General features: G+C 40.7%; 4 protein-coding genes and 3 long non-coding RNA genes across 9 annotated transcripts in view; 3 read left to right on the forward strand and 4 right to left on the reverse strand.

Moving 5' to 3' along the window:
* Positions 1 to 777: 777 nt before the first annotated feature.
* IMPA2 (inositol monophosphatase 2) lies at positions 778 to 19,062 on the reverse strand. The gene is made up of 8 exons (XM_083622676.1): positions 18,641 to 19,062; positions 16,267 to 16,400; positions 13,693 to 13,797; positions 12,644 to 12,689; positions 10,886 to 10,994; positions 9,489 to 9,597; positions 8,604 to 8,755; positions 778 to 6,958 (listed from the first exon to the last, which is right to left on the reverse strand). The coding sequence occupies exons 1-8, from the start codon at positions 18,746 to 18,748 to the stop codon at positions 6,843 to 6,845; spliced, it is 879 nt and encodes a 292-aa protein (XP_083478802.1). The 5' UTR covers positions 18,749 to 19,062; the 3' UTR covers positions 778 to 6,842.
* Positions 19,063 to 19,148: 86 nt separating this feature from the next.
* LOC310766469 lies at positions 19,149 to 24,415 on the forward strand. The gene is made up of 4 exons (XR_014550177.1): positions 19,149 to 19,708; positions 20,449 to 20,558; positions 21,963 to 22,038; positions 24,353 to 24,415. It is a non-coding gene; the product is annotated as an uncharacterized lncRNA (long non-coding RNA).
* Positions 24,416 to 27,403: 2,988 nt separating this feature from the next.
* On the forward strand, positions 27,404 to 32,920 carry LOC310766443 (uncharacterized protein). Its single transcript, XM_083622677.1, has 7 exons — positions 27,404 to 27,610; positions 28,222 to 28,364; positions 29,635 to 29,721; positions 30,589 to 30,679; positions 31,528 to 31,696; positions 31,943 to 32,040; positions 32,620 to 32,920. The coding sequence occupies exons 1-7, from the start codon at positions 27,533 to 27,535 to the stop codon at positions 32,788 to 32,790; spliced, it is 837 nt and encodes a 278-aa protein (XP_083478803.1). The 5' UTR covers positions 27,404 to 27,532; the 3' UTR covers positions 32,791 to 32,920.
* Positions 32,921 to 34,276: 1,356 nt separating this feature from the next.
* On the forward strand, positions 34,277 to 51,432 carry MPPE1 (metallophosphoesterase 1). Of its 2 annotated transcripts, XM_083622644.1 has the most exons (10): positions 34,277 to 34,481; positions 35,662 to 36,052; positions 39,560 to 39,668; positions 41,668 to 41,771; positions 44,230 to 44,310; positions 45,168 to 45,276; positions 48,259 to 48,330; positions 48,436 to 48,558; positions 49,538 to 49,678; positions 50,966 to 51,432. In XM_083622644.1, exons 2-10 carry the CDS (start codon positions 35,778 to 35,780, stop codon positions 51,146 to 51,148), a joined length of 1,197 nt encoding a protein of 398 aa, XP_083478770.1. In that variant the 5' UTR covers positions 34,277 to 34,481; positions 35,662 to 35,777; the 3' UTR covers positions 51,149 to 51,432. The 2 variants fall into 2 exon arrangements, with proteins under 2 accessions (XP_083478770.1, XP_083478771.1); XM_083622645.1 differs by lacking the exon at positions 34,277 to 34,481 and having other exon boundaries at positions 35,642 to 36,052.
* On the reverse strand, positions 49,680 to 167,710 carry GNAL (G protein subunit alpha L). Its single transcript, XM_083622615.1, has 13 exons — positions 166,802 to 167,710; positions 130,555 to 130,627; positions 129,684 to 129,738; positions 129,410 to 129,529; positions 88,002 to 88,099; positions 61,850 to 61,904; positions 60,643 to 60,716; positions 59,480 to 59,538; positions 59,126 to 59,246; positions 58,634 to 58,764; positions 56,085 to 56,152; positions 52,952 to 55,619; positions 49,680 to 51,880 (listed from the first exon to the last, which is right to left on the reverse strand). Exons 1-12 carry the CDS (start codon positions 167,391 to 167,393, stop codon positions 55,473 to 55,475), a joined length of 1,593 nt encoding a protein of 530 aa, XP_083478741.1. The 5' UTR covers positions 167,394 to 167,710; the 3' UTR covers positions 49,680 to 51,880; positions 52,952 to 55,472.
* Positions 167,711 to 215,678: 47,968 nt separating this feature from the next.
* LOC310766455 lies at positions 215,679 to 228,651 on the reverse strand. 2 transcript variants are annotated; one of them, XR_014550157.1, is made up of 4 exons: positions 228,543 to 228,651; positions 225,778 to 225,976; positions 217,317 to 217,371; positions 215,679 to 216,490 (listed from the first exon to the last, which is right to left on the reverse strand). It is a non-coding gene; the product is annotated as an uncharacterized lncRNA (long non-coding RNA). The 2 variants fall into 2 exon arrangements; XR_014550158.1 differs by lacking the exons at positions 215,679 to 216,490; positions 217,317 to 217,371 and having other exon boundaries at positions 225,059 to 225,976.
* Positions 228,652 to 254,304: 25,653 nt separating this feature from the next.
* LOC310766461 overlaps positions 254,305 to 256,762 on the reverse strand; it is a 6,432-nt gene continuing 3,974 nt past the window's right edge. Inside the window, exon 2 of the long non-coding RNA XR_014550168.1 lies at positions 254,305 to 254,646. This is a non-coding gene — a long non-coding RNA (uncharacterized lncRNA). The remainder of the gene's footprint in view (positions 254,647 to 256,762) is intronic.

Below are 256,762 nucleotides of genomic sequence, written 5' to 3' on the forward strand. Positions count from 1 at the left end.
GTAATTCTGTCACTTTCATTTCATGTAATAAACCAATATTTATTTGTGTGGGAACTTCTTGTGGACATGCGGTTAAGGGTAAACACATTTTCATAACGAACACACGTCATAACTCCAGCAAAAGATCCTAAACCTCTTGATAGTGTGTGTACGAATACATGTAAGTGGTGGACACGCATGTGGGTTCAGACACATACACTGTAACACATCTTTCCTTTCATAAAGTTATAGACGTTAGCAATAACTTATTTTATGAAGACTCCTAACTGGTTAAACCACAGCACAATCCTAACAATGTCTACTCAAAAGTAAGCCCCACAGGATTCAAAGTGGGTTGCTCCCAGGGAAATGGGGTTAGGATTGCCGCCTCAAAAAGGATGAGCAAAGCAGCACCAGATGCACACTATCTTGTTAGTAAGCAGATAGCAACACTAGTGACTATAATGAAATCATTGCTATGAGCATGACCATTTTTAATCACCCTTTCCTGAATGCACCAAAAAGTAATTTTCACTTAAATAAAATGGACACAAGTGCTAAATAAATCATTTAATAAAATGATTATGAGTAGACTCACAAAAACTTTCAGTGGAAACACTAGATATTAATTTAACTATTAACTTTCCCTTTGGCCCAGCAAACTAAATTTTAACTTGACCAGTTATCACAGCTTAAGGAAAGTTAAATTAACTGAATCTTTCATCCTACTCCCAAGTGCTATGTAACATGATGCAAATACATTGGAAAACAGAAGTAATAGACAGTAAAATATCATAATTTCACCTTCAAATGTATTAATCTTTTATTTGTAGAATACATTAACAGAACTCCTAGAGGACTGTTTGCACAAGTTTGCTAGAAAACCTGTCCAAACATACAGAAGTGTGCAATATTACCAACCCGAAATGTATTAAAATTTAATAATAACAATAATGTCAATTTGACTTCATTTTGAAATATTTAAGCAATGACAAGCACCCTTGTATTTATTTGTAATTTGAAAAATCCCTCTTTAAATTTATTGGTGGTAAAAACAAAGTCATGACTTGATGTGACCTTTCGTCTTGCATCTCAAACCCGGCTTTCCCACTATCATCACCACACAAATGCATTTGATAAATATAATGGCCAACAAATTTAATGCCACCTCAGTATTCTTGACGCTCCTTCCATTCTGTTCACTTAAACAAACACACTACGAATATATTGTTTGACTCAATTAAATGTACATTCCTCTTCTTTTTAAAAAGCAGAAATGATTAAAAAACAACAACCCACAAATACTGTTTCAGGGTGAGGATTAGTGATGTGACTAGTTCTAAGCCAATCAATGCTATGTTCTGCTGGCATCTGGTGTAAACACAAACAACTTGTTTTCCCCTTATGACTGAACACTTAAAATATGACAAGTAGACTTCAGTGGCCTCACTGCTTAAACTTATACAAAATCTATGGACACTCTATGGCTGTGATCCACATCTGTATGCATTTCATGGCTGAAGGATTCCTAGCTTTCTTATTTGAGGAAACATTTCAGAAGGGAGCCCCTGCATGTATCTAGGCTATTTATTTCCCTTTTGCAAAGAGAACAAAGGCCCCTGCACATGAAAGGCTTTGGCTTGCATTCTAAGGCTACAATTTTGCACAGTGCTTCACAAATGAAAGTCCTATTAACTATTTGAAAGGGGCTGATCATAAATGAACATGACGTAGACAACAGTTCTACTAAAAGCAAGTAATACTAGCAAATACGACTGGGTTCCGGGTTGTACTCTTAAGCTTTTGGTTATACTTAACACCTGCAAACAAGTTACTCATTTCAGATTTTACATATATTTGAAGAAAAACCGCTAGTAGCTTTCAACAGTTACCCCTCCTGGAATCTGTCCAATGCTCTGTTAGTCCTCTTTAAGCTAACAGATAACACTACATCTTGCAGCAAGGACTTCTATGAGTTCACTGTACATTATATGAATCAGCACTTCCTCGACCAACCAGTTTCATGCAGAATTTAAGTGTTTTGACAACACATTCTTTTAATAATTCTGGATAATATTACTTAATTCAATAGTAGAATTTACAGGATTCTGCTGCAACACGTTAATTATTCCTCATAGCCCCATACAGAGGTAGAAATGTCTGGGTTACCAGATTTTACAGCAGTATTTCACAGATATGAATAGGTTTAATAGCGAACAGTTAATGGTGCACAATTACTGTAAGAATCACACAGTATAGACAGATTCATAATTTTTATGTCTAAACATTGTAAACTAAGCCATTTAAAGCAAATCCATGCGCTCCCAAGTTCTTTATGTTGGAACAACGTCACACACAAAACTCCTCATTGTGCAGCACCTGAAAACAAAATACTTTGTGCTACCCAAAAATAGCAGAGTTGCTATTTTTTAACATTTTGGTTGTCAGGATGGCCAGTTTCCTTCTGTTATTTTTTCAGTTGAAAACAGTAATGTGTATACAAGAAAATAACCAACATAATACCAAGACTTGTTAGACTCAGCTTCAATCACTATTTTTTCAAAGGATGGGATGGGGGAGTTAAATACTGTATATATATTAAAAATGAATGTACCAAGTCCAAATGCCATTGTTCTTTGGTGCTGTTTTTCTCTTGTGCCATGATTCTCATGAACCAACCCTCTCTCCAAGTTGCTATCAAAATCATTCTAGGGAGAAGAGCAATAGACATTCTGAATCATGGGGGGGGGGGGGGAGGCAATTGACAACCCTCCCCCTCAAGTGACATGGCTCCGACTAGCAACTATGCCTGTTATAAAAACGGAAATGAAGGAAATGAAAAAATGCATGAGTAGAACAACCTGTGCTTGTCTAATATGTTTTAATGTATTCAAATAAGATTTAGGTAAGGGTAAAGGGACCCCCGACCGTTAGGTCCAGTCGCTGGACGACTCTGGGGTTGCGGCGGCACTCATACGCCGTTTACCTTTCCGCTGCAGCGGTACCTATTTATCTACTTGCACTTTGACGTGCTTTTCAACTGCTAGGTTGACAGGAGCAGGGACCGAGCAACGGGAGCTCACCCCGTTGGCGGGGATTCAAACCACTGATCTTCTGATCAGCAAGCCCTAGGCTCCGTGGTTTAACCCACAGTGCCACCCACATCCCACAGCGCCACCTGCATCCAAATGGGACTTATTCCCATGTAAATGTGTATAAGACTGCAGCCTTAACACAGCTAAATGACACCAAAATACTGAGCTATAAGTCAGGCAAGTCCTGTTTGAATCTTGACTCATTCAATGAATTAACTTGGTCTTAGGCAGGCTATCTCCACAATCCCCAAAATAAGGATACTACTACTCTTAGAGGACTCTTACAAGGTTTACACATGAGACATGAAAAGTGCTTTGAACATTCTGAAGTACTATATAAATGGTAAGTGCTATTAAGTCAACAGTGCTTTAACTGTACTCTCTCAATTTTAAATATTTGTACAGTCTGACTTGCAATGACAGACACACATCACGGTTTAGGACTGGCACAGCTTCAGTTTGTTCATTTCAGAATTACTGAACAACAGATTGCCAGCTTATTTGTTAATTAAGGTACCTGCATAGTAATGACTGGGGGTGGGGGTAAGGAGATGACTAAGCAGTAATAACATCTTCTAGTCATTGATGGAAAGAGCTATAACTTGCCGATTCCCCCCACCCTGCCATTTAGCTGGTAAAGCCACAGAATATCAGCAAAGGAGTTGGCAGTCCTTTAAGCCATAAAATAAGCTATTAGGACAAGCATTCAAGCACAGCATGAGTTTAGTGTTGGCACTAGTATTGGGTTTACAGTTTGTTTCCCCACTACTTTTGCTTTGCCAAAACACACACAAAAACTATGCTCAAATTAAAAGCTTGAGACAGACACAAAGGTGATCCACAATGTTTCTGCATATTTAGGGCTTTCCTGCATACAAGTTCAATTACGCAAAAACTGTTCATTTATTGTGCACATTCTTCATGTCTTTCTTCAAGTTTTCACTTCTGTTGGAGATACCACAATTTCCAAACACTCAAATCACAATATACCTGGGAAAATGAGACATTTCACACAGATAACACATTCATTGCCATTAATGTTCAGACTGGAACAGAGCAAACAACTCACAGGCACCAGAATATTTTTGCAATGCAATTAACAAGGTGTGACAATGTTTCTATCATATGGCTATACAGTATTTTGGTGAACCAGATGCACCAAATTAAAGGATTATTTCTGTGGCTGCTTTGCTTCTTACACCATACAGTGCTCCAGCAAAGAAGCTCTTAAACATATACAAAAAATGCAACAGAAGCAAGGCTAACATGTAGCAATGTCTTGTGATTTTGCAGACCCTTCCATTCAGAACATTTATAATATTTGCAAGTCACTTTTTCCATTCACAGAGTGGGTTGTGCTCAGAGCAGCATACATCACCATCTTATTAATATTCTTTGGGTCTTTACAATCCTTTTTCTTGCACACACATATAGCTAAATAGAATAGTAAACTCCTCTTAGACAGTAGGATGTCTGTTTATAAAGCCAGGGTTGTATTTCTATGGAACAAAAAGAAAATTCCTAGTCCCAGATTTTCATATTGGGACCAACTGGCTCAGTCTCACAATCCCAGTCCTGAGTATTTGTGCTTAAAAGTATCATTAGTTTTAATGGCAGTTATTTCCAGTGTGTTTAGGTGTAGAGGATGTTAACGCGACACAGACTACTTCAGGGGTAATGTTCTAGTATCTGGGTTTTGGTCATGATGCTGACTTTCAGTAGCTGCAGAAATTACAGCAATTATCCACACAGTTACTGTGGATAACCGTGGATTCACATCATTTCTAAGGTCTAGCTCCCACAAAGGACAGATAAGGAAATAAATATTTTGTGGGCTGTAGTTGAAACAGCATGCATTGATTTATATGACTAAATGCTCTGCCATACAAAAATAAAGAAACAGAACTGCTACATTTAGGGAACTTGTATGGCAGGGAAACGGCTAACTTAGGATCATTCCTCTGATGTACTAAATTTTGGTTGGTTGGTTGGTTGTTTTTTTGTACAGAGAAGCATTCAGTCAGTCATGTGAGCCCACACCTGCAAATGGTAGAGTCCAGGAAGAGGTTTACCACATTATCTGCTATTTGTGAGAACTAAGCCTAAGTCATGACCCTTTCCTGCTCAAGCCCTCAATTCCATGGTTCTCTTAGCAACTGACTAAACACGGCCAAGACAGAAGATTCTGATGCTATTTTCAATAATTGGTTAAAATGCTTTGCTTCAGTCCTTTGAATATATCTCCCTTCAGAGCCCTTTTCAAGTATTAGCACCCAGTGGAAGAGATTTTCTTTGCTAGTGTTCTATAAACTCCACTATCGAAGGCAGCATGCCTCTGAATTCCACTTGATGGGAATCAGAAGAGCACCGTTGAACTCAGGTTCTGCTTATGAGATACACAGAATCACAGTGCTAGAAGGCTTCCCCAAGGGTCATCTAGCTCAACTCCCTGCAATGCAGGAACCACAGCTAAAGAATCCCTGAAAGGTTACCATCCTATGAAGGGTTTTCAAACAAGTCTCTTAAATATTGCAGAGTGCTTGGTGTTCCTTCTCCTTCGCACCTCTCCAGGTTGGGTCCCAGAGAGCTGCCCGCTCAGCTTGCCTGCCTCCCTTCCTGGCATTCTTGCTCACCCCCTGCTCTGGTGGTGGAGAAGCAGGCCCCCTCTGTCCTGGGGGAGCCAAAGGTGGGGTTGCCACTGGGCTCCCCCCTCTCTTAGAGGGGTCCAAACTGTCTTTGAGCCAAGGGAGAGAAGGCTCAAGAGTTCAGGGCTCATGGCATCCTAAGGCTGGAGGGCCCATGGAGCGCAAGGTGAGGCCTGATCTTCCCATATAGACATCTAGCTGGCCACTCTAGGATTCTGGACTATATGGGCCTTTGTAGGACTCTTCTTATGTTCTCACCTGAATAAGATTCCTCATCCCCATAGTAATGACTCAAGTGTAGCAGTGACCAACGTGTGTGTATGGCTGCCAAGCTAGTTCTGTGCTCAGTGCTATTACCTAGGTTAAAACCATCACATCCTTATGTGATGTTGTATTGAATTTTCTAGGTCATGAAACAAAAACACCCTGCTGTCATTTATGTTGTGCTGCTTGATTGAAGCTGAAGATTTTCAAATGTTGGAAAAACAGCTTTTCATCTTCTGATCAGCACCAATATCTACTATTGAAGTTACCCACATAAATATAATACACCGTTCAAGGATATGTGCCATTGCCACTTTTGACTGTGCTACATAAATGAGTGTAGTTGTGTGTTTTTTTAAGTAAATAGAAGTGTAACTATCTAAGGTTTGTTCTATACATGTACTTTTAAGTTTAGAATTCTCAAGCACTGTTGAGTGTGAGTACTTTAGGCACACAATTCGAAACAATTTTCCCTTTGCTGCAGAAAGACTAATTTACCTGAGATCTGCAAAAATAAAGTTTTATTTATATTTGAATGTGGTACAAACCCCGCTTCCCCTCTGCTTCAGCCTAAAAGAGGCAAGAAGCCAACTCAATCTGGGACACCTGTGATTTTTTTTTAAAAAAGCATAGCTGAAATAAATTCTCATTAAAAGGGGGCCAAGAAGCTTACAAAAATTAAAAATTTCCCTTCACCTTCCTATTATGCAAGCAATTTTTTTTCATAATACCTTTGCTATATAGACTGTATTAAGAAACATACAATTAAACCATTTATCCTATAAGCAAGCCATCCTGAAGGAAGCAATGTAGTTCCAAAAGGACAAGTTTCCTTGTTTTCAGGAATATGTAAGTCCAGTCAATTCTCATCATCTCGCCTATAGTGAATTGTCTGAATTTCCTGAGCTATGAATGCAGCCATTTCCTGGGTACCTGCTGCGACCACTCGGCATGACATTAGATCTAGAGGTCCACCTACGAAAGGAGAGGGATTTGATCAGTCAAACAAAGCACTTGAGGTTCAAAAGTAATGCGAGACTCTGTCCCCTCTGTGACTCAAACCACTTCCCATATAGTACAACTCATCAGATGCAAGACCTTCATTTCACAGGAAGACATTAAGGAGCAACGCTTAGCTGGAACACACCCACCTTCCATCTATCATAGGATGGGGCAACCTTTGGGAGATAGGTAAGTTGCCTGTTCTAGATAGGGTTGCACTTCCTCTGAAGGAACATGTGCCCAGCTTGTGGGTACTCCTGGATTCATTTTTGTCACTAGATGCCCAAGCATCCTCTGAGTTTTACTAGCTGTTTGGTCTGGGATAGCCTGACCGCAGAAGTCCATGTGCTGGTAACCTCGAGGCTCTATGTGCTCTATGTGGCACAGCCCTTGGGTCTGCTGTAAATCTCCAGCTGGTGTAGAATGCAGCAGCTACACTGCTGACTGGGACACATGGCTGATAGCATATGTCATCATTGTTAAAACATATGCACTAGCTGCCCATCTGTAACTGAGCCAGGTTCAAGGTCCTTGCATTCATTGTAAATGAACATTGTAGGTCCAGGATGCCTTAAGGAATGCCTAAACTCTTATATTTGAACTTGATCACTGAAAGCATCTGCAATAGCATAGGTGGTTGTCAAGTTGGTGGGATTCATCTGACAACAACAACAAAACTGAGACGTTTTCTGCCCAATACGGGTGGAATGCTCTGCCAATAGGACACTGAGCAGGCACCTTCAGTTTCAGCCTTTTAACACCTCCTGAAAAACTTTTCTATGTCACCAGACTTATGCAGGCAATCTTTCCATATTACCGTATTTTTCCGTGTATAAGACGCCCCCATGTATAAGACGACCCCTATTTTTTGAGCCCAAAATTAAGAAAGAAATATTTTAAACACCAAACCAAACAACTTTGATATTTTATTAAATATTCAAAACACCAGTATATTTAGTACCATATATTGAAACATCAAACAGTGAGGCAAGCTGTGTAATGGCAGCTGCTCCTGTCAGCTCAGTGTAACTCCATTGTAGCTGCGGCTCCAGCTCTCCCGCCTGTGTGCTGCACTTTTGTCTCAGTATTTACAGTATGTACCGTATTTACTCCACAAGTGCCGGCAGATGCAAGGAGCTGCAACTTCCAGAGCTGCCTGAGTGAGTGCGCTTGGGGAATGGGGGGTCTGGGTAGCCAGGGGGCGGCTGAGGGAACCGGGTGGAAAGGACAATGTCCGGAGTGGGAGCTGCTGGGGGAGGAGTACCAGACCAGGGTTTGTCGTGAGACCATTAGTGAGGTGGGGTGGGGGGGGATAATATGGATGGTGGCATGTATTTAATTATATTTTTAATTGCAACATTCCATGTATAAGACAACCCCCAATTTTAAACTTAATTTTTTTGGGAGGAAAATATTGTCTTATACATGGAAAAATACGGTAATTAGTTGATGGTACCTGTATGTAAATGTTATGTTTAGATAGATAGATAGATAGATAGATAGATAGATAGACAGATAGATAGTTGTAAACAGCTTTTTTACGATGTGGTGATATGAATATTTTTATAAATAAATGTGCATTATAAACATGTGTTATAAAAATATTTTTTTTGCTTACCTGAAGTATCCATCACAACCCCACCTGCCTCTCTGATAATAACTGTAGCTGCCGCCAAGTCCCAACAGTGCAAGCCAAACTGGTAATATGCATCTGCAGCACCAGATGCTAGAAGACAGAGCGCCAACGTGGAACTTCCAATGACACGAACCCTACAATAAATCACAGGTGGGAGCAAAAAGACTTTTGAAAAGAACAAAAACCATTGATAAAGCCAACCCATGAGGATGTGCTCATGAGTCATGGTTAGAAAAACAAGTCATCAATTTTAACCAACGATTTGTTGCACAGACAAACTGGCATATTCACAACAAGTTAAAATATTATCTTAAAAAAAGCCAGTCATACATTTCCAGGTGTTTGTCTCAACATCTTCCCCGTTCTTTACAATGTTATCATATCCAGCAAGCAATGTCTGCTTGTCCTATTCACTTGACAATGCAATACAAGGCTGCCCCATCTTCATAACTCCCAAGCAAGAAGAAAGAGGAGGGGGTGCTAACTGACTTCTAACACTGAAAAGCTATCTTGATGGTGCAGTGAACACTGGCGGAGGAAGAGGAGTGGGGGGGGGAGCGCACCGGCAGGGTGCCATCGCGGCTACCCCCCCCCCGCTGGGTGCCCCACCCCCGCAGGCGACGCATACTCCGCCCCCAGGACGCGCACCAGCCTCGACCCCCTGGTGCCGGAGCATGAAGCTCCGCCACTGGCAGTGAATGGGGAAGTTGGTTCAGAGGGAGTTCTGTAAGTGCACCAAAATGCCTGCAAAAGTTTAGGTTCACTAAATTTAAATGGATGGCCTCAGTAACTGAAATGTTAATGAGGGTGCTGGTTCTTTTCTTTACAAAGGTTTGTGATTTATTTACTTTTTAAAGAAGATCTTACCCATGAGCTTGGGCCTTAAGCAATCGCTCCATGTTGCTGAGAAATAGTTTCAAAGTGTCAGGATCTCGTTTTGGGCCAATCTCTGTTAAAATCAAGGCCTTTGAGATATCTGCAAGACAAAAGGTTATTTTGTATTATTGCAACAGCTTTTCAAAGTAGGCACTGTCCAAATTCTACTGTGAAGGATCTTTGGATATTTTATAATAAGATTGCTTCACATGTTCATATATTACTGTTCTTTTTTACGAGTCTTGCTTATTTCCAAAAGCTTTCAACAAAATTCTGTGTCTTGAAATTATGGAAAACAAATCTGCTTATTACTTTTAGTTAAATATGTTTATTTGGAAGCAAAGTCTTACCCTCTTAGAATCACAGCAGATTCTGCAATAATGTTCAGTCAAAATAATTCTACATCCCATCAACTCTAAGCCTATCACAAAGTACATTTTAGATCTTGCAGTAGAATATATCATTCCTATCATATTTTCAAAATTCATACATGCAAAATTCAGAATTAATACTACCACCGTGAACTAACATATTATTTTGAAAAAGCCTCTAAAGTGATTGCATAGCCTCATGCTGCTATTTCAGAGCTGCACACATTAGAAGCCTATCCCAAGTCCTAGTATTCCTGGACCAATTAACTGAAATTTCAAGCTTTTGGACAACTTTTCTTTAGTGTATACATACATACTTCACATCCTATGTTAATTTTTTTAAATTTTCCATTGAGAAGTCTGCTAGTCTTCCTTAATCACAATAAAAAGTCTCTCTACTTCCACTGATAGAAGTCAACATATTTTTCAATAAGAAATAGGTAATAAATAATCTAGAATTCCACCAACTCTGCAGGCTGACAGTGCTAACCCAACCTAAGTAGGCTGTTTCATTATTGCAGCCCCAACATGAAATGGGGTACACTTAAAATACTTTCCCTGAAGTGGCTGTAATGTTTAGAATACATTTTTTCAGGTAGTTTTACATAATTGTACAGAGATTCATGCCAGCACCATTTGTAAGATATGAACTATGTCCACTCAGCTGTCACTGAAGAGCTCCCTAATCATAAGATTAAGCAAGGGTCACCAGTTCTGTTGCAGCCAAATTTACAGTGATTTATAAAAGCCTCTTTTAAGCTATTAAGCTCAATAATTAAAGTATGGTATAGAAAAGAAGGACTACTTAAATAAATGTAAAATATATTCAGTTATGCAGAAGATACATCGAGGGTGCAATCTTATGTGCACTTACCTGGAAGTAAGCTCCACTAAACAGAGTGGATCTTACTTCTGAGTAAATATGCAGAAGATTGCTCTGTAAGTCTACCTACATACGGTAACGACTCTCTAATAATACAATATTCAAAATATTTCTTTTAGAGAGCTTAAACCAACCTGTCACTTTTGATACCTGAAGCCTTTTGTCGTTACAAAATGCCCCTTGACCTCTTCTACCAGTGTATAATCGTTCTTCCGTGCAGTGATAAATTACACCAAATTCAAGCTTTAGCATTTTGGGAAAGGAAAAAGATCGTGAATGCAATTTGTATTATATATATTGCAATATAAACAGATTATCACTATATAAAATGCATATAAATGGCAGTTTATGCTACTGATAATAAAGAAGAAATGGTTTTGAGCATGCCAGACTTTCAACTTCACAAGGTACATAAAATTTCATTAAGTTAATCCATCTCCACAGACATTTTAGGGCTAATTCTTACATGTTCAGAAAGCCCCTGGAAATCTTTTCTGCACAGTGATGACAACAATGAGCAAGAGCTCAACACATCAAACATATCACACAACTGCTTAGTTTTCAAGTTAAGCACCAGTTACTATCCAGATATAGTGCTGGCAGAAAAACTCTTGTTTGCTAAGTCTGTTGAGTGGTGCTGCCTGGAGTAGCAGGACAGAGGCTTCAAGTAACCTACGGTACAAAAATCCATAGATAAAAGGTTCAGTATCCCATCTCTGCTTTACTACTTGACATCACCCCTATACCTTATTTTACAGTTGCTTTGAATAAGTAAGTCTGACACAGGCATGTGAAGTTGTATCCTAAGAGTTACTAATATCTGGTGTTGAATATACAGTACAGGAGTAGTGATAAGAACTAAATGCAAGACTATTATCCCTACCCAACATGTCTTTGCCAAATATTATTCTATGGAACAGCTTTGCCCTTTCCACCTGCCATCTAGCAACAAGGGTGTGTCCCAGCCAACAGACAACATTTGTTGTTTCCCCTACAGCGTAGTCCTTTTCTGTTCTAGTGGGTTCTGCATGAAGAAAGACTGCATTGCATTACCATTGCATCTGTGTAATGCAAAGTCAGCTACTCTGCCCTTGAAGGAATAGTATCAAGGGCAGACTTATAAAGGCTGCCAATACAGGTTTTCTAACAGTCAAGACAAGAATGAAAAATTATGTTGTGGCACAGGTAGGTAGATGGCAATAGGGAAAAAACAACAACTGGTAAGTCTGCCACTTGATTGATGAGCTGGAAGCTGCTTGCGCAGTCACTCAGGAAACGAATAGCATGGCTTGATCTGACCTTTCCCTTAAGTATGACACTCCTAAATGCATTTACTTGGAAAAAAGTCTTGTTGATTTTAATGGACCTTATTTAAGAAAAGAGACATACATACATACATACATACATACATACATACTCCACATTTTTCTCTGACAGGGACTCTAGGTGGCTTACAAATTAAAAATAAGAAAAACATAGAAAAAGCCATCATTAAAAAACAATTAAACATTGATAGAATTAAAACATGCAAGACTACTTATAAAAACAGGTCCCTGAAACTGGGATTAGCTACCTTTACATTCTGCCAGCCATAAAGGCAGGGCGACTTATACATACTCTTTTACCCAAAGAATGCTTCCAGAATCCATTCATTTATGGTAGGTCATAATAAGACTACTCACAACACCGAAGGATTGGTTTCAGGATTATGCAGATTGGTGTATTCAAACCAAGGTTATAACAGATTAACACTTCAAGATAAATACAGTAACCTAAATGGCTTTCTGTGAACTTTGTTATTTGTTATGAAGCTCACAAGATTCTCACTAAGTTTGTTAGATATTAATCTTTCACTTAATCACGATAGCAGCAGATAAGGCTTTATCCTATACCTCTTGATTAACAGCAAATCCAATGCTGACGGCCACAGTTGGAAACCTGTGTAAATAAAACCAGTTGCGTCTGTTAGTACATTCTCGAAACAGTTAATTTCAACAACTTTACCTGTCAGAAATGCAATTGTGTTGGTTCTCAGCTAAGAAATCTGAGTCTTAATTTCTTTGTATCTAAAGGAATTGCACATTTTTACTTTTTACCTTTTAAAAACAAGCCCAATGGTTAAAGAATTAGGGGCATCCTGATCTGGTGGATCAGTTTAGCAGTGACCTTTCCCCTGTAGCTGAAGCAGAAATAGCTGATTTGACTTTGATTCTCAGAAAATCCCTTTCCCTTCTTCAAATCTTAAGATGCTATGCAATTGATCAGAACTTGACGACTGATTCAACTACAACCGTCCCTCCCTCTTTTGAACTCTCCACTGAGTTTCAAAACCAACTTGCCATGCTAATGGCAGGGAGAAGGAAAGTATACTGTTAAAAGCTATTGTCCTTAGGTACATTGTACTAGTCCAATAGTTCTCTGGATTTCAGCCAGAGCCTCTGATGATAAGGGACTTAGAATATAGGTAACCGGTATGCTGAACGAAGGTGCCAACCACTACAGTTGTTGATTGTTTGTGGTACAGCAATGGTAGCTCCAAATTCTTGTGCTACTTAGTAACTACACCCTTTTGGTACTTGTCCCTGCACTTGTGTTTTGGTGCTATTCAGTTCGGTCCACCTGTAATAGACTTCCACAAGGCACTACAAGGGCAAGAACCTATCTTGATAGTAGCCAAACTATGTAACAAAGGAATTGAGTGTGTGCTCTCCCCACACAATAACACTTGGGAAGCCCAAAGTCATAAACTACAATCGAGTTTGTGCATATGCACTCATCAGAGTCTTCCTCCCAAAGCACTGGGGCAGAAGTTGACTCAAGAAAGTAACATTATATGCAAACAAGCCTTACTCAAATAGGTTGGACACAGAAAAATAAAGCACGACAGAGAGCTTGAGAAAAGGCAGACGTAGCTTTTTTGCAGCACTGTTTATGTATTTACCTATGTACAAAATTACAGGTGCCATCAACAGGATCAATAATCCAGGTAGGGCTGTCACAGAGAATGCACTTTGAACCAGCAGCGGTAGCTTCTTCAGCAATAAACCTATAATGGACGAGAAAATTAAAACTGAATTATTACTTATTGGAAGGCACTTAGGCACTGGCATTCCCAAACGTAGCTGTTTTCTGCTACATTTGGCCTTAAACAAGCATCAGATAAAGTACTAAAAGTTATGCTAAGGGGATCTATGTGAGTCTTTGCATATTATCCAAGAGCACATATAGAAGGTGTTCAAGTTACTTTCAGGGCCTCTATGGAGGTTTCAGGGTCTCACACAAAGGGAAACCCATGTATCTTCACTCATGAAAAGCTGTGTGTGAATACAATGTAGCAACAGTTTGTACATCACAACAGGTAAGAGGTGTCATTTTGGATGACAGTCAGAAGCACATATAGAAGATATACAAGTCAATCTGCAATGAGTAGTTTTCTTACTATTGAAATAAAAACTATTGAGTAAGATTCAACCTTTGTCCAATATATGAACCGGGCAGGCACATGAATAGAAAACGCCTGTTCATCACTATCGTGTCTTATTTGGCTTTAAATCGCAGTGTGGGTTCCCTAGTCATGCGATTGCCATATTTGAACATCACACTAAACCATGGTTTAGCATGAAGAGAATGAGCTGCACCAAGCTTTGGCCTCCCTTTCCAGGACACAAGGAGATCAGAAGCCTAAACTGCAATTAACGCTTACTATGATTTGTTTCCAAGAACAGGACCATTTTTACACAGAACACCACATGTATTTTTGAACATGTCTTGTGCTATACATGCACATGCAACCCTTGACCTTTTGCTGCACTTTGTGTACATTGCAGCGATTAGTTTCAGCTTGCGCAAAGGACATCAAGCTTTACAAGATTACCCACAACTGGAAGAGTTACAGTTTTCCCACCATTTCATAGCTATTATTTCCCAATTAAAACTAGATGGCAACTGCCTATTGAAGCTTAGTGCTATACTTGTGAAAACAACCTTCAATTCCAGCCTATATAAAGGGAAGGTTACTGTTTTTGTTGCTGCTGTTGGGCTTTTTTTCATGTGAACAGATGTCCACTAAGATTAGGCTAAAACTACTATATTCATTTCATTACGGGAAATCTAATCTGGATTTGAGAAGACATTGGAGGCAGGAGAATTAAAAAAGAACACACCCTTTTAACATGTTGTGTCCCGTCCATGGCCAACCAGTTATATTCAACAACTCTCACCTGATGTTTAACTGGAGAAGTAGAATGGTTACAGGAAGGTGGTCAACCTTTTGCTCTCCTGAGGACAATCAGTCACCCTTTCTCTGCCAGTCAGCAGAGGAGCAGGGGGCAGGTACCTCTCCATCACAGGACTGTGCTGAGAGGAAAAGCCCTCCCCTCCGATCCCAGCATCGTGATGGTGAAGTAAAGTGTCCCCAGTTCTGTCTTTCCCCACTCATTGCTTTGAGAAAAGGTTCATCTCTCCCCACCCAGATCTCTACTCACTTACTTTCCAAATGCCCCAAGTGCTCCTTCCTGTTTCCTGAGCACTATAACCTCCTAGCTGTGGTGCTGTGCCAGAGGGAAAAGAAGCTCTTGGTTTCTTCTGGGGCTGGTAGATCACTTGACGCATCTCGGTTCAAATCCCCAATTACCACAAAACCCATTGAATGACTATCTCTCAGTCTAACATGTCTCAAAGCACTGGGATGGGCTATACATTTTATTGCATAACTAGGGATCCAGCTAGGTTGAGGGCTGCATGTCAGTGGTAGACAAGGCGAAAACCACACGTCCCCATGCTCATCCATCCCCCTTTCATAAGTTATTTACAAATCTTCCCTTCTCTCCCCTACTGCTAGCAATCTGGCAATTAGGTTTAGAACAAAGGCCCCCATTTGCATTAATGGGATCTGTTAAGCCTAATTGCCATTCTGGCTCCTCACAATCTTTAGAAGAGTAAAAACAAAAACAAAAATTTTCCTTCCAGTAGCACCTTAAAGACCAACTAAGTTAGTTCTTGGTATGAGCTTTCGTGTGCATGCACACTTCTTCAGATACTTCTTCTTTAGAAGAGTAGCAACATATGGGGAAGGTTAACTCACCATGGCTAGCTCTCACCACCACAAAAATCACTCCCATGCAGCAATTAGGGTTAAGAAAAATGGTCCCAGCTAATTGCTTCATGGGGCTGAAACAGATGAGGGGAGGCTGCAGGATGCATGCAAAAGCTCAATGGGCTGCATCTAGCCTACAGGTTGCCAGTTCCCCATCCATTTATGACATCGTCAGACAATTGGTGGCACATTTAAGTTTATCACCAACAGTACGCTTGACAGAACTGTAGCCAATCCCTGTTCTCTTACTAGTGTACCTGAGGTGCATGTTTGTATCATTCAGTCACTGCATTCATACAATGTGTGAAGCAGCTTATTAATATTGCTATTCTCCAAGCTTTCTTATTCACAGAATGACATTTTCAATCCCAGTTCAAAACATACATAACTTGCCTAGGATAATACCATAGCTGGACCTACCTGTGAGAGGGAAATTTTTCTTTCAGAGCAGAAACAATTAAGTTTTCCACAAAGTGATCTGTTTCTGTCACAAGATCTGCTGCAGAAGTTTTGGTAGACACCTGTTTTTCCTCAGTGAGAGCTTTGCTAATAATCTAGAAAAATTAAATCAGAAATTACTTTATCATTTCCCTCCACAGAACTCTCAACTGACTCAAACGACAAGCAATAGACAAAAAAACTTATGCCCATATAGAATTGCTTAAAAACATCAAACGGGTTTTGTAAAATCAAAACCCCCACCATAAAAAAAATCAAACTGGTACTGCTGTGACGTGTCGCCAATATTTCAGAGACACTGGTCTGTGCTGATGTACACAATCAGGATGTAAAAATCCATTTGGTTACATTTTCAACATTTAGAACTTTGCTGCATTGGAAGCCACAGGTTTGTCTCTAAATTATTATAAGCACAAATGTATTTTTACATATTGTTTCACAGTGATTTCCATGGTGAAATTACCCTGAAGAGAGCAGGTAAGATGTTTCATCACTCAGAGGCAGAGGATGGGTGAGAGGGAGGGCTATCTGTATATGGTCTTAAACACACACACTTGTTTCCAGAGAACAATGGACATATCTTCCCCTTGACGACTACCAAAGCATTTGACCAAATTCTGCTTTAGTAGCTTGATAGCCATCCAAATTTTACGAACGAAGGGGAGGCTTCAACAAGATAGTATTTTTACACATTGTTGTTTCAACTGAAATAAAAAGGAATTGCTTTTGGATTAAGTCCCTTTCCTTCAAAATGGTTTCAGAATCCGACCCTATGGTAGCAGGGCATGCTTACCCAATTTACCTATTACTTCTGCTTTAATTTGACAACTCAGAAGAAGCTGTGTTATACTGACACAGGCCATGGGGCCATCTAGCTCAGTAATGTGTATACTGACAGTGGTTGTCCACCATTTTAGACAGGAGTCTCTTTCAGCCCAAGCTGGGGATGTCAGGGACTAAACATGGAATCTTCTGCTCTTCCACAGAGCTATGGCCCTTCCCCATGACTCCTCCTGGTAACTGTTCGGAAACTGCAGCTGGTACAGAATTTAGTGGCCAGATTGCTGACTGAGGCAAGTTGGGTCCTGTCCTTGTGAGAACAGTCCTCACATTTCAGGACTGAACTCTGACATTGAAAAGAAATTACAATCAACCTGGCCTGGAAAGAGAACCTGTTTATTATATATGGGATCATTCTTACCTTCAAATACTGCTCTATTTTGCATATCGATGTACAGTAGTTCTTACTGGGTCATTTTACTAGGATTTCTTATCATGCATAGTTCCCCTTACCTGTATGTCAAAACACCTTTTCAACTACCAGTTAATGGAATGCTATTGGCTAGAAACTGATACAGTATTTCCTTTAACTCATTTTTTTTCAACCTATACATTGCCCTTTAAAAAAGGGGTCACATCTTAACAATGTGGCTCCTTAAATGGTATCTGAAGTTGGCAATGGAAAAGCAAGGCATTCCTAGTGAAATCAGGACTACAGACTCTTACCCAAACTCTGGTTGAATATTAACAAGATACATCCTTGACACTGAACACATTAATACAGATACAACAATGATACAATACAGATTACTCCCATTTAAACCCACTCAACAACCTCAAATTAATGTGTTGGTTTTTTTAAAACCAAGTGTTCCAACAATGTTTTCTTTGATATTTTACCATGGGCTACTTTTAGGCCAGGTAGTTAAGAAGAGCCATTTCTGTAATGTCCAGAAATGCAAGGTAGCTTTCCTTTGCCCTTTTGTTTCACCAGGCCCAGTTGAACCCCATTTACCTCCTAAACTGTTAATCCACAGTTAGCCCACATCTGACTTCATTTCTGGAAAAAGTACTTCTGTCCACCAGTTCTCTCTCTTTCACCAGCATCTTCCCATTCTTTTCTCTACGTGTAATCTTATGCACTTGCTCGGGAGTAAGGAGCTATTAAACTAAATGCACCTCGCGTCCCCGCCAAACATGCACAAACTCGACCAGCCAGCCAGAATTGACAAGTCCTGCGTGCGGTACTCAGAAGCTCTGTCCACAACCAGGAGACCTGGCCCTTCACTGCCCAGCAGGTAACATTGTGTATGTGTGTGTGTGTGTGAGAGAGAGAGAGAGAGAGAGGGAAAGAGAGAGAGAGATGCAGCGATTTCTCAAGTCCCACACGAATCTCAAAAGGAGACAGAAAGGCATGTCAACCCGTGTTTGGAGCTTCTTCTTGCTTACAGACCCCGCAGGGTCGGGGGAGGGGCAGCAGCTGAATGAAACGCCGCCGCCCCGCTCCCCCTTGCAGCCCTGCTTCCCCAGAGCCCCCCACGTGGCGCCTGCTCACCTGTCCGGCCCGGAGCGCCAGCTGCACCGCCACCTCCATGCACTCCTTCCAGGGGTCGCCCGGGCTGGCGGCCGCCTCGCCCCGTTTCTGCTCCCCGCTGGCCTTCATCGCAGCCGCTGCCCCCCTCCCTTCCAGGACGCCTCCGCCTTCTCGGGGCCCAAGTGAGGCGGCCTCCCCTCCTCGGTCCCCAGCGCGCGGGGAGGGCGAGCAGGGGGCTGGGGCGCAGCGCTCGCTCAGGCGTCGCTCGTGCAACTTCCCCGCCGCTTGGCTGGGGCTGCTGCTGCTGCTTCTCCTCCCGCTCGCTGCTGGACTTCTGCTGCCCCGCTGCGTCCCCGCTCCGACTTTCCTCGTCCGTCTGGCTCCCGCGTCCTCTTTCCTCGCTCGGGGAGGCGAGAGAGGCGCTGACGGCAGAGGCGCCGCCTCCTTGGGCGAGAGTGACGGCGCTTTGCACCCATCCAGGAGCAGCAGCCTTCTCGCCACGCAAAGCCCGCTCGCTGGCTGCTAATTTTAGGACGCCGTTCAGACTGCTTGTGGCAGCAGCCGCAAAGGCTGGGCCCTTGAGCAGAGAACGAATCATGGGCTCGGGTGTGTGTGTGTTTTTGTGTGAGAGAAATAGGATGTGGCTCACAGGAAGTTCCTCGCTTCTTTCAGGCAGCCGCCCGCCTCAGTTTAAGATCTGGTCTCATCCTCACCTCTTCCTCTCTGAAGTTGCTTCTGACTGCAGAGCACTTTGTCATTGTTGCTATACAGGGTCGTTCAGCTTGCCAACCCCCGGCGCTGTTTCCCCTCACTTTAACACCGGAGAAATGCCTTTTCCCACCACATGTCATTATGGAGCTTGCCAACCGCATTTCTGCAGAAATATCCATGCCTCCCCTCTCCTGCACACAAACCACCCCCACGGAAAGCTCCTACATCTTCCTCTTCCCACGCATTGCATCTGTTAACATACTTTTCACCTTCCGCGCAGTCAGGGCTGGACACAATTTCGCCGTTCTGAGGTAAACCACAAAATGGTCTCCCTCGTCTCCAGGGAAGGAGGAGTGAGTGAAAACCTAGGAGCAAGCAGTGAGTTAAGATCTACATCCTTGCCTTATGGGTGGACCAGCCCTACACCCAGTTGGGAAGCCACAATTTCCTCCTGTTCTTCAGAACCTTTAATACCTCTGCTTTCATCTCCACCCCCTTCCCATGCCTCCTACTCACTTTCTCAAGGCTGTACATTTTGTAGGTTTAAAACAGATGTACATAAATGCACAAAGGATCAGGTTCTTCATGTGCCTGTTATGGCGCATTTGGCTGCAGAAATTGGATATGTTACATAAATAGATCAGAACCCGAAAATAAGAACCAATGATGTGGTCAGTTCCTAGCCTAACATTACATTTGTTCCTAAATTATGAGAATGTTGCATCGTAACCTGCACCTTATATTTCCAGGCTGTGAAAGTTTTGTGGGAGTTTACAGTTTTAGTATATAAACTTAGAAAATAATACACACATTTATATTTATTGCATCACTATGCAGCTTTAAAAAACTTTTAAGCAATATAATCTCATCTGTGGACAATAAAATACTACACACACATTGCATAATGCTTAAAATATGCTCACAGTTTGACTTCAAAATACCTATTTGTTGCATTTATATATCACCTTTCTGTCAAGTCCCTCCAAGCAGTTTATAATTTTAAAATACTAAAACATATGATATAAAATGTAAAGTTAGCCCTAGATGGGGAGAGGGAAGTCTGACTGGAGAAGGTCTTAGTGTTGTCTTAACTTGCCTTGGGCACTTCCTTCTCACAGGGTAGATTACTGTTGGAGTAACTGGACGTGAGAAGGGCTTCATTTCCTTCAAAAGTGTAAATCACTCCATGGATGAGCTAATCGCATGGCCAGCCAAGCCAGCTGCTATGGTAATGGCCCAGTGCCCCTACTGTAACTGTGATAGATGCATGTCAACTCAGTAGTGTCCATTAATCAATTAGCCAGTCAGTGTTACTTGTCAAGTGTAACATCTTGAATTGCTGAACTTATTTAGAGCAACAGAGATACTTTGTACTTTTATGTACTACAAGCCGTCCGTGTGGTGACGGGTACTGCGAGCAACTTCTAGTAAATGGGTGTCTCACCTGCCTGAGATTCCCAATAATTATGACGATTGGCCTTATGGGTGGGGAGGGGACAGTCTGACCGGACTAAGCCCTGATATTATATTTTCCTCCCTGTGGTGGGTTCGTCCAAGATCAGATAATACTTGTTATTTTCTGCAAATGCTACTACAGAATGTTAAAGAAAAATTCTGCAAATAGGCTTTGGCATGTTTCCTGTGCAGGAACTAAAGGTCAGACACTCATTAAGAATTCACTGTACAGTTAATGGGTAGTACAGTGGCATACATGTCTACTCAGAAGTAAGTCTCTTTGTATTCTGTTAGGATGGCAGATTAGGCTTTGCTTTAGGGGGGAAGGGTTCTTGTGCCAGTAACAGCTGTATGACAGCCAGATAGTTATCAGGCTAGGATTTTCTATTGTGGAAATACAATTATGAGAAAATTTTCACCATGACTGTGCTCTCTCTTAATTTTGTGTTATGCTATGCCCCACATAGCACTCATTTTTTAATTGGTGCCCACAGCACTCTTAAAATTTGAAATGTGCTCACTGGCCCAAAAAGTGGTGATCCCTGAGTTACAGGGTTCTACTAACCAAAGTATATTGTAACTTGTTCATACCTACTACATGAAAGGCACGAACAGACATACTTGGGACAGAAAATGTAGAACACAGGTGTGAATGGAAACCAGAATGTAGATCCTAAAACACTAGTGTAATGGTATTCCAAGATTCAGGAGCCTCCACAAACTGTACCCTGTGAAGCCTTTATAATCAGTTTTCAAGTACAGTGGCACATACTATGATCACAGTAGTAGTCTTTTGAAAGAATGTAACAGTAGAGGAGGAATTTAAGTAATATTATTTAAAATATTATGGATTTTATGAAAATCATCCTGGATAGTATTGCAATGCAACCGTGTGTGTGTGTCACTCTTTCTGTCTGTATGCAATATCTAGTGAAAGTTTAATTAAACATTGGAACACAAACTATCATTCCAAACACACTTTATAAAAAATTATGCAAATGTGAAATATACAAATTTAATTTAACACTCTTCTGGCTTTTAAAAATATCTGTTGTAGTTTGGTTATCCGTGATATGAGCATTATTTTTCAGCACACTTCACACATATTCATTTGGTATTCAGCTTTTACATTCCAACTGCAGCTAACATATTTTTCCACCCTGATTTTTCTTGCTAGGGCATGCTTTGGAGACATTCTGTGTGGAGCCGGAATTATGCATAATGAAACCTTACTCACTGGAACATGAAGGCTGGTTTGTAGAAAACTGCTTCCACTTTATTCATAGTGCAGAAGTGGCAGGATCAGTTTCTGAATAATAATGCAAATATTGATTCATGATGATATGATGAATCACAGACAGTTTGGGGACTCTTTAAAACTACTATTGGCAGTTTTATTTTCAAAGTACCAACATACAAAAAAAGGGGGGGGGATTTACAGTGCAGTCCTAAACATGGCTGCTCAGAAGTAAGTGCTATTGAATTCAATTGGGCTTTCTACCTCCTGACTGGCGTTTCCGTGCGCTGCTCTGGTTTGCCATAAGTGGCTTAGTCATGCTGGCCACATGACCCGGAAAAACTGTCTGTGGACAAACGTCGGCTCCCTTGGCCAGTAAAGCAAGATGAGCGCCGCAACCCCAGAGTCGTTCGTGACTGGACTTAACAGTCAGGGGTCCTTTACCTTTAGCTTTACCTCATGACTTACACAACAGAGCAGACAGAACAGGGAGCCTGTATGTGGCAATAAAGCTGAGACTGTTAACAATCCTATCTTTATTTTTCTTTTCTTTTTTGAAAAAATATGCATCTCATTTGCATTATGTTTTAATTGTGTGTGTGTGTGTGTGTGCGCGCACACCAAACCTGCTACTTGCCACCATGTCTACTAGACTGGTAAGGGCTGTGAGGAAGTCATGGGGGCATGGCCAATCAGTTCAGAGGGGTATAGCCAGTTGCTCCCGTTTTTTTCTCCCCAACATCTTCCCTTATAAAGATACTGTGGACAGCTATACAAACACTTAGCACTGAACTGGACTGTACACTCTTTGGGTTAGAATTTCTTATTTTAATTATGTACACAGCCATCTACATTGATGGTGGTATATAAATAAATAAATAACCAATATTTGTCAGTTTTATTATTTAAGAGCATCCTGGTTTCACTGAACAACAGTGAATACCTGTGCAAATATAAGCCTTAGTTCTTGAAATTACATGCTGCAAAGTTATATTGAAAGTATATTAAAATGTCCCAGGGGAGGGAAACAGTGTTGCTCCAGATGTCCCTGGACTCCCATCAGCCCCAGCCATTATGGCCAGTGGTCCTGGATGATGGGAGCTGGGAGTCCAGTAACTTCCACGTTTCCAATTCTTGCTGTAAATAAGGATTAAGAATTTCAAAAGGATTCTGGCGAAAGAACCATAGCTCAATGGAACAGTGATAATAACAGAGCTGTATTTTTATCCCAGTCCCTCCAACTCCTTAGTTTAGTTTACTGTGAATGACAGGTGGTTCCTAGCTGTTGAACCGTGCTCTAATATACCTTTCATAACCCCAGGAAGTTGATATTTCATAACCATAGACTTTCATAACTTGACTTCTCGGTGTTGTTAACTAAAAATAGCCTCTGCCTGATGAGACTGAAATCCTTTTGATCACCAGGTGTCATTATGTTTTTAAAAGTCATGTAGCCTCTGTAAAAGTTGCACTTCATCCAGGTCTCTGCAGTTTCTATCTTCTGTAGAATGAATGTGCAATGTTTCTATATCCTGATTTAATTTAGAGAAATGCAATGAAATAAAAAATTACTCTGCCTCTGAAGGACCAAAATCCAACAGCACAATCCTTCATGTCTAAAAGGTATAGGTACCCCTGACCTTTAGGTCCAGTCGCAAATGACTCTGGGGTTGCGGCACTCATCTCGCTTTACTGGCTGAGGGAGCCGGCATTTGTCTGCAGACAGCTTCTGGTCATGCGGCCAGCATGACTAAGCCGCTTCTGGCGAACCAGAGCAGTGCACGGAAATGCCGTTTACCTATCCGCCGGAGCGGTACCTATTTATCTACTTGCACTTTGACGTGCTTTCGAACTGCTAGGTGGGCAGGAGCTCACCCCATCATGGAGATTCGAATTTGCATGCAAAAGGTCCTAGCTGAAATGCCAAGTGTCTCCATATAGGGCTGAGAAAAACTGAAACCCTATGTATCTGTTGCCAGTCAGTGTTAACAATAGTGAGCTAGATATACCAATGATATGACTTACTAGAGGGCAACTTCCTATGTTCCTTTAACAGAAAGATCTACAGTGAGGAGTCCCTTCAGCAGTGGGTCAGTTTATCTGCCTATTTATCTGTTGGTGATTAGAGTCCACCCAGGGATGGCTGTGAGCAAGATTCCTGTATTGCCGGGGGTTAGGTTGGATGACACGGGGTTACTTCCAACTCTACAGTTTTATGATTCTATGAATACTACTAAGATTGCAATAATATACACACTTACCTGGGAGTAAGTCACACTTAACAGGACTGTTGGATTAGTCATATTCATATGCCAGTTACTTATTTGCAGGGCTATTTTTCAGCTGGAACTCACCAGTACTCAGTTCCGGTGCCATTCTAAGAGAACAAGGGTGAGTTCCAGCACCTCTTTTCCTATAAAAAATAGAACTGCTTCTTTGTTTAATATCCTATTGGTGTTACTTGGAGCCATGTTCATGCAACCATAACCATGATTATGAATTTGTGGAGATGGGAGTAGGATTGTGCCTTTATTACTTGGAAAGTTCGGCATAGACATGGAATTGCTATACAGTGGTACCTCGGGTTAAGTACTTAATTCGTTCCAGAGGTCTGTTCTTAACCTGAAACTGTTCTTAACCTGAAGCACCACTTTAGCTAATGGGGCCTCCTGCTGTTGCCGCGCTGCCGGAGCACGATTTCTGTTCTCATCCTGAAGCAAAATTCTTAACCCGAGGTACTATTTCTGGGTTAGCGGAGTCTGTAACCTGAAGCGTATGTAACTTGAAGCGTATGTAACCCGAGGTACCACTGTATATCTGGAGACCCTGCATTTTGTAGAGTTCCTGATCACACTGCAGAGCCAACATGCCTACGTTTATATGGGATAGTATTCAACTAAGTTAGAGTAGACCCACTGAAATGAATGAACATGACTAAGTTAGGTCCATTAATTTCAATGGCTCTACTCTGTGTAAAACTTAGTTGAATACTACCCAAGCAGATTCGGGGCGGAATTCAATGCAGCACTAAGGAGATAAGTCCATCAGCACAACCATTTCTGTTTGTCTGGTGGAAAAATCTCTACTTCCCCTGCCACATGTTCTCTTGATCCTCCAGAGTGTATTGCCATGGTATGTGATTCTGATTATTCCTTCACATATTCCTATCCAGAAATATGGTCACATAAACTAGAGAGAGTAGGCTAGTGCTCAGAGAGGCTACATAGGACTTTACAAGTTTTTTTTTTATTATTATAAAAAAATAAGTAAAATGTCCTTTGAATTAGGTCTCAAAACCAATAGCAAGGCAGTGAAGGCCTTTCAGCGCTGGCAATACCTGATCAGCATGATGGTCTAAGTTCAGCTGGTCACACTGCTCTGAACTAGTTGAAGTTTCCAAAGAAATTTCCTAGGCAGCCCTATTTATAAGTAAGAGAGTAAAACAAAAAACCCAGCGAACCCTGGATGTTTGCAAGATTAATTGTGGCAAGATTATGTTAGCATACAAAGTGCAGATGCAGCTAATTTGGGCATCCATTATGACGGCTACAACACCTACAATCTATAACTGAGGCTGTGTGCACATTACCAGTGTAAGACACAGACTCTGCATTTCTATCACATTTGCACATATGTGTTTCCCAATTGTCCAATGCCTGGTGGGTGGAGAAGGGGTGTGGATGCCTTCATATGGATTGCATTTTCATGCATTTTGCCCGAAACCAGGTTTGATTAAAAGGGGGGGGGGTGACCTAGTTGAATTTTTAGCCAGCAGAGTGTCTAGAGATGTTTGGGGAGGAGAAATTAGCAGTAATTTTAACAAGTAGCCCCATCCCTGTATGCCATAATTATGAGGACTCTTTACATATATTTGATCTTAATAGTGATCTTGTATTGAGACCGTGTTCTGATCTATTTCACTTTCACTGTAATTGCGTTTGTTGTCGTCAATTACAGTAAGCCCACAATTTATGTGGGGGTAATATTCTGGGGATTGTGCCTAAAGCCAAAATTGTGTACCGTCAAGAGTCAAGACACACTGGTTGCCAAAGTCTTTTTCCCAGATGCCTACTCACCCCCCAAAGGAGGGGGGGGGCCAAGTGTGTAAAGCTGAATATGCACAAGTTATATGTGTGTAACTTGTGGGCTTACTGTACTAAATTTTCCAATAGGTCTGCTGGTCTTGTGACTTGAAATTGAAACAAACTTCCCTGTAACCTATGCAGCTGCCAGCTGGTAAATTAGGAATAACTTTGCTAAATCTTAAATTGCTAACTGTAACCCTAGATGTAAATCCTACAGAATGGGACTTATGTGGATACAGGCTCATAGCTAAATAGCTTATGGCTGCAATGCTGTAAACACTCATCTAGAAGCAGATGCATTGTGCATCTAAATTTAGCACTGCAGCATTTTACAGCTATCCAGTTTCTTGAGTTTTCTAATAATTCATCTTTTAAAGGGCTAACATATATTATGATAGGCCAGAGCAGGTCACAACCCTTACTTTCCAGTTCCTTTTTGTTCTTGTCTAGTTAATCCAGCAAAAAAATAGTCTGGTTTGTTAGGCTTCAAATAAAATGAAAAGTTTTTTGTATTTTTATATAAAAGGTTTGCTCACCTAACTTTCAATTAATTACTTTTGCCAGTAAGTTAAGCAGGTGTCTAAGATTATCAAATAGTGCAGGATAACTCTCAGATATACTATTTAGCCTTAAAAGATTGGCAATATGAAATTATTAAACACCCACGACGTCAAATTTTTAATATTTTGGCAGTTTCCAGAAGGGAAGCTGTGAGAGTCTCTTGCAGTGAAAACAAAGAGTATTGTGGACCCTTAAAAACTTACAATTTCCCCCCATAATAAATGTGTGCCTTTAGAGTTCTACAAAAGCCAATGCTATACTATATTTTGGCAGATTTAAGTTCGTAAGTGTTTGCGTGCATGTTAATTCTCCTATATTCTCAACGAGCTTTGACTACAACGGAAGTTCCTTTCGAAACCGAGTCGCCATCTCTTTGTTACGTTTCAGTGCTGGGCTGGGGACACGGGGTCACTTAGCCAAGTCAGAATCTTGTCACCATGGTAACCCAGAAGCCGAAATTCCGAAGGGGGGCCTGAAACTGCAGTCGCATTTGAATGACCTCATAGAATTCTACCAACGTAAACAAGTCGGTTTCACTGCCTTTCACCACTTGTGCTTTAGCGGCGTGGGGCCGGCCTATGAGTAGGCAGGGTTTTTATAATATTCATCGGGCACAGGAAACATGGTTTTACCCGTCTGTTGCGAATCCTTCCGTACTACTTTTACTCATGTAGCGCAGGCGCGACATTGGACAGCTCGCACGTGGGGGCCTTTTCTCCCGACTCGTCGCAGATAATAGGCTTTTAAGTTTAAGCCATTGAACTTGGAAACCCGGCGGCTACGGCCCGCTAAAAAGGAAGGCCCCTCCCCTCCCGCCGTTTCATTGGTTGTGTCTTTCGGGGAAGGGCACGTGACCCTCCTCGGATGTTTGGCGTCCACTCCGTGTGGGAGGCTGTAGGAGGGAAGTGGATGGCGCTGCCATCAGTTCACAAGTGCCTCCAAGTGAGTGACGGAAAGTGGCTCCCCGAGTGGCTTCTGTCAGTGTCTAGAGAGACGCATCCGGTTCCCCTGAAGGCGGTGGCAGCTGGGCGGCTCCCGCTGTCTCACCACATCTTCTGCCCTTGTTCCAAACACACAACAGCCTCTCTTGTCCATTGAGGTCCTCTGCAAATTTCCTTCTTACTGCCACACCCCGTCCACCCCGTGTTATCTGCAGCGAAAGCTTTTTGGGTTGTGGTATCTCACTTTAGGAATAATAATAATAATAATAGTAATAATTTATTATTTATACGCCGCCCATCTGGCTGGGTTTCCCCAGCCACTCTGGACGGCTTCCAACAAAACACTAAAATACAATAACCTATTAAACATAGGAATTCCCTCTACTGTAAATGTTTTCCTGGTGCCAGTTTTAGTTTTCCTCTTGGTGTTGGGCGACAGGCAAAGAACTTTCTATTCTAGGTTAGGTTTTGCAAATATTTTGATTAAAGGGAGAACGTCCTTAAAGAAGGAAAGCTAAAGTAGGATGTTTTACACAGAACTATTCCATTGCACTAGTTAACTAACTGTATCTGTTCCTAACATAAGAAACGTTTTTTCCTTCCCTTTTCCAGCTCCATCAAGAAAATCAGTTGCTGCTTAAAAAGCTGAGGCATGTACGCCTAAAAAACAAGCAGTTGGAATATGATTGGGCACAGTTACAAGAACAACTGCAAGGACAAAAGAAGTTACTGCCTACTTGTGTCACAAAGAAGGAGTAAGACTATATATTTGCTCCTTAGATGTCCATGTTCCCAGCTAAAGATCTGGTTTAGACCCAGCCACCATAGCCAATGGCCAGGGGTATAGGATCTGTGGTTTGACAAACCCTTGGTCAGGGAGAGCACAGGTTGTAGTTTGCTATGCATCAGGTTTGAAGTAAGGTTGCACTTTGAAGTCTATGAAATCATTTAAATTTGAGTTTTGGGAGTGTTTATACTATGACTCATGAAAAAGTATGTTTCTGGATAGATGGATTTATACTTACTTTTCTCTTGAAGAAGGATAAATATTGAACATTAATTCCTCTTCTTGACTCATTAGATTTTTTGGGATGATTAGACAGATATTGTCTCCCATGCGCAGCCATGCTCTGTAAATTGTGCTGGGTCTTCAAATAGCTCATTATATACTTCCACAGACTTCATAGCTTTTTGATGTACCGGTACCTAATGCAGACTGCAGCCATGAGATATTATAGGAAAGCTGACTTAAGAAGCAGTAGTTTGAGAATCCATAATTGCTCTTATGGTCATATTTGATGTAGTACTTTAGGTAATATTTGCACAGTTTTTACATTAAAGTACTCCTAAAGCAAGTCTGTGTGAGTTGAAGACATTGAACAAGGACTATGTTCACAGTAGTAATTTATATATAATAATAAAAATATGGGGCAAGTAAATTTACCATTGAATGAATTACTTATTCATTGTCTGAAAATGTGATATGTTAATGCTTTTTAAGAGGTGGAAATATTATTTTTTCTGAAAAAAATATTTCTGTCTGAGCAAAAAGAAACCCATTTCACCAAATGTAAATCTTGACTGTCCAGATGAAAAAAATTAATGAACATATATATTCAGTTCCCCCATATACATTTATATCCCATCTTTTTCCAGTCATACCCCAAAGCAGTGTACATATGGTTCCTAGGGTGTCTCCTATACAGGTACTTGCCAGACCTAGACCTGCTTAGCCTTAGCAAACTGATAGCCTTCATATCATGTTCTGATGTGCATGTGCCTTTAGACCATGTGACCATGTTCTATGATCAATGATAATGTACTTTTTTGAACTTCCGTTATCTCACTGCTGTTTTTCCTAATATATCCAGATGATAAAAATCAAAATACAAGTATGTAGCTTTTGAGGCCACAGATTATTTTTCGCATTAACGTTTTTAATTGCTTCAGAATATACTATTAAGAAAGAGAAAAATGTTCATGCTTGGGGAAGAGATTTTAAGTTATCATATTTGTTTAACTTAGTGTGCCAGTTCAGACAGAAATCCACTTACCCCTTAAAGACGATGGGTTTTATCGTAAGGAACGTGAAGGAGTAAAGGAAAATGCTAGGTAAGTTGTGCAAGTATAGTTAGATGTATCTCTGCTATGAATCTGATTCTTTGCATATTTACTTAAAACATTAGTCTGCTTGTGGTCATGGAGATGTATTTCCAGTTAAGTGTGAATAGTATTGCAGCAGAGGATAAAGAAAAACAATTCCTTCTCATTTTTTTTAAATGAGCTTCTATTTTGGCATGTTACATTTTTGTCAGTGGATTCATCCAATTTACTGCTGTGTGAGTTACATTATTTTCTCATAATGAACAGTTAATATCAGCTAGCAAATCTTGCTTTTGTCAGCTAGGCCATTCTAAAATTGTGTCACCAAGTCCTCAGTTCGATTCTTTTTACTCTTGATCTCACTGGGGACAGTAGGGAATTAGGGTTCCCCTTCCTGCTGTCACTGCTATTATTGCTATAGTCTTTCTCAGATCTGTAGAGTTGGGCAGGGAGTCCTTTTCTGCTGGTCATGTCTCTAACTTTCCTGTCTCAGCTTCCTTCTGCTCCATTCCCCAGCTGAGTTGTAGTCCTGGAAGAGTGTGGCCAGCGGTGATAGGCCAAGGGCAGCCCTGAGTTTGTTGGTTCTTCGAGGCCTCTCCCGGTATACTTGCCTTTTTCTCTTTTTTTACTCACCATTGTCACCCACACCCAGCCACTCCACCTCCGTAAACCTCATCTTTCACATGCTGGATTTCAGTGATTATTAAATCAAATCAAAACAAACAAAAAAAACATTTTGCATGTAGTGAATGGAATCCACCAAGCCCTGCTGCCAGATGCTGCCAGTTCTTTTCAGAGGGGTTTGAACAAGCATTTCTATATCTGTATTAGGAAAATCAGCAGTTTGTTATCATACTTGTCTGTTTGCTGTTCCAGAGTACTCCAGTTGTATCATAATCTACAGAAAAGGTATAATAAAGAATTAAAAACAAACCAAGGACAATGTGAAACCATTGCAAGACTTTCTGTAAGTTCTGGTCATATGATTTCATGTAAACTCTTACTTTAAAAGAATGCTCAAGATTTAGGGCTTGTCCACACTGGAGTTTACTGTGTGTTTTCAGCTATTTGTGTTTCCATCAAATCTGCATAGTCCTCATGACATTTCCCTCAAACAATACCAATCTCAGTGATTCCCTACTGTAAATTAGGTTTTATCTGATATGGGGATAATGCAATAAGTAGTGGGGTGTTAGGGGAGGAGCCTTCTTTAGGCTGGCATTTTAATGGCCAGAATTAGTCAAGTGTTGGATAATTAACCATAATTTAATTGGACATTCTGTTTTTATTGCGCCTAACTGTTACTATAAGCTCCAAACTCTTGGGAAGCATAGGATAGACATTAGCTTTCAGCATCTGATGTAGCAAAGGTGATTTGCATAAAGAAAAAAAATAAGCAAGCAGATATTTTCTTTAAAACATGGCTGCATGTTTAAGATCCTGTATGGATGAAAGACATTGTGTTTAGTGTTTGGAGTTGCTTGCATAGTGCATTTATTGGATTGGAGCTGCTTGCACCCGTGCCAACAGATGAGTGTAGCTGACAGCCCTGAAGATGCTTGTAAAAGTTCATATAACTGACACAAAATGAACAATATGCAATGTATGAAATGTTGCAGGCATAGATTGAGTCAATAATATTTCTCATTTCCATCTCACACTTTCATCTTTTGTTTTTGATCGGAATCTGACTCCTTTTCTCTCACATTTTTGTTGCTAGCTTCTGATGCCAATAAAGTTCAGTAAAGTGTGCTTCCAAGGATGCTAGATATAGTATTAAATGCTTATTACAAATACTCTACTATTTTATCATAGATTAAAATTAATGATATGGAACACCAACTTCACTTAGCAAACCAAAAGATGAAGGAGCTGGAAAGTAAAAAGATGTTACCAAAGGACAAAACTGATCCACTACAGAAAAAAAATGGGTCTTACAAATGTGTGTGTAAAAAGAAGGGGAGCTGTTCCTGTAAATATTTAGGTAAACATATACTATGTGATCATGTTTCTTCGGCATGTTATGAATAAAGTTATTAAAATTATAACTGAAACAGTATCGACAATATTCATGAAGGTTTCCAGCTAGGTGGGTTAAATTCCAATACTTTATTTGATACAGGGCGTTATTAGAAAATTGCCTGAAGATATAAGCATATTTTAAAAATTATAAATATGTAACATGATTTTATCTTTTAGTGAGCTCCTAATGGTTTTTATTGTACTATAGACCAACTGCTTTTTGAGATTCAGCGTCTGAAGATGGAAAATGAATCATTATCTAAAGAAAGAAGAATGTTGAGAAATGAGCTTGCTGCGTTAGATAAGGTAACTTTATCATTACTTATTGCACTTATATACCACCTTTCTGCCTAAACATCCAAAGTGATTTAGTTTTCAAATACTAAAACAAATAACTGTTATAAAATGTAAAGTGGAGGAGAGGGGACAATCTGACTGGACAGGTTGCAGGATAGGGGCAGTCCAACAGTTTAGGTTTAATAAATGAGCAGTTGAGTTCTTTTCTTTGACTGGTCTTTTTCAGTGTACAGAAAAAACAGCACCCCAAACTAACTGAGAAATTAACTAAAAAATCTGTAATCAAGCCTTCAGTACCACACTGTGATCTTGTCCAGAAGATAAGTCCTCTAATTACTTGTTGAATAGGATTTGGCACACATTGCAGTTCACAAAATCTTCCATTGATTAGAATCTTGCATCTGTTAGATGTTAAGAGGAGTAATATTCCAATCAAATTAAAAATTGGACTTTTCATTAGCAAATCTTGAGTTCTTTTTTTTTTAAGATGGTTTGTTTCCTATAAGACTATTTCAGTGATGAATACAAGAATGGACAAACTAGGAAGTAGTACTTAATTAAAATACTGTGTGTGGTATTACTTTTTAGGATTTTTTTGATGAAATAGAAGATCTAAAATATGCACTTCAAGAAGCCATAAAACTTAATACTCAATATGAAAAGTGTTTGAAACAACTAAGTTCAACATATGGAATCACTTTTACATCAACTTTAACAGCTGGTAGCCATCGTGGAACTTTAAATAAATCGTGGAAATAAAATGTTCAACCAAGATTATGAATAAACAGTTTAATATTGACTGTACTTTGTAATATTAACTTGCTTATGAGAAAGGCGTTTATTTCACAATAAAATCATGACTTTGACCAATTTTTAATCCTTTGCATAATTTGTGCAGTGCCTTTATGCCTTTCTGAATTTTTAATAAGTTATTTCTCAGTTTTGGATGTAACACTAAACTTTGGTTTAGCATTATATGAATGTACCTGCATGAACTTTGTTCTTGAAAACCCCGGTCCCCTCTCTTTCTGTAGTATGTGACAGAGGTCAGAAGTATTCAGTTTTAATTTGAACAAACAACAGATCCTCATTATACCCCAGGGTGCGTCATTGTGGTTAGTTCAAACAAGCCATGATGAAACTGATATATTATTATTAATTACATTTATTAGATGCCTTTTCCCACCACAAGCAACTCAAGGCATTTTTACAAAAACAAAACAAAACAACAAACACACCACAACACAGTCATTAAAATTAAGCTGGGGTGGGGTGGAGAAACAAAAACACAATCCTTGTATGCTCATTAACTATAGTTCTCCCACCAAACTCTACAGGCCCAGCAATACTTCTGGGGCAAGGTATTTCATAATCTGGGCATGGCCATTCCTGGCCAATTGCACCTCCACTGCAAGTGAGACATAGAGGAGGATATTTTTACTGGGTCTTAGAGGGTGAGAGGTGGTGGTCCCCAATATATCCTTCATCTGAGTCGTTTTGGGCTTCAAATGCAATCACCAACATTTTGCTTTATGCTTGAAAGGGAATCTAGTAACAAGTACAGGGCAGGAACAAGTACCCATTAACATGCTTGCTGCTGTATTCTGGGCGAAATGTAACTTCTGAAGACGCTTCAAAGGTAGACCTGCTGCAGTGATCCAATATGGAAAGGAGGACTTCCCCATCCAAAACCAGTTGAATCCCTATTCCAGAGTGGTCTCACAATGAGCAGCTCTTAAATCTTGGTTAGAGTAACCTTCTGTTAAGCTACATCTTGCCACTGCAACAGGCAGCAGATACAAAATCAAGTGGTTTCAAATGCTCACAAGTTAAGGCGCCTGGTTGGCTTCTCTAGGGAGGGCATTCTGTAACTGGGATGCCACCGCCCAAAAAAGCCTTTTCTCCAGTAGCTACCAGTTGCTTCGAGGGCCTCTGGCCTCTGAAGATGCTACAAAGCTTACAAGCTCTTCACAGACAGAAAAAACACAAAACAGGTGGGAGAAAGGAATGCTGTGTGTGCATGAATAATGAAAATGAATAAATTTGAACGAACTATTGTTTCTTCTTGCTAAGTTAATGAAACCAACTACCCTGCACTCAGCTGTGCAGGGACAGCTGCCCAGGATAACCATCCCTCAGCGAGCAGCAGCCGCCATGCTCCAGCCGAGAGCGACGCGGCGGCCAATCAAACTGCTGCCTCAGCGGCGCCAATGAGAGGCGCGCAAGGCTGGAGAACGAGGCGATTCAGGAAGCGAGGCATCCAATAGCAAGTGCTTCGGTCGCTTTCCTGACCTCCGGAGTGGAGCTCTTCGCCGTTCCACGGATGCCGCAGGAAGCGCCGCTCCAGACGTGCGGGGGGACACGTGCAAAGCGGCGGGGAGTTTCTCCGTCCTCCGTCTCTTGCACGCGGGGAGCCTCGCTCCGCTCCTGGCGGGAGTTTCCTCTCACGGGTGAGTAGCAGCAGCTGCAGTAGCACCACCTTGAAGCGGGTTGTTTATTGTGAGAGGAAAGAGGTTTGCTTCCGCCTTCGGTAGTTTCCCCGTAGAAATGCCTCCCCTTCTGCAGGAGAAAGTTATACAAGCCTGGCTTTATTCTGCCTCTTTGACCTTTTCCCAGGTCTGCCAAAAAGAAATATTATTGTGGGGGCTTTCCTTCCTCCTTGGCGGTAGGAGGGTCATTGTAATAGATGCGGGCTCGTTTTCTCTGCGTGATGCCATTTACTCAGTACATGGGAGATGCTTGCAAAGTAGTCGGGTGGTTCTTAAAAGCTGACAAAAATTGCAAGTCGCCTCGCTGATCCATTAGGTAAAATTTAACATCGTTATCTCTCTATTTGCATCCAAATACAGATGTATAATGTCTGTTACAACCAACTAAAAACGGGTCACAACAGTAGCGAGCAAGCTTTTGAGTTGAGCAGAGCTCTTCGCTCTTGGAGGTTCCACACACAAAATGGCGAGAGAAAAGATGCATCATTCCATGGCTTTCACCCGAACTTCGTGTTAGCTCGATTGTTACCAAAGGGGCTCACTGGGTGAACTGCAGAAATAAATATAAATTATTGGTACAATTGCAAACAGAAGTGTTTTCAAATTAAGGCAGGTAGCTGTGTTGGTCTGATGCAGTCGGGGGAAAAAAATCTTGTCCAGTAGCACCTTGGAGACCAACTAAGTTTGTTCTGGGTATAAGCTTTTGTATGCCTGCACACTTCTTTGTTTGCAGATGAAAGCTTATACCCAGAACAAACTTAGTTGGTCTCCAAGGTGCTACTGGACAATTTTATTTATTTCGGAAGCGTTTTCATCACACACAGGAACATCTTTGCTCTCCCCTGCACTTTTGCTCTCCCCTATAACGTTGCTCTGAAGAAAATTCTGGTGAACTCAAAGGCTTGCTTTGCTACTTGATGACATGTTAGTTGGTCCTAAGGAATATATTATACTATTGTTGACTTAGAGTAATATTTATAGAAAGCTTTAGAAGGTATTATGCTACTTAAGTAATTCTTACACCAGTCCTGTAAATTAGATCACTTTTATCAACATTCTCACATTGTGTTTTGGAGCCTAGAGGAAGCAGCTTGGATCACTTACTGAATTCATAGTATTTATTATTTTCTGTCTTCTGCAGGATTCCTGTCTGATGTGAAGAACAAAAATTGAAACACACATTTGGTTTGGTTTACTGGCCTCAGTAGGTGGATATTGGTACCATCTGTGGGGAGAAAGACCTGCCTGTAGGCTGATATGGCACTTTTGCACTTTAGGATCCCGAACAGTTTTTTGGAGAAGAGAGGAGGCACTTTTGCACTGAAGCTTTTGTGTTTTACTCTTTCTGTGTTCGTTTTCTGTGAATTTTTTATTTATTACGTAGTTATAATTCAGTGTCACTGGCCGCAATTGAAAGCTCAGGCTCCAAGGGCTACTGAAAAGACTTCCAATTCTGTCTTGAAGGCTATGTTTTTATCAGATACTCATTTACTAGGTGAACTCAGTGGTCACTGGCTAGACAAGCTGAGAAGGTAAGAACTAAATATCAGTAACAGGCAGCAATTTATTGTAAACATATATTTTCCAGTTGGCCTCTGCATGCATGAAAACCAGGGTTATGAACCACTAAATACCTGTGACTTGTTGATTATTTACATGCTAAACCATTCATTCATATTTGAATATTGCCAAAACTTTAGTATATATCTATTGAAAGAAGTGGATTTTTTTTTTTACAGTTTGATAATCATAAGCTATTACTCATTGTTTGAAGGAATCATTATTCTTAATATTTTCTGATTCACTGCATGTTGCTGTAACACACCAGAACCAAAATAACATAAAAAGTGCAGGTATTCTGAAAAGGTTTTAATGAGTTTTATACTGTTATCAGAAGACTGTCTTAAATTTGAGAATCCAGAATTGTTCTTATGGTAATATTTGAAGTAAAACTCATTTTGCATTTCTTAAGCTCTGCAACCTTTTGGGGAGCGCAATGCAGACTGTAGCATGGGGTTAAGTTGAGCTGGTATAAAGCATGCTAGATCCAAACTGTTCAAGAAGGAGCCAGGGGTATTGCTGGCTGAGCTGGCCTGAGGCTGGCAAAGGGGAAACAAGACTTTATTATTTTTTTTAAAAAATAATATTTATTAAAGTTTTGAAGGTTACAAAAAGAAAAAATAGAGAACACCACATTAAACAAAAACAAAACAACACATCACAATAATGAAAAAGAAAAAAGAAAAAATTCTTGTTGCTGTTGTGGCGTACATAAAGAAAGTTCTATCCTTCTTTGGCACCAATTGGCCGACCATGCCCAGGAGAAAGGCCTCTGGTTTCTTCAGAAAGGTATATTTAAACACAATTAAAAAACACAACAAACCTTCCCATAACTTATCTTTCATTCGCTTGTTTCCTTGACCTCCTCACACCTCCCTTTTTTGTATTCTAGTTCGGTTAACTATTTCAGCAAATCCTTTCCATCTTTTCCAGTTTTTGTCCTTATCTTAATATAATGTGACTTTACTTTCCCTCTTTTCACCAATTAACAGTCTGTTTTTTCTTAATCCTTTATAACATTTCTGCTAAAACCACATAACTTCATTCCAACATCCTTCTAACATTCCTTAATTTTACAATGTTTCTGTAAATAAACTTTAAATTTCTTCCAATCTTCTTCCACCGACTCTTCTCCCTGGTCTCGGATTCTGCCAGTCATTTCCGCCAATTCCATGTAGTCCATCACCTTCATCTGCCATTCTTCCCGGGTGGGTAAATCTTGTGTCTTCCAGTACTTTGCAATAAGTATTCTTGCTGCTGTTGTGGCGTACATAAAGAAAGTTCTATCCTTCTTTGGCACCAATTGGCCGACCATGCCCAGGAGAAAGGCCTCTGGTTTCTTCAGAAAGGTATATTTAAATACCTTTTTCATTTCATTATAGATCATCTCCCAGAAAGTCTTAATGCTTGGGCATGTCCATCAAAGGTGAAAGAATGTACCTTCAGTCTCTTTACATTTCCAACATTTATTGTCGGGCAAATGATAAATTTTTGCAACTTGACTGGTGTCATGTACCACCTGTAAATCATTTTCATTATATTCTCTCTTAAGGCATTACATGCCGTAAACTTCATACCTGTGGTCCATAACTGTTCCCAGTCAGCCATCATAATATTATGTCCTACATCTTGTGCCCATTTAATCATAGTTGATTTCACCGTTTCATCCTGAGTGTTCCATTTCAACAGCAAGTTATACATTCTTGACAAGTTCTTAGTTTTGGGATCTAACAGTTCTGTTTCCAATTTTGATTTTTCCACCTGGAAGCCAATTTTTTTGTCCAAATTATACGCCTCCATTATTTGATAGTAATGGAGCCAGTCTCGCACTCTATTTTTTAGTTTTTCAAAAAACTATTTTTTAGTTTTTTTGGGAAACAAGACTCTAAAATAGAGTTTGACTTATACCTTTTTGCTGGCATAAGTTTCACTGGGTTGCCAGGACACATGACTGAACTCAACAGAGTTATAATTCAGCATAAGCCCCTTCCCCCCATTTCACCTCTCCTGGAATGGCACATGTTTTACTGGTTTCAATTAGTCCTGTTTTAGCTGGGATGAGGGAGTTATGCCACCATATTTCCAGCTGAACTGAGGTTGGGGTCTTATACTAGTATAGTCTGCTTGAGCTGGGAACTTGCTGGCTGAGCCGAAGGTCTGCCACGTTCTAACTTGCTCATTCTGGCGAATCTAAGGTTAGGATTGCACCCTAATTGAAATTATTTTTAATACAAGATGTGCTGTGATATAATAATATTGAAGTCTTTCATCAGCCTACAGTGGTACCTCGGGTTAAGAACTTAATTTGTTCTGGAGGTCCGTTCTTAATCTGAAACTGGTCTTAACCTAATGGGGCCTCCCACTGTGTGATTTCTGTTCTCATCCTGAAGCAGAGTTCTTAACCCGAGGTACTATTTCTGGGTTAGCGGAGTCTGTAACCTGAAGTGTCTGTAACCTGAAGCATATGTAACCCGAGGTACCACTGTATTTCTAAAGCTTCTTTATTTGGACTGGTAGTATAAACATGGATAAAAGAATGGAAATCCCCTTGGTAGCAAAAATAATTCAAAGTCTTACCAATTAAAATTTGTTCCCAACTGATGGAATGGTAATATCCTGACTATTGCTAGGCTAAAATATAGTCTTTAGAGTTCACACAAATAATTCATGTTCATTCACTGTGTTAGAGGAGGTAATGACTGGGTGTAGCCAGGCTTGATGGTTATTTGATCTCATGATGGCAAATTATGCACTTCCAGTATTCTACATCTCTCTATGTGTAGGAAAACTTGGCTAAACCAGTGGTTTTTTTGCTATCAAGCTGACCAGATACCTTGTATGCTTCAGTCCAAGTAAAAAACAAATAAAAAGTGCACAAATTGAAATTGCAAAATTTCAGTCTCTGAGTTTTAAAATAAATTAATATTTTCTGACACAAAGGTCAGAGGTGGATTTAAGGGTGAGGCAACTCAGGGGGAATGGAAGGTGAGAAGTGGTGGTGATGGGAAATTTTAGCATCACACAGGGCACCACTGAAATTTGAGACCCCCATGGTCTGCCACTGCAAAGGTTCAGCCTCATGGTTAGAAAACTCAGTAGAAATGTATGTAAAATAATCCATATTTAAACTTGCATCACTTGGAAATTACTTTTAGAAGCCTTTTGTTGTTGTTGTTTACATAATAGTTATATATGAAACCCACTGACCACTAACCCATACATATTTCTAGCTTTCATTCAGAAGGATCACAAAATCTATTACTTACAGTCATGCCCTGCAATACAACCACATCTCTTCAGACTTGTAGGATGAAGACTCATAATTAAAACATTTACCTTAGGAAAACCTCAGACTACAATACCCACCCAGTATAGTGGAGACAAAACAAAGCAAGGCAGGTCAACATGGCTAGATTGGTACAAGTGCTTATAATATTCACTTAAGTATATTGAACTGATAACCCTTTTTATTCTCTTAGGGAATGGCAGATGGAGAGAGCCTTCCAAACTGCTCTCTGGCTTCTGCAGCCAGAAATAGTCTTTATCCTGGGTGATATCTTTGATGAAGGGAAATGGAGTTCTTCCCAGGTTGGTATTGTGTGAAACATTAAAGTGTTCATGAAGCAAAATAGGATTTCATTGAAAGTGTTTTGCACAAAAGAATGAGACCAGGAAACTAATATAGTTCTTTTAAAGCTTAGTTGTTCAGTCATCTTTGCTAACCGGTAACCTGATCAATAGCAAATAAGTTAAAGAACTTGGAAGTCATTGGGCTCTAAATTCTGCTTTACTAGGTAGCACATTGGACTATGTAGTTCCTACAGGCACATTCCTAATTTGGCCCACAGGGCCGTTTTAGCCAGCTATGACACCTATGTGTCACATTTGGATTTGACCCACCAGATGAAAGTGCTTCCCCACTCCTGACCTAGATAGAGGCTATTTGAAAATGTATCTGCATAGGGTTTTGTTCAAAACAAAACAAAAAAAAATTCTTCCAGTAGCACCTTAAAGACCAACTAAGTTAGTTCTTGGTATGAGCTTTCGTGTGCATGCACACTTCTTCAGATACACTGAAACAGAAGTTGCCAGATCCTTCTATATAGTGAGAAGGTGGGGAGGATATAGTGAGAAGGTGGGGAGGGGTATTACTCAGAAGGGTGGTGGGAATGGGTGATTGGCAGATAGCTGTGATGAGCCTGTTGACGACTCTTAATGACTGCAATAGGTGTTACAGGAAAAAGCAAGGGGTGAGAAGGTGAAAAATGGCTTTGTCATGTATAATGAGATAAGAATCCAATGTCTTTGTTCAGACCAGGTCTCTCCATGGTATTAAGTTTGGTAATGAGTTGCAATTCAGCAGCTTCTCTTTCCAGTCTATTTCTAGATATTTCTATCTTCTATTTCTATAGAAGGATCTGGCAACTTCTGTTTCAGTGTATCTGAAGAAGTGTGCATGCACACGAAAGCTCATACCAAGAACTAACTTAGTTGGTCTTTAAGGTGCTACTGGAAGAAAAAAAACTTTTTTTGTTTTGTTTTGACTATGGCAGACCAACACGGCTACCTATCTGTAACTAGGGTTTTGTTGTTGTTGTTTTTGCTGTTGTCAAGGTAAAACTAGGTGAATGTGCTGAGTACATTATTTTTTTGTGTGTGTGTTAAAAGCTGAGGGTGGAATTAAACATTGCACTGTTCCATCCATGCAAGTATTCCAGCTTGCTATGAAGGTCCCCTGCACTGTTCTGGGGGTTCCCCCCTGCCAGCCCCAGGGCCAATTTTGTAAAATTGGAAGCCCTTGTGCAGGTCTTGTGAAAGGGTTCTTTAGGTGAATCCCTCCTTGGATTTCCACTCAGCACATTATTTGTAATGCTGCAGCTGTAGGCATAATAATAATAATAATAATAATAATAATAATAATAATAATAATAATAATATTCTGCCCATCTGCCTGCATTGCCCCAGTCTGATTTTTTATTTTTTATTTTATTTTAATATAGTTGGGGTGGGGTCTCTGGCATTCAGGCAAAAGAAGATGCTTTAGGCACTTCATGGTCCAAGAGGCCATTTTCCCCAGCCCATGTTTCCCTGACCCTCACCTGGCATCAAATGATGGATGTAGGACAGGTGGAGATGTGGCTGCAAAAAGCAAGACTCAATTCTTCATGCATCGACTGATGTGTGGGGAGTTCAGTATTGCTTAGGAACATTTCCACGGGCCAACTTTGACAGATGGGTGAGGTGGTCTGCCTGTCAAGCACATGATCTCAGATGATTGACATGTGGATGGTCCTGCCCATGTCAAAGTTGCCCTGCTGGGGTTGAGGAGAGAAAGATTTGCCCCAGTGTTCACATTACTTTGATTTATTTATGTGGGCTTAAATGCATTGTTGCAGGTCACTTATTTGCAGTATTAATGCTATACAACCACAATAGCTTTTAACCAGCTTGGTAACAGTAATGACATATGGCTGTTACTGACAGTAGAAATATGGGGCAAACTGCAATAACTAATGATAGTGCTGAAAAATTTAATAGTTATTTAAATTGGATTATATACAGTTAGAACCTTTACATTTTCCTGCAGGCCTGGTCAGATGATGTAAGACGCTATCAGAAAATGTTTAGGCATCCAGCCTCTGTTGAGCTAATTGCTGTTGTTGGCAACCACGACATTGGCTTTCATTATGAGTGAGTAATTTTTTTTTATCAGGATGCAGTACTGAGATGGGAATTGTCAAAATGAGAAGAACATTCCATTATAAAACTAAATGCTTTAAGATAGGTTTGAATCTATTGGGGGGGACGACATATTTATTGGACACATGCAAAATCATACAGAGTGTTGCTTTCTCCCTTCTGCCTCTGCACATAGAGGGCTGGAGGAGCCTTGCTCCATATTCAGTGTTAACATGCTTCGATCTGTTGGGAGCAACAAGTGTGCCATTTACAGTGGTACCTCGGGTTACAGACGCTTCAGGTTATGCGATTTCGGGTTGCGCACCGCACCGAACCTGGAAGTACCGGAATGGGTTACTTCCGGGTTTCGGCGCATGCGCAGAAGTGCTAAATCGTGCTATGCACAGAAGTGCCAAGTCGCGACCCGTGCGTGCGCAGATGTGTCGGTGCTGGTTGCAAATGTGCCTCCCGCACGGATCACGTTCGCAACCCAAGGTTCCACTGTAGTACTTACACAACACTGAAGTCAAGTGTTAGATACATACCGTAATATGCAGCTGCTGTGGACTTAAGTTGTAGTATTGCAAGTTTACTGTTAAAAACATTTTTGAGGGAAGCTTCAATCCACCTCCAGCTAATGCACCACTTCTTCTTTTAATGCACTTCTGAAGTGATGCTTCCTGTTTTGTTGTTCTGCAGCAGCTCCATTGCTGCAGGTTGACTATAAACGTGGAGCATGTTGCCAGGACAGTGGGGAAATGTTTTGCCCCTTTCAAGCATTCCCCAAATGTGAACAAATTAAGGATAAGGGGAGTGGAAATGAGTGCAAAACCTTTTAACCCAGCTGTATTGTGGACATCAAGGCTTCACCTAGAGTGATAATCCCTTTTGCCTAAAAGGATTCTCTTTTCAGCATCAGATCCTGTGTTACTAGCTGATTGTGGTGCCAGGATTGCAGAACACTTGGTGTTGTTTCCACCCATCTGTTCACATTCTCAGTTCTTTACCTGTTTTCTTTTGAGGTCAGGTTTTAATACTGAGCTGTCTTTAAAGGCCATATACTACAAGCAGCTAGATCAGGAATGTATATGTTTTCCTGCCCCCCCCCCAGAAGTGAATTTACCATATTTTTTGCTCTATAGGACGCACTTTTTCCCCTCCAAAAATGAAGGGGAAATGTGTGTGCATCCTATGGAGCGAATGCAGGTTCGCTGGCTTCAGCGATAGCAACGCGAAGCCTCTGAAGCCTGCGCTCTGGAGGCTTCGTGCTGCTTTCGCTGAAGCCAGGAGAGTCTGGTCTTTGAGTCTGCACTTCCCCCCACCACCAGCCCCACAAGCTCGGGGGGCAGCGGGAAGGCGTGCGATGCCTTCGCGCTACTCTCCAACCTGGTTTGGAGGCTGGCGGTGGGGGAAAGCAGCGCTTCCCCCCACCGCCAGCCCCACAAGCTCGGTGGAAAAGCCCGCAGGAGCCGTGCAGCCTTTAAAGAGCACGCTGCTCTTGGGGGCTTTTCCCCAAGGAGGGAGAAGGGACTGACTGGCCAAGTCAGTCCCTTCTCCTTCCTGTGGGCTTTTGCGGGAGATGGGGGAATTCCTCCACCTCCCACAAAAGCAGGTAAAAGCCGCACGCTCTTTAAAGGCTGCGCGGCTTCTGCAGGCTTTTCTACAAGGTGGGGGAATTCCCCCACCTCGTAGAAAAGCCTGCAGGAGCCGCGCAGCCTTTAAAGAGCGCGCTGCTCTTGGGGGCTTTTCCCCAAGGAGAGAGAAGGGACTGACTGGCAAAGTCAGTCCCTTCTCCCTCCTGTGGGCTTTTGGGAGAGATGGGGGAATTCCCCCACCTCCCGCAATAGCAGGGAGGTCTGGGAGAAGTGCACAGGCTGCGTGCAGCCTGTCCGCTGCTCCCAGAGCTTGGGGGGTGTGTGTGTGTCAATTTTTTCCCCTTGATTTCCCCCTCTGAAAACTAGGTGCACCCTATAGAGCGAAAAATACGGTATTTGCTTCAAGAAGGAAGTGATTTGAGCCCTGACTTGTCTGACATCCAGGGACTGGCAGATAAATGGAAGAATGCAACAGGAGGACCATGTGTATGAAAGTCTCTCAAAGGGAAAAATGTGAGAAATGAAAAACAAAAAGCTGGTGAAAATAAATTGCTATGTTGGCCTCCAAAATACACAGGCGCAAAATGAAAACTAGTTCAAAACCAAAATCTTGTTAACATTAATGATGATTTTTGGAGAGTAGCAGTTGTGAGAATTGTGTGAATTTTGAGGCATTCAATGCTCTTTGGAAAGTCTGCCCCACTGTTGTGAAGCACTTCTATAAAGGAACTGTGACGGACTGTACTTTAAACTAACATTTAGATACACACATTATCTGACTGAAGCTTGATAGTTAGCTTTTTAAATTAAAGCTTCAGAAAAAAGATCACTATAACTTATTTTAAATTAAATAGATTTTTTTTAATTTCACACAGAATGACAGAATACAAGTTGCAACGTTTTTCAGAGGTTTTCAATTTCACTTCAGAAAAGCTGATAACTCGGAAAGGGATAAAGTGAGTCCTTTTTTTTGTTCACTTGCACCTTAAATATTTATTTACATTTTGTATCTGCCATTGGCAGGAAGCTATCAGTTTTAACCTTATGTGGGGTGTAAATTCGTGAAATGGTTGAAGACACTTGTCCAAGTTGGTCTGCAGCATTTGTATCGTAAGTACATATTTAGGCTTCAGTTTTGCACATCAACCTAGGAATGAGTCCTATTGTGCACTGTTATGTTCAAAAATATCATGCATATTAATATAGAGGACGGTAATGGAACTTAAAACAATATCCGTTTTGTTTTCTGCTAAGGGATCAAAGAATCATCCATAAGGAGAAGGTTGCAGTTTCAGTTTTCAATTGGTTGGAGGTCCACACTGGCGAATAAGCGTGTGCACACGTAGCTCACTCCCTTATGCATTTTCTCCCTTTCCCACACATGCATGTCTTCCATCTTTCACCAGCTTGTTGGCACCTATCCCAAGTAAAGAAGCAATTACTAAAAAGGGGAAGGAATGTGACATTCCACTTTTTCCACAGTGAATGCCTTTTTCCTAGGTGTGAGTCCCATCTTACTTGCAGCGTGTCCCTTTAGAAATCCTGCACCTGCCTGATGTGACCCATGGAGATAAGATTGGGGCCACATGGTTGCAAGGAATGAGATGGAAAGGTGAAGAACCCCTGATTTGGCCCAGGGTTGTCAACTCCTGTTGTAAGCATATAAAATGATGTAGACTACTACGCCTTTTGGATCGCCAGAGTGGCTGAATTTAGGGCAATGGTTTGAGAAAACACTGCACTGCAGCTGGAACGTGTCTTACCACAGACACACTGCACATCAATGTCTTTATTTCTTCTCTTGTACTTGCAGCTTTGTTATGGTGAACAGTGTTGCTCTGGAGGGTGATGGCTGCATCATCTGTAGAACAGCAGAAGCAAAGCTTGCAGAACTCTCCCATCAACTCAACTGTTCACTGCAGGTAAGGATAGAATTACCTCACTGGGAAGCTTCATCCGTGTATATTGAGGTGCTCAAAATAATCTTTCTAAACTGGCTTCTGTTTGTGATTTCTTGGCATACATTGTTTTTGCATACGTTATTTTTATGTGTGACTTTTATTACTGAGAAGTTCAGTTGCTCTAATGTGTGCATGGAGTTCTTGCACTCTCTGCCTTATCACTATATGTAAGGATGTGCTGTTTCTCTTAATGCTTGGAAACCTGCTTCATAATAATAATAATAATAATAATAATAATAATAATAATAATAATAATAATAATAAATTATTTTTACCCCGCCCATCTGGCTGGGTTTCCCCAGCCACTCTGGGCAGCTTTCAACAGAACATTAAAAACAGAATAAAACTTCAAACATTAAAAACTTCCCTGAACAGGGCTGCCTTCAGATGTCTTCTAAAAGTCAGATAGTTGTTTATTTCCTTGACATCTGATGGGAGGGCATTCCACAGGGTGGGCGCCACTACTGAGAAGGCCCTCTGTCTTGTTCCCTGTAATCTCACTTCTTGCAGTGAGGGAACCACCAGAAGGCCCTCAGCGCTGGACCTCAGTGTCCGGGCTGAGCGATGGGGGTGGAGACGCTCCTTCAGGTATACTGGGCCGAGGCCGTTTAGGGCTTTAAAGGTCAGCACCAACACTTTGAATTGTGCTCAGAAACGTACTGGGAGCCAATGTAGGTCTTTCAGGACTGGTGTTATATGGTCTTGGCGGCCACTCCCAGTCACCAGTCTAGCTGCCGCATTCTGGATCAGTTGCAGTTTCCGGGTCACCTTCAAAGGTAGCCCCAAGTAGAGCGCATTGCAGTAGTCCAAGTGGGAGATAACTAGAGCATGCACCACTCTGGCGAGACAGTCCGCGGGCAGACAGGGTCTCAGTCTGCGTACCAGATGGAGCTGGTAGACACACAATTAACCTGCACCTCCATGGACAGCTGTGAGTCCAAAATGACTCCCAGACTGCGCACCTGCTCCTTCGGGGGCGCAGTTGTCCCATTCAGGACCAAGGAGTCCCCCACCCACCTGCCCCATCCACCCGAAACAGTACTTCTGTCTTGTCAGGATTCAACTTCAATCTGTTAGCCGCCATCCATCTTCCAATTGCCTCCAGGCACTCACACAGGACCTTCACTGCCTTCTGCATACTGATGAACACCCAGCCCAAACCCCTTGATGATCTCTCCCAGTGGCTTCATATGGATATTAAAAAGCATGGAGGAGAGGACGGAGCCTTGAGGCAGCCCACAAGTGAGAGCCCAGGGGTTTGAACCCCCAACACATTTTCTGGACACAGCCCAGGAGAAAGGAGTGGAACCACTGTATAACAGTGCCCCCAGCTTCTCTAGATAGTCCAGAAGGATATCATGATCGATGGTATCAAAGGCCGCTGAGCGATCCAGTAGAACTGGGAAACAGCTCTCACCTTTGTCCCTAGCCTGCCAGAGATCATCAACCAGCATGACCAAGGCAGTTTCAGTCCCATGACGAGGCCAGAATCCAGATTGGAAGGGATCCAAATGGTCTGCATGCCTGGAGTTGTTCAGCAGCCACCCTCCATTAAAATGAATATAAAAACATTTATGGGTGAAGTATCTGCATGGCATTAGAAGAGCCAGCATCCCGTCACTGAATTAGGGCATGTGAAAATAGTGATTGTTGCAAAGGTAATTGTATCTGGCTTGGGCACTGAACAGTTACGCTGCTTCAGCTTTCATTACCTCCACTCTCTTCCACCTCTGGGTGGTAGTATTTGTTATTAAATTCCATCATACCCTTTCTCAGAGGAACGTAGTGCTAAGCCAGTACTTGAAATCATTATGGACTGGATGAAGGCCAGTAAACTGAAGCTCATCCCGGATAAGATGGAGATGCTGTTGGAGGATGCTTGACCATAAGAGTGCCATCCTGTTCTGCATGGGTAACACTCACCCGGAAGGACCAGGTTTGTAGTTGGAGGCTACTTGTCACTAGAGGTTCAAGTGGCTTCTGTGGTATTCCCTGCTTCCACAAGTTTAGGCTGGTGCACCAACATTGTTCTTCCCTGCTAACAGATAACTGACCAGTTTCCCATTCCCTGATAATTACTAGATTAGATTACAGTGGTACTTCGGGTTACATACGCTTCAGGTTACAGACTCTGCTAACCCAGAAATAGTGCTTCAGGTTAAGAACTTGCTTCAGGAAATCATGCTCTGGCGGTGCGGCAGCAGCAGGAGGCCCCATTAGCTAAAGTGGTGCTTCAGGTTAAGAACAGTTTCAGATTAAGAACAGAGATCCGGAACGAATTAAGTACGTAACCCAAGGTACCACTGTACTGCAGTTTGCTGTGTGCAGGATTTATTTTGAAAATTCAAGTTAGTACAAAAATTAGGCTGGCAAATTACTAACCGGGATCATATTCCACTGAATATGACCCAGGTTGGCATTTTGGGGCACAGTTCAAAGTGGTGATGATTATCTGAAGTGTGGTGACTGGAGAAAAGGCCTCCTGAGTTCTAGCACCATTTGTGCAATGCCATCTTCAGTGAGGCTCACTGGCTGGCAAATCTGATGTATTTTCAGAGACCAATTTGCTTGATCTTTTTAACAGTAAACTAGCTGCAGACTTTATATTTCTTGTTGAGCCTTAGGCTGTTTAACTGCTGCTTTCTGCTATTTGTCACCCAATTGTAGTTGTGTGTGTGTTGTTATTCTGTTGTAGTCCACTTTGTAGGGTTTAGCCATTTTTCTATCTATCTCTGATACATCCGCCGTCTCAGCACTGTGTCAGCAGTACTTTGTACATGGTAGGTACATCTTGTGTTAGAGCTTCTAGGCGGGGAGTTGTTGTTCCATAGACTGGACCTACTAATCTCTCATGATTTTTCCCGAAAATAGCCTTCTTCTATTTGCTTCTCTATCGTGCAGTATGGGAGTGTGTACAAACACTTGCTTGGTTTTTGTTGACAGGAACAAAGTCAGTCCAGAAAAAGGTGCAGCGATGTAGACAAGCTCCCACCTTCAGCCCCAATTCTATTACAGGTGTGTTTGTGTTGGGAAATGGGTCATCTTTGCACTTTTATTTAGCATAAATGCATTATGGTCTTGTTAATGTGCTGTTTGCTTCTTGGTTTTAATCCCTTTCAGCATTATCCTCTTTATCGAAGAAGTGACGCAAAATGCACAGGAGAAGATTCTGCTCCTTTGGATAAAAAGAATTACATCTTTAAAGAGAAGTACGACGTGGTTTCAAAAGAAGCTTCTCAAAAGGTATGTTGAATGTGTTCTATCTTTGTCAAGACGTGTACTAGCTGCCCTGAAAGGCATGCCTATTTTGTTGGCAAATTGTAATTTTTATTATTATTGCTTAACATCGTGTGTATCAGTGAACAGGGCACTTGGATAATCAAAGAATCTTAAGAATGGCATGTTTCTTATTTATTCTCTCCCACCCCCCCACCCCCGTCATGCACTGCTTGATCCATTCTTAATTTCATTGATTTCTGAGCTATTCTTGTAACAATAGTGTTTGTAACAGTGGCTTTTTACTACCATCAAAATAAAACTGTTTTTCCTTGTCTAATGGCATTCCTATTTCTCGTCATAAATGAGCATACTCAAATAAGGCTACTAGAAATATAATGCAGCTTCTGCAAAGTATGTACAGAAGCGTGCAGCCTGTTATGTTCAGAGTCAGTCAGGAAGGCTGCATGAGTCTGCTCTTGAGTCAGCTGTGCATTTGGTGCATGCATGAAGTCCCGCCTTAGCTAATCAACCCCCTCCTCCACTCATGCAGTTGAGGATGATCATGTTCAGAGGATCCAACTGAACTGGGTAGGAGAGATTGCTGGAGCCATCCCAAGGAAAGTAGATGTTTTGATCCTTAACCGGTTTGTGCTCTGGAGCTGAGGTGCAGAGAAAGGCTGGGCAGGTAGTCTGTAGTGGTTGCCAGGCTGCTGCAACTGCATGCTGGTTACTAGGCCTTGCCTAGTGAACCAAGAACCCAGGGTAAGAGCAGACCTCCTTCCTCCACCTCCCCTACTCCAAGCTGTGCTTCTGTATGTGTGATCATTCCCTGCATTATTTGAGAGCATCTTACTGCATGTGTGGGTGAAAACTTGTAGTAGCATTGACTTAAAGAAATGAAGGGGAAACTTGAAAGCAAAGTAAAAATATATCAAGCTGTGTGGCACTTTTCTTTTTCTTAAATCAGACATTTTAAAATGCCTACATTGTTTTACTCTCATAGCTGTTATGGTGGTTTCATCCTCGGCTCATTTTGAGTGGTCACACCCACAGTGCCTGTGAAGTGTTGCATAATGGGAAAATCCCAGAAATCAGTATTCCGTCATTCAGTTGGAGGAACAGAAACAATCCTAGTTTCATAGTGGTAAGTTTAAATAGTTTTTATTTTGTCAGATAATTTTTCATAATATAAATCAACATAGCAATCAGCTATTTTCTCAGACTGATGCTACCTGTAAAAAAGCAAAACAAAACAGCTCCTCCCATCCTCTCCAAAAGTACACTTAAGTTGAATACAAAGCACACACTTTATAAAGCACATACTTGCGTAGCCATCCTGCTTGTATAGTGCAAAGTATTTTTTTTGTAGGTTTTACAAACATGTCTACATACAAGCTATATTTAGTATGTTTCTATAAAGAGGATGCAGTGTAAACAATTTGACTGCAACAATCATCAGTAGTCTGCAACAAACAGTATTAAGACTTGTTTTTGCTTAGCTGATTTATCCACAGGACCAAATCTTTTCTGCATGGTTCTTCTGTCTTTCAAAAGTGCAAACTTACTATCTCATAGGGCAGCAAAATTCTATCAGATGAACCTAATTCACAGTTTGCTTACTTTGGGTATCCTAGATTACAACTCTAAATAGATTAACCTGAAGCACAAAAAGTTTCCCAGTTCTAAAACACATTTAAATATTTATTCTTTTCAAAAACCAGTTCTGTGCTAAGTTTACTTTTTCAGCCTCTTGTGCATGGGGGAAAGCAAATTGGTTATAATTTTTAGTTCATAGATGAAAGTTATCCTCACTCAGTAAGTAACACAGTGTTAAAACAGTTGTACTTGAAAAGCATGTTGTCTCCCTAATTTTGTAGAGTGTTTACTTACCAGATAATCCAGTTTACTTCAGAATATCATGTTTTCAGCAGTTTGAGGAGTAGATGGTGTCTGACTGTTGGCCTAGATTACCTGCAGACCAGTGATCCCTCCCCCAACACTCCAAGTATTATTAATCTGGCTTTATCTCGTATGCTTTGTCACCCCACATACTTAGTGGCCACCATCCAACACAATTAAGCACCTTTAGCCTGCAATCCTACATAGTTATGTGGAAGTCATTCCCCAGGTCAGGGCCAGTAAGTGCTATGCGGTCTGAGTAGCTGCCCAGCCAAATAGCAGCTGCTGTGTTCTTTACTGAAAAAAAAAATATTTCAAATGGCACAAAATAGTCTCAAGGCAGCTCAGTGCTTAACAAATGGAATATCTAACATAGGTTTTAAAGCTGTCTGCATCTCTTATCCACAGGACAGTTGAGAGCACTGATGCTATGAGAGAAACTGAACTCTACCGTTAGTATAATTGTAAAGCATACAGGCTCCCAACCACTTGCCCCATATCTTATAAAATGCTGTTTTCCTTTCTTTCTCAGGGCAGTATAACACCAACCGACTTCTCTCTCTATAAGTGCTTTCTTCCATTCGAGAACACAGTTCTTACTATCTACTGTGCAGCAGGAGCTGTGCTTTTGGTCCTCGTACTAGCTCACTTTCACCCTCTCGTTACCCCTTTTCATTTTGTTCAGCGTTTAATCACTAAATATAAAGCAGTATGAAGAGTCAGACACTTGTAATCGGTCACTGACACACCAAAGCTAAAGAACAGTCCATCAGACTACATTCATGCCAGCAAATGCGTACTTGAATTGCTAGCCCAAAGGCAGGTTGCCTTTACATACAGAAAGTCCTATACAGTTGATATGACTTATACTACAGGGTAAGTTAACTGAATGCTTCATGCTGTACAAAAATATTGTATTCTACAATCAAATGAATCATTTTCTTGCTAAAGTTTTTGTATCAAATATGTATATTAAAAGTTTGTAACTGTACACTATAAGTCCTACAAGCCTCCTCTTGTGTCTGCACTAGTGTCCTATGCTGCTTAGAGGCTCAGTCTTTCTAATTGGAAATAATTTTAAAGTGTTATTGCTGCGAGACCATCTGGTGTGGTACTTCTTTTCCTTGATGTAGAGTTATTTTACAATAAGATATTACAAAAAAGGGCTATTGGGAGAAGTAGCTTACTGGCCTCAGAGAAGTCTCCTTGTTCTAGGTTAGATGTAGTTTTCGATGGCAGTCATGTGCCAATCATCAAAATCCTTGCCTAACAGGCTTGCAGAGGATTGGCTAACCAGGCAGAAAATTGAGGACAAACCTCTTAGATCTGTAGACGTATTATGTATCCCACTGGCACGTGCTATGATGTCTGGCTGAAATTAATCTCAAATAGAAGGCAAGCAGCTCCTTTCTCTCTCTCTCTCTTTTTTTTTAATAATTTTTATTAACTGGCCAATCACATCAAATTAAATCACATCACATAAATTCCAAATTACAAAGCCAAATTTTTAAATTTTGTTGGGGGAAGCCATACTTCAAGATCCAAAGGGGGTTTTCAGATCATCTTCTTATTACTGCGTTAATGTCCAAATCAGTCCCAATCAGTCCAAACAAAATTCATAATTCTATCCAGTCTTTTCTTGGTGTTTCCACATCATATCTTGTTCATATAATTTCTATTTTTCCTTTACAATCTCTTCTGTTAGTCTCCTTAAGCCGATAAGCAAAATAATAATCCTGTGTGGATTTCCCGTTCCTCCACTAAGTCCAGATGGTTTCCATATATCTCCTTCGTAGATAACATTGCTCTTTCCATCATAAATTTGGCATTTGTCGCTCTTAAGTCCCACCGAGAAGTTGATCCACGATATGTAAACAACTCTATTTCTCGCTTTCTCCTCCCAGACCCAAGAGCTCCAACAATGCCTCCCAAAATGGCGACGGCATTTTTAACTGCGTCATTCCAAAACTCTTAGCTTTCCAGCTTCATCTTGAAACATTGCTTTGGTTCGAAAGTTTATCTCCACACAGCCTTAAATCCACAGCTTAAGACCTTAGTTTCAGACTCATTAGGGGAGGGGATTCTTGTTAAATCACATAAGAAAAAGGAAGGCAGGTTTTTCCCCCCCTCCCCCCTCAGTCATACCGTATCTTGACGTATCTTCTCATATTTTATTCTTGTCTTGTTATCAGAGATCTCTTCTGTCAGCAGTCTTTACTCCCCTTTTTCCTTGAAGCATGTGCAATTTATCTCGTCCAAATTGTTTCTTTTGAAGATGCTTGCAACTAGCGGCGCGAATCAGGGACGGCGTCCAGGAGTGCCGGAATCCCACAGGAGGGCTTTGTGCCTAGTGCCCCCACCCCCACAAATTCGGGGGTGGTATAGGGCACAGCAGGCAAGGGCCGTCCCCCCCACAATCCTGGGGGGGTTAAGGAGTCTAATTACCCCCATCATAGCCTCCAAATTACCTCGTGTGGGTCGGAGAGATGTTATTGTCAGCCATCTTCCGATGCGCCACCTAGTGGCCCCCCCATAGCAAATGATTTACAGTAAATGCAGAAATTTCTCCTCTAGCATGAATGGGAGCAACAAACCACAATCCCCTGTGTAAACTTGAGGATTGTTGTTTATTTTACTCCCAAACCACAAAGGGAAGTCAAGGTTTATTTCTTGGCTTACCAACTGTGGTCTGTTCATAGTGAAACAAACCACAATCCTCAAGTCCACATGTTACACTAAACCAGGACTGTGATTTGTTTCTCCTGCTCACTTTGTGGCAGGAGCCATCTTTATGTTACAGGTAAGCTATTAACTATGGTTTACCATGATGGGCAAATGCAGTAAGAGTGAAAGGCCTGATGCTTGGTATTAGTGATGCACTTTATGGGAAATGGTGTTGTCAGAATCTTGCATTTTGATCCTAAACACTTGTGTCTTTCTAACGTTTTGGAAACATGCATGGTTAGCATTATTGAAAAATCATTAAAATATATCCAACTAGCAGTTTCAGAGTGGAACTAAAGTGTTGAAAAGGGTCTTAGAAAATACAGTACCTAGAAAGATTACTAATGTGACCCCTCTGCAGAGTTACAACCACAACATGTCTGCCCAGTTGTCAGGGAAAAACGGCTGGGCTTACATAAACAACAAACATGCTATCCTCCTTTAAGAATTGATTCACATTGGGTGGTTGAAAATATTTCAAAGAGTAATTTGCCTTTAAATTTAAAGCAAAGGATGAAGATAATCCAAGAGATACATAATCTATGAAGGTATGTAGGCTAACACTTCTAAATTTTGTTATTGCAATTACAAATTTTAAACATTTGTACAGGTTACCTTGGACACAGGAAACTATGTACTCCGACATAACACCTATGTATAAAATATAAAAGCAGTGTTATAGTACTGAGAAGGACATGCCTTATTGCTACTGCAATTCTTGCTTTTATATTATACTGTACCACAACTTATTTTGTGAATGTCATTTGCATAAATTATTCAAGTTTGAGAAATATCCACACATTGTGATTCTACAATATTTAAAATAAAACCATTTTCTAAGGTCTCTTTATTAAGAGAAATAAAATTGTCATCTTGTAATTCTCTTAGGCCAGACACAAGGGTTAAACCTTTTCTTCTTTCTTCCAATTTGCACAATGAAAGCGGCTGTTGCAACAGAGATTGAAGAGCCTTTATCTAATGGTGCTTCTACACATTCACAATCTGCAATTGTGAAATTGGCTATGAATGACCAAAGAATTACTGAACATAGGTTTTTTTTAAAGGTAAAACAAAATCCTTGGTTTCCATGAAAACACCAGGTTGCAATTTGGACACTTGAATCAATTTCAGTGTTTTAAAGCTAAGACTGAGAAAGGCATATTTGCTGCAACATCTGGTGGCAGTAATAACTTACTTTCAAAGGTATATGACTAAAATTTGCATAATTTATATTTTTTTATACTAAAGAGCATTTCTTTTTATATAAACCAGAAAAACCCTAAACTCTACAGAGAAGTTTTTTACCTTCAGTCACTGCTGCAGGTAAAGTTGACATCAAGCTGTACAGCGCAATCAAAAACATACTTACATCTTAGCTCGTTTTACAGGTACAGCCATAATCAAGGCACAAAGATCTTCTACAAGTATTTATCTTCAATAAAATTGTACAAAATAATATTACACTTTACAGTCTGTACAATATAATAATAAACCAGCAGTAAAACAAAAATAATATATATTATATATATATATTATATATATAGGGAGAAGACTGTTGTCCAAAAATGATCTAAAGTAGTTGGATCATTTGTGGACAGAAGAAACAAAAGTGAGGGTGAATTTTCTGCCTAGATGCAAGTAGTCTGAAAAAGTAGCTCTGAATTCAAATGCCTGAGGTGTGTAGAGACTCTTGGCTCCAAACCTCCAGAAAAATTGCTCATCTTCCCTGTGCCTCACTATCTAGTCTATTTCCTGTGCCAATAATGGCTTAGAAGAGGAGGTCACCTTTGTCAGCTGACCTGCAACTCAGTTATGTTAAAAACTGTGACTAATATTGTGGTGCTGCTACATCACGCGTGTATATATCCTCAACAGTATTTCACAACCCTAAAACAAAGTGCATTATTCTCCCCCACCCAATCTATCAAGTACTCTTCAGCGTCACGGTAGAAAGGAAACCCATGCACACTGCAAGTATGACATGGTGTCGCCCAACTAGCAGATACCAGCTTGAACAAACCTGCTGGGGGGAAAAAACAACTAGCAGGCTATGTCCAATTAAAAACAAAACAAAAATGCAACCAAACCTAAGGAAACAGAGGTAGCCAAAGGCCTTAGTGGAATGACACAGAAGTGGCATATAAAAATAAAGCACACACATCGTCCCATAAAGCATGAACTGGGTTGAAAGGCTAATCAAAGTAAACAAACTGAGGAGGCAGACGTGTATCTATATAGCATCTCCCTCTTACTTCACATGAAGAAGTCGGAAAAAAAGATGATGTTTAAAACCACAGGCTCCATGGTGTTCTCAATTACAATAGTTCATACTGCCGAAGGTGCATTCTCTGAATGATGTCTCTACAGTCGTTGAACACTCTGCGGATGTTTTCTGTGTCAACTGCGCATGTAAAGTGGGGGTAGCAGTAATGCTTTCCATCTCCAGTCGCCGTGCTTATTCTCTGCAGGGGGAAGAAAACCAATACAGAGTCAAGACTTGAAAGGCACAAACTGTACCTGCCATTGGACAGCTATCAACACAACAAAGTGCTGCTTTGAGAAGTGAAAGGCAGACCTGGAAATGGCAAAGTGTGTGTGCGTGTCCAATCTAAAACCAGAGGGTTATATGCATTAATCTTAGTTATCTGGTTCACACAAATGGGCTGGAGGTGAAAGGCAAGCCATTCTAAAAGGAATACCAGATAGAAGACAAAATAATTATACGTAGCTAGACAAGTGACCAGGCATTTTTTCCTGATTTATATAACGGGGACATTGTTGATTAATATTTAAATAACAGCTGGATTTCAAGATGTTACACATTTTCTATAACGTTCAAAGATTATACTAAAACTCCTTTCTGGTCAAATGAGTTTATCGATAGTAAATTAACACAGCCAGTCAATGTTTTTTAAAGTGTCACTTACTAAAAATTCATCCCGGATAAAAAACTTTGCTCTTGTAACTTTGGGGTCTTCTCCTGCATCTGGCGTTGCTGTTAGGAACATTAAATAAGTAAGTAGTAATGACATGTAGATATAAAAAAGGAAAGCATGGTTAAGGCAGATTAGATAAGCATGGGCAATTTACTGCCTTTTATGTATCAGTACAATTTCATGGCTAATACTGTCAAATGTAAGAACATTTATTAACTTAAATAAAACTAACCTCATTTCACACACTTAATCCCCAGAACTCCCTGAACAAGCGACATTTCTTGCAATAGTAACATTTAGGTACATCATTATCTACAACTTATACTTTCATCACTGTAATATACATCAGCTAAAATATTCCCATGTGGGCAAATGCTCTCTTGATTACTGTCTAACCAGTGGTGACTGGTGCTCATTGGGCCAGTAGGGCATAATGCAGGGAGGCCAACAGTAGGTGGAACCAGAGCCAAGGGCAGGTAGAGACCTTTGTATTGGTTTGAGTTCTATAAGGGCAAAACTGAGTCTGGAGGAGGAGGAGGAAGCAGGCAGCCTTTAGGGTAGTTGTGAACAGGGTAGGAGGGCTAGGCATCAAGGTAGGTTTGGTGGGGAAGTGCCCTAACACGACGCAATACGGAGAGGCATTGGAAGAAAGGAATTGCTCAACAAAGCAACAGTTGTCTGAGATAGGAAGAATAATACACAGAACACATTAACATTTAAACAAGATAAGAGGATTTGCTCCCAGGCTATCTACATTTTGGTTATGACAATGAAACCTTCATACATGATTCTCATCTGGTGTAGTCACATGGAATGCTCAGTAGTTCAAGGAGCTAAGCAGTTTTCAGTCTAGCTGCTCTTGAGTATTTGTTACTTTGTCTGGTGGAGTTTGGGAAAAGAATCTGGAAATTAAGAAACCCAAAGGGCAGGAAGTCCAGAAGCAAGAAGGCTAATGAAAGAGTGAAAAGCAGGCAAGGGACTGAGAAAGATAAATATGAACAAAAATTACCGTATTTTTCGTCCCATAGGGCGCACCGGCCCATAGGACGCACCTAGTTTTTTTTGGGGGGGGGAAATAAAGGGAAAACATTTTATTCCCCCCCCCAGGCGTGGGGCTGGGGTGGGGGATGCCCGAGCTTCCCCCGACCCCAGAACAGGCTGCTATCCGCAAGCCTAGGGAGCCCGGAGGGAAGTCACGCCGGTTTCCCCAGGCTTGCAGATATCTGTCCCCCAAGCTTGTGGGGCTGGCAGCCTCCAAACCAGGTCAGGGAACAGCGGGATGGCGGCGCTGCACCTCCCCGCTGTCCCCCGAGCTTGTGGGGCTGCCTGATATCTGCACGAAGCCTGGGGCGCGCTGTGCAGCGCGCCCCAGGCTTTGGAATGCAGGCTGCTATCTGCAAGCCTTGGGAGCCCGACGGGAACTCACGCGGAGCTCCCAAGGCTTGCGGATAGCTTCCTGAAGCCTGGAGAGCGAGAGGGGTTGGTGCGCACCGACCCCTCTCACTCTCCAGGCTTCAGTGAAAGTCTGCATTCGCCCCATAGGACGCACACACATTTCCCCTTCATTTTTGGAGGGGAAAATGTGTGTCCTATAGGGCAAAAAATACGGTAGGTAGAAAATGAGATAAAAAACTTACTGAGGCAAAGGGAGACTATAGAAAGGCTCTGAAGGAACAGTGATTAAGATAATGTGGGAGAGTAGAAGATTGTTAGCAAGGCACCACAAGGGCAGGGATCTACAAATCTGACCTTGGTAGTCAGCCAAAATTTGTGCCTGCCAGTGGCCCCACCCCACCCCTGAGGGAGGTGCTGGGTCTTGTTTCTGATATCGTACTGACCTTCATTGACCTGCAGAGCTATTGTGAAATGTGGGGACACGGGAAGCTACTATTTGTCCATGTCAGTATTGTCTTCGTTGGCAGGCAGCAGTTATCCAAAGCTTCAGACAGGGGAGTTTTTCTAGTCCTACCTTGAGATATTAGTGATTGAATCTGGAACCTTTGGCACTACAGAACTATGGCCCTCTGAAACTGCATGCAAAATTAGGAAAGAACTACCTTTCTGAGCTCTCCAAGTTTGGGAAGAGGAAGGGGTTTGCCAAAAAGGTTGTCTGAGGCAGCAGCTGTTAATTGCTTCTGTCGTGACTATGTCAGAGCTGCAGAGGGGACTGGCGTATCTTGTCAGATCTTCTGCTCAGACCTGCTGCGGCAGAAGTAGTGGGTGCTACTGAGATCCCACCAATCCTGAGGATGGTTTGCAGCTCAGCCCAATTGCTGGACATTTTCACCACTCTTTCCTCCTTCCCTGCTGGTTTTCCTCTCTTAGGTGACTGCCAAGCAAGGCCACACTTCCATCTGAACTAACCAGCCTATTGGTTGTCTAAAGGTTTATTAGTGTTACTTGGAACAAAATATATCTTAACTTCTGCGTTGATATATTTACTTTGATATATATATGTTATTTAAGGAATTTATGCATGACCTTAAAGGAAACCAAAGATTACCCTAGCTACTTAATCACAATGCAGATAAGAAACTCACCATCTTCAGGTACAGTGTAACGTGTGAATTCAGGAAAATAATCTTCAATTTTAGACTTCCCTGCCAAGACTTTTTCAGCCAGCATATCTTGTTTATTCAAAAACAAAATGATAGAAATTGTCCGTAACCACCTGCAAAGACCCACATGTTAGAATAATCTCATACAAACATCATTCAGTGTCCTAATTTCCAACAGCAGCCAGCCAGTTGCTTCTGGCAACGCAGAAGCAAGGCAAGGAAGCTTGGAAGCAGGGGGGGCGACTTGCCCCCCATTGAAGGGGCCTGGCATCACGTGATGCGTCCTGCCCCCGCCTGCTGCACCCAGTGGTGGTGGGGGATGGGGAGCACAGAAAGTGATCTTCACTCTCTGCGTATCCCATCCCAGGCCAGTGTGCCAGTGCTTACCTGGTGGCAGCAGAGGATGGAAAGCTAGAAATGCTGCATACTATTCCCCCTTCCCAATATAGTTGCTCTGTTGTATGGGAATTTTACCTGTTGTTCCAGATACTTTTGAAGAGGTCCAGGGACTCCCGTAATCTGTTCGTGTTGTTGTCTTCCCTTATGACCATGTTGTAGCTGCTACAGGCCACGACAAAGATAATAGCTGTGACATCTAGAGGAGAACACCCAGAGAATAAGGTTTTTTCTGTGTTGCGTTCATTGCCACAGTAAATAAACATGTTTTATGATGGTATTTATATAAATGCAATCTAAGATATACAGACAAAATGGTAAAGATTTCTGAAGGTTTAGAAACTCAGATCAATCTAAATTATGTACACTTACAACATAAAATAAGGGAGCTGGAAACATTCTTAGAACACATAATGTGAATATATTGCTTACCGTTAAAACACTGGATCCATTTTCTTCTTTCATCTCTCTGACCACCTACATCAAACATGCTGTTGAAAAGCCAGAGGGTGTTACGTTTTGGCATGCACAAGGAAAGTTACACTTTGCATGCTATGTTGTTAAACTTCCAAATGAAATGGCAGTATTTATTGCATGAAAAAAGGGACATGCCCTCAGCTTCCCGAAAATGTTTTATTTATATACTAACAGATAGTTGGGGAAACACAGATCAGTTGTGAAAAGGGGGGGGGGGGGTCCGGCTGAGAGTGCAAATTTACAAACATGTCTCAAAATGCAACAAGAAAGTGGGCCAAACAAGTCTACTGCGAAAAAGAGCAAGGATCCTCTATCTCAGGCATAGGCAAACTCGGCCCTCCAGATGTTTTGGGACTACAACTCCCATGATCCTTAGCTAACAGGACCAGTGGTCAGGGATGATGGGAATTGTAGTCCCAAAACATCTGGAGGGCCGAGTTTGCCTGTGCCTGCTATAGTGATTCAGAGGACAGAAGGAATTGACATTCCTACAATACTTTTACAAGGCTGAGAAAGTTATTCAGCTTTACTAGAGTTTTATAAGCACTGTTTAGAATGTAATCATTTTGAGATGCAGCATATATTTGAGGCCTAAGAACATTCCAGAATGTACCAAAAATTTCAAATGGGTAAAAGTATTAAAATAGTTCATTGGGAATGCTTCATTGCTGCAGTCAGACTAGAAAAAAGTATTAACAGCAAACATAGACTAAATGTTAATTAAACTTCTCTTTGTAGTAGCTATCATTGCTTTCGTAGGTATCAAATATAAAAATTCAAAACCCAGGGATTTTAATGTGCTATTTGAATTAGGGCTCGTGAAATAACACTTCCGCTCTTTCATTATCATTATATAAAGCCTTGGAAAGACCTCATCTGAAATTTGAAAGTTCAAGGACCATAATTTACCAAAAGAAGTAAATAACCAGCAATGGCTTGTGCAACAAATGGAGCTGTTGTATACGTTTCAAGCTTTGCTCTTCTCTTGTGCAATCCTGTTGCAGCCCACAAGGTTATTTGAAAAAAATGGTTCTATAATTTTTTTAAAGTCAATTTGGTCGCCTCTACTTTACCATAATGACAAAAAATACAGATTACTACAGTACTAGTGTACTCACTGAAAGTTTACTTTATCTACTTGGAATCTTGTCTCAAAAATCCCCGATGTCAAAACCCTGCACCTCAAGAGATCCTGGAAAGGAAAAACAGAATCAGAAGTATGTCGTTTTTTGGTTTAAAAAAGCACTTGTTTATACTAGGAGTACAGGAGTAGCCAACGTGGTTCTTCCAGATGTTTTGAATGACAACCCTCATCACCCCCTGACTCTTGGCCACTCTGCTGGGTCTGGTGGGAGTTGTTGCCCACAACATCTGGGAGGCATCACATTGTCTACCCTGGACTATACAATTTTAACTGATATATATCAACATTTCAGTGCAACTGATGCACAATGTGAATTGATACAACTGTTTCGTCAGCTGGCTCTCTCTTCTCAGTAACTTCTCAAACTGCACAGTTCTTCCCATATCTGGCTAAATTCCCTCTGAAAAGGTATGCCTTTGTGTGTATGCCAGACACCATGATGGCACGTGCCTCACAATCAGCAGTGAAAAGGGCTGATGTGTTTTGCTTCTTGGGCATCAGGAAATGCAAACAAGGAGTTGGGTGATATTTACTTTTTGATACTGGCCAGGATCTGAAGACCTGCTTAGAATCAAGCAAGGTGGAACTATTTTACTTTTGTTCTTTGAATGGCTACCTCCACCCCGCAATACAATAAATTGTTTTTAATCTCCCCCCCCCGCCCCAGTTTCAAAAGCAGTCTGCCACGTGGCATGGAAGGGAAAAGGTTAAAGCCTCTGTTGTTCACAAAAACTAAATTCACCAGTCATGGATGAAGGACTAGAACACTTCAACAAATGATCTGCGTTCTTTCTGTGAATTGTGATCTCTGAATTTTAAGGAAGCAAACATGACAGAATTAACTCATCCTTCATTTGAGACATTCCCCCCACTGAACGGTTTAAAATTAGTATATTTAAAATTAAATGCTATGGGTAGCATCCAGTGGTGTCTGTGCACTCATGAAACAAATCTACCAGTAGAACAGGGACAGAGGCAATTTTTGGAAGTCTGTTCTGGAGGGTCCCTCAGGAACCCAGAGCAGGTTTCAGTGGCATAGAGCATGCAAGGGAAATACCAGACACTGCATTCCTGTTCCACGGACAGTTTTATTCTCTCAGCAGATGGACACCACTGGACATGTTTAAAAAAATATGAAGATGGCTTGCAGTTCACAGCCAGTTGTTTCCCACTTTACTCACCTGATCTGTGGGTGTGTAATCAATCAGACTGACACTGTCTATTCTTTCTAGAAAGCTGAAAGAAAACACAGCTGTTAACCATGGAAAATCTAATATATCTAAAACACCCAATAACAGCTGCCTCATCCCCACTATTATTATGATACATATGGTGGGTAATCTAAGAAACATGGTTAAAGTTGCAGCCAAAGCACCATTTATCCAATACTTTTTACAGTACAAGGGCCCCCAATAGAAGCCTATACAATCCAAATGTTGGATTAATTACCTGTCAAGAAAGATGTAAAAGGTGATATTCAAAACTTTAAAAAGCTAATGCAACAAACAAAGAAGTTTAGGCAACCACTATAACAACCCTGTGGATGTGGATGTGCATTGTTTAGTGTATCTCTGCAGAAACAGTGCAGCACCTTCACTTTCTAAAATACAGTCTTTTAAGAAATCATCATGCATATTTATTGTGCATATTTATTGCATAAGATTACCCATCTTATTGGCCAACTAAGAAATTGAGTAGACCCTGTTAAAATGGAAATACAAGTCTACTGATTTCAATGGGGCTACTTTGATTAATGAAAGAGCTCACCTATTATTTATATTTGTTGTACGTGGACCATTGCTTGCATTATTTTGCTAAATTCTGGTATTTTGTTAATGTTTTTACTTGAGTTTTAAAATATTTTCCCCTGTAAACAATCAACAAGATAACGTGCCCTGCATTACTTTTAGATTTAGGAACCCTATGAATCCACCAAAAGGTTTATTTTCACAAGGGATACAGGGCACAGCTACAAGCATAAGACGGGGAAGAACCAAGACAAGGCTCCTAGGAAAGATGTACGTATTAGCAGGATTAGCCCTGACTCATATTACCTGAATTTCCAACACCTGTTGCTATGGCAACTGGCTGACTATCAGGAAATAAAAGTGTGGTGTTAAAGTTTTAAAGAAGAGCAGACATCAAGCAGAGAGAAGTGCTAGGTTATTTCCAGTTTACAGGAAATGAAAAGCTGTTGTTCATTTGCAGGCTTATATGTCTCTCCTCAATAAACCGCTTTAGTTTTGCATCAGCAGTGGCTAAACTGCGGCCTCCAGGTACCAACAGCCCCAGCTAGCGTGGTGAAGCATCAGGAATGATGAATGTGCAGTCTCAACAAGATATGGAGGGCGACAGATTAGACAACCCCCCTTCCTGGTTTAGAGGATAAACCTACAATCTCTCTCTTTCCCATAATAGTAGAGCTATTGTAATTTGGAGTGCTGGCTGGATATGACTGATTTTCTAAGGCTTATGATGCCACTAAAACAGACATATAGCCCCCTTTCCTGATGCCATATTGTAGGATACAGTTGTGGAAGGATAACACTACTCTGTGATTGGAGCTTCCAACACATTTTCCTTTTGCTCAAATGCAACTACAAGCACTTTAAGATTTTTATTTGGGCTGTGACACTGCTTTAAGCACAGCTGTTTCCCTGACTCCAATCACCTTTCAAAACTGCTGCTAGAGTGGCAACAGAAGAGGTTCTCACATTGTACTGAGAGAAAAGAGTTAACTCCTCCCTCAGAACAATGGCGAGGATCCAAATTGGCAGGGATAATAGCAGCAGCTCTAAGTGAAAATACACAACATTTGGAGATCTGATCATAGATCCTCCACAGCATATCTATTTTGGCAAAATCTACTGAAAGTTACAAGGCAAAGTGAAGATTGTTCAGGGTTGGAAATGGCAAGGTACTTGGTACTTTACTTCCATGCCAATCCCTCCTCTGCAAGATGAATGTTGCCCCCCCCCCCATGCATAGTAACAGTGCAGAGGGATGAGCTTTTTGGTAGAAAGGCAATAGCAGCCTCAATGGGACCCTGACAACCTTCCTTCTCACACATAAGTATTTAAACCCTGTGCATGACAGGTTGTTCTAAGGCACTTGTTTTTAAACACACACTACCTTTATATGCTGCTCAAAAGTTCTCGTTGCATCAGATGTCTTATAAACCTCTAATGATAACACACCAACCATATGCAACTCTCCTCTTTAATATATACAAGATATCTATGTTTGCATATGTAAAAAAATTGCTTGTGCTTTTTCGTGAAATCTGAACAACACTTTACACTCAAACATTTATTTGTCTAGGTATGAAACCGCAGTAAACAGTGCTGCCTTTGGCTGCCACATAAAAAGGTTTAACTGACTTCATACAGCTTTTGTGAGAATCCTACAGTTCAGTGAAGTAGCACATTTTCTTATAAATCAGTTGCACAGGGTTCAGTCGCACTGTGGTCTAAATCACAGAGCCTAGGGCTTGCCAATGAGAAGGTTGGCGGTTCAAATCCCCATGACGGGGTGAGCTCCAGTTGCCCAGTTCTTGCTCCTGCCAACCTAGCAGTTTGAAAGCACATCAAAGTGCAAGTAGATAAATAGGTACCGCTCCAGCGGGAAGGTAAACGGCGTTTCCGTGCGCTGCTCTGGTTCGCCAGAAGCGGCTTAGTCATGCTGGCCACATGACCCGGAAGCTGTCTGCGGACAAATGCTAGCTCCTCGGCCTATAGAGCGAGATGAGTGCCACAATCCCAGAGTCGTCCGCGACTGGACCTAACGGTCAAGGGTACCTTTACCTTTAAATGTGCATAGGATCATGCCTTAAACAGGTTTGCTAATTTAAAAAGTAATCCATCTTAACCCTTGGCCACAAACATTCCTTGCAGCAAAGTGAGCTGTTTGTCAGAACATAAAACCTGGGAGAGAATTTTGAATCAAGTTATATGGCTGAGAAAATGGGAAAGACAAACAAGTCGATCCTGCCTGCCAACAGGGAACTTCCTTTCCCTGTGCATCTCACTGTGTTTTCCTTTATCGCTTTGCTCTAACATGAACTAACGCTGCAATAAACTGCCCAAAACAGCAATAGTTAGAAGGCTTCTGAATCTATCTTAAATATTTCACATTTGTTAAAGAGAAAAAGGCCAAGATGAACAATATTATTTAGCTACTGACATTATATCTATCTTTAGATTTCTAAGTATCTTTAGTAAGTTGCCTTGGAAACACATCTGACACTTTCTTTGACAAGCAATCTTAAAATTTATCTTATGTAGGCAGAAAACACAAAAGTGCAGATTTCAACCTGCACTCCCCCCCCCCCCCGTTTCGAAAAGGTTTGGAGCTAAGGTTTCACACATCAAAAGAAAATGGATATTTACTTGTGAGGAACCCCTTCTAAACTGCTGAAATTGAAAAGCCTGGAGCATGTGCTTAATACTACCACAGAAATCAATGTAATGTGAACCATTGTAACTGTTTGGTGTGTGATTGATATGTATATAGATAGAGAGCGAGAGAGAGAATTTTATAGAGAAAAGTAAGGCATGCTTTTTTTAAAAAAGACATGCATAAAGGATTTTTTATTTGAAAGCCCTAAACAACCTTGGCCCTGTATACCTGAAGGAGTGTCTCCACCCCCATCGCTCAGCCTGGACACTGAGGTCCAGCGCCGAGGGCCTTCTGGCAGTTCCCTCACTGTGAGAAGCAAAGTTCCAGGGAACCAGGCAGAGGGCCTTCTCGGTAGTAGCACCCACCCTGTGGAATGCCCTCCCATCAGATGTTAAGGAAATGACTAATTATATAACATTTAGGAAACATCTGAAGGCAGCCCTGTATGGGGAAGCTTTTAAGGTTTAATGTTTTACAAGGTTTTTATATATGTGGGAAGCTGCCCAGAGTGGCTGGGGCAACCCAGTCAGATGGGCAGGGTACAAATAATAATAAAAAATCCTAATCCTAATCTCAACATCATCTTTACTATTCAAAGAAATCTTAATACAATCCCAGTAGAAACAGGTTCCTTGTGAGTGATTGGTTGTTAGAAACATGGTACCGTTCAAAATGCTACCAAGACAACAATCTTAGACACCAGCCTTGGGGAATCTTTAGCCTGCTGGGCCTAATTTGTCTGGTGTATAGGACTGTTTCAGGCAGCCTTTTGAAACGTACCATGTTTGGAACAGATGTCCAGTGCTCCACTCAGCAAAATGAGCATTAGGGGTGGCTTACCACATTTTGAAGTAAGTACTGTAATGCACGTTACCATCTAATGAAGCCCCCTCCTGCAAAACCATTAAATTCAGAGTCTAAAGTAACTGTACCGCTGAAAAGATGACCAATCCCTATCTGAACTCTACAGAGACGCCATATTATATAGCCTTTCTATCAGGCTGCAGCAAAGGAAGAGTTGGGACTGCCGGGTCTCTACTGTATGCTCTGCTGAAAAATCAGCAACTTTTGGCTCCTCCTTTCTTTGAACTGTTTCTATTCCAACTGGTTCTTATAAGAACTTTGTAGCTAATAAGATGTGGCTGAGGTTGGACTTTCCTTCCTTCCTTCCTTTCCCCACCCCCCAATCCCTTTCCCTTTGATCATGGATTATAACAAATAATTTGGTCACATGGACAAAACATTTGGTCACTAGAAAACTGCATTTAAAGTTCATCTCTGCTTTTCCAAGCACCAAACTCCCTTTTCATTATACTTTAAGCAACCTGCAGAGGGCAGCAATAGCTAAACAAAATGTGCCAGCTCACATTACATTTGGGCAAACAAAACTGCATTCTAAAGAGTTTACACCTCTGGTTTTCAGTCTAGTAAGGTAACAAACACCTTTAAATGGATTCAAATTCTAACAACCATTTAAAATAAAATTCAGTTTATTTGTTGTAACCTATTTATGTAACTGTTAAAATGGGTAACTCATGTTATATATAAGGGACACAAGTTTCCGTATCTTAAATGTGAAATTACGAGTTTTAGGAATTTGTCCGGAAAGTATTTTTTGGTTTTACTATGAAAGTTTCAAATATTGAAATATTCACTTAGTATTTATTTGCATTGTCACACATAAAATAAATCCTCAAGCCTTGATTATAAAATGGTTGCCCGTTTGTATCGGCTGACTAGATTTAGTGAGATATGGGAGCATGAGATTTATTTAAACAAAAATATTTTACTTTGAGTCTACATCAAAAAACATAAAGGTAAAGGTACCCCTGCCCGTACGGGCCAGTCGTGTCCGACTCTAGGGTTGTGCGCCCATCTCACTTAAGAGGCCGGGGGCCAGCGCTGTCCGGAGAAACCTCCGGGTCACATGGCCAGCGTGACGAAGCTGCTCTAGCGAGCCAGCACCAGCGCAGCACACGGAAACGCCGTTTACCTTCCTGCTATGAAGCGGTACCTATTTATCTACTTGCACTTAGGGGTGCTTTCGAACTGCTAGGTGGGCAGGAGCTGGGACCAAAAGACGGGAGCTCACCCCGCCGCGGGGATTCGAACCGCCGAATCGGCAAGTCCTAGGCACTGAGGTTTTACCCACAGCGCCACCCGCGTCCCGTACATCAAAAAACATATTCTCCAGCAATTCTACAGACTTGCTGTAGCAACACTGTAGAATGTCTTCACTGAAAGAAATTACAAATGTGTTCATTAAACAATATTTCAGTAACACAAAGAGAGAGGCAAACTATGATTCTAATATAGTCAAGCTAGGTTTCTATTAGTAGGTATTAATTTGTGACAAACACATATTTAAATGCTTCACTAACATGTACCAAATTATTTGTATTTAGGATTGGAGATTAAAGAGCAGTTAAGAGTGCTTTACCCCTGTACACCTCAGGAGATAAAATTCCTCTGAAGGCTCTTCAGAGATCGCGATCTAAAGATCAGACAAAGTGATTCCTCTTTCAATGAGAGAGGAAATGAGAGCAAAATTCCGGCAGGTTCCAGGCGCTCACTCAGGGTGGTGTTTCCATTGGGAATCAAGACGCAGTGGAGGCCGTCCTGCCTTTTAAAATGGGCTTTATTAACATATTTTTACAACCTGTGCACAGATGGAGAGTGTGCGGAGTTGACAGCATTCTCATCGCAAGAAGGCTTGTCCTTCACAGCAGCTCAGTGCTGCTTTCAGAGGCTTTCTAAGTGCCATCTCTGTGCCTCTTCTCCAGCTTGTCTTCAGCCAGCCCTCATGGCATCTGCCCTTCAGCCCCAAGTATAAAGTTCTCTCGACTTCCTGCTTCTCCTTTCCAGAAAACCCCTGGCCAAGCAACCCCTGTCTGCTCACCCATTCTCCCTGCTATTCCAAGCCCAGTTTTAAAAGATGACTATTTCCCTGTAATTACGTCATTGCTCAGCATAACCCTAGCCACCTCCGTTGGCACAGGCCCAAGGATTTCCCTGTGATGGGCTATCAGCACCTTTTGCCGTGCTTAATGACTTTTATCCCAGGTGAGACCCTGCCCTGGAAAGTGAGCTTAGTCTGCATTTTTCCACTGGCCTGGCATCTTCCCTTCAGTACTCAAAAAATCAGCTAAATTCCACTCTTTTATTATATTCTAACATTCACTAATTCTAGCAGTTGCACCCCCAAATTCTGTTACCCCAGATCTGTAACATTATTGTCAGAAAGCTGGAAAGGGGAGGAAGCTATCAGCCAGCCTTGGGAACCCACAACCTTGAATCTGGGAAAAAAAGCCCCTCAAATACATCATTCTTTTTATGAACTGCAATTGGAAATAGCAATGCTTCCCCATTTTCGGGAACCTCAAACATCAGTGCCCTTGGTGACATCAGCAGTCATTATTCCAAATTCTGTTTTCTATTTAGCAATGAACTCACTGACTGGCAAAAAGACCATGTCTACTAGCCTCCAGGGAGGTTCTGGAAACATTCTCTTTTAACGTAATAATGTTCAAAACTATTTGTCATATTTGACTTAAGTTGGCATTTAAATACAGAAGCAGTCATCGATAGGGGTGTGGATTTGGGGGGAGTTCATTTTACAGCTAAATTTAGTGTATAAACCATATTTTAGCTCAACTGATATTTTTGGCTTCTGAGCCAAATCATTAACCCCTGTCCTTATATAAACAATATTAAGATTTATATCTGGAAAACTGTCTTTTACACAGAGAGTTTAGTAGACTCCCACGGTTTCAAGGTTAAAATGTATATCTACAGCAAAACTATTCACATGGAACACTCAGGATTCCTACTGCTGTTACCACACAATTTCCAGGCCCAAAACCAACAAAAAACAACACACACACACACACACACACACACACACACACACACACACACACAAAAACAGGCAGGGAGGGAAACATCATTTTGTAATATCAGGTGGTGATGAACATTTCTTGCCAATTGGTGCAGGAACTGTTTAAAGCTATTGCCAATGTACATTTAAGCCAAATTTTCTCTCCTCTGAAATCGCTTGATTCATATCTGCTGTAAATTATTCAGAGTGTACCCAAAAATAGAACTAATACTATTCTTATTATTTCTGTAATTTAAAGGTTATACAGGCTTCTGCAAAATGAAATCACTTGGGGCTCCATCCAACTGAGTTCAGGTGTAACGTCTGTGCACAGCAGTAGATCTCAAAGCTTTCCCACTTGCCCCCAGTTACACGAGCAGTCCGAGGGGGCATCATTATGGAGTGGGAAATCCATGGTTGTCTCACATATTTTTGCCCAGCCTTCCATGTACATGCCATTCAAGTTACTCATGCTTCAGATTATGAGGAACCTGTGGGGCAAACAGAAGGAGGACTAGTTGGGGGACATGGGAGCTATGCCTGGACCTCTCATTTCTGGCAATGCCCTCTCATGCCACCTGCTGTGCCTCTGGGGTGGGGAAACAGGCTCTGTTAACTTGGGGGGGGGGAAGAGTCTTAGTATGAATGCTGAACGGTGTAAGTTCACATAGATAAGTTCTGTGTAAGTCATTTGTATTCCCAAGCTCTTTAGCAACTTGTTCTAAATTGCAACACAATGGAATCATACTCTCAGTGAAACCAAAGCTGCAGTTCAAGTTCCGCTCACACATACTCTAGCATCCTATTTCACACTTCCTCAATAAATTCTAGGCAGTGCAAACTGTGTAACGTGTTGGGGACAGTAAACATCCTCTTCGAGTCCCTCACCTTGCTGTAATGAAGGACTGCTTTGCGTTACAGGACAGGATTGTGATCATTTTGTCGCTGGGAAAATGCAATTATTTCAGGGGCTAGTGTAATGTATGGAATTTGGCTGCGTGGGTGTCTTGGATGTGTCCTGTATAATATTGACTGTACAGAAGCACTGATAGCTGACTAGTAGCACAGTTCTGCCTTGCACCATGCTACACATGACTCCTGCTCAATCTGTACAACAGACACTGGCAGGCCAGATGCAACTGATAGTCTTAAGGCACAATGGGGAGAAGGCCATGTCAGTTTCATTTGCAGCATCAAGTTTTAAGACCTTGATTGGAGACATAAATTGAACTTATCGAGGGTGAAACCGAAGACTGAATCTGCATGTTATAGAACACATTCCTCAAAAGATAAGCCTGCAACTCACAAAAAACAACAACCTTGAATTGAAATTCTTAAATCATCTGCAACATCTTTCTTCTCAAGCGATTTAAATAAATCTGTGTGTGTGTCATTTTATAAGCTATAAATACAGGAAATTCATATTATTATATGTCAACAGAGTTGCCATACTGCGTAAGACATTAGGGTTACAAATGCAGAAGTGAGGTATTCACTTTGCCCAGGCATTTTATATGTTGATATGTGAGTTTATGTTACCACCAGCATTGATTTTAGGGATTTTAACATTTACTGCTGCTGATAATGTTCTGCTGTTTAATGAATTAATTTTCAGCATCACACTCTTTCCATATATGAGTCTTACTTCTGAGCTAGCGTGTTAGAATATGGTTACCAGATTTTTTCCCAATAAATCCAGGGACCCCCCTTTTTATTTGAAGCTGAGTAGCAACAGGGAGTCAGTAGTGGGGATGGTGAAGCAAAAGACCCTGGGCCCAAGCACACATGCATATTGTATAAAAGTGCAAAGTCCTTCTTTCGCACCCTGTGAAACATAAAAAACTGGGCAATGGCACGCCACCCGCCCGTGACTCCTGAGCCTTCCCCGATCTCCTTCCCCCTTTGTTTTGACAGATCAGGGGAGGCTCGGGAGTTACAGGCGGGCGTCTGTTGCCCAGGAGGGTCCAGCCTGGTAGTGCAGTTGGCTCTGGCTGGTTTCAGGAGCTGCTTGCTGCTCACTGCCGTGGAGCAGGAAAAATGGCAGGTGCAACGGCAGTGGGCAGCTCCTGAAGCCAGCCAGAGCCAACTGCGCTAACAGGCTGGCTCCGGGTTGCTGAGGCTGCCACTGCCATGTTTCCCAGCGACAGATTTGCAAATCTGGGGACATTCCAGGGACGGAATTTGTCCGGGGACAGATGTGCAAATTCAGGGAGTGTCCCTGGGAACTGGGGACGTCTGGTAACCCTATGTTAGAAGTGTTGAGAGAGAATTGAATTAGTCCTAAATTCAGATTGAATATCTGCAGTTGATTTTCCTGGCTTAGGATTTTAAAAGTCCAAAACAATTATGTTTTATATTAAAATCTAGTATACTTAAAACTATATAATGAATTATTTGTTATTTATATCAATCTGCACCACTCCAATCAGCAAGTACTATTTCTCCAAAATGGTTTTCAGAAATGGAGGTAGAGTTGAAAAGTGGGAAACAGTCTAGAAACACACAAATATAATTTAAGAAGTGTGAAATAGGCCATTTTCAAATCTAAAGCTGCTACAGGAATTTATATGAAATTGTGGCGCTGCTTTTTAATAGTCTTCCAAGTATATTTAGAGATCTTTTAAAGAGCCCGTTATGTTAAATAATTCTATTCTTTAGGACTTCACATAAGAAAAATAATAGCATTGCAGTATCACAAAATAGCATAATATATTTGCTAGAATAGTCTGGAGAGCATTGCTCCACTATGGGGAAGTGATGTGACAACTGTTTAATCTGTCAGAAGTGCAAATACACCACCACTGAACAAATGTGGTCTGTGATGCAAGTAAGTTGCACATTAACTTCCACCAAAATATTTAACATACATATTGATGAAATTGCAGAGCCTTAAAGGTCTTGCAATTTCATCTTCCTTCCTTTTCATTTTTATTGTATATAGTACACACACAAAACTGATTTAATTGGCTGCCACACGTCCAGATTTTCGGACATATCTGGAATACTGCTGGCTCTAACAGTGTCCTGGCGGAAATCAGTAAAATGCCTGGGAAAATCTGGAAGTATGGCAGCCCATGTCGGCAATGACATTTCTGCCAAATTTCCATAAAAATAGCTCAAAAATGGCACACCCCCCCGATTTTGCCCCCCAAAATTCAACAACTTTTCTGTCCGGATTTTCACATATTCACCCTAATTGTGAATATGAAAAACTTCACAATCATACTATGTTAAACATTTCATATATTTTTTATAGAGGCAGCACACTACTTACACACATTTAACTTACACACATTTAACTCGAGAACGGAGGGTGACAACATGAGAACGGGCTTTCTACACAGTGGCTACCCATCTGTGGACTGCTCTCCCCAGGGAAGTTCACCTGGCACCTTCATCATATACCTTCAGGTGCCAGGCAAAAATGTTGCTTTTTAATTAGGCATTTGGTTGATTTGATTGACATTCTATGCCCTTTAAAAAAAAAATTCGGGGGTGGGGGATTTATTGGGCGGTTGTTCTTATTTTGATTATGTATTTTGTGGTTTTATATTTTTATTTTATTCTGTGGACTGCCCTGAAACCTCCAGGTAGAGGGTGGTATATAAATTCAATAAATAATAATAGTAATTTCAACTTTACATGGTTGGCGATTAGCCAGTTGAAATTGCACAAAATTCATGGAAGGTGGAGAGCTTAAAAGTTCTTTTTGTGCTGGGAAACTCAGATTTGCTTACTGGGCTCTAGGGAGGCTCTTGGGTGCCCTGCAATATCTCATGGGTTTTTAAAATTAATGTTATATTGTATAGGTCAGATTTCCTTTTAGCACAGGCTAACAAACCTCTTTGACAGAAAGAGCCTAACTAGGGGAGGGGTCTGTGAAATACAAAATAATTGGGGAAATATTTAATGTGAAAGGTCTGGATATCAGGAGTTGCTGAATACAACTTTTTAATAGTACTAATGTTTTTCAGTCTAACAGGTAAATTATCACAGAAATCATATAAAGGGCCTGGTGCCAGTCCATTGTGGGAACAGCACCTGCACGCAAAACGATCCCCATTGTATATAATATGAGACCTAAGCACATCAACCATTGTGGGAAAATGGGTGAACTATATGCATTTCAGTAATTCTCTTCCAACCCACTCCCACCTCAAGCAGGCAAGCAAAAGACAGACTGGGGTTGCTGCATGTGAGGTGACTTGTCCGTCAAGTAAATCAACTCCACTAAATGCTAATAAAGAGTGGATTCGCTACTGTAATACAGTACTTAAATCTTGACAATTATCTTAAAGAGTTTTAAAATATTTTTTCACCGGCAAAACTGGTGTAGCTCAGGAAATAAAACACATGGATCCTCAACAGCTCTTTTATTACATAAACAACTAAACTGTCACTTAAGTCTTACACAATGATATATTGTCTCTTGCTTGGCAAGTCATCGTGCTTTCATACTTCCCTAACATATACAACCCTAATATTGGCTAAGGAAAGTACACAGGCATTCTTGCTTTTTTCCATCATGAAATCTTTTCAAATTTTAATGTTGTGAAATAGTGAGGTAACACTTCTTGGTAATTTTCTTTTACAGGGTTACTGTACAGGTGAGCAACTTATTGTCTTTAAGGAAATATTAGGTATCCCTCCTGGCAAACTGTTTTCAGTTATATAATAACAGCAAAAGCTTCTGCAGGTCTTGTTTGTCCAAGCTCAGCTCTCCGATTCTACTTGATAAAATGCTTCTGGCTTTCATAAGCCATTCCTGTGCCCTACATTATTACAAAAGAGCAAGACAGGCTTTTGCCCCAAACAGGCCTTGGCTCACTACATTCCTACTCTCTTTTAAAAATATATTTTATTGCACTATGCCCCCCAAAAAACAATATAGCTAAACCAAACAAAATGGTCCTAAATTTTCCTGTGTCTTCTTATACTGTACACATTAGAAACATGCTCCCATTTTTAATTAAATAGATTATTTGTTTGTCTACCCCCCCATCCTATTAATTAACTATATTTACCAATTCCTATATCCTCATGATTTACTGATCCAGTGTAAGGGTTTGGGATTTCCCCCCAATTAGAGCAAATTGTCTTATGTGCAGCTGTTCACAGCTGGGCTGTCATTTCCTTATCTTCCAGCAGAAACCAGTCTTTTATACAGCCAAACAAAATTACAGATGGGTTTGCTGGTACCTTATTGAGAATTAAAACTTTAATTTCATTTATAATCTTCATCCAAATGAGCTTTATTTTAGGGCAAAACTACATATGTCCTGGCTTCCACCGTTGGCCAAAAGACTCAGAATCTTGGCTCAGGAAATCCCAAAACATTTATTGATATAATTAGTATGGGTTCAGCATGAGCTCTAAATACAGGGTATATGTATGTTTCAACCGTTCATAAGCAAAGATCTAGTGTTCATAGCTAGGCATAAGCAAATATATTATCCAAACACTTGATACTAAATTGTTCAGGGACATTAAAACAAAAAGAGATTGCAAGAATTTCTAAAAGGACCTCTCTAAACTGAGTGAATGGGTGGTAAAATGGCAAATGCAATTCAATGTAGACAAGTGTAAAGTGAGGCATGTTGGGGTGAAAAATATTAATTTCACATATATACTCATGGGGTCTCAACTAAAGGTGAATGACTAGGAATGAGACCTTGGGGTCATAGTAGATAGGGTGATGAAGATGTCGACTCAATGTGCAGTAGCCATGAAAAAGGCAAACTCCATGGTAGGCATTACAGTGGTACCTCGGGTTAAGTACTTAATTTGTTCCGGAGGTCCGTTCTTAACCTGAAACTGCTCTTAACCTGAAGCACCACTTTAGCTAATGGGGCCTCCCGCTGCCGCCGCGCCACCGGAGCACAATTCTGTTCTCATCCTGAAGCAAAGTTCTTAACCTGAAGCACTATTTCTGGGTTAGTGGAGTCTGTAACCTGAAGCGTATGTAACCTGAGATACCACTGTATTAGGAAAGGAACTGAAAGTGAAACTGCCGGTATCATAATGCCATTACACAAATCAATGGCACGCCCATATTTGGAACATAGAATTGTATATTCAAAAATTAAAACAATAGTTTTTGCAATACTATGCTTTCAAAAACAGTGTGTTTCACATTCTATACATTTTTAGTCTCCTCCAACACATAATATTTGTCTTTAACTTCTTACTTTTTTAAATATAATTGACTGATTAAAGGCTCGTGAGTGTGTGTGACTCGAATCCCCAAGTATTTAAACTAAGGGGTTAAACATTTTTTACTTAATCTTTAAAGTCTTATTCATATTGAATCCCATCCATCCCAATTTTATAAACCTGATTTTTTATAAATGAACATTTTGCTAAAAAAAATAATTTAATTTCAAGTCTCTGAGAAAAGCTTACTGGATCATGCATAAATAAAACCATTTTTTAAAGCTATACAGGTTAATTTTAAACTCTTCCTGCACCACCTTTACCCCTATTTCTTTATTAACTCTCATTGCTTCAGCTAAGGTTTCAATAGATAACACAAATAATAAGGTGTTTCCTCATCACATTCTTCTTTTTGAAGGAAAATGCATCCAAACCGCTGACTGACAGTGAGGCATTTGGAATGCCTCTGAGACAGGTACTCTAACCTTCTGATAGCATTATCAGGCATGAACCAGGTCCTTTTTGGACCACTGCATTAGGCTTTTAATTTTTGGGAGGCAGTTTATGAACTAAGGAATGAGAAAACAGCTAGAAAGAGGATGTTGCCCATTCAAGAGGAAACAATCCCTATACATTCAAATTTTGAAAAGGGTTAATGTTTTGTTAATTATTTTTATCTTTAGACTTTGCTGTAATTCATCTATATTAGTATTTATTGTCTAAATAATTAGCTGCATTTGAGAATATCAGTAAGTGCTTAATCTGATAATCCAATGGATTGCTAGCAATGACCTTAATTGGATGGCAGATGATCCATCTCTAATACTATCTCAGAGAATTTATTCATCTTAACAAGGCTACTCAAAATGAACTGCCAAAATCATACTTTGCTTAAATAAAAAATAATCAAGTGTAACTACAAAATCACTCTGTGAATAGGACCCATGGAGGAGATGGGGTAAGTCTCCAGATTCAGGGAAATATCTTTATATGGGTATGTATTTGGTTTTGTTATAAATTTGTATTTGTAAAATCAAATAAAAATGATTAAAATAAAATAAACTACAAAACCACTGTGTGAAAATCTCTTTTGTAAACCTTGTGTTGTTTTGTATAATTTGAGTATAAATTATCATAATACCACCCACAAACAAGAGAGAAGTGTTTGCATGTTCGGGGCAACCACAAGGTATACAGAAGTATAAAATATTTAAAACTGTGACCCTCTGAAAGGGGTCCAACCCCACTAAAATGGCTAGATGAAGAATGTGTATGTGGGTGCCAGCATCATGCTCTCCCTTGGTGGTTTCCATTCCCTTTGCTCCAGGACAATGTGGGGAACCTGTGGCCTCCAGAGGTTGTTGGACTCCAACTCACATCAGCCCTAGGCCAGTGGATGATGTGAGCTGCAGTGCAAAAACATCTATAAAGCCACAGGTTCCAGTTCCCCATAGAGCAGCTCACCAGCCAAAGAAGAAATGCTTCTTCAAGGGATGCAACATAGGACATGAGATTTGAGAGAGACACGTGTGTGTGTGTGTGTGTGTGTGTGTGTGTGAGAGAGAGAGAGAGAGAGAGAGAGAGCGCATGTGCTAGGGAACAGCACAGCAGAAAGAAGAATAGCAGAGTGAAAGTGAATGAATGAATGAATGAATGAATAAAAGCCCCAAATATATACACAATGGCAGGACACACACCAAGGGCACAGCACATCATTTTGTTGCAGGGCTCACCACATCATTTTGTTGCAGGGCTCACTTGTGGTGTCTAGTTACAAGCTGATGACCAGTAGATAATTACTGGTGTGGTACAGGAAAGGGCTAAAATGAGGTTGTTGCTATTTACCGTATATATTTGACAACATTTAAGTTTTGTTATTCAAATGCAAAAAAGTCACAATCAAATAAATACTGAATAACATTTTGAAACAAACAATGCTGTGTTTACATGTGTGGATCTCAGTTTGCTCTACCCTCGGTTCAAATTTCATCTGTCTCTTCTGGGTAGAATCATTCATAAAGCACAATGAACGTAAAAACTAAGTCAGATGGGGCCAGGAAAGGGGAAGTTTCCAACTGGCTTTTATCTATGCTTCTGTTTATTATTCTGAGAGCACAATCCACTAGCATATGAGAACTGCAAGACTGTTATAGTAGTAAGACAAATTTTATACTTTGTTAATAAGAGATCAATTCTTTCGTGCTAAAAACATAATGTTTATTATTTCACTAAAACGATCACTAGAAGACAGAATGCAACAAAAGTAGTGTCAACATGACCTAACTTAACCATGACATTTTTCGAACATGAAGCCATCACAGATTTCTCTCCAGATCCTTATTTACTCTCCTTACATTAAGATTTCCAGATTTCTATTCTTATCCCTATTATTCCAGTCTTACTTTTTACTTGCTTTTCTTTGTTGTTAAAATCATGATTAAATATTTCAGAATAGTTTATGGTTTTAATTGATAATACAATAGTTTAGCATTTTTAATTTGTGAAACTACCTTACAGTGAGTTGTCCTAAATGGTGGGTTATAGATATATCAAACAAACAAACACAGAATATGTGTTATATCAAACACTGTGCGTGTTAACTTTTGTTCACACAGCAAGACTGCCCCTTCCTCCCTTTCCCTCCCAGAGTGCCTTGTGCATCCTCATAAGGGGTTGGGGAACTGCAATTGATAAAAGAAAAAGCTTCACTCAAGGGCAAACTACATGTTATGATGCTTAATGATCCCAGTCCAACCACACAAGCCAGAGCTGTCAAGTGTCCCTTATTTGAAGGGACAGTCCCTTATTCCAGCGCCATGTCCCTTATTGATGGATGTCCCTTAAATGTCCCTTAAATGATGTCCCTTAAATTTCAAAGGAAGCAGCTCCTCTCCCTCCCTCCCTGCTGGCCAGGGAGGGAGGGAGGCTCCAACTGTGTTGCTTGGCTGTGTTGCTCACCCAATAAAAAGTCTAAGAACGACTGGGGGGTGGAGCTTGCATGCCTTGTGTGTGGCTAGTTAATGCAAGCTGAGGGGTTTTTTGAATGCTGGACGCCATTTTGTTGCACGTGCTGCTGCAAACTTTGCAGTGCAAAGCCAGGCCGGGGAGCCATCTTAAGTTGAGGCTGCATAGGCCTTGTGGTGCATGTGATTCAGATTCTATTCAGTTGAACCTCTGGTTACAAAGTTGGTTGGACAGTGTTCTCAAAGCTACCAGCATGAGTTTGACCAGACTGCAGGAGGACAGGAAGACTGGAGTGCCTGGAACAGGTGAGGCTCCAGGTCCCTTATTTTGGCTGCTGGTCCCTTATTTTCAAGGCTGCTGGTCCCTTATTTTCAAATCTGTAAGTTGACAGCTATGACACAAGCTTCCTTCTCCACTCTTCTCCTGAGCATCTTAACTGAATTCTTCTGAAGGCTGTTGAACTATTTTTTCTTATAACATTTTGACCGGGAGATTAGGAGTGATCCCTACAAAGCAGTATATCAAACAATTAACGCACAAACAGCTCACTTCTAGTAAAGGGAGCCACTGATTAAGGGGGTAAGGACGGCTGCTTAGATGCTTAGTTAACAAGGATTGCTAATAAAATGTGGTGATCCAAACTGTGTGTGAACATGGGTGAGTGGTATGTGTGTAAGGAAGAATGAATGGATGATGGATGAATGGGGAGTGTGCATGTGAGAAAATGGACAGATAATTGGGAGTGTGGGGTTTGTGGGAATAAGGATGCTGAACTAGATAGATCAAATATGGCTTTCCTTATGCTCATATCACAACAGGGAAAGGCTATCCATTTTAGTTAAATAACAGTCGATTTTACATACCAAGTTATCCAATTTTAAACCACTTTTTCACCTAAGCCCTTCTCAGTAAACCCATGACTGACAGTGCTTCTGTTTCCACAGCAACCTTCCCCTCCAGGGATTTAACCCCCTCCTCTGGCCTACTCTTCTGTAATATCTATATAATTGAACTATTAAAATCTACATGCATTGTTTTCTTCTTTTTAAAAAGCCAATCGTGAAATTCTGTTTTTTTCTTTGAATTGATCGTGTCATAAAAATAAGGACTAGTTACTGAATTTAAAGAAATTTAATTACGTTTGATTTCTTTGTGTACTGAAGCCAAGGGGGGGAAATGCTAGGGTTTAGAAGCTTACATTCTTGTGTAGAATCTGTCCCCCTGTTCTGCCTGTGAATTATCAAAGCCACCCACCACCCCTCCAACATGTTAGCATTAGCTATTCATTCTCCTTTAACATTAATTTTTAACTCACATTTTTTTACAGGGTGTTGTGTTCACAGAGGAAAAGGTGAAGTGATTATTCTTATCTAACCTTCGTCTGGTGTTGAATTAGCTCTCTTTTCGCAGAACAGGAGTAACCAAGCAGAATATATATGAAAAATGTCTATACATCTGGAAAGTAGTTTTATTTAAACAGAGATATCCAACATTTTCCTAAGGGTTCCTAGGAGGTAGATATAATGGGGTAGATGAAATCCTGAAAGTTCATTTGCAAAAAGTTTATAGATATTTAAGGCTTATCTACACTTCCACTTGACCTATGCCTAGAAAGTCCAGGTCCGATATGCTTTCTGCTTGTCCCGTGCTCTCTAGGCATGGGTCTGAATGGTTTTTCATTTGTCACACAGCTTTTCCTGGGAAAACCCACTGATTATCGCTGAATCAAATCCAATGCCAATCCACAGAAAATCCTATTGACATCTGTTTCGATTCAGCAGGAAACAATGTGTTTTCCCATGTGACAGTGACAGGACAAGTAGAAGTGAAGTGGGATTAACAATCAACTTCCATAACAAAGAATAAAGAGAGAGAAATGGCAAGGAGAGCTTTAACTTTAAATCAGAAAGTATGTCATAAAGAGCAATGATGATGTTTTAAAAACCACATAATTTTAACATAGGAATTTGTGTATGTGTGTGTGCAAACGCACAAAATACCAACTTTTTCAAAGCAGCATTTTTTCTTTAGAGATTGCAAAGAAAAATGTTACAAGGGTTGCTGCATACTCCAAAGATTGCACACTGGAAATGAGGTGGTTGATGTAAACATAAAGGGCTATTTAGATTTGTTGTGGCTGACAATTACACACACACACATGTATACACACGCAAATCCAAATAGTTTAAAATAATTCCCACTGGTTTATCAATTAATGCCTCCTCCCAGGGAAGAATGGGAACTGTAGCTCTGTGAGGGAAAGAAGGTGTATTCTAATAACTCTCAGCACTTGTAACAAACTACAATTCCCAGAATTCTTGGGGGGAAGCCGTGTCCGTTAAGGTGGTATAATACAGTGGTACCTTGGTTTTCAATCGCTTTGGTACTCAAATGCCAAAACCTGGAAGTAAGTGTTCCGGTTTTCGAACGTTTTTCAGAAGCCAAATGTCTGATGCGGCTGTCGGATATTGTTTCTGGGGCACCTGAACCAATCAGAAGCTGTGTCTTGCTTTTCAAACATTTCGGAAGTCAAACGGACTTCCGCAATGGATTAAGTTTGGCGCTTTTATTTTTTGCTATTTATTTTGCGTTTTTGTTTTTGAGGCTTTTTCGGTTCATTTGTTTTTATGACTGTGTGGAACCCAGTTCAGCTACTGATTGATTGATTGATTGATTGATTGATTGTGTGACTGCGGAAATGGATAAGCCTCCCATCCAAACTATGACTATCATCACTGTAGGTAAGAAAATAAGAATAATTTTATTTATCATCTACAATTCTGTCTTATTTATTTTATAGTACAGTACATTGATTATTCGGGACGCAGGTGGCACTGTGGGTTAAACCACAGAGCCTAGGACTTGCCGATCAGAAGGTTGGCGGTTCAAATCCCCATGATGGGGTGAGCTTCCATTGCTCAGTCCCTGCTCCTGCCAACCTAGCAGTTTGAAAGCACATAAAAGTGCAAGTAGATAAATAGGTACTGCTCTGGCAGGAAGGTAAACGGCGTTTCCGTGCGCTGCTCTGGTTCGCCAGAAGCGGCTTAGTCATGCTGGTCACATGACCCAGAAGCTGTACGCCGGCTCCCTTGGCCAATAAAGTGAGATGAGCTCCGCAACCCCAGAGTCGGCCACGACTGGACCTAATGGTCAGGGGTCCCTTTACCTTTATTATTGCTTTCAATTTATGGATCAATGGTCTCATTAGATAGTAAAATTCATGTTAAATTGCTGTTTTAGGGGTCTTGAACGGATCAATCCGTTTTGCATTACTTTCTATGGGAAAGCATGGCTTGGTTTTGGAACACTTTGGTTTTGGAACGGACTTCTGGAACGGATTAAGTTTGAGAACCAAGGTACCACTGTATTGCTTTAAATGTATGGTGAGAACCAAGGTACCACTGTATTGCTTTAAATGTATGGAGTAGCTGTGGCCTAACTCAGCTGAATACAACCGACTGAAATTTTGTTTATCGTTATAATAGTATGCAATAGTACCCATCCTCCCTTCCATAACTGTCTGGCAGCCTTGTTCTCTATACCATAAGCTCGTCTTTGATACTGGTAGTCTTTGTTTACAACACAGTGCTGGGATGTTCCCTGTGATACTGTCAGCCACGTGATAATTGGCCAGTTTTCTCTACTACAATTACTGCTGAATCTAAAAATAGCTAAACCTTGCCTTGGCCGCTCATCTAATTTTACAGGAAATGAAAATGAATCGCCCTACAAAAATGGTTTTGAATTCATGCCAGTGAACCATTGATATGAACTGAGTCTAGAAGTTTAAACAGGAGCAAAATTGGAGTTAATTTGCTAAGAACTGGAATCATCTACAAGTTATAAAAAATATATTATAGAAATAATAGAAATATTGTTTAAAATGATATGATATTTAACCTGGGCAAGTAGTTACCTAACAAAGTCCAGGTATTCCAAGCAATTTGCTTTATTCTTAAAATGCACCAGCCTTTTAAAAAAGTAACTTTTCTGTTCTAACTGAGCATTGGGAAATCGAACCAGGCCTGATGGCTGGATCTGAAACTGGCCCATTAGCCACAGGCCATTTTGGAAGGTGGGCAGTGCTGTCATCAGGAAATTCAAAGTTCAAGCCAAGTTCATGCTTATTTAAAAGGCAGCAGACAGAAGCTTATTCCTGAGCTTAGTGCTGTGCTCCTACAGTGCTAAGATCAGAAATAAGCCCCAGTCTGCCATCCTTTAAAGTGCAGGCTGAAGCTTTTTCTACCAAATGCCTTTTTCCACCTCTGCCTTTTGAAGAGCACCCAGTGGCTTATCTCCAATCTCAGTATTGCTCTTTGACATTTACTGCTTTGTTTACTGACAGTCTACTGTCAAATAGCAGGCAGAAGCAGCAGCAGCAGCTTCTTCTTCTTCTTCTTCTTCTTCTTCTTCTTCTTCTTCTTCTTCTTCTTCTTCTTTTTCCTCTTCTTCCTCCTCCTCCTCCTCCTTTCATATGCCGCCCATTGTAGAGACAAAATGGACCTCAAAGGTCATCCACACATACCTATGCCAATAAAGGAAATCTACTGCTACAGAATCCCTGAATATGACGCTAAATTTCATTCACATCAGTGGACATGCTATGACACAAAAATGAACATCACTGGACATTATGGCTACGCCCCCACCATTTCAGCACATATATGCTTCTGTTCCCCCACAAACAAACAAACAAACAAACAAACAAAAAAAGCAGGAAAAGAACTGTATACTGGTATACTACCCCAAATTTCATCACGTTACTACTGCAATTTTTTGGGTTAAGGTGGCTGCAAATGGATTTTTAGTTTTCCAGATGTGGCTTTTATGTCATGTGGAAGCTCAAATATAATAATGAAATTAACAGTTAGGGAAACATTGAAGAATTGAAATAAACTGTTGTATGAACGCAACCAAAGTGTGTCTATGCCGCAGGAAGTGCTCGGTACAAAACAGCCTTAGCTAGAGCTTCTTGTTTTAGTTAGTAAGCCAACATGAAGCCAGAATCTGATTTAAAGAATTACTTATTTACAATATTTGTATGCTACCCAATAAGGTAAGTTCCCTGGAGAGCATCTAACAGAAATAAACACAAATCAACATAAAACAAGATAATAAATTGATAAAAACCAATACAGCACAAAATCCAATATAACAGAAAACCAGCAACAGAAAACAAAATCAATACAACAAAGCTCACAGCAGCACCAAACCATAATCACAGTTCTAAAGCAGGCATACAGTGGGAGGAAAGGTGACTGGGGAGAATGAGGTGTGAAGGTTCAATGGTCATTCTCAGCTTGCTAAAACCATGGTTTACCAAGCCAGGAAAACTATGTCTGAGAAGATCAGCAGGCTAAAAGCTTGGCCAGAGCTCTCGGGGGGGGGGGGGCGGGTTTGGAGATACAGTACCTCAGGTTACGAACTTAATTCGTTCCAGAGGTCCGTTCTTAACCCAAAACTGTTCTTAACCTGAGGCGTGCTTTCGCTAATGGGGCCTCCTGCTGCTGCACCGCTGGCGCGCGATTTCCATTCTCATCCTGGGGCAAAGTTCTTAACCCAAGGTACTACTTCTGGATTAGCAGAGTTTGTAATCCGAAATGTTTGTAACCCAAAGCGTTTGTAACCCGAGGTACCACTGTACCTAAATTGTAAGAGGAACTGGTGCCATGCTAATAGCAATAATCTCACTTGACTTTCCCATCTGACATGTAATATGAACAATCTCCTTAAAAGAAATTGATGTTTACTGTCTCCTTGGCTGCTCTAATTTGACAAGTCAGTTTCTCTGCCATGGCAAGCCAGCATATTCATCCACACTTTAGTTATATCATGCATCAATCGAGAGTCCTTCAAATATGTTCCAACAGTGCACGATCTCTAACCTAGCAACAATCAGGAGAAAAGTTAACTTCTTAAAGTATCGTATGTGCTGTATGGACTCTTCCGTAATTCCCAGAAGGGCCAACAACATATTCTTTCCAATTATCTCAGCCAATTCTGAGAACTGCTCTCTGTCTTGAAACAGAGTGCCATGGAACAACACAACAGCTCAATAAGCTGCAGTCATAGCACCAGCAGGAACAGTGGGAAGAATACTCCACTCCTTGCTGATGAGGACAGCAAATATAACTTTTCTTAAGATACGAAAACTAAAGCTTAGGCTACAATTCAACTGTTTGTCTTTAAGATGACCAAAGAATCGCCGTTCTTTTCTGAACTGGGTCTTTTAAGAACAAAAATGATGACGGGAACACAATGACAATAAACATCTTGTCAATTATGCCCAATTACTACAAACTAGCATTTAAGCAGGCAGTTCATTAATGGAAAGGTAGCCAATATAGACAGCAGGCTGCCATGTAAATAAAGAGAAGTATCTCTTATATAAATTCCTGCTTACACTGACCTACTGTATCATCTACATAGTCACACAGTTTTTGCATGATTCCTGTGGCTTTTTGAACTTGATGCAAACTGCTTGCCCTTTTATGCTGCTTCTGCCATTTTACCAAATTGAAAGACTGCTGTCAGATCCTATCAAAATATTCAAAGTTATCAAAAGTATAACTGGGTCTCTTGGGTTTTTTTGGGGGGGGGGGACGGACCAGTCTATCTGGGTTCATGGGCATGTTTGGAATTTTCAAATGTTGCAGGTGTCATTTCGAAACTGCTGCAATGAGGGGCTTGTCCAGTCACAAAATGGCTGCTGTGGGGGCCACAGTGCCCCTCTCACTCCCACTGCTCTGTTTGGGGAAGGAGTTTGGGCATTAGAAGGCAAGCAGGTAAGACGGGGGAAAGGACACACAGACCCTAGAGAAGTGGGGGAAAACCAAACTCCCACCAATACAGACAAAGCCAAAACTTGAAAGGAGGGAATGTAAAACAAAGATGACCCCCCCCCCCTTAGACAGAGATGGGGAAGAAAACCAAAGCACAGACCTCCAGATCTTAGAAAGGAGGAAAAACATACAAAGACAGACCCACTAGATCCTGGAGAGAAGGGAGAAAGCAAATATACAATATTCTTTGCTATCTCTCCCTCCTTATGCTGCCCACCAGCCCTCTTCCAGCCACTAGCTCTTCTCTATCCACCCGTTACCTTTTTCTTTTTTTCTTTCACAAGGCTTTGCTCCCTATAAGCTCTGTGTTCTGCTGAGGTGTGGATCTCGGTTTGGAAAGCTGAAAGGAGTAGGAAGGACCAACGTTCCTTCCGCATCTCAACTTGTTTTCAGAACTGAAGCTGCCCCCTCCTTCTCACTTCCAAAGGAGGAGGAAAAGGTATCTCCTGGAAAAGTGGGTGGGGCCAGGAGAATAGGGAGGCTTTACAGGCATTTCTTGAGTGCTACTTTGGGGGTCCCGGATATAAACCATGGCTTAAAACCACCCCGATACCTAAAGTTGTGTTTTGTCTGCAGTAAGACAGAAATATGCATTATGCCATTGAGGTAAATCTCATGACAACAAACTATAATATTAGAATGATAACTTGCCACCCATTTAATTATTTAGAGGTGGAAACCCTGCCTTTCTTCCTCCAAAAGGGGGTACCTTATATTATTATTTTTGAAAAAAATTAATGATTATTTGACCTGGAAGTAAGTAGCTTTAAATCAGGGACATGCTTTCTTCAGACTTTCAGGATCTACTTTGCTTTATGCTAAAATTGGAAGCTTCACCAACCATGCCGAAGTGAAAAATAATGGAATACTGCAATGGGTGAGAAACTGTCTTTCAAACTGAGGCTGCAGAAAGAATAATAATCAACACTGGACTATTATAACACGTTTGTGATTTATATTAGAGAGCACAGAGCCACAGCAGGAATGACTGGGCATTTCTCAGGCTTTAGGACAAGGACTAGAGCTGACAAAGATGTATGTTGGGTGGAATTGCTGTGAAACTGGAAAAGCCTCCTTTTCCCATGAGGTTTCTAGAAATGTGTTGATGCTGTATTTTTTATTTGCGTCAAGCTATATTGCTCTGTACAATGCCTTCTACTGATTTATTCTTTTCTGAGGGGAAGAAGGATTGAACTGGTCACTTATTTAACCGGTCTTACCAAGGAGGAATCCTTTATGGTTTGGGGGTTTTTCAGGAGGGAGGGAGTAACGTCTTCCTTCAATTTTTTTTTTAAGGAATAGGAGCCAGACATACCCTTAGAATTAAAGAATGTAGTATCTTTGAGCACGTGCTCAGTCCAGGAATTTGTTTATAATACCAGAACAAAGTTCATGTTTCTTGCCACCCAGAAATCCTCTCGTGGCTCCCATCCAAGCTTTGGTGATTTCACTGGCCTAATTTGGAGTGGAGGAGCCTTTTTCATATATTGCTTTGGTTAAATAACCGGGAATCAAAAATCTTGATCTTCTAAATCTATTACAAATCACCAAGAGATCTGCAAGTAGATCCCAAACTACTTTCTTTGTACCCCTTCTTTAAATGTATAATCATTTCCTCATAGAGAATTATTTATGTGTTTATAGAGTACCTCACCTATCTTCCAAAACAGATCAAAATTTACCACTTCAACTCCATCCCCAAATAAAACCCAACACTTCCCCCAAAATTATAGATGGTAATTATATGCTAGTTTTTTGTGGACCATGTCTTATTACAGTATTTATATTTCAAAATACTGTCTTTCTGGCATGATATCATTTTTCCAGTGTTCAGTATAAGCGAATAGAATAACTGTTTTAGTTAGAGGGAAAAACGTGTCAAGTTTTTGTCAAAGATATACCTAAAAGCACACATAACCAAGTGAAATATCCTGCCTAGTTCCAAGTTTTTTCCATTTATCATAAATCCTCTATTATATACTAACCTGACTCTTACTTAAACAAAATTCAGATGAGCTGAAAGGAAAAAGCTGATTCTCAAGTTTTATTCTTATTCAAGCTCTTAAAAATAGGATATTATTGAAAAAATGGATAAAGGTAAAGGGACCCCTGACTGTTAGGTCCAGTCGCAGACGACTCTGGGGTTGCAGTGCTCATCTCGCTTTATTGGCCGAGGGAGCCGGCGCACAGCTTCCGAGTCATGTGGCCAGCATGACAAAGCCACTTCTGGCGAACCAGAGCAGCGCACTGAAACACCGTTTACCTTCCTGCTGGAGCGGTACCTATTTATCTACTTGTACTTTGATGTGCTTTCGAACTGCTAGGTTGGCAGGAGCAGAGACCGAGCAACGGGAGCTCACCCCATTGCGGGGATTTGAACCACCAACCTTCTGATCGGCAAGCCCTAGGCTTTGTGGTTTAGACCACAGCACCACCCGCATCCCCCCCCCAAATGGATACATATCACATAAATGAAAACAAGCACCAAAATGCCCCATCAAACCAATATAATAAATTAGTATTGATTAGCAGAGGGAGAAACGATCAACTTGGTTCCTTACGCATAGTTATGTTCCAGTCCAAATTAACCACATTTAAGTTCCACAGTTTACAGCTGGGGAGTTCCAAGTATGTGCATCACTCTCAGCTATTGAAATAAGTAGGAGTGAAAAGTAGTCAACTTTGGCAGGATCAGGCTCTAAGTCTTTAAAGTGTGTGTGTATTTCATTATAATATTGATTTTAAAAGAACGGTAAGTTTTGTAACAACTTGCACCCCACCAAATGTTATGTATTAGATAAGCTGATATTTACTTTGGAATGGGGATACTGTATAACTAAAACATGGAGTAGATTATATAGTTGGTGGACTGAGTGAGAGGAGCAGTCACTGTAAGTGAGGTTTGAGAGAGGAGACATGGCCATAATAAATCAGGTGTAGTGTATGAGGAACATTCCCTTTCCTGTGAAAAAAACACCTCCCTCAAACACAAAGCAAAACAAAAATGCTTTCTGTAAGTTTCCACTGGCCTCCAATCATAAATTTAGAATGCTGGTTTTCAGGCTTACACAAGTACATTGTTCTGTAAGAAGCACTTACTATTGTGCACAATCAATCAACTGGTATTCATTTGATCTCTCGAAGCATGCCTTTACTCCTTCGTCGTCCCAGAGCTTTTTTGCGTGTTCAAAGAATTCCTGAAAATTGGAAATGTGATAACATATTAATTTTGATGAAATATTTGAAATATGACTCATATTTATATAGAAAGATAAATAATCAACTAAACTCTTATTAAGGAGTCCAGTAAGCTCCCCAACATACTGTTTTCCTCCCAAATATTTTGTTGTTGCACCCTTTCAAAAATGGAAGAAGTTACAATACTGGTAAACTGCAAGCAGGATACTATGTTCTCTGCCTAAAAGAACTGAGCCGTATCTCAACTTCAGAATTTAATTTTTTTGTAAAGGACAACAACCTTTGGAGCGTAGCCATGCATATGTTTTGCAGCAAAATCAAATCTTTAATGTGACACCTCTTTGTGGTTTTAAAAAATTGTATACTGTTTTAATTTATTTGACTTGTTTATGTTATGACTGAAAAAGATACACATATCATTTCACTTGCTCATTTTGGATGGGCTTTCAAACTTAAATGGGATGGAGGGAGGCATCAAATACAGGGACACACCCCCCCCGGTCTTAGGTGAGACTGATATGTGTGCACATGCGCACAGCGCTGAACCTGGAAGTGACCCAGAAACGTCATGAAAAAGTCACTAAAAGGGCAGAAGAGGAGAGGAAGCAGAACAGGGCAGGACGGGGTATTTCAATTGCATGTGATTTCATGCAAGCACGCAATGACTCAGAATGCAACCCCTGAGCAAATCAGGGGTTGCCTGTACTTCACAGATAAAGCACATCACTTAAGAGCTTGGGTAAGATCTGAAAGCTAGCCTCCTCTCAGGTTAAGTTTTTACTTTGGATTCTTTATTATGTAAAGGCACCTTCAAAAAAGAAATTCCCCCTGGGTTTCCCAAAAAACGGAATCATCAGCGTTGGTTGCATTCAACTAGGTTTTATTCAGAAGAACGCTTGTCATGGGTCTACTCTGAGTTGGACTAACATGGATATTTTCTGTATATGCAAATTATGACATGCATCATTCTGAAGAGCTAATTCACACAATCAGGTGATGATAAAGAGAATGAATACTGCATTCACATTACTATTTACGACAGCTAATACGCGATACTGTTAATAACTTCAAACATACGCAATTATAAAATAAAGTTGGTCATGTGAATCAACACAAATAAAATATGAAAGAACAAGTTTGCTTCTATCCCTTCTCTTTTTAGAAATGTCTTGGAAATGTTTCTGAATTCTATATTTCAGCTTTAAATAGTCAAGTTGCTCTGAAAGATTAATTTAATGTATGTATAAACCTCCTGTACCGTTTCTAGTACTTTATGCACTCAATGACTAGCTTGACAGTTCAAACAGCCAGATAAAAAATTGCTGTAATTATAGGTGCTGTCTATCACAATTTCCATTTAAAATGTAACTTCACCCTGAGTCATACATAGGTCCTAGCAGAAGGTGGGATGTTACTTTAAAGTTAACAGGTTCTTGAAAAAGAAAGGTGGGGTGGGGGAGAGACAACTAGTGAGGTTTTTAGTAAGGAAAAAAATCTTTTTACATATTACTCATTAGATCAGGTCTCAAGAATTTCATTACCTTCAGCTCCAAAATGACTTCCTGCTTCAAACAAAAGGGAAAAAATGCAGTGCACATAGAGATTGCTAGATTTAAAAAAAAAACTAAAATGGTTTGAAAGGATGTGCTCATATTAGTTTATCCAAGTGTCAGAATTCTATGGAAAATTAATCAATTCACTAGAAAGTAAACATTTATTGATTTTAAAAACAGAATAAAATATTACACTCAGAAGAGGAGACCATCACTTGGAAAGGTTCAAATGCTTGCATACCTACGTTAGCAAAAGACATTTCAAACTATTAAAATTCTGACTTAGGTGTTCGTTTGTGTCTGACTGGAGGCAAATTCTCTAACTCTGGACCATTTTAAAACCACATCCCTTTTAACAATGCTTTCTTGTTTTGATTTATTCTGTGTTGAACATAATCAAACATGTTTGATCAGTAGTCCTTTGGTATATGATCAGGCAGCAGACTGAAATCTAAACCACTTTGGAAAATCCTTTAAAAAACACTGTTGTGGCTGCTTTTTCTCTTTTTAACTATGACTGTCCTCTCACACCACAGGGTGAAATTTAAATTGATAAAAGTACTTCTAAAAAGTGGATTTTCCTCAAGTGAACATAAGATAGCTAATGTTTTCTTCAACTACAAAAAGCCCATAAAAGCAAGCCTAGAGAGACTATGGTCAGCAGGTTCCATTAACTCTCTTTGTTGTGAGATCTGAGGAGGTGATTTGTGGGTTTGTTTGCGCCATGGGTGAGAGACAAGGTGGAAGGGTAGAGTCCTGGGCGGGAACCAGGAGGTTGAGAAGTGTTGAGTAGGCAAGTGTTTCAGAAGGAAAAATAATTGTTTTCGTTTTTTAGGAGGACCATGCTGGATGGGGAACATAGGTTAAACACCTAGGAAGAGCTGAGCTAAATAAAAGGTTGGGCTTGAGCTGTGAGCTTTAAGCCCAGAAAAGTTACCAGTGTATAATTAATCAGTTTGTTTAGCCAAGGGCCATCACAAAAGAACAATGTCCGAACAGAAAAGCAATGGGTAGGGCTGATCCAACTGGCCCACAATATAGTAAAAGCCACACTTTTTTCCAGCTCAGTATGAAAAGGAGCCTGCCCTTGGAACAAAGAATGACAGTTCAGGAAACATGCCCATTCAACAGTGTTATTTTTGACAATAGGTAAACCTCAGACATTAGGATAGAAGAACTACTTGTTAAAGGATTCACGTGGCTGCATTAATAAACAACAAGGTTGAAAGTACAGCCACTTTACTTAGAAGTCTCGTTTCACTCAGTTCAACAGGACATCCTCTTAGAAGTGTGCGAACTGATTTTAACTTTAAGCAGCAATCCGCCTCAACTATGTGGACTGTGTCTTCTCTCTCCTACTATGTTAGTCATAACTCTGAAAAATGCTGGACTTGGTAAACTCTCACATTTCCTAATTTAGACTTTTTGCAGCTCAGAGCAGATGCTTTAGTATTGCTCATAAACATCCTCAGCGTACAACAAGAGTATGCAATAATTATGTCCTGAGTACTGTATAGTTCTTCCCAGAGATTTATTAAGGCACTGCACTGTTTATTATTTTACAGTAAACTGTCTTTCCCTTCTTATAATTAGGAACAAACTTATTCAACATTCAAATAATTGCACATACAGTACATCATCATCATCATCATCATTTCTAAATGTCATTCCTGATCACTGACCAGGCTGGCTGGGCTGGTGGCATTGAAGTTGGACAACACCTGTAAATGCTCAGAAAGTCACTATTCCTACAAGAACCTATTTTTTGAAGGAGGAAAACTTGTCCATTAACCTATGCATTTACTTTAAAAGTGAGTGTATCTTTAAAGATTGTGATGAAATCTGGTGGGCAGCCATGACTGATTATCAGGGGCGTCTTACCCATAGAGGCTAGTGGTGCCAGGGAAAAGGGAGAGGCTGGATACAGCTTCCCCTGGCATCAGCTTGCCACCCTCACCCTCCTCCACCATGCTGCGCTGAAGCAGTGCCGCACCCGGAGTCTCCATCTGCCGTGGCCACCATAGCACAAAGCGGCAAGTTGAGCCAGGAGGTGGCGCGTCCAGCCTCCACCTCTTTCCCGCTGGAGGAGCTGCCCTCCAGCCACTGCCCGCCTCCTCCAGCAGCACCATCCTCCCTAAAAAAAGGTCGACAACTCTGGGAGAGGGGGGGGGAGCCACCAGAGGGAGCTTTGCACCACGGCACTGGATATGCTTAAGATGGTCCTGCTGATTATCATAAAAAGAAGAGATCATACAGGAATGCTCTCTGTCTTGAATAATTCTTGGCACAAGGACTTTTGTTTAGGAAGTTCTTGTGTTAAAATTGTTTGCTCACCTAGAGGTTAAAGATGGAGGTAAAATATAGCAATTTTTCTGAACGGTAAAAAGTTCAAAATCTGTGATAATTTGTCTCAAACACTTGACATTTTTAACATAGACATGATTTAGCCTAAGAGAGGTTAAGGAGCAATCCTATACACAAGAAGCTGGTGTAAAGCAATACAATGCAAATTAAGTTGGCATAAAGTTACACTAGATCAAAACCCTGTTCAGCAGTAGGACTGCTACTGCTGCTCTGCCTAAGCTTGGCAGAAGGAAAACAAGCCTATAAAATATGCTAGGTTGCTAGGTCATGTGACTAAGCTGAACAGGCTTCATATGCAGCCCAAGTCTCCCCTCTCTGGTCCTGCCCCCACCATGGCCTTTTTGGGGACTCTTCTCAGCCAACTGATCTGTGATTAGCAAGTTACGCTGGTGTATCATTGGCTGTGCCAGGGTTGGGAAGCCAGGAATCAGCTGACTGAGCTAGAGATCTGCTGCATCCTAAGATGTTCAACCTGGTTCATCTTGCCATTGGATTGCCCCCTACATGTGACAACAACATCAACTGAGTTGAGTGACATGGTAAATACATTATGGCAGGTTGCTGGCACCTACATCACAGAAAACAGGCACCTGAAAATAGGTCTTACATGTTTTTCTTCCAAATTAAAGTGACAAACAGACCATGGATGAACAGGGCATAATTCCTCCATAGCCATTCTCCTAAGAAGAACGCTTAATATAATCAAATGTCAATGCTAAATGCGTAGTTCAGAGTCTATTTGCTGCATCCCTTGTCATATTTGATTTGGATGTTTTGCTCTTTTAAAATATTTCACAGCATTAAACACAATCTAAAATAAATATCCACACACTCATATTTCAAACAAACAAGCAGATTCCCATGATAATCATGCTTTTGTTTAGAAGACAGGAAATGTCCCCTATGGCTTCAACACAGCCACCTTTCAATGCTGCATGTACAGGTTTGTTCAAAGGAGTTTACAGTATTTTGCTATGGAGACACAGCAGCTTACTGTCCCATCTACTGAGCTAGCAACAAAGACAAACAAAGAGGGTTGTAATATGCAAATAAATCTCTCTCCCTTAATTTTTCAGCGCAACTTACAACAAAAGCTTCATTAGCACACAACCTGAGACATAACACTCATTAAAACTCATTTAGGAATAGCCAAGTTGGAAGCCAAGGGACCTGCTTAACATGATGTTCAAAGTCTCTGTGTACACCTGCTTTAGTGTACACTTAATTAAGAGGGCAACCCTTGGGAGAAGATTATCTCTACCCCCAGCAGGCCTTTTTCTAGAATAATTTCTAGGTGTGCAATAATCATGCAATTACCCTTGCTAATTAGTGAAAGCTATCACTACTGACAGAAGTAGCCCTTTCCCTAATTTTCTAAATATTCTACATATTCTTTGCAAGGTCATTTTGTTTCTATCACATCTCATCACATCAACAACTTGATGAATTGTACTATGAGCTTCTAAGAAAAGTGATTTGATGTATCAAAATTAGCCTGGAGAGTCAGTAAACAGTGTTCTCTCTTTCCTCCTCAGGATGTATTTGTGTAGGTCCAAGAGACTGGTATGACGTAATCAACTCCTAGCAGAATACTGCCATGCCATGCCACTGCAAGTGTCTGATGAAACAAATTATTTCTGTACGTAATACACCTTCATAAACAAAACACACAACTGTTCCTTTGTTACTCCATAAGCCTGTGAACAGGGGCTCATTTTCATGTCCTTTTACATTCCTCTTTCAGCAAGCAGATTTATTTGCAACTTCATCCTATTTTTTAAGCATGTGGATGGATTTACCAAAGTATATAATTATAGATTACAGAATTTAAACATAGATACACTGTGTGAAATCATACACATTGGTGATGGCACTCAAGTAAACCATTTGTGTTTATTTCTAATAGGTCCTTAAGAACAGCTTCATTGGATCAGCCCAAAGGTCTCCCTAATCTACTATTCCATCTGTAGTCAATAAAATAAATGCCTGTAGACAGCTCACAAGCAGGGTATGATGTTAATGGTAATCCCTTGTTTATCCCCAGCATGTAGTAACTGGAGGTGTTCAGCCTCTGTACATTTATCTATCTGTCCAATAGCTCAAGGACAAACCTATTCTCCATTAATTTGCTTTAATTTTTGCCAAGCTGGTTTCTGGCCATCACAGTCTACTGCAACAAATAAAGGCTATAGTGTGCTGCAGTGGAAGTGTATACTGGAATCCCATCTCCATAACTGACATCAAAAGGATTGTTGTGAGGAAAAGTGGGCCAACCCAATGTATGCAACTTGAAAGGAAGTACAGCCTAGAAATGTAATACATAAGAGAAATGGAACTGTACATTCAGACCAATTGTCCAACTAGCCCAATACCTAAGGAAGAGGTAATTCTAATTTCTTTCCATTTGAGATCATTTCGATTGAGCAGAGTGGTCCAACTTTTCATACCAAATGGGCCACAGAGTATTTTGACACAGAAACCACTGGCTGAACACTGCCTTATCATGTAGGGCAGGGAAGTGAGGCCAAAATTTGATCCCCCCTTCAAGCCTTTGTGCTGCCATTTGAATGCCAGCTAGTTGATGCACGCTAGGCTTTGGAAAGGAGGCTCAAGGCTCTGGCATGGTCCTAGCCCTCCCGCCTCCTTCTCAAAGCTAGGAAAGTGCTAACAAGACTTCGGGAAGGAGAAAGGTGGACCCTAGGACCCTGTCAGAACCCTCACAGCTCCTTCCCAAAGTCCAGCACCTCTTTATCCAGCTTTGGGAAAGTAGTGTGAGGGCTGGGGGGGGGGGCATCGAAAGTTGAGGGCTGCCAAAAAGACCCTGAGGGCTGCACCTAGGCCTGCCCTGCATATGATACACTACTGAGCTTTACCCTTCACCTAAAGGAGCATCTGCCGATTTATCTAACAGTAGAAACCAAATTGATGAATGGAGGGAAGGTCCATGAATTCTAGGGAATGTTAATGGATTGAAGTCCAGAGCTGTGCTTATTCTGAGGTTAGCTACAGTAAAATTTGGAGAATGGTAAGTAAAGTTATTGGGGGGTTTTGTTACACATTTCAGTCTTTGACATTATTTTATGAAGTTTGCAATGGTGAATTTTACATCCTCCCTTGACAAGGCATAGAAAAGGGCAAGCACATCCTACTTCCTGCTCTGTAAGCAAGGTTCATATCCACCAGACAAACCAATCTAGTCAATCTGTTCCCCATGCTGCACCAAATGCTGTTCTGGAGGATTGCCCAACCTTCTGGACTTGCTTGGAGGGCGGAGGAGAGAGAGATGAGGGCATGGCAGTGGAAGAGTGGTAGGAGATCCTGGAAGAAAACTGATTGTGGTTCTTGGGGTTCAAGCCAGGATACATACTGAAAATGGGAATTTAAATTAATTAAATATTTAAGCATAATTAATAAGCTCAAAGCTTTAATCAGTTCCCAGCTCCAAAACTTACTGTCTTGTAAATAGTTTTGTGTGCACAAATAATGTTAGTAAAGTTAGGCAGTCAGAACAAGAATTCTTACAAAGTTTATGAATTCCATTCGTTTAATTAAAATCCCATATAATCTTTATTACAAGTCAAAGAAAGAACAGCATTTTCAGCGTCTTTTACATTACAATCCTATATATTACTCTCATGTAAGTCTCACTGAGTTCAATGGGACTTATTCCCCAGGAAAGTATGTATAGGTTTGCAGCCTGAAGCACATAAAGTATCACTGATGCTTAGTGTTACAACACTGCAGAAATTAACAATTCAGAAATTCAGTTATATTTGAAACCTTTTTGATTTCAGTAACTGCTTAATTACTGTTAAGGAAGATAGCTCTTCAGAAGCCAGTAAGTTCATTTGATAATATTACTAGCCATCATTTAATACTTTATTCTTATAAACTAGATGAATATTTCATGCAAAACATTTTTTCAGTAACAAAGAACGAGAATAGATATGATAAATGTTAGGAACAGGAAATGTTTCAGCTTAGAATCCATCTACACTGGACACTCAACTGCATGCAGTTTTTGGACTTTTTAAAAAAGAAAAGAAAAGAAATCAAATACACCCAGCCTATTAGAAAGGGACAAAATTAATGTGAGCTTGAAAATAGAAGCCTGGGAAACTGACATAGACGCTTCTCCCCCTTTATCACCAAACATAGACACAGTAGTACCCTGGTTCTTGAACTTAATTCGTTCCGGGAGTCCGTTCAACTCCCAAAACCGTTCGGAAACCAAGGCACGGCTTCCAATTGGCTGCAGGAGGTTTCCTGCACTCAATCGGAAGCTGTGTCGTATGTTCAGCTTCTGGAAAACGTTTGCAAACCGGAACACTTCCCGTATTTTCCCGTGTATAAGAAGAGGTTTTTTATTATTAAAAAATGCTAAAAATTGGGGGTCGTCTTATACACAGATAGTGCAGGAGTAGGATGGGCGGTCGGTGGCTGCCACGAGCAGGAGATTGTCAGCGTTGTTTGGGCGTGTGATTGGTGGCTGCTGCAAGGTTTGCTGGTGGTTGGCTGCTGTGGCAATTGGGCAGGCAATCGGTGGCTGCTGGTAGTGAGCGGGCAGATGATTGGTGGCTTTGTTGATGCATTCAATTGGCAGCGGTGGTCAGGCGTGTGAGCAACTGTTAGCAATCCGCCCCCCAAGCTTAACAACTCTGGGCAATCTCCCCCCATTTCCTCAATTTGGAGTCCCCCAAAATAGGGGTCGCCCTATACGCGGAAAAATACGGTACTTCCGGGTTCGCAGTGTTCAGGAGCCAATTTGTTTGACAACTAAGCCGTTCAGAAACTAAGGTACCACTGTACACAATCTAGAGGCACCATAGCTCAATGGTTTGGGAGCAGAAGGTACATCCCTGGCAACTGGTTTTTTTATTTAAAGGATCATATAGCAGGTTAGGTCAAATACGTCTGCCAGAGACCCTAGAGAAGCAGAGACAGTGAACACTGGTTATGCGGCACCAGATGGATAAAAGATTAACATGGTATAAGGCAGCTTCCCAAGTTCCTATAATTGTTCTTTTTCACATCTATTATTTACTAGACAGTGCAATCCTATGTATACATACACTGGAGTAAGTCCTGCTATGCCCAATGAGGCTTAGTCCATAGTAAGTGTGTTTAGGACTGACAAACATTTTGTTGCTAATTTTTTCATAATGGAGAAAAAGGTGTTTTACCAAGATAAAAACCAACCAACCAACCAACCAACCAACCAGTGTATCACAAATACCCAGTAAAGATCAGGAATGAAATTAGAACTCATACTCAACAAAAAATAAAAACTGGAGCTTATACAGCGGTACCTCTGGATACGCACACCTCTGGTTGCGTATCCTTCAGGATGCGAACGTGGTAAACCTGGAAGTATTTTTCCGGGTTTCGCTGTGTGTGCATGCACAGATGTCCTCTACGCGCCGTGTGCATGCGCCGTGTGCCTCCGGATATGCACACCTCGGGATCCGACCGGAGCTCCGGAACAGATCACGTGTGCAACCGGAGGTACTGCTGTACTCAACAAAATATTAATTAATTAATTATGTTTTAATCAACTGATGTGATTGTGAAGCATGCATACTCTGTGTGAGAGAGGAGAGAATCACTAAACTTTTTGCAAGTACCTATACTTTCAGGATCGTTTCTACAGTGTCAAAGTTGAGAATTGTGCTCGAAAGTGTTTGGCTCGAAAGTGAACCATGAGGAGGAGTCAAAGTGTTTTCTGGGCAGCGTTACATTTCTGGAGCTGCTACCTGTTATTGATAACTGTTGTGCCTTCTTTTTATTAAAGAGAGTGGAGGGAGAGAACATAGACTGAGTGGTCAAATAACATACCCCTCCTCAAACCTAGATACCTATATTAAAAATAATACGTAAAATTTACTGACCAACAATCAAAAGGGTTTTTTTTAATCAATGTATGCCATTACATAACTAAACGCTGCAGTCCTAGATGAAAAACATTATAGCTCAAGCAATTTAACAACAACAACAAAAGTTTTAATATATTACAAAAGCAGTCTTCAAAAGCCTGCCTAAATGAAAAGCCTTTACAGTGATTTCTAATAACTGGTAAAGACAATAATTCCTTTGGGACCATAAAGGACTTTTTCTGACCTGCAGCTACACAATTCCTAATGAAAGGCTTCTCCGGTAGATCATAATGGGGTGGGAGTCTGAGTCTCAAGGGTTCTGAGGAACTCCCAAAGATATTCAGAGCCTCGGCTGTTCAGGACTTAATAGGTAAACACCAGCATTTTGAATTGAACCTGAAAACTAAATGGTACTGTACTATAGTACTCTAGGTTTTCTCTCTGTATTTTACTTTGGAGGGAATATTATCAAAATGCAGAGTGAGCACACCTTTTAAATATCTATCAGGCTCTTAGTTTCTTATGTGTTCTAGGAAATGCAATCTGATTTGTCATCATGCTGGATGAAAACTCAGTTATACACAAAAGCAGAATATGGCATTTCTTAAAAATGTGAATATTCAAAATGAGTTGGAAGACTCAATTTAGAATATTTTTCCATATATAAACATATGTGAGTCACCAAATTAACATTTAAAATTTTTGCCCTTTCTTCTAATTTTGGAAGTGGTACTCTCATATTCTTACGTTAACTGCTAATTAGTTACAAACAGCTCAATTCTGCCATTCTTGAGCAGCAATCTTATGCTTGCTTATTCTGCAGTAAATTTCACTGGATACATACAATTTACTCCAAAATAAGGAAGCATAGGACTGCTGCTCAATTAATTAATCCATCAATAAGTTTCCAAATAACATAGGAGATCTCTGTCATATATTTCTTCATATAAACAAAATCCATTTATTTTTTAAAGCACCTTAATGCTACTATGATATTCCTGGGCAAAATGAAACCTTACTCATCTACCCATAGCTGTCAACTTTCAGATTTGAAAATAAGGGATCAGCAGCCTCACCTGTCCCAGGGACAGTCTACGGGATATCTAACAATCCAGGATAGCAGTGGGAAACGGCGCTGGAATAAGGGAATTTCCCGCAAAAAAGGGAAGGTTGACAGCTATGCATCCACCCAAACCTGAATGGCAATAGTTTACAGAAAATAAAGCATTAAACACAATGACATAAAAAGACCCATAGTCTCTACCACTGGTGACTAATAATATTTGTCCAATATGATATATTCTCTGATTTGAAACAAATATTACTTTTATCATTATTAAAAATTAATTCTGGACATCATTAATCAGATTATACTTATTTAATTACATACTCCTTATATCAGTGGGTGGACAACATGTGGTCTGTAACTGCCCCCCAGAACTTCATTTAAGAAAGTCCCCTGCTGTGATGCTGAAGGGTTCCCCCAATCATTTATTTCCATTTAATTTTTAAAAACGAATAATAATAATAATAATAATAATAATAATAATAATAATAATAATTCTCAAAACTTTTTTTTTTACTGGCTGCTCCCATAAGTCCCCCACTATAATGCCAAAAAGGGTTGGCCTGAAAGGCTTAGTCACTCCTCCTCAGATAAAATCCTATGTATAATCTTGAAGTTCAATGATATCACTGACTTGATTTTCAGATGAACAGCACTGTCAACATGACTGAGCTTCTAAAGTAGTAACCAGGAACATCTTTGAGTTCTGATGCCCCTCCAACTCCTCACCCTGTATGCCCCAGTAGGCTGAGAGGTGCTAATTCAACTCATTGAATCAATACTTCTCTCTTAGGTAGTAAATACAATATAATACAACAACAGAAGGCATGCTGGGACAAGAGAAACATACAATGATTTTGGTATTAACTGATTGTTCACTGATCCTTGATCTAATGCTCTATTTAGATTATAGATGTCTAAGTATGCAGTGTAGTTTCAGGCAAAGAGCACAACAAGGTGTCGTATTGGTATGCATTTTATAGCTCTGTTTAATAAATCACCTTCATGTTTTTAAGCCTTTGTGATTTGTTCTCACACTGTACTTTTTGAAACATCAAAGCTCCCATCTGATTTTAAACTAAACGTACTACTGAAACAGCAACCACAACATGGAACTGATTCAAAGATGCCCAGTGGTGGTATGATTGCTGCGAAAAACAACTTCCATGGAGTTAGGACTCGTGGAATGTGTACAATTCAATCTGCTTATTCACAAGGATTTGCAACATAAGGCCCTCAGAGTCAGAAACACAACAATGGCATGCATACTTCCCACCAATTTGACCAAACTAAATGGGAAGCTGATTCAAAATGTTTCTGCAGCAGTGTAGAGACTCAAATACACAGAAGCGATTTTAAGTGGCAACCAGGATCTTGCAGGCATGCATAAATCAGCTAATGATAGGTTTTTTCCATGTATTCAAACCAAATGTAAAAATAATACAGTATCCCAAACCAAGATTCTTAATTTGCTCATAGCTGATTTATGATTTTTGTTTATAATTCATTTTTAACTCAAGAAAGCATCAACAATTCTTTTAGCACATTGAGGCTTTTTAATGGATACTTGTATTGGCAAACAATAATGCGTACACTGCCAGCAGAATAATGAAAGGTGGTTCTCCCAACCAAAGTGATATGTAAACACAGAACAATTAAAAAGTAACTTCTGCTGCTGAGACAATTCAGAAAGCATTTTTTTATCATCAACATTTAGAGTCATTAGGCTATACTTAGACAAAGTTATTTTATCTATTTTCTTTCGTGACTAAAGCTTTCGAGGCCAATCCCAAAGCTCCTCTGGTACTCAGAAAGTGTCATTATGGTGTTTTATTTGATGTTTTAATGCAGGGGTCGGCAAGATTTACCTCGCCTGGGACGGTTTCCTCTAGCGGAGATCCCTCCGCGGGCCAGATCACGTGCGTGCAGCCGCGATTTCCAGTGCCTGCGCAGACACGATTTCCGGCATCTGTGTCTGTGCAGACACGGTTTTCGGCGTCTGAGCATTGAAGACACTATTTTTAGCACCGCGAAAGTGAGTCCCCACACCCCACCAGTTTAGCACAGCGGGTGGGGACTCGCCGAGCGGGTGGCTCGGTTTGGGGGCAGCTTGTGGGCCGGTTAAACGATCCCCGTGGGCCGCTTGTGGCCCATGGGCCTTAGGTTGCCTGCTCCTGTTTTAATGTAAACAACTGTTTGATTATTTTTTTTGAATATAAAGTGGTATAGAAACGAAATGAACAATAACAATAAGTCCCACTGGGGAAAAACGGCACCTGGACATTCCGTTGTGGTGACCGTAACCTATGTTTAAGGTGCCATTTGGTGATTAGTTTCTAACGCTGCACCTGACATAATTCGATTTCCGGAACCCCTCCCCCTCCAATATCCGCATGTCTGGAGTGGATGTCTGTTGGATGAAAACCCATACACACATAGGTCGATTTGAAAAGCCTTTCCCCTTCCAAATACCCACATCTACTGTGTGGAGATCAGGGAAGGGGCCAGCAGCGCAGTTCCGCTCCCTTGTAACCATGTGAAGATCACATAAATCAGTAAAAAGAGTGTGAAGGGAATTATGTTGCAGAGCAAGCTGGCATTCCTGCAACAAAGCACATAATCTATGAATTCAAACCACTTTTGATGCCATAATGTTTCCCGCCCCCCCCCCCCAGGATGCATTTACAAGAGGATAGCATCCATTCTTCCCATTTCCATTTCTAGTCTGACTCCAAAGTCTGTGCCATATTTTTCAAGGGAAGCAAAACGTTTGCTATTTGAACTTGCCAGTTTGCAGGCTGGGTAGTCATGCTGGAAAACTCCCAACTATTTATTTTCAATATTCCTCACATTGGCATTCTGTTTTATCATTGTGATTTTTTTTAAAAAACAAGATTTCAAATAGCTAGGAAAAAAGTTTCAAATAAAGGATATCCTGGTCACTGACTCCAAATTCAGACTCCAAATGTGGTTTATTACTACTTTTTCAATTAAAACATGCATATCCTGCCACATATTTGCCTTAGCAAAAGGTTGCTCACACCAAACAATAATAAAACAATTGTTAATGGAACATAACTACCCTAAAAAAATAGAGATAGTGTTTTTTGAGTAAACACTGGCTCTTAATCAGGGTATTGTGTGATCCAGATGTGGGAAATTTTGCACTGGTTGGAAGAATCTGATAATTAGCATAATATCCTAAGAAAGCAAATTTCTAAGATATGTAAGGTAGTGATTTGTTTGAAAACAAACATACTGACAAAATATTTAAAAAAGAAAGAAGGCCTAAACCTTTCAAAGATAAAACAAAACTAACACCCAACATTCAAACTGGGTATGCAGTAGCATCTGTCAGGAGATACCAATGCAATGCAGAACTGGAATGACTGACTGACTGAAATAGTGCATTGATTCAATTATTACTACACTGTATTTCTCCTACACATTTCAACTATTTCCACCAGTTATATATAGTATTAACAGAATAGGGAGTTGATCTGAAAGTACATTTCAAAATCCCAAGGCTTAATAACAAATGCCTTTTATTCAGTGCAGGTCAAGCCAGTCCACCATGCTGCTGAATAAAATTTAAATCTATGTAAGCAATTAGCTTTCTTAAATTTACACACATCATTTGTATCCGCTACCCAGTCACATACAATAATTGGCTGAGGGAGATGCCAGCACAGTTACTTAACAGAGCCATTAAAAATACTTTCTACCTATTTTCATTCGACTCATCCTGAGCCCTCAAGATAAGGCGAGGCAAACTGTTAATAAATATTAATAAAAACACACATATTTGCTCAAGTAAAGTGGTTGCAAGTTGATCGATATAACAAGCCTTTTAAAACAGTCCTAGATACCGCTATCTAAACAAACACTGTGAACAATCCAGCCAAAGTTAAGGACCTTTTATTATTCACTATTTTCAATGGAATAGACTAAAGGGTATGTTTACCTTTCCTATTAAAATAAATGGCACTTAAATGTGTTTAACTTGGTTGACTGTGCAAACTATCATTCCTTTTAATACCGAACTTGACGCTGAAATATGGCCACCCATAGACAAGGTAGCGGTTTCTGCACACATCAGGAAATCCCTAGGGCATGCTGAAAACATGAGTTTGTAAATTAAAAAGAAAACAAACAAACATGTAATGAACTGTTCTTTTAAGTTAATAGAAAGGTTGCTATTTGGAAATGTGTTACTGGCAGCCAAAGTCATCTGAGCTCAATGTTAGATAAAGCTCCAGTTTAGGTAACTCCAACCACTGAAATGAATTGCAGGCATCTTCCTCCTTCTCTTTGCCCCATTTCTCATACAGCGGTTTGAAAAACATGCCAAATCATGGTTGAAGTAAAACTTAGAACTGAAAGTGAAGCAATGTATAAATAACAGGGCAGCAAGAAGGAGCTGCCCATGGGTCACAGCTATTCCTCCAAACGATTTGGAGGATTGCTTCAACTGAACCAGTATCATCTGCTTCTGAAGGCTTTGGAAAAATACAGTGGTACCTCGGGTTAAGTACTTAATTTGTTACAGAGGTCCGTACTTAACCTGAAACTGTTCTTAACCTGAAACACCACTTTAGCTAATGGGGCCTCCTACTGCTGCCGCGCTGCTGGAGCACGATTTCTGTTCTCATCCTGAAGCAAAGTTCTTAACCTGAAGCACTATTTCTGGGTTAGCAGAGTCTTTAACCTGAAGCGTATGTAACCTGAGGTACCACTCACTGTATTTGGCATAACAAAAAATGGAAAAACAGATTGAAACAATATGTACCAGACAAAATGAGGAATATGTGTTATTAAAAGTATACCATTCAAGAATTATTGTTGGGTTCAAGCAGCATTTTCTTGTTATTGCAATAGTATGTTAGAAACGTTTATAGTTTATTTTCTTTTTCTCTTGACAATAGGTACAAAAACAAAAAATGAGACACTGTATGCCACTTGGTTTTACTATCATTTTCACATTTGCGTGTTATTGGGTTATTTTATTAATTTTACTTAACAAAATGTATATAATTGTAGTAAAACTTCAAAGCTGTTTACACCCCCCCATTAAAATTATTTCAGTAAAACAGTAAAAACAGGTATTTAAAAACATTCAAAATCAATAATATACTAAAAACAGATTAAAACACATGCAACATCTACATATCTGGATAGGCCTGCCTAAACAAAAATGTTTTAGGCAGGTGCCAGAAAGTGTAACAGTGAAGTTGCCTGCCAACCAGGGAGTTTCAAAGTGTAGGTGCTGCCACATTAAAAGGCTGATTTTTTTACATGTGTGTGGAACAAGTATATGTGCATATATGTGGTAAGGTAATCCTGCAAGGAAACTGGTCCAAAGATGTTACAGGCTTTATCACCATGAACTTGGCCCTGTAGCAAATTGGCAAACAGTGCAGATGGCTGAGCAGAGGTGTCATATGCTGAGAGGTTCTCGTTCCTGTCTGCAACTGTGCTGCAGCATTCTGCACTAACTGCAGCTTCTGGATCAAGCACAAGGGAAGTCCCACATAGAAAACACTGTAGTACTCAAAACCCTGAAATCATCAGTACTTGACTCCGTTCCCAGTCCAGGAACAGCCTTAGCTGTTTTACCTGTCACAGCTGGTAAAAGGCCCTTCTAGTCACTGAGGCTACCAGGACTACAGTGATGAAGTTGGATGCAGAAGAACCCCCTGCCCCGCGACTGTGTACTATTTTCATGCATGTGTAGGCCAGTGACAGCAATACCCACCCTCCCCAATTCCAGTGGCATATAGGGCAGAGATGAGCAGACTTCAGGCTTACAAGGTCTACTCCCCCATCCTTTACAGAGCCAGGTGAGAAAATACTGTTGCCAATGCTAGTCCTACTCAGAGTAAAGCTATTGAAATGAATGAACTTGACTAACTTAGATCCATTAAGTTCAATGGATCTGTCCTAATTAAAATTTAGGTGGATACAGCCCATATCCTTTACATTATTCTGAGCCTAGGAATCTTTTTGGAGTGCTGGCCCTTAACTGAGGTCACACAGTCCTGCATAAAAATCAATTCCTGCTTAACACTCCCCCCCCCAGCTTTTTTCATTTCGTTAGTAGAATAGGAGGAGGTCATTGTGTTGTTGCCATTGCTATACAACTGGGAGTCATAAATCCTTGATGATTTACTTCAGATTGCAAGTTATCTACCAGTAGATGTTTACCTAAGCAACCAATAAAGGGAGGAGGAAGTCTCTGATTTTGATGTAGAATAGCAGCTGAAAATAAGAATCATTCTGAACTCAGAAATCCTGCGTAGTATCCCATACACCTCCCACTTTCCATTTCCTATTTGAATTCAATTTGCTGGAACAACTAAGGTCCACTTCACACATTTGTTAGGTCAGTTTGTATGGTAAAATAGCAGTGTGCCCTCCACCATCCCATGATGGACTGGTGCACCACACAGAGACTCAATATATGCAACAGCCCAATTAGATTCTGCTAATTAGGTCATCATGGATGCTTCTGCCCTGCTTAATTATTCTTCATCATGCAAACTGGAAGGCAGGTCTTAAAAGTTTATGAACTAAGTTCAATTATCTTCACCAATCTCCAACCAATAAATTCAGATATTTAAAAAGATATTGTGCAATCTGGCTATTATCGGTTTTTATTCAAAATTATTTCTACAGTAGACAAGGAGGAGGAGGGGAGAGGGTAAGACCATACAGATGCAAATAACAACAGTACAGATTTTGGTATATATTCTGTAGAACATAAATTGCAGTAATGGCAGCAAGTCATATTTAAAAAGGATCTTTTTGTATTTCAGGGTTTTTGGTACCATTTAGTGTGACCTATTCTTAGAAAGAACAATATCTCCTAGGCAACCATTTCTGATGGCATCTTAAGAGAATAGAAAATAAGAAGAATGTCAAATGACTTAAATGAGTGAAGACAAGAGTTAAAAGCTACTAAAATTTTCTTGGGAACATCACCCTTTTAGAAGATTGATTAAAATCTTGATATTCAGCACTAGTCCTCTTGCCATCAATTGCCGTAAGTCTTTGAAAAAGTGCTGTATTTGTGGCAAATTTATTTATTTGGATTTCTATTGGTGTAAAAGTATTCTTTGCCATCAACAGAAATTGCATTCTGAGAATACCACAGCACAACATTTATGAATGAACATTCACATTGCAGTCATACCTTAGAAGTCGAAGGGAATCTGTTCCGGAAGTCTGTTCAACTTCCAAAATGTTCAGAAACTGAAGTGCAGCTTCTGACTGGCTGCAGGAAGCTCCTGTAGCCAATCGGAAGCCACGGAAGCCCCGTCGGACATTCAGCTTCCAAAAATAGTTCGCAAACCGGAACAGTCACTTCTGGGTTTGTGGCGATTGGGAGTCAAAACGTTTGAGAACTAAGCTGTTCGAAAACCAACGTACGACTGCATAATATCCAAACACTGGATGAAACTTTAGTGCATTCTCCATCCCCCACCCCCCAAAAGAGGATAAACATGATACACACCTCCAGCTTTCTTTCCCACCCTGGGGAAGATCTGTAAATTCAGTGTAAACACACATGTTTTGCATGTTCAGTTTGCAGCACCTCCAAGGTATGGATGGGAAAGATTCCTTCTTGAAAAACTGGAGTGTCACTGTCAGTCAGTATCAACAGGACTGGATTAGATGGACCACTGACTTGGTAGAAAGCAACTAACAATATTCCTAAATTTGTGAAATGTAGTCTATGAGGGCAAAGGTTAGACAGAGCTAGGCTTCCTCACAGAAAACCATGACAAGTCTAGGAAACAAGTTAAAACAAGTGGGGGAGGGCAAGAGAAAAGAGACCCCCCATTCTCCAACTAAGGAGCGGCACTGAGAAACCAGAAGACTTACAGCAGGAGAAAGAGCTTCATTTTTGCATTAATTGTGTCTGCTGTCTTGCTTTAAAGTGGCAATGCAGAAAACATTTTGTTTCCTGGATTCTCAAAATAAGAAAAGTATTCAAACTACATAATCTAGAGTAATTTAACTCAAACTAATAGAATTATTTCAGAGTACAGTGGTACCTTGGGTTAAGTACTTAATTCATTCTGGAGGTCCATTCTTAACCTGAAGCAGCACTTTAGCTAATGGGGCCTCGTGCTGCCGCTGCGCCGCCGGAGCACGATTTCTGTTCTCATCCTGAAGCAAAGTTCTTAACCCGAGGTAATATTTCTGGGTTAGCAGAGTCTGTAACCTGAAGCGTATGTAACCCGAAGTACCACTGTATAATGTTTGATAAAGCTTTAGTTAAAGGATATTTATTAATTAAAATATTTATAACATGTTCTTCATCTTTACAGCCACCAAGACACAGTACAGGAATTCAGATTATATTTGAATATAATTTATTCTCTTCCAATTAATTATGTAGTTTAAGTGTGGCCATTCTTAATCCGCAGGCTGATTTTTCATTTATAGTACTGTCTAATTTTATGTAGATGTAACTCGTTATCTTTGTAGGGGGAGAGGGAATAGTATTCACAACATTATAACACATAAACCACAAACCATAAATTGGTACTTAATTGCTAAATAAGAACATTTCCAGTTGCACCAAAAAAGTACTGTATCTCTCTTGCAGAGTCCCTCTGTAAATTCAACACATTTACTCCACAATGACTGAGCTAAACATTATTTAACAGAGATTTTAATGTTGTGGAATATTTATGATTAAATATAATTCAGATACATTAAAAATAATATGATGAATATTATAATGTTAAATACAAGTTTCATTTATGTCAGTGATAAAGTTAATTATAGGTTTAGATATCTTCCTTTCAAACCAATGAAATTCAACAGTGCTCAACTTTGGTTGGACTGTGCACATTATAAAATGTATAGTGCAATCCTATATATGTCTGCCCCACAGAGTTCAATGGAGCTGACTCCCAGGTAAGAACATATAGGATTACAGCCTATCAATTAATTAATAATATTTAATTTTTTAAAAATGAAGCCTAATATAATTTCAGTACATAACTTCTCTTGATTCTTATTATGGCATTACTAATCCTATTTATTTTCCTAAAAGAAAATCAAGTGAACAATTAATTCCAATTCAAAAGTTATTAAAGAACAGTCAACTCAGCTTTTCTTGAACAGTTTATTTGAAGGCAGCATACTGTACACTTTTAATTCTAAAAAGGACTTTTAAAAATGTGTGATAAGCATCCAACCTCTTTTACTAAAACCATTTTCAAAAATATTCACATTCCAAAGATTTCTTCAACTTATCAGTTAAAAGCTCCACGATATGATGAGAGAAATATTTAATTTTTAGGAAAACACACTGTAACTGCTAGTGAGTTTATTATGGAAGCATCATTACTGACAAATGCACAGACTACATTTTATTCAGGAGAAGAGCAGGTTGGGGAGAGTGCACACAAGCTAGAGACTCCTCCTCTTCTAAATAAAAAAAATTTAAGCAAGCCCTGAATACGTTTCTAGATATATATGCTTGTGCTAATCTCTACTTGAACACACAGCAGTGAAGGACTGGCAGATCAGTGTGGGTAGATTAAATTTTGCACCAAACCATCAACAGGAACACCAGGACAACAACAGGAACATTGAACAGTGCTGAGTGCTTGGTAAAAACAAAACAAAAAACCACACACTTTGGTTTAGAGAACTGAACTCTAGGCAACAATCCATGGATCAGAGACTAGTACAGAATTCTAGGATCCAGTCACATCTAGGGTTATATAATACATTTGTCATAAAAACGCCTCAGAGCTAAAGTAAAAACTAAACGTTATACTGAATACATGTGTCCTTTCCCCCAAAACGTACACTAACAACTTGGGCCTCAAAGCACTTCTACCAGCATGTATGCCATCAAATTCAATTTCCTTTTGCAAACACTCCAGCTTTTGAAGATCAACATGTCACCTGACACTGATCCAGGTTAAAGCTGAAGTTTCTAAACAAGATGTTGCATGATGCAGTACTGTGTATTGTACAAAGTTCTTTGGTATCCACAGGAACTGTTACCAACTGAAGTGAACTTCCTTCCCTTAAGAGCTTGTTTTGAATAACAAGTTATTCTATGGGGAAAACTTAGTCTAATGAAATGTTAAAATAAGGCTTATTACTTTCCAGGATCTTGCAACACAATACAGAAATGCAGGTGTCACCAGCCTTTAAAGTCAATGTAACTTGCATAAGGTTGACATGTGTTTGTCCTTATTTTGTGCATGTTTATAAGGTTTAGTGCTCACACCACACTGTCTCTGTGGTGCAATGGGTCAGTACGTGGCTGTTAACCAGAAAGTTGAGGGTCTGAGCCCACTCAGCGATAGCTGTGGACAGCATTCCTGCATTGCGAGGGGTTGGACTAGATGGCCCTTGGGGTCCCTTGCAACTCTACAATTCTATATGATTCTATATAATTCAATAGATGGAATTTAACTGGTTCTTCTAGCACTGCTGTTCCAGGGTACAATGTTCACTAATGGAGCAGGAGAAGAGTTTATTTCTGCCAAATCCCCATTCTTTCTGCAGCTCCCAGCACACCCAGAAAATCTATTATGGAGGATTGGTGGACCCTCCAGAACAGATTTTTGGGGGTGGGGTTGCAGGGGAGGGGGCAGAAATTGGGGGAAATTGCTTCACTTCCTCTTCTGACTGAGGACATCTGCTGGATTGTAAGTTATTGTGCTTAGATGCTAGATAGTAGGTAAAAATACTATGAAACTGAATACTGAAAAAGAATGAATTGTCTAGGGTCCATTCATATGTTACTGAGACTGTAGGAGCCTTTTTTCACATGCCCTTTTTCATCATTGTCCCAGTAACAACTGCATGCAATAATCACTTGGATGGAGCCACTAATGTAGCTTCTTAGCACCTCACCAATACTTTGAAAGGAGTTGGTGAAACCAAAGTACACTAAGGTAAAGGTAAAGGTAAAGGACCCCTGGACGGTTAAGTCCAGTCATAGGCGATTATGGAGTTGCGGTGCTCATCTTGCTTTTCAGGTTGAGGAACCGGCGTTTGTCCACAGACAGCTATCTGGGTCATGTGGCCAACATGACTAAACTACTTCTGGTGCAACGGGACACCGTAACAAGTGCTAGAGTGCATGGAAACGCTGTTTGCCTTCCTGACGCAGCAGTACCTATTTATCTACTTGCACTGGCATGCTTTCAAATTGCTAGGTTGGCTGGAGCTGGGACAGAACAACAGGAGTTCATCCCGTTGCACGGATTCAAACAGCCAATCTTCCGATCAGCAAGCCCAATAGGCTCAGTGGTTTAGGCCACAGTGCCACCTGCTCCCCTGAAAAGTACACTATTGTTACTTGGCACACACACATATGGCTGTCTCAAGTCAATTCTGCTCCCAGTCCTTAGAAGATGAAAGCATTTGAGTATCTGCCCTGCATTATCTTTTTAAGTTAGGAAGGACCCAAAATCACTAGATGCTGTACAAAGCTAAAAATGGGTCTTTTCTTCAGGCCTACAAACCAAGGATTTTAGAGCTATTGCCATGGAACAAAAACACAAAGGAAAGGAAAGACAACTGAGTTTCACATTTTTCTCAACACGACCAAGCTGCTTCTAATAGGAGGAAATGTCTTTTAAAATTCCATGTCCCATAAGCCAGAGATGGGAAACCTGTGGCCCTCCCTGTGAGACTCCAACTCCATAGATGGTCCATAGATTTCTTATTTCTTATTTCGTTAAGCTTATATACTGGATACTTGCTTCAACATTTTTACAACTCTCCAAAGTCGAGAACAGCAAACTGACCATTTATAAAGCAGCAATAAGACAACTGTTAAAATTAGCAAAACACAGGGGAATTAAACTAATACAAGGCAGGTAAAATCTCTAGTACAGTGGTACCTCTGGTTATGTACTTAATTCATTCCGGAGGTCCGTTCTTAACCTGAAACTGTTCTTAACCTGAAACACCACTTTAGCTAATGGGGCCTCCCACTGCTGCTGCGCCACCGCCACGCGATTTCTATTCTCATCCTGAAGCAAAGTTCTTAACCCGAGGTACTATTTCTGGGTTAGTGGAGTCTGTAACCTGAAGCGTATGTAACCCGAGATACCACTGTACACCAGTTAACTGCCTGCTTAAAAAGGTCTTCACTTGTCACATGAATGCCCCAGACATTCAGATCTGATGAATAAGACTCTACTGGTTATAAATTTTAGTCTGATGTACGTGGAACCCATCACAAGCTTTAATTGATAGACCTGAATGTATGAAAAACTATAGCCATAGGTGCTCCCTCAGGTTTCCTGGAGCGAGGCCATATGCAGCTCTAAAGGTTAAAACTAGCAGCTTGATTTTAGTCCAGGAAGAAAATAGTAACCAATGGAATTCTTGTAATATTTATACTAAGTGATCCATACAGTTAATACCGTGCCCTAACTTTGCAGCTGCATTTTGGACTTTGATGTAGGCTCATTGTCAAGCTGACAACTTGCTTCTGTAAGAGAGCGTGTTTCCATTTATAACAGCTGATTTTTAGGAAAGCACCATGGCTTATATCTTTCAGGCTGTTGATAGTATCAACATCTCATCCTTACTCAATACACAGATAACAACAAGTCTGTTCAGTGGGATGGGAGTCCTAAATTTGGGATAAACAGGTTGCATGCTGATGACAAAACAAACCGAAACTGTGTTTATAGGAATGGATTACATTACATTTCAGAACCACCCTCCCATAGCACTTTGCTCTAAGAAGGAGTGCAACACACATTAAACACGTTAGGCACTAACTCCTTCAATTCAACATTTCTACTCACACCATGATCCCCAAATGACAGTAAGGACAACATTTTTGGGAAAGCAGATGGAAGTGGGAATTGGTATCTGAGCAAATACTTGCCGCTCCCATACCTATCTCACTCACTCAGCTAGACATTTATTATGTAATATATTCCACTTCTATCCCATGTTTCCTCTGGGAAACTCAGACCAATGTGTGTGACATTCCTTGGCAGTTTCCTATCCAGGAACCATCCACACTGAGACCTGCTTAGCCTTTAACAATGTAAGAGTTTCATGTATTCAAAGAACTCCGGTCAAGTGAACTAGCAGCTAGTGCTATTCCCCCCCAGCAAACACCATTTGTCAGGGAGTGATACTCCCCAGCTGTTATGCTAGGATTAAGGTGGAAGAGTCCTAGTAATGTTACCATGAAAGAGTGCCAAGGGCATACAAGGAAGAAAGACAAGCACAATCCTCGTGGGTTGGTTATCCCCAGAAAAAGCTGCTGATATGTACAGTTGCTTTGCAACAACTAGCTATAAAGCTATGAGCATAAACAGCAACAGCTCTACGCAGAAACACAACTGTACATTCACATAAAAGCAGCTACTTTGCACGCTACCAATGAAGCAGGCAATTTCACATCACAGCCTACAGAATGTTAACAAAAGCAGAACCAATTGTACATTTCACATCACACATCACACGGGGCTTTTATAAACTATTTCAGAGCCATTTTAAGAGGGTCTTAGCATAATGATTAGTGTTATTCCCCACCCCCACCGTGCCACTGTTAGCACAAACAAAAACTAACGTTTTGATATCGAGTTGCTTTAAAAAGATGGCCCTGCAATCTTAAGAAAAATGTATCTAAAGCAATGTATGCAATTACTGATACTTTTATATATTTGCTGTTTATAAAAAAATACAGTTTAATTTTTTATAGTTAGGTACTGAATCAGCACAATACTGCTATATTTGGGTTGCAAACACTACAAGTGACTGTTTATAAATATCATTGTTGTTGTTCTTAAAAACAAAAGAATTCACTGTTCCATGCTAAGAATGTGCCAGTATCATGTATCATTCTGGGTTATTCATTTGTCTATAATTTTAATGGCTGATCAACATTGAGGGATCTAACCGGCATATAAGTTCCAGACAGAACACAGTGGCTTGGTTCACACACAACAGCAAAACATTACTCTGATTGTTCATGCCCCTGTTTTTTCTCTTCCTCCTCTCACATATTCCAGTTTTGTCTCTCACTTCCTTGTTTGATCACACCATAGTTTACTGTTACATCTAAATCATGCAAACTATGAGAAGAAAGAGGAATAAGTGCACCAGTCCATGGGGTTGCTTCTATCAGCAAATTATGCTCTGATAATACTTCTAAATTTCATTCTAGAACTGTGTGTTATGTGAGAACTGCCACTGAGCAACAGCCATTTCTGTAAAAGAAGCTAAAGTTCATTGTATATAGTAGGGGTGTGCATTGAAAACAAGATGTCTGCAGCTTCTGGAAGCAGCCCAACCTGTTTAATGCCTATTCAATTTACTATTTTGCTCCAAAACAGATCTGTTAAATCCGAAGCTCTGCTTTGCCCTCATTGACTATAATGGGAATCAAAATATTGTTTCAACTTTTATTTTCAGATAAAGTTGCATCTCCAGAGTGAAATATGCCTGCCAAATTTCTGGCAGATACATAAAGAGGTTTTAGTACAGAGAAGTTTAAAGCAGGGGGAGGAGGAGGAACTATTAATTTGCTATATTCTTCAAAACCTGGATGAAAAATGCAGGCATGGACACCCATTGCCAAGGAATGGAGACTGTCAAATTTCAGAAATATAGGTTCAGAAGCAACTCTGCTTTGGTGCAAGAAAATTGAAGTCATATTCCCTATCCTTTTTTATTCTTTTTTTTTGGGGGGGCACATGAAAATTGGATAGATTGGGGAAGTGCCCCTAGTAAAAAAAACCTCTACCAAATAGTTTCAGGGACTACCCTGGTAAGTAATTTTACCTTTGCTATAAAAATTGAAAGTGTCAATTTTCTCTCACCCCTCCCCAGCCAGCTTGGTTTTGTTTCACGGGGTGGGGTGGAGAGGTGGGTGAGTGGCCATGCATTTAACTTTATGGGGGGAAACTAAGCAACCAGAGCTTTTTGAAAGGTTTAGTATTCCCTAATCCATCTTGATATATATAGTTTATGAATCATGGTTAATGTGAAAAACTACTCCAGTTCACCTCCTTAGCTGGGGTGCACTCAAGAGTCTCTGGACAACCCTGCTGCATGATCCCATATAAAATAGGCAAACAATTCTCCAAATAACTCTGTCTCCTTCTAGACCAAAACTTGCACGTACATTGCTTGAGCCAGACTCATGTCTCAGTCAATGTAGTGTCAGTGATGTACAGGTTTAATCTGTTTTCTTGGATTGAGAAGTGTCTTAAAGTTACTGAAACTAAACACCAATACACTTTCTAGACAAAGAGAATTTTGGCACGTTGTACATGTCTAACATAGTAACTAATTATGTGACAAAATGTAGTTTTAATTGTACCCATCTAGTAACACATAATAACTATTTTTAAAAAGAAAGATAAAAGTTGAAAAGAGAAAGATAATTATAATTGCAATTTTCTAAATCATGATCCAATAAAAATTGCATGACTTTTACAGATTGATAGTTTTAAAAGACAACTTTAAATAATCCAACTTTGTTACACCTTTCTGACCCAAGCTGTGAATTAGATGGAATTACAACAATTTATATGAATGAAGTTGTTAGGAAAACATTTCTTTATATCAAAGCTACAGCATTCCTCTTTCCCTCATTACAAGAAATTCACTTATGTTTCCGGCTCATGGATGTGAACTTTCTGTTGAGCAAAGAGGTGCTGCTCAGTGGTGGCTGATACTGAGAAAGCTAGGAAGGAAGTCGGGGTAGGTAGGTGGAGCCGACAGGAGGTGGAGCCAGAGCCAAAGACAGGCAATGCCAACTAATTCTAATTTTGGCACCATGTTTCTCTCTGCTGAGTTCTACAAAGACAACAGCTTTCCAACCCTGTTAGGAAGTTATCTCAAACTCTCCCACCCATATACCACTAGCACTCTGCTCAGCCAACATCAAATCAAGAGTCTGCTCTGTAGAATGGATAGAACTAAAAATTATTTGACACAGGCCCACAGGCACTGTAGGCCAGTGGTAGAAGTCATCCTCAGCTGCTGTAGATGAACAATTATCAAAGGAAGTCCAACACTATCCCTAAAGATCACCTTTGTTGGTCAGGGTAGAAAGCTTGTTGGCTAGTGGGATAGATGGTTTTTCAAAAGAATCCAAATCCTGCCTTAATCACCTACCATATGGGCTCACACAAAATTTGGAGACTGTCAGAGGAACAGAATCACAACAGATCATTGCAACTCTTCTCTCCACCTGCCAGAAGTTACCAGATGCTGTACATAATAGACAGAGACGGGGCAGATTAATGTCACCCTCTTCATCCACACAGGTCTCTGCTACAGAAACTAAGTCAGTATGCTGGTCAAGATAAATCCTGGATTTCTTACAATGTGCCTGCCTGTTGTTTAGCAGCATAATTTTATGATCTGGAGGGCTACTGCCAAGAAAGTAAAAAAAAATATTGGCTGGAAGAACTGGAAGGGGAACATGTCTAATTTTCCTTTTGCTATGCTTGCCTATTCTACTTCCACTGCCATACCTGCCTCTGCCAACCACTTGAAAGATAGCATGATCCAAATTCTCCTCACTTCCTTCCTGGCAATTCTTCAAAACACATACATGGTCCTCAAGCAAAATAATAAATACCTTTACCAAAACACAAAAACTCACAGCAAGAAAGAAAAAACATTTGGAGCAGAGGGCTAGCTTTTATGTCTTGCATTCCTTTTCTCTTTTGCTGATCTTCTTTCTTGTTAGTTAAATTTCTATGATTAATATTTCAATAGTCACTTGTTAAATGTACTGCAGAAAAAAATTAATAGAACTAGACCTTCCCTTATTCAGTCACAAATTTTAATTTTTTGTAAACACAGTCATTTTTCATCCATTTTTTCTGTAATCTGGACATCTTAATACTTCAACAAGCAGATTCTCATCAAGCAATTTCATATTGAATGCTCCAACAACTATAATGGAACAACAAAGAAGAAATAGAATTTTCATGATTTATAATGCAAGGCTACTAAAAATCCACCTAACCTTACATCTAAAGCCACTACTCAATTTTGCTATATTTTAGCATAGCCAAATCCCTTAAGTCTCATCATAAATTTGTGGGAATCCTGAGCTCACCAAATTACTTGGAAACTGGGGAATTACCTGTTTTAGCAAACCAGCCAGCTAACAGTGCAGAAAATGGCACTAATTCATATCCTGTGAAAAAGAAAATGCACAGAGCAGCCCCAGAGGAACCCAACAGTCTACATGACTGTTTTACAGTATTGTAGTTGCTTAAAACATAAAAGTTATACAGCCTTCATTTTGAGCAGATGTAACTGGGTCCTGAATAATGAGTCAAACTGGAATGATGCAGAGCAGCTACAAACAGACTGCTCTGTTTGCCAAATCTACAGATATACATAGAGTCTTGTGGCACTGGCTCGAACTTAGGGCAAAAAGGAAAAACATGCTAAGAGGAAGGCAAACCCTCACTGTGATCAACTCCCGCTCGGAAACCTATGTCTCCACTGTGGAAGGACACATGAATCCAGAATTGGCCTCTACTTATGGACACACTGTTAAGACCACGTTCATGGAAGATAGTCTTACTCGGCTGCGAGTGATTGCCGAAGAAGAAGAAGAAGAAGAAGAAGAAGAAGAAGAAGAAGAAGAAGAAGAAGATCAGCAGAAGCTGTAAAAAAACATTCCTTGGTGCTCCTCCACCATATCATGGTTTCAAATGGGTCTTTATTTCACAAACAAACACCTGGAACCAGAGAATGCAACTGAGAAGAAGAGATACAGTGGAAAATTAATAAGACAGGGCAGAGCTAAGAACTCACTGTCCCTCTCAAGTGCTTCTCTGCTCCAAATTGCCTTCCCAAAAACTGTTTTGCCCTAATCAGCACTAGTATGCTGCTCATTTACACAGACCACAGTATGCGATGGTTGAACCAGGTCAGTACACAAAGCATTTATTACCAGAAATCAGGTGTATACTTTTATTAACACCTCTTGAAAGATAACCAGCCCTTACTCCAGCTATATAAGCTTAAACCTAAAATGTATTTTCTCAGATTTTTAAGTTTTTCTATTATGTACTCATAACATGATTAAAGAATCTGTTGTGATTCTGAATACATGTAAGCATCTTTTGTCATCTTAGGTTACTAGTGAACTCAGATTTCATTTAGAAAGCAGGAGAGAGGGAATAATAGAATCATAGAATAATTGAACTGCAGAGTTGGAAGGGATCCTGAGGTTTTAACAAACTAGATATTATCATCTGATTATAATTTTTTCATCTAAAAACAAGAAAAAAAAAACAACCATATTCCCAGGCACCTTCTACAGATAGTTGCTAGGGCACTCCTGGAAGAATGGAGTCCCAGAGACAGGGAGCAGCTACCAAGAAATCAAATTTTGTGGCTCTCATATTTACTTGACCCAGAGCAGGCACAGCCACAAGACCTCTTTTGAGAGCAAGCTGGGCTGCAAACACAACTAAGGGAACATGTCAGGCTGCTGCTTGTAACAGTCACAGGTCTGTCCTTTTTGCTCATTTTCATAAGCAAACAGTTTAGGCAGTAGGCCTGGGAGAAAGGGTGAGTGACATGTGACAGCTGTAATAGAAGACACATAAAGATCCTTCTAATCTTGCCTCTCTCATCCTCTTCCCACTCCCTGAAACACCTGTGTATAGCTGCTGCTAGGCAACTAACCAATGTACTCTTACTGCTTCCAGGCTATCCAGAAGCAAAAGGCTATGGATATGCAGAACCTCCACACATTTCGGTTCTCCACCTCTTGCCGGAAGTTGAGGTTTTAGAAAGCAGGAAAGAGGAGAGGAGAGGGAGGGTGTGAAAGAGTGGGGGGGAATCACCTGTCTTCCCAGTTGCCTTGACAAAATTGTTTGTTGCTGAATCTAGTTGCCAATCATATCTGTAAAACCGTGGGCACAGGAATTCAATATTGTCAAGGCGTTCCTGAAGCTGTGATGCAACTTACTGCTTTACAACCTTACCTAGATAGGATTTGCTCAAGAGGATATCAAGAGTGGTGCATGGCAGCAAGGAGGAGATTGGAAACTTCTGCTTCTGTTTTCAACTAAACACAGTTACTCATATGCCAGAACCCGGACTGACACTGGAGCTTTTCAGTTATGGTTTAGTGACACAAACCAACTTTAAAACATGGGTAATTGTCCTAGCTTCTCCTGCCCCCCAACAAAAACCACAGTTAACACTAAAAACAATTCTCAGTTAAGATATAATAAATAACTATGGTTAATTGAAAATAGAAGTGAACACTTTCAATCTCTTCTTCATGGAGGAGAAGGAAGGGCAAAGTGCAAGTTTTGAGTTACAGTCTACATACAGTCAGTTTTGTATTAGCAAAGTACCTTGTCCTCTTGAGTCAACAGCACTGATAAATCATTTCTGTCCAGCTACTACTATGGCTCTGTGGAACCTTAATTAAGCCTGTACTTGAGGCACAGGATCTACTGTAGTATCTGGAGGTTAGTACAATGCCAAAAGTCAAGCTGCATATTTATTTTTCTTTGATAATCTGGATGCTATTTAAATAAAAACAAAACAGCAAAGTGATATTTTGTGCCAACTTGCTAGTTTAGGCTATAGATCTCTCTTCCCACTCCCCTCAATCCAGCATGGATCAGAGCAAAATATATAAATTCCCATGAAGGACATAATATTGAGAAATGGTGTAATGCACAGGCTTAGAGCAGGAAGTGGGAATTCATATCAGCAGGTAATCCTCTCCTAACTTGAGTCAAGTTATCCTCAGACTCCTTCCCCACAAGTTTGGGGAAAATATCACTAACCTCTCTGGGCTTGTTGGAAAGATTAATAAATTAATGGCAATGAAGCACTCTGTACACTAAAAAGTAATTATGATGTGATTTTAGTGTTTGGAGCTAAGCCAGCTAGGTGACATCCAAGACAGCAACTGGAGACAGTATCTTTGCTTTAACACCAGACAGAAAGGCCTTTCCTTTCATATTTAGTGTTTTCATACGAGTGTTTCACCTGCTCAGTGATACAGAATAAAAAAAACCTGGTCCTAAACAAAATAGATTTCAGTGGAAAGAGATGCAATGGAATGAGATTATTAATCTGTGTGGTGGACTATGAACACTCTGTGAACCAGGGGACTGCAGATGGAAAGGATTTTAGCCATCTTCTTGCTTGACAAGATGCATTGCAACTGTTGAGCAGTGGGGAACATTTTCCCTACAAAGCGTCACTCACCCATGGAAAAAGTTGCTTAATAAGTCAAAGTCCAAAATATGTAACTTTATATGTATAACAGTACAGCTACAAAAAACTGGGTAAAAGTGAGCAAAAATTTGAAACAATTCAATTGAAAATACACAGATATCTATCCATCTATCATCTGTCTGTCTGTCTGTCTCTGTCTGTCTGTCCGTCCGTCCGTCTGTCTGTCCGTCTGTCTGGCGTAATAGCCAATGGTAGGTGGGGTTCAGCCAAAAGTGTGTCAGGTTTACTGCACTGTAGGACTGCCTAGTTCTCTCTTGGGTGCTCTCAAACTTCCCTCTGCCACTTTATCTCTGTGGGCCTTCTCCAGGGTTACATGAAAGAGAAACCACATCAGAGCTTGATAGACCACAGGATCTAGCAGGTTGAATGAAATGTGGCTGCCAGGTTTGTACCTCAGAGATCCAAGCATTTTAACATTTTACCAAGACAACCAATTGTCTGAGAAACTTCACACTTACGGTTATAATACGGGGGGGGGGGGGGATGATTTTTTTTTTTAATGCTGTCTCTCCTAGTGATGTGAACTACTACTAATACAATACAGTGGTACCTCTGGTTGTGAACGGGATCCGTTCTGGAGGCCTGTTCGCAACATGAAAAGAGCGCAACCCACAGTGGTGCGTCTGTGCACGCACGGGTTGCAATCGCCACTTCTGCACATGCGCATGACATCATTTTGCGCTTCTGCGCATGCGTGAGCAGCAAAACCCGGAAGTAACCCTTTCCGGTACTTCCAGGTCGCCGCGGGATGTAACCTGAAAGAACGTAACATGAAGCGGACGTAACATGAGGTATGACTATATGTTTCTTTTTTACAAAGTTCTTTTACAGACTTTTTGTGCAAATACATAAAATATAATGGTTTCATGTTAAAGAAAATAGAATATGTTTGGATTCACCCTCAAATAAAATAATTATTAACATTCATTTTAAAAATAAAGAAAATAAACCTTAGATTCATTTGGCTGATATATATTGACTGTGATTGGATGATCATATCTTAGCTTAATAAGCCAATATAAGAACCAATATTTGTGGAGTGTACATAGCACCTTTGCTTCTTGCGTAACGAGAGCTGGCAAACAAACCAGGAAGTCTTCCACCAAACTACTGTTTTGTGTTTTGTCCAAAACGGAAAACTATGGGTGATAGCTTTGGAACAAGCCAGGATACAGTTTGAGCATGGCTTAATACCCTGACTTTCAAAACAGAAATATACAGTTAATGGAATGCTTCCTGGTTTTCTTGCCAGCTCGTATGAAGGGTGGAGCAAAGGGGCGGTATGTGTGGTTTATTAAGCTACGATCATACAAAGTACTCTGTTGGGTTTCTCCTTCAGGAGCAAATTACAGTATCCTAGACAGTGGTGGAGCTTCATGCTCCAGCACTGGGGGGCGGAGAACAGGCGGGGTGGGGCTGGGGTGCATCCCAGGGGCGTGGAGACCGCCCGCAGGCGGGTGGCACCCAGCGCGGGCAGGGGGGAGCAGCCGCGATGGCACCCTACTGGGATCACACTGCCGGGGGCGGTGTGCTCCCCCCACACTCCTCTTCCTCCGCCAGTGATCCTAGATTTAGTAAACAAATATAACTTGCCAGCAGATACAACTATTCTGAAGAACAAAGAACAGGAAAGGACACCCAGAAATCTAACTTAAGTCTCAGGCTTTAATCTTTTATGCTGTTCCATTAAAATGCACCAAGTAAAGTTATAGAATTCAACCAGTGGAAGTATTTAGGTGAAATCAACTTATTAATAAATTATTGTTGTAACATTAGTTGCACTTTCTCAAATATTCACTCGTCTAGTTTCTACCTTTGCTTTCCTAAGGTTCATCTTTGGGCAAAATTTGGCCAACATCTGAATCTACATGCTGTTCTCTGCATATAGCTGCTCTTTTTGATAATCTGCTTTGATTATACCTTTCAACATTTCATACTGAGATGATTTTTCCTTTAAAAACATAATCATTAAGGGGGAAGCAGTCTTTCTATACACAGTTAACTAGGAGACAGCTCCATTGAGACTTACATCTGAGTAGGCATGTAGAGTGGCAGTCTCACAAAACATAGTGGGCTCAGGCATGTATGAACAGGACTGAAATTAAGGTTATTTTTCTAAGTAGTCTTATGACAATGTGTAGGATAGCATGGAAAAAATCAATGCAGTTCTGCACATCTGTCACTTGATCAGATATTAATTAATTGGCACATTTCCACAAATTCAACACCATCACCATTCACATGGATGTTTTGGATCTGGCACATACCACAAAACAAATATTATATGCTGAAAGATAGCTCAGTCAGTAGAGCATGAGACTCTTAATCTAATGGTTTTCAGTTCAAAAGGGGGTTGGACTAGATGACACTTATGGTCCCTTCCAACTCTGCAATTCTATGGTTCTATGTCTTCTGTCCCTGTTAAGAAATCGTTTAAGGAAAAGAAAACATGGAAAACAATCCTTAATGGTCCATTTAAGACCAAGGAGGAAAACCAAATTTGCTTTATTATCTTTTTTTAAAAAGCAGTTTCCTAAGTCTTTAAAGCTATTTTTATGAGTCAGATCTGTTATTGCAGCAACATTTGTAATGTTTTCAAGCAAAGAGTTTATTCACTAAGTTTGAATCCTCAGTTAAGGATAATGGTTTAAGAATATGCCAGATCAAATTAATCCAAAATTATCTCTGTACAACCTTCATTGTTTTTCTTCAAACATTCTTTGAGATATTAATTTAAAATTTAACAACTAAATGGTCTTAATTACAGTCATACCTTGGATACTGAACGCCCTGGAACTCGGACGTTTTGGCTCCCGAATGCTGCAAACCTGGAAGTGATTGTTCCGGTTTGTGAACGTGCTTTTGGAACCCGAACGTCCACCGCAATTTGGTTTTTGAACATTTTAGAAGTCAAATGGGACTTCCGGAATGGATTCCATTCGACTTCCAAGGTACGACAGTATAGAAATATTGAATAATGTGATAAATTTGTTGTTGATTTTGAAATCTCATCTAACATAGTAATCCTGTCCCCTGAATTCACTGACTGGAGGAGGTTAGGATTGGGTGGAGGCTCCTATTTGCCCCTGAAGAAGTGCTCTGTCGGTAGGGAGGTCATGTCTGTTGGAAGCCTCTGCTGGATCCATTTTGGGAGGAGGCTCTAGGATTGAATCTCTTTTACACAATAAGGAGTAATATTAGTTTATAATTGATATTTGCATAGCTTGAAGTATGTGACACACAAATGATACCACCTGAAAGCTGTCCTAGGATATCAAAAAACAAATGGCACTAAATGTACAAGAATTTTAAAATTATGTTAATGTTCAGTAATGAAATATCCATTATAAGACAACACTTTCTTTCTGGCTGGTATGCAAATAGAAAAATAGAACATTATCTTAAAATGTGAACCATTTTATGGCTCCAAGCCCTAGGCAGTGTAACGCTTGCATCTCTCTTTACCTGTTCCTGCCATTGAGAGACAGTGTGAAAGGCATGCAGGTTGCTATCTCAGCAACACATAGGGACAAAGTTGTTGAGTGGCTAGAGCACACTGTGTGGGCCACTGAAGTCAAGATTTCCACCTACACTGGGGCAGTGTTAGAAACTAGAATAGAAGAGCTAGGAGCCAACTACTTCCTGGAACCTGGGTTGTGGGCGCCAAAACAGAATGGCTAGTCGCCATGGGGGGGGGGGTCAGCAACACTTTTTATTTATCATTTTGATAAGCATGAACTAATACGCAATTCACATAAGTGACGCATTGGTAATACTACATTTTAAACAGAAATTGTTAATACATTTGTTAATTGTTAAGAAATTGTTAATAATTTGGTGTTTACAATAAAAATATTGGTAATTAGTACTATGCTTCAGTTTTCAAAACACCCTACTCTTTATTGTTAAATTCCTTAACATACTGCCTATCCTTAACATATACTTTGAGGCTTCAAGGCACATACATTTCAATAATCCTTAAGTGTCAGCCAGGCGCAAAAAATGGCACCCAGACCTTTTGAGGTGCTCGCAAATGGAGAATCTCTAGGCGTGAAATGCACCTGGTGCCCTGCTAGTTTCAAACCCTGCACTGGGGGCAGCAATTACTCACTAGCTATGTATTGAATGTCTGTCTATAGGGTATACATGCTATTTCATTGATTGTATCAGGTCTATGGAATGCCCTCACTGTTGAAATTCAAGAGGCCTCAACTGTATTGGCATTTGGATGGCTCTTGATGATGAACCTGTTTATTTAAGTATCTTCCTGATGCCTTGAACTGGGTCTGGGTTTTACTACTGTATTATTATTATTATTATTATTATTATTATTATTATTATTATTTATTAAATTTGTAAAAACTCCTTCATCTGAAGATCACAGGGCAGTTCACAACATAAAAATACAAATGAGAACACAAGATACCTAATAAAAACAAGACCAAGAACAAACCAATAATCCCATCCTCCCACAAACACATTCAAAAGGACACGGAATGTTAATCAGCCAAAGGACTGGTTAAAAAGAAATGTTTTCGCCTGGCACCTAAAGATATGTAATGAAGGCGACAGGAGAGTCTCCCAAGGGAGAGCATTCCACAGGCAGGGAGCCATGGCATAAAAGGCCCGTTTTCGTGTTGCCAGCCTCCAGACCTCTCATGGAGGAAGAACACAATGAAGGGCTCAGATGGTGATTGAAAGGTCTGGGTCGGTTCATATGGAGATGTGGTTCTTGAGGCACTGTGGCCCTGGGCCATTTAATGCTTTATAGGTAAAAATCAGTGCTTTAAATTAGGCCCAGAAACTAATTGGCAACTGGGCAAGGATTGGTGTAATATGCTCAAACCGTCTTGCCCCAGTGAGCAACCTGGATGCTGAATTCTGCACCAGCTGAAATTTCCAAACTATCTTCAGAGGCAGCCCTACGTACAACGTGGTGCAGTAATCTAACCTAGAGATTACCAGACCATAGACTGAATTAGTTAGGCTATCTCTGTCCAGTCGGAGCTGGTGGAAGGCACACCATAGCACAGTCGCCACTTGAACCTCAAGCAATAACAATGGATGCAGAAGTATCCCCAAGCTACATACCCACTCCTTCAGAGGGAGTATAACCCAATCAAGAGCAGGCAACCTCCCATCCATCTGGTCTAGGGAACCGCCCACTAGCAGTGCCTCAAACTCATCTGGATTGTGCTTCAGTTTGTTGCTCTATTACTAAGGCAAGACAAGGGTCCAATACATCCACTGCCACACCTGCAGATGTAAAGGAGCTGTGTGTCGTCAGCATAATGTCAGCATATTGCTAACTACAGATAAACTACAGATGACCCTAGTCAGCAGTTTCATGTGGATGTTAAAAAGCACAGGGGATAAAATTGCTACTGATATTTTTGATAAATATGAGTTTTGTAAACTCGGGCATTATGTAATATGTATGTAAATAAATGATACTCCTGGCATGAAGGGCAATGGCTGGCTGTTGGTGCTGGGCCTGTTTTATAAAAACAAAAAGTGAAAAAACAAAGTAATATTTACAGTGAATGTTATGTTTACTCATTAGCATTAAAAGGGACAACATGGAGGCATAATTTTAAACTTTTCTGAAAAATCACAGGGAGGGTACTACTCACAAAAGCAGTAAATCACTCTGCATGTTCCAAAGAAAGTTAAAAGATGGTAACAAACCAATCCTAGGAATAGTTGCACCCCCTTGAGACTATTTATTTCTGAACAGAACTTTAAGAATGCTTAACTGGTTCTAAAATTTACCCATTAACATTTATATTTTATATGCAGATTAGGAATTCAGGCCACAGTTGTATATGCAGTTACCTGGGAGTATACCTCATTGAACACAGTGGAACCTACTTGAGTAAACACGCACAGTACTGTAATGCATGTTACCAAGAACATCTCTTAAATGTGGTTCAACTTTCCAAGCACTTGCTGAACACATCCCTACAAATTGAAAATAATTATTTTATGCATGTGCAAACAAATAGTTTTTCTTCTTCTAGACATATACCCTCAATATCTAAAGATAATTCTGTACCAACTATGTTTGCAAACAGTGTCAAAATATTTAAAGCTTAATCGTCTTTAACAAGTTGAAACTTACATAACAGACATAATACTAGTTCACAGCTAGTAGCATAATATGCCCTTAATATATTCACTCTGCCACACAAAGGGCAAAACAACCATCAATACAGAATTAAAAATGGCACAGGTCAATTTCTGTTAGCCTAAAAAAATGTCAATCACCACTCTATCCCAAAGGTCCAGATAAACAGTAGAGCTTCTTCTTCCACTCTAAACCTTCCTGTTCTACCTAAATGTGCTAATCTAATTAACATTTATTTCTTAACTTGTCCATAATACACTACAAAATCTATGCAAAATCTATCCCCAAGCAATGACATAAAATGCTACAACTGCATTTTTTCAAATGTGGTTGACAAACCTGTTATTTCTTTTAATATCGTCACACATCTTTATAAAAAATAATAGAAGAAACTCTAGAATAGGAAACACTCTCCTAGAAAATGCATACCTCAAACTAAGTATATATTAAAGAACTAAAAACATCAGATAAATCGTTAGCTATACATTAAGAAAAGTTCACAAACACCAGCAACAAAAATTATAACTCTGTTATAGAGCCAGAACTAATATAATAGAATTTGTTTAGCTTAAAACAGAAATGTAATTGTTATGAAAACAATTATATTGTAATATAATTGTTTTCATAACAACAATAAACGTTGGACATAGTTTAGCGGGATGTCTGCTTTAAATTATGATGCCTATATGTAACTGAATCCGTAGCATATTTACTTATAATTAAATCTCACTCATTTCAGTGCTGCATGCTTACCAGAGAGTAAGCCACACTAAACTTAGTGAGAACTAATCATTCATCAGTATGGGTATGGAAGTTACTGATGGACTCAAGTGCCCAGATTTGATCCTCCCCCCCCCGCCCCATCCCAAGTATGTGTATGCAGGCAGGCAGGCAGCACAATAATTCCTCATTGAATGCCCATTCAAAGGAGCTCTGCTTTGCTCCCTCCCTAACTATTTTTTTTAAAAGGTCTTAAAAGACCTGGACATTTCAGTCTGCTTTTAACTATTTTCTATAGTTTCTATTTTATGGTTATAGTTTTCACTGTTAATTGTATTTTTATTTTGATATGGATTATTTACCGCTGTTTCAGTTATAAGCATTCTGCTGTTTCATGTTTCTGTTTTGTAAACTGCACTGAGAATTGCTTCATACATATGGGAGGAGGGGAGAAACCACGTATCTGTTGCAGTGTGAGAGGATACTGCCTAATATATGCATCAAAGCAGAGTAAAGCTTCGCCGCCTGTTACAATGTAGGCTAGCTAGAATCTTAAATATGATTTTTCTTTTTCAGAGAGAGAGAAAAATACTTTATCAAGTTTAAATCACTGCAGAGTACACTTCAAATCAAGAACACACAAGAGTTATTTTCAGTTGAAAGAAATTTTGGGAAACAAATGCAATTATTTGCTGAGGCATTTCCTCATTTTGGACAGCCATATCCCATTTACCAACTATTACTAAATACAAATTAAATGGATTTAATAAACGATAGATGCCTGACATTTCACTTTATGTATTTTTAATTTTATTTTTAAAACAAAGCAATTTGGTGTCACAAAACCACAATTTTCATCCAACTTTGGAGTTCCTCCATAGAAATCAAGTGCCATTTGTTGTTTGGTAGCCAAGAACCTACTTTAGGGGATCCACGTTGCTTGCAAGTGCACACTGGGATTCTTCCCCCCCCCCCTTTGAAAAGCAGTCTTGCCATTGGTTTCACATTGCTTTTGACACATCTATAATTTTCAGAAATTCTTTGCCATGTAGCATGAGGGAACTCTTGCTTGAGAAAATTCAAGCCATTTTGGTGCTGTTTTGGAACTACTTACAAGAGTGTAGGTGGTATTTAACTAAGTTTTACTCAGAGCAGACCCATTAAATGTGACTAAGTTAGGCCCATTAATTTCAGTATGTCTCCTCAGAGTAAAATTTAGTTGAATACTACCCTATGGGTGGAATTCAACATCACACTATTAGAATACTTCTGCCACTGCAACCCTGTGCTCTTAGATCCCGAATACTGAACATCTCACACAGTGCTCAAGACAGACAAGAAATTCAAACATTTTAAAAACCATGTAACTTTAAAAAAATCACTAGTTCTATAGAGGTAAACCACTTTGGTTCTGTAAAAATGTGCAGAGGTGCAACGAAGAGAAGATGGCCTTAATGATACCCAAATATGCATAATACCACAGAACAGCAGCTAAAACACTGACTTGTTTTTCCCCTAAGCATGATTTCATCTAAAATCTGTATCCTTTACAAATTTATTTCATGTGAATACACCCAAGTAAACATATCATAAATAATTTCATTTCCAGGTATTTGATACATCTTGTGCCTTTGCTCTTTTTCAAAGGAAGCCAAAAGCGCCAAAAACAAAACTCTAAGATCAACCCTGGTTTCCAAGCTTGGCATGGTTCCAGAAAGGATCCAGCGCCCAACTTGATTTAAAAACAGATCATTGAAAATATTTTTATACTGGAGAAAGGATGACCTTTAAGAGAGCTGCATTCTTTACTTGTACAACATCCTGTCTTTTAGACCTAGATCAAGCTTGTCATCTTCTGATGTGGTAATTTTCTTTACAAGGAAACCACATACAAATACCTCACTGTACAAGAGTCATGTAAAATCTCTCTAGATTACCGGTAATTATAACGCATTACAAAGGGATGCAAAAGTTAAGGAAGCAGTAGCTTCACATTTACATCTTTGAAAGAAAATTCAACATCATTTAATTTGGTTAAACATTTGAAGCTCATCGTTTTTTTATAATTTCTGTCAAATGAGAGCCAACAAACAAACAAGCAAACAAGCAAACAAGCAAACAAGCAAACAAACAAACAAACTGTATGCAGGTAGTTTTCTAGATAACTGCATTTGAGACAAATTTATAACTACAACAAAGCCATTCTTCTAAAAATAGAAATCCCAAGTGTTCAAAATGGAAAATGAACCAGTCCAGAGTATCAGGCTCCCATCCTATAAACCCCTACCAGTGGGTAAGTCCCACTGAACTCAGAGTTACTTCTGATAAGGCATGCACAGGATCACAGTTTTAGAAACAAGCAATGAGGCAGCAGCTGCCTGTCCAAAACCTCTCTCCTTAGAATAATCAGAAGATGCTCCATTGTAAGTAGATACAATGAACGACAGAAAGACAACTTCATACTAGAAGCAAAATGAAACATTTCTTCCCCAAGCAATACAGCTACTTACATATAAAAAAAAAGAAATGCTAGATACTGTCAGTATTCACAAGCCATGAAGAACAAATGTTTGAATCTTAAGATAAGTTAGCTTAAGAAAAGTTCATATAGGAAAGTTTCTCAGCCTCTCCTGCAGCTAACTGTTCCCTCAATAAAAGCCTCTCTGGACAGTCAGAAGGATCTCCTGAATAATATGTGCAGAGAGCCACTGGGGGAGGAAGAACTCACCCCAAATCAGGCCTGGCTGCTAAAGTAGGCTAGCTTAAGCATGTTCACAGAAGGAAAGTTGACAGTGTTCAGTAGGGGCCCCTGAATTACTAGTAGCTTTCAGGAGACATAGGTGGCTGCAATGGTGAGAGGGATAGGAGATGTAGGATGTAAGCCTAAGCATTTTAACTATAAAAGAATGATTATCCAAATATGCCTTAACTGAACATTACTCAAACATGCCACCAGGAAAATACAACCACCAGCAAAATAATAAACAGATCCATCTCAAATCTGCAAACATTACACTATTTATTCATATTGGTTTTATCTGGTCTCCTGCAATAAATAATACCACAAAGGTGCTGCAAAATTTGTTAATCCAGGAATCTGAAATCCACATAGTCCTTGACTGCTTTTCATTATATAACGCTTCCTCACGAACAGAAAATGCAGCACTATGGGTAGTATTTTTTTCTATACATTTTATACTTTGCCAAACAAAATTATCCAATGATAAAGTCAATAATAATAAATTTATCCCAAAGTGTAAGCCTTCCAAATGGTAAACAAGTCATTCCATGCTTTTTAAACATTGCAAGGGGGAGGAAGAGGGCAGAGTACTTTTAAATCTTACCTGTGTGTAGTCAAAGTCAGAAAGGGGAGCTATACTCTTGATGTAGTCCGCTCGAAATTGGTTTTCTTGGTTGGCCAGTGGAACTGGAGGTATTAAAGTGCTCATTGCTGAAACTATGGTCTAGAATAAGCAAAGGAACAGGACATATTAACAGAGATAAATCACACACAGAATTACTAGGTGATTTAGACTTATCTGAACAACAGGGTCTCCTCTGCAATCACAATCCTAATCACTAAGTATATACATTTAAGGAATAAAAATGTTTTCTTACCACAATTGCATCTTTTACATTTTTCCGAATATCCAGAATTTTCTGTTTCTTTTCTCTGTATGAAATCAAACACAAATCAATTTAGCCAAGTTGTTGTGAGTGTTCACCTGCTACTGAGATGCTGAAGTTCAAATTTTAATAGCTGTTTCCCCCCCTAATATTTCATAGCGGAAAATGTAGTGTACAATTTTAATCAAAATAAATTATTTATATTTCTTCCACACGACAAATAACAATGTATAAGCATTTTTAAAAAAGGGGTGGAGGGGTTATTTTAAAAAACTGCTTACTTTTACCATGAACTGACTCAAATTCTACATTTCTGAAAATGTCTAATCACAAAATATGGCATTCTCAGAAAAATCTGACATAAATAATACAGTCTACAGACACTTTATAACAAAACACCATCATGTTAAACTGATTTATTTTTTATTAACTTTAAAAATGGGGATAGTTCAAATATGTACTTGACACACACACACATCTATATCTATATCTACATCTACACACACACGACCTAATATATTGTTAATACTCAGGCAATATTTAGTTATTTGCTGTTGTAAGAAGTAGTCGCCATGTTGTTGCTATACAAGGGCCTATTAAACACTGCAGTAGCAACAGTGTAAAATACAGCAGAAGGACCAGGAGAGGAAAAATAAGGAATTCATGCCTCTCTTAATATATATGAGCAGTAATATCCATGCTAATAGGGTAAGTTGATGGAGGTAAATTACCAACAAGCTACATACAAAGGATAAGAAAGATCTGTTAACCAGTTTGGCTTAATGTGTTTCTAATGCATCTTGTTGGGGTTTGTGTGTGGGTTTTTTCTCTCCACCCCCCTCCAAATAAGAAGAATTCTTACTCTGAATTAAATCCATTTACATGCAAGATCCTCATCTGCTTGACAATAGTGCTTTTTCCTGACTCACCAGCCCCTGAAAAAGAAGAAAAATGTGTGATGTATACATTTAGGGGAGGGGAAAATGGGGAAAGACAGAATGGAAGCATCTCTGTTTTCCTAAAACGTTCAACTCTTCTCTATACATACCTAGGGCAATTTGTGCATTTCACGCACACAGAATTTATAAAGCAGGTCTGCATTCTTTCCATCTCATTTTCTCTTGCACATAAATAGTATAGTTTGCTTGCCTGCCATGGGAAACTGAACTGCACCACTGCGCCCTCATCGCCCTCCCCCACCAAAAAGCCGTTCTTCCTTACCCAGCAGAAGCAAACGGTGTGTGGCTTTATAAGCCAGTCGCTCTTTCTGCAACTGCTTCTCTATTTTTTTGTTGGCTTCTCGCTGTGCTTTCTCATCAATTCGCTGATCCTCCGTTTTGCTGTTGCCCAAACACCCCATTGCTATCGCTTAGGGTGGATGTCAGACTGAACAGGATTATAAATAAATAATGCAAAGAAATAAATTTTAACGGATGATATTTATATCCCTGTGATGGTATCTTTCCTCTTTTCTTCCCCACCAGTTGTTCAAATAAAATGGTTTCTGGTCGTTTCTGATCACGGTTGGTTTCTTTTTCCTCCCCCAAAGGGATGCAGAGAAGCTTCCGGGAGAGGTAAGTGTTTTTTAAAACAGAACAAAAATCTGTACAAAAAAAACCCCCCTAACACACAGTGAAAAGGAAAAGGGCTCCTCCTGGAAACCTAATGCTGGCTTTCTCTCAGCGCCACACGCACGCGCGCGCGCGCGCGCACACACACACATACAGAAGAGAGAGAGAGAGAGAGAGAGAGAGAGAGAGAGAGAGAGAGAGAGAGAGGCGCCCTCGCGCACACACACACTTACAATCCCTATATTTCTCTGTAAAGGTCTATTTTTGTCCTTGTAACTCAGCACTGCCCCTTTCTGTGAGACCAGGAAGTAGTCAAAGTACAAACGCTGCAGGAGAGGAGGGGGGAGGGCGAGAAGTGAGAGCTGGATTCTATGGAGCGTGCTAACTCTGGGTTTTTTTTTTATAATCCAAATCCTTAAACAGGGTATGAGGGAAATTGGGGGGGGGGGTGACAGAGTCCAGCGGAGCTACTAATTTTAAAAATCTGCTCTACATCACAAAATCGCCGCTTCAAAAAATCTGACACGTGAATTCCATTTTGATCCATTGTCCCCATGTGTTAATGCATATAGCACACGGAACAAGTTGAGCCTAGGCTAAATTCACCACCCATTTTCCTTCCCTAATGTCTCTAGGTGGTCCTTGTAGAAACATGAATTCTTATATACAAGATTGCTGTATGTTTTCAATCTCCACCCCCCCACCCCCCATTCCTATAGATTAAGGGTGTTGGAAACCGGCATATTCAGGAGGATGGGATTCTACCAGATTTCAGAAATGTTGGGAGTTAAACAAACGGCTAAGTGCTAAATATAAGGGTAGTACAGCAGATTTGCATACAGTCAATAAAAAGCACATTAATGGAAGGAGTTACTTTTCAGAGCTGACCAGGGAATGAGTTAGTGTGAAAGTTGCAAGGCAGAACATAGGAATACAGTGAGGGGGGAAAGTATTTGATCCTCTGCTAAATTTGCCTGTTTGCCCTCTGACGAATAAATGACCAGTCCACAATTTTAATGATGGGTTTATTGTAGCTGTGAGAGACAGAACAACAACAGGAAAACCCCCAGAAACCCAGAAGACAAAAGTCAGAGGTTGATGTGCGTTATAATGAGTGAAATAAGTATTTGATCCCTTTGCAAAAGATGACTTATTACTTGGTTGCAAAACCCTTGTTGGCAATTACAGAGGTCAGACGTTTCTTGTAGGTGGCCACCAGATTTGCACACATCTCAGGAGGTATTTTGTCCCACTCCTCTTTGCAGATCCTCTCCAAGTCAGTAAGATTTTCAGGCTGATGTGTAGCTACTCGAACCTTCAGCTCCTTCCACAGATTTTCGATGGGATTAAAGTCTGGAGACTGGCTAGGCCACTCCAGGACCTTCGTGTGCTTCTTCTTGAGCCACTCCTTTGTTGCCTTGGCCGTGTGTTTTGGGTCACTGTCATGCTGGAATACCCACCCTTGACCCATTTTCAATGCCCTAGCTGAGGGAAGGAGGTGCTCACCCAAGATTTGATGATACATGGTCCTGTCCATCGTCCCTTCGATGCAGTGAAGGTGTCTTGTCCCCTTAGCAGAAAAACACCCCCAAGCATAATATGTCCCCCTCTATGTTTGATGGTGGGGATGGTGTTCTTGGAGTCGTAGGCAGCATTCCTCCTCCTCCAAACACGGCGAGTTGAGTTGATGCCAAAGAGCTCGATTTTGGTTTCATCTGACCACAACACTTTCACCCAGTTCTCCTCCGGGTCATTCAGATGTGCATTGGCAAACTGCAGACGGGCCTGTACATGTGCTGTCATGAGCAAGGGGACCTTGCGGGCTCTGCAAAACCTCAGTCCTTCATGGCATAGTGTGTTACCAACTGTTTTCATGGTGACTATGGTCCCAGCTGCCCTGAGATCATTGACAAATTCCCCTCCATGTAGTTCTGGGCTGCTTCATCACCGTTCTCATGATGATTGCAAATCCATGAGATGAAATCTTGCATGGAGCCCCAGACCAAGGGAGGTTGACAGTTATTTTGTGTTTCTTTCATTTGCGAATTATTGCACTGGCTGTTATCACCTTCTCACCAAGCTGCTTGGCTGGGCTACAAACTGGCTTGTAGCCCAGTCCAGCCTTGTGCAAGTCTACAATCTTGTCCCTGACATCTTTGGACAGCTCTCTTGGTAATGGTAGCTACTTTGGAATCTGCTAGATTGATTGCTTCTGTCGACAGGTGCCTTTTGTACAGGTACTGTAACGAGCTGGGACTACAGGTAAGACCTCTCCCTTACAGCAGGTGCTTCTAATCTCAGCTCGTTACATACAGTGAAGAAACCAGGTAGCCTGACATCTGGCTGGTTGATGGGGGTTCAAATACTTATTTCACTCATTATAATGCACATCAATCTCTGACTTTTGTCTTCTTGATTTCTCTGTTGTTATTCTATCTCTCACAGCTACAATAAACCGACCATTAAAATTATGGACTGGTCATTTCTTCGTCAGAGGGCAAACGGGCAAATTTAGCAGGGGATCAAATACTTTTCCCCCTCACTGTAGCTGGCGGTGATTTCAATAACCAATGTTTCATGAATAAGATAGCTCATTCACAGTCTACAACAAAACCAATGCACTCTACAATCTGCCTCACTCAGATTATTTAAACAGCATTTTAAACAAAAAATGCAAAAAGCTTTGTACTAACCACAAAAAGGAATTGGGCCAAAAAGGAAATATCATATTCCAATGGACCAGTGAGTCCAATCCCCTCTGCTGTCTCCTACATTGTTCTCATCCTGAAGACGGTGGGAGAGGTAAATGCATAAAATCATAAAATTGGAAAGCTGGAAAGAACCCCAAGGGTAATCTAGACCACCACCCCTGCAATGCAGGAATCACAGCTAAAGCGTCCATGACAGATGGCCATCCAACCTCTGCTTAAAAACCTCCGAGGAAGGAGACCCCCACCTCCCAAGGGAGTTTGTTCCACTGTTTAACAGCTCTTACTATGAGAAGGATGTTTAGTTGGAATCTCCTTTCTTGGAATGTGAATCCATTGGTTTGGGTCCTACCCTCCAGAGCAGGAGAAAACAAGCTTGCTTCATCCTCCATATGACAGCCCTTTAGATATTTGAAAATGGCTATCATACTTCCTCTCAGTCTCCTCTTTCCCAGGCTAAACATACCCAACTCCCTTAACCGCTCCTCATAAGGCTTTGTTTCCAGACCCCTTCATCATCTTTGTTGCCCTCCTCGGTACACTTTCCAGCTTGTCAATATTCTTCTTAAATTGTGGCACCCAGAACTGGACACAGTATTTCAGGTGTGGTCTGACCAAGGCAGAATAGTGTGGTACTATTACTTCCCTTGACCTGGTCACGGACTAGGGAAACTAAATTCCCAACAACTCCAGCAGAAAAACAATACTGCCAACATTACCATGGTACCAAATCTTCATGTTGCAAACAGCTGGAAGAAGGAAAAGAGGCCCAGCGGACCTTATCTAGCTTCCATTTGCCTTGAGCGATGTGATTCTTGGAAGAGGGAGGCAGGGTAACAAAACCAAGGAAGGAACAGTCTACTCGTGGTGCGTTTGCCTGCCTCAATTCTATGGGATGAAAGAGGGTTTTTAAAATGAAATATATTCTACTTGTTTTAATATGCACAGGGAAGCACAGTTAAGCACCCCTGTGCCAAATATTCGCCCTAACCCCACTTTTCAACATACACAAAATGCTTCCAACAGTGATACTGCAGATAGCCAGATAAACAGGAATTACCTTTCAGCTGCTTTTACTCCTAATCCCATACCAAATGCAACTTTACTAGATAGTCTCAAATGAATAACTGCAACATGCATATTGACTACTTGCATCATGTGAATCCCCTGTTCTTTCTCACCTCTAACTAGGTCTGGCTGTTTCATTTCCTTGAAAGGGGGCTGATATGGGCCTCTCAGGTACACCAGCCCAGAGTTAACAAACAAAAAATGTTGAAATGAGCCCAACTTTGAAAATAGCGCTGCTTCCTCCCACCCCCATAGCTTTCTTACTTTATGTGTGAAGTTGTGTTCCCCCCTCCCATAATATGCATTGATTCGCACTTGCTTACACTGTACCACATTTGTCTTTCTGTTGTCCTTTAACCCAGCTTCAACAGATATTTTGGATTTCTCCACAGTTTGCTTGCGTTTTACCATCACAACTAATCTGGAGTAATCCATAAACTTGGTTATCATATTGCTCTCCCCTGACTACTTATGAATATATGAATATAAGAAAGTAGCACTGGCCTAACACAGATCCTTATAGGACTTCACTGTTAACTTACGTTGTCTGCTCATAATTCCTGTTTTCTTTCTAATAGTTCCCTATTCTTCAATACTTCCTCATTCAGCTACTGATCTATTAAAAGACATTGTTTTATCCCATGACAACTTCATTTACTCAGATGCTTTTGGGAAGTCCTCATATTGGATGACTCCTATCTGCATGCTTGTTTATACACCCATCAGTTCCAAACAGTGAGGCAGAACTTTGCTTTTTAGAAGCAATGTCATTCCTTCATTTGAAAGTCTTATTCTTCAATATGATTAAAAATTTAAGCATATTAATGCTTTCCACTAATTTACGCAGACAGGCATTAGGAAACATGCCTATATTTTCCATAAAATGCATGCACCATTTTTTTAAAAAACAACTGTGTTGCACTACCTTCCAATTCTCAAATAAACTGATTTTAGTGAATATCAACCATTTCACACTTAAGTTCTTCAATAACTCTTAGGTGTGTGTTATCCTCACTCAGCCACACTCTTACTTATTGGCTGGCTGGTCCTATTTTCCTATGCTATTAATCAGTCTCATCTGTTGATACCATCCCGTGGTGCTTCTTTGAATCTAGACCCTAGTGTCTGCCTAATTTTATTTCTATTCCATTCATCTGTTTTCTTTTCTGGCACTCTACTGAACTGTTGTTTGACTGTCAATTAGGTGATTATTCTTCATGCCTTATTTCATGCTGTTTTTCCTGTTTTCTTCCAACAGAGACTTGGTTCTCAACTAATTCTGTTACTCCTGCATCTCTTGGCGATCACACACTTTTCACTTCACATGATGGGTCCAGATGGAGATATGGAAATTGCTCCTATTGTGCCTTTTCTGTTTTTGCATCTTAATTTCTTATATATTCTTCCTTTTTATTTTGAGCATTATGTTTCTGTTTCATTCTGCTACTATTCTTCTTACTGTGATTTATTGTCTTCTTAGTCCCTTGGCTAACTTCTTATCTGACTTTGAACTTCAGTTTTCCTTCTCACTGAGTTATCCTCCTCCTGTTCTTATTCTGGATGATTTCATTTCCATATTGATCAATGTGCCAACTTGGAGGCCCAATCTTTTTTCAGCCTTGTTGATATGTTTGGTTTCTTTAATACTACTTGTACTTACTCTGCATGTAATGGATTTGATAACTTTTTCTTTTTTCAGTGTTGTTCTCCTTTTCCACTGTCCGAAACACGTCCTTTCTTTATGCTTCTCTGGGATTCTACATTGTCTGACCCTCTTACTAAAATAGTCACGCTCTTTATCCAGATTCTTTTTCTCTTTAATTACCTTCTATTTTCTCCTGTTCTCTTTTCATCTTCCCTCAGTGAGACAGTTTCACTATTTAACACTGCTGTTTCAATTGATTCCCTCATTTCTGTTGTCCTATTCTTTCTCTTTCCTTGTTTACATCTTCACTGTGCTACCTTTCTACTTGAGCGGCTGAATGCTTATGTCATAATAAATCTGTTAGTTTTCAAGGTGCCACAAAGACTCTTTGTTGTACTGGGGCAATGAACAAATATGGCGTTCTCTGGAAGCTACAGGTCCTGGTCATATTTTGTTTTTTTCGCTATAAATTCATGTTCAATGCCCTTTATTGTTGTTCTTCCTAAACAATCTACAGTCATACCTCATGTTACGTTTGCTTCATGATACATTTTTTCAGGTTGCGTCCTGCGGCAACCCAGAAGTACCGAAAAGGGTTACTTCCAGGTTTCGCCACTCGGACATGCGAAGATGCACAAAATGACATTACGCGCATGTGCAGAAGCGGCGAATCACAACCCACGCGTCCGCAGACGCGCCGCTGCGGGTTGTGTTCTATTCATGTTGCAAGCGGGCCTCTGGAACAGATCCCGCTTGCAACCAGAGGTTCCACTGTATACCTTTTTTAAATTTGCAAACGCCTCTGGAAAAAATGAACTGACGTAATTCATCCTCTATAAATTATTTTATCCTGATCAAAAACAGTACTCATTTAGTCGTCTGACTAAACATTAGGAAGAACTTTCTGACAGTAGGAGCTGTTTGGCAGTGGAATGGACTATTGAGGAGAGTGGCGAACTCTCCTTTATTGGAGGTTTTCATGCAGAGGTTGGATGGCCACCTGTCAGGGATTCTTAAGTTGTGATACCTTCATTGTAGGGGTTGGGCTAGATGACCTTTGGAGTCCCTTCCAACACTTACAATTCTACTTCTACTTAAAGGATTTTACTCTTTTTTTAGCTGAAAATAATCCCAGAGAAGCTTAGTAAGATCAACAGAGATAATAACAAATAAGACAGTTCCAATACTGCAGCTCTAGAATGTGCTGAAACTCTAGTAATCCTTATCACTCTTCTTTATCTTTGATGTCTTCCTTAGTTAGGCCTGTTCCAATGTTTTAACCTCCTTTTCCCTCTGCTAAAGACTTTGCCTCCTTCTTCAGTACTTCTTCCGTATCTCTTTACCTCTATCTTCTCCCTTCCCCCATTTCCTGCTCTCTCTTCTTCAATATCTCTCTCAACCCTTAGTCTGTTCCCCACTTCATCACCCCATCTAACACTTCCATGTGCCCCATCCCCTTGATTTCCTCTTGTCCTGACTTGATTTCCTCTTGTCCCGACTCAAACTTCTAGGAGGTATTTTAAAAATTCCTGTTTACACAATCATTTGATTGCTGAAGGATATTGATCCTGGCAACCCTGAAATTACCTGTAAAAATATGTAATTTTTAAGACTTTTGGACTGTTTCTTAAGACTTCTAAAAGATTGTTTTTAGACATTTTGATGTATTGTTTTATTGTTGCTGTTTGCCACCTTGGGAACTTTTCTGAGGAGAGGTGTGATATACATTTCATAATAATTAAAATATCTGGAGAGCCATTTGTTTCCCATCAATCTCTAGTTCCTTTCCATCTCTATGATCTCAGTCTTCTTATCTGCACTTAGATTCCTCTGGCTCTTTTTGCTGGTTATATCTTCCTCTCTTGCACACTTGTTCTTTAGATTGTTCTTTATTTATGGACCTTTTCACCAGTTGATATTCAATTAATTGATTCTTACTTCTTCTGGTTAAAAAACACCTTAAGGTTTTAATCCTATGCACACTTTCCTAACAATAAATCCACTGATACAGTGGAACTGCCTCCTAAGTAAATATGCATTGGTTTGCACTGCAAGACTCGTTTTAGCTAGCCAGTTTCTCACTTTACTCTAGTGTAAACAATGTTCTCTCCCTGCCAGCACTCCAATCCCCAATTTCCTCCCTCTTTTTCTGTATCTCCAGCCAGAGGTCTGTCTGTAACTCCACCTTTGTTACCTCCCCTTCAGGGGTTCAGAGAGACCAGTGGCAGTACAGAGAAAAACCTCTATAGAAAAGGATGTAGAATAATATTAGAGAAAGTCAACGTAATTTTTTCTTTTAATTTTTATTACACTGAACTTTGTGTAGGGTCCACTCGTTTCCTGAGGCCCAGTTCTTATCAACAAATTCATCAAACATGTTTCCAGTATCAGTCACATGTGTTAATAACTTTCAGTCCTAAGAGCTGTGTACCAAAATCATTATATACAACGTATGCTGCTATTTCTGTCTGCAACAACCACTTCTCAGTTTCACTTACATCAATACTTCTACTTACCATTAGCAATTACCACTGTTGCTATTTCCGTGGTCCCATCCCACTCTCTTCTGCCATTTTCACTCTCCCTCTCTCATTCTCCCCCTCTCACATTAAGTGCCCAGAAGCAAACTGCCCTTATTATAAGCTAATTGTGGTGATGCAATGCTTCGTAACCAAACTTCGTATTGATGGAATCTAATAAGGGTATTTACTACACAATAATATGTATTCTCAAAGAATAAATGTAGACATGCGTTTTTCATACTTAGCCGCAATATTTTGTACTTTGTTATCTTTATTAGAATGCATAAAAAGTGGCTCCCTTACAGTTCATTTCAAAGCACCATCAATTTCGCACTAATCTACTACTACCATATTCTTTGACATGTTATTGTCAGTTTGATAATAATCTTCAAGTCATTCATAATCTATACATATCCTGTACATACTGAGTTGCCCCTTCTGAATCGCCACAAGAGCAAGGGTGCATCCCCTTAAATTTGTATTACTGAATTTATTATATGCTAGGATAAAGTTAGTGATGTATTATTGAGTGGCAACTGGCACTGTGTTTGTTCCGTTTGTTTTGCTGTGCAGAATGAGAGTCTAGAGTGTTGTAAAGCTACTTAATATCACTCTATGTGAGAGACTGAACCATTTTAAAGGCCCTAAGTGAGAATTGTGGGTGAGGGTGGTTCTCTCGTTTCTTTGTCACTGTATTGCCCCAGATAAGCATTTGTACATCATAGTGCAATTTTTGCAAAAGAAAAAAAGAAAAGTAAAGTAAAGTAAAGGTAAAGGTACCCCTGACCATTAGGTCCAGTCGTGACCGACTCTGGGGTTGCGGAGCTCATCTCGCTTTATTGGCTGTGGGAACCAGCGTACAGCTTCCGGGTCATGAGGCCAACATGACTAAGCCGCTTCTGGCGAACCAGAGCAGCGCACGGAAATGCCGTTTACCTTCCCGCCAGAGCGGTACCTATTTATCTACTTGTACTTTGACGTGCTTTTGAACTGCTAGGTTGGCAGGAGCAGGGACCGAGCAACGGGAGCTCACTCCGTTGGGGGGATTCGAACTGCCGACCTTCTGATCGGCAAGTCCTAGGCTCTGTGGTTTAACCCACAGCGCCACCCGCGTCCCTTAAAATAAAAGTACTGGCATTTTAAAGACTAACACATTATGGCCTAAGTTGTCTTGGTATGCAGTTTGTTACATCAGAGGTAACATTACTGGTAAACCTTGAAAACCTATGCAATAATGCATTTGCTAGCTTTTAAAGTGCCCCTACACTACGGTTTTGTTTCTGTGGTAAGCCATGGCTAGTTGACCATATCTTTGACTGAAAGTATACTGTAATAATGTACCCAAAACAATACAATCAGTCTGTGGCAGATAAAGAATTTTAAATTAGATCTCTGGATCTGGTGGGCTTCTTCTTTTAAAAAAGAAGATTCTTCCCTACTGGCTTTTGGAGAAATAAAATGTACAAGTAATAGTTTACCCAATCAAGTATGATGCAGTCTAAGGGGGTTCACTTGAGCAGGGCAATTCACGATTAAGAATTATGAGCCTCAGAAAAACAGCAGCATGAACATGCACTGAGTGCACCTGACTCACCAATAGAGAGTCTGTTGTAAACCCAGTGGAACAGTCTCCATTGTAGGCCTAATCTAATACTTTTTCAAGTCAAATCATCCTTATCTTAAGCATTAAAATTCTCATTTTTCTGTGTGTGTGTGTGTGCGTGTGTGTGTGTGTGTGTGTGTGTAATCTGCTTTGGGACCCAGTTACTGAAAAGCGGGGTAATTAAAAATAAATAAACAAGTAAACTTGGTATGTGATGCTCAACTCATTGTGTGTGTTATGTTTTTAGTTGGTAAGTCTGAAGGAAAAGCTTGTGTTTCATTTCTGATTGATGCAAGCAGCTTTGGGAGATAGTACTTGTCTGAAAAGCAGGGGTGAGGAAGCAAACTACAAATGTACATATATACTCATCGCAATCATAAAAATCAACAAAGCACAACCAAGGCGGACAGTCACATCCACACATATCATGATGTTTTTGCCTGATTAAGCTATCATTTTATGAGTTATTTTGCATCCTGGGCCCCAAGAATTGTGCAGCTGGAAAAAATAAACTAACACACATCTCAGATACATGTTTGCTTTTCTAGCTGAGTATCAAATAATTCAGTTACACAAAGGACCAGAACACCAAAACATCATAACTGCAAAATGTTTTAAAATGCAAATGATCTATACTTAAGTAAACAGCATGCTGTTTATATGTTATATTAAACTGCAGCATTTCCTTACAACTTCTCTGTAATTAAAGTTTATATAAATCAGCTTGAAACCTAAAAAAAGTTAACTAAACTATTTCATTTTAGAAGAAACCAGTTGTGATTAATGTCACTATACAGAGAAATACAACACTTATTGTAAAGAACAAGGAAGAAGGAATGGTCAATGTAACAAATAACGTTTTTAACTTCTTAAAAATCTAATGAGGATGCAGGCAGGAGTTATATACAGAAAAACATTTTATTCCACCAGGGAGGTAGGAAAGGGTTAAGTTTTTCTCAAGTCTAAACAATGTTGGGTGTAAGTCAAGACACTGGAGGAAAGACAAGATGCTGCTTTGACTCAGAGCATGCAAAAATCAGCCAAAAATTTACAAGAGAAATTCTCTGCTCCATGTGTGCAACCAGCCAATAGTAAGGGGAGCTGGTGATGATGTAAGGCAGTGATTTTCAAACTTTTTGAGTCCATGGCTCCCTTGACCAACTACATCATCACCAGGTCCCCTTACTATTGGTTACCTAGTTGGTTTTGATTTGGGACAGGGCCTTCTCAGCAGCAGTTCCCTATTTGTGGAATGCCTTTCCTGCTGTGGTTACTTGTCTCCTTATTAATATTCAGGAGCAATTTAAGAATATTTCTGTTTACCTAGATATTCAATAGCTGAAATAAACTATTCCTGGCAACCTTGACATTATTAGCTGTGTAGCTTTTTGCTATTTCTGCAAAAGCGCAGGCATGTGGAAGATCAGGCTTCCTTGTGATCTTTGAGGAAATCATCTTTGGGTTGATCTCTGGGGGAAGGGAGAAATTATCGCCATGGTAGCTGGAGTGCCAGAAAGAGGAGAAAGGATTGCCATGGTAGCTGTATTAAAGGACTTTGTAAATAGATTCAGTAATAGAGTTAACTTCAATAGACTTTTTGCATTATTGGAGAAAGAAGAGAAGTCCCTCAAACCAAAAGCAACCAAACAAAAGAAAGGAAAAAATGACTGTTAAAAATAGTCCAAAACACAAGGATGAATGTGCAAATGATGAGGCTCCAGTAAAGAAAACATCTGAATTTCCTAGTCTGTCCCCCCTATGAGTAGACACCAATGAACAGGAAGCCATTCAAGATCTCTTATCATTGAAATGCCCCTGGCTCCCTACAGCCAAAGGTCACCTTCCATGTCAGATAAAGGAGGAAACGCTGGCTAAGGAACAACCCTCCTCCAGGTAGCATTGTGTAACTACCCAAACCCAAGGGACTAATGCCACAGATTGAGCGAAGAACTCATCTTCTACAGACCCTGAAACAGGCAAATGAGCAATCCATTACTGCAGAAGACATTGAGAGTGTAGACTTTCATTTTTATGATTACAAAAATGCCAGAGCAATTGTAATACATAGTAACCAGCAGGTGGCAGATATTATTTTGAGGGCCAGACCCTCCCTTAATAAAATCAGAATGTAGGCAACGCGATATTTCAAACAAACCCATCCCCTCATTATTCGTCCTAACAGGATGAAGAGTGCCGGCAGGGCAGCTGATTGACCTTGATAGCGATGTGGAGAACCTAAGCCAGCAAGGTCTAGCCGGAAACAGTATGGCTCACCTACTGGCTGACAGAACACCAGACACCACCAGTCTTCTTGCATTGTCCATGGAGTTTGGGACAACCAAATTATCTAGGAGGAGCTCCAAGGAAGTAGATGTGGCATCAAGGTTCCTGGCTGATGGGCCCATCCCTGCCACAGAATTGATGCACGGAATAATGAGCAGCCTCAAAGAAGTAGCTTCTGGCACATCGTGGGAAAGTCTATCTTCCACTAAAACATCTATAATTATAGACAAACTAAGTGAAATTCAGATGGGTCTGCTGGTTATAGACTCCCAAGTTGATCCAAATTCCATTGATGGATACAATCACGGTGTTGAGGAAGAGGAAGCCATAGAAGCATCTTTCGATGCCCTACCAAGGAGGGGTCAAATTTTAATAATTTATATTTGTTTTATGGTTCTATTTTGTAGGCCATCTTGGAAATCTAGATTTTAAAAATTATGTTAAAAAAAGTAAATAGATTCAACAAGATGGGACTATAAAATTTTCAATTATCAGTACCGATTTATTTTTGTTTTATGAGCTGCACATTTTATTGCATAGAAAAAGAGAATAAAATAAGGCAACTTCACCCTTGCTTAGTCTGAGTTAGCACCAGCAAGTTACTTGGAAGTCCAAGTCCACATCCCTCACTTTTCAATATATCCCCTGCAAGTGCCACTGAAATAAATGGCACATATGTTATGATAATGCTGCAATCCTACAGATGTTTAAGTCTTAACTGACTTAATGCATGTAAAGTACATGGGATTGTAGCCTTTGATTAATACTGACAGCAAAAGAAAACACATCTATAGTTTTAAATATGGAATTTTAGAAATGTGTGCATGTTGGATTCAGATGCACCACTGATGCTGTTCAGAATATGAATATGCCTTCCAGCTTCTACAACTTTAAAAAATCTCTTCCGAGACTGGATGGCCCCTGCAAGAGAAGAAAAAGATACTTCCTTGTTTGAACACAGGAAAAATGATGGTGGTGGGGTATCTGCACAGCAGGAGGAAGTTTACAATGAATTGAGTTGGCGAGTCTAATAATTTCACTTCTTGTTCTCCAACCTTTGAGAAATTGTGTTGTCTCTACTCTCCACAATTTTATTAGAGGTTAACAGAGAATAAAGTTATACTTTCCCTGCAATCCTCTCCCCTTCCCAATTTCCACCAGGCCTCTTGTTTACTCATATCTCCTGCTTGTCTATATTTAAGTTATTTTGGGCCTTTTCTCTTTTCTTAATCTCTTAGTGCTTGTCCTACTGCTCATCCTTTATTATTCTATATTGTTTTCAATGCTAATAGCACAGTTAGAACTCTCTTTTTAGTTTTCTTAAGCATTCATGGAGTTGTTAATATGTTTTGCTTGTGAAAGGAATGAGAACTGATCAGTATTGCAAAAACAAGCAATGTAACAGGAACCTGTAAATTATTTTTTTTAAAGTTATTTATAGTTTCACAATATGAACATGTGCGGGGGTTTTTTTCCCTTTCAGTGAAAAACAGAGTAGTGAGACAAAATGTTACACTGGTACACTTGCTACAGTTTTGGATTGACAAAACACTAGGTGGTACTAAGAGAAAATTTTTGCTGCAGTAGATTAAAGAGTTCTGAAGCACTTTTTAAAAGACTAAGACATTTATTAAGCTTGAAATGTTAGCCTAAGCCTACTTTACAAGATGCATGTAGTGGCCTGGAAACATGGTATATCTACTACAGTAGAGATGAAGCGGTTTTACACCGAGTCAGAAATATAATACATGAGCCTATGAGAGTGTGATACACATTCGATGTACTAAAGCCTAACAACACAAATTGAATACATGATCTGAGTTAAATGCATGATCCATTCAAAGTTGTGCCTCAATTACTTAGAGCTGGGAATTGTAGCTTTGTGAGGGATATACTACAGTTCCCAAGATTCTTTGGGGGAAGGCACGTCTTTTAAAATGCTATAAAATGTGCTTTTAAATGGGGTGTGGGTGTGACCTCATTCGGAACTGACCATCCAAATGTAATTTCTAGCTCTACTAATAAGCATTTTATTTTAGATAATAGAATTTTGTGGTGTGCTTGTTTCAGTGACAAAGAGATGTTTACAAACGGCAAAACTTCCAACATGGAAAATTCTGGGTATGAAATATCATGTTCTTCGTATATGATCCTTGGAGTCCCTTCCAAGTCTAGAATTCTGTGGTTACTTATGATTAACACATGCCAATTACGACCTGCGCACATACAGTGAGAAGCCCCAATTTGCAGTGGGTTTCCTTAGTACAGACATGCTTCACAAAGACAAGTGTTCATTAATCAGGTGATCAGTGAGGGATGTGAAGGACGAGCAATTTTCTATATAAATACATTATTCATGTAAAAACAGAGAGCCACTTCACCTGTGCCCTATCAGCCCAATTCCACTGAAACAGAAGAATTTTTATAGCCTCAGTCTGGGATCTGTTTTAAATTATTTGTAACATGATAAAAATAGAATGTTATTTGAAGTTAGCCATTTATGTTCTGACATATAATTACAGGAATGTTTGACTAGCTGATCTTAATGTGTACAATGCTAGGTTTCTGATTTGGTGAAGAAAGAGAGTAATTTAAGTCCAAATCAGAATCTGGTTGTCATGAAAGGTGACTTGAAAGCAGAGACTGAATAGACAACTATCAGACTAGGTCTTTACTAGCAGAAGGGGATGAGAGTGGCAATTTTGTCTTCAGGCAGGGCTTAAAAACAAGAAATAATTTGTTTACCACTGATAAACCTAGTATATTCTCTCAAAGATAAAGTCACACTCATTCAATACCTGTTCGTCCTTTCCCCATCAAATATATCAATACTTCCAGGCACCAGTTCAAAACCAGAGCATCTCCTGGTTCAGATGAAAGGAGGGATAGCTCAGTTGCTGGAGCATGAGACTCTTAATATCAAGGTCGTGGACTCAAGTCCCAAGATTCCTACATTGCAGGGGATTGGACTAGAGGACCCTCGTAGTCCCTTCCAACTCTACAATTCTATGATTCTACCAGCCTTGTACTTAAGTATTTGCCTGGTAGCCATAGGCAACCTAGAATTGTATGCAGGTGACTGAGCAAATAGGCAGAGGAGAGATGAGGTGTTTCGCCCCACCTCTGTGCCCAGCATAGAACCTAAGCAAAGTGCCAGAGCAAGGAAAACCTTTCCTCTACTGGGCTGTCGTAGGAGCAATGCCAGCTATCTGAAGCATATGTTTTTTTTTTACAGGCTATTAACTTTTGTCAACTGTATTATTCTCAATGTGCTTCATAACAAAAGTGACAGGATCCTCTTCAATCAGATTTATGTTTGGATGACAAAAGCTCAGGAATACAAATTTATTTTTCTTTTGTGGAGATCGTACATATTTGTCCCACAATGTACACATTAAATGTAAAGAGACCCCTGACCACTAGGTCCAGTCGCGAACAACTCTGGGGTTGCAGGGCTCATCTTGCTTTATTGGCCGAGGGAGGCAGCATACAGCTTCCGGGTCATGTGGCCAGCATGACTAAGCCGCTTCTGACGAAGCAGAGCAGCGCACAGAAACGCCGTTTACCTTCCCGCCGGAGCGGTACCTATTTATCTACTTGCACTTTGACGTGCTTTTTAACTGCTAGGTTGGCAGGAGCAGGGCCTGAGCAACAGGAGCGAGGATTCGAACTGCCGACCTTCTGATCGGCAAGTCCTAGGCTCTGTGGTTTAACCCACAGTGCCACCCGCATCCCCAATGTACACATTACGTATACATTAAACTAGAATCCATTTCACAAAATCTTACAAACCAATTGATCTGTTTTTTAAGGTGCCATTACATTCCTTTTCGGTTTCCCAATCAAACCATAAACCAGCATTCTGCATGGTCAGATTCTGCCTGGAACCACCCAGGCTGCACGGATGCAGTGTCCTCCTGTCTTGTTCTATCTTGGCATTTACACATCCATACATGACTGGTGATGGGTGTGAAGCTTTAATGCCTTCTCTTGCCTGAACCTTGCTTAAATACCAGCTCAATTGCAGGGTTAGATCCTGCTACCACCCTGCCTGAGGTCCTGCAAGGGCTTATCTGCAGGATAATCCTACTTAGCTGATCTAAGCTTATCTTCTTAGGGACACCAGGACAACAGTATATTTGAAATGCCAATTAATGGCTAAAATGGGAAAACACAATTTTTATTTTTTATTTTTAAATCAACATTATTAAAACTAAACTGTAACAGGAGTAAATAGTATCAACAATGAAAACAAGGTGAAACACTCAGGCAATGGACTGATGAAAACTAAGGTGTATTCTAGGAGGTATTCCAAAGGCACATAAGAATGAAATTCCCAGGGTTAGAACTGTCTACTGAAATCAGGCTGTTTTCCTATTGCAAAACAAATGTCCCCCCACAAACAGTGAAGTGATATACAAGAAGGCTGCTTTATTCACTGCCTGTTCACTGCAACCATCTACTGGGGGCTCCATGATGCCACATACATTGGAGTTTGATTCTATGGTGATTTGGACTAGGTCCTGTAGATTATTATTATTATTATTATTATTATTATTATTATTATTATTACCATTTTGCATTTTTATGTGCTAAAAGCTTTTTAATTTCCCAGAAGGATGGGCACTATCTAATGGTTATTTAAATAAAGGTTTTATCTGTTTTGTTTTGAATATGATGTTTGGTGGCTTATAAATATTTTTAAAACATTTCATAAAACCTATTTTATGACTCGCTGATAAGCCAACAAGATCAACCAGGCCAGATACACCAGCTGCTGTACTTTGCTCCTCTCTCATTTTTCCTTGTTAGAGGCAAACCACAGTTCACGATATCACTCAAACATTGGTTTGGAGTTGACTTGCAAACCAGAACTGGAAAGAAAGACCAAAACCCCAGAAATATGCAAACCCAAGGCTAGGACATGTAATGCCTAAACCATGGTTTGGTGTTCCATCTGAACTGCTTTAACATCAGAACCCAGGATCACAATTAAAAGCTATGCAGTAGACTTTTGTTACAGGCAGTTTTTTTGGCTCTGGCACAAACAATTACTGGAGAGGTGCCAGCATAACAAAGTAGTTTCTTTTCAATTAGATGATCTAATAGACCCCGTGATGATCCAAGCACAACAAACAAATTGTCTGAGGACTTTCTCTCTGAGTCAACATGCCAAACATGATTTTTTTTTTGCTATTAGTACCAGGACTTTACTTTCCTTATAGTAAGCTCTTTTGCAAGTACTGCACACACAATTCCTTCCAGCCCCCATTGCTATTTTTATTAAGATACTTGGTTTTCTTTAACTCACGCAAAGATTCTTGAAATAGATTAAGAAAACTGATGTATAAGCATCTGTTTGTGATGTTTAGCAACCTTCCAAGTAAGCTACATTGCCAGGTTTGGTACTACACAAACGATTTGGTACAAGACTCATTACAGCATTTCTCATGTATTAAACTGAAAGTGATAGCAACAAAAGTTTTAGGTAAAGATTTCAGAAAGATATGATTAAGAGCAGTAAGGGGCAGAGAAGAAGTAACCTATAAAAACAAAGACCCAGTTATCACATAACGTTCTATGGCCATATAACATTATATGCTCATAGGTAGCAGAATGGAACATTTTTTTTAAAAAATCGTGCCTGCATATGAAAATGGTGTATTGGGACATTGGCACTTCCTGGATTCATTGGTGAACAGGACTACTGGCTGAGGTTAACTCTGTTCATAGGTGAAATAAATAAAACATTGTCCAGTAGCACCTTAGAGACCAACTAAGTTTATTCTGGGTACGTATAAGCTTTTGTGTGCATGCACACTTTTTCAGATACACTGAAACAGAAGTCACCAGACCCTTATATATAGTAGGAGGGTGGGGTGGGGTTTTTCTCAGGAGGGTAGTAGGAGATGTTTTTTTCTGAGGAAAAACCCTACCCCACCCTCCCACTATATATAAGGGTCTGGTGACTTCTGTTTCAGTGTATCTGAAGAAGTGTGCATGCACACAAAAGCTTATACCCAGAACAAACTTCGTTGGTCTCTAAGGACACGGGTGGCGCTGTGGTTAAACCACTGAGCCTCTTGGGCTTGCCGATCAGAAGGTCGGCGGTTCAAATCCTTGTGACAGGTTGAGCTACCGTTGCTCAGTCCCAGCTCCTGCCAACCTGGCAGTTCAAAAGCACATCAAAGTGCAAGTATATAAATAGGTACTACTCTGGTGGGAAGGTAAACAGCGTTTCCGTGCGCTGCTCTGGTTTCGGTGTTCCATTGTGCCAGAATGCTGGCCACATGACCTGGAAAAACTGTCTGCGGACAAACGTCGGCTCCCTCGGCCTGTAAAGCGAGATAAGTGCCGCACCCCAGAGTCATCTGCGACTGGACTTAACTGTCAGGGGTCCTTTACCTTTTACCTTTTTTAAGGTGCTACTGGACAATTTTTTATTTATTTCGACTGTGTCAGACCTACCTGAATCTGTTCATAGGTGTATGACTACTAACCCTGTTCACAGAAAAAAAATTAAAGAGATTACTAATCCTCACATGACTCCATGTGAAGGTACATACTGGATCACTTTTTAATATCTAATTGTAACACAGAAAGTGAGATCAGTGAACAACAGTGCAAGACTTACAACCTATGTTTGGTATTCCACCTGTTTCCCTTCCCTCGTGTATTCCAAAACAATCATTTATGCAGAAGAATCATTACATGGCCTTATTTAGGGAAAGCTTGGGGACAAAAAAAGTTTTTAAAATCATCAGATATAATTTTATCTATCACTTTTTAAAGTGATAGAATCAGTTATGCTTATTCATGTACAAAACACATAGGAAGGCACCCCCCTTCACACATATTAATTACATGTTTTTACTCCTACTCAGTTTGCAGTGCACTGTGGTCTAACTTATGCGTATTAATAGGAGGGCGATATTTTGGTCTTCTCTGAGCCTCTATACTGAATCTCTAACAGATGAACATGGAACTGAAGGAAATAAAAAGACATTTTGTACCCAGGTGATGCAAATGAATCCATAAAACTGGCACCAGAATCAACAGCAATAAGGAAGGAATAATCATTAAATTAAACATGCAGATACACCCTTTAAACAATATACAAATAGTAATATGACACACTGACACTGTATCTGTATATAATGAAACATCCACTACTGAGGAGAAAATCTGAACCTTAGAAATTGAAAATCAACACACATTTAATCTGATTTCAAAGCTTTCCCCATGTTCTTGGCTTTCAGCTCCCCATTCCATCCAGCTGATCAGTGTGGACACAATGGTCACACTGTTCTAATACTACTATTTTTATACATTCATTTTAAGGTGTGTGTGCATATTTAACGAATGTGCATGTATTTCTGGAACCTTATCAAGAATATGAATCTTCACTGTGAAACTTTGCATGCATCTTCAGATAAGGCTTGTAAAATATATGACTGAAGGAGTTGCCCTAAAGACCAGTGCCGGTCAACTCACCATGAAGTTGTTACAGTAAGTGCTACTCTTTTAACATTGGGAAAAAAGGTGCCGGTACTTCATAACCTTGAGTACCCCCAGAAAAAAGCACTGAAAAACTAACCAAATACAAGTGGGGGTAGCATGCAAACATATAAAGTGTAAAAAAGGTAAATAAATTAATACAAATTTACTTGAAAGAATATTACCTTTCCCTGGTATCAATAAACAGCACTGCTTTGGGGAAGGCCCATAACTCAGTAGTAGAGCATCTGCTTTACATGCAAAAGGTCCCAAGTTTCATCCCCAGCATATCCAAGTATTATTATTATTATTATTATTATTATTATTATTATTATTATTATTATTCCCACCTACCCTTCACCCTAGGGTCCCAGGATGGGTTACAACATTAAAGCACAACACTTAAAACAGTTTAAACCTACAACCACAAAAATAAGGAGTGTCCTGAAGTGTCAAAGGCCAGCGTAAAGAGTATGTCTGAATCATTCTCCACAAGCTGTATAATGAAGGTGTCAGACACACCTCTGTGGGGAGGAAGTTACACAGTTTAGGAGCCACCACAGAGAATGCCCTCTCCTGGGCTGTCTCCCCCTAAGCCTCTGGGGGTTGGGAAACTACCATGAGGGCCCCCTCTGCTCATTTCTCCACCCAAGAGGGTATGTTGTGAAGGAGGTGCTCTTTCTGATATTTAGGGCCTGAGTGGTTTAGGGCTTTAAACACTTATGTGAGTAGCTTGAATTAGAACCATAAACGAAATGGCAACCCGTGCAGCTGTTCTAAAACAGGAGTTGTATGAGATCTAAATGGAACCACAGGCAGTAATCTGGTTACTGCATTCTGGACCAACTGAAGTTTCCGGGTCATCTTCAAGGGCAGCTGTACATACAGAACATGGCAATAATTCAGTCCTGAAGTTATCACAGGATGGAGTACAGTGTTCAAGTCATCTCAGTCCAAAAGAGGTCACAACTGGCAAACCAGCCAGAGCTGAAGAAAGGCACTTCTAACCACTGAGGCCACCTGAACCTCCAGTGACAGTGCTGAATCCAGGTAGGGCTGCAAGTGTCCCATGAAATGCTGGAGGGCCACTGCCTGTCAGTGTATACTGACCAAGATGGGAGCAGGTGGCGCTGTGAGCTAAACCTCTTGGGCTTGCAGATCAGAAGGTTGGTGGTTTGAATCTGCGCTATGGAGTGAGCTCCTGTTACTCTGTACCAGTTCCTGCCAACCTAGCAGTTCAAAAGCATACCAGTGCAAGTAGATAAATAGGTACCATTGCAGTGGGAAGGTAAACGATGTTTCTGTGCAATCGGGCACTCATCACGGTGTCCTGTTGTGCCAGAAGCGGTTTAGTCATGTTGGCCACATGACCCAGAAAGCTGTCTGTGGACAAACGCCGGCTCCCTTGGCCTGAAGCAAGATGAGCATTGCAACCCATAGTCACCTTTGACTGAACTTAACCGTCCAGGGATCATTTATCCTTCTTTCTTTTTTTACTGACCAGGATAGACCAACAATATGACACAAATAAGGCTACTTTCTATGTTCAATCAAAATATATTTTGAGCAATCTCATGCATAAGTTCCCTGTAATTTGAAAAAATGATAGGGAAAAATTAATTTACTGTACATTTTTTTAAATTAAGTATGCTTGTTCCTCTTTTTTGTGGACAAATGAAAGTGGCTTAAATGAGATTGCAGTAGTCTCCCATCAATGTATAGATGAACTCCACATCCAACTAACGTACAGAAGCTAGCTCCCACAACATTATCATTTACACCTATACTGAACAGCCAGAGACCAAAGCCTATGTATTAAAACAATTGCAGGTCAGCAATCAGCTCTTGGATAATGTTAACTATGTTTGTGAATCTTACATTCCAGAAGTGAAATGCTTTAAATGTAGAAGAGAAAGAATGCATGACAATCACTAACCATGTAACCAGGCACCTGTTTCCAGGCAACAGAACAGCAGTGTGGCATCTGCCTCACACAATCATGCTCTCCTCTCCTTAGAGGTATTGGAGATAGAAGCCCAAGAACCCTTTCAATGGAAAAATCACACAGGCTGAAACCAAAATTATTCTGAAGGAGAAGAGAGGACATTTTATATCCACAGCTTTGGCTACAATATTCTAGATCTAGCAGTGAGGAAACAAAATCCAGAAGCAAATGCTTGGCAAAAAGGAATACACACCAGCAAATATTAACAATATCTTACTCATTTATTTTAACAACCTGGAACACCACTATACATGATTACCATGGTGAGGGGGGGGGGAAATGCAAGGTTAATACACTGCAGAATTGTGTGTCCATGCATGTACGTAAATTTTAAATAAGACAACAGTGCATTCTGTCTGAACAAATACATTAACAGAAATTCCAACAATTTATAGATGAGAGGCTGCATCTAGCCCAGTGTTTTTTGCCCAGCCAATGTAGTTTTGTGTGTCAGTTGGTTGTTTTAGTTGGTTACATGCCCTGTTTTCTTTTCCAAGGTATTTGTTTAATTTGCAATTCTAATTGTTGTGCCCATTGCTACTTTATTGGATTTGTTTTATGGATTCTGTAATTTTCATACTTTTTTTTTTACTGTATTTCATTTAATTTTGCCCCATTCTGGGATTGAAATACTGAATGAAGAGTGAGTTATAAACACTTAATAATAATGCATACAAAATATCACTGCTTTAAAATTCTTTTATAATTTAGCCTTAAACTAACATTGTTAACGCTAGATGAAGAGGGGCAGAGCGATTTTAAGCTTGGGGAGCAGTGGGATGGCAGATTGACTACTGCATTCCAAACTATGATCCTTGTCCCATCAAGGGAGATGGCTTGTTGGGTTTTTGTTGTTGTTGTGAAGCTCCAGGGTGGCACTGCCAAGGGGTCCGGATTTGGCCCTTCTCAGGAAGCTGGCCCTTCTCAGAACAGCTTCCCATCCAGCAGATCCATGGGTTCACTCTAGCCCACCTCGTTTCGGGGACCTATATTTGCTACCATCTGGAAGAACTCAGCACACGCAGCTTCTCAACTGCTTGCACTTTTGGCAGGCGAAGCGGAGGCGCGCATGCACACACACACACACACCCCACCAGGAGAGCCATCTCTACCTTATCTTAACTCTCTTCAGCAGCAGAGATCTGGATAAGAGGATAGCTGTGCTGATAGCAAATGTTAAGCAGTGATTTTTATAACTGGAGGACGGTTTGAACGTAGGCCTTGGACTGAATCCTAAAATTTTGCATGTGGATGGGTAACTTGAAATAACAGAAGATAGTATTGCTATGAGATGCCACATCAAAAAGGCTAGTTCAAGGACCAGCTGAGGTAAATTTGTTTGCATAGGCTTGACAGACACTGAAAAAGCCCAGGTGGTCTCTTTATTCACTGTAGTTCCTGCTACAATTGCACTCTGTAATATGTTTGGCTAGTAAGCAACTATTTCTAATTAAAATACACAACATCTCATCTGTATAAACTATAAAATACGATATACAACACTATTATCATGCAGTATCTCAGAAGGAATAATTACACACACACACACAAAGAATTTTGGTGGGGGCCTTGCAGCAATAATACAGCTGCAAAATAAACCATGTATTTAACCCAAACAGAGCATGGAAAATGTTGTGGTGCTCACAATAAACAAAGCTGCGCTTGCACACATCTTTGTGCATTTACCTTGCTTCTTTAACAGTGGCAGTCACAAAGTCTATACAGATGTGCTGTTGAAGGTTTTTGGTATGCAATTTTTGCAATAGCTCTTCACCAAGTCATCACATTGGTGTTTTTAAACTACTCATTATTTCAAAAGAAATTAAACAACTGCAGTGAAGGAAAGCTTCCAAAGCAACCATATATGTTTATGTGCTAATAGATTGGATGTATAAAGACTCAGTTCAAAAACACATTGACCTGGCCTTTGTTTATCTGTCATGGGCCTTTGCTTTCATCTGTAGAGATCTGTAGAGGCTCCAACAGACCACTTTTGACCATAGGATACTCTTTTCTGTTTTTTATTTTTACTTATTGGAACCTTCAGACTCAGAGGCAGTACCCTTCTGAACAACAGTTGTTGGGAAGCAAGAGAATGGCCCTTCTTGTGGAATTGGAGAAGCCTCTATTTGGCTGGTTGCTGAGAAACAGCATGTTGCACAAGACAAATATTTGCTCTGATCCAGCAGGGGTTGTTCTACATTATTTATTAACTCATTATTACACTTATACCCCACCTTTCCTGCAAGGACTTAAAGGTGGTGAACGTGTGTTGGCAATAGGGAATGGGTTGTGGTCATGTACAAAGCCAATAAAATGGAAGAGAAGAATAGATAGACACAAGCTACTCAAGTGTGCCTGGTAGGACCACATCCACCATGCAAGTCATCAGCACCTGTGATTTTAGTTTAAAATTGTTTTTCCTGGTGCATGGTTGAGGAGGGGATCTCCTGTATTCCCAGCTGATGCTGTATGTACAGCACCAAGAGTGTTACGCAATAAAGAAACATATAGATCTAGCCAGGAAAATGCATTCAGCAATTTTTGATATGATGCAAGACAGTAAGAGTTACAAAAGATGAAGAATGCCCTCTACTGTTTCAGTGAGTAGCTAACAGTTGAATGTACATGGTTCTGAGATTTTTTTAAATTGCCATACAAATATCTAAGATACTTTCACCTGTTCAGAAAGACTTCACCACACGGCCACAGTCACAATAGGGGCTAAAAAAATTGCACCATTGTTTCTTCTACATACTATGATTATTTTCAAGCTACTGCATTTATCTTGTCCCTAGCCTAGCTAGCGATGCCCCTTCAGAAGAGGCATCCAAAAGGCTTCCTCCAGAATTTTCTGGGAGAGACCAACTGATTTTGAGGTTTGCTCTTGAAATGGCTTTGCTCCTAAGAATACTTTATTGCCATTCCACCACCAAAGGTCTTCCTAGTTTCATAGGAGCTTAGTAGTAAGAAACAGGAGAATAAATCATTAACGCAGAGGAGGAACTCAGTGTCAACTAATTGGTCCATGATCAGTTTTGCTATGACTAATTATAAATCCTGAGAGAGAAATAATTCCATACCGGTTGCAGAAAAAGTGCTGGGCTGTCCTGTTCCTTCCTGTTCAAAACAATTAACATTAATGTCAAAAGTTGAAACACATATCCTTGCTACCTTGGCTACTTTAGTGCTGGAGTTAAACGTAGCAACAAGTTTTAACAGATTATTCAGTATTCTTACAGATCACTTTGCCAAATAATGATAAATTGGGATTTATGGACTGAAGTATATTGATTTGATTAAATTGAGTAATTCTAGCATCAAGCAACTACCAATACCTATAAAGTCAAGAATACTGTATAGTTAGAAAAACATTCACATTTATATACAACACAATAAACACTGAAATAAGGGCTGCACTGGTTCCCCAACAAATTTATTTTTATCAAAATAAAAACACTCAGTCCCCCCTGCCCACAAATCCTGAGATGATCTTCATGTGGGAAAATATCAGGTGAACTTAATCGTGTGTGTGTGTTTCCTGATACTGGGGAATGCTCCCTGTTATTGGAGGTGGGGAATCAATATTGTGTGATCTCCACAATCAGGACCAGCAAGACATAGCTGACTTCTCACAGCATGTCAACTGCACTCTAATTCTATGTTATACCCACACCCCACAAACACACAGCACCATTTTGTGACTGGTGCCCACAGCACTTTTTCAAAGACTGAAATGTGTCCCCCAAGGACCGTGGCACTACAGCTTCTGAACAGGTGTCCTCGGAGTCAGAAGTGACTAAGGTGGCACCCTTTGGTCAGAGAGGTACTTCCACAACAGTCTTCTCTTGCACAAACACTTCTGGTTAGCTATGCAAATCTGGGGATTGCCCTGAAGGCAATTTCCACTTTGAATCCCCAGCCTTTTCCCCTGAAGAGGGGGAGTCTTCCCCAGAGCCATAACAAGTTGTACATTGGCTGTGCATCAACATGCAACTGAGATACAGGGTATGCACTACACCCTGCACAGCACAGTCACCAATATGATCACTGTGTTTGGGATCAGCAACAGTTAGTGCTGAGCTGTCATGTATCAAACAATTTCTGGTAACAGCAACAGACAGTAATTTATAAGTCTTCCTCTCACTTCCTGCCACAGCAGAGAATGCATACATAACAGGGTAGATTCAAATCATCATCTCTCTTGAAACATATTTCCTGAACAAGTGTGCATATTAACCAGGCTTTTTACACATTTGTCTATATTAAATCAGTTCTTATTTTAAACCAGAATGGTTTTGTAAACAGGAATACTAAGTATAATTGATTATTTTTTGAAAAATTAAAATTTGATCAATTTTTATCCATTCTAAGATGCATTCCAGAGCATGTTGCATAGGAATGCACATGTATGATGATTATTCTGGCAAATCACAAAGCCTAATGCTATGATGGAGTTGTAAGGAAATTCTAATAAAATCAGGCAGATACATCAGCATGAACATTAAGTAGTGTGGCACCAGAAATCAAAGATGAATTTATTTTAAGTCAAGCCAACAATCCTAAATATCTTAAAAACAAAGAATAAAGCTTTGCCTAAGGGCATCAGTTCTGTTTTTTGTAAAAGCAATGAATCCCTTAGCTATGAAGCCAGTTTGATTTGCAGATATCTTCATGTGAGATTATACAGTAATACTGTTGAGTGCACAAAAGCAGAAATGTGCCTCATCTCTTCTTTTGACAGATATAGGGTTGCCAATGCGGCCATACCTGCAGCTTTACACAAAATTTGTCCCTCCTGGTCAACCTGAAGAAACCTCCTATCATGGCAGTTCATCTGCCTTTCCCTTTAAACTGCTTGGCCTCATCCCTCTGACATAACTAACACTAGCTGAGGGGTATGTGTGCAGGTACATATAGGTGCACATACAGGTGCATATGAGAATTAAACTAGCTTTAAGCAGTTTGAGAAACCCTGGTCTAAATAATTAATACTCATAATGTCACAAAGAGTTTATGTGCTTCATAGATCACTTCAAAATACAGTAATCCTCAGAACAATTAATCTTTCTATTTTCAATTCAAATTGTCTTTTCCATAGGGATGACCTAGATAAATTATGTGCTACAGTTTGAGTGCTATTTAAACCTTCTCCTCTTAGCAATCAATTCTTTGTGTAGTAACGCATCCCTTTTCTGACAACAGTTGACTCGCAACATGCACAAGCACAGTTTTATATGCTTGGCGGCTGGCCAGCTAAAATTGCATGAATCAAATGCATGCAAGGTGAAGAGCTTAAAAGCTCTTTCTGTGCCAGGTTTTCCCAGCTGTTAAGCTGTCCACCTTGCTCACCAGGCTGGGGAAAGGTCTCAAGCAGGCTCTAGCAGATTTCCGTGAGATCTCATGAGAGCCTCCTAGAGCTCAGGTAGACAGAACATAGGAGTTTACAGTAATAGGTGGGGCAGGATGTTCAGGTCCTATTCCTACTAACTTGAAGTGGCAGTTGCCAAAATTAATTAACCATGAGCCAACTGTCTAAACTAGAATAACTAGATGCATTTAACTAGACTAGCATTTAATATCTAGCATTTAACTAGAATAGTAAGCTCTTCTGCAGGATGACCCATCACAGCTATACTTCAGGAAGGTGGGCACAAAACCAATGCCCATCATCAATTTAAGAACATTAATTTGCAGTGGCGAACACACTGTACAACATTCCATAATGAACCCATGGAATTTCTTGTCAAAACAATGTGAATTCCATTCAGATACATTCCAGGAGTCACTTGGTGAATTTTGAAGGGTACTTAGTTGTCACCGAATATTGGCAAGGGAATCTTATTATTTGAGTCAATATAGCAAATATTTATGTGATTGATGATTTCTGATGACCAAAGTTTGGAATAAGGTAAAACTGGCCTTTGATCATGTTTCTTCATTGTTACTCTTATGTGGAAAATACTTATGTTCAGAGAACTGTGTTTATTCAGTACATCAAACACTCTTTATTCTAAAAGTATGGTTACTTAATCTGGCATCTAAAATTCACATGAAGCCACTCCAACAATGGATATGGTTTAACTGGCTCAAATTCCAAGAGAGCACTAAACTTCAATAACCTAGCTTTATTACAAATATCAACTACTATCCTGGAGCCTCAAAAGACAGACAATCTCCACATTGGCTCTGTTACAGGGCAGAAAATAAATTTAAATGCATTAAACATTTTCTAGTTATGATCTAGAGTCTAGTTATGATCTAGTTATGATCTAGAGAAAGTTACTTTTGCCTCTCTTAATATTTGCTGCCACCATCAGGATCTAACTAATAATACAAACTACATTAACAAAACTAAAACACTTGGTAATTTCATGACCAAGAAAGGTTTTAAAACAGGCAAATTTATTAAAGCACTTTGTGGGAAGCGTATAGACTATATCACTAAAGAAAGGTGTGGTGCTGACAACAACTACAATTTAAAGAACTAACAAGGAAAAGCATGGGAACACACAAACAAACCTGTATTAAGGGACAACGACAGAACAGGAGCAGAGATGAGGAATCAAGTAGAGCTACAAGGTTTTGTAAGGCCATTAATACAATTGTATTTGAGAGAATGAGATCAAAGCAGGAATGATATGAAGGAGCAAAATCATTCCTTCTAAAAAGGAAAGCTTTTTGAATACAAATATGAATACAATAAAAAGCTATAATAAAGAATGAAACAGAAAAGAGACAAGGATGGCTTCAACAGTAGAGCCCTTTAGTCAAGCTGAAACACTGATTTTCCACAATTAATTGCAAGTGAAATTAAGATGGAGGTTCAACACCACATTGCCCAGCAATATCCTTTCTATATATAGTCAAGAACCTCCTACAAAATTGGCCCAAATGTTGCCAGCAAAGTTCAAGTTTCTTCCTTACAGGTTCTTCCCTTTTTATCAGTTCATGATAAGTGTAAGGTAAAGGTAAAAGGACCCCTGGAGGGTTAAGTCCAATCAAATGCGACTATGGTGCTCATCTCGCATTCAAGCCAAGGGAGCCGGCAGCTTTCTGGGTCATGCGGCCAACATTACTAACCCGCTTCTGGTGCAATGGAACACCGTGACGGAAGCCAAATCACACGGAAAATGCCGTTTACCTTCCCGCCGCAGTGATACCTATTTATCTGCTTGCACTGGTATGCTTTTGAACTGCTAGGTTGGCAGGAGCTCGGGCAGAGCAATGGGAGCTCACCCCATCATATGGATTCAAACTGCCAACCGTCCATTCAGCAAGCCCAAGACTCTCAGTGGTTTAGACTACAGCACCACCCATGTCCCTGATGATGAGTGTAGGATGGGATGACACAACAGAAAGCAAAAAGGATTACTAATAAATAGCATCTCTTAATTAACCCAAGGTCAGTTCCTGTAAGAGAAGGCCTTAATAATGGATTTTCTATCATTTTAATAATAATGCAAAAATAGGCTATTCATCATTAATCTCCTATCCACTCATCACCAGGAAGCAATAAAATGGGCTGAACCAGCTAGGAGCCCTTAAAGTTTCAATAATGGTTTGCCTGTCTATATTAGACAGACTCATGCAATCACATTTTTATTACAAAAAGATTTTCACAAATCTGATATGAAAAATACAGAACAAAACACACTCAAAAGCAGTAGGATAATGATGGCATCATCCAGACATTCTGGCAAAAGTGAGTGCCACAGAAAGGCAATTCCAGAGAAATAGGCCAGTGTGGAAGAACCAAATGTCAGAAAAATGGGCACAATTTATAACTGACCAAGGAAATATATATGAAACAGGTGGGGCAGTGAAGAGAACATTTACTTTTCATCAGAAGGGAAAACACAAAGTGGGTTAGACTCCTACTTGTATCAAATGAAAGATATGAAAAGTGGAGACACTGTTGCAGGACAAGCAGCAATTAGGCAACATATTAAATTTGGATAAGAAAATTGGGAAGAGAAGGAAATTTTCAGTGATGTTGTGTTCATGGCAAGATAAGTACCAGAAATTGTTTATATTTTTACTCTGTCCCTCAAACTAGTTATAAATCAATAAAATAAAATCCAATAACCTATAATCCATCAGACTAAAGTCACAATAAAAATACCAGGTCATGCATATACAATCCCCAAAAGGAATGTCAGACAGGAAGAGTCACAAAAGAAAAACACCATCTTGGAAGGAATTTTTTCTTTGTTTCTTCCATTGTCTTTGTTCCTGGATCCTCTTTCAGCTCCTTTCCACTACCCTTACCAGGTTTTCATTCTCTCCCGGTTCTATAGAACCTCTCTTTTCCCTTCATGATTAAGCTTTAGAGTAAGGGTAGGGCACATTCCCTTCGCATCAATCTTCCAGGGACAACATTTCAGAGGTAGTGGGGCCAGAGAATGTAAAACTGTACTTTTGCACAGAAGGCTACTTTCTGCACAAACTCACACACCCCTCTCCATCATCCATTCAGGCAAGCAAAAGGCATCATCAGAGTTCAAATAAAAGTTCCAGACAGGAAGACACATTCATGAAGGGTTCAAAGCAGGGCCAGTGAAAGACGGATGGTTTGGGGGCAGGTTCAGCCTAGATTCGAAAGAGACTTGAGGACCAGGAAAATCGTCTGGAATGCCACATTCAGCTTCCAGGGCCTGAGCTTTCCCAGCTGTGCTGTAGAAAATGAAAGCACATTCAATGCAAAATTACTAGAGACAAGCAGGCCAGGGAGATGTAAATGGAACAGTGAGGGTGGAACCTAAGGTTGAAGACATCTATGTAGAAATGCCAAAAGACACACAAATGAATACAGGTAAAAATATAAAGACTGCAAAGGATAGGACATATTCTTGATAATATCAACAGAAAGGGGAGAGGAATTAGGAGAATTAATTTCAAGGGAATTTATAAAATCCAAAAAATGTTGTTGTAAATGCAGAAATGTCAGTAGCCTATGCAAGAACTTTGACACCTTCATGTGAATGTAGGCTGGTTGCAAGCTCAATGGCATTCCAGTCATGGACAAATGCAAGATGATAAGAAGTCAAATGCGAACGGTTCCCGTCTTCGATACATTTAAAAACTTATGTCATTCTGGTCATTGCCCTTCTTCAACTGAAACTACCTTTCAGGGCTTTTGCATATCTCTAAGCTGTAATTATTGTAAAAACACACACACACACAATTTTTACATTTGCTTAGCCGTTTGTTAAAAGGCTTTTTCCTCAACAAGCCAATTTTAACACACAAAATAAATACATTCTAGGGCTTTCCAAATCGAAGAATTTAGTTACCATGAGCAGTTTTTCAAATGTCTTTGTAGAATGGGAAGTTACCGGTAATTAGAAAATGCAAAATGGCTTTTAGCTGGAAAAGAGAGTGCTTAACACAATCATTTTACTATCTCTACATTTGTCAGAAACAATGTTACTTTTACTGTAGCAATACTGTGTAAAATTCCCCAGCCATGGAATCCTAAATATATCTACCCAAAAACAAGTCCCACTAAATGGGACTTACTCCCAAGAAAGTATAATTGCTGCCTTAAAACATTCCTTTTTCGTTTTTATTTTTAAAGATTTTAAATCTATACATGATTTGTTTAAATAGTAATGTATTATATGCAACAAGTAAACAGATAAAATATATTTCAGCTATATTTTGTCTAACAATTTAAATGTATCTATTTCAGGAGATGAAATCATCCATGAACTATACTGTAACACATCTCTGTAAGGCAACTGTAGGGTAGCTTTAGAAAGTGGCTCCCTGCGTGGAAAAGGTTAATTAAAATTTTACAAGATCCAGCTCTGGCAGAAATGTTTACAAATGCATCCAATAAAGGGAGGTAGTATCATTCAAACAGTAATGATACTTGCCAGCTATATATATGACCAAAGAGCAATGAAAACTGCCATTATTTTACATGTGTAAATAACAGTAAACATGTACCGGTAAGTTGTTTTCCTACCTAATCTGCTGTTTGATAGTTCATACTCTGGAACTCAGTTCAGCAATCTAGTTTTCTTTTACTTTCTAAAATGTAGAATATTATTTACACTGCATGACTTTTCAACATAACTGATGCCTGCTTCCAATTAAATTATTGGGGTGTTATAACTTATGTAACCGCAACAGTATAATATTATGAAGGAGATATTAGCAAAGTTAGGATAACCCCAAGGTTTGCAGAAGTACAAAAATTGTTTAGAAAAACCCCTGAGAAACAGAAGCCAGCCCCAAACAACCCAACAAGGATTGAGCATGCTTAGTGGCCACAGAATGATAACTGACTGGGAAGAAGGGAGCCCTGAAATGGGGGAGGCATAGGCCATTTCCTACTCTATACTGAGAAGCTACTTTTGAATGACTCACAGGGACAGATAGGAGAGCTGCCTATAGAAATCAATACAGATATGAAAATTTTAGCTCAGAGTGAATGACCTGCAGCACAATCCCATTCATCTCAATGCAAAAGCAGGTCCCTTATTCCTAGGTAACTGTACATGGGAAATGCAGCCAATAAAGTCTTCACTTGGAAAAATGCAACTGAACTAAACATGTGTTAGTGAATGTGCAGTATCTAATGATTACTGATCATTTCAGCTTAATTTTGTGCATGTCTGAAAATAGATGTGTATTTCCTCACTTTAGGGGCATAGTGTCTGCCAGCATTCACAAAAGTATACATGAAAGCCAACATTCACATGTGGGGAAACCCAGTCAGATGGACAGAGTATAAATAATAAAATTATTATTATGTGAATACCAACATGCACCAGATTTCAGGTATTCCATAATATATATACACCAAGATATTTATTATTATTATGACTAGAAAGTCATCTTGTTCATATCTCCTGCCACTTGAATAGGGCCACACATCTGTCTCTCAAAGACATTTCCACACATGCTCAGTAATTATGCACCACAAAGAGTAGGTGCATCCCAATTAAGCTGCCTGCAGCAAAGATATTTATACCCTGCCACACACTGTCAAATGAGAAGAAAGCACCATCCAAACAGATAACAGGGAAATTATTTTCCAAGCATAACATGGTAACTAGTTCAACTAAGAGACTGGTTCAAACTCATTATCTTATCAAAAAACATTTTCCACATCAGAAACGGATTAGCCACAACATTCCATTCCATTGTAATTCCTCAGGGAGCAAAAGCAGTTACTCTAACAAGGTTGGTAAAAGAAAATGTGTCTCACACATAAAAGGAAAACAAAGGTGAATTTTGGAGAATATTAACACTAAACAATATCACATATACTGCATATATGTATCATTATAATACTTGGTCAACATGCAGAATCTGACTCTAAAGCAAGTAAGATTACCAGAGGACTCAGGCCCAACCCATTGCTGAAGCAGGGTGAAGCACTGGTCTTGAACAGCAGAAACTCAAGTGGTGGCACCCACCTCTGCCCCCCCCACCTCTGCCACCAGGGAAGAAGCAGTCCTCTCCACCACATTCCAATGGTACATTCAATTCCTTTTCCATCTACACCCTTATCTCCCAATAAGTGGCTGCTCCATAGCAACATCATTTCCAGAAGACAGGCAGGGGCAGCAGAAGCAGCTATCAGTAGTACTGCACTAATGGCAACTATTCTTGCTTTTATGCAGCTGCCATGGCAGTCTCCATGTGAAACAAGGATTCAGTGTGGATGGACAGGTAGGCCACTGTTCTTACCATCCTTAAATGCAGCCTTCCAACACCATCCCAACAGAGTTGTTCCGCCTGGCCTTTGGCGTGGAGCCAATTTGATTCCCTCCCTCTCTTTCTTTTTTCTTTTCCTTCTCCTCCTGCGATGAGGCTACATTTTAATATTTTAATGTTTCAATATTTTAATGTTGTATTTTATTTTTGTTTTTAAGTTGTAATCATTCAACTTGTTTTTATTATTGCTTGTAAGCCGCTCTGAGCCCGGCCTTGGCTGGGGAGGGCAGGGTATAAATAAAAATTATTATTATTATTATTTATTATTATCCCAGAATTAATTAGGACAGTCCAATATGCTCTCTCTTCCTCCTTGGAGTGAAACATACATTTAAAGACACATACTGGATATGGCGGTGGTAGTGCATGTGGTGGGGTGGAGCTGCCCTCCTGACATAGGTGTCACTGTTGTTTATATGGGGCAGGGCCAATCCAGTGGTCCCACCTGTGCAACCGCACAGCCCCAATATTGCCACTGTCACATCCCAACCATGTAATTGAAGCTGGTGTCAGGAAGGCTGCTGTGCTTCACCACACACACTACTACTGGGGCATAGACCATATTATGGAGTTAGCTGCCAACCTTGGAGAAAGTCTTACTTTCCATCAATCAGCTGTGTGGCTAATTCTAAACCTGCTCTATTGACTTATCCATCACCCACATAATTGGCTGCATCACATACCCTTTCACAACTCTCCAAAGCCGCAGTGGAGCAGCCATCTCAATTTTTAATTTGCTTGACTTTCACAGTGTAAGTTAAGTGCTTAAAGAATCACACTTTGAAACTATTACTAGTCAGAGACCGACTGTCAGGATTTTTCTGGTTACCAGCTAATGAGTACTACTGTGTGTACTACAAACTTCCAGACAATAACAGAGCCTATGCTTTATTTTTAGAACAGATCCTGTTTTGGCAGTCACCTCTGGCACATTTACAAGTTGAAGTATTTTTAACATATCTATTTCCTTCTTAACGTTTATGGGGAAATCTGCTGGTTATATGCAATTCTGGATAAATAGAAGAAAGTAATGTACAATCTAGTTACTGTTCAATTGTAAGACATACTATTCTATATGTAACAGAAATTAAGGAGTTCTAATCTTACTTTGGGATTCCTCAGGAATGCAAATACCCATTTGCTACTCAAAAGAATAAACCAGATAATTTATTTCTTCAAGGAAATCAGATGTTTCACTTAACTATCCCTAGAGTATTAACACTGTAAACGCAACAGTTATAATGAGGCTCTAGAGAACTAATAATTATTAATTTAGAAATCAGCAACAAGTGCTTGATATTATTCAGAAAAAGAACTTACCTTTTACAATTCGAGAATATTTGATTATTCAGACACTTCACATGGGGTCTTTCCCACCCACACCCCCTTCTGCCAAGGCCTACTCTGATGCCATTGGATAAATTCTCTGCAAAATATAGGTCTTGTCTACTGCTAAACTTTAGGTCAGGTTTCTTTGCAGTTCTGAAAAAAACCTTTCACTTTATATACACAGCATAGAACAGTGAGCTTTTTGCTAGAGCTACCAGAGTTAGCTTCACAACAACTTGATGCTTATCCAGAGGTACCTCTATTAAATTCTGCTGGAGTATTGCTCTCTGTTTCTAACACATACTTTTTATTCTACAGGCAAATCTGAAGAACAAGATGTAGAAGAATCCAACACTATGTATTCTCAAAACTCTCTTCCAATCTTCTTCAGCGTTTTAGGGCTATAAATACAGAGGCTATAAATTGTAGCTTTAATCCTTCTATGTAGTGTTCATAAATTCCTCATCTTTCCATAATTACCTAGTCCATTATTGTCTTGCATTTCCATTGGCTCACTCTGAGTCATAAAATCATACCACCTCATCTCCAAAGGGCCGAAGCACTTGTGTCCAGTAGCAAAAAGGAAATATCCTCATTAATAGATTCTAGCTGCAACATTTTTTATTTATTAGCAGCCAAACATGTTCGCAGTCTTGAAACACCAACACAAATGTGCTTTTATTTTTTATTATAGCAATACAGCAGGCACGGGCACAAGGAGAAGCAGAGAAACATTATGATTTCTACACTCCTGCTCAGAAGCAACACCTCCTGTTCCACATTATAGTACCACTTTCCTAACTGAAGAGAAGAGACGAAGCTAGGTCATTTGGAGGAGAGGAGAGACGGAGAACTGGGATGCAGAGGGAGGAGAGAGCCGGGAATTCAGAGGGAAGACAGAAACACGTAAAAGGGATTGGACAAATGCAAGAAATCAGTACAGGAGGGCTGTACAAAACCCGAGAAAAGATGTTTTGATAAAGAGGTGGGAAAAGAGTTCCTAAGAGAAGGAACGCTCGAGGTTTGGCAGGCACCCCTTGGTTTCTGAAGAGCGCCCTCTGCCACGGGGCTACCCCTCTCCGCTACTCCCACGGGGCCACCCCTACCTGCGCGCCGAGGCGAGGCAGGGCGGGGGCGCTACGTACCCAGCAGCAGCAGGCGGTGCGTCTGCTTGTATTCCCTTTTCTGCTCCTTGAGCGCCCGGTCGATGCTCTTGCTCACGCGCCTCGCCTCCTTCTCCGCCTCCCGCTCCTCCAGGCGCAGCTTCTCCCAAGGTCTCTGCAGCGCCAGCGGCTGCTGCTTCGCCGCCGAGCCCGACTCGGGCTTGGCCTGGGGCGCCGCCACCGCCGTGGCAGCTGCGAGGGGTGGCGACGGCCCCCGTTGCCGCTGCCGCCCCTTGTCCTTCTCCGCGGGAGCCGCCCCGTTGCCCGCTCCGTTCTGCAGGAGCAGCAGCGGCCCGTCCAGCTCCACCGCGCGCGCCTTGCCGCCTTCCGCCTCCCCGCCGCTGCAGATGCTGCCACTGCCGCCGCTTTTCCCCGCGCTCCTTCCTCGTCCTCCTCCCGTGGCCGGGGCTCCGGGCAGGGGCGGCTGCGGCCGGGCCAGGGGCTCCGCCGTGGGCAGCGGCGGCGGCTGTTGCTCGGTCTCCGAGGTGGTGGTGGTGGCGGCGGCGGCGCTGGAGATGGAGCCGCCTCCGGAGTCCCCGAAGAGCCTCGGGCGCAGGCTGTAGCAGAGCCCCATGTCTCGCGGAACCGAGGAGCTGTGCGCGCGTCCGGGCTGAAAGCGTCCGGCAGGCAGCCGCTCTCAGCGCTCGCCGCGGTCCCCGCGCGTCAGGGCCGCGGAGGGCGCGCCAGGCAGCCCCTCCTCACAGCCCCGCCGCCGCCGCTGCTGCTGCAGCTGCTGGGCCATGTTGCATTTTCCTCGCCTCTCTGCCCTCCTCCTCCTCTGGGCAAGCGGCGTCGTTTGGGCGGCAGCGCCAGCGGCAACTCGCCTCAGATCACCTGACACGGACCCGCCGCCGCCGTGGCTACCTTACCGTAAATACCCCAGCGCAAGCCCACGGCTACGCAGCTCGAGGTTACCGAAGGTCTGGAAGGGGGCCAAGGCGCGCACGCACACACGTGTGTGTGTGTGTGTGTGTGTGTGTATGTGGTGTGGACACACGCAGGATCCTCGTTTCCTCTAAGCAACCCCCTCTCTCCTTGAGACACCGGCAGGGACAACCCTGCCTTTCCTCAGGCGGTCCCTCCTCCTTCGCAAATATAGCCATTTACTACAAACCCTTTTTACAGGCTGAATGGCCCTCCCTAGCTATTAAAGCACTTGGATGTTTATTGCCACAGCATATAACCGCCCTGAAAGTGATCAGCCTCCACCCACTGTGTTGCCTATCTTTTTGTTTTGTTGGCCATCTCTGGCGTTGTAGTAGTTGCTGCACATTCTCACTCTCAATTGCAATGCAAATACCACTGATGTGGTTGAGTGCACATACGGAGAGGTCTGGCACAGAATGGCCTTTTTGAAACCACACTCTTCTGATTGTGTAGAAGAATCTGAGATTTAAATGGCTTCAGTAAGTGGCACTTATTACCTGAGGTCAACAGACCCAGCAGCCTCTGTGCCAACTAAAGACATGAGAGTAGATGGTAAAAGCTACTTTTCTTACACTACATTTCTCAGTGCATGCCATGAAACCCGCTCATTATGCTCTTTGTTATAATGGTGGGATAGCCAGACATGAAGGCAGGTTTTGCAGCACTTGGGATCTTCTATGCAATTTGCTATTAAAGAATGGTAGAATATGCAATTCTACCATTACAGAAACAACCCCCCCGCTAGGTCACTTCTTATCTTTATTTATTTGGAGAGATCACTTGCTGACACCAAGTTTTCTTTCTGGGTAGGACAGATCAATGGCATGCCATTGGTTCTAAAGGATGCCAACATCTTCATGGCTGACACTTTCCCAGATCCTGCTCCCAAAATTCCTCTACCTGAGAAACATCATCACCTGGATTCACAGATAGGAGGCACTTGTGCAGTTCTACATGACAAACCTAGAAGACATGAGAGACTACAACATGTCACTGACAGCTCCTAATTAAAACCATGACACTTCTCTCATACAGGCCTTAGGTGACATTCCTGTACTTAGTAACATACAGTCCCTCAAATTAAAACGCATTCATCAGCAACAACGGGCCACATAACTTGGACCAGACCACATTGCAGGTTCAGGTGCCAGTTCTGTCCCATATCTGCTCTGGGAACATAATTACAGGACCTAATAATGTCATCCACAACATCAGGGGTTCATTTATTTTCTCATCTTCCAATGCGTTGTGTGCCATCACCTGCCGGCAATACCCTTCTGCATTCTGCAAAGGACAAATATGACAGTCTCTACATGAAATAATGGACACAAATCTGACATTTAAAAAAATGGCAGCACCAAAAAGCCAGTGGGGGGACATTTCATCCTCCCAGGATACTCTATTACTGACCTTAAGGTGACCAAGCTGGAACAAAGAGAAAACATGAAACTGCTAAATTACCAATAATCGCAAGTAATGCTATTACTTGTGGACTGAATTGAAGCAATGAATTTTCATAACAGTACAGTATATGTGTTAATTGACTTAAAAATGCCAGGATCTCTGTGTTACAAACAGAAGCCTTTTTGGAGAATGGCCACCTTTCATGGAAATATCACTGTCTGTAGAAGACGAAGAAGAAGAGTTTGGGTTTGATATCCCACTTTATCACTACCCGAAGGAGTCTCAAATTGGCTAACATTCTCCTTTCCCTTCTTCCCCACAACAAACACTCTGTGAGGTGAGTGGGGCTGAGAGACTTCAAGGAAGTGTGACTAGCCCAAGGTCACCCAGCAGCTGCATGTGGAGGAGCAGAGACGCGAACCCGGTTCACCAGATTACGAGTCTACCGCTCCTAACCACTACACCACACTGGCTCTGTACATTTCTGCATCTCATTTTCTTCTGACCTCAGTGTTTACATCTGCCTCCCTCTAAGAGAGAGAGAGGGAGGGGGAGAGAGAGAGAGAGAGAGAGAGAGAGTGTCAGAGTCAGAGTCACACAAAGATGCAACACAGAATAGCACTAAATGCATCTAATGAAGTGGACTCTAGTCCACAAAGCTAGTTCTTAGTAATCCAAATACACGAGCTAAAAATAAAAATCCTACTTCATTTTGTCAAGGTAAGAGAGCAAATATACTAATATGCATTTGAACATTCTAAATAATAAAGCATTAATGAATGTTTACTCTACACAAATTGATCATTTGCTGAAGATTGGCACAGCTAAGTTTTCTCCAGGATGCAACTGTGGAAATCAAATTAAGTCATATGAAGGTCAACAGTTCAAAACTGCACTTCAAATTAGGAAACAGTTAATGGCAGAAAAATGAGGGAAAGCACAGGAAATTAATGATAATTGGTCTAAATGTAAGAGAAAGAGATAACTGACAAAATACTGCAACACAAATAATGAAGGGCATAAGTAATATTTTACCCTTTCCAAAATACGTATGTAACATTTAACCAGATCTAAGTTGGCAAATCGATGTTGGTAATAGTAATACAGTGGTACATTGGGTTAAGTACTTAATTCGTTCTGGAGGTCCATTCTTAACCCGAAGCACTACTTTAGTTAATGGGGCCTCCAGCTGCCGCCCGCCGCTGGAGCACGATTTCTGTTCTCATCCTGAAGCAAAGTTCTTAACCTGAGGTACTATTTCTGGGTTAGGAGAGTCTGTAACCTGAAGCGTATGTAACCTGAGGTACCACTGTAAAGAAAAACAAGACTATTGCTCTAGTTCTGTAGCTAGAGCAATAGTCTTGCTCTATAGCAGGGGTCAGCAAACTTTTTCAGCCATGGGCCGATCCACAGTCCCTCAGACTATGTGGGAGGCCGGACTGTATTTTTTTGGGGGGGGGGAGGGAATGAACGAATTCCTATGCTCCACAAATAACCCGGAGATGCATTTTAAATAAAAATACACATTGCACTTGTCAGGGCTACCCTAGGCCCCAGCTCACAAAGGACCAACGCTGCTTCGTTGTTAAGTATAAAAGCCTTTATTGAAGTTCAGTTTCACTTCCAGAGCCGCAGCGCGCAGCCCCACGTCTAAAGTGTCAGACCACTGATGCTCCGTCTGAGTCTCCTCCCCCTTGACACCAATTTAAGAGTCTAGCCTTGCTCCACCTTCTCCGCTGCTCCTTCCTCCTCTGGGTCCGCCTGCCCGCCGGGGTTCCGCCCTTTCTAGCCTCTTCTCCCGCTGATTCCCCTGAGCCTTCTCCCTCCCTCCGGCGGGCTTTAGGAGCTGGTTCCCCATCCGGGTCTCCTGCTGTTCCGCGCGCCTGCACATTTGAACTTGGCGCGCGCGCCCAGCCAGCAACTTTCCTCCTGACCGTTCCACTGCTGCTGTCACTGCTTCCCCCATCGGGGGGGCTAGCTGCAACTGACCTCCCCTCCGTTGGAGGCGTGGTCAGCCCTGACTCCCTCTCTGGAGGAGACACTGCTCCTGACACATGTGACTCCTCCCCCCCACTACGCTCTGGTGGGGAAACTGGTCCTGATCCTCCACTGCTGCTTTGGGGTTCCCCTCTGGCTCCTTGTTTCTGGTGCGTCCCCCCTGGGACCCCCCTTGCCCTGACCATCGGCGCCCCCTTCTGGGAATCTTCTGATTCGCTGGAGAAGCTCATGGAATCTCTCGGGCCACTGTCATACTCCCCTACGCTGCCCTCGGATTCTTCCCCTTCGCTCTCCCAATCCTCTCTCCCCAGTGCTCCTGCTCCTGATTCCCTGACATCCATCCCCCCCTCGAAGCCCCCCCTTCCCCCCTCCCCCTCTTCGGGTGTGGGTTCCGGGTGCTCCAGTCCAGTGGGTGTGAGTGCGGGATACCATTCTTCCCCCCTGGTGTGTAGCCGGTCCACTGGATCCGGCCCAACCGCAACGGGCTCGTCGACGTCGATTTCCTCTGCTTCCATCTCTCTGCTGATGTGCTCGAATCCAGGATCCTCCCCCAACACGTCCATGTCCTCCCCTCCCCCGGGTACCTCTGGTGAGACAGCTTGCAAAGGTCCCCGCAGCAGCTCCCTGCGCCACCCCACCTCCGGTTGAGTGTCCCACCAATAGGAGCGGTCTGTGGCAAACCCCGAGAGAGACCCCTCCGAGGAGCTAGTGTCTGGCGTCGTCTCTTCAGCTGATGAAAAACCCTGGAACGTACTGGCTGACAGTGTGGGCGTGAAGAGCCAGTCGTCGAAATACTCTGCCGGCATAGGTCTGTGTGGGAAGAGTGCATGGAACTCGTCTTTAAGATAGTGCTCCTCCACGGCATAGCACGGTACCCACCTGTTGGCACTGGCTGGGGTACCTTCCCTGGCGAGGAGGTATTCCACCCCCTCTTCCCCCCACCTCGAGTCCAAAATCTCCGTGACCTCGTTGAGTGGCGTCGCCCTCCGTGACCCCTCCCTCTTCGGAGATTCACTAAGTGTGTCTGGCGCGTTCCCTGTCGCCTGAAACCTGTGGGGTTCCCTGTAGGGTGTGAGCACTGACCTATGAAAGACTGGGTGCATTCTGGAGCCCTCCGGGAGTGTCAACCGGAAGGCCACTGGATTGATTTGCGCCGCGACCTGGTAAGGTCCCAGCTGCTTGTGCTTGAGCTTCCTCTTAGCTAGCGTCCTGGCCGGCACTGCCTGGGCTGCTAACCAGACCCAGTCCCCCACCTGGATGTCCTCCCCGACCCTCCTGTGCTTGTCTGCCTGCATTTTGTAGGCGTGTTTCGCCAGTTCCAATTGCCTGCGGAGTTGCTCGTGGACCTCCTGTAACTCTGCTGCTAAGTGCTCTGCTCCCCTTGGCTCCCCCTCCCCCTTCGTCTCTAACCCTGGGAAAGTTCTGGGATGCCGCCCATTATTGGCGAAGAACGGTGTCACTCCCGTAGACCCGTGCTTCGTGTTGTTGTAGGCAAACTCGGCCAGCGGTAGGTAGTCCACCCAGGTCGAGGGTTGTTGATTGGCGTAGCATCGCAGGTACTGCTGCATGATGGCGTTGACCCTCTCCGCTTGTCCGTTGGTCTGCGGGTGTCGTGCCGACGCTAAGTTGATCTTGACGTTCAGGATGCCCAGCAGCTTCTGCCAGAAGCTCGAGACGAATTGGCGACCCCGGTCGGACAGGATGGACCGCGGCAAGCCGTGAGCTTTGAACACGTGGTCTATGAACAGCTTGGCGGTCTGTTCCGCTGTGGCCACCTTCGCGCACGGAATAAAGTGTGCCATCTTGGTGAACATGTCTACGACCACGAGCACCGCTGTTTTGCCTCGCGAGCTGGGCAGATCTGTGACAAAGTCCAGGGCCACTCTCTCCCACGGTTCGAGCGGCGTCTGTAGGGGTTCTAGTAGACCCGCTGGCTTCCTGTGTACTGGCTTGGCCCTTTGGCAGGTGTCACACCTGGAGACGTAATCCGCGACTTCTCCCCTCACCTTGGGCCACCAAAAGTCTCTGGTTACTAATTCCGCCGTTTTGTCCTTGCCGAAGTGCCCAGCGCTGGGCGCGTCGTGTAGCTGCTGCAAGACTTTCGCGCGGAGGTCGTCTCCGGGCACGTAGAGAGCCCCTTTGCGGATGAGCAGTCCGTCTCGTATCTGGAACTCGTCGTCCTTCGCTGTGCCTCTTCGCACCTCCTCCATCTTGGATTGTGCGAACGAATCCGTCTGCAGCGCTCGACGCACCGCGTCCAGGTCCACGGCAGCTGAAGCGCACGCCCACGCTTTCGGTGCGAAAATGTGCTTGGCCGCCACCGGCGCCGCTTCCTCGAGATACTGCGGCTTCCTGGATAGTGCATCCGCCATGACGTTGTTGTCTCCCGGGATGTATTCTATCCGGAAATCGAAATCCGCAAAGAACTCCGCCCAGCGGATGTGTCTCTGGTTCAGGAACCGCGCCGTGCGCCAGTACTCCAGGTTCTTATGGTCCGTGCGGACTTGCACTGTGTGTCTGGCTCCAACGAGGAAGTGCCGCCACGCCCTGAAAGCTGCATGAATGGCCAGCAACTCCCTGTCCCAGATGGTGTAGTTCTGTTCCGCCTTGCTGAGTTTCCTGGAGTAGAATGCGCACGGCCTCCATTCCCCTTGCGGATCTTGCTGCAACAGGACGGCCCCCACTGCTCTGTCTGAGGCGTCCGTCTCAACCCTCATTGGTCTGCTGGGGTTTACATGTAGCAGCTGTTCTTCGGACGCGAAGAGACGCTTGAGTCTCCGAAAGGACTGCTCCGCCTGGTCCGTCCAGGTGAACTTCTTCTTCTTGGAGCTGAGGGTGTCCGTGATGGCCGCCGTCTCCTTCGCGAACCCTTTGATGAACTTGCGATAAAAGTTGGCGAAGCCGACGAACCTCTGGACCTCCTTCCGATTGCGCGGGCTCTTCCAGTCCAACACCGCGCGGACCTTGGCGCTGTCCATGGCGAGTCCCTTGTCGGACAGCTTGTAGCCCAGAAAATCCACCTCCGTCATGTCGAACTGGCACTTCTCTAATTTGGCGTAAAGTCTGTGCTCCCGTAGCCTCTGCAGGACCTCCTTGACGTCCCTCTCGTGAGCCTCCTGCGATTCCGAGAAGATCAGGATATCGTCCAGGAAGCAGACGCACTTCTTGTAGAGGAGTCCCGCTAACACGTGATGCATGAAAGCTTGGAAGGTATGGGAGCCATTTTGCAGACCAAAAGGCATTACGCGATATTCATAGGTGCCTAAAGGTGTAAACATGGCTGTCTTCCACTCATCGCCCTCCCGCATGCGTATAAGGTTGTACGCCCCTCGTAGATCCAACTTGGTGAAGATCCGTCCCTTCCTCACCGTCGCGAGCAGGTCGTCGATCTTGGGCATGGGGAATGCTGCGGGCTTTGTTTTGGAATTTATGGTCCTAAAATCAACTATGAGTCTCCGTTGGGGCGTGTCCTTCTTCTTCACGAAAAACACGGGACTGCCCCCCACTGCTTTAGATTCTTGGATGAACCCCCGCTTCAAGTTGTGATCTATGAACTCCCTGAGTTCTTGCAGTTCATCTTCAGACATGGAATACAGTTTCCCAGTCGGCAGCGTCGCTCCCGGCAGGAGGTCAATCTTGCAGTCGTAAGGCCTGTGGGGAGGCAGCTTATCCGCTTCCCTCTCGCAGAAGACCTCCAAAAACTCCTTGTACTTGTTGGGTACCGCTTGCACCATGCCTAGGTGTAGCTGCGGTTCATCCTCTTGCCCCTCCTCCTCCTGGCGGGTCTGGATGCAGTGTTCTGCGCAGTAGGATGAACAGAAGGTCAACTGCCGCTGGTACCATGCCAATGCCGGGCTGTGCCTATCCAGCCAACTCATACCCAACACTATGGGCGTGTCCGACAGGTGGGTGACGTTGAAGCTGATGACTTCGCGGTGGTTTCCAATTTGCATCACCATCGGTGGTGTTTGCTGTACCACCTCTCCTCCCAGTAGCTTCCTGCCATCGACCGTGACGACGTTTAGGGGCATCGTGGCTGGCATGAGTGCTATGCGATGTTGCTTGATAAAGTCCACTCCAATAAAGTCTGCGTTGCTCCCAGAGTCAATGGTTATTGGTACTTGCATGGTGTGCCCATTGGGCAACTGGAGCGATGCGGTGAGTTGCACCACTGGTTTGGGTGGGAGGGGGTCTGTGGGCTGTAAAATCTCTGGGGACTGCTTCACTGACTTGCCTGGTTGGGCCCCAGTGGCTCTGTTTCCAACCAGGCTTCTTCTTCCCCCTGCAGCTGTTTCAGCTGCTCACCTGTTCCCTTTACTGTTGCTGAGGCTGCAGTGTGCTTCTGGAGCCTCTGGGGACACTCTTTGGCCATGTGCTGTGCACTGTCGCAGATGTAACACTTCCTGGTCCCTCTAGGAGCCTTCCCCTTGACTGCTCCCGGTGTTTGGGCTCTGCTGGCAGTCTGAGCCCTTGCACCACCAATCTCCATCGGCTCTTCTCCCCTTCCCAAAGGAGGCATGGACAGCGCCCGCCCCGCCTCTCTGGGAAAGAAAGGGGTTGTCCTGGCTGGGGTGCTTCCCTTACGTCCTTCCAGGCGCACACCAATTGCCAACGCTCTTTGGGCAACTTCTTGGGTATTTTGGGGTCTTTCTCCTCTTGCCAGTTCATCTTTCACCTCTCCACTTAGCCCCTCCCAGAACAGGTCTCTGACAGCAATGGAGTCCTTCTCCCAGCCCAGCACGTTCAGTAAGGCAAAAAAGCGCGAGTGATACTGCCTCACCGTCGCTTTCCCTTGCTGTAGTCCATGCATTTCCCTCCGAGCAATATCTACATCTACCGTAGATTTAAAGCAAGCGTCCATAGCTTTGATAAATGCATCGGAATCTTTGAGGGCAGGGTCTTTTTCGCGCCACAAATTCCGCAGCCACGCTTTTGCTTCCCCATGCAAATGAGTGATTATGAAGCCCACCTTCTCTTCCTCATCTCTAAAGTCTTTCCGAAGCAAATTGAGCGCGTAAACCACGTCAGCTCTGAAGTTAGGGTATTGCTGCAGGTTCCCATCAAAGTGGGCCACCAGGCTGCCCCCCCTCTTCCCGAGGCCAACTCCCTCCGGTTTGGGTCCTGGCAGCCCCTCTTTCCCCCAACGGTCCCACCTGGCTTGCAGATCCCGGCAGAGCGCTACTGCTTCTTCTTCTCTTTTCCTGGATGCTGCTACTTCCGCGTAAAGCGTCGTGACTGCTTCTTGCAGTTCTTTCACCTGGCTCTCTGTAGTCATCTTTGCCTATCTTCGTGAGCTCGCAAAACACCAAGTCTTGCCCCTCGCTGCACCAACTCACGCTGCGAGGTTTTTATGGAGACGGAGCATACTGTCAGGGCTACCCTAGGTCCCAGCTCACAAAGGACCAACGCTGCTTCGTTGTTAAGTATAAAAGCCTTTATTGAAGTTCAGTTTCACTTCCAGAGCCGCAGCGCGCAGCCCCACGTCTAAAGTGTCAGACCACTGATGCTCCGTCTGAGTCTCCTCCCCCTTGACACCAATTTAAGAGTCTAGCCTTGCTCCACCTTCTCCGCTGCTCCTTCCTCCTCTGGGTCCGCCTGCCCGCCGGGGTTCCGCCCTTTCTAGCCTCTTCTCCCGCTGATTCCCCTGAGCCTTCTCCCTCCCTCCGGCGGGCTTTAGGAGCTGGTTCCCCATCCGGGTCTCCTGCTGTTCCGCGCGCCTGCACATTTGAACTTGGCGCGCGCGCCCAGCCAGCAACTTTCCTCCTGACCGTTCCACTGCTGCTGTCACTGCTTCCCCCATCGGGGGGGCTAGCTGCAACTGACCTCCCCTCCGTTGGAGGCGTGGTCAGCCCTGACTCCCTCTCTGGAGGAGACACTGCTCCTGACACATGTGACTCCTCCCCCCCACTACGCTCTGGTGGGGAAACTGGTCCTGATCCTCCACTGCTGCTTTGGGGTTCCCCTCTGGCTCCTTGTTTCTGGTGCGTCCCCCCTGGGACCCCCCTTGCCCTGACCATCGGCGCCCCCTTCTGGGAATCTTCTGATTCGCTGGAGAAGCTCATGGAATCTCTCGGGCCACTGTCATACTCCCCTACGCTGCCCTCGGATTCTTCCCCTTCGCTCTCCCAATCCTCTCTCCCCAGTGCTCCTGCTCCTGATTCCCTGACAGCACTCATGTAAAAACACGCTGATTCCTGGACCGTCCATGGGCCAGATTGAGAAGGCTGTTGCATTGCCACCTTGGAACATCAGGCATCTGCATTCTGCCATGTAGGAGAGGGCACTTGGGAATGATGGCGGCAACCATCTTGGTCAGAATGGTGTCTGTATACTACTAGAAGCCCTGGTCTGTCTCTTTACCCAGCATGAAGTAAAAGCAGGCAGTCTTAGTGATCTGTCTAATGATGTAATCAGTGAAGTGGGGAGGACTACAATCCAGCACCTTTATGGCAAATAAGAGCACAGTCAGATTGTGGATGCACTTTTCTGAAGACCTATAAGCCCTACTTATCAGCATGTGATTAGGGCTTCACTAAATAAGCTCTGCCCCCAGGCATCTGGGCATGTAATGATTACCTCAGAGTACAGTGGATGCTCGGGTTGTGAACGTGATCTGTGCGGGAGGCACGTTCGCAACCCACAGTAGCGCTTCTGCGCATGCTTGAGCACCGAAACCCAGAAGTAACCCATTCCGGTATTACCGGGTTCGGCGCGGTGCGCAACTAAAAAACGCACAACCTGAAGCGTCTGTAACCCGAGGTATGACTGTACTGTACTCTGATTAAGGCCAGGAGTAGCAGCACTTGGGGAGCAGGATGATGAATGGGAAGGAGATGGGGATGACACAATGGAGTAGAACCTGGTTGATGGGAACACCCCTCTGCCTCTGGATGTATCTGGCTCTGCAGTTGAAGCAGAAGTCCCAGAGGCTTCCAGTTCCCAGTGGAAGAGAGTGGGAAGTTACGAAGGCCACTTTTCCACCAGAGAATGAGGAAGGTTCCAGGGTGTAGTGCGTTGTGACATGGTGGAAGGATTTACAGGTGGCAGCATGCCCAGCATTATCACCCAGGGAGAGCTGGCACATCAATACATCAATAGAAAAGAAGAGACATGTCCCTCTAGACAGGGGGTGGACCTAGTCAGGGGCATGGCTAGTTCATGTAGCCCTGTGCTCCATTTAGCCATTGGTCTCAGTGTGAGCAATAGCTTCTGAATAAGACTATAGCAGAAGAAATACATGTTTATTCCATGCTGAATTGTATTTTGAGGCTGGAACTGGGAAAAAATAGATTTTAAAAATTAATTAATATGAACTGTTGTAGCTTCCTGGGGGTAAATGGCATGAGAAGTCACCATATAATCCACTCAATCTATGTGATTACCAGTTACAATTTTTTATTGCTGTAGCATGGGTACCCATCCATGCCACAGCAATTTGTATGAATAGTATCTTAGGCTGGGATTCAGGAGAATAAACACACACACAATTTTCCCCAGAGTATCATTTTCAGAAGCTGATCCCAGAATACCCTAACTGCTCTTTAAACTCTCCAATAAAATTTTGAAGATTAGTCATAAAAGCATTTTAGAGGAAACTTGTCCTGAAGCAATGCATTCTTGCCTAAATCCTTTGTTTAAACTGCGCTCATGCCTAATCTCTTAAGTGCATAGATTCCAAGAATATGAGGGATTTTTTTCATAAACTGCTCTCTTCATGGCACCAGTTTTAAATGGCACTCCACACCATAGTCCGACAACATAGCTGCTCCTGAGCCAGGATATCCTGGCACCAGTTGTCGATGCTCCAGTGACCTCCCAATAAAGGTCCTCTAGGTAGGACTGCCATTGAAGATGGTCTTGAGGCTGCTACTAGTGTAGAATGCTCAAGGTGCTAGTACTAGCATAAAAGGTAAAGGGACCCCTGACCATTAGGTCCAGTCGTGGCCGACTCTGGGGTTGCGGCGCTCATCTCGCTTTATTGGCCGAGGGAGCTGGTGTACCGCTTCCGGGTCATGTGGCCAGCATGACTAAGCCACTTCTGACGAACCAGAGCAGTGCACGGAAACGCCGTTTACCTTCCCGCTGGAGCGGTACCTATTTATCTACCTGCACTTTGAGGTGCTTTCAAACTGCTAGGTTGGCAGGAAGTACTAGGAAGTACTAGGCAGGAAGTACTAGGAAGTACTAGGCAGGAAGTACTAGGAAGTACTAGGTTGGCAGGAAGTACTAGCATATAGTTACCCAAATGGCTTGGGACTCAGGCACCTAACAAAACCCATTAACAACCATATGAAACCCTGTGTTCAGCAGGTGAGGCCTTGTTGGTTGTGTTGCCACTGGGGGCAGCCTGATTGGCGCTGACCTGTGACAGGACCTTTTCAGTGGTTGTTCCCCAGTTGTGGGATGTCCTCCCAACTAAGGTCCACCAGTACCCATTATTAACTTTTAAGAGGAATTTGAAAACATTCTTGTTTATCTAGGCATTTGGTGGTTGGTCCTTGCAACCCGTGAATCACTGCATGAAAGTGTACCATGGAACCCAGACTTACGTACGGCTCTACTTACGTATGATTCCAGTTACAACCCTCAGTAGGTGCTTCGACTTATGAACGATACGAATAGAGGCCTCTAGATACGAATAGAGGCCTTGCCAGCAGCCCGGAGCTTGCTTGGCCGGCTGCGGAGCAGCACTGGGGCCTCCGCCGCCGGGGAGAGGCCTCCGTTTTGCAGGAGCTCACCCTGCCGGCTGCGGAGCAGCGCTGAGGTCTCTGCTGCCAGGGAGAGGGCCCCCATCCTACCCCCAAAGCTGTGGAAGAGGTGCCACCTGCAAGAGGCACAGCAGGGTGCACTGCAGCCCCAAACCCTGCCAAGGAACTAACCTGAAGAAGTCCAGAGAAGAACCAGGCCAGGCAAGAAAAAAAGGTGACCCTGGCTGAAGTGAATCAGCTCTTTACTGACCCATGCCCCACCCCCAGCTTGTAGCCAGGTAAGCCCACCCACCCACAGTGCACATAAGGAAAAAAAATGTTAATTTTTTTCATCTACAGTACTGTCTTATTTATTTTATAGTACAGTACATTGATTATTGCCTTCATTTTATGGATCTATGGTCTCGTTAAACAGTAAAATCCGTGTTAAATTGCTGTTTTAGGGGGTGTTTTTCATCGTCTATGGAAAAGTGCACCTCTACTTATGTACGTTTCTAGTTATCACCGGACCTCCAGAATGGATTATGGTTGTAAGTAGAGGTTCCACGGTTTTTAGATTTATTTATTTTTTACTGTAACTGTTTTTAGAATGATTTAACTGTTTTAGATTGTTTTTAAGTTCTGGATGTGTTTGTAATCCTGGGCTGCTTTGGGAGGAAGTAAAGGATATAAATTCAATAATGAAAACTGTTGTTGTTGTTGTTGTTAATGTAAGGCAGTCAGTTATGTCAAGAGCTGTTCAGAGTCCTAGTAAAATTAAACAGGATTTTTGCACCCCTGCTGAACTACCACCAGGAAGGTCCCCAAAGAGATGGATGGCCCAGGTCAAATCACACACACTTCCTACTTGTTCTGATCGCTGCAGGGTTCTCCTGAGCACCCATTTTAAACTTTTAACTACTGTAATTTGTTTAAAGATTTGCTAGCTGTAATGGCAAAGCATCTGCCTTGCAGGCACTCTCCTAGACTGCATTGCCCAGAATGCATTGCTCTGAGGAATGAATTTGTGGTACGTAATTGGAAATTATAGAGTTCAAATACTGTCTCCCTGTATGGGTTGGAGCTAAGTTTCTACTTTTCGTTTGTTGTCAAGGTTACTTTCACTTTCCTGTGTAGTTACTCTTGTTCTGAGGCTACAAAGTGAGCAACTGTGCCTTACATTAAAAATACAGCATTGGTCTGAAGACACGCCCAGCTCATAATCTGCACTTAGTGTGTCGTGTCCAAATCAAGATGAATGCAAGTGATTTTATGTGCGCAATGTTTAACAAACATGCCACAGAAGCTGCAGCTAATTCCTTCTTCAAGCAGCTCTGACCTTCGTTTTATAGTCCATAAGCCACCTGGAGTAGCTCAGCTGGATGATAGCTCATACAATGGTGCCTTATCAGTATCACTGCCATAGAAAAAGTCGTCAAGTTATTTCAAGTAAGTCTGGATTCACATGAGATTTTCTCCATCTGTATTTCAGTCATCTTTCCTTAAGTCTCATTGAGGTAATTCTGTATTATACTAATTGAGGTCGTATTAAAGTTGATGCATCTCAAGCTAACTGTGAACTTTTCATGCCATCCTCTCTTTACTTTATTGCTTTCTATTCAGAAATTTTATCTGACCACCACAGTGGTACCTAACATTAAGGTATTGTTGTATATGAAATAGAAATATTTCAATAACATTTCTATTGTTGATTTTTAAAATGGCATTTCCCAGTTTCTAGAAGACACTTGCAAGCAACAAAGAATAGAAAACCCCTAAAAAATAGAAAAATAAAGCATTTGGAAATTTCCTGACACAAAGGAAATCCCTGTAGAATTACACATTAGTAAATGAATGTCAAGCCTGATTTTTCAAGGTGAGTTGTAGTTGTGCTAGGCCTTTAGTAACAAAAGGTGGCACTGTTGGCTTTCAAATGGGAAAGAATAAATTCTTACTGCACAGAACAAATGCTTTAGCTGGTGCAAAATGTATGTCTTTCAGTTATTTACATTCTACTGTAAAGTAAACATCTGTTTTAAAATAGCTATCTAAAAATGTATGCTATAGCAGTAAGATTATCAGCACACATTTACCAAAATGTATGTCTCGTGTTTGAAACGATTATTTCTCAGTAAAGCAGTTTAGGACTGTAAGAGTATCTGTTTTCCAACATTTAACTCTTAAGCAAGGCATTTTAGATTGCAGCTCAGTTTTTGTTGTATTAATGTGAAATCATCTTAAGAGTAACCATGTGTCCAAGCTGTTAAGGACCCTGAGGACTAAGGTGACTTTAGGGGCTGCCCATCTCCCACCTCTCAGGGCTATTTGGAAACCGGTGTGCCTGCAGGAGGAGGATGTAAGAAAAGAAGTCCAGGCCAGGGAGCTCACACCATTGGTTTCTGAGGAACATCAGTGGCCTGGCCTGAGGCAGGTAATATTGGTCCAATATATTTTGCTGTCTGCAGCAGAGCCCAAATCTCTCTTATCCCAGGTCCCTAGCTAATATAACTGTACTATTCACCTATTCTTCATTTAATGCCACCAAAAGCACATCACTTCATGCTGCTGCCTGGCAGGGCCAGCCTTTGTGGAAAATGTAAAAATAGGCCTTCCATGTCTTTCCTGGGGCTGCTTGAAGACCTTGGTGCTTGAGGGTAGGCCAAGAAGCTCATGCTGTCACCTTCTGAAGGTCCCTGTTAATCCTGTAGCAAGCCCTGTGAACAAAAGGAATCACACCTACAACACCTCATACACTTTTACAGGCTCTTGCTAACAGTCAAGACAATAGGCCTTTGGGTTCAGATGTATACCATTTCTATGGTTCCCATCATAGTTTAAAGTAAATAAGGTCCTTGAATTCACATGACTTCATAGATCACTGCTTGAACGAGCTGTGTTACTTTCACTTCCATTAAAACTGAACCATTAAAATAGGCTGTGTTTGCTTGCTGATGCAACGGAGGTTCCGCTTTCAAATAAACAGTGTCTATAACTCACAGTGAATTGTCTATTTGTTCTGTCTCTGCGTCTTACAATTTCTGGGAATTAGTCTCATTTGTTTATGTAATACTTGTCCTTCACTAAAAATATTACGAGACCACTTCCTTCATCATTTGAACCTGAACTTTTATAACTAAATAATTCCCTTTCAAGAGCTAATAAAAACTAATTATGATTTCCAGTTTCTGAGAATTGGAGCTATTTTTTCCTAAAGCCCTTTTCTACCGAGTTGAATTGTTAACCATACAATTCCACTCCAGGTAACCTCCAATGAATGGGATTTACAGTTTATGAGAAGAATTTCATACCAGTGATCTAAACCCACAGTTTTCAGTGTATCAGACTAGTGTACAAATTGGAAACAACACAGCTTAAATCATCACCTAACTAGTTTGTGGAGTGCATTTTTGTATGCTATTTTTCCTAATGTATACATTGGTATGCATACTTCACCCAAATATATGATTTTTTGGTACACATTATGTGACTGGAGAATTGCATTCCAAAATCGGGAAAAGCATGAATTTTGAAGGATGGCTGTGTTTCAGTTCTTGTGTTGTTTTGTAAAGTGTGAATTAGGTAGGTTCGCTTTTAAATGTGAGCTGAATCAAATTTCTGCCCCATTCCTACCCTAGATAGAAAAAAAATGTTCTTCTGAATGACATAGACTTGCATTGGTATGGGCTGTGATTTTTCACAATGCTCTGCAGGCATAATAATAAAGCCACACAAAAAAGCCATACAAATGCATTGAGAAGGCCTAGGATTCTGTACACTGCACTGCAGGCCTCTATCTATCTATCTATTATCTAACTATCATCTATCTATCTGTCTGTCTATCTATCTATCTATCTATCTATCTATCTATCTATGCACTGATGGTTATTGCATTCAGATTGAGTACAGATGATTGTTTTGTTGTTGTTACTAGTATTATTTATGTACTATTTTTCTTTATTTCACTTCACTGTCTTTATTTTTTAATTTTATTTTCTTTGTTAAATTTGCAGATTTCCTGAACCCAGTACACCGTATGTGAATTGGTGCCCTCTGCCCTGCACAATCTATTGGCAAGAACTGCTGCCTATGTATGTATATTAACAAAGCCTAGTCTACCTCACAGGGCTATGATTATGATTGATTTGATTTCTGACATGCCCCTCACCATAAATTCTCAGGACTGATTGCAACAATATAAAATTCATTTTTTAAAAAAAACACAGTTTAAAACAAATTACAGTTAACACTTGAGCCTGAAGGCTTCAATTCTATACACTTGCTCCCGGGTATGCCCTACTAAACTTAAAGGTGCTTACTTATAAGTAGATCTGTTGTATAGGACTGTATTACACATGCCGTTTTGTTGAGGCGCTGAATCTAGTCAGTGCAGGGCAGTTGGGCTATCATTAATTTATAACTAGAATTAGATTGCTGTTTGAATAATTAACCAGACTATCAGTTTAGTGGTTTCAGAATTTTTACGTGTTTTAGGAAAACTGTATTATGTCAGATTCAAACTTTTTAAGCCAATAAATTGTCTGAAAGTCCATTAGCTGTACCCATAATGATTTAATTTATGGAGGCAGATAGTTCCAGCATGAATATGAGAGAACTGCTAATATAGACTTGTCTGCTTAAATCAGCGGCCCCCAACCTTTTGGGATGTATTTGGAAATCTAAGAAACTGTAGTGGGTATCACAAAAATACCCATTTCTACAGAAGAAAAACTGGTGATATTCCCCCTCCAAAACAGGCAAACATACACCTACATGCACCCCAAACAAACACAAACAAGAAAAGACAGGAACTCTCCCCCAAGGCAATCCTCCTACCAAACTAAACAAAACACCCCCCCTATTTAAAAAAAATATATATATGAAAATTGGGAGGGGTTGTGGCTTTGATGGGTGCTATGCTCAGGACCCCAGGTTTAAATTAATTAGACTAGAAAATAAATCAGATGTGATCACTGAGTGTGTTGGAAGTTTGGTACTGGCTGAGTAGAGGTGGCTTCAGCAGTCCTAAGATGTGCCCAAGTTAAATCTGTGAGTGTATAAATAGGTTGTCATTGATAGGAACTTTTTTTAGTCTGGCTTTGCAGGCTCCTTACAGTTCGATTCTATGCATGTCTATTCAGTAAGGTTCAGTGGGGCTTACTGAGTAGGTACAGAGTGGAAGCCTAAGTCACTCATGTTAGCTATGTCCACTGCTAGTGAAAAAGGGTAGAGACAGAGGTGCCCACCCTCCCTGATTAAAACCAAAAGAGTAAAAGTTTGTCCGATCAGCTGACTAGCAATAATAAATGGATAATGAAGGAAGTCAATTTGGGGATATTAAGCTAGTCTCATGTTACCACAAGGTAACTACTTTCTGAAAAGTAGTGAAGGCTGTAGGTGTCCTTTGTGACTGAACTGCAGAAGGACAGAATCTGACATTGGGTGAAGGATTCAGCATCCTGTGAATCTCAGTATTCCTTCTTAAAAGAGCAGCTTCCTAGTGCCTAAAACTGAAAATCAATTTGAAAGTCTGTGGTCAAAGCCTGAGCTGGATATCCACTGACCCAAGAGCACGACCTCAGTTCCCTGCATGGGCTCTTGCCACAGTTAGCAGTATCAGAAGAAACGGTGAAATAAGTAAGAAAATATATGTGCCATTTAGCATGTAACATTGAGGTTTTCTGAATGTGGAATTATTATTATTATTATTATTATTATTATTATTATTATTATTATCTCAATCTTGAAAGGTGCCTTAATTCAATTCAATACAAAGATATAGACTAGGCAAGGTGTTATCTTTCTCGAATGCTTGCAAGTGTTACTCACACACAAGCCTTCTTGTGTCTCAGCCTTTAGATTAACACTTCTCAACATGAGGCAATGTGAAGTTTATCCTGTAATTGTTGTTTATAGTTCCCCTAGGAAATACAGTATGTTATGAATGCATCTTGTGTTACACTGCACAGTATAGCTCCTCATAAGCAGGTGGTTTTAAGAATAAGTTCTTTGTGCTTTAAATGTAGCTGCCTAAGCATTTCTTAAGAATATAAACATTTCCAGTATCAGAAACTGGGTCTGTTATTTGTGTGCTGCGGGAGATAAGAGAATGTCAACATGAATTTTCAAATATTAGACCGGTCCTAAAAATATGCTCTAAAAACTTATCAGAAGCAGATGATTTTCTAGATATCGGTAACTCCTCAAACCATTATGTACTGGGAAGTTTGATATTGCTACCTTAACAAAGAAAGCCTATTCTGACTTTTGCTTACAGAAAATGATTTCCTGAATTCTTTATCATGCTATGATGCTATGTGTGTGTGACTGTGTCTATGTGAAGAACTGTAAATCTTTCTCATTTTCTCTCAATGTAATATTTTTCAGCTTCTTAAATATTAATGCCTTTGGCAAATGCATTAGGATTCAAGCGATAAATCTAAGAACACATATAGATAGTTATCTCCAACATTAAAGTTAGACTGACAGTCTCCTGGGTATTGGAGAATGGCCATGTATATACATTATTTATATGAACTGTTATATGTCATTAAGTGCTAAACCCATTTTGTTTTACATTCTCCTGTGCTTCAGGAAGCAAGACACATATTAGACCTTTGCAAAGTATATTCCAGATCAATATGATAAAGCTTTAAAGAAAACTGCCTATGCATAGGTTGCTGACAAACCTACTAGAATATTTTTCAAGAACTAAGGGGCTAGTTTAATTATTCTAGCATATTGACTCTTGCAAGGTCTGCTGTAACACTATACTTTGGAATTTGACTCTTTGAAAAAGACCTGATCAAGCAGTAATTTGTCATACATTAAAGTCTCCCATTTGCACAGTGTGCATGATCGGTTCTGAAGGAGTTTGGCTACAAAGATACTTTTCCAAACGAAGATACTTAATATCCATTTCAAGTTCAGACATGACCAGGGGAGGACTGGAATTTCATCAGCAACCAAGATGAGAAGTGAAACCAGGCCTGATTGCATCATCCTACACTGATGATAGTAATTTACTAACCCTTATTTGGGGTGCTAGTCTGGACCTTTTATGTGCTTTTATATTTATGGATCATGGTATTGGTGCAGCTGGCAAATGTTTGGTATAAAAGGCATCATGAACTTTGACCCTGGTAGAGTTCCTATCTCATACGTGACCTGGAAGAACAGCTAACATCTTGACCTTAATAGTTGCAGGAAAGATCAGAGCACTAATCCTTGTATTTACCAGAAAGATTTATTTATCAATTCCCTGTAAGTAGGACCCAGACTTCACACAGACAATGAATATCTCTTTTAAGGTAAATTTATGATTCAGAAGCTGTAAAGTTAAAGACATGGTCTTCTGAAAAATAAGGTCATATCTTCTTCACTTCAAATTTATCTCCCAGGAACACAATAGTAAACAAGAAGGAACAAATATAGTTCAAAGGATTTGGTATTGTGTCATTCACTCAGTAACCAAGCCTTACTCCCTTCTCTATAAAAGTTATTTAGATCCAAAGTATACTTAAGCTCAAGGATTTTCAATAGTTCACAGCTCCAGTGGACTCCCTCATTGATCTCAGAGATCACCCCTAAGGCTGCTGCACCATGGACTAATGGGTGAGAGAGTCCTATTGCCTTGCTGACATAAGATTCTAGGGGAAAGTCTAACTCTCACAGAAGGCACAGATCTCAAATCCCTGACCTTGTATACCGCTTTCTCCAATGTAATGTATATTCCTCTTCTTCAGTATGTTCAATATTATGTTACAGAATGCAAGTTAGAATATTGCATTCTGGATTGCATAAGATATCATAATTAGCAGAGAAAGTTCTAATGCTTGTTACTGTAATTTAAAATAATTAAAAATGGCATTTTCTAAGTAAAATCAAGGGGTTTTAAAAAACATTTACAAATGGTGAGGTGAGTATCCCACTGCTTTTGTCATTGAAGCCAAATACCAGACTACAGTCATATGAGACTTGATTTCCATGACTTATTTTAAATTGAAATGCAGCCTTAGGAAGTTGCCAGTTTCAGGGGGCAATGGAAGGCACATGGGGCCAGAACTGTCTCCTGGGCCATTTTGCCAACCCCAATTGCTTCTCCCCCAGCTTTTATATACTCTGTTGACTATAAACTGTAGTCATTCATAGTTCCAAGAAACTAACTTCTGTTAACCCCTAACATATGTGGCCTTAAAATATGAATATCTCCAGCTATCATATCACTGAGAAAGGGATGATAAGCAAAATATTCCCTTGGTGAAAAATGTAAATAACACATTATCCATATGGCTATGAAGGCTGCTTTGGAGACTTTTATGATAAATTCATTGTATTCATAGGTAGTACAGAGATGAACCTAAAGTGAAATAACTTTCATTAGGCTGTAAAAAAAAGTCCACAACAGTGACCTCAGGCCAAGTTAGAAATAGAACACATCCTTTTACAAAGTATACCAGACTACAACTGTCTGGAAAATAGAGTAGCACCATTCAGTGTCATATATGACCAACTCATATATGTCAAAGCTTTGAGCAGAAATTTGAACAGGGGGGAAGTTCTAATGGTTTTCAGTTGACTATCAGTAATAGCTGCAATAACAGCAGACTGAGAGGAATCAAGTTAACATTTTTTTCTCTTCATAATCTAAAAGTCTTGCACTTCTACCAAATAATTTAGAAAAGAAAAAGGAGACTCCAGGAACTGCAGATTTGTGTAGCAGTTTTTAAAAGTTTTTTTTTTTAGTATTTTAAAGAACAGAAATTGAACTGTATATACTCCCACTCTGAATATAATACAACAAGTTAGGCACATATAAGTCCCAATGAAATAGAAGGAACTAAAAAAGGACAGTTAACACTTTGAGCCCAGTGAAATTAGACTGCAGTCCTCCCCCTGCCCATAGATACAGAGATAGTTCCACATGGTATGCATTTCGAATATTCCAAGCACATAGGTTAAGCATAACATAACAACATAAGGAGAACTTTAGAGCAGGCCATAGACTGTCCTCACAGTGGGTCAACAGATGCCCACATGTAGGACCTGAGTGCAGGTTGTGCTGATCAAGGTTCCTGCAATTTGTGTTACAAATGACTTTTGGAATTTGTATATTGAATACATGGTCATTGCACCTGAGTGGTGAACAATGTATTTATATTTATTTTAACACACACAGTCAAATCTCAGGCACTGGTGGAGGGAGAGGAGTTCGGGGGGAGTGCACCGCCCCTGGCAGTGTGATCCCGGTAGGGTGCCATTGCGGCTGCCCCCGCCTGCGCTGGGAGCCACACCCCCGCAGGTGGCGCACCATGCCCCCAGGATGCACACCACGCCCCTACAGGCAGCACACCCCACCCTGCCTGCTCTCCACCCCTGGTGCCGGAGCATGAAGCTCCGCCACTGATCTCAGGTTCCAAATTTTAAGAAGCTCTATTAAGGCCAAATGCACTTGTAAAGAGAGAGACATTTTAGTATCAGGTTTTTAAAAAATGAAACAAAACAAAACAGCAGCCCTAAGTGCAACATATTACAATAGCCTAATCTGAAGATTACAATAAAATGGTCACTATGGCTAGGCTATGTCTGCCCAGGAGCAGTTGCAGTTGGTTTACCAGCAGACACAAGGTGCCTCACACCACAGGAGGCACCTGGGTATCTAACAGTACCCCAAGCTAATTTTGAAAGAGGCAGTCCTCAGTTATTCAATGTGGGTATCCAGGTAAGAGACCTTATGGGCACAGCACTTCATTGCGCAAACACTCCCCTCGAGAAAGGGGAATCTGCATGTAGAAGATTTCTTCTGCACACACATCTCCCTTGCTAAACGGAGGAGTCTGAGTAAAATTCATATAATGGCACTGGCATTCTGAAGGGACGTACAATCTTTTAAAAGACACAATATATTGATTAACCTATGCCCAGTTGGCTAGTGCCTTTTGCACCCATGCTTACATCTTACTTGCTGAGGACTGGGCAAGATCCCCAAGGTATGAAATGGCTATTTGCTCTAGTTCTGGTCTTCATGGGGAGGGTGTCATTGCTTATGTTGCCAAAAAAGCACAACTCATGTGCAAGATCAAGGTATCTGGAGTCTTGAGGGAATCCTGAGGTTTGCAGAAGTAAAAGGATATTTAGGAGGAAAAACCCCTAAGAGGGGGAAAAAACCCTAAATAGAGGAATGGGGTATAGTGGCTAGAATCCTCAACAGAAAACACTGCAAAATTTTGCTGCAGGACCCACGTGTTATAGATTTTACCCATCCTTTGAACATAATGCAAGGCTCTTAGTTCAATATAGGAGTAAGACGGGAGAACGTAGTGCCTTTTTCCTATTGCAAAGATCCCAGTTTCTTCCTCCTCTGCTAATGTTCTGAGGATTGTTACAAGATATATTTTAAGTCATTAGTATTTGCAGACCTTGCAGCTTGGGTGAATTAGATTGGAATAATCACTTACAGTTACTGGCTTTATTGTCCTGGCCCTCCCGATCCAATGAAGACACACTTTTGATAGTTAAGTCTTTATCAACAAAAACCCCCACTTACAGCAGCTTCCACAGTGCTCCATATACAAACGCCCATGCTTCTAGCCTCTAGGTAGTTGTCAACAGGTCTAGGCCCTGTACAGTGGCACCTCTGGATGCGAACGGGATCCGTTCCGGAGCCCCGTTCGCATCCTGAGTAGAGCGTAAAACGCGTCTGTGCGTGTTGCGTTTTGCCACTTCTGCGCATGCACACGACGTCATTTTGAGCATCTGCGCATGCGCGAGCGGTGAATCCCGGAAGTAACGTGTTCCATTACTTCCGGGTCGCCGCGGAGCATAACCTGAAAACGCTCAACCTGAAGCATATTTAACCCGAGGTATGACTGTAGAGAAGTTGCAACAGGGAGACCCCGACCTCTAGCTGGTTTATATACCATCCCCATATGCGTTGTGTGCCCGTAACCTGAGACTTCTCCTGCACATTGCTACTCTTCCTGCTTCAAGTGCCTCCTGGCTCTAGGAAACAGAGGTGTGGAGGAAGGTGAGGAGTCTACTGACCCATCTGTTGGCTGAACAACCTCTTCCCATACACGCGCATGTGGCATGCCTTTCTCGGTCTAGCGGGTAGTGCCACTGTCTGTCAGCTTCCTCCTACTTAGTCTCTGTTTGGCCTTTGCAGAACTAAGCAGGTTTGGGATGTGGTTTACCCACACTATTAGCCACAATCCATATCTATCATGTACCTATCATCTTGTTTCATACTGTGTTTTTATGAATTTTCCTCAAGCCGCTTCAATCTGAATTGAGAAAAAGAATGAGGTAGCTTAGTAGGCTCTGCCTGTCGTTGGCTGTGGCTCCACCTAGTGTTGGTCGCTCTGTCTTATGGCCCAACAGTTCCATCTGCCACTAAGCCTGACCCTCATGTAGCCCAGATGTTGTGCCACAATTGACAGAATTAACAAGAATCCTGCTCTCCACTGTGGTTGTGTTGAGGGAATGGACACAATAAGGGAAGTTATTTGGAAATGTTAGAGCTTACTAACATTACCAACACTACACCATCAGGACTGGTGTCTAGACTCAATTTAAAGTCCATTTCTCTCCAATGCATCCAGCACTGTCCTGTTCCCCTGCTGGTATGCCTGGAGTCCTGTCACGGCAATGACTTCACTAACCTTGTATATTTTTTTTGCTGGGGTAACCCTGTGGCTATAAGCACAAGGGGATGTAGGAGCTATTCTACCATACCCCAAAGTGTCCACCAAGGATAAGATTATTCTATTGATGTAATATTTTGTTGTATCATTTGGAAGCTAAGTTCTGCTTGGGACTGTTACAAATGTTATCTTGGTGTTTGTTTTTTTAGCGTAACGCATCTGTATATTTTTTAACTAAGGAGTCATTATATGTTTGCATTCTTATCACTTTGGTATTAGACAAAAACATGTTTCTTAGAGCAGATAAATGAAGACTTCACTTAAGATTTATTGATTGGCTCCTCTAAGCTATAATATCCGGCTACCCACTCTCCTATTGATTTTGAATGTTGTTAGTAATCACAAAGCTCAAGGTCAGAGCAATTCTATTTAGTTCCATAAGCAACAGCACTTGTGCTGAACGTAGATATTTTGCTGGTGCATTCTGCCAACAACTTAAGAATTAGCAAAGAGGTAGGTCGTTCGAAAATGAAGATCACTTGAAGCAAACAGCATGTATCCCAGGTATATGAACATATGATTTAAAATGTTTTATCTAAACACCAAGGGCTTATTTAGCCAGTCAGGGAAAGCATATCCTCAGTTAAATTTTAACCTTATGCAATGGTTTCCAACACCCCAGACAGTGGATAGCAGATGAGAGGGTAACCATACCCACTGCCCTCTTTTTAAACAAAGAGTCAATATTTACGTATTATTTACCATTATAGACTAGACCCAATTTCATCTTGTTGGATCCCGGAATACTGAACACAACATAAATGTGTGTTTCATATGAGCGGGACCCATAGCCTTTAAGGGGGTGGGGAGTTGAAGCTTCATAAAACGGTTCATAAGAGATAATTGCAATGGTGCAGCAACATTGTCAGGGCAGGAGAATGGCGGCTTGTAAAGGCTACATGAGTGCTCCTTTATAGCTGGCGTTTGGGAGGAGGCAGTTTGTATCATGTGTCACCATTCATTTTACAGGCATATAGCCATTAGGATATTGCATCCCACATAGCAATCCTAGTAGCATTGATATAGCAGTCATGATGCTATATAAAATGCAGCACATCAAGTGCTGGGAACATGTAATGCCTTTTCAATAGAAGCACAGCTTCAAGAGAAGACACCTGAGCATACTAGCCCAGTATAGTCTATTCTGGATAGCAGTGAGCACATGTGGTTCCTGCAGTGCAACAGTTTGGACTTGAAGGTGCTTTGAGTCCCTTCAAACTCTAGAGTTCTATGTTTTAGGGCCCCAGTTCTTTCCCAGTCCTATCGTAAGAGATCCTAGAACCTGGAGATGCCAGGGATTGAATCGGAGCCTTGAATTACAAAGCCTGTGGATTACCACTCAACTATGTACTGGACTGAACGGTTTAAAGTTTGAACTGCATAAAACAAATGATTAATAATGACACAGCTAGTGGTCTTAAAAATTGAACATGGGTAATGCATATTAGTATTTATTTTTTTTTAAATGCAGCAGACTGAGACTATATACTAAGATATGTTCATGCTGAATTGGTTCCATTCCCACCTTTTTATGGTTGATTCCTCAAAGCTATTTAAGTTGTCGCAAGGTATGCATACCTTTCTCTTTGTCATTCCTGAAATGACTACTTATATGCCTCAACAGGTATTGTTCCAAAGCATCACTAGAGGGTGCTGACATACTATGCTAAATGCTGAATGAGAAATTGGACTCAAGTACTGGACCACACCCAACAGAAAAATTATGCTTAATGTGTATTATACAAACAATAACTATGCCAGTTGCTCTTTACTAGTTGTATGGTAAAATTTGAACCGAGGAGTCTCCTCTACTCCTGAGGGCTTCCTGTGTTATCTAGAACCCCAGTTTTGCAAGGTTCTAAATAAAGCAGGTATAAGAGACTCCAGATGCCCACCAAATCATGGACAGTGACAGGCATAGGGACGCAAGAGCAGAACTTAGCTTAGTTCCAGCTTTCTTAAGTCGAGTGTAGCCTTTACATGTGAGCAGCGTAGCCAAATATGGCTAGCACATTTCCATGGTGTTGAGAGGCATAGGAAGACAGGGGTACTTGTACATTTAATAGTTTTATAGAAGAAGAAATTTGAGTGGATGCATGTAGCTTCATAGCAACACTCTGTTTATGTTTAGTCAGAAACAAGTTCTGTACAGAAACAAGTTCTGTACATTTAAATAGGGTTAGTACAGCCATTAGGAATTAATCAACCATAAAAAGGTGGGAATGGAACCAATTCAGCATGAACAGATATTAGTATATAGTCTTAAAGGTAAAGGGACCCCTGACCATTAGGTCCAGTCGTGACCGACTCTGGGGTTGTGGCACTCATCTCGCTTTACTGGCCGAGGGAGCCGGCGTACAGCTTCTGGGTCATGTGGCCAGCATGACTAAGCTGCTTCCGGCGCACGGAAATGCCATTTACCTTCCCGCCAGAGCGGTACCTATTTATCTACTTGCACTCCCCCCCCCAATTGCACTTTGGCATGCTTTTGAACTGCTAGGTTGGCAGGAGCAGGGACCGATCAACGGGAGCTCACCCCGTTGCGGGGATTCGAACCGCCGACCTTCTGATCGGCAAGTCCTAGGCTCTGTGGTTTAACCTACAGCGCCACCCGCGTCCTGTATTAATTAAATTTCTAATTTAAAAATTTTTTTTGGAGGGGGCATTTACAAGCAATGTGCAGCTAAAAAGTCAACTTCTTGTAGATGGAGGTTTCAGCAGGAACAGGATCAAAACGTCAGGGTGCAATTCCTCATTATCATATCTTCGTAGAAATAGAAATAGACTTGTACAAGCTCTCTTTGGCTTGTCCTAATATGCTACCACACATGGCATTCAACTTTTGGCATGCTGCTACTTATCCACATTGGCTTGCTATTCTATTGGCTTGCTATAAGCCTGAGTTTAGCACAAGAGAGATAAAATCAAAGAAATCGAAGGTTCTTTTCGGGTAATCTAGCCAACCATCAGCACAGTGCAGGATTTGCAATGTGAGATGCAACTGCAGCAGCCCTGACAAACCTCTACTTAAATGCCGCTACTTCCTGAAGCAGTTAGTTCCACAGTCAAACTGCTTGAAGTTGCTCTTCATGTTTAGCCAAAATCCATTTCCCAGCAATTTCTACCCATTTGTAGCGGAACCAGAAAAAATGCAGAAGAGGGGTGTGTGAGAGAGATGGAAAACCAAGGTTGTGATATAGATTGAGGGTGATGTCAGGACATCTGCTTGTCATATGGCAACATGGTCCAATGAGTCATATGCATGAATTCCTTCTCGTGTATGGCACGTCATTTCCTCTTTGCCTCGGTTTTCCATGTGCAGTGACACACATTTTGTAATGCATGCAAAACTGTCAAGACTGTGCATGGAAAAGGCAAGGGAAAGAGCAGGAGATGTCTAGTTCTCAGACTTCCCCAGATCAGGCCATAGGTCTTCTGAATGAGGTGGCCCATTTGATAAATGGTTTGATAAATAAATATCTTTTAAAATTAACTCTGGGTCTTTACTTTGTTTAATTCTGTTTCCTTATTCCATTAAAAGATTTGCATTTTCCCATGCTTTCCAAAGAGAGGAACTTCATGCAAAAAGATTGAGTCTTACACAATACACAGACTTAATCACAGTTACTTCCCTGAAGGCAGCATAAAAATATATTAAACAGATAAAATAAACAGTCCCACTGAATTCAATGAAACCCATTTGCAGGAAAGTGTGTTTAGTATTAGAGCCTTACAGGACAGCACTATATATATCTACTCAGAAGCAAATCTACTGGGGTATCTCAGTTGGTAGAACATGAGACTCTTAATTTCAGGGTCGTGGGTCCGAGCCCCACGTTGGGCAAAAGATTCGTGCATTGCAGGGGGTTGAACTAGATGACCCTCATGGTCCCTTCCAACTTTACAATGATTCTAGGTCCTGTTAGGTTTAATGGGATCTGCTCCTAGGTAAGTAGATATAAAACTATAGGTTGCAGTGTGATCCTATACATATCTATTCAAAGGTAAGTCCCACTGAGTTCAATGGGGCGTGTTCCCAGGTACATGTGCCTAGGATTGTAGCCAAAGCAAAGTCAAAGAGACTATATTTCAGGGATTCTTCTAAGATTTAAACCCTTCTTTGGGTGTAGCACAGAAGTAATGGATTCAGAATGGAATGACTTGACACTAACAATGCTGCTTAAGCTTAAGTTAACATATATGTATAATGATAAAAGGAACAAGTTGAGATTTGTAAAGGCACAGGCATCGACGTATATGAAAGAAATTAGTATGGATAAAATTAACAAACACATGTAATGGAAATGTCTGGTTATACAGATCTTGCAATGAGATCCATATGGTGAATCCTTTTTGTTTGCACGCATGGTTTCCTACTTAACTTGCTCCAAGGAGGTGCTATGGTATGTTGAAATTGATTTCATTGCTGGATTTGAGTTTTAGCATGGCGTTTCTCATACCTTTATGACATCCCTCTCCTTTTCTAAGTTTACAGTTACATGCTCTAAATCATATCTCACTGGATATTCCAGCTTGATCCTAAACATATTGTACTGCCTCAGCTCTTATCCAGCTGTGTTGCATTAGACAGAGATCTATCCTTCCCTTGTTCCGCCTCCTGTTATGGGAAGCCTTGAGCCCTGATTGTTTACTGGTCTGTTATCAGTATATGACACATCGAATTGTTGCAGCTCCCTCTCCTGGTGTCCCATCATTCCAAGGGAAGAGGTTCTGCATCCCAAATAGAGACATTGCCTTTTCAAGTTGCAGACATGCTTATACTAACATAAGCCTACATGAGTAGCTATTGGACAGTGTATTTTGTATGTTTGACTATGGATCTGTATGTTTGACTATGGTGGCTAGTATAACCCATAAAATGTCTATGAGACTAGAGCAAACTGAGTCTATAGTCAGTGGACACAGCTGACTATAAACATGGACAGGGACTGTGAGTGGGCAATTAAACTGGTGTCGTGTATGAAGGACCTAGGGTGGCTCATCTTACAAGGATACGCTTCAGTTCCGCAACCACTGATATTCATTATCATCTTATCTCAGATCCATAATGCTTGTTTCAACCCAGCTGGCTCTTTAGTAGTTATTTAAGTTATCCTCAATGATCAGCACCTGCTTCTGCCTCTCTTCTTAGCCATACATGCATACACAACAGTATTGTACTACATCAGACTATATTATTGCTGGTATAAGAATGCTTACCTATGCCAAAGCGTGAGTGTGATGCCATAGATAAGGTAAGATGGCTAGGGCAATGTCTGAACTTGTGAAACGCAGCAGCAATTGTACTGATTACAAGCATTTTTTCTTGAAAGTTCAGCGCACAATTTTATTGTTTCTCTTTGCAAATCTAATCCACAATACAGTTTTGAGGCAGTTATAATTGATTTAAATGAAATATCTGTCTTCTGCGATTGATAATCAATGAGACATAAAACACTGCTCAGTTTGAAAAATGATGGGTCTGCATATTGCAGTGTTTACTTTTTTAATTAATTTCTCTGAATCAACATTGCAATGCTACTGTATTCTGCATTATCTATTGTTTCAAGATGAATGTGTGGCATGGAATTTAATACAAGCACTACCTATTCAAATTTAAATGTAGGCATTACTATTCTGTTTAATGAAAAATGAACAGATGTGTAAACGTTAAATTGAGTTGGTCTTGATTAATGGCGTTAAGAACAATTTTTTAACTAAAAATAATCAAATTCAGTTTTATACACTTTATTGGTTTCATGGCATCATCATACATCTGCTGGGACGGGGAAGACTGACAATAGTACCTCAACCTGACTTGGGAAAAAAGATGAGACCAGGAAATATTGGACAATGTAAAATCTTGTACATGTACAGCACTGAGCATGAAGAGATGAGCAATGGGGGTATATTTGGAACCTTTCTGAAATGACATGATGAGCATTCAGTAAACTATAAAACAGAATGTCAATGTCAGAATAATTTTGAGAAGGGAAAGCAATGTACAAGAAACCTAAGGGGCTGGACACATTCTGCAGCTTACAAGCATGATGAGGACTGAGTTTACTGTAAAATGCTGATTCTATGTTTTCAAAACGGTGCATCCAAGATTGATTTTTTAATGTGTAGAGCAATCCTATAAAAAAAACTGGTTTCCCGAAATATGAGGAACATTGCCTTTTGCAAGAGAAGTGATTTTATCTACTGAATATGACATGCATACACAAATATTTTCTACAAATATTGCCTACAGTAATAGGCAAGATTATGTCATTGTTGATTTTCCTACCCTTTTCTTAAAAGGGTATATACGGTGGTACCTTGGGTTATGAGCAGCCTAGTTAATGAACTTTTTGGATTAGGAACACTTCAAACCCGGAAATGAGTGTTCTGGGTTAGGTATTTTTTTATACGAACGTACTCCGTTCGGGGGTGCACTTCCGTTTTGAGTCCCGCACTTCCATTGTCCGGCAGCAGAGAAGGGGGTCGTCATGGTGTTTCCTGCAGCCGTGAGGAAGGAAAGCTGCGCGCCCACCAGCCATATAGTGGGTGGGCTCACAACTCTCCTCCATGCAGCTGAGGGAGGAGAACAATCCCCGCAGAGGCTTGGGAGGGAAGCTGCATGCCCGCCAGCCATCTGGTTGGTGGGCGCACAACACCCCCCATGCCGCTATGGGAGGTGCGCGCTCTAGGAAGCATTTCCCGCAGCGGGAGGGGGGGCGGGCCGCGGATCTGTGTGGATCCCAGTTCAGCTACTGATTGATTGACTGAGTGACTGCGGAAATGGATAAAAGCCCCCCATCCCAAAAATGACTATCATTAGTGCAGGGAAGATTTTTAAATTTTTTTTTTATCATCTACAATACTTCATTTATTTATTTTATAGTATAGTACATTGATTATTGCTTTCATTTTATGGATCAATGGTCTTGTTAGATAATAAAATTCATATTAAATTGCTGATTTAGGGGCTGTTTTTAAAAGTCTGGAACGGATTAATCCATTTTGCATTACTTTCTATGGGAAAGCACGCCTTGGTTTAAGAACGCTTTGGTTTAAGAACGGACTTCCGGAACGGGTTAAGTTTGTAAACCAAGGTACCGCTGTATATGCAATATATTTAAAAACTATTTTTTTTTAATAATATTTTTATTTTTCCATATAAACACAATACAACAAACATAAACATACAAAAACAAAAACAAAACAAAAAACATGTATCATTTCATATCCTAATTTCATATCCTATCTTCCCCGACTTCCTCATGCCTCCCCTTTCTGTATTCCAAATTCTTATCGATTGTTCAGCAAATCTTCCCTTATTTTAATTTAAATTTAGACTATTCTTCCTTATTCTCCTTGTCTTAACCATTACTAATAGTAACCATTTACTTTCCAGTCCAACATCATTCTAACTTTCATTAACTTTGTAATATTTCTTTAAATAGTCCTTGAATTTTTTCCATTCTTCTTGCGCTGCTTCTCTTCCCTGGTTTCGGATTCTGCTCGTCATTTCTGCCAAGCCCATATAGTCTATCACCTTCATCTGCCATTCTTCCAGTGTGGGTAGTTCTTGCGTCTTCCAGTACTTCGCAATGAGTATTCTAGCTGCTGTTGTAGCATACATAAAGAAAGTTATATCCGTCTTTAACACCCCTTGGCCGACAATACCCAAGAGAAAGGCCTCTGGTTTCTTGGGGAAAGTATATTTAAATACCTTTTTAAGTTCATTATAGATCATTTCCCAGAATGCCTTAATCTTCGGGCAAGTCCACCAAAGATGAAAAAATGTACCTTCAGTTTCTTTACATTTCCAACATTTATTGTCAGGCAAATGGTAAATCTTTGCAAGCTTGACTGGGGTTATGTACCACCTATATATCATTTTCATAATGTTTTCTCTTAAGGCATTACATGCCGTAAATTTCATCCCGGTGGTCCACAACTTTTCCCAATCAGCAAACAAAATATTATGACCAATGTCCTGAGCCCATTTAATCATGACCGATTTAACCGTTTCATCTTGTGTATTCCATTTCAGCAGCAAATTGTACATTTTGGACAAATTCTTAGTACTGGGTTCTAACAGTTCTGTCTCCAATTTTGATTTTTCCACCTGGAAGCCAATTTTACTGTCCAGTTTAAACGCTTCATTTATTTGATGATAGTGCAACCAGTCTCTCACCTTCCCTTTTAATTTCTCAAAACTCTGCAATCTCAATTTGTCCCCTTCCTTTTCCAAAATTTCCCAGTATCTTGGCCACTTGGACTCCATATTTAACTTTTTAACTGCCTTAGCTTCCATTGGCGACAGCCACCTTGGAGTTTTATTTTCCAGCAAGTCTTTATATCTGACCCAGACATTTAATAGTGCTTTTCTGACAATATGATTTTTGAAACTTTTATGTGCTTTAACCTTGTCATACCACAAATATGCATGCCACCCAAAAATGTTATTAAAACCTTCCAAATCCAAAATGTCTGTGTTTTCAAGAAGTAGCCATTCTTTCAGCCAGCAGAAAGCTGCCGCTTCATAGTAAAGTTTAAAGTCTGGCAGGGCAAACCCCCCTCTTTCCTTTGAATCCGTTAATATCTTAAATTTAATTCTGGGCTTTTTGCCCTGCCAGACAAATTTAGATATGTCTTTTTGCCACCTCTTGAAACAATCCATTTTGTCAATTATTTGCAATGCTTGGAACAAAAACAACATTCTTGGCAATACATTCATTTTTATAGCTGCAATACGGCCTAACAAGGAAAGCTTTAAGTTGGACCAAATCTCCAAATCTTTTTTCACTTCTCTCCAGGTTTTTTCATAATTATCTTTAAACAAATTCACATTTTTAGCTGTCATATTTATACCCAAATATTTCACTTTTTTAACCACAGTTAACCCTGTCTCGTTCTGAAACCTTTCCTTTTCTATCTGTGTCAAATTTTTCTCCAAAACCTTTGTCTTAGACTTATTCAATTTAAATCCTGCCATTTGACCAAACTCTTGAATTATTTCCAAAACTCTTTTCGTGCTAGCTTCTGGCTCTTGTAATGTAAGTACTAAGTCATCTGCAAATGCTCTCAGTTTATATTGTTTAGCTCCGACCTGAATCCCTTTAACCAACTGGTCCCTCCTAATCATATTAAGCAAAACCTCCAGGACCGATATAAAAAGTAATGGGGAGATAGGGCACCCCTGACGTGTCCCTTTTTCAATCTTGAACTCTTCTGTAACCACATTATTTACAATTAGTTTGGCTTTCTGTTCAGAGTATATTGCACCTATACCATTCTCAAACCCTTGGCCTACCCCCATCCCCCGGAGGTTCTTCAACATAAAACTCCAAGAAATGTTGTCAAAGGCTTTCTCGGCATCCACAAATATCAAAACAGCTTTAGTGTTTATGTTCACTTCCAGCTTTTCCAAAATGTCAATTATATTCCTTACATTGTTCGACAAATGCCTTTTTGGGAGAAAGCCCGCTTGGTCCCCGTGAATCTCCTCCATCAAAACTCTTTTCAGTCTCTTTGCTAAAATGTCAGCAAAGATTTTGTAATCCACATTCAATAACGAGATGGGTCGGTAGTTTTTAAGTTGGGTCTTTTCAGTCTCTGTCTTTGGTATAAGTGTAATGTAGGCCTCTCTCCACGTATCGGGTGCCCTTTTCCCCTCCATAATCTCATTGCAGACTTCCTTCAGAAGTTGTATCAACCCTTCCTTCAAAACTTTGTAATATTTGGAAGTCAGTCCATCCGGTCCGGGGGATTTGCCCAGCGTCATGCCTTGAATGGCATCTTCTATTTCTTGTGCTGATATCTCCTGGTTCAATATTGTCTTACTTTCTTGCGAAACCTTTTTCAGCCCATTTTCCTCGAGGAACTGTTGTATGTCCATTTCTTTCTGCGGCCCTTGTGTGTAAAGTTGTCTAAAGTAGTTCTGAAAACAATTCCTAATTTCCGCTGGGTTGCTTATGTTTTTTCCTTCCACTTCTATATTTGTTACCGTGTTGAGTTTTTGTCTCTTCTTTATTTGCCAAGCCAGTAACTTGCCACATTTATCAGCAGATTCAAAGGTCTTTTGTCTCATTTGTTTAATTTTCCACTCTAATTCTTGATTCATCAGTTCCATATATTGTGTTTGATGAAATTTGATTTCTCTTAAAATCTCTTGGGATTTTGGCTTCGATCTTAATTGTTTTTCCCCTTCTTTTATCTTTTCCAAAATTCTCTCCTTTTTCTCATTTTGCTTTCTCTTCTTTAAAGTATTTTGCTGAATCAAAAACCCTCTCATCACGGCTTTGCTTGCGTCCCATACTATTCTTTTTTCTACTTCAGACCTTAAGTTGATTTCAAAATAGTCTTTCAAGGTTTTTTGGGCCTTCTTGCAGATCTCCTCATCTCTGAATAAGGTGTCATTCATTCTCCATCTGAAGGAACCAGTTGTTGTTTGCCTCATCACCATCTTTACAGCATTATGGTCGGAGAAAGTTTTTGGGCAGATTTCTACTTTTTTTATGTTCGGAGCCATACTGCTAGTCACCCAGATTTGGTCAATCCTTGTCCATGTCATTTTGGCTTCAGAAAAGAAGGTTCCCTCTCTTTCTAATGGGTGTTTTGTTCTCCAAATATCAATCAAGTCCATATTGTCAGTCATTTCAAAAAAAGTCTTTGGTAGTCTTCCATCTTTTGTTATTACCTGTCTTTGTGCCTTGTCCATATTTGTTGAAACTACTCCATTCATATCTCCCATCAAAATTAAGTTGTAATCCATATGGTCCATCAAGATTTCATGCAACTTCTTAAAAAATTCAGCTTTCCCTTCGTTTGGTGCATAGATTCCCACTATCAAATACTTCTCTCCTTGAGATTGAATTTCAATTGCCAAATATCTTCCTTGATCATCTTTAAAGATTTGTTTCGGTTGCAATTTTTCTTTTGCATAGATCACCACTCCTCTCTTTTTTACTCTGTCTGAAGATATAAATTCCTGTCCCAGTCTTTTATTTATTAGTAATTTTCTGTGTGCTCTTGTCACGTGGGTCTCTTGTAGGCAAATCAAGTCCAATTGGTCTTTCTTTAAGGCATGAAATATACTTTTTCTCTTCCTGGGAATGTTTAAGCCGTTACAATTCCAGGTTAGAAGTTGCAGAGCCATGATGGGATTATTTACTCCTTCCTCCTACAGCTCCCTGTTTTTGTTCCTCGTCCGTCGGTGGTGCCGTGTTCGTGTCCAATGATGGATGCCCCTGTCCTGGAAATGTCTCTTTCTGTAGGTCTTCTTCGTGCTCTCCCAAGAACTTGTCTTTATCACTTACAGTCTTTATTCTTCTCTTCTTTCCCTTATATTTAAAAGACAAGCCTTGGGGAAATTCCCACCTGAATGGTATGTAGTTCTTCTTCAGCAGTGTCACCAGGTCCTTATAATGTCCTCTTGCGTCCAAGATACTCTTAGGGATGTCTTTAAAAATCTCAATAAAAAAGTCTTCAATTCGAAGGGCTGTTTGGTAGTGCAGGTTCAGTATTTTATCTCGCTCCTCCTTTGATCTTAAAGTAATAAGACAATCTCTGGGTCGATTCTTCTTCTGTCTTATTCCCAATCTAAATGCACTTTCTATCTTAAAGTCCTCTTTCTTCAACTCCTGCTTCCAAAAATCAGAAAATTCTTTTGTCAAATAATCCACCAAGTTGTCTCCTTCCTTTTCCGGCACAAGTCTGATCCTTAGGTTCCTCTCCTTGCGTTGCATATCCTGCATAGAGAGTGCCAGTTCATATTCGTCCAATTTCTTGTAAACTGGTGGAAATTTTTCCTCCGCAGCAGTTGCAATTTCCTTAGCTTCCTCAGCTATCTTTCGTGTTATAGATGAATCTTCCAATAATTTCCCAATTGCTTCTGCATTTGAGTTCACTTTATTCCCTAGGTCAGTTATACTTTTAGTATTTAGGTCAATTTTCCCAGAGATTTCTTCAATTTTTTTATTTGTTTCAGCAACTTGTACTTTAGTTTCAGCAACTTGCAATTTAGTCTCCGCACCTTGCTTTTTTAGTTCCTCCAAAGAGTCATTTATCTTCTCCAATACCTTAGCAAATGATTCTTCTGTAGACATTGCTTTCACTTTTGGCTTTGCAGCCACTATAGTTCCAGAGGCTCCTGTTACAGAAGCCCTTCTTTGCATGAAAGGGTCAATTTTGTATTGTCTGCCAGATCTCAAGGTTGTTTCTTGTAAATCCCCTTTCTCTTTACCATCTGCCATAACAAAGTCTTTTAGTCAAGGTCATTCCCAGACTTTGGAGCTCACAAACAAAAGTTCTCAAATTTTAAACTCCACTTGTTGCTGAAACAATTTGTAGGTCCTCTAGAGGGCGTAGAGTCAGTTCTATGCTTCTCAAAATAATCCCACACTCTTCAAAAAAGAAGGAATAAAAGTTTCCTAGTCCCTTTCAATTTTTCTTTTCTCTTTCAAGGGGATCCCAATCAATAGTGTCCTGTAAGTAACTTTGTAATACCACAGAAACAGTGTTTCAAATTGGAAGTAACCAAAGTCAATTTAAGATACTTTTTAGCTTCTTATAGCAACAGTCCTTAGCCGGTTCCTTTTCTCCGGCAGTCCGATCCCAGGTTAAAGAGCAGTGGTACTTAATCCAATTCTTTTAAATTGGCAGGGAAACACTTTTAAAATCTTCTTCCCCCCCCCCTCCTGCCTTCGGGGGGGGAGTTCTTTGCTTTGGTGGTGGATTTCTTAAATCCCGCAAGTTTCCTCTCAAGCAGTTACAGCTAGAGTGCCTTTCGCTTTGATCTTGCTACAGAACGGAAAGCAGACTTCCTTTTTAGTGCTTATCCGTCTCGGTGCCCAATTTCTTTATTTTAGAGTCCAATTTATACTTTAGCAGTCAATCCTACTCACGGATAGTTGTTCTTTTAATCCAATTTCACGGGAAGAAGTCAGCGCTCTCCGCTAATGGCGACGCGGCTTCGCTTCGCAGGCTGGGTGAAGACGACTCTCAGCACCGCTCCAAGACCCCTCCGCTGCTCCGGAGCCTTTAAAAAGGCTATTTCGCAGCGTCGGGGGGGCGCAAAGGTGCCCGCCGAGTCTCCAGTTCACAGGCAACGCGCCTGTGATTTTTAAGGGTCCCCGCTTCGCCGTAGCTGACAGGACCCGAACCCGCGAAGCAGATCTCTCCCGGAGCTCCGGTTGAGATCCGCCATTAAGCGCCGGCGCTAACCGGAAGTCAATATATTTAAAAACTATGCCTGATAGACAAAACTGAAAGCCAAGACAAATTAAAAATGCTACATGACAGTATGTTAGGAGATCATAGACATTTTTTGTTGTACCATGATGTGGTGATGTAGCTACATTTTTTTTTTTGTCAGGGAGGGTCTACAAACTTACTGTAGCAATGGCTACAATACCAGCAGTAAGTGGAGAGTAGCCTATCTCTAGTATACAAGACCATACTAGCAGTAAATGGAGAGTAACCTACACATGATACGTGAGGACTATAGCAAATACTGCAACCAAAAAACCCAGTAAGTATGCCATCTTTGAAGGATAAAACAATGCTTGATGAAGGGAGAATCCATTTTGACCTGATAGTTCTCTAGTGAAAAACAAGATGGGTAAAACTCATTGTTAAACTTTTTAAATGTGAGCTGAAAGGTTACATAAATTAGATACTGTACTTACCAAGCTGAACTCTTCCCTCAGTTGAATGTAAAGGTAATTTATGATTTAACCCTGTAAATGGAGAATAAGCAAAACCTATGAATGCTCTCCTCCTTTCCTTCCCACCACCATTCTGGTTTTATTTTAGTTTGTTTCTTTGTTGCTATTGTTGTTTTCATATAAACAACCCCTGCAATGCAATTAAATATAAATTTTAAAAAGTGAGCTGATAAATTTTAAAAATAAATGCGGTCATGTTGTTTTGCCTACCCTGCGCAATAACTTACCCGAGACAGGGATCTTTTTCTGTGGGTCATAGGAGCAATATCCTAGGGGCGAAGGGGACCTTGCCCTCCCAAAGTTGATGGGCATTGCCATTCAAATGGTGTGCATGCATCATGTCATGTGATTATATGGGTGGGGCTTACCCCCTATTTTTTTCAAGTTGGCATCCCTGCTGTGCAGTGCTATTTTTCTAGAAAAAGAGGCGCCAGAACTCACCATGAAGGCCTCCATTGTTCTCTTATAATGGCAATGGCGCCTACCTGAGAGGTGCCACCTGAGAGGTGTTCACAAAGTTCCCCAAGACTTTTGCACAAGCCCTTATAATGTCTGGTTTCTACTTTAAGAAGAAGGAAGGATTAGGAACACAAGGCCTTGCCTCAGATGCCAACAACTGCCAAACTTTCCAGCATATATTAAGCTGTGAAGGCACAATATACTTTGTTAATCTAGTGTTTGGGAGAAAAAACATTCAAAACACAATTTCCCTTTAATTCCAAGGGCACACAGCCAACGTAAGAAGATTTATATGCTCTCCTTGTGGTGCTCTGTCAAGCTTCATGTAGCCAACTGCTTTCTTTTGTGGTCTTTGTATAGGCAGAGAAAAAAAGTGTAACAAGCATGTTCAACGCAAGGGAATGGGAGTGATGACTGTTTTCTAGTGATACTTGTTAGAAGTGAAATATTTTTAAAGAATGCCCTAGAGATCAGTTGGAGTGCAAATTTCCTCTAGTTGTGATATCCTGCTGCAATATCCCTTGATTCCGGTAGATGTAAATTTGTTCATCATCACTCTGAAAACACTCAAGGGGCTGCGGGGCTCACACACTTCCAGATGTTGAACAATAAAACCCATGTTTTTCTTTGTTATTCCTTCTTTGTCTTCAAGCCAATAAGGGTTGCAGGTATTCCATTTAAAGTGCATATATATGGATGCGGGTGGTGCTGTGGGTTAAACCACTGTGCCGCTTGGGCTTGCCGATCGAAAGGTCGGCGGTTTGAATCCCCGCGACGGGGTGAGCTCCCATTGTTTGGTCCCAGCTCCTGCTAACCTAGCAGTTTGAAAGCACGTCAAAGTGCAAGTAGATAAATAGGTACTGGTCCAGCGGGAAGGTAAACAGCATTTCCATGCGCTGCTCTGGTTTTGCCAGAAGTGGCTTAGTCATGCTGGCCACATGACCCGGAAAAACCGTCTGCAGAAGTGGACAAACGCCAGCTCCCTCGGCCTTTAAAGTGAGATGAGCGTCGCAACCTCAGAGTCATTCACGACTGGACTTAATTGTCAGGGGTCCCTTTACCTTTACCTTTTTATATGTTTTCTAATTTTCTAAAGGCAAATTTCTGGCCCTGAATGTTGCAAGGATAGGTATGAGTGAGCATAGGCAATGTCTGATTTAAAAATCCCTAAGAGAACTGATGTACCATTGCTTAGGTAAAGGTAAAGGGACCCCTGACCATTAGGTCCAGTTGCAGACAACTCTGGGGTTGCGGCGCTCATCTCACTTTATTGGCCAAGGGAGCCAGCATACAGCTTCCGGGTCATGTGGCCAGCATGACTAAGCTGCTTCTGGCGAACCAGAGCAGCACACGGAAACACTGTTTACCTTCCCGCTGGAGTGGTACCTATTTATCTACTTGCACTTTGTGCTTTCGAACTGCTAGGTTGGCAGGAGAAGGGACCGAGCAATGGGAGCTCACCCCGTCGTGGGCATTTGAACCGCCCGTCCTTCTGATCGGCAAGTCCTAGGCTCTGTGGTTTAGCCCACAGCACCACCCGCGTCCCAATTGCCACCATTGCTTACCAGTCCTTAAATGGCTACTGCCGATTTCCAGGCACACTTCAAAGTGCTGATGCTTACCCATATATTCCTAAATGACTTAGCACCTGAATACTTAAAGGACTGACTTCTATCACCTAAACTTGCCCAAACACTGTGATCACTTCTAGACAACCTGAATTGAATACTCATCCTGATTTGTTTGTACAAAGTTTGTGGGGTTGTTAGATGACTGCAGCTGTTTATTGAGCATTCATTCTGATTTGTTTGCAGGGAGGCTATACAACACCACATCAAGCAATTGTTATCCCACACTTTCCAGTGCATTTCTCTGTCACTTTCCTTATTGCAAAAAGTCTGATTTGGGGATATGGGTGTGGAGTGGATTTGTTGCACAAGAGCTCCAAATCAACCTAAATTCTTTTGAATATGATTGATTCCCATCGGAAAACAGCAGTGGCCGGAAAGCATCCTATGTCTGTCATTTAAAGCTTTCCTCTGGATGCCCCATATAGTTGAAGTGGGGATGACAGCCAGAGAAAGGGGCTTCTCAGACATAGCTCTTTATTTGTGGAATGCTGGGCTCAAGAAGGCTTGCCTGATGCCAAGTGTGATGTCATTCTGGTGCCAGGCAAAGACATGATTATTTGCCCAGGCATTCCAGCAGCTAACGTGAGCTGGTATATAATTGCTTAATCTATTCTGCTGACATTTTCCTGCAGAATTATGAGCTGCTGCTTTCCTTTGTGTTTCATTTTAACTGTGATTTTATTTTAATGCTGATATTTTTGCTCTATGCTGCCCTATATGCTGCCCTGATACTGAAGGGCAGCTTCCCACCCTGCTACCCTTTTAAACAAACATAATAAAATAATATTTACACCATCTTTCCCCAGTATTCCCCTGCACTCATAAGAACATGGGGAAGCCAGCTGTTTAGCACCAAGGGACTGAACTGGAAAATTGGAAAGGAACTTCAGACTCCAAAGCCAACACAGGTCCTGCAGTCGTCCCCCCCCCCCGATTGTTTGTGAAAAGGCAAGGGACAATTGTTTGGCCTGCAGAGGTTATGTACATGGGCACAGCCAGGGAGGGGCAGCTGCCCCCCTCCCCATCAAGTAAAACAATAGAAATACTTAACTAACTGACCAATCATGTCAGTTCTGCCCCCCCCCCCCCAACAAAAATCCTGGCTACACCCATGGTTATGTATTGAATGCATATCCACTGCGTTTCAGGCTGCTGACCCAGAGTCCTGGCTTTCCTGTAGTTTAACAGTCCCATTTAAAACCACATTTTAAGAAACAAAATTTCCTCCTTTGTTTACTGGGTAAGAATACAGGTTTAAAAGCTTAGGAAAATGGTTATTTTTTTTTAAAAAAAATTGTAGTACCCTTCAGCAGCCATGGGATAACTTACAGCTCTATAGAGCACTGTGCCAGAGTCTCATAGTTATGCATAGGGATAAAGGTTTGTTTTTCCTGTGAGCCTATATGGGATTGTTGGCCCAAGCCCGAACATCTGGCAGAAGCAGCAAATGCTATAGTTCTGGATGAAAATCAAGGCCTAAGCAAGAACCCACAGAGCATACTGTAGATTCCTGGTTACTGTTGCTGGCAGCCACTGGGTCTCATTTTATTTCACTAAAACCTAAAACTATTCCAGCAATAATCCAATACCTCCTCTCTCTGCCACATATATTCACCCTGGGATTTAACACAAACTTTTTGCCCACACAGAACTGCATTTGCCTTGTCATTTTGCATGGAGCGTCAATTTTTCTTAATCCTGAGCCTGTGTAGATCATAGCTCAGGTGACATACCTAATATTAAGTTTTTGTATTAGACCAGTGAGTTTTGATTAAACTTGATTAAATGTTTGGCAGAGCACAGGGATATTAGAGGGACAATTCAGGGATTTTTGACAGTGCCAAATGTATTTCTTTAGTTTTCTTAACTCTTCACTCTAAGGTTCTTCTAAAGATTAAAATAGCTTTAGGTACAGCTAGCAATAGCAAACTGAATAAAAGGTTTTCTATAATTCTACACTAACAGTGCAGCCTTTTATGCATCTGCTCAGAGGTAAACCCATGAAGTTCATTGAGACTTATTCCAGGTAAGTGTATATAGGATAGGTACAGCCTTAAACTGAGTATTTTATAGGGAAATGTAAGATGACTGGATAAAAAAGCAAATGTGTAAAAAAAAATTAAAAAACTTTTCACCAAAGAATGTTTGTAAAGTCAGTAATCCAATCATCACCATGGTGAACATTTCATCAGGGGTGAAGGAAGGCATTGTGACACCCGGGGCGGGCGTCATTACGTAGGGCGCATGTGCGGCGTCACTATGTAGGACACATGCGCTGTACGTAGCGGTGCCGCACATGCGCTGTATAGCGGTTTTCCGCTGGCACCGCTCCAGCGCCGTACGGACGGTGCCGGGATCCCCCATCACCACTACAGCCGCGAGCAGAGGATCCCAGCACCATCTGTACGTTGCTGGAGTGGTGCCGGCGGAAAACCGCTACACAGCGCATGTGCGGCATCACTACGTACAGCCCATGCATGCAATGCCGCACATGTGCTGTACTTAGCGGTTTGCCACCAGCGCTGGGATCCTCTGCTGGTGGCTGCAGCTGCGAACGGAGGATCCTCCACATGTGGCTGCGGCAGCGCAATAGCTGCTCGTGCTGCTGCGAGCCCCCGCAGGGTGACTTCTTGTCACCCCCACAGACATGGAACCCAGGGCGCACCTCCCCCCGCCCCCTGTAGCGACGCCACTGCATTTCATGAACATCAGTGCACTTAGTTAATCGTAACAAAAACGCATGAAGCACTGTAGTGCTTGACTAGTCCTGTATGGAATACTTCATCTTTTATTTATTTCCATTTCTATACCAAACAGTCCCTGCGACTTAGGACAAGCCATAGAAAAGAAGTAAATCATCATCATAATCAGCATCACCAGCAGAACAAAATGCCAACTTAAAAATATATCATATAAAAACTGGCTAAAATCACAACACACTTCCTTGCTCCCAGCCATTAGAGATGGTATAGTGGCAGGCACTATACTGAGACTGACACTAGCATCTTAAAAAACAAACAAACCACCACACACACCCTAAATACCAGTGTTACTACAAACTGCCTTACTGTTTTGCGTTGGCAAGTATTAATGTCGTTTTTTTGTTTATTAGCAGAATTAATAGAATTTGGGGGATGCCAGCCCATGCCAGCTTCCTGTAAGATTGAGGGTTGGCAAGCTGTGGCCCTCCAGATGTTTCTGGACTTCAACTCCCATCAGCCCCAGCAAGCATGGCTTGGAGTTAGGGATGATGGTAGTTATAGTCCAACAATGTCTGGCAGGCGAGAGGTTCCCCATGTCTCTCTTAGATCAAAGGAGTGCCTCTTCAATTTCCTATCTGCAAATAACTGTCAGCACTAAATAAAAGGAGCATTATAAAATGGATCAAATTTTTATATTTATTTTGTTAAAAAATATTATTAACAATAGTTTAGACAAGATTCTCTCTGCATGTGCTCACTGCAACTTTCTAAGGCTGAACTAAGACCATCTATTGAAATTTAATGGGTACAGTGACTGAAATACCTTTAATTTTATTTCTGAAATAAGCAGGAGCCAGAGCTGCCATGGAAGTCAAGTTGAAAGTGAAGTCGGGTGCCATTATGCCTTTTAGCAGATGTTGGCTTCCTGTCCATCAGCCTGGCTTGCCTTATTCTCTCCTAGCTTTCATCTATCACTGATAGTCATTCCTGACATTCCCCTTCCATTACTTCAAAGATCAATAGGCACATGGTCTGCTTACTGCTACTTAATATATACAGTATTCCAAACTATTCCACCATAAATTGGATAAATAATGTTTTGCAATTATTGGGTTGCAAGAACCCCTCCACACAACTATCAAATTTTTTATTTTTTATTTTTAAGCAACTTTCTTGTACTGAGAAACTAATCACAGAATTTTCTAATCAAAATTCAAACTCTGATATAGCGGAAGGTGTCTTATTACATATATAGCCTGTCCTATCTCATGAAGAACATTAGAGTCAAATTTGGATGAGTGCGAAGGAGGAGAATTGACTGAGAAAGCAGAGTTTCAAACTATTGAAAAGATAATCCCATTTGCAAATAAATTTGGCATTTCAAATAATTACTGGAACGCATGGTCACCAGTGCTTGATTTGTGGATCGTCTGTCACAAAAGGTAGTACTATAAGGTACAATACATTGGTCAGAATTTTGTGCTAATATTTTTTATTTTAAAATATAATATGAAAATTCTTAGCAGATATGGCTTGATCTATAGCAGGACTTCTCAATATCTTCATATGTTGTTCAGGTTGGATCTGGCCTGCAAGCTGTCAGTTGCCACCCCACATGTATAGCATCCGCACTGTCAATTGTTTTTCAGCCAGAACTCACCAGAACTCAGTGCTGGCACCTCTCAGATGGGTGCCATTGCCATGCTAAAGGAACGAGGAAGGTGTTCATGGTGAGTTCCAGCACCTCTTTTTCTAGAAAAGTAGCACTGGGTAGAATGGAATGATCTAGTCACAATTATGCACTGTTGTCATACTATTTTCAGTGCAAAAGGTAAGGACGTCCACTGTTCTATCAATGGGTTTTGGAAGTTTAGTTTTGGATGAATTGTACCCTATGTGTGTTTATATTCACACTCTCTTATCCTTCAACAAAAAATAAATAGTCCACTCTGCCTGGTATGAAACTGCTCTCTTAGCAAAGGCAAAAGAGTATCAGAGCACATGACTGAGAAACAGGTGCCCTTTAGCTGATCTAGCAAATAATTCAGTCAGTGCTTGCATTAAAACAATTCCCTCTTGGAGTACTGGGTTACCATCTCACTGCTGGATACCCACAGATAAAGTCAGTACTGGCATCAGTCCTGACAAAAAGTGCTAAGAATGATAAGTCTTTCAATTAAAAACCCATAAGGGGTCAAGATTTTACAGAGGAAGAATAAAATGCAAAAATAGAGAAGAATTTAGAAAACCATTAGAAGGGGTTGAGGGAAGTCTTAGGCTGTGATAGCCAAAGATTTGTTATCATATTATGAAGTTGTTATGTTGGAAAATTTGTGCAAAAAACCAATATTAAATAATAATAATTTTAAGTTCCAAGTCACATTGCACGTTGCTGTAAATAAAGATTATTGTTTCAATCCTTAAAAAAAAAAAAAGATTTTACAGAGGAAGAGGAAGATAAACATTTGTTTCACAATGTTTGGGAAGTGAAAAAGCTGTTTGTATTTTTTTAAAAAAACAAAACAATTTGTGAATCTTCAATTTTTCACAAATGTGTGAAACCAATTGCTTATGATCCACTTTTCAGTGACTACATGCTTCTGTATTCTTGCATATTATTTCAAATTCAGCCAGATACTTTTCAAGTGGTGGTTATATAGTGAAAATTACACAGAGCATTTAACTGGCAGGTCTCCATTCTCTTCCTGATGTCATCACCCATGGACCTTAGTGGGTTTCTACAGTTTGGCCAAAGATTAGACGTTAAATATTTAATGTAGAAAGAAAAGCAATTCAGAAATACTTGGAAACAGTCTTGTACCTTATGGCAATTATGATCTCCCTGAGCTCCCCTTAAACAAAGAGCTTTGTTCTTCTAGAGCAATTACCAGAAGTTAAAAAAAAGTTACAATGCCAGTAAGACATTCAAATGGCACATCTGCAAAATGGGTTTCTTTCAGGTTCAATCAGCATGCAGATGGCTTGCTACTCTACATGGGTTTCACACTATAAAAAGGATAGGCTGGAGTATGGCTTCTTAAAAGATATGAAGCCTATGGTGATCTGAAAGTTAGTTCAAAATCACATTTGCCAAACAGCAGGAAAACAAGTAAAAATCAAAAGTGTGTGATCTCATGCTTAATCCATGGGTATAATCATAGGCTTGTCACTAAAATATAGAGCTACCCTATCTAAAATGTACAGGCTAGCTGTGTCCCATAGGCTCCAGTGTGTACACTGGCCAAGTCCCTGCTGCAGCTGATGCATGATTGGTGTCAGTCTGAAAGGGGCATGTACATATATGGATCCTGTGCATTGGTAACCCTCTACGGGGACAGAAATCATGAAGGGAGCACATACAATCGTACATATATAGGTCCCCTTCTAGCTGATGCCAACACAGCCAGGGTTGAGTGTGGGTGTATGCAATGGCATTTTGGGTATGGGTATAGGCAGTGTCCTCACAGGTGCCAACTCAGGGGAGTACAATCAGTGTGGCAAGTATGGGTGGTGAACTACCAGAAAAAGATTTGCTTCCATTATGGGCTGAGTGTGTTTAGCTGCTCAGCTCCAATCCTTTGCTTCAGAACAGCTGTTGCTTAGCTGGCTGTGGCCAAAGGGAGACAGAGGAGGACAGGAAATTCTGCCTGAATTATCCTGACACCATATGACACAATGTCATTTTTCCCCCTATTGCTATGCTTAAATGCAACTGTGTTGTGCAAATCTTTTCTAAACCACTTTGAGAGCCTCTTCAGGCTATAAAGTGGGGCATAAATATTTTAAATAAATAAATGTGGGACAGCAGAATAGTTATCCAGACATGATCCCATTCAATCTCACCTTTCAATTTATCTGCATTCTGGGGGAATGTGTTTCGCGCTCATTGGTACTGAATACTTGAGTAGGGTTTCCATAAGGAAACCCATATCCTCTAATGTGTAGAGTTAGACACAGGTATGTACTCTTTCTCCAGTATTTATAAATGCTTCATCAAGAGTTGGGATTTAGTAGCTGAAGTATTTTCTTCTTATTTACCCTTTTCTATTACGTTACAAAATTTGTTCATAGTGCTATCTTCCCATTCTTGCCAACGCTGAATATGATTATGTCCAAGTATCTGCATGCAATATTAGTTTAAAACCCATAACTCCAGCAGTATTAAAGTTTGTGCACTTGTTATGTAGGGACAGCATTAGATCATCCTAATAGAATAAAGGGTAGGCATTATAAACTGAGTTGAGAAGTGTTCAGCAGGTACAACTTCCTTTACCTCTGCAACACTATGTAAGGAAGAGCAACATCAACCAATATATTTTCTTCTGAAAAATAGTGGGACACAGAATCATTCTTCTTTATAGAATCTGGCAATCTTACTACTTAAGCATTCTTGATATTTCAAATCTTTTGCACTGGGGCATTAGGGCTGCAGTCCTCTACACAGTTACCTGAGAGTAAGGCTCATAAAACTCTATGGGGCTTAGAGTAATTCTGAGTAATGAGGGATCACTCTGACCATTTTGGTTTCTCTCTGTTTCTCATTTTTCTAATCTTAATTTCAGTTTTTCACATTTCCACATCAGTTTGCTTTTTTTAAAAAAGTCCTAATGAAAATTCTTCATCATATTAGTGCAAATTTCTCCTAATAGACACATATTTATAGGCAATTTTACTTCATATACACATTTTTGCAAGCAATTTCCCCTAATACGATGCATTTTTTGTTATTTTCACCAATGTATGTGTTTTTATGTACACTTTAACCCCAGTTTGTGAATTTTTTACAAATGATTTGGCTGGGGAACTGCATTACACAATCTGGAGAATTGTGAATTTCAAAGAATGGCTGTTTGGGTTTCAGAAAGCATGAAATAAATTGAATTTCTCTCCCATTTTTACTTTTGTGTATACTTGTAAAGAGGTTTGTGCTGCGAAACAGTGACTGCCTTAACTCTTGCTGCTACATTCTCCTAAAATAGGAACTCTAATTGTGTGAGAATCCTAAGAGTTTTTGAGAGATCCATGATCCAACATTGAATTTTACATTGGAGACCATCTTGGCTATGAGTCCTGGAAGACCCGCTCCCTGCCTTGTTGGCCTTTTACCACCTGGCCTGGCTGAGGCTGCTTAACAGACCCTTGGATTATTTTTGTTGCTGCCACCAATATTAATATATTATCTTTAGATGTTATTATGATTTATGTGGAAATTGTTCAATTTGGTTGTGTTCTTTTTGATATGTTTTATTTACTGGTTATGGTGGCTTTTGTTATGTTTGTAATTTTGCAAATCTTTTCATGTTGTAAGTCTCCTTGAGCATGGTTTTAACCATGGAATGGTGGCATACAAAGAAGATGACAATGGTGATTTTATATTTTTGATTATTTTTCATACAGAAACTCCACCACTGAAATAAGTTGGAACAATGTATATTTACCATTTACTAGGCATCTTCATAATCATCTATATACACTTTGTTTAATAGAGTTGTTCAGATCTAACCTCTTTGGTTTTAAGTATCCAAACATTCTGGACACTATCAGCAATACAATAAAATATAATGCATGAACAAGTAATACTTGTGACATTTGTTATTAAATTCAACAACTGTAGAATCTCTGACATTCTCATCACAAGTGAGAAAAATAATCCCATGTTAAAATGCCTTCCCTTTTTTCCTGGATAACATTTGTCTGTATATAAAGCTGGGCGTTAGCTGAGGAGATATTGGACAGTGGAATAAGTGATTCTATAGTTGGCATTAAAATATTTTGGCTTTGGAGCATGCAATCCTGATTTAAAACCCTTCATTTCTTTTCTTTTCCCATAAAATTCTCAATGAGTAAGACTGAATAACTTTGATGGCTGCTGAAGACGGTTGTGTCTTCCTTTTTACTAAAAATTTGCTAGCCAGTTCTTAAGATATAGAAACAATATGTCTGGCCCTCTCCCATAGTAAGCTTTCACAATTATCCAGTACCATTTGAATCTAGGAAAGCATGCAGGAGAGACCAACAACTAAGGATGTTGAGAAATTTAATCAGAAATGGAAACAGGAGTGGAAATTCCTGCAGTTTTCATGGTTAGCTGAGGTCGGGTCAGGAATGGAAACACGTAAGAGAACATGGGTGATATTCACAATCATTTTTAGTCCACAAATGTTATGTAAATAGTTACATTATTTTCGCTGTTTTGCTTCCATTGAAATACATTGAAATTAATTACACAAGTTTGGCCTTAGCAGATAGTGAAATAACATAGGTTTTAGCAGAAGCTGAAGTGTAGCAGGATGGAAACAGCATTATTGCAATAATCCAACACCTAGATTATAGCTTCTGACTTAACACGTGAGTCCGCTGTGTTTAATGGAGTTTACATTGGATTGCACATTGGATTGCAACCTAAATCACTGAGCTTCTGTTCTTTCTTTCAATGTGACAGAATACTGTGAAGATTAAAGGAAAGTTCATGACTTCCTAACTCTTTTTGTGAGAAGAATCACAGAAGTATACAGAAGAAATGAGAACTGGAAGGCATCCAGTGTCTTCCCCTTGAATATGATGCCCATTACCTAACATCCCAGACAGAGGCTTAAGTATAGCCCGGCTCCGACTCTTCAAAAGGAAGAGATTCTACAGACTTCCTAAGTAGCCTCTTTAATTGCTGTACCAATTGAACTGTTGAGAAACAATGAGTTCTTCCAGATGTGGACTCAATGTTGCAAGCAACTTCGGATATTGCAAGCGAGTCTTTGGCAACATTTTAAAAAAACCCTACTTATCAGATATTCCATAGGAAGGGTAAATATGGATTAAATGGGGGGAAATACAGGCTAGCATTCTGTTGTTGACGATGTCATGTGGGAACAGCAACAAATTTGCATGAGCAGCACCAATTCCATAATCTATACATGTCTGGAAGCATAATACAGTGGTACCTCGGGTTACATATGCTTCAGGTTATATACGCTTCAGGTTACAGACTCCGCTAACCCAGAAATAGTACCTTGGGTTAAGAACTTTGCTTCAGGATGAGAACAGAAATCGTGTGGCGGTGGCAAGGCAGCAGCGGGAGGCCCCATTAGCTAAAGTGATTAAGAACAGGTTAAGGTTCTTCAGGTTAAGAACAGTTTCAGGTTAAGAACGGACCTCCGGAACAAATTAAGTACTTAACCAGAGGTACCACTGTATTTTGAAAACCCCGGATATTTGGTATAATCTTATATATCAAAGAAGTATGGAAAAAAGTGGCCAGCTATAAACTATGTATACCTTTCTTTCTCAAGAAGGATTGAAAAAATTGCTTGGATGCTTCACATGGCCAAACCTGGAAACAAGAGTGATGAGAGATTATTGAAATTTAATGCTGCATCAGAATTCTCTACAATGAGTGTGCTGCTGTGTGTGGAACAGTAACTTCTTCCATAGCATGTGGTGCAGGGCTTTACTTATATTACTAGAAATAAAACAATATATAATCATGGGTGGGCCAGTAGGCACAGCCTATGGAGTGGACTGGAGGGGAGCCTTACACCCACTGGGGGACAGTGAGAGATTTCATTCATTTGTTTAGACCAGCAAACTGAAAGTTGTCTTAATTGGATTTGAATTCATGTTGGTCTCAAGGTGCATGGGAAACCCTGAGGAATAAGATATTGTTAGCAGAGAGATAGCAATAAAACTCAGCTCCTTATGGTGCCAATTTGTTTATATCTCATAAAAGGCATCCCAAGCGAGCTGAAAACATACATTAGTTGTCTTTGGAGAGATGCTCAGAGCATTTTTTAAAGTTACATCTCTATTATGTGAATGCAGTTTAGTGTTAAGCAGTTAATGTGGCAGCATCTTTAATCAGTTATTTTAAAAATTATGCCCTTCTGTTGGTTAGTTAAGCACATAGCTGTCTGAACATCTAGCTACTTATATATTATTGTCATTGCTATTACTACTACAACTCACTCTCTGCTTCTACTTTCCCAGATTACTGAAGGCAGCTGCTTATACCAGATAATTAGTTCACAGAGGAAACTGTTTAGATTTAACAACTAGTCCCTAGAGAAAACGATAAAAACATGCTACAATTTACACGATCCATCAGATACCATATAAAATAAAGGTTTTTTAAACTCTTGTTTTTAAAACAAACTGTTACCATTAATAGTGCCTAAGATATAGGTTGCCTCATTAGACAAAGTTTAGTATAACACAGCCACACCCACACCCCTTAAAAACCCATAACAGAAAGATACAATGGAGATGCAGACAAAGCAATAATGCCAGAATAAGTAAATAATACTAATATAACCAAGCAGCCCCTCCAAGTGTATCAATCTCTCCAGTTCCATCCTATACATGTCTACTCAGAAATAATCCTCACTGACTTCAATGGAAGTTGCTTCCAACCCAAGTAGGTGTGCATAAGATTGCAGCCTTACAGTTAATTCCTAACCATATCTACTAGAAGTTAAGTCCTACTGAATTCACTTGTGCTTACTCCCTGTTAGGAGTAGGGCCAAAAGTGATATGAATGGTGATATGGCAAGGGAAGAATGAAAGCTAACCATCCTGAGACCTGCAGATAAAGGGCGGTATATAAATCCAATAAATAAAATAATAATAATAATTGGAACCCTCTCATCAATTGCTCCCATCTGAAGCAATGGCATAATATCATGCCTGCAAAAGTGGTGACGTAAGGATAAACACTCTCACTGGAGACCATAGGCAGTCACAGACAGACACCCACCCCTCCATCTCTCTTCATAGCCAAAACAGAAAATAGGATTCTTGATAACTCTGTAGCCAATCATGGTATACAAGACTCAGTCAAGTGACAGATGCATCTTCTAACAAGGAATAGGATGACACCACTCTTTTCTCATTTGCATAGAACGCAGAGTACATTAGTGGGTAATTATGAAAAAAGACACTTTCTCCAAACTGCCAAGGTTCACAACGAAGTGGAAAGTGTAAACACTTGTTTTCTCAAAACCCACACAGGTGTCCTATCTCAGGATTCCAGTGAAGCCTTGAAACAGGAGTTGGATTGAGGGATGGGACAGATGCCACCATGGCCAGTGGAGGCAATTCCCCTTCCTGGCACCTCATGGAGCTTCTTCCTCTCAGGGTTCTAGTGGGATCTTGGGAAGGGCTGGAGGGCTCTGTAAAAGGACTGGTCAGTCTCTCTCTTGCCTCATGTACAAATTACTGAACTTTAGGCTAGTGATTGCTGTACCAGCATTAACTCTGGCTTAGCCGCTACCTGTGCTACCAGCACCATGGGATTACTCTGCAAGGCATGGCGACTGGAGGTTTCGCTGTTGGCATTCATGGGTGTAGCCAGGGTTTGGGTTTTTTGGGGGGGGAGGGGGCAGGCTTTAGGTTGAGTGAGGCAGAACCTCAGTGAAGTATTTTTATTTATTTACTTGATTTAGGGGGGGCAGCTGCCCCCCATGCCCCTTGGCTACACTCATGTTGGCATTATAGGAAATACTACAGTCTAGCAAAGCACCTAACACTGCAGCTAAGCAGGTGACGAAACTGGAGAAGCCTGGAATGACTCAAAGACCCCCCCCAAGTAATTTGTTCTTTATGGAAACCAGGGTTCAGAAAATCAGAAGTAAATGACAAGGTCAAAGGGATGAGCCAGGGAAGTGCTGTGAGCAGCTAATAATAATAATAAGCTTTTATTTATATCCCGCCCTCCCTAGGCTCAGGGCAGCTAACATCAGATATATAACATTACTATAAAATCAAATAATAATTAAATTACCTCCTGAAAACAGGTCAAAATCTAATTAAAGTCTAATTAAAGTCTAATCTGGGGAAAAGTTACACTGCACAAGTGAGGTATGGAAAAGTTGTTAGCTGTTCAGACGGAGACAATCTTACAGGAGTTTTTTCCCCTCCCTCAAGAAAACACGACATGATGTAGACATGTAGAAATGCTGATTAACAATAAAAGCAAAACGGAAGATAAGCCAAGGTCATTGGTGACTTTGAGTGTGGTGATACTATTCACAAATGGAAAATAATACTCCATAAAAATAATAATTGTTTTGCTTGATCAGACCTAGGCTACCATTTTGTCTCAAATGGAGGCCAGACAGATGCCCACAAGTGTGATATGATGGCAGTAGCCATCAGATATTGCTTGATCCTAGCATCTGGTAATCGGGTCGCAAATTGTTCAGTATTCTGCTACATCATGGCCAACAGCCATTGATATGTCTGTCCTCCATGAATTTATCTTATCCTTTTTTAAAGCCATTATATTATAAATAATAAATCACCTATATGGATTATTTATAAAGACATTTAAGCTAGTGCTGCTTGCCACATTTTGTGGCAATGAATTCCATAAGTTAATTATGCAATGTGTTGATGGAAGGTGAAGTCTTGATACTATTGCTCTTGGTAATAGCATTAGCAGCAGCTTTCTCCTGTGAAACAAGTACTAAAGAAAACCCCTCCATTAAGACTGAGTTTTAAGGTTTCTACATTACTTTCGAAGGGAAAATTGAAGTTTAATCTCTTCTTTTAAAATGTCACAATTTATATAAATAATACTCAGTTTATTACACAGCTAGGTTTAGTGTTCACACTAATCACTGCATTGCATTCAACAATGCCATTTCTCACTGGGGCACTCAAAAGTAGGGATAAATGAATATATTCATGAAACCAACAATAGTAATGTTAGGCCTTTACATTTTCTGCATACTCCGTTCAGTTTTTCCAACTGTCTGACAAGAACAATGCATATTATGCAATAGCAATAATGAAGTGTTGCTGATTGTAAGAAAGAAATGGACCTGGTGCATGCAGCGAAAGAGAACGCTCAATGCTGCGTGCTCTGTATATAAAATCCTTGGTCCATCCCACAAATTGGCAACATCAGAATTTCCCCAGTAACTCAAACAGCCCAGTCACTGCTATGGCCATCTATACGATCCCACCCAGCAACAGATCCCACCCAGCCTGCCAGACCCCATCGCAACACGTGCTCTCCATGAAGGAGAACATGCGTTTTAAGAAAGAAATGGACCCCATACTGGAATTAGGCCACATCTTTGTGCAGGGAACCTGTGGCCGGTGAGGCCCAAAGCATGGGAAGAGACAACAAACCTACAAGACAAACATATTGGGTTTGAATAGACCACAACTTTATTTATTACAGTGACAGGTGCCGACTGCTAGGGGCCAAGGCAGTTTTGGGCCCCCAAACATATATATATTTTTGAGAGGGCTGGGCCTTCTCATTGTTCCGAGGATGTCATGCAACATTGTGTCCCCACTCCCCAATCCTTTGGACAAACTGGCACCTCTGATTACAGATGTAAGTAGGCTTTAGTGAAAGCATTTGGTATGTATCCTGAATCAATCAGACTGCTGCTTGATTATTTTACAGGGTTGATCCTGAGTTAAGGATCTCCCTATGACATACATCAAATAGGGGCAGTCCCTCCAGGAGATCCTAGACTAAGGATCCAACCCAATGCCTTATCTGCCAACAAGTTGTGACTATTATTATGGGGTAGGCAAAACCTCCAGATGGGCCCAATTTGTCTGCAGGCAATTTCCTCCCTGGCTCCGAATATGGTGACTAAATATTTACATAGGAAGGTCTTACACAGCGCCTGCCTGCACATCTTCAGCTCCTCTGATCGAGTCCAACCCCCTGCCAAGCAGGAAACACCATCAGAGCACTCTTCCAACTCTATGATTCTATGATTCTATGATTCTATGACTTTACCTCTGCTTGGGAGCCATTTGTGATTTATATGATCAAACAATCTCATGGCTGGCACAGTTCCACTAAATATGAGGGTTGGTTTTTTTGCAACATTTATGAATATTGGGTATAAATAGTAGAAATATGACCCTTATATTGCCCTATGGAATATATTTTACACCATTCATTCTTTTTAAGATTTCTATTATCATCATGATTCTTATTTTATTATCTTTTAATTTTATTCTTCCTGTTTTTATGACTGTTTTTAAATACATATAGGGTGAACCTACAGAATCAGCAGCTTGCTCAATCAGCCCTTTGGAATTTATTCTCTATTAGGACCACTTACATTTAAGGAAAGGGCTGGTGCTGTGATCTTTTTATTGTAACGATCTGTATGTGATCTTTTATATGCATATATTGTATATGTGTATGTGTATATATAAAGGTAAAGGTACCCCTGCCCGTACGGGCCAGTCGTGTCCGACTCTGGGGTTGCGCGCCCATCTCGCTTAAGAGGCCGGGGGCCAGCGCTGTCCGAAGACACTTCCGGGTCACGTGGCCAGTGTGACCGCTGCATCTGGCGAGCCAGCGCAGCACACGGAAACGCCGTTTACCTTCCCGCTAGTAAGCGGTCCCTATTTATCTACTTGCACCCGGGGGTGCTTTCGAACTGCTAGGTTGGCAGGCGCTGGGACCAAGCAACGGGAGCGCACCCCGCCGCGGGGAATCGAACCGCCGACCTGACGATCGGCAAGTCCTAGGCGCTGAGGTTTTACCCACAGCGCCACCCGCGTCCCCATGTGTATATATACATATATGCTTATATTTTAATTCTACTATTAATGTCCTGCCTTGTTTATAACTGCCCATTCTTCAAATATTGGTATCCCCTTCTTTTCCCAATTAATAAAACCTTAAATAAAACAAAACAAAATAATAACTTGAACCATAACAACAACTATCCTAGTAATGAGAAGAGCTGTGTGACAACTTGCAATTCCTGTGAGGTTGGCTTGACTGTCCTGCCACAATACGCCTGAGTCTTCAGCTCAATTCTAGCCATTCCTATTTGGCCAAGCCTTCCTGCACCACAAGGAGAAACTGGATGCTTCCCAATGGGCCATCTATTATCATTTAAGTAGGGCTCCCTTCTCCCATTGAACTGGTGGGCAACATTCATTGAACTCAGAAGTTGGAACCAATAGTTGTGACAGCATAGATCAGGCAAATTAATTTCTCCCTCTCCAGAACAGTGTCCTGAAGAAAGTACAAAAGTTGCCCACCATGGCCAATCAGTAAAAGCGTGAAAAGATCCCTTCCTGGACTTTCTAAGAGTCCAGGGGACCTACAACTGATAACAGGAGTGGCGGGTGAGACAATATGCCTGTCTGGCTCAAACTGAGGAAAGGTAGTGGCAGGAAACCCATTTCAGTAGACCCCGTTACTATTTCTCACTCAACTTCCCACATTGATCAAGCCCCAGACATCTGTGCTGCATTTATCCCTTTATACAAAGGATATCATTAGTGGGTAGTGCACCTGACATTAGCTTCCATAAAAAGCAAGGAAATCTCATTAATTTCAAATGGACACACTTTGAAGTACAGTAAGTGTACTTAAGTAAATATTTAAACCACCTTCATGGATGGTAATCCCCACATTTCAATGGGGATTAATTCTGAATAAACAGTATTACAGTGCAATCCATTACATCTTTACTCAGATGTCTCAGTTCTCAGTGTGTTCAGTAGGGACTACTATTTAGTGCAGATGTGGGGAGCCAAATGTCATTTCGTCTAGACCTTGGCACCCTCTCCAATTCACACGCCTTCCAGCCATCTAAATCTGCAATCCAAGGGTAGAGCAGCTGGGAATGCTGTTGAAAGTGGGGAGCACACCCCTGCCTCTCATCCTTGACTGCTTCCTCTTCAGCTGCAGCACCGTGGAAGCCCAGGACTGCATGGGAACCTTTCAGGAGCCCAAATCTGGATAATTATTCGGGCCAGTTCTGATCCTTTTTTAAAAGTTGCACTTGTGTGTGAAGACATGACAACTGGAGATTGGATTCATTAGTGATCTGTTAATTGAGAACTAATTTCCTGAATATGAAACAGACCATTTTTATATGATACAGAATGGAATGTACACATCTGGAAAGCTTCCGCATGTGTAAGAATCTTGCAATCTGTACACAAATTGTTTCTTGAGTTGAACAGCAACTCTGAGAATATAAAGTTGGAACTACAACACATGCCTTACTGAAAGATGTTTGTGGAGCAAACAAGCACAAAAAAAATTATGTAGGTTTACAGTGCCTATTATGTATATTCTCTCTAACAGGCATTCAACCACACAAGTACATTATCAGTGTACTGCCAATGAAATGGGATTACACAAAAGGGTTCAATGAAATGAAATAGGACTACACAAGGTTTTTTTGTTTTTTTTACATACTCAGGGGACTTGAGTGCATAATAGGTATGTAACTTCATAAATTAAAATAAAAAAGAAACTAAAATACACATGAAAATTGCTTGGCAAAGACCTGTGTGCTTGCAGAAGGCTGGTAACAACTGTGTGTACATATACAAAAAAAGAAGTGAGACAGGAATGGGGAAGAGTGTCTGACTTTGAATCAATTAAGTCTATGGTTGATAGCAGATGCAGAATGTTCCCGTTTCAGTTGGAAACCACGCCCTTTCCCCAACAACAGGAAAACAGAGGGAAGGAAAATAGAGGAGGTGGAGGTATACTTTAGCCCTCTTTTGGAAATTCCACTATATGCAGTACCGGCGTCTCTTTTTTGGTTGTTAAAAAGTGTGGCACTTAATGTAACAACATCATGGTCAGTACCAGCACCTATTTTTCTAAGAAAAAAAGGACTGACTGTAGGTATAATTTCTCAGAAACAATCCATCTCTCTCAAAAGTTAGGGGGAAAGCAAGTTCAAGGACTATTTCATATACGGTAACAAGATTGCTATAGGGCAAAGGTGCGGTAAAAGAGGGAATGAGTCTGCAAGCATATAGCTCACTGTCATTTTGCCACGTGACCAAGAGCATTTCTAGATTGTCACTGTTTGCAGGTAGGATTCAATCACATATCAGCAAATGAAGTTTCTGCAATTGAAGTTGATTGGGAGCTCTTACATGAAAGTTCTGCTCTTTTTGTGATAAGAAAATGCATTGGAAAGTGTGGAATAACATTTGCTTGTGTTCTGCTGAGAGAAGAGCTTTTTGTTTTTGTTTTAATTCGGACAAGACAAAGAGCACACTTTAATCCTTGATAGACAGATTTACATACGGGCAGGATGAGAAAAACCACAAACAAACAAGGACCAAATAGCAAATTAAAAGCAAAAGACAGACAGTTTACATCTCTCTCAAAAGCAACAATGGACAGACACCTGTAATGGCCAGAATATAGCACCTTCTGTGCTGAAGTTTGCAGAGTAGAATTTCCAAGCTCCTTTCACATCTTATGAACATAAACTAGGTACCAGTGCTATGAAACCCTCCTAAGAGCTGCCAGTGACGAAGCAAGAAATTAGCCACTTATCAGCTGGTATCTTAAAAAGATAACAAATGCAGCTGGCTAATTAAAGTGTTCTAGGGCATGTGATGAGCCACTGCTGTACAGCACAAACTCCTCACAATACAAAGTTCTTCTGCATTTCCATTACAGTTTCATGTAAAACCGTCCCTGAAAACAAATCAGAATGCATTTTCAATGTCGTTGAATTTCCCTGCAAACAAATCAGGAACAACAACAAATAAACAGGTAATCTGGAAACAACCCAATTCTGTGTAAATTCACCTAACCCACATTCCAACATGCAGATGCACTTGTGTGAATTTAATTTTCCCTAAGGGATACTCAAAACACAGGGAGGCTGCAGATTTTGAATAGTGTTTCGGCATGACTTTCAGAAGCTACCAGGGCCATTTTGAAAACCTGTATGTCACCAGCATTTAGAGATGAAATGCAACTTACTTGTTGGAAGTTTGGTGTACTACAAAATGGTAAAGTTGTACAGTAATCCGATGAGACAATGTTTACACAGCTCCTTTCCATTCAGCTTGAGGTGAGCTCAGAAGAGCATCTGCATGTAGAAAAATTGGATGGATAAGCTTTCCTGTTTCTGATTTTGGTTTCTTTTTAAAAATCCAAATCTGGAACTGCTTCTGGCTCCCTGCAAGTAATGGACACATGATAGGAGAACATGAATCATGTATACAGTAGCCTAGACTGTTAACATTTTAAATGGTCAGCAGAATTTCCATTTGTTATTGTTATTGTTTACAGAGCACCAATATAAATGTTGTTGCATCGAAGTGCAAGGAAGTTTGGCATGGGGTAGATTTGTCATTCTTGGAAACAACTGTCACCCACAAAGCACTTTTAAACATTAACTGAACACTTTGTTTTGAATTACATTACAGTTATTTCAGTTTTCAAATGTAAGTACTGTAACAGATGGAAGGTCTATGTTTGTTGTGGTTGCTACTTCAGTAATGGACCATTTGGCCTAGGTGCTGTGTAGGGAAACAGAAAAGCATGAGAGTCATTATCTTGGAGGATAAACTATTAAGTTATGCTGCTGTTCCTCACACCCACACATTAGTTTTATCTTCATAGAGTTTTGGCTCTTTGGGACATGGATTAAGTTTATATGACTGAAAGTGCTATATAACATTTCCCTGTTTTGGTTTTAGAAAATCGAGCACTTAACTTTAAAGAGGTAAAATCCATTCCTGATCCAGTCACAACCTTCCTTGAGAATACCCCAGGCAAGACATTTTTCAAGAATCTGACATGGTTCACTGAAAGCATCAAATGATCCCTATAAATTATCTTGTCTTGACCCAATTTCAGCTAAGTTTTTGTGAGCTTTCATTGCGAGTGTTTGAGCGCTTGTGTCTAAGTGATCAAAAGAAGAGCTGAAAAAACAAGTGGATCCCTCTCCTTTTTATCTTACTCTCCTGTAGTGAAAACCCATTTCCTTTAAGAAGAGGGATTATCGAGTGTCAATAAGGGTGCGTTAAGGTTAGTGAAGGTATTGCTGAATCTCTTGTTAACTGGAAATGGTAATCCTGAGAGTGTAATTTCCTACCAGGACATGAAATTTGTAGCTCATTTGGTCTCTCAAATAGAACTGGTAATAGTACAGCAGAAATTACAAATCCCATGCTCTCTGGCTGTCATGCTAGGGAATATGGGACTGTAGCTTTCTCAGACCATCCCTTCTTGAAGGGAAATATGTTCTGTGGGTGCTTTGTTTGTTTCAAAGGAACTGCAGGAGCAGCAGGAAGGCTAGCTAGTGGCAGGTGTAGGACTTAGACCTGAACTGCAACTCTAGGGCTCACTCTTACTGTGATTAGGCTTTTTGAATTAGGAGTGAACTTTTACCATCAAACTCAAGACAAAGATCTGTCCCATAACCAGAGCCCAGTAGCAGCTGTAGGGAACTGTGGAAGGACAGCAAAGACAGCAGTAACTGCATCCCCCTTTGGTCTTTTGTTAGCTTTTCCCAAGCCTTCAGGTTAGAGCTGTATAAGACTGCAGATCAGCACCAAATGCAAGCAGGAGAAAATGTAACACAGATGTGCCATTTGTGCAAAATGGTAGTTTTCTATCTTCTGCATCAGATCTGATCCTTGAAAATCAGGGAGACAAAAAATTTGCCTGACATCTCTTGGACTCAAGGTTTAGCACCTACAATGGGTCTGAATCCCAACACCCAGTGTATTCCAGAATCAGCTTTGGGGTTACTTTTAATGGGGTTATAATTCTGCTCTACTCCTCTGGTTAATATAATTTTAACAGATTCTCCCTGGGTGGAATCTACCACTGAACCATGTTCAGGATGTGCAAGAGCCTTAGCAACAAGCTTCACCAAAAATAGGGAACAAAACAGTGTAAAGAAAAATGAGTTTCGTTTATAACAGTTTGCAAAAAGAAGAAGCCAAGCATGGTTCAGATATAACATATTTAGCATTAACTTTTTAATTTCAATATATCATCAGTTAATCAGTTAGAAGTCCTTTTCCTGGGCCTGAAGCTCAAAGGAAACCTCAGATTTAGACACTTGTTAATTTGTTGGCATTTGATAAATTTCATAACTTGTGCATTGAGCCCAAATGTGACACTCTCTTAAAGCACAGAGCTGCAGATTGAAGTAAATTAGAGGTGTAATTTGGTAAAAGACTTTTTTTTTTGTCCATTTATGTACATTTGGTCCAATCATCACCACCATCATCACCATCCTATTTATTGAATTTATATACCGCTGTTCATTTGAGAATCACAGAGTGGTTTGCAGTATAAAAACACAAGAGGTTTTTATGTTCATAAATACTAATACTAATACTAATACACAGGGCCCAGTAATAGGTGATTAATATTCCTCTCAGAACAACTGATTATGTAAACAAACCACGTGTTTTAGCGATTGCTTTTTTTTCTTCTTCTTACGGCACAAGCTGTTATTTATGTGTTGTTTTTACCTGTATGGGCCTATGGCCGTAATAAATGATATTCTATTCTCACTCTCTCTTTTTTGCGTGTGCCTTATTTTGTTATTGAGTGTCATAATTTTAATTTTTTGTGGTGGCTAGGGGCCACAAAAGCTGAAAATGGGTCAGGCTTCTCTGGGCCTCTGAGAGGGCCTGTGAAATACTCCTAAATTTATGTTACTCTAGCTCTGTCCGGGCTCAGGAGTCCAGATTCTCTCACACATTTTCTCTGAAGTATTTTACTTGAGGCTTCGGGATCATTCTCTTCACAAGTTGGAACCTTCTCCTTCAGAGTCCTTTTTCTCCCCCTTTCTCCCCCCAATCTTTCATTTCACTAGCCCAGTTGGCAATTGTTGACTCAAGCTGTTGCTTAGCAACTTGGCTAGGGGAAAGTAGGGAGCCTTCAAAAGGGAGGTAATGGCAGCCCTGTGGTGAATAACAAATTGCACACTGCGAAAATATTCAGCTGCTGATGTCTGTCAGCTTCCTTCTCTTTCACCACTTGGGTATAGGTGTGTGTGTTCATACAAACATTAAAAGGTCTGTGAGGGGAATGTTTAAATTCATCGCAAGACTTGCAAGTGCTGGTAGGGGCTTATCATGGAGGACACAAACGGTAGCGTGTTAACATACCGTCATAAACAGTGTTCTCTAGCTGCAATGGGAATAGCCACTATCACATGGCAAGGTGTAATGCAAACATGAGGTATCCAACAAAGTTGGGAACTGAACAAAAATTCAACAAAGCTTAGGTGAGACTGGATAACTTTTATGTATAGTACAGGCCTGGCCCAAGACATTTTGGTGCTTGAAGCGAAGCATAAAATGGTGCCTCCTGCCAGGGAAGAAGGAGTGAGTGAAGATCGACATCGGAAGCAAGTGGGGAGTGAAGATTTACCTCAGGAACAAGCTGGTGAGTGAGGTCTACATTGGGAATAAGGCAGAAAGGGAATCATAGCAACTTTACCAGGTTTACTTCACTTGGATTGCCATCTTCAAATGACAAACCAAACACTAGGTCTTTGGCTTAGTTAACTATCTACTTTCTATTTGTCCAACATTACTGCTGAGCTGCTTATACAGCGAAAAGGATACTAGCAGGAATATAGTGATACTGCAAAACTGGAAAAACTATTCATTTATTTTATTTATTTCATAAAATTTATACACTTACTTGATTGTAAAAACAACAACCCACAAAGCGGTTTACAAAAAGATAAAACGATAAAATTAAGAAAAACCCACAACCATAATTTAAAACATACAAAAGCTAAAATACAAAAATTAAAATTACCTCAACTTTCTAAGCATCTAAGAACAAAAGAGATCAAAACTGCTGAAACAAATACACAAGCAGCAACAAAAACAGCTGAGCAGTTTTTTGCACTGTATTCTTGATGTGCTTTGAATTGAGTTCTTTTTCAGGGAAAATCGTCTTTCAAATAAATAAAGGTAGTAGACTAACTCAAGCCCTTGTTGGGAATGGTAACTGCCTTAAACAGATGGAGATAATTTGAAGTAAAGTTTTTGAACCTGAAATTAGTTGTCAATAAAGAATAAATGCAGTTGTGGGGTGCAGGGGGGAGTTTCCCCTGGTTCCATTATTATGATAAATGCTGGTGACTTGGCAGGGGAAGTAGGGTGAACCCCAATTTATTATGATAAATGCTGCTGATGGTTTTCCAATCCTCTGCTTGCATCTTATCTGATTGTACTAGGCTAGGGGTTTAAGGCCAAATTGTTTGCCATTTGTATATATTTGAGGCTCAGGAGTGCTCCTAGAAAGTCTCCTACTGAAGGATTTTTTTTTGCCCTTTAGTAGATGTATGAAATAGAGCAGGGGTTTCTAACCTTTTTGGACCAGTGGACATGTGAAATTTTGAAAGTGTTGTGGTCCCCAATGACAAAATGGTTGCCATGGGGGCATGGCTCAACGCATCAGCTTTAGGATATTGGAGTCAGCATCTTCCATAAACTTTTAAATCCTCTAAAAATTATCCAATAAGTTACTAATAATATACCACTGTGTTCTTACTTATACATTAATCTAGAAATCCATAATATATCTCAACAAGTCATTCCCCATTTCAGAGCTTTTTCAACAGGTCTAACTTTAAAGCAAAGTCATTAAAGAGTCTTGCATCATATTGAATTAGGCTGAGAGTCTTCCCTATAATTTATTATTTGATTTACTTGATTAATGAGGCATGCTAGATACCATATTGATATGCTAAAAATCAACTTCTCCTACAGGTCCATTATCCACTTAAATTTTGAGACACTATTGAATGCTCTCAAGTTTTCTCTCAGTGGACTATCAAATCGAAGTCTGTTAGAAGTGATTTGATACATTTGTAGATGATGCCCTTTAATGCAGTTTAAAATGTCAGAATCAGTGTACAATTAAAGGAACTACAATATAAAAATATTTTAGCTTCAAGATACTAGACTGGATTTTGTAAATACATTGACGATTGTAGTGATTCAGCTGCACCATTAGGAGTTATCCCCCCATCAAGGAAAGCACAGTGAGTTATTATCACTCAACATGGCATGGTTTCGTTAGGAAAAAAATAAACAAAACTTTCATGCAATCATGCATCTGTCTACTCAGAAACAAGGACCACTGAGTTGAATGGCACTTCCTCCCAGGTAAGTGGGTATAGAATTGCAGCCTTAATTGCTTTCTTCCAAACTAGATAGCACCTGGCAAAGAAAAATATGGCTGCAGGTAAATGTGTATTCCAGGAATTGTATTGTGTCTAAAGGCAATGGATAGTCGCTCTTTGAGTAGAATTCCACATGACTTGGACTGTACTAACTCCAAATCAATAACCTCAAAATATCAGTTTAACAGCTGTGACTGGCGATGTGACAAAACATTTTCTTGGGGCTGTAATGATCTGGAAGAATAGAAATAAAATGCAAAAACATATAAATACTTCACTTTGCAATAACAGCTTCTACTTGACTCTGAAATAACATCAGCTATAAAAAGGGAAAGGGACCCCTTACCACTAGGTCCAGTTGTGGACGACTCTGGGGTTGCAGAGCTCATCTCGCTTTACTGGCCGAGGGAGCTGGCGTACAGCTTCCGGGTCATGTAGCCAGCATGACTAAGCCGCTTCTGGTGAACCAGAGCAGCGCACGGAAACACCGTTTACCTTCCCACCGAAGTGGTACCTATTTATCTACTTGCACTTTGACGTGCTTTTGAACTGCTAGGTTGGCAGGAGCAGGGACCAAGCAATGGGAGCTCACCCCGTCGTGGGGATTCGAACTTCCGACCTTCTGATTGGCAAGTCCTAGGCTCTGTGGTTTAACCCACAGCACTACCCACGTCCCTAATATCAGCTGCAGGGTTCTTCTAAAAACTGTTAACTAGTATCCTCTCATTATTAATGTTTTCTACTATATAGTGGAATACTTAAGATATGCTGCCTTGCTGAAGAAAGGATTGAAATTAAATCCCTTATGGTTGTGCCCACCCCACCCCCCACCTGGAAACATGGATGTCAACAAAAAATAATCAGGGGATGGGGCGAGTTCTATGACTTGTAACAGTTATTTCTTTTGACCTGCAAACAGACACGCACACACAGATAGATACTCAGGGTGAGAGGCAGATGTATGGCTGAGGTCAAAGTAATTCCTACAGCACAATCCCAAGCATTTTTTAAATTCGAAATACTTCCCTGAGTTTAACTGGACCTTTGGATAAAAGAAAGAAAGAAAGAAAGAAAGAAAGAAAGAAAGAAAGAAAGAAAGAAAGAAAAGCACAATACCTTTATTATGAGCAAATAAAATGTCTCAAAGAAGTGAGCAAAATTCTTTATTATGTTGGGTGTTCTATCATCAAACAAACAAAAAGGTGGCAGGGGGTGACAGAAAGCAGGGAAGCCTGTTGGGAAAGATGTAAGAGGTCATTTGGCATATTATATTAGCCTTAATATGGAATGGGGAATTTGGCATGCATTCGTTGAACTTAATTCTCAGTCATTATGTGCTGAGGAACACACCCTCTCTCTTGTTAGGGACAAAGGGTAAAGGAATTACATGAATGTTAAATTAGTTTAACAGCTGAATCCTATGTGTTTACTCAGAAGTAAGTCACACTATGTATAAGGAGGCTTTCTTTGTGGTAAATAATTATTGCACCTCAAATTTGTATTGCAGACATTATCTCAATTCTCTTCTTTAATGGTCCAAACAGCACAACTCTTTACACTCGCCCCTCTTGTCCCCTCATGTTTCCTTTATTCCCCCTGCCCTTTTTGGGGGGATCATGATCAGCTTCAGTTTTTCTCCCACATTGGTCATAAAGCTGTATCAGTCATTTGTTCACAGCTCGCTTAGTTGGACCATACTCTTCTAGATCTCTGCAGGCCTCATAGTCTCTGGTATTTGCTTAACTATCCCTAAAGTTATGGACTGAAGTTTTTCTGTGACATTAAATGCTTGACTTGTGGCTGCAGGATTTTCAAAGTTTTGGAAGCGGGCATATTGGGAACATATACAACTGGGCAACCAGCCAGCATTGGTCACAGGGGGCATTTTAGTATTCACTTATTTAAATGTGGGGAAAGTCCTGCCAAAACTGCATATATTTCTCATGTTACAAAGTACTGCTCTATTTACATTTCCTTCATTTTCTTTTTTAAAAAACCACGCTGTTTAAAACTGGATTGATACTAAGAATTTAATACTATATTTTAATTCTTCTTAACATTTGATGCTTGGTATCCTGTTTATTGATCATTTTTATAATGTTGCTTTGTTACTATATACAGTGGTACTATATTAATTCTTGGCTTTCTTGGGCATATGCAACTTTTGCAACAATTTGTCCAACATTACTCTCAGATTCTTCAGCCATGTTTTTGATTCAGGAATAAGTCATTAGATTTATACAATTCTGTTGCCTTTTAACATTTTGCAACTCCAAATTCTTAATTCTCTAAATGTTCTATGAACCTATAATAATAATAATAATAATTTATTATTTGTACCCCGCCCATCTGGCTGGGCTTCCCCAGCCACTCTGGGCGGCTTCCAAAAAAATATTAAAATCCTCTAATACATCAAACATTAAAAGCTTCACTAAATAGGGCTGCCTTCAGATGTCTTCTAAAAGTCTGATAGTTGTTGTTCTCTTTGACATCTGGTGGGAGGGCGTTCCACAGGGAGGGCGCCACTACCGAGAAGGCCCTCTGCCTGGTTCCCTGTAACTTGGCTTCTCGCAGTGAGGGAACCGCCAGAAAGCCCTCGGCGCTGGATCTCAGTGTCCGGGCAGAACGTTGGGGGTGGAGATGCTCCTTTAGGTATACTGGGCCGAGGCCATTTCGGGCTTTAAAGGTCAGCACCAACACTTTGAATTGTGCTCGGAAACATATTGGGAGCCAATGTAGGTCTTTTAAGACCGGTGTTATGTGGTCTCGGCGGCCGCTCCCAGTCACCAGTCTAGCTGCCGCGTTCTGGATTAGTTGTAGTTTCCGGGTCACCTTCAAAGGTAGCCCCACGTAGAGCACATTGCAGTAGTCCAAGCGGGAGATAACCAGAGCATGCACCACTCTTGCAAGACAGTCCGCAGGCAGATAGGGTCTCAGCCTGCGTACCAGATGGAGCTGGTAAACAGCTGCCCTGGACACAGATTTAACCTGTGCCTCCATGGACAGCTGCGAGTCCAAAATGACTCCCAGGCTGCGCACCTGGTCCTTCAGGGGCACAGTTACCCCATTCAGGACCAGGGAATCCTCCACACCTGCCCGCCTCCTGTCCCCCAAGAACAGTACTTCTGTCTTGTCAGGATTCAACCTCAATCTGTTAGCCGCCATCCAACCTCCAACCGCCTCCAGGCACTCACACAGGACCTTCACCGCCTTCACTGGTTCTGATTTGAAAGAGAGGTAGAGCTGGGTATCATCCGCATACTGATGAACACCCAGCCCAAACCCCCTGATGATCTCTCCCAGCGGCTGCATATAGATGTTGAAAAGCATGGGGGAGAGGACAGAACCCTGAGGCACCCCACAAGTGAGAGCCCAGGGGTCTGAACACTCATCCCCCACCACCACTTTCTGAACACGGCCCAGGAGAAAGGAGCGGAACCACTGTATGACAGTGCCCCCAGCTCCCAGCCCCTCAAGACGGTCCAGAAGGATGTTATGGTCGATGGTATCAAATGCCGCTGAGAGATCCAGCAGAACTAGGAAACAGCTCTCACCTTTGTCCCTAGCCCGCCGGAGATCATCAACCAGTGTGACCAAGGCAGTTTCAGTCCCATGATGAGGCCTGAATCCCGACTGGAAGGGATCCAAATGGTCCGCTTCTTCCAGGCGTGCCTGGAGTTGTTCAGCAACCACTCGCTCAATCACCTTGCCCAAGAATGGAAGATTTGAGACTGGGCGATAGTTGGCCATCGTGGCCGCATCTAAAGATGGTTTTTTAAGAAGCGGTTTAATAACCGCCTCTTTCAGCGGGTCTGGGAAGGCTCCCTCACGGAGGGAAGCATTCACCACTCCACGAAGCCCATCGCCCAGCCCTTCCCAGCTAGCTTTTATGAGCCAGGATGGGCAAGGATCAAGGAGACAGGTGGTTGGTTTCACTCGTCCAAGCAGCCTGTCCACATCCTCGGAGGTAACAGATTGGAACTGATCCCACGCAATTTGACTAGACAGGACTCTGGCACTCTCTCGCCTCGGCCCTGCTCCCACGGTAGCATCTACCTCTTCCCGAATCTGAGCGACTTTATCTGCAAAAAACTTTGCAAAATCATTGCAGGAGATCATGTGGCCCGTACTGGGCCCCGATGTAGCAGGTGGTTCCGCTAGATTGCGAACCACCTGAAAAAGTCTCCTGCTGCTGTTTTCTGCAGATGCAATAGAGGCGGTGAAGAAAGTCTTCTTCGCCGTCGCTACCGCCACTTGGTTGGCTCGACATTGAGCTCTAACCCGTGTCCTGTCAGCTTCAGAATGGGTCATCCGCCACCCTATACAAGCCATAATCCAACTAAAGTCAAGCATTTTATTCTATGGACAAGCGATGCATGTCAACTTCTACGGTAATTGAAACTGAGTTGATTATTACACTTTTCTCCCTTATTACAGCAGCTAATGGATGAGTAAGGTTTCAGTGAAACCTGTTGGCAAGAATCATAGGAGACAGACATGACTGTAAGGAACTCTGCATATAAAGAGTGCTGTGTGAAAATCATTAAGAATACGGTACACACCAATAATGCCCAGACCTAATTCCAGGGTTGTAGGCTTGTTTTACTAAAGGGACAAGAGCAGAAGATATCTACTTGCTGTAGTCAAAACCAGTGGTCAGTGGGGGCTGCTAATTCAGAGCAATGGTGGCTCACCAAGGCCATCAAACCAAGCTACTGATGCTATTGTGTATTGGAAATTGTAACTATTAAGCAGAGCTTTAAATGACTAAAAGGGGGGAAACAGAGCTCAACTTTCCTGAAAACCACTTTTCATAGATATGAAATTTCCAGGAAGTAGATGTGTGTGACTACTGTGAAGTGAGAGAAAGTCACTCTACATATGCTTGGGATTACTCCTTATTAAGAACACAGACTACACAGACTAGCTTTGGCTCAAATTTATTTTTTTATATGCATAGTTGAAACCTACTCATTTTTCCTGTGCAATATCCCCTTGGAATACTGAAAATGAAAAAGGCAGAAACACCAGGCATTTCTGCATCTGCCTGTTGATACTTTTGCTAAACATCTACATTCATTTAAAAAACACCCAAAAGATGTATGGAAAACAATTGTACCATTGCCACTATACTTAAAATAATAGTAAAAAATAATATATATTTTTTATTTATATCCCGCCCATCTGGCTGGGTTGCCCCAGCTACTCTGGGTGGCTTCCAACACATATAAAAAAACAATAAACCATCAAACAATAATAGTAACAATCTGATCCAATATAAAAAGTCACAATAACTTTAAAATAAGCAACTTGTACCATACAAAGCAACATTCAACAATCCATCAGAATCTAATAGTAAACAGTAAAATTAAATATCAGTAGATAATAATTAAACAGTTTACACTTATGAACCACAAGAAAGAATTACTAATCTATAATCATTAAAACAACAGCAAAATAATTTAATGCAAATATAGATACTGTGTGCATGCCATACATATGGTCTTTGAATGTATATAGATGCTTTGTTTTGCTAATATAGAACTTTGCATTATCTTATATCAATTTGCAAACATATTTTGTAAAACCAAAGGAGACGTGAATCACTTTGGCTCAAGGGAGTCATTTTTAAGGGGGGTATTTTGCAGGGGAACTTAGGGACTGGTGACACCCTGAAACACAACAGTACATCATGTATCTGTTAGGGCATAAAATATAAACAAATGTGACTATCACAATTGGTTGAGGTATTGTTCATTTTAATCTTCTTATACTGCACACAAAAATTTAAATCAAAAAAACGAATCAATCACCTTGAGTTCAAAAGACAAGCTTTTGCATTGGTGTGTATGAATGTGCAATGCAAGAGTCCCTTGTACATGCACATAAATACCTGTCCTACACATTCAGATAAACACAGCTGTGTTTATTCCAGTGTGCAAGATTCCAGATGTGCGTGTGGTCACATGTGCACATGGGGCACTCCACCTTATTACTTTACAATTTTCCATTACATTTTCAAATCCTTAAACTTTGGTGTCACAGAGACCTATTCAGAAAACACAAAAATGATGCAGCAGGAGATATTAAAGGCCTTCTTTATTTGAATTCATGCTGGTGGAGGGCAGTATTTCCTGCAGAGTTTCTGCTTCTCCTAAAAGTATTGGACAATATTTCTTCAATTTAATATTGGCATGAAGTTAAGACAATCCACATTGAACCGGAGAAACTAATTCACTTCTATCATGATGTGAGGACTTAAAATATGAGGTGAGAAGAGAAGGGGGTACAGTACTGAATCTTTTCCAGTGTTTACATTAAATTGCTCCACTGTATATATACCAGGTATAACTCTCATTCAGCTTGTAAAGTCTGATTCCATACCAAGCATACTTCATGGAAACTATTTGAACATAAATCTCCTTCGAATTACAGGCAATATACAAACCAACCAAACATGTTGGTTTAGAAGCAGATGCACCTGTGATGTACTACTTGTTGAAGGTTACAGTCCAGTTAACATCTGGGAAGTGCCTGAAAATTCCTATTTTGCCTTCAGAATAGGCCCCTAATAAAAGTAGACAATGAAAAGGAGGACATTGCTTCAGCATTACCCTCCATAAGTGTGTCATTCGCTAACGTCACATGTGCTCACTCAACTGCTTCGATCTGCAGAACTGGCATTATTACAGGTTCCACGTAATACTCATTCCACGTTCATAAGAAATTTTAATTATTTTTAAATGTGCTTGTATTTTTTTTTACTATTTTTATATTAATTTTACTATTTCTTCTATACTGCTTGGAGATTTTACTATAATCAAGCAATATGTAAAGGTTGTTAAATAACTAAGTAAACACTAACATTGCTAAGAAAATTGGTATGAAGAAATAAAATACATGTGTGCCTTAATAAAATTACAATTTCAGCAAAAGCAAAGGGAGAAAAATCCTGCTGTAGCATTAGCAGTGGCAGATTTATAGGTATGTGTGGTATGCACATAATTAGAGCTCCCTGAGCCCCCAAGTCATTAGTATACATTGTTGACTGAGATGGTAATTTTGAAACATGACTGCAAACAATGAATAGCCGTTGTTGACTTCTAGTATTTTAGTTTGTTGCATTGTTTCCACTCTTCATTGCTCCTGCTCCCTGATTAAAGTCAGTATATTCTGGCCCATTAGGAAAGCAGGGCTTAGCCCTTCCAAGTGAAATGTCAAGCAACTTTTTGTTCAGGTTTCCCCTTAAACTTCAAAGCCACACTATTTCATGCCCCACACATCCTCTCGTGACCCATTTGAATTTAGAGAGCCAGGGCAAACATTTCTATCAATCTCCTTCTCTCTAGCCAGTCAGTTCTCCAAAAAACCACACAAGTGTAACAATAAAAATACTAGAATACTACAGGATGAAAATGGCATTGTCTGGCTGCTCAGTAAAAAGTGAATGTATAAAGGGTGGCAATACTAGAGAAAAGGGCCAGTGTAGAAAGAGCTAACAAAACAGGACTAATATCATTATGGTGTGTTTCCCATCTCATGCTGTTCCTGCTTCTAGACTTAGAAATTTACATTTTCATATGATTGTGGGGGTTTTTTAATAAACCACTTTGTAGACTCATAATGTAGTGCCAAAATGCTTAAAATAAAAATAATAAATAACAAAGAAAGTTCCCGATTAAGACATGTTAAAAGTGACTGTATTCATGTCTGAAGTTTCTGAAATTGGCTTAGATTATATGGTTTTAAATCATTTGGGTATAAAGGTGTGTGTGTGTGTGTGTGTGTGTGTGTGTGTGTGTGTATATATATATATATATATATATATATATATATATATATATATATAACTGGACTGAATAATTAAATATCTTTGAACTAGCTTTACATTTTATTAAGTTATTCAGTTTTGCAAAAGATTAAATATTGCTACTTACAGATTTGCTGAGTGTTGTACATAAGAATTACTGCACAGAACACAATACCTTGCTGAAAAGGGATTTTTATGTTTCGCTGTTTCCTGGTTGCCAAAGGCAGCTTTCAGTTTTGGAAGAAATTCATTTTTCAGCTGCATGGTTTCTCACATAGCTAAAGAAAATGCTAATATGCAGAATTCTTTTTTTTTTTTTTTACTGTCGTGGATCAAGGACACATCCTTTGAAGAAAAACTCCTATTTTACCCCAAAGTCAGAAGTGGACATTGTTGATGTTTGCCTATTCATCTGATGTCCAGCCAATTGCCATTTGCTGCTGTTGTTTTCAGTCCGTAAATGATACACAATTGATGACACCCTTCAATTTAAATTACCTCACCTTTGCATTGAAATGCAATAATTATGTAATTAATTACATTAAATTCATAAGTTATGTAAATAATTACATAAATGATGTTAAACAGCAGACAGTGTGATGAATAATGTATTACAGTGGTACCTCAGGTTACATACGCTTCAGGTTACATACGCTTCAGGTTACAGACTCCGCTAACCCAGAAATAGTGCTTCAAGTTAAGAACTTTGCTTCAGGATGAGAACAGAAATCGTGCTCTGGCGGTGCAGCGGCAGCAGGAGGCCCCATTAGGTAAAGTGGTGCTTCAGGTTAAGAACAGTTTCAGGTTAAGAACGGACCTCTGGAACGAATTAAGTACTTAACCCGAGGTACCACTGTATTTGGAGGAAGCAGAACTGCAGCAGAACGGAAACAACACTGACTGTGACAAAGGTTGGAATGAAAATTGCTGCCTTCTTATATCCCTATTGGTGGTGGAGAACTCAATGCATTACATAGAAGGGTCACAGGCTTTCTGGGTCTCCCCTGCTCCCCTAAGTATGTATCCCCAGTGCATGCTCGTGTAAATGTAAATTAAGTAAGTAAGTAAATACATTATAAACCAACAGAAAACACTATTTTCCTTCCCTTGCCCAGCAATAAGAAGAGGGCGGACTCTCTAAAACTACCCAAGGCAATAGTTGGCAAACCAATTCACAGGCTGAATCTGACCTTGTCAAGCTTTACCTTGTGCCATGTAATAGTATTAGAGGAAGGGGCTGTAATTCAGCATTTGAACACATACTTTGTACGCCAAAGTTGCCAAGCTCAATCCCTTGGGGGAGTTATTGGTTCATTTGTTTTGTTCTTGTTTTCATCATGCATTTTGTGCTTTTATGTTGTATTTTTATGTTGTAAACTGCCCTGAGATCTATGGATGAGAAGGAGGTTGAGGGGGTTGTCCAAAATAATAAACAAACAAACAAACAAACAAACAAATCTGCAGTGTTTGGGCCAAACTAGACAAATAATCCAGAATGTGCCCCTGCACTTTTAGTTTACTTTTAAAGAGTCATTCATGGAATTTCTAATTGCTTGAATGATGTCTCATCTTCTTTTGTGCTTTTTAAAGCACCAATCCAGCCTTGCGTGTCTGTTATTTCTGAGGGTCCCAATGTAAAGTCATACGCATAATGTTTCCCCCCAGAAAGCTCTTATCAGTCTTGTTCCATTGTTTTGGTGCCAAGAACATGAAACACAAATTGCTCACACAGCATCATCACTGTGAATTTCTGCCATAGGCGGAGAGCAGTGACTTTCTTTACCTGTACGGCAGCCTTCTATTCTTAAAATATCTTGCACCTTAATAAATAATATAGAGAAGCATTTAATGTTTCCAAGAAAAGCATGGAACAAAATGACCTCTTGTCCTAAATGAGGAATTTGCCTTAGATGATCCCTGTGGTTGGAAGCAAGTGTGATGTTTATCACAATGCACTTTGGTTGCTGAAGTACAGTGGTACCTCAGGTTAAGAACTTAATTTGTTCTGGAGGTCTGTTCTTAACCTGAAACTGTTCTTAACCTGAAGTACCACTTTAGCTAATGGGGCCTCCTGCTGCCACCGCACCGCCGGAGCATGATTTCTGTTCTCATCCTGAAGCAAAGTTCTTAACCTGAAGCACTATTTCTGGGTTAGCGGAGTCTGTAACCTGAAGCATCTGTAACCCGAGGTACCACTGAATCAGAGAACATAGAAAAGTTAACTCAGAGTTGTGGCAAGTGTGTTACAGAACCAGATGGACATAAGTAAACCAAAATATTTATTTCTATACTTCACTAACAGTGCTTCTGTTATTTTAGAAGACTCTGTTTTTCCTTCTTTGTAGTTAAAATAGTAGAGAATGTCAAATGTCTGCTACCCAAATCTAGCTGTGTGGACAGCTTCATGGCAGTCAGAGTAGGGCCCTGCTACCACAAGACAAACTGAGTAGACAGAAGGCCTTGGAATTAGAAGACTGTTACAGGCTGGTTCTAATATTAGCCAGAGGGAGGAAGTTGCCTCATGCAGATGATTTTGGGTATCATGAAAGAGTAACAAATGGTGTTGTTGTTGTTATTATTAACATGTTTACTATTGGAAGTGTCAAAACTTGCATACTACAAATCTTGGCTGTGGGTTGGCACAATTTGCTGTTCTCCCGCGGGCTCTGTCTCTGTCTTTGGCTGTGTTTATTTAGTAATCCTGAGCAACCCTTTGTCTTGCAATACTTTCCTATAATTAAAACCGAAGCAAACTAATTATCTAAAGCATATTTAAAAGGAGGAGGAAGTACTGGATTATATAGCAATTATTGTGGTTCAAGTCCTGCCCCAAAACATATTGCACTGTACTCAAAATCAGTAAACCTCCTTGCACCAGCAATTCAAATAAATATCAGTTTAAATATATATAAAACGTATCATGTTAGTATCATTAACAAAGGTTGCTGTGCATTAAAAGTTCAATCAAAACTCTCAGTTGGAAATGGCCATTATTCTTGTATTGATTTGTGTTCATGGCACTCATCCTAGATGATAGAAAACAGTATCTCTCCTTGAAATTGCTATGGCAATATTGCTTTTTATGTCTGCTTTTTTGGCCCCCCATTAAGAATAATTAACTGGATTTGTGTCTCTTAATGTGTCCTTAGTATATTGCTAATTCTTTGTGTATGCAATTCTTTCTTCAACCTGTTTAGGTCACCAAATTCTTCTGAGATTAACAGACCAAGTGTCCCTATTTTCCAGGGATAGTTCCAGATTTACAGAAGCCATCCCGGTATCTGATTTGATCCCGGAATGTCCCACTTTTCCTTAGAACGTCCCTATTTTAATCAGAGAAATGTTGGAGGGTATGGAGTTATGCGACTCCTGAGCCAAGGAAATAAGTAACTATACAACCTTTAGAATACATCTGAAGATAGCCCTATACAGTATAGGGAAGTTATTTAATGTTTAATGGGTGGCATATTATTATTATTATTATTATTATTATTATTAGATAGGACATCCCTCTCCATCAATTACTTTCTACCTTTACCTGATTGAAATATTGATCTCTAACAACCCAGGAACGTAATTCTCTCAGAGTTTATTAGGGGTACCGCCACAAAAGACCAGTAATGGTGGGCAAGTTCCTTGAAAGACAATTGTGCAGAACTACCAATGTGCACAGATTGTGTACTATGTTTGGAATATGATGTGAAGCCTTAGAATGCAAGTATAGATCTTCTGCAATGCGCCCCAAAGGGATGTATGCTGCTTAGTGGCAAGCCCAGTGTGATGGGTAAAATGCCCCCGAAAGAATTACCACATTATTCCTTACCAGATATGGTAAAGCAGCTCTGGCTGTATGATCCAGTCTTACATTTCCACACATTTGACCAAGGTGAGTTGCCTTGCCCAAATTCTTAGTCCAGGGAAAGGTGCTGTTCCTCACAAGCTCCTTAGTGAGGGAATTTGCTTGAGCAAATGACTACAAGGGAAGTATGTCTTGTTACACACATTTTTGAACTACAAATGTCCCCAACTTTCTTAGTTGTTTGCCTATATTTTATCCCCACCCCACCCACTCCATATACTATTAAAAGTCATTGAGGAGAACTATAGTGTAGAGAGAATCAGTTTGTAAACAATATCTCTGGAGCACCAGCAATTATGTCAGAGAGAAGTGTGAAGGAGAGAAAAAATGGATTTGCTTGATGTTATTGCCTTTCTGAAGATCCAGACTGTCTGGAGCCCCTACTCTTTAGTACTCAAAGAACAGAGTTTACAGTTATGGACTTTCATTATGTTAACATTATTTTCATAAGAGGTGACAGTTAGTATTGGGGAACTGTATTTTACCTGATTTTCACTGAATGATAATGAGGGAGCTGATTCTAGAGTGTTCAGTCAATTAGAGTAATATATATTCAGACTGGTTACTGTGCCCTTGGAAGTTGGTCTTTTTGACAAAGCACACCTAGTCACTTCTGATTTTACCAGCCCAGTGCATCCAATTCTCATTGACAGATGGATAAGCTGAACAAAATCATTAAATGTGACTTGGGGCCCTGCTATATGTGATGCCAAATGCATCATTACTCTCTGGCACATCCAGGAAGGGCTGGAGAAAACCCCAGTCTGAAACTGGAAGACTGGGGCCTAGCAAGTACAGACACTACTGAGCTAGCTGGAGATTTAAATCACACCCAATACACACATTTAAAGCATATGATTTTTTTGCAAAGAATACAGGGGACTGTAGTTTCCTCCTCACAGAGCACCCTTAACAAACTTTAGTTCCCAAGATTCCTGATGCGGAAAGTTTTGTGTTTTAAATGTGCACTGGGTGTGCTTTAAATCTACGGGTGTATCCATCCTAACGCCATATAAATCAGCTTCATACATTCAGTTTTGCATTAGGACTTTTAATATTGAACAAATAACCTCATGATAACCATTGCTTGGATGGGTTATAAAATATTTAACAATATCTAATTTATGTGACTGTTAAAGAGCAAAATATATTTGATGAAATCTGACTTTGGGTTGTATCCAACTCCTTACTCCTACTCAGAGAAGACCCACTAAAATTAAAGAACCCAAGTTAGTATTGTACATTAACATCAATGGGTCTTCTCTGAGTAGCAATAGCATTTGTTCTGATACAGTATCATGGGGCTTTGTAGCTAACACAAACATAATAAAAAACTCTCTTTGCAGCATAAGACCTATGTGGTAGAAATACAAATTCTCAAAAGGATGTGGTTCTCTAATAGGAAGTGCATTACTGCCCTGAATAAGGTCAATCAAATTTCATTATTTTTACATTAATATAGAGACTGAATTTCAGGCAGTTGCAATAAGCTCTGCAGGTAGATGAGATGTGTGTGGGATTATTTTTTGCTGACTCAGCTGACACTCTCCTTAGCTTAGCCATGGATATACTTTATTATCTTGAGGTTTTGAAAAGCAGTCATCAGGATCAGGCTGCATGCATTAACATTGTTTGGAGCTGCCTTGTCCCATTAGTAGTAGAATTTCCTAGATGGTTTTTGAAAGATCTGTTTGTCTACCCAATTTCTTATAGAACACGCCTACAACACTTTCCGCTTGTTTGGGCAAGAGGCATCCCATTTCATCAAAATGATCCCGGAAACTGAAGTTTTGGAGCTGTCCCCTTTTAAAACAAATGAATCACAATACAGAGAAGATAATTTTGGAACTGCTGTGTCCCACACTAGTGATTAAAAATATAAATCCATAAGAAGTCAATATAACTTTCATTAGCAGTCTAGCTTTTGGGAGGATGGCAAGATATAACAGCTTCAAGATGCCTAGAAAGAAGTTACAACATATATCAAACAGTTAAAACAATAGCATGTATAAAAATAATTTTAAAAAGTACAGTAACACCAGTCCCAAGTTAAATAGCACTAGATTATCAGGGTACACCACTTCCTTCAGGGCCCATCCACACTTTTGCTTTTGTTGTTCCACTGTTGTGTCCTGTTAAAATCTGATGTTACCCACTGAGTCAGATCTGAGTCAGAATGTCTGAAGAGAGATTTGCCCCACTTCCTAAACCGCTCCACTACTGTGAGAACTTTTTGTTTAAGCCAGGGTAGCGAAAACTGTAGCTCACCAGACTCCAAATTCCTATCAGCTCCTGCCACCATGGCCAGAGGCCATGGAAGATAGCATTAAAATCTATCAACACCTGCACACCATAGGTTTCTCACCCAGATTTGATACTATTTCCTGCTGTTTAACGATATATTGATCAGTAAGATGTTGCCCACTTATTCCATGCCTGATCAAAATACTCAGGAGCCTTTTGTGAGAAGCTCTGTAAAAACACACAGGTAGTTGTATGGCATGATTACCCCCCCCCCCAGTGTAGTTGATATGATCCAATTTTCTGCCTCCATACTATCTGTCTTTCAGAAATATTGGGAGATCCAACCATGAATCTCCCTTCGCCTTCTCTGGTTTGGCAAGTTGATCAAACATGTAGTTGATCAAACATGTAGAAGTGACAAAGGGCTTTTGACTCACCTGTGTTAAGAGTCATCACAATCTAAAAGGGGTATAGTGTAACATTATAGAGTTCCCAATCAATCTGTCTCCCAGGTTCTCCAAATAATGAATGCAAAGACATAAATACAACTGCAGACCCTCCAAGTGCACCTATTTTCCAGGGACATCCCTGATTTAAAGAAGCCGTCCCAGCTTCTGATTTGATCCTGGAATATCCCACTTTTCCTTAGGATGTCCCTGTTTTCACTGAAGAAATCTTGGAGGGTGTGAAGTTATCTGCACCCTGAGCCACCTGAAGGCAATACTGCATAGGGAAGTGTTTTAATGTTTAATGTTTTATTATGTTTTATATATGTTGGAAGCTGCCAAGAGTGGCTGGGGCAACCCAGTAAGATGTGTAGGGTATAAATAGTAAAATTATCATTATGGAATGGGACGTCCCTATTTTCATTGGATAAATGTTGTAGGGTATGAAAATGGGGGGAGAGTTTCAGCAACTTAGTTTTGTTCAGCCAACAAAGATATCGGAAGAATCCAGGAAATAGGGCTGGGTTACTGCTTGGTTTTTTTTGGGGGGGGTGAGGGGTTGATTTTGTTTTGCCCACCCACTTTTAATCTATCAAGACTGTGTGTTACAGTTTCCCCAGAAATACTTTTGCCATTAAATGATAGATTTGTTGCCACCTGTCTCACTTTTGTCTTGTCTGATCAGGCTGCAGTTGTAACAGCCTCCACTCAGCCTCAGGCAAACAATTTACAGTGGTACCTCTGGTTAAGAACTTAATTCGTTCCGGAGGTCCGTTGTTAACCTGAAACTGTTCTTAACCTAAGGTACCACTTTAGCTAATGGGGCCTCCCGCTGCTGCCGCGCCACCGCCGTGTGATTTCTGTTCTCATCATGGGGCAAAGTTCTTAACCGGAGGTACTACTTCTGGGTTAGCGGAGTCTGTAACCCAAAGTGTTTGTAACCCGAGGTACCACTGTATTGTACATTGGGCCCGCAACTTACGCTCACTTTGCATACACAATCACAACCTTACATGGGTGGGGGAGGAATAAATAAATAAATGGAGAGCAAGGTAAATTCTCCTTTCCCCTCTCTCCATTCATTTACTTATTTCACCCACCCACCTAGTGAGCTTTCCTTGCTTCCTAGCCTCTGGGGAGGTGTGGGAGGCACTGGGAAGATCACAGAGCCCCTGCATGTCCTTCCCAGAGTCCAGTGAACAACGTACCTCACTGAATGGGATATGGGAAGGAGGGCAGGAATGCTTCCAGAGCCATGTGTTCAGATAATATAATACATAATATGATATACACATATTACCATTAGTCAAACCAAAACATATAACTTAGTATCACGTTATCTGTGGGGGAAAATGTTTCTGTGCCATTTGAAAAGTTTTATTTTAAAAATAAAGCAAAACACCATAGTACAATTAGTATGGGTGTTCTAGAAGTTGGGGTATCAAATCTTCCTTACTCCATGAAAAAGTTGTGAAGTTTGACTCTATTTTCTGCTATTCAGGGAGAAGCCATCTGAATATTGGCTGGATAAGCAAGAACCACAGTGGGGGAGAAGGCTGAGCCTTCTGCATTAATGCTGAACAAATGGAATCCAGATTTAATATTGTGTGTGGTCTAAGAGATCATAGCAAATTAGGATCCAGAAAATCTGTTTTTGTACTGATACAGTGGTACCTTGGGTTAAGTACTTAATTCGTTCCGGAGGTCCGTACTTAACCTGAAACTGTTCTTAACCTGAAGCACCACTTTAGCTAATGGGGCCTCCTGCTGCTGACGCGCCGCCGGAGCACAATTTCTGTTCTCATCCTGAAGCAAAGTTCTTAACCTGATGCACTATTTCTGGGTTAGTGGAGTCTGTAACCTGAAGCGTATGTAACCTGAAGCGTATGTAACACGAGGTACCACTGTATGTGTACCTTTGGTGTTGTTTTTCCTTACTTTAGATGAATTGTATTTTGGTACTACCTTGATTTTGCCGAAAAAATTATTGTTATGCAGCTGTTTGCAGGCTTCCTCTAACATAGACTTTAGTGTACTGCAAAGTCATATTTTAAATTAAATATGAAACTGACTCTCTTGTGAGTTTTAAAACTGCTTAATTCCACTTTATGTGTTCTGCACCAAAGCACTTCAGCTTGGAGCAAGAGCAGAATCAACAAGTACTCTGAGAGGCTATTTGCAGTGCTTAGCAGGAAACTACTAATAAAGTATCTGGTAAGATTGTATTCTTTCTAAATTTTCATCTCAGGTGGCAAATTGCTAAAGTTCAGGAAAGATGTAGAACTAAATTTTGAAAAACAAGAAATTGTATTATTTCTCTGGGTTGAATTCAACTGAGTCTTATGCAGAGAAGACCCATTGAAATTAATGAACCTAAATTAGGAAGAAATCCTAAATATGGAAAGATCAGTCACATTCTAACTTGCTAATCCTGGTAGATCTAGGGGTTGGACTGTAGCCTATGTTTATTAACTTCAATGGGACTACTCTGAGTAAAACTTAGTTGAATACCATCCACAGTGTAGACACTTCTTCACTCTTGCTAAGCAAAAACTAAAATCAACAGCACATTATGACTCGGTGTGCAAATTTGCTGGAGATACTTAGAGAATGTGTTAATGAATATTATGAAACCTCTTTGAAAAGACATAGAATCAAAGTTGTAGAGTTGGAAGCTTCCCTAAGGGTCATCTAGTTCAACACCCTTAAGTTAAGGAATCGTAACTAGATTATCCATGACAGATGGCCATTCAGTGTTAAAGCAGATGAAAAATTTCTGCTTGAGCTAATAGAACACTGAACTATAGGCCAAATATAACATAAATGTACTGGAATTCTACAAACTGTACATCTCAGGAGAATTTTTCTGCACTCAAGAAACAAGCACTAAGAATAGCATCCCTGTTTGGAGTGACCTACTGCTGCAAAGCATTGTTTCAAAGCTGGTCCATCTTTGTGCCAGATTGTCAGATGACAACTGAGAGAGTGGCATTAGCATCAGTGCAACCAGACTTGGCAAGACTCACAAAGGAAAAGAATCATCAGACAAGAAAGAGATTATGTCTGAAGGATAAGGATGGCTATAAGGAGAGCTGGATGCAACATGAAGTGATTTGTATCAAAGCTAAGAAAGTATTGTGCATGTTTCTCTTTAGCCCTGCCCTCTTTGTCTCTGGCCCCCCACCATTTTGCCATCAGCTGGTTGGCCAGGTATGAATACAACCCTTAGGTTGAAATGGGCTCCCCAACCTGGATGTGCAGGTTTTTTCCTCCCCTTATTGCATTTCAGTATTAAATGAAACTGTACCACATCCAGTTTGGGGCACCAGAGTTTAAGAAAGATATTGACAAGCTGGAACATGCACAGAGGAGGGTGACCAAAATGATGAAGGATCTGGTAACCAAGCCTTATGAGAAATGGTTGAGGAAATTGCATATGCTTAGCCTGGGAAAGAGGAGACTGAGAGAAGATATGATAACCATGTTCAAATATCTCACGGGCTGTCGTATGGACGTTGGAGCAAGCTTGTTTTCTCATGCTTCAGAGGGTAGGACCCGAACCAATGGCTTCAAGTTACAAGGCGATTCTGACTAAACATCAGGAAGGACTTTCTGACAGTAAGAGCTGTTTGATAGGGGAACAAACTCCCTTGGAAGGCGGTGGAGTCTCCTTCCTTGGAGGTTTTTAAGCAGAGGTTGGATGGCCATCTGCCACGGATGTTGTATTTGAACTTCCTGCATTGCAGGGGGTTGGACTAGATGACCCTTGGGATCCCTTCCAGCTCTACAATTCTATGATCCTATGTTATGGAAATCTATAAAACATTGATAATATTAATTAAATTCTGAAAAATGATAGTTATAAGAGTATAAATGAATATTGTATTATAATTATATCATTTTGATCTGTATTTAACTACACAGGCACATTTAAGTAAACTTTGTTACTCAGATTTTTGTGTGTGGTGGGAATAATGGGGAGGAGGAAGCTACAGTAGCAAAGCCTCCCAACTAAATTCCAGCTGTGATCATAGCTACACACATGCCCTCTATCTCTTATTTGCAGTGCAGTCTATATTTATGTTATATGTGAAATAACAGTCCAGGGAACAGTGGCTTGCTTAAGAAGTGACGGCTTCCTCCCACCCCATCTTTGAAAGAGGATAACTGTGTCCAAGCAATATATATAGCTGTGTGGTCCTTAAGATCTTCAATGGAGTCCCCTACCTAATGAGGTGAGGTGTGAGGGTATTAGGGAGAGGCCTTTTCGGTGGTGATGGGGCCTCCATTATAGAGTACCTTCACCAGAGAGGCTAGCCTGGCAGCTATATTATAATATTTTTGGCACCAAGTGAATACTTTATTTATTTTTCAGTCCTTTTATTTATATGTTAAGTACATTTTAGATCTTTGGCACTAATCACATTTCCCTTTGCTGAGCTCTGGAAGGCTAAAGCATCTAAGGCTTGCTCTCTAGGGATCTGATGTGGAAACAGTGAACTTTGTAGGAGCATTACGATGCGCACCTCCACCTAGGATTGTGCATCAATTGGTGTGTACCCAGAATAACAAGGCAAACCATGATCTCACATTCCCTAGTCTGATGGTGCCATTACCAAGGCATCTAAAGGCAGAACAGGGACCCCCTAAGTGTCTGAGTCACTCTGTAACTTGTGTTTCCCCAATAAGTTAAATGCATAATTACCCTTCCCCTTTCCTTTCTGAGAAACAAAACCAAACTGACTGAGCTCAGTGCTGGAGAGGGGAAGGGAGGGGATGGACAGTGGAGGGAACCTTCATTTTGATGGACAGGTCTTGCTTGTAATCACATATTTTCTGCTGTCACTCCAATCACAATGATTTGACGAAGCAAGTAAATAGAGTTGTTCTTCATGTCCCAAGAATAAATTTTTGTTACACCTTGGTTTGTTTCAAATGAGGCAAACCGTAAGCCCAAGTTAGGACAGCATGCTAAGCCAAACCATGGCTTAGCTCATTGCAGCACAGCAAGACTGAAGGAGGACCGAACTGGAAGCCTGCATGCTTGTATGTTCATGCTAAGGCATAGTTTGGCTTTGCATTATATGCAAACAGAGCTAAATAATAGTCAAAAACCCATTGTTTCATTTCTTTCTGCAAAAGGTTCATTACTGGAGCTAGAGTTCCCATCTAGGATTATTTTCAGTCATTTCCTGAATACTAGAGAACTTCAGCTTCACTGCTGACAGTCACAATATAGCCCAAATAACACATAACCCTGACAAATGAATCATTCTGTTGTTTCCTGGATCAGCTTAGCAAAACAGAGGATTTCTTAAATGTTGCCTTAAAAAAACATATCGTCTTCACCTTTGTCTCCCTAAAGATGTTTCTTACTCTCACAGTATCCATAGTAACTGCAAAGACTTAGGATAATAGTAAAAACATGGGGGTCAAATGCTAAATTCTGACTCATTCACAGTGCAACACTATACATGTCTACCGTGAATTAAGTTCCATTGTTTTCTTCCTGGCCATTGATAATGCTAGCTGAGGTTGATGGGAGTTATAATGCAAAATAAAGCATCAGGTTGGAGAAAACCATTTTATAGTAGTTTTCTTAGCTGCCTTGTGGACCCTTAATGGTGTAAAAGTGGGATGTAGTTGTTTTAAATAAATAGTCTTCTTATTTGCAACCTGCAAATATGCACTTACTGCATTTCTGCTCCTCTCTGTAAACATGCCCCAATGGTTCCACCTGAGCTGCTCCTCCATTTTGTTTCTAACCACATTGCAGCCATACCAGCAAGCTGCATGAAGTTTACTATGTCAAATTACAGAGATATTATGCCCCGCCCCCCGTTTTGTGGAGACTTTACTCATCTCCTGTTTTTCTGGTTTAATGCACACATCTCAAATTACAAGTGCTGAAATGTGCTGGCTATACATTTATTTTATTTGTTATCAGCAGTGGCGTAGCATGGGGGGTGCAAGGGGGGCCGGCCGCACCGGGCGCAACATCTGGGGTTAGGGCAAATCCACGGGTTAGGGGGCGCAAATCCACGGGTTAGGGGGTGCAAATTACTTGCCTTGCCCCGGGTGCTGACAACCCACGCTACGCCACTGGTTATCAGTACTTACATGGTACTCTGTTACAGAGTTGTCAGGATTGCTCACAACAAGAGATAAAGCAGTTTAAAATTTATACTGCTGTTTCTTCTGGAATGGTGGTTTTTGCCTGTTCAAACAATACAACAGGCCTGAAGATGGTCTTTCACACACTGTGTTAGATTAAGATATCAGAAAAGAAGCAGCATTTTATTTTAAGCCATGGAACATAAGGTATATAAAGTGCCTTGAACAAAGAGGATTTTATCTGTTTGTACAATATTACACAAAACAGTACACAGCTCAGGTTATATATGATGTACAGCAGTCTTTGTGGCTCCTTGAGAGCTTTTCATTGAAAGACCTACTTTTCAAAAGAGTAATTGCTTGCTACCCCAGGAATTCAAATTGAATTTAAAGGAAATGTTTTGCTAGATGAACATTTAACACCCAAACCTGGAAAAAAGATGGTTAACTGTAGGGCTTTCAAGGTAGGAAAGAAGCATGTAATTATTCTGTTTTGTGTGAAAGATTAATTTTTTAAAAACCTACTTTCATCAAGAACCCAACATTTGTGAAGTAGAATATTTGTTTAAGGTGTGCAAAATTTAGGCTGCTTCCACATTACTGGCTTAAAATGCAGGTGTGCCTTTCTTCTTCTCAATTTGGATCAAAGCTGGTTGGGAAGAAACTCATCAAAACATAGTATTTCATAAGAAGAAGCAGGGTAGATATTGATGTGGCTAATATTGTGTGCACACTGCTTACCAAACTAGTGGTGGAAGCTCAATGGATGCAGAGTAAATGGGAGTGTGTCATTGTGGAGATTAAATGTTGACTCTTGAAGATACTTTGGGCTTTTTTGTGTATGCAGGAAAAAAATAACACTCCTTGTGAAAGTGAAAAATTATTTACTCTGTTACAGTCTACAGTAAAAGACCTTGTGTTGGGGGGTGGGGAGGAGAAGGTGATCTCACACAAAAAAGGAACTTTATTATTCTCTCCCTTAAAACGTGTATTTTTAATAGAAAAGAAGGAAATTGTTGGCTGTACATGGGTAAGTAACAGATATGGTAAAATTGCTTAAGTAAGACGGTTAATTACATTTTATCACGTGGTTAAATGCAATTATAATGCTTAGTTCTGGCCATCAGGCGAGGCTGAATAAGGCACACTAGCATACCAAACACAAGAGACTGTATTATTTGGCATCTTGTTTGCTTTTGCCATTCCAGTGTTTCACATTCACATGACTGGTTCAGTATGAGGCTTTTAAATACTGAGATACACTCTACTATGCATGTGCTACATTTTTAACCACACTTTCCCTTGTAGTACTAGCTTGAAGAAGAACGGAGAGAGAGAAAACACCATTTAATCTAATGAAGCCTCTTATCTTGTTAGTTATGGACAACTGTAGTTAGCTAGTAAGTGTGGAATGAGTCTTTTTCCTTTTGGATTTTGAAGAGAGAGAAGATGGAGAAATGTAGATATTTTTATAAGCTCTCTGGAGGATATGGACCCTACATTACATAAATATTTGGAGAAACTGCAATTGAAATTGATCCCAATTAAGTCCTAGATATGTCAAAGGGCAATAAAATTCATTGTTATTAAATACAGGAATACTTTTTTTCTCAGAAAAAGCTTTTAAGAGATATAAGCATCCTAATAAATATGGAGGTTTTTTTAAAGAAAAGGAGAGCAGCAGGTTGAATGATCTATTCTTAAAATAAATACTGGAGTAGTATTCCCCTACAGTGAGCCTTTGTTAATATTGGTTAAAAGTATTTGTAAATCTATTATTTAAAAAACCAGAAAAAATGCTATGGCTTCCAGGCCCACTCTGTTCACAAAACACTTTAGCCAGAGTGTTTGGAACTGAGCTGAGTTCACGTGAGCATAAATGGAAATATTCTGGCTCCTCTGGTTTGCAGGTCACAGATACTATCTAGATGGGTGGTGTTTTATAAAGCATTACGGATACCATAAATCAATTAAAGAACTTATTAAAGAATTATTACATGTACTGGTTTCTCACAGGAATAGGGAATCTCAGGCCTCTTTATCTGCCGCTTGAAATTCTCCCAAGCCATTCTTCTTTCCAGACCACACCCCTCACCAACATGCCTCTGCACACTCCCTGAGTGCTTTTGCCTGACTGCACTGTGCCCTTGAACTGTGTGTGTGTAAACCCCAGAGTTTTGCATGACTGGAATGTAGCCTACTGGTCAAAGGAATCACATATGGTCAAAAGTAAGGGTCAGGCATTTGTCTCTGGCCATGCCCACGACTGGTGTGTCATGTCTAGATAGTTGCCTACAAAAGAATATGACCCTAGAGCTGAAGAATATTCCCAATTCATGCTTTAGGATAAGATAACATTGGAGTTGTATAGTCTCCTTGTAATATTTGCTTTATTTGCAAATATATAAGCAGAGAATATTGGAAGCAAACAGACACCTCTGCATCACATCTTAGTGTAGGATTGCAGAGACCCAGGTTCAACATGAAGTTCACTGGGTGACCCTTGGCCAGTTACTGTCATTCTTATCTTCCAGGTTATGGGGAGGAGAGAACCATGTGTATGCCTCCTTGAGACACTTGGGATAAAGGTGGAACAAAAATAAATAACTAATATATATATATAACTGAATAACATCAGATTCCCAGAAAGATTTTCTGACTCCAGTTCATCTAGAGTTCATCTTCCATCAACTCAAATCCTTGTTGCCCTTGTGTCTGTTTTTCATGGCAAATAACAACCCAGGCTGGATTTTTTGGCAGGAAACCACTACAGGCCCCCCAATCCAAACTGGGACCATGATCTGCATCGGGGTCCTGAACACCTGTTTTTCTTTCAAAGCAAAAGGAAGAGGTCAGCTTAAGCAAACTTTAAAAATAAGTTTAATGCAATGCATACTTTTGACCCTTTGATCTTTTTGAATAGGAACTATTTGCTCTTTGAGTTTAGCTCAGACCTCAGCTTATATCTGCGTCTTAAGGGATCCAAGATGGATTTTCAGAGAGATCATCTTCATTACGCCTGCTTGCATCTTCCTTTTCAGTATGTTGTGATCTCATCTCCATAGTATAGTCCTTGGAGGACATGCCTGGGGTTTGTAGACAGTGTTGGAAAGTATCCTTTCAGAGTCTTTTTTTTGGAGTCATTGCTAGTTGTCTCAAAATGCAGTTTGAGGTCATCCCTTGGATAATAGATGCATCTAGATTACTGGATAAGGTGGAAAGAGCAGAATTCTTAAGGCACTATTCCATAACAGTTGACAGAATCATTGTGCATTTTGGACATACAAAAATTATTTCTGACAGCCGCTGGCATGATACATTGCACAATGTTAATACATTAGCTTCTCCAGCAAGCTCTTTCCATGGCTGTATGTAGCAGGATGCGATGGAAGGATGGCTGGGCTGGTGGGGGTGGGGCAGAGAGAAGAAATCTGAATGGACATGTTGATGAAAAGTAGTAATTATTGGATGCAAAGATCCTAGTTTGGGGCAAGTGCCCTTTGGTGAAAGAACCCTGGCAAAGATTTAACATGGCAAAACAGGTAGTGAAGTAAATTGTGGAAATATAGGCTGTAAAAACTTTAAAAATGTGCCCCTCCAGAATGTCACCTTTAAAAGCTCCTTCCAGAGTTCCTCACTTTCCCTAGCACAGAAAAAGACCACACGTTTAGTAAGTTATAAAATGGTTTACTTACAAACTCTCTTTAGGTCAGATTCATGAGCTTTTCCATTCAGCGGTCAGAAAAGTTGCACAGGCAACAAAACACAGCTTGGTTACAAAATGGTAAAATTTCCTGAAATATTAGTATAGGAAAATGTTAGTTTCAGACTCCAGTCTTGTCTGAAACAAAAGAGACTGGTTAAAGCCATGTGGCTGAGCTGGAGTAACCAGCTCAGACTTCCTCACATACCAAATCCACAGGTAGACCAACAGAAACACTTGATTGCCCATTTCCTCGCAAGGTGAAGGGAAGTGACATAGCTAAGCCTGGCAGGACAGCTTATTTATTGTTTGAAGTAATCAATTCGACTTAAGCATATTGGTTATATGAAGCTGGTTATCCCACAGGACCAACAGTAGGCAATGTTTCTGTATACTTTCTGTGAAAACATGTACACCCATTTACTGTACTTCCCTTAATACTTTGAAATAAGTACAGTGGTACCTTGGTTTTCGAACGTCTCGGAAGTCGAATGTTTTGGTTTTCGAATGCCAAAAACCCAGAAGTAACTGCTTCGGTTTGCGAACGCTTTTTCGAAGTCGAACGTGCCACACAGCTTCTGTATTGAGTTTTCCGGAAGTAAATGCTTCCAGAAGTAAATGCTTCGGTTTTTGAACGTTCAGAAGTCAAAAGATCTTCTGGAACGGATTACATTCGAAAACCGAGGTATTTTGCAGAACTCAGAATAAACATTTCCCTTATTTTCCTGCTCCAATGATTATTTTTTTTAATGGGCATACTTTAGAAAATAAAACATGCACCTTGCTAGCATATATTGATGATTCTAAATATAAAATTTTACAATACACAAATTATACTATTAAATCACAATTACCATCTCAATTTTAGATCAATATTTTCTAGTTTGCTGTAGAATGCATTGGCTTGACTAAACCTTTCTCCCTCTCCTATTTATTTTATTTTACATTTTATTTTATTATACACAGTGTTGTGTGGCCATGTAGGTCATTTGCCCCCAGCTGATTCTGAAATAGCCAACTTCTTATGTTTTGTAAACTATTTTGTGTCTTAGAACCATAGCCAAATATTTTGACAAGGACACATAGACATGGCAGCATGTCTTAACAATAGCTATCACCTTAAGGTAATATTTTTGTATATTATCTTTCTGTTCTCCATAGACGAAGGAAGAGTTGGCTGTGCTTTTAGAAAAAAAGGCAAGATTCAACTTTTTTTTTTCTTTTTTAAAGGAAGTTGAGAATGTGTTACTAATTGTCTCTGGTGTTTATATTTCCAAGCAAAGACTCTCAGCCAATAAGTAACATTTCCAAATTGATTATGAGGCATGTTTGGAGGTGTATTTTCTTTAATGATTTCTTAAGTGAAAGCTTGGCCTGCCTGTGCCTATGTTTTGAGTAAGGATCAGCAACTGCCCTTTTTTGGATAAAAACTGAATCCAGCCCTGAGGAGGTGTAGATGAATAAAGGGACTGATATGAGACAGCTAAATCATGCATTGGCAGAAGCTTATTCCAAAACCTTTGTGTCAAATCCAAAAGCTTTGGGAAGAGCACTCTACACATTGGTTTAAACTCTGATTGTTGTTGTTTTTTTTTTTAAAAAAATGCCCTTATCTATT

The sequence above is a fragment of the Podarcis filfolensis genome, assembly GCF_964270895.1.
Source record: "Podarcis filfolensis genome assembly, chromosome: 7".
Classification (NCBI taxonomy): Eukaryota; Metazoa; Chordata; class Lepidosauria; order Squamata; family Lacertidae; genus Podarcis; species Podarcis filfolensis.

Bases quoted from the DNA above. Each gene is read 5' to 3' on its own strand.
- IMPA2 (XM_083622676.1), bottom strand. From the start codon at position 18,748: ATGAAGGCCAGCGGGGAGCAGAAACGGGGCGAGGCGGCCGCCAGCCCG. The intron at 16,401-18,640 runs GTGAGCAGGCGC...TAATTTTTCTAG, and splicing joins TGGCGCTCCGGGCCGGACAG to ATTATTAGCAAAGCTCTCAC. The intron at 6,959-8,603 runs GTAAGCAAAAAA...CTCCTTTCGTAG, and splicing joins GGTTGTGATGGATACTTCAG to GTGGACCTCTAGATCTAATG.
- LOC310766443 (XM_083622677.1), top strand. From the start codon at position 27,533: ATGTTTGGCGTCCACTCCGTGTGGGAGGCTGTAGGAGGGAAGTGGATG. The intron at 27,611-28,221 runs GTGAGTGACGGA...TCCCTTTTCCAG, and splicing joins CAGTTCACAAGTGCCTCCAA to CTCCATCAAGAAAATCAGTT. The intron at 32,041-32,619 runs GTAACTTTATCA...ATTACTTTTTAG, and splicing joins AGCTTGCTGCGTTAGATAAG to GATTTTTTTGATGAAATAGA.
- MPPE1 (XM_083622644.1), top strand. From the start codon at position 35,778: ATGGCACTTTTGCACTTTAGGATCCCGAACAGTTTTTTGGAGAAGAGA. The intron at 44,311-45,167 runs GTGAGTCCTTTT...TTGTACTTGCAG, and splicing joins ATAACTCGGAAAGGGATAAA to CTTTGTTATGGTGAACAGTG. The intron at 48,331-48,435 runs GTGTGTTTGTGT...AATCCCTTTCAG, and splicing joins CAGCCCCAATTCTATTACAG to CATTATCCTCTTTATCGAAG.
- GNAL (XM_083622615.1), bottom strand. From the start codon at position 167,393: ATGGGGCTCTGCTACAGCCTGCGCCCGAGGCTCTTCGGGGACTCCGGA. The intron at 59,247-59,479 runs GTAAGCAATATA...GTTCTCCTCTAG, and splicing joins ATGGATCCAGTGTTTTAACG to ATGTCACAGCTATTATCTTT. The intron at 55,620-56,084 runs GTAAGTGACACT...TTCCCCCTGCAG, and splicing joins TTATCCGGGATGAATTTTTA to AGAATAAGCACGGCGACTGG.